Source organism: Lepisosteus platostomus, chromosome 8 (genome assembly GCF_059453375.1).
Source record: "Lepisosteus platostomus isolate fLepPlt1 chromosome 8, fLepPlt1.hap1, whole genome shotgun sequence".
In the NCBI taxonomy this organism is placed as follows: Eukaryota; Metazoa; Chordata; class Actinopteri; order Semionotiformes; family Lepisosteidae; genus Lepisosteus; species Lepisosteus platostomus.
The window spans coordinates 2,352,429-2,598,944 of NC_142618.1; the positions used below are offsets into that span (position 1 = coordinate 2,352,429).

General features: G+C 42.2%; 9 protein-coding genes across 29 annotated transcripts in view; 4 read left to right on the forward strand and 5 right to left on the reverse strand.

Moving 5' to 3' along the window:
- LOC148655488 (laminin subunit alpha-3-like) overlaps nt 1-47,063 on the reverse strand; it is a 119,856-nt gene extending 72,793 nt beyond the window's left edge. For 3 of the 5 annotated variants that reach the window (XM_088642009.1, XM_088642008.1, XM_088642007.1), the window contains exons 1-13: nt 46,397-47,063; nt 43,703-43,855; nt 26,278-26,395; nt 19,404-19,522; nt 18,431-18,601; nt 12,834-12,931; nt 10,281-10,396; nt 6,321-6,439; nt 5,633-5,723; nt 5,152-5,283; nt 1,933-1,983; nt 1,217-1,264; nt 154-291 (exon numbers count right to left, since the gene is read on the reverse strand). In XM_088642009.1, coding sequence (XP_088498135.1) covers nt 154-291; nt 1,217-1,264; nt 1,933-1,983; nt 5,152-5,283; nt 5,633-5,723; nt 6,321-6,439; nt 10,281-10,396; nt 12,834-12,931; nt 18,431-18,601; nt 19,404-19,522; nt 26,278-26,395; nt 43,703-43,855; nt 46,397-46,669 — 1,627 coding nt within the window. In that variant the 5' untranslated portion in view covers nt 46,670-47,063. Of the gene's footprint in view, nt 1-153; nt 292-1,216; nt 1,265-1,932; nt 1,984-5,151; nt 5,284-5,632; nt 5,724-6,320; nt 6,440-10,280; nt 10,397-12,833; nt 12,932-18,430; nt 18,602-19,403; nt 19,523-26,277; nt 26,396-43,702; nt 43,856-46,396 lie in introns of those variants that run through there. The other 2 variants (XM_088642010.1, XM_088642011.1) reach the window with 2 other exon arrangements.
- An 867-nt stretch (nt 47,064-47,930) lies between these two features.
- cts12 (cathepsin 12) lies at nt 47,931-57,336 on the reverse strand. 2 transcript variants are annotated; one of them, XM_088642013.1, is made up of 8 exons: nt 57,221-57,336; nt 56,581-56,716; nt 55,435-55,557; nt 55,008-55,172; nt 53,962-54,183; nt 52,567-52,735; nt 51,108-51,213; nt 47,931-49,750 (listed from the first exon to the last, which is right to left on the reverse strand). In XM_088642013.1, the coding sequence occupies exons 2-8, from the start codon at nt 56,704-56,706 to the stop codon at nt 49,651-49,653; spliced, it is 1,011 nt and encodes a 336-aa protein (XP_088498139.1). In that variant the 5' UTR covers nt 56,707-56,716; nt 57,221-57,336; the 3' UTR covers nt 47,931-49,650. The 2 variants fall into 2 exon arrangements, with proteins under 2 accessions (XP_088498139.1, XP_088498138.1); XM_088642012.1 differs by having other exon boundaries at nt 56,581-56,713; nt 57,221-57,335.
- Nucleotides 57,337-67,424: 10,088 nt separating this feature from the next.
- On the forward strand, nt 67,425-81,706 carry ankrd29 (ankyrin repeat domain 29). Of its 5 annotated transcripts, none has more exons than XM_088642016.1 (10): nt 67,425-67,957; nt 70,016-70,132; nt 72,270-72,368; nt 75,411-75,509; nt 76,497-76,595; nt 77,542-77,640; nt 78,314-78,412; nt 78,689-78,784; nt 80,041-80,139; nt 81,240-81,706. In XM_088642016.1, the coding sequence occupies exons 1-10, from the start codon at nt 67,946-67,948 to the stop codon at nt 81,321-81,323; spliced, it is 903 nt and encodes a 300-aa protein (XP_088498142.1). In that variant the 5' UTR covers nt 67,425-67,945; the 3' UTR covers nt 81,324-81,706. The 5 variants fall into 5 exon arrangements, with proteins under 5 accessions (XP_088498142.1, XP_088498143.1, XP_088498144.1 ...); XM_088642017.1 differs by having other exon boundaries at nt 67,427-67,957; nt 70,016-70,126; XM_088642014.1 differs by lacking the exon at nt 67,425-67,957 and adding an exon at nt 67,979-68,277.
- Nucleotides 81,707-85,640: 3,934 nt separating this feature from the next.
- On the forward strand, nt 85,641-115,572 carry npc1 (Niemann-Pick disease, type C1). 2 transcript variants are annotated; one of them, XM_088642020.1, is made up of 25 exons: nt 85,641-86,369; nt 93,687-93,815; nt 94,357-94,463; nt 95,295-95,470; nt 97,138-97,305; nt 97,588-97,837; nt 98,319-98,401; nt 99,729-100,099; nt 100,571-100,797; nt 101,362-101,462; nt 101,693-101,795; nt 102,458-102,647; nt 103,004-103,186; nt 103,930-104,044; nt 104,480-104,607; nt 105,783-105,917; nt 106,169-106,258; nt 106,919-107,109; nt 107,628-107,743; nt 107,890-108,019; nt 108,858-109,058; nt 110,929-111,160; nt 111,439-111,552; nt 112,069-112,231; nt 113,808-114,026. In XM_088642020.1, the coding sequence occupies exons 1-25, from the start codon at nt 86,292-86,294 to the stop codon at nt 113,825-113,827; spliced, it is 3,801 nt and encodes a 1,266-aa protein (XP_088498146.1). In that variant the 5' UTR covers nt 85,641-86,291; the 3' UTR covers nt 113,828-114,026. The 2 variants fall into 2 exon arrangements, with proteins under 2 accessions (XP_088498146.1, XP_088498145.1); XM_088642019.1 differs by lacking the exon at nt 113,808-114,026 and adding an exon at nt 114,363-115,572 and having other exon boundaries at nt 85,644-86,369.
- Nucleotides 114,814-129,493, reverse strand: rmc1 (regulator of MON1-CCZ1). Its single transcript, XM_088642021.1, has 20 exons — nt 129,305-129,493; nt 127,032-127,108; nt 126,715-126,799; nt 126,176-126,232; nt 125,999-126,085; nt 125,493-125,633; nt 124,621-124,724; nt 123,734-123,823; nt 123,543-123,648; nt 122,626-122,734; nt 122,491-122,535; nt 121,998-122,051; nt 121,529-121,657; nt 121,102-121,208; nt 120,024-120,143; nt 118,995-119,072; nt 118,803-118,907; nt 118,285-118,353; nt 116,266-116,491; nt 114,814-115,013 (listed from the first exon to the last, which is right to left on the reverse strand). Exons 1-20 carry the CDS (start codon nt 129,401-129,403, stop codon nt 114,934-114,936), a joined length of 1,968 nt encoding a protein of 655 aa, XP_088498147.1. The 5' UTR covers nt 129,404-129,493; the 3' UTR covers nt 114,814-114,933.
- Nucleotides 129,494-130,758: 1,265 nt separating this feature from the next.
- On the reverse strand, nt 130,759-141,886 carry riok3 (RIO kinase 3 (yeast)). Its single transcript, XM_088642022.1, has 13 exons — nt 141,458-141,886; nt 139,062-139,177; nt 138,103-138,245; nt 137,904-138,011; nt 136,981-137,090; nt 136,036-136,179; nt 135,462-135,589; nt 134,525-134,707; nt 133,775-133,934; nt 133,235-133,315; nt 133,053-133,142; nt 132,374-132,481; nt 130,759-131,607 (listed from the first exon to the last, which is right to left on the reverse strand). The coding sequence occupies exons 1-13, from the start codon at nt 141,515-141,517 to the stop codon at nt 131,503-131,505; spliced, it is 1,536 nt and encodes a 511-aa protein (XP_088498148.1). The 5' UTR covers nt 141,518-141,886; the 3' UTR covers nt 130,759-131,502.
- Nucleotides 141,887-142,296: 410 nt separating this feature from the next.
- On the forward strand, nt 142,297-145,759 carry LOC148655494 (uncharacterized). The gene is made up of 2 exons (XM_088642023.1): nt 142,297-142,454; nt 144,090-145,759. Exon 2 carries the CDS (start codon nt 144,102-144,104, stop codon nt 145,329-145,331), a length of 1,230 nt encoding a protein of 409 aa, XP_088498149.1. The 5' UTR covers nt 142,297-142,454; nt 144,090-144,101; the 3' UTR covers nt 145,332-145,759.
- Nucleotides 145,760-147,338: 1,579 nt separating this feature from the next.
- On the forward strand, nt 147,339-185,176 carry slc35d4 (solute carrier family 35 member D4). 5 transcript variants are annotated; one of them, XM_088642032.1, is made up of 17 exons: nt 147,339-147,944; nt 149,605-149,651; nt 150,611-150,688; nt 151,339-151,420; nt 152,169-152,246; nt 153,018-153,043; nt 153,619-153,670; nt 155,537-155,585; nt 155,922-155,967; nt 157,710-157,745; nt 158,621-158,655; nt 159,144-159,213; nt 159,930-160,023; nt 166,621-166,685; nt 176,307-176,549; nt 179,126-181,491; nt 183,703-185,176. In XM_088642032.1, the coding sequence occupies exons 1-15, from the start codon at nt 147,876-147,878 to the stop codon at nt 176,371-176,373; spliced, it is 894 nt and encodes a 297-aa protein (XP_088498158.1). In that variant the 5' UTR covers nt 147,339-147,875; the 3' UTR covers nt 176,374-176,549; nt 179,126-181,491; nt 183,703-185,176. The 5 variants fall into 5 exon arrangements, with proteins under 5 accessions (XP_088498158.1, XP_088498161.1, XP_088498159.1 ...); XM_088642035.1 differs by lacking the exon at nt 176,307-176,549 and having other exon boundaries at nt 179,126-179,226; nt 179,711-181,491; XM_088642033.1 differs by lacking the exons at nt 179,126-181,491; nt 183,703-185,176 and adding an exon at nt 148,938-149,233 and having other exon boundaries at nt 176,307-178,315.
- Nucleotides 185,177-186,011: 835 nt separating this feature from the next.
- On the reverse strand, nt 186,012-238,265 carry cables1 (Cdk5 and Abl enzyme substrate 1). 7 transcript variants are annotated; one of them, XM_088642024.1, is made up of 10 exons: nt 237,545-238,265; nt 210,371-210,442; nt 208,288-208,380; nt 206,861-206,938; nt 199,856-199,961; nt 199,566-199,722; nt 196,249-196,352; nt 189,138-189,244; nt 188,340-188,547; nt 186,012-187,687 (listed from the first exon to the last, which is right to left on the reverse strand). In XM_088642024.1, exons 1-10 carry the CDS (start codon nt 238,096-238,098, stop codon nt 187,547-187,549), a joined length of 1,620 nt encoding a protein of 539 aa, XP_088498150.1. In that variant the 5' UTR covers nt 238,099-238,265; the 3' UTR covers nt 186,012-187,546. The 7 variants fall into 7 exon arrangements, with proteins under 7 accessions (XP_088498150.1, XP_088498152.1, XP_088498153.1 ...); XM_088642026.1 differs by lacking the exon at nt 210,371-210,442; XM_088642027.1 differs by lacking the exon at nt 206,861-206,938.
- Nucleotides 238,266-246,516: the final 8,251 nt, after the last annotated feature.

A 246,516-nucleotide genomic window follows, 5' to 3' on the forward strand; every position in this document is an offset into this window, starting at 1 on the left:
CAGCACAACAGTCACTATCTAAGTATGTGACTTGCAAAACTTGTTCAAATTCACAGCCCCCAGTATATCACAGGGTCATAACTGTCTCTGTGCAATATCCCACAGGAGGAGGTATCCATTTTCAGTTAAATCAAACAGAAATTATCTCTTCACCTTGGCAGTTAGGGTAATTGAAATGCCCCGGAGCACAGCGTTCACAGTATTTGCCTTGAAATTCTGTCCGACACCTGCAGTCTCCCGTCAGCATATCACAGAACTGATCTGCCGCCCCTGGTCCGCTGCACCGGCAAGCTGGCAGCATTCGCCAGATGACACAAGACACATGCAGCAAGAAAAGAGTGAAAAGGCAACATGAGCCTCCAGTACTGTATATTCAGAAATGCGAGGAGAAAAATAAATACAGGGCTGAAGAGCCCATCACAATGACAGCTAACAGAAAGCAAAGTGTTTTCTTAACCAACTCATTACATCAGAAATTAGTCTTACAAGGGGCCTCCCACATGACTGGTTTGCCTGAGTGCTGATTTATGGCTTTGAACCTGAGTACTGGTTCATGTCGATAGCCAATTCAGACTGGAATAAGTGGGTACAACTGTGCTCCCAGTGAGCACTCCCAAGAGCAGGATGGGATCAATAGGAAACTGGCAATGCAAGTGCCCCCTGTTCCTCCTGGGTGCCTGCAGAGATGTGACTCTCCACTGCAAATCCTCCCTTACAGGAATGTTCCCTGTGATGAGTTAAAGGGGAGGGGCTTGAGAGTGGGGGGAAGGGCTTGAAGGTGGGTGGGAGGAGCTTGTAATTGCTGGCTATTCAACTGGCTATTGCAAAATATTTGGGAATAACAAAAAAAAATGTTGTACATTCTAAATGTGCGTGAAAAAGCCAGAACTGGTACAGACTGACATATAATCCTATAATATAATTTGAGAAAGAATATGATTTGGACCACATCCTACTGTTCTGGAAACAAAAAAAAAGACAAAACAGTTCCTGGCTAACTGTTTAATAATTGTTCAATATCAATCTGCTTTAATGAAATAAAAACAAGCATGACGTAGATTGTAACTCCCACTGTATAGATTCAAAACAAAGGAGAGGCCCAGCATTTGATATGGAATTCTTGAAAAAACGCCAATCAAAACAATGTTGACCAAATATTTCTGCTGTTCAGACATGTTTTTAAAAAGATAATTTCTCATTGTGCGGTTATTCTTACGTTGACAGTTGGGTGGTCCAAAGTACCTTGCAGGGCAAGTCTTGCTGTCTAAAGGCAAGAAACAAGTGAAATCAGTGCTTTCAATACCCAGAATTTGAAATTCTCAATACATTTAATATTTCCCCATTGTCTAAGGAGAAGTGTAACACAAAATTTTAACGGCCATAGTGGAAAATATGGTGCACACCCCTTTAAGATTATATTACCCCTTTGGTAATGGAATAAAACTAAAAAGTTGCATTTCTTAAGCAGTGTGGGGAAAAGATTGACATTCAAAGCACTGAAACAGAGCTCATGGGGTCAGCTATTGAACCCACTTCCTTTACCTCCTTACCTCCTCCAAAAGGTAGAAAAGCCAGAATATTTTTATTTCTTTTATGACCCACGAATAAATAAGAGAAAGAATTTGATGGAGAAATACAAAGCCATTATTATTAGTAGTAGTATCTTATATGTAAAATAAATTTAAAAATTATTGATGTCTAACATCCACATCTGTCCCGCTGTTCCATACCAAACCTGTTTGATTACTGATATTAAAACAAAATGTCCGATGTAATATCCAATTTCAAGGTGCTGGTCACACTGACAATCAGCACTGGCATTGAACCAATGATTTTGTGGAATAAGCAGCAGTCCTAAGATTCAATACTGCATACTGTATATAAAGTTATAGTTAAGAGTTTCCCTAAACCACGAGTGTACAATACACTTACCCACAATGTGGTCTGCAGGAGATTTAGTGGTTGTCGGAAAAACAGGAAATCCTATTTGGAAAAAAAAAACAATAAAATGTATTTGTCCACTATTAAAATGTGTTCTTTCCATAGAAATTACACTGCAGTTATCATCTTGGAGCAATGAACCAGACACTGCATAAAACTGTAGGGTTAAACAATGGTAAACAAACATACAGTACTGTAAGATCTCTGGACAGTATAAGAATTTGAGGTAACATGCTTTCTTCTTGTGTTGGTAGGTCTTATAAATAAGAGTATAAAAATTGCAAGTTAAGGCTATATGGCCCATCTTCAGTTGTAGTTAACCAAATCTCAAATTTTCTCCCTTGCCTTAACTTTAACCCTAACCCAAATCCCAAAGAAAACCCGGAGTTGGTGCTTAATCAACCTGACACGGAAGCCTATCCGACATACTCACAACTTCTTAAGTAATAAAACATGTCCTTTTCTCTGTCCAAAATGGATTTCAGTTTGCAATTGTAACCCCATGTTCCTCTTTTATGACTGAGTCTGGAATACTCCCCTGGGTTGGCCCAATCAATACTCCGCTGGATTTCATAGAAAACCTTCTAAGCCAAACAAATTTCTCTCCTTTAACCTTTAACCATTTTGTTACTCTTCCTCACACTCTTTCTACTATCCTTTTTGATGTATGGTACCCAAAACAGAACACAGCATTCTTAACTGTGTTTTAAAATATGAATAATAAAACTTAATTGCATAACTTGATTGGATTTATATTTAAATTTTTTGCTGAACACACAAACTTTTTTTATTTTTATGCACAAACCTCTAATTGATTCCCAGATTTCTTTCATTGGATTTGTTATGTAAATGTGATATGTTCTTACTCCCTGTGTGGATTGTTTTTAATATAAAATAAATAGCAATTACATTTTATTCACCTGCTGCTGTTTGCCACCCTTACGATTTTTGTATAATCTGCAAGTATAAGTAATTTGCTAAATAAAACACTGCACTTAATGAGGAAGAGCAACAGGCCCAAAACAGATCCCTGAGGCACACCACTGTTTTTCCTATTCTGCCCTAGAGGAAAGAGCGCCACCTATTGAGCCGCCAACAGCTGCAAAGGCCTGATCTATTAACTACAGTGAAGACAAAGTAAAAATGCACAGTAAGTTATTGTTTGATTGAATGTATTACTGGTACAGTATATCTGATGTGAAACACACAGGTGAGTGGCTTCAAGCATCTCCGAACTCCTATGTTTTCGCTGATTCAAATGTCAACCTTTTTAAGGTTTTCGTATTGCTTTTTTTCACTGTGTCTGTGTGAATGGCAAAATATTGGTACATATACTGTATATTATATTGTCATATAAAATAATGTTTTAATCCTATTAGATAATAATATTATTAACCGAGAGATTCCGCATAGTTCTAAATCTACTTTTAACTAATGTCCTTGTTTGTTTTCCTTCATATTTTAATTAACCAATATTTCCAATCCCAATACTCTGTAAAAACAGATATCAAGTTTTATATACTGTACTCAGTTTAGATACCAATTTATTCCTGGTACAGTTCAATTCAACACTCAATACAAGAGTGTTGTTTTTTATTTTTAAGACTCCACTGCTTATTATAAAATAACCCTGAATGCAAAATAAATATTTTGAAAAAAATATTCTTCATCAAAAATAGCAACACCAAACATTCTCAATTCCACACTATTTTAGAAGGCTAAAAAGTAAATATTTCAGGTGGGTGACTGTGTTAGCATGCATAGGCTGCAAAGGAGCAAGTAATAGGTTTATTCCATGCTTAAAAGAGAAGAAGGAAAATACAACATTTCGGCCGTGGAGCGTTTTTCAGGCTCCACACCTGAAGAAGGTTCCACGGCCGAAATGTTGTGTTTTCTTTCTTCTCTTTCAGCAGGGAATAAACCTATTACTTGCTCCTAAAAAATAAATATGCTTACTTGCATACAGTATAGTGTATTTTTGGGCACAACTGTACAAATACATTTATGAAATGCTGACCAAAAGCACAAACTAATGAAAGTAACTGAGGATTAAAGGGATTAAAAACATGTGCATGGAAACTACAGTGATAATCTCCAGAACGGCTGGAGCTGCATAGCTTTACCTGCAGGTACTTCTGATTGAATCAGATAAGCACAGCTGTTTGTTTTTTGATGCATCACTGAGCTGTTAGAAAAGGCTTTGTTTGCAATGGGTTTGCTCTGTGGAATTTTTTAAAGTGTGAACCACAGGCAGCTCCAGCTCTTGCCTGCAAGTCAACGGTCAACAGGTCAAGTCCTGCATGCAGGCTAAGATCAGTATCAGAACGAAAATTCAGGCCAAAGGAAATTTATTAGAAGTGCAAATATTGATCGCCTGGCAAATCACATTATTCACATCATACTGATTTTAACACAAATCTTTAAAGAGCTGTTGCAAATATTCATCCAACAGTTAAAATTAAATTACAAAAACTAATACAAAAAATCTCTCTGTCCAAAGCCTAACTGAGTTGGTTTTAAGCGTTCATTTGTTGCAAGATGAGACTGTAACTGAGCTGCCAGCACCTGTTCCAGACTTTTTGTGAGACTGGGCAAATTGGAAATAGTTCAGAAGTAGTGAAGTACTGTACCTGTGGGTTTTGGCCAGAGTTTCTAACAGAGATTTGACAGCAGTAGATTTTAAGCCTACAGGAATAGAACCATGTTTCAGGAACTCTTGAGGAGGTGAGGCACAAGTGGACAAAGAGCTGAGATGCACGCTTTGAGTAAGAACACAGAAGGGACTTGGAAAGGGCTGTTAGTTACCCACACTGTATACTATATACAGTACCCCTACCTGTGTATGGGAAAGAATTACCTTTTTTCTCAACATTCATTCAAACAAACTGAAAAACACAGAAATTTGTCAGAAATGGTTTCAAAGTGCACACAAGGCACGTTTATTTAAAAATATCATCCTCCTACAGAGCTCTCAGACAGCCTCTGCATTCTCTGGTTTTTAGCAAACGGATGAACTAAATGGGCTCCTCTCACAGCAAGCTATCTGTTCTTGGGTGCTTAAAATGCCCTTACCTGACGTTACCGAAGCAGCTCCTCAATAGAACCTGCTTTCTTCCCCTCAGCAAACACTGGCCTTCCATTTGAAACGGAACACCAGTCCCAGGCCCAGCGACCAGCAGTCACCGGGCTCACGAACACCACAATACTCACGGATACATTGTGGGAAGCCGTAGTGCCCGTCGGCGCAGCGCTCGCAGTTCTCTCCGGAGAAGTTGGGCCTGCAGGAGCATCGCCCGGAGCCCTCCTCACAGCCCTCCGAGGAGCGGGGATCACACCTGCACGCTACAGCACCAACATCATCAGCCAGGAAACAGTCCAACGCCTGCTGTCGACTTCAGCTTCACATCAGCACTATACCCTTGTACGTCCAGCAGTGTTCACGTAAAAAAGAAATTCCTGCTTATTCACAGAATTATATGCCTCTACAAGCCTCTAGAGAAGACGGTGTCTCGCTACGTCTGAATCTACCCAGGAAAACAGCCAGAAAACAAAGGAGTACGAAGCACTGAGAATGCGTGATACACAGTGCGGTATGCGGCATCTTAAAAACCCCTGTGTTAAAAGTCAAATGGAAAAATTCACAATTGCAGCACTAGCAAAAGCAGGGGTGGAATAAAACACGGTGGCTTACGAATGCATCCAGTGGGCGACTGCTTGGGAACTCCGTATGGGCGGTAGTAGCCTTGCCTGCAGCGCTCACAGTTAATCCCAGCTGTGTTGTGCTGAAGACAGTAAAAGTACAGTACAACCGTTACATCACTTACATTCAAATTAGCACTGTTGCTTCCTGGACATTCACAGACACAGACATGGATCTATCAATGTTAACAGTCTGTAGGGCAGTTCTGCAGTTACTACTGTCACGTTTATGTTTATGTCACCTGTCTACCATTTTACTCATATCAACAGGATGACAAGATGACAAACTGTTTTTTCCAATAATCTAATGCCATTCCCATCATCTGCGTACGGCATGATTGGTGAAGTATTTTAGGCTCTGTGTCCTTTAATTCAGGTTTCAGCCAGCTGTTTTAAATCTCAATCATTCCTTCTTTCTCTGTATTCTGAACAGTATAGGACTCTTACACCCTCCTCTGCTCACATTGTTGTCACACTCATCCCACCTCCACCCCATCTCCACCTGTGCAGCCGCCCCCTGGTTAACCCCTCTCTCTGAAAGAGGGTCTTAACCAAGAGGGCCAGAACGTCAAATACTAAACGTTCACAAAGCATCTGTTTCTTGGATGTCGTGATTCCTCCTGAAATCTGATTGTAGTGTTACAAGGAAATTCACCCCAAGCGGAAAGTGAGTCTCGTACCTGGCAATTGATACAAACTCCTCCACCTTCATATCTGCCATAGATATTTAAACTTGCTCGTCTGCGATCGACTTCAGGGTCATAATAGCACTCAGAGGTGTGCGAATGGCACTCACAGGCTGTGGAATTGTACAGGAGCGGAACAAGGAGGAGACATTAAAAATGCAGTAAACACTGTCAACCCTTCACACTAGAAACTGCATTTCTTCAAATGAAGATGTAAACACCTGCCACAACTATCAGATATTTTAACATTTATTGTAGTTTTAATAGATTTGTAATATTTTGAATGGGAATAGCAACTGTTTTCATTAATTATTAAAACTGTGTTCCATTTTCATTCCGTTGCAAAACTTCTATATAAGTTACACAGACGGAAAGAACAGAAAAAAAATGGTATTGACTGCAAATTAGGTCTTGGAAGAATGAACAATGATCTATTTTTGTGAGCATTTACTTGAGACAACATCACAGGTCATATTCATGAAAACATCACCCTTCTGCAGAAGGGCACAGACAAAAGGGTCTCCTCGAATTATTTCCAATAAATTAGAGGAGTCATGGGTGAAAATGCTGAACTGGTATTTTTTTTTTTACAAAATGTGATATTGGACAATGGAAAATAAGTAAAGCAACAACATAGAGTTGAAGTCCAGTAAATCTTTTAGTTTCCATTCCAACTGAGCTCTGAATAAATGACTTCAGTTACTTGTTGCTCAACTCAACAACTTTCTAAGGTTTTGGGCAGGTGATACTATCCTGACCTATAAAAGCTGGTGGAGATTTTCATTCCACCTCACCAACACGACAAACTGTGATTGTTTCTGACAGAACCAGGTGGCTTTTGAGTTATTAATGCATTTAGTACTTAGCGCACTGAACTCTAGAGCAGGATTATCAAAGGATGTCCTGACCCCAGCAATAAACTCGGCTCATAAGAATTCTGTTCACTCGAGGGTTTAAAATGACAAGAGGGAACCAAACTAGAAAACATGCAGTATATCACATGTCACAGCCCTTTCATTAACAATGATGGAACACAGAATTGCAAATCTGCAAGCTCATGTGACTGCAGAAGACATATCTAGAGACATCCGGAGAAGAAAGATTTACTTTTTCAGTGACACAACTGATATACAGTAGACTGTTAAAACACGGGGCTATATATTGCTATACACTAACAATGTCCAATTAATTTCCAGTCTATATGCTTTCCAGATTCATCAAAAAGTAATGAAATCCTATCTTTTAAAAGCCTGGTAAGCTTATTCCAGAATAAAACTGAACACCAAATGTCTGTCATTGCTTTCATGTCAAATTTATACTATATGATCATTTATAATGGATCTTATCTTTTGGAAAGCAAAGTATTTTTTTCTTTGGGAAAGAAAGCACAGAATCTGCAATTTGCGTGATGTGCATCAAAGCATAACCAGCAATATGAAATGAAAAACAGAGCACAAGAGTAATCCCGGCCATGGCATAGCAGAACAGGTGGAGAAGTTAGAAATTAGTTTGCCTACTTGAATTAAGTGGGAACTTCTGTGTGAATAGATTTAGCCAGGGTTATATATATATATAGCAGAAAGACTGCTACCTACTGGTCTCCTAACAGACACAGCAGCTCCCTTAGATAGTGAAATTCAAGATCGCAATTCAATTCAATTCAAAATACTTTATTCATCCCAAGGGGGGCAATTCAATTTTGTCATACTGATCTTACCTGTATCACACCGATCATACTGAACCTGGCTATATCAGATTGATTGTGCTTGTAATTAACTGACCTTACCGTGTATCATACTAATTGTCCCCGTATCTGTAACAAAGCAACTGCAGCTGGAGTGCCGAAATTGGGTTAGACCACCAGAGGGCAATGTAGAGTCACACCAGGAATGGGAAAAAGCTGCATTTCCACAGGGTTATTAGGGGACTGGCATCACTTGTGTGAAGCCAGGGATCCCTACGGTATATAAGAGTTCAGGGAGTAAATGGTCCTGTGTCTACTCAGTGGTGAAGTTACACTCTTTGTTAGGTGTGACAGTGAGGAACAGAGCATCACGGGGAGACTCTGGATTTGTTGACTCAGGTTCGGGTCAGACCCTCATCACCAGGTTGTCACGGTCGCAAACCCCTCCTCTTAAGGGCGCTCCAGCCCTTCCTTGTTTGTTATTCATCCCCCGCACCTGCTCCCTGTTCCAGCCCCTTTTCAGCTCCCCCTTAAAAGGCCAGACGGAGACGCTAATCCGGGCTCTGCATTGGTTGCCGCATCATGCGAGCCCGGGACCTGGATGCGCCTGGCTCCGTTATGGTTTTAGCTTCTGTTCTTGTTCCCGTTCCCGTTCCCGTTCCCGTTCCCGTTCCCCCTGCCGGTTCCGACCCGGTTCTGGATTTTAATTGTGTGTCTCGGATGGATCGCCTGGCCTTGGACTTTTTGCGCCATTTTGGATTTCCCGTTTGACTCCTTCCTGGATCATTTGCCTCGGCCACACACCCCCCGACCACCAGCACTCCATGGACCGCCCCGTTCTCATCCCCGTATCCCGCATGCCTTTTTTCCCCAGTGTTTCCTCACTCTACCCTGGATCGTGTCGTCTGCATAGGGTCCGGAAAGAACTCTCCCTGACACAGGTGTGACAGTGAGGAACAGAGCATCATGGGGAGACTCTGGGCTTGTTGACTCAGGTTCGGGTCAGACCCTCATTACCAGGTGTGACAGTGAGGAACAGAGCATCATGGGGAGTTTCTGGGCTTGTTGACTCAGGTTCGGGTCAGACCCTCATTACCAGGTGTGACAGTGAGGAACAGAGCATCATGGGGAGACTCTGGGCTTGTTGACTCAGGTTCGGGTCAGACCTTCACTGTCAGGTGTGATAGTGAGCAGATGAATCTCGCAGTGAGACTCTGGTTGTTTGAGTAATATCCTCACTGTCAGGGGGACACTGAGAATGTACGTATAAGAACCTCACCCTCAGGTGTGACAGTGAGCAGATGAGTCCTGAGATGGGACCTAAACATCTGTATAAGAACTTCACTGTCAGTTGAGGCAGCGAGACTCCAGGCCTCACAGTGAGACCTTGTGAAAGATCAACCCCAGAAGGGGTCGGTTCCAGCCCGTTCTGGGGTCTGGAGAACTGGGGAGAGGGAGAACGGGGCTGTTTGAGAGAAAGACTGGCTCGAGTTTGAGTTAGAGGCAGAGTCTCTCTGTGTGACTTCTGTTAATGCTCAGGGAAGGACACGTTTTTTTCAGGCGAAACTCGGTCTCGTGGGTGAGACGCTGAGTTAGTAGCAAAAGACTCCGGGTTAAAGGTTTCATAAGGGTTTCAAGGTGGTATGATTATTGAGAGCAGGGCAAACTCCCACAGAGTAGCAGCCCCAGCCTTGTCGCCACACCAGTAAAAAGAAAATGGTAAGAGCAAGACCGGCCAAATACATCAACCGGGATGAGGTACTTGCAACTGCTCCTAACCACAAATTAAAATGAGCATACAACCAAGGGACCAAAATCAGGTCAGCAGAATAACAATAACAATGCTGATGCAGACACCACCTTAATTTCTGTTAAATCGGCTGTTATTGTATGCAGGTTTCCCACGTTCAGCTACTATTAAAATGGCCATCTGTCACAATCATACTAATGTGTGTATCAAACTGATTGTAATTTTATCGTACTATTTATACTAGTGTATCATTGTATTTCTATTACAATTTTACTTGTATCACATCTGATCTTATCTTGTATCATACTGATTTTAATTTGCACCATACTAATTTTTCTTTACACCATTCTGATCTTACCATGTATGTTGATTAAATACAGTCTTACAAATCACACAGTCAGGTGTAAGGCTTAAATGAATAAGGCGGAGACAGAAACGGTGCCACCCTTCCACATCTGTAGCAGGAAAGGCTGGAGTGACAAGAAATACAGTACATGCAAAACACACGTCAGGCACTTACCCTCACACGCGTTGGCGCTTTCAGAGGTGGCTACTTGCCATGGCTTTTGGTTGAACCCTGGGCAGCAGCGATCGCAGGTCTCCCCACAAGTGTTATGCTGACAGTCGCATTGAAGTCTGGAATACGAGTGGTTTATTTAAGATATTAGCTGCTTCTTTGGCATTAATAGAGGGTACAAGTTCACAATGTAGTTAGCAGCAGTAGATCGGCAACATCATGAAGCTGGAAGTTGGAATTGATACTGATATGAAGTTGGAATTCTATGGAAGTGTTACATGGATTTCAAACTCTCACACGGGTCAAGAATGTAAAGAGCCTGCAAACCTCTTTCAGCTCAAGTACTTTTATCAGCTTTTTATTGAGTTGGGAGAATAATGGCCTTTAAGATTCCATTACATTATATTTAGAGATGGCCAAGAAAGAGAAGAAAATATTAATTTGCATCTGATTTTGCATGGATTACATCTAAAGCATGCGCTGTGATGTTTTGACAACACAAAGGAACTGTATCATGAGTTTCTCTGATTTAATTCTTTCAATACTTTAAAAGCTTGTTTTGTGCCCGTTTCCCAGGCATTCCAAAGTTTTAAGTTTTTATTTTGCAAAAACATTTAGATGTTTCAGCCAAGTTAACTCAAGCAGATTATCAGGACAAATTTTCAAGTATTTCAAAGTTTGCTTCATGTTCTCCCTCTCCAAATATAGACTATTTAAAACTTTATCTTTATCTTTAAGCAAAAAAACATTTATTTTCATTTTTTGAATTTCTAATATGATGGACACCTTCATATATTTATAGTTCTGTTCATTAAAATAGGAGAAAATTGTATGTCATCAAAATTTTTTGATAATCTCCCCCCTCCCCCATAACTTTGCTAAAATCATTCCTTGTATAAGTTGATGTTCATTTGTTCTCCACCCACGAACAACCTCTCATCTTGCAATTAATACCAATCTGGGAATCTAAAATAAACCAACTGAAAATTTATTGTAATTATCTTGTTTTTACCAAGCCCCCAAACTGAACCTCCTGTCTTAATTGCCTGCGAGCAAGATGTTATTGTTAAAGGTTTAATTTGTGTTCTTTCTAAAGAATGAACTTCCTTTTGTTTTCTAACAGGATATAAGCCTCACCCATTTGATCCATAAATAAAGACATTAAATGACAATCTCTATTTTAGCAAGTCTTTTAAAAGCTTTCATTTTCATTAGACCCAGTAGAATCACTGCTATTTATCTATTTGCCTTTTGAGATACAAAAATATAAAGCACACAATTTGATTAAATTATGTTATAGAAAGACAAGTATTGGGACAATACAGACACAATAGTTCCGCAACGCCTAATCATTCTTCATTTTAAGTTTCTTCAAGAATAACCGATTCCTCATTGACACTATCACACAAAGTGTGTACCTATCCTTTGGGTATATACTGTTCATGAGCAGAGGCAACTTGTTACACAGGTTTCGGGAATATCCAGATGTAGCTAGATCTGGGGAAAAGATGTTGAAAAGAGATGTGATTAAAGAGATGTTGGCAGTGTGTTGAGATCCCTCACATCTCCATCCTGGGCATCTCTGAATCCTGTGCTATCAAGTCTTTATCTGGACCTCTCAGTTATAGGCCTGCAGTGCCTCTGGTACCGCTGTGAAATCTATTTGCTTTATTTTCAGGGTCCTTTGTAACAATCATTTTGTTCCTCATGTTATATTCTGGTTTTGAAAACTTTAAAATAAAGCAAAACCGTTTCCCACAAAATCGCAACATTGTGGCAAGATAAATAACCAACCAACAGCTTTTCAGAATGTCTCTGAGGAAAGCAGACCGAATGTTTTACAGACATTATTTGGACTCTTACAATTCAGAAGGACTTTGTTACCTACAAAATGTCACCTACAGTACAGGATAGCTCTGGATGAATTTGGCAGGGAAGCTGACAGATTTTTTAAAATAAAATTAATCTTTTTAAAAGAATTATACATCTTTTACTCTCTTGTCTTCCGTACTATTGTCTGTCACTATATTACCGCACTGTCGGTTTCACTTTAACCTTTTACAATGACTGGTTGATTTTATTCAGGACCAAAAATCTCTGAAAACCATCCTATTTGTATTGTACCATCGGGAGCCTTTCTAGGCAGATTAAAAGTATTGGCATTTCAACTACTACACTCTGGGTGGTAGCTGGTAGAAGGGTAGGCGGGTCCTGTACATTCTTCACTCGAGCCACAGCTGCTGATTGGGCTAGAGCTCACCCCGGTTTTCAAGGCGTTGACCAAACACAGACCACGTGACCCAGTCCATCACAGAACGTATGGCCTGCTGGTCCCCAGTCAGGCAGCTGGGTGGCCTGGAGCAACTGGAGTGAAGCATCTGCACCAGGGACTCAAACCCACAACCCGCCAGTCAAGAATCTAGAGACTTACCCTCTACCCTGAGCTGCCCCTGCTCCTTTATCGGCACAGACAGGAATCCAGAGACTTTGGATGTTGTAATTTAAATGGATTTTATCCTAAAAGGTTGTGGAAACTCAGAGTAACTCAGCACTCACCGGAATGGGTTTGCAGGGTTCCGGGCATCACACACTTGTGCGTGTCCGTGACACACACAGCGCCCCCCAACGCTGATGTCCTTAATGCTGTAGTAATACTGCAAAAACAAGTCATTCAAAAACTTTTTTAAAAAAAAACAAATGTTTTGTTTTAGAACACAACAGAATGCAAAATCTGGAAAAGGACTGAAAAAAATGCACACAAGCTGTAAGCTGACTGTTCCTTTGTTGAGTTGAGTACAAGGGTAGGACCATCTTGTAACCCCAGAACGTAAAAGAGACTCAGCATTTACAATTCTGATGTAGTGATTAACTTATGAGTCATTTTTTAAGCTGACATGTTCTCTTATGCTATACAATCTCTTGAATAATTTCTCAAAGGGTCAATACCATAAGGTTTTCAAACGTCTACACAATAAATCAAATCATCTTCCTACTGCAGTAGATATTGCAAATATAGACACGTACGATATTTATTAAAAACAGTACATTAACATAATAACAACAAACCCTCTGCTGCCAGCAGGAATAAGATTAAATGGGATAAGGTTAACTAACTTTTGTTTTAAGGTATGATAAAGCAAACGCCTCTGATAACATACTAAAGTCAGTTTCATTCAGACAGGGTAATCATTAATGTAGACCAAGTCATGAATAATATTTGGTGTACAAATGTTCATAAAGCTTGTCTTTGCTTGAGAAGTAGCTCCAGTGTGCCTACCAATTTTCCAGATGTCTGCAAACACACATACTATACTATTTCTGCAGTACATTATATTGCTCCTAAGAAAACCCGCCTAAGAGAACACACTGATTTCAGGCCAGCTGCTCTTACATCTTTTTTGATTAACTCATTGGTTCAGAATGTCTCCCCGTCAGTAAATGGCAAACTTGATCCCTATCAGTTTGCTAATAAACAAGGGCAAAGCACAGAAGATGCTGTAGTTACTGTACCCTCACTCAATAAGAATTTGGACAAACACAAACCATATGCCAGGGTGCTTTTCCTTTACTTTTCTTCAGCAGAATTTGACCAGACATCTTAACATTATTTCATTATGAAAAATTCTTCAATTACTGTAAGGTCTCAACATCTGCAAATGTAACATTAGGGAATTTGCTTATTCTCAATTTGGTCTGGCACGGGGTCTTATATGGAAGAAGAGCAGAGCAGGATGAAACTGAGCCAAAGGTTGTGAAGCACAACTTTCAAATTAGCGGCACAGCAGACTAGGACTGTGAAACCAATCTACATAGTGAGTGAGTGTTACGGGGAGCTGCCGAAAGGTATATCAGGACCCTGTGCGGTGATCTAAGAGCGTTAGCGAGAAATCCAAATCGCTAGGCAAAGACGTAGTCGGTAAACAGGCAAAAATACATAAGACCAAGGGGTTGAGAACAGGAAGCCAGGAGAACAACAGGTGAGGAAGGAAATCCAGGGGAGCAACAAATACCGAGCGCTGACTGATACTGAATGAGGCTTTATAAGGACTGGAGACTGGGGTGAGTTCAGTGAAGGACAGCTGAGACTGATTAATTAACACTTGCGGCGGTGCTTTGTGGAATTAGCCGGCACTGGGGACCGGTAAGAGCGTTTTCTGGTAACAGGTTTCTGATTGCTGGTCGTAACAGTGAGCCACTCCCTTCCCCCCGCCCAAGTACCCACTACCCAGCATCCCCATCCCAGCGTGGTCCTGTTTTTAAACTGTAACAAACGCTCCAGGCTCTGTGTCAGCAGTGTGGAGAAGGACTCACTCACAGTTATATTGCCCGTTTTATTTTACAGTCGGGCCTGCTGATCATGGAGTCAGAGAGAGAAAGTGCAGGTATCTGCTGGACACAGAGGAGGAATTCATGTTGTTTATTTTAGCTGATTATTGTAAGTAACTATACTGTATATAGTAACTATTATTTATAGCTGATAAATAAGTTATTTAAATTAACTTTAACTATCATATGAGATACTGTTATTATGTCTTTTGACCATATACACTATATACTTTAGTACATTATGTGAAAGTATTGAGGTGGACGTGGTTATATGCCAAGTTAGCTATTCGTGACTGTTCCCTGCCCCAAACCCTTTTTAATGTCAAGACCTTACTGTACACATTAACCCATATCTGATATTTTAGTACAATTCATTCCTTACGAGATTGATTTCGGCAGGTGGAAGTTAATAATACACATTTTTCTTAGGTAATAACTAACTTTGGGGAATCCAGGGATGTGTGAGTTCACCACTGCTCTTCACTCTCTATACAGATGATTGTGTTTCCAGTGGTACAAGGCACATGCTAGATAGATAAGACTTTATTGATTCCAAAGGGAAATTGATCCTGACGTTATTTGTAATAAAGTACAACAGTGATTTTACACAGGTCAGGGGTGTTTGGTGCCAGAAGTCAGATTCTTCCATGTTTTTCAGTTCTATGTTAAAGTGTCATGCAGTATGGAATAACTGTCTGGTATAACAGTATTTCTGTGCACCAAAAAGCCAAGCTATCCAGACTTTTGAGGATATGTTCGACGTTAGTGGGGCAGTCACCTGACCTGCACTTTCAAACTGTTGACAGTAAGGGTGTGTTGAGACTAGTTAGTACCTCCTCTCATTCCACACATGCTCTGCATGAAGATGCCTTCAAACAGACATTTTAGAGACCCTCAATGTAGACGCAACAAAATGAGGAAATCCTTTATCCCACATGCACTGTACTGTAACTACTCAATAAACATGTTCACAATAAAGAAGCACTGGTTAATGGACAAGTACAACTAGTGGTTATGTGCAAAAATTAAGGGGTGCTGTGCAATTATAGGGGGAAGTAAACTCACAGGTTATGCTGTACAGTAGCTCTGTGGATTCCTGTAGGAGTGGGATATAATTACTATGTATGGGTTGACGTCTTTTATGTCATATGTATTTTGAATGTAATATTTATTTGTACTCTTTCATGTTTTTTGTAAGTCTCTGTGCGAGGGAACCACAGGTGCCCGAACACAAAACAAATTTCCGAGAAATTACCATATCATATGGTAAAGGAGAGGTTATTGCAACCTGTGGGCTGGGTTTGAATAATCTTCAAGTCACTAAACTACATTTACCTGCCAGCTCTGGTTGTAAACCTTGTCTTGGCATCAAGCCCAACAGCTTGGAATGCACAAGGAGGGGAATTCATGGAAAAGTACTTTGGTGTCAGCAAACAGTTTAAAAATATACACAACAGTTGATTAGGTTGGGTTGATAGAGTAAATAACACGATGATCCCTGTGATCAATTCTAACTCAGTGGAGAACTTGGGAGATTATGTACACAATTGAAAGCTTACAAACCTCCTGCTAAACCAACAACATCTGTTCCAAAGTTCAAGCAGTGACTTATGGAGTGTATAAACTACATGTAATAATATTAGCACTTTAATACATACATAACACATGCTTTCATAGAAAGTTTTCCTACATTAGAAAATTTAAAAAACAACCCTACAGTGAGTAGTGAAATTTTCATTTCAAGCTTTAGTGAATGTGTTCGCCTTTTCACGAACCATTTCAATATTTGTTTGTGCTCCACGATGTCAGCTGAGTTTTCTGGAAGATTACAATCACTGATGAATTGCCTTCACAGCCTATCAAGAACAACTCAAGCAAGGATGTGCATTGAAGGCCAGTAAACCTGGACTCTTCAGGTCTGTTCTGTGACAGTCAATGAGTCTAATAAGAAAAGAAATGAAATCATCGGAGGATGAGAGTCATGTATTAAACTGTTACTGAAGCAGGATATAAAACTGCTCCAGCAAATTGTATCAAAGGAAGATGCTTTGTTCAGTGCAACTGTAACAAAGAGAAGTTCATTGTAAAACTGTGGAAGATACTTTTACTTTCTGCGATTGTTATATTTTGGGGAAACGCCTAGAACAAGCATGTGGTATTTGTTTGTTTTTTCATTATTTTAAAAATTATACATAAATTTAAAAATTGAGCAAAGTATTTTCAAAATAAAAACTAAATGCACTATTAACTCATCATAATTCTCAGAATGATTTATTCTCTGGAAACAGGGCCTGCAGATCTCATCTCACATAACAGAAGTTAAACATGGTAAAGAACACACACTTTTGCTAGCTGTAGTATTGCAACACGCTCATATGGGCAGGATATTGCATTACAATTTTTCAAGGAAGAGAGATGTGTCATAGATGAAGCTGATTATTCTACGAAGGCCGACAAGAACGTTCAATATCAGACACCAGGCATCCCCTCACCACATGCTTGGGAAGGTCAGCCCCAGTTCAGAGCTCCTTTCACTTTAGGGGAATTTAAATTTTCTTGTGATTATGATACAAATTCTATATATCCAGTGCTGCATTTCCTGGGGTCAAGTCTTTTTGGAAGATACTGTTACAAAATAGCAGGCAGGAAATAAATAGGCGGTATATGAAATGTGTGCTTTTGTTCTCATCCAATACATTCCCGAGGACAGAATAATATATCGGGTTCAAAGTTAGATCAAACAAAAAAAATCATATTAATAACATGACTGCACAACAGTTACACTATAGACAGGTAAAGTATGTACAGTACAATTAAAGGGTTGCAGAGTTGTGTCCTATATTACAATATACAAGTTTACCTAAAATATCTAGAATTTCCCCCCGTGATCCAAATATACAAAAAAACACCTTAAATAGGTCCAGAAAAGAAACTTGCATCTTAATAAAAATGGATCCTGCCCAGGACTAAATCTCCCTGTCTAAAACACAAATACCTGCACAAAATGGGAACAGATTTCCTCTATTCCAACATATCATCACTGAAATAGGAAGGAATGTTTTTAGCCTAAGGATTTCACACCCAGGAAATTCAGATTCCACAAATTTGGAGGAAGAAGTGGATAATGGATGATGACATTCCTTCTTCTCTGTTCTTCTCCCCACTCCCCTTGCTACTCTCCTTTGTCTCCTTTCTTCTTGTATCTCTGTTGGCGTATTTATCAAGGGGTCTATTCTTATGGAGACTTAATGACCTCACCAGGAAGTGACTAAATACCACTCAGAAAAACCTTTTTCTGAGCCTTTGAAGTAGGACAATCCAGCTGTGAAGTACCAACGCGCCAAACTTGAACTAACCCCCTCTGTCACCACAATATGAAAGACATACAAAGGTTTTGTCCAAATTGGGGCTTCACAATAATTTTCCCCATTGCTGACCATATACAGTATACCACAAAACACAATAATAACTAATGCCTTCATTGCACCTCCGTGCGCTGTAATATTTTATTTAGGCAGTTCTCATTGTAAATGATCTTGTCATCCAACAAAACAAACAGAATTTATATGTGTTGTCATATAATGTAAACTGAATATGCCTTTAAGAGAGCTTTGTTATGACAATAATTGCTGTATCCTGTGAAATGTTCTAACATAACGGTTTACGGCACCGGGGACAAGCTGCCAGTGGAATGCTATGTTAAATTGTAAAAAAGGCTCCCGCAGTAAAGCTTAGTTCTGTTGGCTATAAACTTGGGTAGACATTTATTCATACTTCTTCGCCGCTTTTTACATGTGTCAGCAGAAAAGCAGATTTCTCATGCTCACCCTGCGGGTAACAGTGGGGTCCCGCTGGGCCTTCGATATCAGGTGTCCCAGGAGGGTGTTGGTTCTTAGAAAATGCAGACGGATGTTGGTGGCTTTGGTAAAATCCTGCAGGACTGGGGAATATGAGAAATTCTTGGCTCCAGGACGACCGTTCACCAGAGACACAACAATCTAATAAAAAAAAGGGATTTGGTTTCAGTTAATGCTGGCAAAGAGATCCAGTTTTAACTTGTTTGTGAATGAAGGCAGTTGTGTGGCCATGTATGAGATATCTTGACCCACTCCTGCAGTGTGATAGTAAAAAAAGCCTCTAGGGTTTTCATACTGGGGCAAGTAACATATACATTTTGCAGTTCCTTTTGATTTGACCAAGTTTTTTCATATTTCATGTAACACTAGTTATTGGCAATATTTACAGTATAACTATAGTTTTTTTATCTGTGAGAACAGAGGTTTAGTAACTTTCTAATCTTCAGTTCAATCCTGAATTTATAAAAAAAACAGTTAATACTGCTGTTTGTTAATTTCCTTCTCTTCTTGATGATCTGGACTCATGAATAGTAAATTAATGAAATTGATTATATAGCTTAAACTGAAATTGATTAAGCTTCTAGAGTATTTGATAATGTCCAAAAAAGTGTCAATTTGCTTGAACAATCTTTTGGACATTATCAAACACTCTAGAAGCTGCAAATGAAATTTAAAAATATGTAAATAAAATTCAATGCTGGGCAAACAGTTCTGTGAGTATTTTAGCATACATCAGACTTATAACCAGAAGCTGAGGAGTTGTAACTTCTTCAAACATTTCTCTTTGAAGAATTCAAGACTGTAAAGTTATGAAGATGTCAAAAAAATAAAAAGCAATTCATTCAAAACAGACTTTAAGGCAAAAAGATCTTGAGCTGAGAAATATATCATGTTTCTGTCATGTTTCACCTCTTTGTTTCTTCAATAACGATGAAAGTCTTACCTCCCCATTCTCCAATGGTACTATCCGTGAGTACTCTGTTGTACAAATTTGGTCATCATCTCTATATATACGTCCATTAGGGTCCTTTCCAAACCTTTCAATGCAATCTCCTTTTGCATCTGCAAATTAAAAGGAGATTTAAAATTCCCTTGTTAGGAAAGCACATATGATTTAATGAAAAGTTCTTCATCCAAGAAATAGCTAAGCCTTCACAACCACATTTTCTGTGTAACTCAACTAGTTTTGTCTCAGAGAATGTACACATTACTGATCTTGTGTGGACACAGTACACAGTAGTGCTGCTGAAATGTGCTTGACCCAATTGTCCCATCAACTTGGCTTGATAAATGGATGTCTTTTGTTGTTATCAAACTCTGAGTAATGAGTTAACGTGCCTTTATTTTGTTATGCATCATCATTTGCAGTCAAAATTATATAAAGACATTCAATGGATGCCTCAGAGGTTTTACACAAGTCTTATATATGTCTCAACATATCATTTATTACAAATGAATAACTGAAATTGATGACAAAAGCTTGTGAGTAAAGGCTAGCCCATCCACACCCAGTGATGTATAAATACGGGTAATGAACATCCCTTCCCCAGTGCCCACTGACTGCTCACCCTATCCCATCATAACTCTTGAAGCTGCTCCTAAGCTCATTCCACATAGCAAAGGGGAGTTTCGATGTCCTCACCCTTACCGCCAGGATTTTGTTCTCTCACCCAAATCAGTTAGATATGAATCAATCTCTCTGCTGCGCACTCACTACATTGCTCAGATACTAGTGTTAGTCCAAAAACCTTTCAAAGGTTTTAAAGGTAATTTCACAAAGGTCATGAAGCTCTACGCAATAAGGTATCACAGTCCACCAAAAGAACACTGTAAGGACCCATATCACCATGATGACTTAGCTGTTTTTTTTTTTCCTCTGGAAATTACAGAGATTATCTGCTCTTTAGACTCTTGCAAAAAGGGGTGAGGTGCAGTAGACACGTTAGCATATAGAACAGGGGTGGATTCAGCAAATATCAACACCTTTCAAGCAACGGTCAGGCCTATATCTAGAGGTGTGGTCAAAGGTGGCAGAGGGAGCAAATTTAACCGTTGACTCAACAAAGTTCAGAGAACTAAGAAAACCCTTCCTACCTGGATGGAAGTACTCACTGCATTCTTCTTAAATACTGAAGGACAAGCTGATACAAGTGTGTTTGTTTCAATAAAAGACAAAATCTTCAAATAAATGGCAAAACTTAATAACTCTTTCAACATTTAAGTTTTGGCAATCAAATAGCTATATTCTGTACTGTAGATAATTAATTATGATTTATACATTTAATGCTCATAGTTTATTCTGAATTCCACTTCCAGGGTGAAATAAGGGTAGGTAATTGCTAGCATGTTCTTTTATTGTCAGCCACAAATCTCTCTCTCTCCCTGCTAAAGAGAAGCTTATCCATTCCTTGGACTCTTCATAAATGTGATCCTCTGTTTGCTGTCTGTAGTCTGTAGTGCACTACATAGAGGGAACAATATGCTTCTTGGGTCCTCTAGCGTTGTCAAGTGTTTCTTTGAACACTTGTATTTAAAGATAGCACTGCCCGCAGGACACACGAGAAAGGACAGAGCTGACGTTTATTAACACAGGGCTTCCCCCTCCTGGCTCCGGGGGCCCAGAGACCTGCTGGTTTTTGTTCCAGTTGAGTTCTCAGGTTACCCCACTGAAGGCCTTAACTGAAATATTAATAGGATTCAATTCAACAGATTTGTGCTGTTTGTTATAAGCTCATAAACAGGTTGGAAGATACCGTTTAACTACTGCATGTCAAAAGCAACAAACTGTGCAATCCCAGACCTCAGAGTAGAAAAAATACTTGCATGTACTCCAATCAAACAACTTGTTAGTTCGATTAAGGCTTCAGTTATGTAATTAAGCTCATCTGGAATGAAAACCAGCAGGAGTGGATCTGCTGGACCAAGAGTGGGAATCTCTATAAACTAACCCTTGCACCTGCTCCAACAGGCCAAAAACCGACTGGGCATTAGTAAGTACATTAGTAGATTAGCAGGGTGGCAGTAATTACCACCAAAAAAAATAAATAAACAGTTGACTAAAAGCTGAAGAATATTGAAAGAGTTAAAATGGGCAAAACATATTTTTATGAAACCAGATGAAACCACATGCAGCCGGATAGAAGACGAAAAATTCTTCTCAAATCTGCCTATTTCAGAAAGGATGCAATGTAGGTCCATAGTACAGATCAGAGGAGCAAGCAAGAGTGAGAGGAGAGAAAGAGAAAGGAGAAAAGGAAGGAAGACCAGCGGAGAAGTAACTGGACCCTGAGAGAGTTTTACTCCATCTTCAGAGTAAGAAACCAGATCCTATCTAGACAACCTGAGGATGAGAAGAGCACAGTACTCTAAAGAAAAGGGACATGGTGTCTTACAGTATATTGTTGAACTAATTCCACAATGGTGAAAGCCACAGGCTAAAAGACATCTCTCCTGGTTTAGAGATGCACTGGTTGGAAAAGGGTTCACATTTATTTATTATGGGACTTTTAGTGAGTGATTCAGTCCTGGGCAGGATCCCAGCACACAGGTTCCTTCTTTGCTCTTTTTTTTTTTTTAGTTTTACACCTCAATTTCAGGATAAATTCAGTATTTTCTATGCCTGTAGAGGGCATGGCTCTGATCCTCACAGAACTGTAAAAAGCTGTACAGGTACATAGGCAGACACATTCTGTGTTGTGTAGTTGTGTCTCATTGTATGTAACTAGGTGTCTGTTTGCTTCCTGGTAATTACTTCGTTACCAAGCTGTGCCAGACAAATCAAGAACACACATGCTATGATACGCTCTGTATTCTCTGACAATAGGGGGCGTAATTATTGTTAATTTTTATAATTGACTTATAATTGAAACGTGGTGTCTGGCCCTGACTTACATATTGGTTTGACATCTCTTATTTTATAATTATCCACATGCACCATTTGCAACATCTATATACTGTACATTACTGTACAGTACTATGGCTGTCTGTTCATTGCTGTGGACTAATGGGAAGAATGTCTGCAATTTCCATATTTAGAGGCTTTTCTCTGTCTTCCAGCACTCTGCAGTATATCCCATTTCAAGCAAGGCCATTCATTATGAGCACAAAGCTCCTTTTCATTCAAGTCAATAACTTTTTTATAAAGCTAATTATCAAATTATTCACAATGTCAACTCAATGTTTGCTTTCAGTTTAAATTTGATGTCTAAAAACTTTATATTTTTTATGATGACATTGAAATGTTTCTAATGCAGTTGTTTTAAGTAATCAAAACCAGGGCTTTCGAAAATAATACTTTTCAAGTACTTGAATAATTCTTTTCAAGTATTTGTTCAGCTTTATTTTGTGACCTGATTTGTGCTGAAGACCAATCCTGAGGTAAAGGTAGTTCTTCTGTCCCACCAGTCCTGTCCTAAGACCTCACATCAAAGGAGGGGAGGGAAGAGAGAGTGTCAGTTGCTTTCTTTACCAAGTGCAAGCAGACAGCTCTGAAAGGCTGAATTCTACACAACAGCACCCGACTTCAATCAGTCTGAGAGGAGTTAGTCAAAGGCCCACCTCTTCAGCTGCTTTGACTCAGAATGCTGTATTTTTACTTTATCATGTTACTAGGATGCCTGCAATTTACAAGAAGTTTAACCTGGTGTCCAAGAAGGAACTGGAAAGCATAAATGTGGGTAGCTCTCCAAAAACACAGGCAGCAATATAAAACCATCAGTGGGTTACAGGAGGGTTTGGGGTTTTCACAACAGTTAGGATTAGACATAGGTTAAAATCTGCATTAATTTAAAGGTCAGGGAAAAGGTCAAGGTTAGGTTGAGGAGTTTAGATTAATTTTTTTTGGGGGGGGGGATCTCTTGTATTGAATGATATTCCAGAAAAAGGAAAGAATCATACTGTATGTACATTTTGAGCATAATGGAGTTTATGCCATTAATTGTGTGTAGAGAGCAGAGTTTCGCAATTTGGGCAAACACCAGTCACATAGCCCATTAAGGTCATTTCTCTTCAAAGCTCTGCTGTTACTGCTGTGGATGCTGGTCATCAGTTGTTGCTACCAGTCGGGTAGCTCCCACATGCTGGTAGCTAATGGAACCAAATGCAGCCACATGGAGTGATCATAGTGGGTTCAGTCAGTGCACAAGGACATAAAAAGAGTTACAAACAACAGGAGGCCACTCATCAGCATGAATAATACCACCGCATGATAATATCAATTGATCTCGGGGTCTCATTCAGCCAACTGATGAAAGAAACCCTGGTGTCAGCTTCAACCACATGTCACGGCTTCTAATAATCCGAGTCACACCTCCAGCTCAATCAATCCGAGAAGGCGTAAATTCTAGGGATGGTTATCCAATCCGCTTCCCCGTTTTCCACCACATCCCCCAGGGATAGCATACTTCAGGGCAGCCCGCAGAGGCGTCAGAGGAGTCAGTGGCTAAATACAGTACTGTACACCACTTTATCTTTACTTCTGGATATTGACCTAGTTTGTTGTTCACACGACCAAGAGCTTGGATAACCCTTTGTCAGACTTCTGGCTTGTAGTTTCCCAGACTCCAGAACAGGGTCCATTTCACATTCTTACCACAACATTGCTGGGCATCTTGTTTCACAATCCCACAACCCCATAGATGACTGTTGTGTGAGGACAACGAATAGGTCATATTAAATTCTACAACATGGTAGCTAACATTTAGAAGTAGGTTAAAGATATATTGGTGCAAGAATAGCTATATGAGAAAGTTAAGACCCAGTGCAAGATGGGTAAAACAATGGTCAGGTCTAAGATAGGTCTGAGGTTTATAGCGAGTTAGTAGAGAGAAAGAGTCTTTGTTACCTCCAACGGCCAATTCGTTAACACAGTAAGACTAAAAGGTTAGAACACATGGAAGGCTACAAAAGAGAGGAGGCCACCTGTCCCTTCTGTCTCACTGGGCAGTTAGCAGCTATTGGGTGTGTGGGCTTCAACAACAGCAGCATGGCAGTATAGCTTTTACCGCTTGTTGACTCCCACAACTCTTCTCTGTGAAGAAGTGTCTCTTGTTCCCAATTATAAATGCACTTCACCCTAAGTAAGGGTTGTGGCTGAATCTGTGAATACTGTTAGGGATCAGAATAGTTTACAGAGAGAGTTCAATGTGGCTAAAGCTATTAACAGGGTTAGGAGTAGAGTTAGGTTTAGACTGAAGGATTAGATTATGGATAATACTATGGATAGAGTTATACTGTATATACAGATGCAGAATCCACTGGGAATAATATAATAATGTTATTTCACTAGTTAAGGTCTTGTTTTACACATTTTTTTAAGATTACAAGGTTTTTGTTTTTCGTAGTTAAGTACTGTAAATGCCCAGTGATTACACGTTCTGAAGAGAGTTGTTTCGTCCTGTTACTCTACTAACACCAAATTACAATCTACATAGCTCCTTACCACCGCAACAAAAATGTCTGTGATTGGGACTCAAAGAGGGCAAAGATTTCTTTTTAAATTATAGACCTGCCTGAAAGAATTTTTCATATGAAAGAAGAAAGCATTGAAAGCATTAAAGAACACCTGGGCATCTTGGCAACATTATTAAAGACTCATACATCACTTCTGTATGACTTACTTGCAGATGGCTTAAATTAATAGATAAAACAGGATAAAACGTACAGCATGATGGTTTCAGCTTTTCTTAATATTTTAACTTTAAATGCAGGTAGCAGGTCTAACAGTGTGTTGAGGATTTTCCAGTGGTACATATGCAATGTCCAGGATTGGGCTAGGCTCTGAATAGCAGATATCAGTGTATTCTTAATTCTGAGCACTATGTTTGTTTGTATTTATATTTTTATCACAAAATATATTTTATTAGGAATGTTTTAATATACAGCCATCTCAGCAGCTTCCACAAATAAAGTGCTAATAAAAGATGATTAAAATATAGCAATGTAAGAAATATAGGTTGGGTATTGTCTATGAAGATGTAATTCTATAAAATAAGTAATATGGTGATTACAATGTGTACTTTGCCACCCTTTGTTTCATCTGTGTTGCTCCTTGGGCAATTATGAAAAGCAATGAAGGCAAACACAGACAAATCCTGGACTATTCTGCAAACACAACCGTGACCCCTGCTGCATGCTGTATTTTGATATGCTTCACCACTGCTGTACCCACATCTCTTCATTATCTTCACCACAAAACAGCTTCATATTATCTATAAAATGACAAACAAAACTGAGACTTGATCCATGTTTCAGGGCAGGAAATTAATATATTACAAACATGCACTCCAATAAACAGATTTATGCACAACTCATATGTAAATCAATAACCATAAACCGCTGACATACTGTAATACAGGTTGTATAGTCCATCCAAAATAAGAGACCTAAAGTAAAAGATCTTTTGGATGTTTTGGAAGTCCGAAACCTCATACTTATATCTGGAAGCAATAAAACATTGGAGATGCAGGCGTGTTGCACAGGTCAATAGTATATAAAGCAAATTTGCAGGGATGTTTGTGTGCTCCGAAAATAAACATATACAGCCTTAGTCCAGGGCTGTAGTCCAGACACAGTACTGGAGCTTCTGCCAAAGGTACAGTAGAGAAGAAACTGAAGTGTTTATCAGTGGTGAAGGAAACTCTAAGGAAAACACATACACCCATTCAAAACTGTAATCATTCATGAATTTGTTATATGAAGCACAAAGTTGTGGTTATTTTAATCTGAATTTCAAAATAAAAAAATACAGTAAAACATAAATCTCTCTGTTTTAATTCTATTATCTTCTAAGAGAGACAGGTTTATTTCACCAAACTCACGTGCAAAGTACTGCCAAGCAGAGTAGGTTCTTCCAAAGTCAACTGAGTGCTCAAGAACCCAAAGGTCAGGACGGGGAGAGTTGGCAAACTTGATGAGGACATAGGCCACGTGGAACAGCTGAAATTAAGAACACAAATAGAATCATCTTAGTCAAGAGGCATCACTGCGATGTGACTAATTATTATAACACTGATTCAAAGCATGATCCTTTTATAGAGTAAATTTAGCAAGCCTTAGTTTTTCAGCCGCCAATGTCGTTGGGCCTTTCTAGCAGTTCTGAATTTAACAATAGTGTTCAAGGTCCAGAATTTCAAGACCTGTTTTTGGATTGCTGATACTTTAGCAAAGAAATAGAATGTTGTAATTACAACTATTTTTACATGCATGTGACACAGAAAACGTTATTGGTAAAAAATATGGTGCCAATATTTTCAGAAATGTGAGGTTATAGTAGTTCCTGTATTTCCCACAAAATGGAGACACAAACACTATCTGTACTGGGTACCATTCATCAGAGTATTTGCAAAGACATGCAATCCTAAACAGTCATTACAAAAAAAGACTTTCTTGTGTGTGAACATCTTTCAATGTATATAGAATAGTTCCTGCACACATTTTGCAAATATGCTATTTATTACTGCCAAGTCAAAATCTTAGAATCAACAAGTGACATGCAGAGTACTGGGATGGAAAAGAAATGTGTTTGTTCTCCTTCATTCCAGTCCAAGGGTTAATAAAATACCGAACCCCTGAGTTAAAATAGAAGGGAATAAATTAACACTACAATAAAGCAACAACTTTTTGACAATGTATAAGTCACAAACATGTCCAGATTTCACACAGAAAACAAGGACATAAACTAGCTTAATCTGATAAAGATCCTTGGCATGTACTGTACATATCCCATTGGCCCTAAATTGGCTTGTGTCTTCTCTATACAAGCAATAACCCCTCAGTTAAAATCCTGTCAGGTGATGTCATTTCAGCCACTCCTGGAATCAAGAATACAGGAATGTTAGCATTCTACCCAGAGTTCAAACACCGGGAGAGCTCCAGATCTGCTTGTCCAAACTCGATCAGTTCACCATTTCATCTTCAACATTGCTCACTAGTATGAATCAACCTCTAATAAAAAATACCACAGTTGGCTATCGTATAACAATATTTATTAAACCAAGATAATCTGTGAGCAACATTGTGTCAAATGCAAGGCCTACCACTGAAAATGATCTTATATTCTGTAATGCATACAGTTCAAATATTGAAACAGTCTGGGCCAATTAGGTGTGCAACACAAAGGTCATTTGCTGTATATGTGGTAGGGGTGGAGACGGCATTCATACTCTGATGACAGCTCTGTCACATGAGCCACCATGAACTATTGTATACCCCAAAGGAGCTTTTGTCATACCAGAAAGAGTAAAAAAAATCACTGGAAATAAGAACTGGCAGAAGCAAACATATTTCTAATGGAATCTGGCAGGTTTCATGGATTTTCTATTCTTTCAGCAGCACAAGTTTCCTGTAATACAGTCAGTAACAAAATACCACAATGCACTAAACTACACATTTGGCAGTCAGACTCAACAATACTTCTCTTCCTCAGATTGAAAACAGAGGCAAAACTGTACTGAAAACAAAATTGATTTTGGGAGCATGTGAAAGAAAACTACTTAAAACTGTGTAGTTCTTTAATTCTCTGCAGCCAATATGCAAAAGCTATCTCATTTCTAAGGTTGCAGTGTTGGGATCTGTACGTTTATAGCCATAACCAGCAACATGCATGTATGTTTACTTATAGACACAAGGTGCAAAACTCAGACACTGTCAAGACAGCAAGAGGGAAAAATTTCAAGACCAAAAAATATCCCCTGCTTAAACTTAACACTGCTTGTGAAATTTTAAAATTATTTAGGCATAATACACACTGTTAAATGCATGAACACTGTTTAACATATTATAATACAATGTTTAAAATGGGTGGCATGGTTGCTCAGTGATTAGCATGGCTACCTCACAGTGCTGAGAACCTGGGTTCAGTTCTGGATCTGGGAGGAGTTTGTATGTTCTCCCCATGTTTGCATGGGTTTCCTCCAGGTGCTCCATTTTCTCCAAATACTGGTAGGCTAACAAGCGTCTGGGAAAATTGGTCCTGTGTTTGTGTGTCTGTGTGTGTGTCTCTGTCACCTGTTGCTAGCAAGGACAGGCTCCGGCTCTCCCACAACCCTGAACTGGAACTGAAAATAGGTTAGAAAATGGATGGATGTCTCCACAAACATTTGACACTGTGTTATCACTACCAGAGCAATTGGATGATGGGGTTCTCACCTCAGAAAAGCACAAAAACAGCCATTTGTGATGCTATCCTTAAGCAAGCACTTACCCTGACCATTCCCACACCTACACCACTGGTAATACCCTGCACACTGCCAAGAAAAAGTTTGTGAACCCCCAATATAAATATGGGAATTAACATTTCTTCCTGCGATGCCCTTGCTTAATCAAAACATTTTTTCCTTGAATAACCAATGTTATTTAAGGTTTTATATTCATCAGTTCAATGTTCTGTGAGGTGCAATGATGTATGTGATAGAAAAAAAATGAATAATTAAGAACCAGTACCTACTGTAGCATATGAAATAAAAAGCAAATTCCTAGTTATCTCAACACAATTAAGGGCATAATTAGACTGAGGCTGTTAAATAACTGAGCAATAAATAAACAAGCACTTGGTCTGGGCAGCCAAGTCTGATATCATGGTCAGGAAACTTGTAACTTTGGTCTTTACCATAAACCATTAACCAAAAGAGATTCAAAAGAGAATAACTGAGGCTCACCAGTATAGAAAGGATTACAAAACCCTTTCCAAACATTTGGGGCTCCACCGGTGCACTGCCAGACAGTGTTGTAGTCAAGACCACAGTGACTCTACCCAGGGACAGTAGTCCTGCCAAGATCTCCCCAAGAGTAACACCAAACAAGCACTGTGCAACACCCAGAGTAACACCTGAGGATCTGCAGGCCTCTCTTTCCGCAGCTAATATGAGGGTTCATGCCTCAATCATAGTGAAAACACTGAACGGCAAAGAATTTTCAAGGGAGTTTAGACAAAAAGACACTATTGCTCTTTAAAAAGAACAATGCTGCATGTCTGAAGTTTGCCAAAGAGCACCTGGACAATCCACAAGACTATTGGAAGAATTTGTTCTCCCGAAAGATGAGTCAAAAGTTTAACTTTTTTTAATAAGAAACACTCCGTATGGCAACAACCAAACACCGCCATCCAGCAGAAGAGACCCATCCTGACTGCCAAGCACTGTGGTGGGCGTATCATGGTTTGGGGCTGCTTTGCTTGCCATCACCGAGGGAACCATGAATCTGGCGTTGTGTCAGGAACTTCAGGAGGAGAGTGTCAGGCCGTTCATTCATGAGCTGCTGCTCAGCCAGAAGTGGGCCACGACAGCAGCAAGACAAAGATCCTAAACACACAAGCAGATCTATAACCGAATGGCTGAAGAAGAAATTTTACATTTTACAGCGGCCAAGTCAAAGTCTGGACCCAAACGTCTTTGAAATGTTAGGACAGGACCTGAAGCAAGCTGATCATGCTAGAAAACTCTCCAAAATGTATAAAAGCCACAAAGCGAGAGACCGATAAAGTCACAAGAAATGTCTAGTTGATGTCATTGCTACTCAAGGTGATGCAATCAGTTATTGAATCTTAGATATTTACTGTTAGATTGCTTCATTAATGAAATGACCCAAATATATCTTATTTCTTTGTTATACTTCTAATCAAGGTGTCTCCATCTTTTATTAAGACTTCTTGAAGATCTAATTATGCTCAGGGCTAAAATGCACGAGAATGTAGACAAATCTGAGGGAGTGTCACACTTTTTTTTGTAGCTACCACACATTTCCACTGCACAGTAAATTTACCTTATTTTTCATCATTACTTGCCAGTTTTACAATAATGTTCTACGTGATAATAATACAAATTTGAAAGGAAACCAGAGCTCCTGGGGGAGCCCATGAGGAGAGCATACTGTACAAGCTGCACGCAGACGGCACCCCAGGAACTGAACCCAGAGTCTCAGCACGGCCAGGCTGCAATGCTGACCATTGTGCCACCGTGCTGCCCTGTTACCATTTTTTTATTATTTTAATTTTCTATTTTAGAATGAACCATTTTATTTAAATAATGTGACCGGGGGCAATCCTGTCACTTGAGCCTCTGCTGACTGAGGACAGGCTGGAACTTGGAAACAGGCTGGACAGGCTGGAACCAGCCACCATGCAGTTCACTGAAGAGCCAGGTCACAGCTCCTGCTGTGGGGTTAAAGATCAGAGGCCTGTGGACGAACACCTGGGAGTGAAATTCCTCCATATTGACAGCTACTCAGCTGTGTCATACAAACTACAGGCACAAGGGAGAAAGGAACCACCATTTTTCCATTTTCCATTGAATGGGGAAATTCAATTTCTTGACGTTTGACAACACAGGGTTTTCTTGAGCCTGAACCCTACCAATGGCATCCACAACTTTATTTTGTTTTCACCGAGGCCCACAATCTCTTAAGATTTAAGCTAGAAGTGATCTAGCTCCTCAAAATGTGAAAAATGCAGAAAACGTTCTCTTGGTTTTAGACGAAAGCCACTTCCAAAATGTGTTAAAAGGATCTTTGAGGCCTTTGTATGGCTGTGGTTCTAATCAACACCTTTCTGATACTATGTGGGTATGGCGCTCAAGTCTTTTTTAAGTCTTGATCAAAGATGTTTCTTTGGATATAAATTGCTGAAATTCATTTAAAAAATTAACCCCCTGCACAAGTCGCAACTCTGAACATTGAAAAACCGATACAAAAGTTCATCACAACTGTGCTCCGTGTTTTTGGACATATTTTACAATCAAAATGGCAATATTTCCCTTGGGGAACGCTGCATGTACTGTACGGTGCTACCTGAGGCTTTATCATTAAGGACCAAACGACTTTAATAAAAATATAAATAATTAATCATTTTTATAATATAAGAAAATGAAAAGGTGAAAAGCAAATATAATTCCAGAGATACTGTGTGCAACTACAGAAAGATGTAATAATGTCACCAAGGTTTTACTTTTCATTTCTTGGCAAGTGCATGTTAGCTGAAAAATGTTGCACTGCTACATTGACTGGGAAACCATGCATCAGACAGACCCTCAGTTTTTGACCGTCGAAGATAAACAACACACTTCAAAACTTTATAAGGTTTATAAGGTTTCCTGGTCTTTAGTTTAGAAGCTGCATTCAAGTGTAAAGAGGTACTTTTACGGTATTTCTATTTTTCCATCAGACTGATCAACACTCTCGCTGACCAAAAACTGATATATTCCTGAGCCATTTAAGTCTCTGGTTGGAACTGCAACCTTGAAAAATTTTCCAGAATAGTAATTCTCAATAATAGTCCAAATCATATCAAGGGGCCTCTTAGTCCAGAAGCTGAGTCATTCCTGTAAAAAACCTTCATGCCATGGCTTGAGATATATTTGGCACAGGCCCTAATCCTCTGAGTCAGATACACTCCACAGTGAGGAAAAATCCCTTTTATGTAACCAAGAGAACTTGAAGCCTGGGTCCCAACTCAATCTGGTTTGATCAAAACTACGGAGAAGCATAAGGGATTAGAACAGGAAAGGCCTCTAGGTCCGCGTCGTTGCTATGTGGTTAAAATCACACATGGCTTTCGGTAGAAGGTATGGAATAAAAAGTGATTCAGTGGCTTGATCCAGGACTTCCTGGTAATCAAATACACTACATTTCTCACTGTCTCAGCTCTATATCCCTAAATTTCTTTTACCTACACCTGTGTTGTTACACGTTTAGCAAAGACAGACATAAAGAGCAAATGCGCTATTTAGGACACTGATATCAGTCCGGGAATTTACACATTTCTGGCTCTAACATTTCTAACTTTTCAATTAATAAAAGGCAGGAGATAAAGTAACCCAAAACAGCAGAAGGAAACAACAGAACAATTTCGGAATATTTCTGCAGATCTTCTTATAGTATGATGTGCATCACATGATTTATTTCAGGGCCTCTGAACATTTGCTATGGCAGCCTAGATTTGATTTAAATGTACAAAATGCAGGCCATATAGTTCTAGGCATAACCATTGCATGGGGTTTATTTGAAGGGTTTTGTATTTTTGGAGTTCATTTTACAACAGTAATACCTTCTTTTAAGAGTGTCTGCATCTCCTCAATAGATTTCAATTCACTCTTTATCTACTGATTAGGGTATATTTTTAGTGTGATTAACTGTAATTATTTAAAATATCGTAGTTTGGGATTATTGTACATTACACAATCTTCTGTTGAAAACTCAGGAGGTCTTGTTCAATAATTAGCTAAAGTAAACAAGCTACTACTGTATATACTCCCACCCCTCGCTCTACAACCACAGTGAAGCATTATTATAATACTGTACTTGTTTTTTCACTGTACAGATGGGCTTGCTAAAATAGAATCTGACCCCTCAGGCCGTGCGTTTGACACCTTTGGTTTATGACAATGAAATATAAATGCAATTAAAAGGGACTCTTTGTGGCTGATTACGGAAGTATTCATTTCCTAATTCGTGCTGCAGCAAAACAGAAAAAAAGTTATACACAATGTAGCCATTAAGGCCTCAGGCCACAAAATAATGAGCACTATCTATAGCCATCTATTGTATTTGAAAAGGAAGAGGAGGAGTGTGGTTGTGCTGTTTTTCCTGGAATCGTTGGTGTGATAGAGAAATCATGTAAAATATGTTGCAAAAGAAACTCAAGAAGAGGCACAAGACAGTTTCCACAGTTCAAAATCCTGGGGACCACAGCCTCTTTTCTGGTTCTGCTCTAACTGGATAGTAAATATTCTACAACAGAAATAGGCCTCACAGACTCGGGAGATTCAGACCTGAGGTTCAGCTAACAAACAAGACTTACAGCAGTCAATATCGGCCAAATCAAAAGAGAAACTGACCCTATCATCAAGCACAAAAGTTGCTAGTTTACGGATATGTGGAGAATTTAAATATTCTTCCTTTTTTGATGAAAATCTTTCTAGAAAGTACACAACGAGATATTGCTCCAAAACATGATTTGGCCAACCATGACACAATATCCAGAGTTCACATCCAATAAGCACATGTGGGATGAACTTGAAAATGATGTAAGAAAGATAGAAATTCACCATTATGGAACACCTCAGAACATCCTTAAAATATCAGTAAAAGATGATTTTCAGATTTTACTTCTTACTGCCATGATGTTTCCACTTACATACTGTGTGCTGAAGATATTGCGGAAATCTGGATCTGTTGGGGAATAATTTTACCAGTACTCACAAGGCCTTTCAAAGCTTCAGCCTATGAGACATAAAAGGTTTCCTTCAGGATACACATCTTCTTGAAGACAAGCTGGTTGAGATAACTTCTGGACTCGGTTCTCATGTTCTGCGATATGGATTTGTCATTGAGATAATCTTGACAGTAAGTGTAAACATGATAAGTAAGGACAGATTTAGGGCAACTGGTTTTTGATTGCAAAGAATAAAAAAAATGATAAAGCAACAGCCAAAAAAAAACAAACCAGTACTAACCCAACGTACAACAGAATACCCTCTCTGACGAAGTATTGCTGAGTTACCATAAACACCATTGCCAGGTATCATCTGCTAGGAGACATACTGAACAGCGTGCAGTCTGAAACACATGTAGACCTATTACACATGAGGGGAAGTCATCTTTCTAAATGTTCTATTAATTCTGGCTGTCCCTTTCCTAACCCTTTGCGGCCTGTTGGGACCTGACAATTCTGCCTGCAGAAAAGTCTATCGTCTCTGAATCTGGGCTTCTGGTCCTGACAAGACTGCACAGTCATGTCCAGACATCTGACAGCAGAGTCAAGGAGGACTCTGGCCAGAGTTCATCCCCCAGAGAGCCAGATGTGAACTGTGTGTCATTAAAAAAGAATCCCACCCACACCCAAGGTGCACTCTCTGCAAAGCTTTCCTGTCTGTGAATGAGAAAAATAACTTCTTTTCTGAGTTTCATCAAACAAAAAAGTTTTTTTTTGATGCATCTCATTGGAGATGAATCATTATTCTTTGAATGTATTTCACTATTTATCCTTGGAAAGTATATGAAACTGATAATTCTACCTATAATAATAATAATAATAATTGCTTACACTTATATAGCGCTTTTCTGGACACTCCACTCAAAGCGCTTTACAGGTAATGGGGACTCCCCTCCACCACCACCAATGTGTAGCATCCACCTGGATGATGCGACGGCAGCCATAGTGCGCCAGAACGCTCACCACACATCAGCTATCAGTGGGGAGGAGAGCAGAGTGATGTAGCCAATTCATAGAGGGGGATTATTAGGAGGCCATGATTGGTAAGGGCCAATTGGAAATTTGGCCAGGACACCGGGGTTACACCCCTACTCTTTTCGAGAAGCGCCCTGGGATTTTTAATGACCACAGAGAGTCAGGACCTCGGTTTTACGTCTCATCCGAAGGACGGCGCCTGTTTACAGTATAGTGTCCCCATCACTATACTGGGGCATTAGGACCCACATGGACCACAGGGTGAGCGCCCCCTGCTGGCCCCACTAACACCTCTTCCAGCAGCAACCTTAGTTTTTCCCAGGAGGTCTCCCATCCAGGTACTGACCAGGCTCACACCTGCTTAGCTTCAGTGGGTTGCCAGGTGGGTTACCTATCTATTTAATAAAACAATATATGTATAAACATGCAATCAATCTAATAAAATAGTATATGCACAACATGGAATCCTCTTTGGTACCAGACTAAAAAGATTCACTTGCCTGTTCAGCTATGATACGTGACATAAACAAGTGAGGTTCAACAAATGCATTGTATAATTTGAACATGACTTGACACAATTTCAGCTCTGTACAAATATCCAAGCATTCTGTCAATCATCGTTTGCACACACTATCCCGTTGATGACAACTCTATAAATCCGTAGATCCTTCTCACATCAGATCAATGTGAGCACTTTCCCTTGCAGATGGGTAAGAAAGCAGCCAATCACTATGTGAACCATTTGTGGTGTATTTCAGACCACGTGAAAAAAAGAGAAATCACACCACCATCCTGTCCTTGCTACATACAGACCTGATTGCACTGTACACCACAGCATTGTTGTGATCAGGCCTGAGTTTTTTTCCTGTTTTATTTTATTTCCAAATTTCCAAACTCACCAGCTTTGTACTGTAATACATGCCCTGTATTGAAATCGCATGTGGTGTGCTTTTTGAGTCTTGGCTCACGGCTACAAAAAGGAGAGGAGAAAGACATACATGCAGACTCTACCAGCTCACCTCCTGTGAGCCATTCACCTGTTAACACACCACACACCACACACTGGAGGGTCAGCACTGCCTGGGGAGAGGCAGCCACCTCACCAACAGCACCCTGACCAACTATCCCCACACTTCCCTTGGCGGTGCTTGGGGAACCCTGCTCAGGCATCCAGTCACATGACCCAGCTCAAACCTGCAACACCCAGGTCGTGCCATTGGGTGAGCACCTCTGCTGAGCCACTCAGGAGGCCCATCACTAAACCACTTGAACATTCGCCCTTGAGTCTGATCTGTGAAGATTTTGAACCACACGGACTGTGTATTCTAAGCATTTCTTTTCAACTATTATAAGTGATTCTGCCTCTATGCCATTTTTGATATAGCCTCCCCACCTCTGTTTTAGTCTTGCCTATTCCACCTTCATATTTTCTTCCTCGTGGTGTTACTCTCTGTAAGCCTGGCTTCTGTAGCTCCTGCAGTGTCATAATTACTTGCTAGTCCAGTGTGCTGTTTGTAATCCTTCTGGCATTTAGACATAGGCCTCTAAGGACATGGTTGCTTTTCTTATGTTCCCCCCTCATCAGGCTTCCAGCTTGCTTAGTTCTTTTTCAGACCTGACTAACCTTACATTCACTCTGGGCCCTATTCAATAGAGAGAATTTTTCTTTGATTTGAATCCCACAGATTTCTGCTGTTTAAATAATTCTTAATTGTCGCACACACCAGACAATAGTATTTGCTTTCTCACATTTCGGACACCCTGCTTGGACAGTGTGACCTGTTCCAAAGCTTCATACACTGCAATTCTTGCTTTACGCCAAGATTTCAAAAGTATGCTGAAAACCAACGAATCCGGAATATACAGTACTATATATAAAATACAGTTTATACTTCAAAGGAAACTAGCATAGAGGTCCTTCTTGTGTTTTTTTCACAAAGAACAAAGACAACTACTGGAAAAAAACTACTTGACAAAACCAGTAAAGAGATAATTTGTACATAAATATATCTCTTCATAATTAACAAATATAAGACGCATGCTACATCTTAAGCAGACACAATCAAGGAATTTACAAAAACAAATCCTGCAATTAAAAACTGATTGACATCTTTACATTCTCAGATTTTCAAAGTGGCTTGTGCAGGCGGGTTTTTCCCAGACATTTCTGTAGTCAGGGCTATTCCTCGAGCAGTGGAATTTTCTTTCTGTAGAGCAAGATGTTGTAACTTGTTTAAAATAACTTTGCTACCATGTACTTTAAACTGTTTCCAGACAGTAAAAAAACAAAAGGTTTGCAAGTTGCTTTCAGGTAATATCTCATTATTGTAATTCAATTGCAGGCATTTTTGTTGGTGTTATTTTTTCCCTAAAGCATGGGAGATGGTTCTGAAGTATGTCATACAGATGCTAAAAGCTGTAGAAAAGTAACAGATTTATCTATGATTTAACTCAGCAGCCTCATTTTCCCATTTCACTAAGTTTTAAATTAAAAAAATACGGGTGTAGTGTTTAGATATCTGAACAGTGGTTATAAATTATAGAAATTAAATATGAAGTTTAGGATTAAACTCAAAAACCCAATTCTCATATATTAAAAACATCAATTTTCCAATACGGTGCTGTTTTTTAAAATGTTAGAATAACATTCAATAACAAAGACTGTAGAAGCTGGAGTTTTGCGTAAGAATTTGAATCCATCCATTTCATTAAAGACCATCCTCAGGAGTCTCTCAAGGAGCAGCTGGATGAGATCCCTGGACTAACGGACTACTAACTGCCACAGGGGTTAAGTGCCGAGCCCTCCTCTCCTTTGAAACTGCCTTTGGGCAATGAATCCTCCGCATTTCCTTCAGTGCCATCATGTGTCTTCTGGCAGGGCGAGGATGACATGGTTCATACAGGCACCGCTTGAAGCACCACAGCGTGCAGTGAAGAATGAGAACTATCAGTTCTGTTGGTATCTGCTTTTCCAAGGCCAGATGTGTTCTTCATTGGCCATATGGCAGCCCAGCCTACAACGGTTTTCTGGAGAATTACTCACAAGGACATTTTCTTGTGAGTGATAATAATGACCTTCAAAGTGCCTTTCACAGTTCATCATCTAAAAGCCTAAATGGTCCCCATCACACTTGTTGGTGATAAATGATATATAGTATTGGTGTGTTATGAGCCACGATATGAAGATTTGAGATGCTGCAGCTGACAGTAATGCACCAGCATTTAAGGTCAAAATAAAGAAAAGTAATTAAGGTCAAAACCTTTATCCAAAGTAACATTCAAAACAGTTAGTGAATTGTAAAAACAGTGCAGCGCAAGAATACAATGCAGATCAGCATAAACACAAATCACTTAAAACAGCACAATAATAAATCATGGCGACCTAAACAAAACAAGGCACAGATACTACAGCAATACTGCGGTGAACCACCCCATTTAAAAGTGTGATCAGCACAGGTGTGTCTCCAGGAAGCGTTTTCTAGGCACCTGGTTCCACCAGTGAGGTGCGAAGGACAAGAACATTTAAAACATAGTTCATAAGACCAAGACAATGGCACCCTCACAAATTTCATTTCAACACATAATTCTTTCTGGCGGTAGGTTTTTATATGCATGCACTTGAGTATGTATATAATGTATTTGTTTTTCTAAAAATAAAGCAATAAATCCATTTCTTGCTGCACACACATCAACACTGTTTTTCAAAGAGCCTGCTGACAATATATAGGCCTGGCTCCAACTGAAGTAGCTTGTTCATCACAAAAAGCTATTTTTCCACTGAGCTGGCTGATGGAACTGCTGTCCTCTTTATCAGTTTGGTTGAGGAAACAGAAGAAGCAGTAAGAGGGCAAGCACAGGCAAAAGTGAAACTAACAAATTGCCTAATTGCCCCTTAAAACACTGTAGGAGAGCAATTTTTTACAATGCAGTACTTTGTTGAACACAAAACATTGTGGACAAAACAGAGGAACAGAATGAGTCACTGCAACATTAGAAACCTAGAGGAGCCAGCTGAGTCAAGGAGAAGCACACAGAAAGTATCACAGCGGATGATGTAAGGGAGGGAGAATGTGCGGCAGATGTAGCGCCACAGTATGCTAAGAAGTTTCTGGGATAAAAATCTCGCACATCAAAAGAAGTAACATTTAAAATCAATTTTAAAAAACAAAAGTCCGTCTTGCAGAACAGGTGTAAGGTGTTAAGAGATTATTACTTTCAATCTCAGTCACAGACATCCATAAATTCATACAAAAAGCTTCTTGGCTACTACAGCACGTTTCCACACCAGCCTTCCTGAACTTTAAAGCAGTGTAATAGGTCTGGACAGGCTTGCTGTGGTCTATAAAGAAATAAGTACAGATGAGAAGGCAAATGTTAGCTCGCATGATCTCATTTATATACGGCATGAACCAATACTGCACATACTGCAGCCCTTACAAACCAACTCCACTGCTACTGTGTGTGGCATTTTATTATTACTATTTTAATATAATAATATATGAAATAATATTTCAATTCATATTATAGGTCTTAAAATCATCTGTCATATAGTCTCGAAAGAAGCTATTTTATTTATGCTCACATTAATTAAAAACTAACACTCAAACCCCACGCCCCCGCCCCAACAAAAAGCCTGACACTCTAACAAGGCTTTCTTACATCCTTGCAATCACAGACCGAAGCCCAGAACGCAAGAATCAGAGGGTCAGTCTCGCTGGAATGAGTCCTGGCTACCTGTAATAACCCGTTGTCAAAATGTCAGGCTCTCACTGAAAAGTTAGTTAATGTTAAAAGGTGGCAATACCAAGACCCTCCGCCTGACTAATTGCGGATGAAGAATCAAAATGCTTTTTGAAAAAAATGCAGAGCATGCCTCATTCCTCGAATTCCTGAACTGTCAGCTTGCTATCTCCCTTTCTCATGTGAGATACTACTAGAACGACCACTTCTTGAGGCAAAGAAAAAAAAACAGACAAGATTTGAAGAATTGAAGTACAGACACGGCATTCTATTCACGTTTTACTTTTTGTTTTTAAATCTATCACGTGTTTTTTTAAGCATGCTTCTGAAAAATAAAATCACAGATTCTCCAAGGGAGTGAGATATGATGTAAAAGATCCACTGTTCAAAATTGTAACTAGCAAATTATACAAGCTAACGTACCGATTTGTACTTTTACATCGTGGAAACTGAATAAAACCATACATCACTCTCACTTCAATATGGGAAAGGTAAACATGCAAACATGCACCTGGAAAAATTCAAAGATTTCTCCACTCGATTCTCCTTTTATCCTGGGGGGAAGGCAGCTGAGATTTTTTTAGGGAAAAAATGTGAGACAGGTTACGGCAGCTCTCTCCTTAGTGAATCTGTGCATCTGCTTGTCTCAGGTACCTCTGACATTCCTGATGCCTCCTGCCAAAACCACAGCTAAAAAAGAACTTGCATTACAACGCCACATGCACACACACACACACCGATGTGTTATTACTCCACAGGAACAACTGGTACTGAAAGAGCTAAATCTGTCCACATTTCAGAAAGCAGCAAGCTTCTATCGCTGGGCTATCACATGCCAGTGGGTATAACTATAACAAGTAATTATAATAACTAATAAGTATAACTGGAGTAGATACCTTACAAAGCAGAAGTCAGTGTCACTGAAGACTGTTTCAAAAATCTGAAAAATCAAAATACTTCCTATTTGCAGCCATAAAAAAAGATCTGAAACCGTGAGGCCTACATACAGTAACGTAACCTCTGACAATAGAAATGAAGGCACGATCGTATCGTGTGTGTATCACTTATTTAGAAGAAAGCATGTAAATCATTTTTAAATACTAGTGATAGACACCTCAGTGATTTTTAAAAATATTTCCCCGGCTTTCATACGCTGTCTTGTACATGCTTTTGCAAGACATTTTTATTTGCAATTGCTTCATTACATACCTCTATTTGTACACATTTTTATTTGCTAATTCTACTGAAAGTCAACAATTTGCTACCTAAAAACATCAGATGATCAACCATTTCATAAATGTGGTAAATCCTAAAGTCACTGCAGTGGATAACTGAATATCTTATTTTCACAGAAGTAAGGGTAAAGTGCAGAAGAAATAAAAACATTGCCAAAAATACTGATCATCTTACATTTCGATTAAAAAAAATTGACAGATTTACAACCTGAAAGTCATTTTTACAATAAAGAAATATTAATAATAAGAATCAATTGTATAGTTGGCATAGAAAGTTTCTTCCCAATTACTTCATGGCCCAATAAATAGTTTGTCTGAAATACAGTAACATATTCCAAACATTTCCTTGGCTAAGCCTATTTAATAATAACTGAATGAATTCCAGTTACAGTACATAATTATTTCAAGTACAGAATTCAGCCCAATGAAAATCCATACATTAAGAGAAAAGAGTACAGTTCTGCACAGCAGCAATGCAGCATTCATGAAGTCCTACTAAAGAAATCTAACACACAAATACAAGTTTGCTAGAGTTTTTAAAGGCTTACACTGAGCACAGAAATTACATTTTTTTATTTTTTGCCTTGTATCTTAGTAGAAGACATACAGTATACACTTCATATAGCCTAGTAGCACAAGGGTATCTCATATTGAGTGAGAATGCCATATACCACATCTGGAAAGGAAAAATGGGAAACCTTGCTTGCAATTTTGTAAATTAACTTTTCTATAGTCATAGACCACTCTATCATAAACTCTTTCTGCATTAGAAGAGAAAAGACAATAGAAATTTTGCAAGATACACTTTTGAAATGGTAAACCTGTACTGTACCCAAAATCCATGGACAATGAGGTTTATTCTCCGCAGTAAAGTCTCAGCTGTATATAATGAAAAAAGATATGTAGCTCAATAAATCAACCATGTGCATGTAGAATAAAACTTAACCACAATATTCTGTTTATTTCCAATGAATCTTCTCAGACTCAGCCATATCTCAGAATACAGGTCCCTTGACTAAATCCACTTAACTAAATACCTGTCAAAAGAATTTAAATTTGAATTTAAGTGACAAGGTATTTTTATACAGAAGTGTAGATTTTAAGCCTAGGTTTCTTTGAATGTTTCTTTTTTGTTTCAGACAAGTGCACCGTTTTTTACACAAATGGCTTAAAGCTCACAGAACTCTACCACAATGTTGCAGGGGCTCTTTCACCCCCACCCATCTTTTTTAAACATCTAAAATAAAGGAGTAAATGAATTAATAAATTAATTTATTCATTTTGACATTATGAGGTGCTTTGCCAATTGTTTTTTATTTCCCAGAAGACAACAATGAAAGCTCAGAGTTATTTCAGCATCGCACATTCAAGGACAACAGTTAACCAGTCATCCAGTAAAAAGGAGGAACATTTGTTTGGTTTTTCTCACTGCTGAAGTGCTAAGCCCCACAACTAAACACAAAATGACACAAAGCCACTTCACGTTCAGCTCTTAACAGTCTGCGTTCTGAAAGGTTTTGCTGTGCAAAGCTTTTTCGGCCTGCCTGAGAAAAAGAGGTATTTGGTGCCAAAAATGGGTTGCGGAGCTCTGAGAGTACTCTGTGAAGGATTTGGTCTGGCCTTTTTAAGCACCCAATAATTCAGTAATTACATTTCCCAAATAAACAAACAATCACATCTCAAACAGTACTGCTCTAATAGCTCTGCAAAAATAGAGACTGAAACGATACACTATTTATAGATAGAGTCGCTCTATCTGCCAGTTACAACACGAGACAGAAAACGACAGACATTGCATGCGTACAGAGATCCGCTCTCACTGCACACCACACGAATGCTGTGAGGTGTGAGGTGACCTTTGGCCGGGTACCCACTGCCCCTCTCCCAACAGGAGTTAGCAGCTGCACGGCCAGCAGAGAGAAGATCTGAGACTGGCTTCAAGGTGAGAGGTTTAAAATCCCGATGCTGATCCACTAATCCCTGGTCAGCTCTCTTTTCCTGAATGAGCAACTGAGCAATAGGTGCAGCTTCATGAGTTATGTCAGCTCCAGTCCTGCTGCGAGTGCTAACAGCTTCACACCTCCCGTGCGCCAAGGAACCCCCTTCGACTGCTAGCGTCCCATCATCCTCTGCCTGAGACCCCTACATTGTCATACTCTGCCTTTGGACAACACTAATCTCAACCCTGCACTTTATCAAGCAGAAACCGCTGGGCAAAAGCTTAAGATATTCTGGGTCCTTCTACTCTTTTCATTCCACATTCCTGGCAGTTTGCAGAAATAATTCTATGGTGATCTTCTAACGAAATATTTTTGTTAAGAGATTAAAACCACTTTGTCTTACAAACTGTAGTTCTTTAGCTTTAAGGATCTGTAGGGAAGAACAAACATCATTGAACACCTGACAAGGATTGGTAATAGGCAGGTGATTAGCTAATAGATAGAAGAGCTAATAGATCAGCTACAATACTTCATATTGCATAGTTTACATTTACTTGTTGTGATTGTGTTTCTAAAGATAGAACTCAACTGTTATTAATGCAACTGAGTGAGTGAGACGATACTCGACCACTTCCTAAATGACACCAACGTTATTTGACAAGCTATCGATCAAATCACGTTGATCACACTGATCAAAACATTGCTAAATGACAAGGTTGGTGTCTTCTCTCTATAAATGAGCTGTATTAATAACAGGTAAGTTGCAAGCTGTTATAATGGCAGGAAACACTGGAGCAGACTTGAATAAAAACTTGAAGCTCATAACATGTAGATATTTTAACCCTTGACTGTCTCATACATCAAAGGCATTTTGTACTGTGGCATGTCTCACGTGTAATGCTGGAGAAATCAAAATGACTCCTAATTTCAAAACCTTGGTGAAAAAAATTTGAAAACACTGTACTGTTCCCAATACTGACATCACTACAAAAATACCCAAGCAACTCCAGAAGGAAGCGTCTCTCGTTCAAGCTACAGAGGACCTCCCGAGTCGGTGCTCCACGCCCGACCGCAGTGCGACCCTTTCACGGCCATCACAGCTCCGGCGAGCCGCTGGCCAGAGGGGGGCGCCCCGCCCCGGCACACTCACCTGGCCCAGGTCCATCGTGACGTTGACTTCGTTGTACTCCAGCCCGCTGGAGAGGGGGGGGCTCTGCCACCAGCGCTCCGTCCCGTCGATAGCGTTGCTCGCCGGGTGGGCGGTACTGGGGTCGTGGGAATTGCAGTAACCGCAGAACTGGCCCTGGAACAGGACGCGCAGAGTTCTGATCACATTTCTGATCACTTTCCACCGTGACAAACAGTCATGCATCCATGAAACATGGATATACTGTACGTCTCCGTTTGCAATAAATGGATCTCCGGCCTCACTCAAAGACCAGTAAGGTACAGTAGCATTCTCTCTGACTATGAGGCCAACAGGACAGTCAAAAATATCTACGGTTTTGTGTGTAAAGAAAGTAGGGTGGGAATTTAGAGGGCTCTTTGCTGTTTAAATGATAATATGCAATATGCACAGCAGTATCATTATTTCTGCATAAAACAGGTTACAAATTATTTGCACAATATGAATAGGGCTCTCCGGGTGCAGATAATATGAGAATGGTTAATAGAATGTATGTGGCATTTATTCAAACTTTAAGTAAGACTTTTGCAGTATGCAACAATAAAGGGTTTAATCTCCTTGTAACACAAATGCCAGCAGCCATATCACTCTGCAACTCACAACTGGCAGCCCACTGGAGCTCAACAGGTGTGAGCCTGGTCAGTACCTGGAGGGGAGACTCCTGGGGAAAACTAAGGTTGCTGCTAGAAGAGGTGTTAGTGGGGCCAGCAGGGGGCGCTCACCCTGTGGTCCATGTGGGTCCTAATGCCCCTGTATAGTGACGGGGACACTATACTGTAAAAAGGTGCCGTCCTTCAGATGAGACGAAAAAAGGTCCTGACACTTTGTGGTCATTAAAAATCCCAGGGTGTTTCTCGAAAAGAGTAGGGGCCAAATTTCCCATTGGACCAATCATGGCTTCCTAATAATCCCCATCTATGAATTGGCTTCATCACTCTGCTCTCCTCCCCACTGATAGCTGATGTGTGGGGAGTGTTCTAGCGCACTATGGCTGCTGTCGCATCATCCAGGTGGGGCTGCACATTGGTGGTGGTGGAGGTGAGTACATATAAGTGTAAGCAATTATTATTATAATCAATAAAGAAACTAATATCTATATCAAATATAAATTGTACACAGCAAGTGTGTACCACTCACTATGGAATAATGGATAGAGCTTCCTCTCCTAATAAGTTGAAATTCGAATTATAGAAAAAAGCCCTAACAGTTCTTCAGAAATGACCACCTTTTGGCCATGGGCATTCAGTTGACTGGCAAGAGAGCTGACAATTGGTAACTGGTTGTAATTGTCAGGAGTCAACAAAGTCTCAGCTCCCACAGTGCAGAATCAGTACAATGCAGAAAGACTTCTGTAACTCATCATGGGCTTTTGTACCTTTGAGACAAATAACCACAACCACCACACAATTATTCTGTGAGTTTAACCGCGACTTTACAAAAATAACTTGAAAAATCAGCACAGTGGTTAATGGTATAACAGAACCTCACCACACATTAGATATAGGGACTTGCCTCACAGTATGCAGTATTTTAGAATGTACTGTATATCTTACCTACAAACTCTGATAGAATTTAAGAGTGATAATTCATTTTGAGATAAATATTGGCAGCTTTAAATTGCCTATGGGTCTCTCTCCTCTCTGGGTTTTGCAAAATTGTAATGACTATATTTAGACAGTTGTAAAAAGCAAATAATACAATACTTTGAGACTTGAGGATGTTTAATTTTAATTCAATATGTCTGAGGAGCTTTTATTTCAAATTGATGTAGCAGTGTAGCATTAGAATTTAATTTATAGCTATTTTTTCTTTAGGTATATAGGTTAGTAGATGCTTTTCAATTAACTCTTGTGAAGTTGGAATGGTTCAAACAGGTTTCTGGAGAGCTATGCACATAATAAGTAAAGGAATGTAAATGTTAAAACAAGAACTGTAAGCCTAGTCTAAATTTTAAATATTTAAAGCTTCACCGCATTTATGCTTATAACTGATGAAATTGCAAGAACTGCAATTAACTTTCTAAAAAGCATTGAACCGTTGATTTTAATGACCACTGTTCTCGTGTATTGTGTCATTTTAATAGTCAGAATATTACTAATATGCAAATCAGTTTCTCAAACAGGACCTCAATATAATAGATTTAGTACATTAGAATGCAGACAGATGTGCTTGTTCTAGAACAGCCTTTTACTGATATTTTAAATAACAATGAAGTTACCAATTGGTAAGTATTCACGTGAAAACTTTCTAAGCCTCTACATCATCTCTCAGTCTCAAAGTTTCTCATTTTAGAAAGATCCTGACTACATTTAACCGCGGGACAATGTTACCTCGCTAACCATTCTCTCAATGTATAAGTCATTGCAAGCAAATATGAAAACGTGTTTTGCAGATAAATTGCTTTTCCTACAAACCATTCCCCAGTGAATAATGGTGTCGAAGCGCGCACTTGGTTGACATAACTTTACCTATTGGCACCTACTGTATCTGCGCACTGTACCGTATGACCGATAAAAAAATAAAAACTTCGGATGCGTACCTCATTCATGAAGGGAAAAGAAGTATGAAAACTGTCAAACGTACAGTACATGCACAAAGTACATGTCGTTACCGCTGGAGAAATCGCAGTCACGCAACGCCGCACGCTTTGAACGATACCTGTATCGTCTGGCTCGCCAGCCCCGCAGCTGGTCCCCCCACAAGCTTGCAGTAGAGCTCGGTCTTGGGCCTGCCAGCTTCATCCTCTCCGCAAGTCGCCGTGGCAGAGATCCGAGCCCCCTCCGCCAGGTTGAAGTACGGAGGGTGCAGACTGAACCCCGCCACTTCGTTCGCGGGGAGCTGAGCGCGCACGGAGTGGAGAAGAGCCAAAAATAAAGGGAAGAGCGGGGCGGCAGGTGTCGATCGCCTCGTCCTCCTCGCCATGTCTGACATGAACTTGATGTTCCCTTGACAGTGCTGGAGCCCCGAGCGCACCGCTCCGTTACCAGAGCTCCATTGAAGAGCAGCGCACACACGCACACACACACACGAACATACACACACACGCACGCCGCAGGGAGAGCGCTCGCCCTCCGAACCTCACATGCCCGTCCGGACGCACGAACCGGACCCGGGCCTTTGAGCGATTCGAGCCCAAGGACTGCGCCCCAGTCCGGAGCTTTAAAAGGTGCTTTTAAAATAGATTCGCTGTTGCGTCTTATCCACCTTCAAAGTGTCATCTCAGGAGTATCGGGTATCAGCGTCCATGCCTATTCGAGACCACTGTGGTAAAGAAACTATATTCTGTCGGCTATTGAGGTGGAGTGCTGTGTACCGCAGTGCCCTAACGCACTCACACACCTGGCGTTTGCGTCTGGACGCGTGTAAATGTTTATTCGGCTGGGAAACACTTCAGGGTGTAAATTAGCTTTACTTTTGCAGAACCAGAAATCAGTGCACGCATGAAACGTCTTTCACAAAACATACTAAATAAAGACTTTGGGGTAAAATTTTACTTGGTCGTATTTTTATCATTAACTACTGAAGTTTACTTCCGTTACATCTAGTATTAAGAAAATATTCATTATAATGATTATTAATTGGTTTTGTTGAACAACAACGCGTGGTTGCCCTCACTGGTACTGTTCTGAGGCGATATAGTAAATGATTTTGAATCACCGTTTGACTTTGCAGTAACCATTTTGACAACTATACTGTAATTTAATTAGTAAATTAGTCACATTTTAGTCGTACTGTTATTTATTGCTAAAATTAATTTCATTATCAAAATTTTTTAGACTTGTTTTCTGTAAAAAAAAGCGTACTGTATGTAACAAGTCCTTAAATGCAAATAAAATATCAGACATTATACTAGGCTTTTTCCTTTAAAGGTTCTCCTTCACAAACACGAGAGATTAGTCAAATTGCTTTTATTTCCTTTCCCTCGAATTCTGTGAACAAGATAAGCCTTTGGATGGCTTATTCAGTTAAACTGTACTGAAACCATGCCAAGTATTAAAATCTAATCTCGACAGAAGTAACATGTTCTCATGTTTCCTTGCATTAAGCGTTAGAACTTCTCGTAGGTTTAAAGTTTCAGAAACCCTGGGTCTTCGGGCTGCACTTCAGATACAGCGCAAATACAATCAATTTCAGGCAAAAGCAATTTCTAAAATATATTGATTAGAGAAGAAGAGAATAAAAGAAGGCTCAATTTGGTTCATAACATTATTTTATTCAGACCTTAAAGGTTCTTTTGATGTTGATACATTTTGTCGTCTTCCCAGTGACACCTTTCACTTTGGAGTTCAATATAATTTGGCTTAATATGCTGCATTTTGAAATGCATTTCTTTATTTCTAGTGTGCGTTTATGTTTTAAGAGCACTGTTATAAGAAACTGAAACAGCAGTGTCCAGCAATAAATTATAATAATTCCAATGCACGACTTTTGCAATATATCAAAGAGCACCCTCTATCAAGCAAAGGGGGAATTTCACCCTGGTGCTTCAAAAAAGATCTTTAATACAGAGCACAGAGAAGCCATTAATTCTGCTCAGTGTCTTCGAAGATATCGTTTCATTTAAAAAGGTACAATTCAGAACAATGCTCACTTTTGATCTTGCTATAAATTTGGAGTTGGTTGTAACCTTAACGGATTAGTGATCAGTGCTGCTGCTGCACAGTTCTTGTGGTGATTCTAGGATGAGGTGCCACCTGAATGGAGGTTGGATGTTGTTTGTTCTGTATTGTGTGTGCTAAGATATAGTCCCAGCTTCTGCCCTGTGCGTTTGAGATGCTCCAGGTTGCAGGAAGACATAGCTTGTACTGATCGTGCATTGATGGACACAAACAAAATTTTAGTTATCATTTATGGGTGGAGACAACCCTACTCCTAATGAGTTCAGTTAACAATACAATACCTTACTACATCCTCTCACTTTGTTTTATGCTATAATTTTTGCATTAATTTGCTATTTTAAATAACTATAAATTTAGATGTTCCCTATCAAAATGTGAAAGAACTGTAATTACCCCTATAACAATTAAAATGTAATACTACAAAACCAGTTGGTCATAAAATATCTGTGCTTTCTTTTCACTACTGCATGCAGCTCTAGAGCATTTTGGCAAACAGACATAGTCATGTTTGTTTTACAGTTGATCATTGTATTGGAGAGGAAAACAATATTTTAGCAATTTAAAGTGGGAGACAAAAGAATGAATCATGATGATTAATGCAAAAGTATGCACAGTGTTATAGAAAATGTGTACAGGAGGTTGAAAAAGAACTGGCAACTGTTCGTTTTAAACCTCCCTTGGTCTCCCTGACAAAGTCTGTAAATACAACATAATATAATACATATTACAGCATGTGAAACCCAGTGTTTGCAGAATGAATAATGAGCTGCCCTGGAGTCCGGATTTGGATCACTGATATTGACGGAAGTGGTGTGTGTCAGCCAAAGGATGTATCCTGATCTCTGTGGTCGGGGAAACAAGCTGAATCTGAAAAATCTGCAGTGGATAATTTAGTATCGTTTTCACAACTTTCATTTTCTGCTTTGCCGACTTACAAAAATAGCCTCGCCAAGATCACAGAATTGTGTGTACCAGACTCTAAACTAAAAGAAATATCAAGTTGCCGGCCTTTTATTTCTGCATGAACCATGACTTCACTCTCCTTCTTTGCAACATAAGATTATTTATGTTTAACCTACTGCAGCTATACAGATCTAGTAATATATTACTCAAATCAAAAGTTTCAATCCTAAAAATGCCTAATAATAGTGGCATGATAGTTTAATAAAAAAATACATCTTCAAGTATTTTTTTAAAAGAACCTTGTCTGAAATGTCTTGTTTTTTCAACACTTTAATAAATAAATGCTTCATTAATGCCGCTGCTGTATCGACTCCTGCGGTGGTGTGAGTATCATAGTACCGGGTAGAGAGCGTAGCTTGAGATCCCACAGGCGTTGTTGTTATTCCTGATCATCCTCATGTAGCCATTCTCTCCCCAGCCAGTGCCCCAGCTGCAGAACAACAGAGGGACCCAAGAGTCAAGACCGGCCGGAGCTCGTGCTGCTGCAGGTCAACAGCAACGGAAAGCCTTGTTGAACCCTCCTGCTCCGCCTCATCTTCCCTTGTGCCCTCAGAAAGAGTGACAATCGTGCTGCATTTAGTGGAACTAGTCATTTAGGAGTACAAACTGGGTGATAAAGCCAGCAACTGATCTACAGGAAGTCTGTCAGGGGTCCGTAAACTCTAACTCTTCTGTTCTACAAAAAACAAAATAATACACTAGCTAACCATGTTCAGGGAATTGCCATCACTTTTAAGTTCTTGTAATTCAAAACACCTCTGTAGCTTCATTTACTCTTCAATGCAATACACTCTAATCTCTGTGGTGTCAAAACGATGGAAATAATTAACCATGATATATGGCTGCTTTATTTTGCCTCCCTGTACTCAGCACATGGATAAATACCAAACAAGATGTCTTGTATGACAAACTATGGTATTTTCAATTTTTCTTACATCTCTCATAAAACCAGATAAAACACTTTGATCTCTGAGGCACTATTTGACATTTCTGCACTGTTCATACCAGGTTCTCCTGCTGTGTCTGTGATTTCACGTCCCGGCACTGCTGGGAAGGCTCTCTCCTCCATACTGCTGAGGTTCTGTCCCTCAGAGCTCTCCTGCCCTCCTCTCCATACACCTACTCTCTGGGTCCTCATGGCTCTGGGTCCTCACGGGCTGATCCTGCCCTCCCACCATCTCACACTCAGCCTCTGAGTCTCCCCTTCCTCCCCCCCTCCATCAGAAATCTCCCCATTTCTTTTTCTCCTGTCTTCACCACCACCTACTCCACTCCTCCTTTGCCAAGACATTCAGTGTCTCCCTTAATCCTCCCCCTCCTACTCCCAACACATTTCTGCTCCTGCAAGCTCCTGCTTCCCTGGTGACTGACCAACAGTATTTCCGCCCCAGACCCTGGACCCTCCTGCCTTGACTGGTATATCTGGCCTCCCTGAACACAGAGTCTGCCCTTTCCACCTCATCCCCTTTCCCTCCTTTTCTCTTTCACACCTCCCTCATTCTATTGCACTACTCCAGTCCTCCCACTGGCTCCCTGTTGTGATTGTCCGAGTATCTGCCAATCAGTCGGGTGAGTCGCACTGTAGCATCAAACGCATGGGCTGGTATAAAAATCCCCGACACTTGGTGAAGATAACAGGGAAGCCCAAACTAGCGAATGAGCCACTTTGTCTTTCTTGTCTGACACAAAAGTTTGCTACTCTATATATTCAAGCTTCCTGGTGTTTAATAACTGAATATAATGCATCCTTTCTTGTACAGTGTGAAAATAAACATTATATGGCCCACCTGTTTTTAATGATCCAGTAGTCTTTACCTCCCTCAGATCCATAACCAACCAGCAGCACTGCATGGCTCAGGTTATTTGCGTCACAGTTGGGTTCTTCATAAATTCCTACAGGAAGAACAGTGAATGATTCCTGTTGTTCTCAGCATTGTACTGTATCTAGGGGTAGGTATATTGGAGTGGCTGGTACTGTTGCTGCCTTACAGCTCTTGAACTTGAGTTTAATTCCAGGGCACTTTCTATGTCTAGTTTGTACCGTATATTCTTGTCATGGCCATCCACAACCCAGAGATCTGCCATCTTAGTTAAATAGCCTCCCTAAATTGTCTCTTGAGTGTTTTTGAGCGAATGTGCCGTACAATGGGCTGGCATCCATATAATGGGCATATATCCAGGATGTATCCTCCTTTGCACACACTGCTTTGCATTAGGCTTTGACCTCCACATCTCTGTTTTGGGCGAAGTGGCAGTTAAAAATGAATGGATGAATCATTTCCTGATTACATCCAACTAGTAACCTCTCCTAGTAGTCGTGTTCCCTGTATGTAACTGGGAAGATCAACTAGATTAATAAAGTTGGTAGCAGAGACTATAAAAAGTTCAAACAGAAGAATATGCTGAGTATTCTTAAAGATAAAAATGGATTGCAAGTCCAGTAACTAAAATCCAGTATAACGCCCTTTCATGATAAAATACATTTGCATCATTGGGAATGCAGCTGCACTCTCAGTGCTTTCTATACCACCTTAACTTATGCATCTAAACCTATGGTGTCTGAAACGAACATTACAGAGGCTCCCACACAACTAAAGCAGGAGTAAAAGCACTTGTTCAGAATGGAGGATGAGGCTTGTACTCTAGATGCTGCAAGCTCAGGTTCAGGCCTGCTCTGTGTCATTAGCTGACTGTGCCGGCACTTCTGGATCACCACACTGCACCGACCCCTGGGAACTGTCGACTGACTGATGACTTCCTGCTGCCTGACACACTGACAAGCTCCAGAACCGTCACCGGTGAGAGGAGGCCTTTGACCCGAGTAGCTCACGTGATCGCAAGAAGCTAACTGGAACCGGAATTCCCCATCGGAATGTCAAAGGGGAACTTCCTCCAGGACTCGCTCTACACAGAGAGCAAGACATTCCTGAGGGTTACATGCGTGAATAACTGACGAATTCATCGAGGATGTCAACACGCGTCACAGCATTGTTTCGTTTTTTTTTCAGAAATTATGTGGATTTTTAAAGTAGAAGAAACATCGCTTACTAATCCACATTATAAAAAATGTTTACTGACAGTAAGACCTAAAGCTTTTGCTTGTCTGTCAAGGTACACTTTTGCTATTTAAATAATAACATTGAATGGCTGCTTTACATGAAATTATTCATTTTAAAAGTGCTCCATCACACCGAAGTGTTTTAGTCCTGGTATAACACACATTGCATTTAATGTGTGGAACCATACCTGAGTTGTAGAACATGAAACTGGGATTGTCTGCGTCCACAGCGACTGTGATTGGCCCAATGGTTGCCACGGCGTCAGCCAGAGCCTGTTCGTCTCCAGCAGGAATAAATTTGTAGTCCTTGATTTTAACAACTGACTTTCTTTTGTCATAGGAACAAGGCTGGTTATCCTGGAAGCAGACAGAGAATGAAAATGTAAATATTGTTTACAGTTTTTTTCCCCACCTGTATCCACAGCTAATTCGCATGAACCTATACCACTCACACTTGTGTAAGATTCTCTTCTTTCCAACCAAACTGAGCAAACAAGCTCCACACCAGCAAAAAGGCTTAGAATATGTGAAGTTGTGTTAAAAACAAGATCGCCCATAAGAACAACAATTAAATGTATTTGTTCAATTATTTATAATTTAACTATTGTAAATCAGCAGATTTTCTTTGACTTTAAGATTAAACACTGAATTATATCGTATCATGTCATAGTTGACATCACTTTCCGGGACAGGCACAGTGCCATGTGGATCTTGCTGCATACACGTCCTGCAAGTGACTGAATGCAGATCGATTAAATGCACTAGACATGCATCTGAAGTCCCAAACAAGCTCTGAACCTACAGTAATCAAGATCCTGCTCTGGCTTTGGGAAGTTTTTCAGACCGAAAAAGGCACAACAGCGCCTGCACTTTCCACGGTGCTTAAAGAAATGCGGTTTGGGGAGGCAGCTCCTCATTAACGTTTACCACAGCACCACAGAAAGTGTCCTCACTAGTGGCAACACTAGTACTACAGTGACAGATACGCGCTACAAAGGGCTGTAGGGCAACGGCACAGAGGATTATAGGATGTGATTGACCAACAATCGGTGAGATTCACACCATCCGCCGCAATGAAGCCCGACCCATCATTCAAGCGGTTCCGCACTGTTAAAGCACGGACCACTAGACTCAAGAACAGCTTCTACCCCACTGCAGTACGCATCCTCAACAGCTAACTGCAGGGCCCTAATATACTGTACATCAGCACTCTGCACTTTTTACATGGGCTACCTTTTTATTTTGGTCTCACTTCTACATATTTATTGTTCCACAACATATTTGTTTATTGTTCCTGTTATTATTTATTATGCTTGTAATCCACTGTCTACATTGTGCAGTGTTGTCTGCTGTACTGTTTTACGTCCCAAGAGATCAGCGTGATTAAGAATTCCAATGTCAGTGTACGTATGCCAATAAACTACTCTACTCTACTGTTTCAAACTGCTTAATCACTTTGTAACTGTTTTAGAACAGCTGATCACTCTGAAGAGCCCGGCGAGCGACATCCCTGAGACAGTGTCCCTGCCCCGCGCGCCCCCCCTTGTGCTCAGGCCACGCTCCGCAGTGACTCTGCTCCGCACCAGCGATGTGTAGGGGTAGGTGGCTTCAGACTGCAGCCCGTGTTTCACTACGTAGTCGTAGGCATTGGCCATCCAGGCTCCGTTGCAGCCGTAGGTGCCATAGGAGCGCGAGCAGTCCAGCAGGTTCTGCTCACTCAGGGACACCAGCTGGCCGGTCCTCTTGAACAGCTGGCCCTCGATAGCCCCTGTGGTGCTGAAGGCCCAGCAGGAGCCACAGAAACCCTGTGCAGGACAGATCACAGTGCATTTGCAATTTATATACATGAACACGAGAAGAAACCTGCCCTGGACTCTGTCTCAGTTTTCTCAGTGTGGTTAGTAAGATAAGAGATCATAGTCAGCTAGAAACCTTCTGATCCTCATTATGTGTGGACCTGCAAACAATGCTGTCACTGCTTTTATGTAGTTGGCTCATGTTCAATCAATCAATCAAGTAGATAACATTTTACTATGGCGCAATTTGAGGCATTGTGGTCAAATGTTTTTCTTTTGTCTGTTTTGTGGTCAAATTGTCTTTTGTCTCTTAACAAGTGAAACACGTCACAGATGACAATCCTGACTTCACACCAGAAGTTAATTGTGCTACTACTGGTTTAATTGGACCTAAATAATTCATCCTTGAGTGATGAACAGCAAATGTACAAGCTACAACCAGTCAAACTACTATAAAACCAAATTATAATCCATTATTTTTTAATATCTGAGATATCTTAGAAGAAGAGGTTAATTTAACATTGAAAATAACAAGAAAAATGTATCCTGTTTCAGTGGCCTTATGCCTGAAGGAGAATCCACCACAGAAACATCTCCTTTCTTCTTGCTTATGAAGTAAGTTTTTCCATTGCAGCTCCCTACTAGAGCCACACTGCGCTGCAGTTTTACACATTTCCACCTGCTTTCCCACTTCTGTTTCATGTTGTAAGAGTCCGACATTCCATAACATGCAGTGGAATTTATTTTAATTTAGTTATATTACATTGCATTTCTGTTTTCAGACTTTTGTTCCAGCTCTAAGAAGGTTCAAAGAAAATGAGTGGGGTTATTACCTGGTCCTTTACACGAGTGACGTAGCCCATGTTTCTGTAGTCGACTCTAACAGCATTGAGTCTCTTAGCTGCAACACGGAGCTTGAGGGCAGAATCCTTCTTACCAACCTTCCTTGGTTTGTTGTAAATGTTTGTGCCCTGCAGGATCTTGTACTCTTCTTTGGTCTAAAGATAAGACAAGTCAGTAAAGAACACGCTAGAGTAGCAACAGTGCTCCATATAGATGAGATGAAACTGTGAATATGTATTTTCCACTGTGGCCAGACTGCCCTCTCCTTAGTGTTAGATTGACAGTTTTTCTAGGATTTGGAAAAAAAGGTCACAAAGTGTTTGCAAGTACAGTAATTTCTGCCACATTTTGAAAACTATGGGAAAAGGTGGGAACTTGAACCAACAATTAAAACAGAAAACAAATCTCAATACTCACAAGGTCTCCATATTTGTTCATGGCCAGTTTAAATTTCTTATCACCTTTCAGGTAGTTGTGGTTGTGCTCTTCAATTAGCTTCATGTTATCTTCCCAAATGGCTTTCCTCTGACCTTCATCACTCTAAAATCACACAAGAACACACCTTGAGAATCATCTCTCACCAGAATTGTTAAATCACTGTACAGAGAGCTGCTAAATCAAAATCAATGTAAATATATACAGCCACGGATCTGAGATCTGAGGATACCTGTGGCCAGGGAAGTGACCTTTACCAGACAGTGATGTTTTGGCTAATGAGTCTAAACAGTAGCCCAATATGAAGCATTGTCTGTACACAGCCATGGTATACTTTGACTCTATAAAATAAAATTACATAAAATGAACGGTAAACAAACTACTGTATTTAATCCATATTGGTTTCTTCTCAGCTGTCCATGTTTCGGGATATAAAAGCTAACCCAAACTATTCACCTGAATGTGTACATGTGGCTCAACACAGATCCTACATCACCTAACATTGCTGTAATTAAATGAGAACCTGCCATGTGAAAAGGGGCCTGATCTCTCAATACTGTATATTAAATAGCTATTTGTGACAGTTATATCATTAATTTAAATCATGCCTCATATAGAATATATATACAGTATGTTACATAATTAAAAAAAAACTGTCCCGTTTCTTATCTTAGTCTTTCAGCTCTGATTTCAGGCGTAGTCAGATATGTCTTGGAGTGTGTCCAAGAAATATTACATTCCCTTTACACTTTAAACTCAACCTGGCATTATATAAGTACCATCACACTTTAATATTGTAAAATTGTTTACATAAGCTTTACAGAATAAAAATATCCATTTGCATGTTGTTTGTTTGCTGTTCCTCTAATGGCTCAGGGTAAATGGATGTCAGAAGACCAGCCGAAAGGCTTAACTGCGTCATCACTTTTAGCGGAAGTGTGTGATGAATGCAAGCATACAGCTTTATTTTCAGCGTATAATTAGATGTAATGCCATGGTTTTTCTTGTTTAAATTATACCGTTTACATTGAAGCACAAAAAAAACATGTTTGCTGACGTATTTACAGCGATCCATTTTCCAGGCTTCTGAGATGCACCTGCATGTCTGATTACACTGTGCTTTCTCACCTTCTCGACGTAGGAAACGCCAAAGCTTCTCTTCCACGCCTGCCATTCCAAATCTATGTCTTCTTCTGAGCTCAGCGCACGCTGGGTGGAGTGGCACAGAAGAGCCAGCAAAATAAGGGGCTTCATGGTGATCCTGCTGAAGAAGAGTGGGGGAACGTGGTGAGGGGCATGAGGACCATCCAGACATAGGTCAGCCGCTCACCAGTTGACAAAGTTCTTGATCACACACTCATATTCTCCTCTCTAAAGAGCAGTTGTATACCCTGAGGCTAGGAAAGAATTGTGTCATGCAGATATCCTTGATTCTTGCCACTCGTAGATGGATGCATTGCAAATAATTTTGTAGCAATGAGTCTGTTTGAGTCTGTGTTTCTATGTTGTTTGAAGAGTTTTAACTCAAGCCCAATTTGCCCCGTTACACAGATGGCTACAAAAGTTAAAGTATATATTTTAATACTATACATTTTGACATATACTGTATGACACCAAGAATATATGGAAAAGACTGCACACAGGGGTTTTAAGTGCAGCCAGAGTTTCATTATTTCTGAAAATGATGAAACCTATAACATTATCATAACTTTGCCCAAATAATTGTTGAGCCGATAAAGAATTAATAAAAACAGAGTCAGATTCTCACCTGATCCTTCAAAGTTGCTTCAGGCAGAGAATCTCCGGTGTCTGTAATCTCTGTAGTACAGTAGGCAAGGATAGCCCGTCTGCAGCTCAGTACTGCAGCAGACTGATAATAAGGTGTCTTGAGCCCATCTTTTATTCTTCCAGTTAGTGGGTGTGTTTCGACATGCCCAATATGCCTCAAAAATCTCTTGTGCATTTACTGTAGTTTTAATTTAGGGATCTGGAAAAACATTCTGAAAAAACAGTCTGTCATTCACAGACCAATGATATAACCTGGAAATCTGGTACATTAACTATAGAGATTATTTGATTTAGCCTCTTGGAGAAAAGAGTTTTAATCTGTCCTAATGCAAGAATATTCACCTGTAGGTTATAGAGTTAATGTTAAATGTTATTAAAAACTCAGATTATAAAGATATAATACCATTCTTTTATGCTTTGATTATATTATATCACATCATGTCTGTGATTATGTTTAAAAACATTGTGAATTATCCTCACTTTTTTATTATTTTGATGTTTTAGGTAAGGCCTAAGATATTTTGTGTGATTCTTTATTGCTGTGTTACCATAGATAATTATTAACCTTTAATATTGGCTCCTTAAGGAATTACTGCTTTCTTTCAATTCTGAATGTTAATTTTCATTTACAACACTCCAATTTGAAATGGCCAGTGAAAAAGTGTCCTCGCTTACCTCTCCTCGCTGCCACACCTGTACAGACAGTGGGGGGGTTTAAATGTGGTGTCAGTCGTGAGATGTTGTAATATATGCCAGGGACCTGTGCAATACATTTATATTTATATCTATATTTACATCTATATTTATATTCATATGTGTGATACGATTTTTCTGTGTTCTGTTCTAGTTTGTTCTTTGTGTGTCCGGACTGTGAGTAACTCTTGTATTGTATTGTATGTATTGTACTATTATTATATAATTCGTTACACTGTGGCTGTGTTGTGTGTGTTAAGCTGCTGTTGCACTGCAATTTCCCTCACGGGATCAATAAAGTATCTATCTATCAATAGAGTACATGTGCAGAATTTGGGTCTGTAGCCCCAAAAAAATCACTCCAAAGAAACACAGGAAACATTTCACAAAAATGACAGCCTCAGGAGCTTGCATGAATGTAGTCTCAGATCTCCATATGTAGTAATGTAAATCTACAGTATATATTTTATCAGGAACTCATTTTTATATCTCATCCAAAATAATACTGCATAAACAGTATTTAAAAGGTGAGGCACAACAGATTTAGAATTTACAGCTTTATTTCAACTGTGCCTGGAAGAGTTTCCCTCACACAGGGCGTACGGTGTGCATCTCCATGTGAGACTGTCACCACCTGTCACTGTACTCTAGCTCTGTACACTGTACTGCAGCTCATCTGTGTACTGGTCCACACCTTCACCTGCTGGTCACTGTTACACAACAATAAATTCTACTGTTGGACCACAATAATGTTGATCACATCTGATGTCCCATAGGGCTTGGTTCTTTGTCCCATTTTTAGCATTTGTATAATCAGATTGTATTTATGGTGTCGCTTTTTTTTTTTACACCGATAACTGCTGCATTTACAGTAGGTTCACCAAAGCCTGGAATTAATCAAGCATTATTTGCCTCATCGCACTGTTTACATGATGTTAAAAAATGGACCCAACAAGATGTTTTTACATCTGAATTCTGAAAAGACAAAAAGTTATGCTGGCCACACTAAAGGAACTGGCTCTCCTTTTCAGCTTTGTTACAGAGTCAAATTTTGTGTAATTACTGATGGTCTTGAAATCAGTCCACGTACTCTTGATGACAAATCTTACACTTGAAGATGATGTTCATAATGGTGTGAAGGTGTCTTTTTCATCTTTGGAACATTGCTTGTGTCCATCCCTCCCAGTCAAATGCAGAGTACTTGCAAGCACGCATTTGTAGTTTTTTAGTCTTCATTACTGTAATGCATTGCTTTGTGGTGTATCAAAGCATATTCCTAACAAAATATCTACAGAGCTCAGCTACTCCAGTCTTAAATAAAACTAGAATACATGAGTCTTGCCTGTTTTAGCTTCCTTGCATTGGCTGCATGTCATTCTGAACCCTGGGCGTCTAGTAGTTCACAAAACACGGCTTGAAACCCGGGAAGCTAGGATTTCTCTTCTGTTGCTCCAGTGGTTTCCCAGCCCATATTTCAAGTCAGTCAGCTATTTCATGTCCTGCCTTAGAACTTACTCTAATAATCTAGCTTTTGGTTCTGCTTCTTTTGTGGTATTAAATGGATTATTAGGTCTAATGTTTTTTTTCCTTTTGCTGTGCCTTGATACAATGGATTATGATCTGTGATGTAAAAGGAAGTTGATCATTGTTCATGTTTTTAATTCTCAAACCGGCGATGTGACTTGTGTTGAATTCACTGTAAACATAGAATACATAACAGGGTGTTTACATTACTGCTACATTCCAGTTCCACCCATATGCTGGTTGTGATTCTTCTACAGTATTTATTTTTTTTGCACAGCACCTGTGCTAGCCTTCTGTTCTTTCACACATTTTATTTTTTACCTTACTGGACCTGTAGAACTTCTCCTTGTACTTGCACTGAATGCAGACTTTTTACATTGTACGTCTCCCTGGCCAAGGGCATCTACTAAGCCCATTTGTTCTTACTAAGCTTTTCCATTTTCTAAACACTTCCACCAATTCCCTGTTGTAGGGGAGCCGGAGCCTATCCCAGCCATGGGCACAAGGCAGGATACACCCTGGACAGCACTCCAGTCCATTGCTAAAAGCTGGTATCTTCTCCCTCAAAATGAGCAGTATTAACAACAGGAACAAGTAATAGGCTTATTCAACAATTTTTCAACATTTTGGCTACACCCGAAAAAGGCTCCACAGCCGAAACATTGTGTTTCTTTTCTTCTCTTTTCAGCGTGGAATAAACCTGTTACTTCTTCCTTTGCAGCCTACGCATGCTGACGTAGCTAGCCACCAGTATTAATAACTGGTAAATTATAAGTTTTTATAAGTATCATGGTAGAGAACACTGGCGGACACTTGAAGCTCATAACATGTATATATTGTAATCCACCCTCCATTTTTAATCACTATATCCAATACAGGGCTGTGGAGGAGCCAGAGCCTATCCCAGCAAGCAACAGGCACAAGGCAGGGTACACCCTGGATGGGATGCCAGTCTATCACAGTGCACACACAGAGACACAAACACACTCACACCAGGGCCAATTTTCCCAGAACCAATAAACACAATTAACCCAGGAAATTGGAGCACCCAGAGGAAACCCATACAAATGTACACAGACAGCACCCCAGGTCTGGAATTGAGAACTGAACCCAGGACCCCAGCATCGCAAGGCAGAGATGCTGACCATTGCACCACTGTCTCTACATTTACTACACAAATAATCAAATCTCACCTTTAGGTCTTTTTCTTGCCTTTTGTACGACCTTTACATCTTCATACACTGACTCCCATGAGCAGATATTAAAAGGTATTAAAATGCACAACGTGTTGTTGATTAAATTACCTTTTGTTTTTCATAGCTTCAGAGGACATCTGAAAAGCCATTACCATTACTCAACCATACATTTTCATTATACTCATCCCTCTATCTGAAAATTCAAAGTGGTTCTTGTTAATAGCAGACCTTTCAGTAAAGTGTTGACCCAACATCTCTGTTTTGGGAATATTGTAACATCTAGACAAGATCTGTCTTTAGCTCGGGCTCTGCTAAGTTAGTCCACCATTCAATGAGATATAATAATTAAACTATAAATATCCAATTATTCAGCATATGAGTAAGTGTGCTACTTTACCAGCAAAACAAGACAAGGTTCTGTCGTCTGCTCTTTTTAAAAACCCTTGTTTATATAACCTGGCAGCAGAGGGATAAACCATGATTGGTATTAAGGCCTGAAGATTATAAAATTACAGTCTGCGAAATGATGAAACCGTCTTCTGGAGGTTGTGGTTAAACCAATATCAGGATACAAGTGTGTAGATGATGTTAGTCTGAAGGTACTATTTTCTTGGCTGCTCATTTTGGTATTAAATGAGTCCATTTACTATTTGGATGTTTGCATTCAACGGTGGGATGGCGTATTCCAAGGGCAGGGATGCAGTCGGGGCACTAACTACCTCCTGCAAGAGTAACCCCTAATTATTTCACCAATTAAGGTAATTTACAATGTAAAACAAACAAGGTGACTGAAAGCCAGCTAAAATGGCTGAAAGAAATTACAAATCAAATCTCTAATTTTCTCTTTGACATAGTTTTCATAGTTTTTCATAATTCTCATTACAAATGTTTAAAAGAGCACCTTAAAAAACGTTTCTGTAGCCTTCTTCATATTAACAACAAAAATAAATGCGTTCCCCCTACGGAAGACTAATATTGAAATTGTTATCCATCCGTATTCAGTATCCAGGGTTTTATGGTGAGTAGCAGTTGTGTCCCAGTATATTTTGTTTTCCCAGTGAATGAAAACATAATTGTCCTGTAGAGCTCAAAATGAAAACATACTGCATGACATGCAAATCTGTGGATAATTATAATACATAAGATATTGTGACACATCCAGGACTCGGGGATCTTAAAATAGGCTGGTCTAGGCAAAACAGACACACAGACGCAACCATTAGGTACAAAACCAGTCATTTTTATTTACAGTGCAGGAATACGTTCCAAAACAAAATCCTGGCTCTGTCTGAGCTCTAGCTAACTTCTGTGGCCCCTCTCTAAATTACAGTGGGGGTAGTTAAGCTACTTGCCCTCAAACAACACGTTTTCCTCTCTGGTTCGAATCTTACAAAAACTCCGTTCTTGCCCCCCGACTTGCCAGATGCTTCCTTCCACCCCCTTGTCCTCTGGCGCAGAGCGTGACACGGGTTCGGCTAACTTCCCAGCCAGCAGAGGAAGACGGCACACATGAAAGCCCCGGCTTCCTGCTCTTGCGTGTCACCTGACCTGTTGTCTTCCTCTTATTGGTCAGTTGACAGAGGATGGCAGGCCACCGCACTGCTCTCTGGGAAATGGAGACCCTTGTCTGAAGCTACCGTTCTCTTTCACCTCACGGAAGAGGCCATGACATTCCATCGCCACACCCCCTTCCCGGGTGATATTAGGAGTAGACAAACTGGAAGGAAGCCCTGTGCCACGCACCCATCACATTCCTACATCTTTGAATTCTGGTGCAAGCCAGCCCCTCTTCCGCACCACTGGCTATAAGAGCTGCCATCTTTCGCTCTGTGGCACCACTGGTGTTCTCCCCTCTGCGCACTCAGAAGGCTGCAGCAACACCTGCTTTTCCTGATGTAGTAACGTCCTGCCATCCTGCCCCTCTTCTCTCAATACAAGGTCTGATTGTCACACCCCACACTCTCCCTCGCAAACGCCGTTTTATCCCTGTCACACCCCACACTCTCCCTCGCAAACGCCGTTGCACTCCCAGAACCACTGGTTCACAATCTCATCCCTGATTGAACCTACCACATGCACCAGATTCCTCAAATTCTCACTCCCTTAACCAATTATCCAATCACACCCCTTTCCTTTCAGTACTTAAACTCCCCTCACACACCTTCCCACGCTCACTATTGAGAAGTCTCTTGCAGTATTCTCCAGTGCGCGTTTCCCAGTCTTTTGACTGATCTCCTTTTGCTAACCTTCTGCTTCCGCCTTGTGACCTCGCCTTCTGGATTCTGACTTTTGGATTGTTTTGGATATCTCTCGTTACCGGACCCTTTGCCTCCCTTATCGACCTTGCCTTTGGATCTCGTCTTTTGGATCGTCCCTCTGCTACTCTGCATTCTGTGGGATTCCGGTCACGCATGAGGATCCTCCTATTCTACCTATAGGGTCTCTGACACTGATCAGGCAGGGTGTGCCCCTTTTCCTCAGTTGCCTGGACCTCTAGCAAACCCGCCCTCTCCTTTTTACCTGTTTGGGGAGATCTGGAAGATCCACCTTTTTTTCCACTATTGACAGTCCAGTTCCAGTCGCTTGCCAAGGGTGGCAGTGACCGTTCTTCCTGATCTTCCTGCTGAAGCCTCTCCATCACTAGACTTTTTGGCTGTTCTTCTATAATAATAATAATAATAATAATAAACTTTGTTTAAGATTGCGCCTTTAAAAGTGGCTTCTCAAAGCACTTTACAGAACAACAACAATAAGAAAAATACACAAGATATGCACAATGAGAGGAGACAGTAGATGGCAGTACTAAATACAACAGGAGCAGTGAGGGTAAAGAACAGAACCAGTTCAGTAAAGGCTCTTCTAAAGAAGAAGGTTTTAACTCTCGATCTGAAGGCGTATAGGGAAGGTGACTCTCTGATATCCTTGGGGAGAGAGTTCCAGAGCTTTGAGGCGTAGCAAGAGAAGGCCCTGTCACCCACAGAGTGTAGACGGGCTGGGGGACGGGCTTTTCTACCCTGCAGTCTTCTCTCCGACTCTGATAATGAGGGGAAGAGCAACTCGTCGTTCAGTCCATGGCTCCTCATCCTCCGCTGGTGATAGGAGCTCCTCCACCCTCACCTCCGGGAGCTCTTGGGGCCAGAACAGCTCCGTTTCCGATGCTGTCTGCCAAAAGTCACCCCACTAACCAGTTTGTTGCGCCCTTGATGCAGTTTTCTGAGTTCTGCAAAAGTTTGTAATTCTCCCCGTTCCACAGTTCTTTGAGGACAGAACTTCTTTTTCCTTCTCATATTCTGAACTGGAACATAAATTAAAGTGGAGAGTTCAGTGTCCCACCTTCTTTACCTCGTCGCCTGTGGAGGGAGTTCCAGGAACTTGCGCATTGAAATCATCAGATCCACAGTTCTCCTCTTTTCTTCATTCTGTTTGTCAGGCTTCCTGCCTTCAATTGCTTCTATTTTCCTTGCAACAAGGCACTGCTTTGATGCTGTTTCTGTAACATGGAACTGTTTACTGCTAGACTGAACCCTCTGTTTAATTATACCCTCAACTGTTTTTTTTTCCCCAAAAGGCCTCAAACTGAGCCATGCTCTCCACTATACAGTACATGGCACATTGTACAAGGAGATACATTTAAATCACAAAATGCTTTATTGTTGTTTTAGGGCTCTGTATGATTCCACACACACTGGGCAACTAAACGTTTTCACTAAAGTCAGTCTCTGTCCAAGACTCTTCAGTCACTTCCTTCTGGTGCCTTCTCCTCTGGTGCAGCACAGGACAGAGGTTCTGCTTACTTCTGCAGCAGAGATCAACAGCCACCTAAAAGTCTCAGCTTCCTGGTTTACAAGTCACTTAACTAATTATCTTGCTCCTACTGGTCAGATGGCAGAAGATGGCAGGTCATCCCCCATTGCTCCCTGGGAAATGTGGTCATCTGACCAATTCTGAGAAGGTGATTGGTCAGAGAACAGTTTAAAAACCAGGAAGTGGAGTCTTCCAGGTTCAGTCTGTTATCTGCTGTTTGGGTGACAGAGAACAGACTCTCTGCCATGCAAGCAACACTAGAAGGAGAGAGCAAGTGAACAAAGGTGATTAAAGTTTCAAATACAGAGTCTTTTGTTTTGGAGCTGGTAAGCTGCTTAGTTGTCTGGCTGAATTTATAGAGGGGGCTTTCAAGAAAGCTAGTTAAAAGGTCAAAAAGATACTTATGCATTTGTTTGGATGTGCTGAATAACTTATTTTTGCGTCACACTGTAAATAAAAGCACTTTCTCTTTACCCTACATCTGTTTTACTTTTGACTGTTGATGTTCCTGTCTATGATACCCCTCTCCACAGTGTGTTACAGACACATCATTTCAGTAATACACTAAAATTCTTCCTCCAGTATTCTCCAAAGTTATCCCCTCCCCAAAAATGTTCATGCGCCACATAGCACACTTACACTACACTTAAGTCAAAAACTTAAAGTTCACATATTTAGCTTTATTGCAAAAAAAAGGCAAAGAGCATGTTTTTTCTCGGGTTTCCTCTCCTATACGTATCTATTTTCCTCTAGTGTTCCACTTTAAGAAATACTCCACGTTTGGCGAATCAAGCTAAGCTGCTTTTGCAGAAAATGATCTGCTCTGCTGTCAGAGCAAGCACTGACAGTGTGGGCGCTTGTGGTTATTGTACACATAATTAACAACTGCCGCAGTGCCCTCTGTCCCAAACTCTACCCAAAATTAACTAAAGCATCTGATGAATAATGTCAAGTCTGTCAGGAAATATTCACAATTGCAGTTACCTTGTATTAAAAATATGCCTGTGTTCATGTCTGAAACTCCCAGGCAAGAAGTGCTTCCTAATTCACATTGTGAATCAGCAAAATGGTACATTTTTCATATCCCTTATTTTACTGCTAGGTAGTAATGAGCTGGTTGAAGTCACCTAAAAATGTTCCAGAGAAACAGACATACATAGAAGTTCAGGCCTTATAATATAATTATTAGTCTAGAGAATTAGCATCTATTTTTTTCCGTCTTAGGCTTAATATTTTTTGCATTACAGTTAATACTTCTGCCTTCCTCATGAAAACAGTCATTACAGTGAAGGACTGCACAACTGTTGAGGTAAGATTAGCATTGCATGCAAGACTCGTACTCCAGTTTGTTACCCGCTAATTTTATAGCACATCACATGCAAACATGTCACACTGAGGTGATGCAGCAGTTGTCAAAGTGTGCCATGTGTGCACTTGAACCTTAAGTTCTCAAGCTGCATTGTCCAGAATAGCACTCAGTCCTTTCGATTTGGTTTGTGGCAGTCAGATCACATCGAGATCGTGTGAAGGGTTTAAAACACAAGCTATATGTTTCATAGACCAGTGTACCGGATGGCGCTTCACGTGATATTGCAGAGCAATAGTAAGATACCTGTACTAACTTGCCATACCTTATCTAGACACAGCACAGTATTTTGAGTTAGGATGTTTCCTTCACTACTATAAAAATACGATTTGATGTCTACTGGAGAATGAGCATGGCTGTAACTCGAGATTTTCAAACTGACGTGTAAAAAGCACAGATACTTTCGGTGTTCAACAGTATCAGTTGCTGTCCTAAAGGTTAAGTTTACTTTAAGCTTATTAACACATTATGTTCCAGTAAATATTTTCTTTACTAGGGCATGTTAGAACAAATACAGGGATTTTTCTTATGCACTTTCAAGGGATATATGAAAAAGAGTCAAAGCTACCAATTTACACTCCTCTCACTCTTTTAAAGTATTTTATTTAAAAGATTTGGAGATTTTTAACGGTGACTGTCCCATCACCTCTTCCCTCTCCCCTTTCCCCTTATTTCGCCCCCGTTCTCCTCCCGCAGAAGGCAAAGGTGATGCAGAGCCCCGGGACAACCCCAGGGCAGTGTCCAGCACCGGCCCCGCGAGCCTCCTCCGGAGCCAGGGCCCCACTGCGCAGCCGGGCCAGCTGGCCCTCTGGTGGCCAGGAGGTGGAGCTGTAACAGGCGGGACGCGGGGCAGGTGCGAGCTGTGCTGTGTGAGACGGCGGACGGCAGCTGGCCGGGCCCACGCAAGCCGGCCGAGTGGGGAGGGAGTCTGGGACAGGGGCAGCAGCCCTGAGCTCGATGGTCCCCATGCCAGTTGATGACGGCAGGGCCTCCCTCGTCTCTGCAAGACCAGCTGCCCCCCGTGCACTCCAGCCCCCCCGCCAGACAACATCCCCGCTGCGCTGGGGATCTCGAGGTCCCTCTCAGGGGAGAGGGAACTGGGGGGCGTCGTGTTCCTCACCCCCCACCCCCCGGGTGTTGGACTGTCCTCTAACCTCTCCCCTTTCTGCTGCTGCTAGGCTCAATAGTGCCAGCAGGGGGGCGCTCTTGCGCTCCCTCGGTCTCCTGGTGAGCTTCCCGCGGACGCCTGTGTCTCTCTCCGCCCTCCCCAGCTATTCTCCTGCGCCGTGCCCAGTTGCCCTTCTGTGATAGCGAGGGCAATTACCCCGGCCATGAGCCTGAACTGCCTTCTTCTCATCCCGTCTTTCCCCCTCGCCCCCCCCCCCCCCCCTATGGAGACCGAGGGCCAGTGTGTAGGGCAGCGTGTTGATGCCACCAGGAAAGAAACAAAATGTGCCCTCAAAAAGTCATAGGTAGGAGTTTTTTTCCCCCTAATTACGACTTCTTTTCTGCCCAAGGGCGCTGCTGTAAAGTATGACATTAGTAACACATTCAATGCGGTGAATGATACAGTAGCTCATCACATCGCTTTACGCTGTCACGGAACTGTAGATAAATGTCCTTCCCCAGACAACTAAGGACGTCAAACTTTTAGTTTTGTACCTGCCCGGTGTCTCCCATCTCCTCACGTCCTCTCAGAAAGAAACGCTCTAATAACGAAACAACGCCAATGACGACAAGCCAAGCCCGTGAATAACACAGCAGCCGGCATGCTCAGTGTTTCAGGCTACCCACGCAGCCGGACCGAGAGCGGGGCAGCGCCTCGGTGTCCTGGGCGAGCCTGTGGCACCTGCCTGGTCCCCACCGTGCGGCGCGTCAGGGCGCCGGAGCCAAGTCGGCGGCGCAGCTGAGACGTCGGGATGCTGCTGTGAGCGGCACTGCAGTGCCTGCCTGGCTGCGGGGGTCACGGTTATCTCCTCCAGCGCCTGCAACGACACGAGCAGAGCTCGGGGCTGGCTTCCCAGCCGAAAACAGCCGGGAAGTCTGCAGGGCGAGACCCACCCTAGCCTGGTCGCTGGTCGTGCATTAATCTCAGATGATTGTCGAATGAGATCTCTGCAGCATGTCCTTCAAGGTAAACTGCGGTTTTCACGTTTTTTATCTTTTAAATTATGGATGGTGTAAATCATGTATAGACACATTATACTGTATGTGTGTACTGTATGTGCGTCGTTATAATTACAGTAATTAACAACATGTTTACACTCCGTGCGCCTAACTTTGTGGACCCAGACACTTCTTATTTCGTTCGTTTTGGGATGCTGATGTGTATTTTTAACTGCCGCTGGATCACTGCGCAGTAAACTCCTTCCTGTTAATGGGATCTCCCCGCTGTCCTTCAGTGCTTGCACGGAGCCACGCGTGAATCGTGCCGGGATGCCCTTAAAGCCGAAGGTTAGGTATTTGTGAAATAAACGGATTTTGAAGTGGGGCTTAGTTTTATGTGCTCATTTCGCAGAGAGATACTGTAACCGCCTGGTGTGACCACGATAAACTCAGGAGGTTACTTTGCAGATTAATGCCTGACGTCATGTAAAAAAAGCGCAAGACCAGGGAAAGAAAAAAGAATAGTCGCATACTGTATAGTCGCATAGGAAATTATGTTACATTATATTACCAAAGTACGTGAACGTATCTTTCACGACTAATCATGTAAAGATGTCAATCAGCACTTACAAATACGATGTCAGTATTATTCTAACATTATGAATTGTTTAATAAAAAGATGTGGTGAAATAGGCTCTTTTCTCAGTTCCATAACATACAGTACGGGAGCTGAAGATGTCAGACCGTCTGATTGAAAGGAAGCTGTAAAATACATTATAGACAATCATTAGTTTAAATAGACATGTTTCAAGGCAATAAGATTCAGGCAATCATCTGACAGTCAAAACAGTTTCTAGGATATATAAATCCATGTGTTTACCTACAGTATCTGTGGTTGTTTTGCCCCGTTGATAACTATAAACCTAAAAACGCTACAGAGAAGCTAGAACAATAATCTAGCTTCAGCCTGTATTCCCTTTCTAGTGTTCTTTCAATGTCCTGCTGTTGTGCTGTGGCCTGTTCTACAGCTGTAAGGAGTACAGCATGGAAAGGTGGTACAATTGACCTGGACTGATTAAGATTAAGCTCATACCTTCTCGTAATTAGACAAGAAGTCAGGATTGCTCTTGCGAATATTTACGTCCAGTGCTTCATAACAATTGTCTGTAGCTGTTCGACACCAATCGTTTATTTGCGTCGCAGACTTATTTAAACAAAAGCTTAGTCTTTCAGTTACACTAGATGCAATTTTTAATCAACAAATCTCAAATCACTTACAAGGGAAAATAACCTTTTTAGTTAAATCCGCACAGTGGGGCTAACAATTTAAAACCATAATTTCTCAACTGCCCCGTACTTAAAAAAATGTAAAGATGTGCTATTCATTCCAGGATCTTTGGCTCAGTTTGCATTTGCAGTAGAAGATTCCAATGAATGCATATGAAAGTTATATAAGAGCCTCTCAAATAATAATTTAGTAGGTACAGCACTACCACCATTACTGTGCTTGTTCGTGAGTACACAGGCCTGCCCTGGGTGAAGCTGAGTGTCCGTGTGAGCATGACTAGGCGTGTGTCCCCGATTTCTGCTGTGTCAGATCTGACGTGCTGCTGCCACGGCGATTCTTGCTGAACAGATCTGGAGACTGTGTGGAGCTGCCAGACTGCATGTACCACGGCCTTAATATCATTTTGCAGTGGACAAACGTATGTCTTACAATGGAAATTCTTCGTCCCTTAGCTATTGAAAAGCCCTTTTATGTATTTCTTGATAGCCCTGTTTACAACATCCATTTACAGGTATGTGCAGCATAGACATTTTTGTGTTTTGCCAAGAGAGTTAAAGCAGCCAAACTCCCACATCCAGTAAACTGCGGCAGCTTCTTGACTAGATTGGTGCAGGTTAAGAATTGATTTGTTTTTTACCTCTACTATACTGTATATCCCTTTGTTGACTTGGTTCTTCTCCGTGTTTCCTTGTTTTGTTTTGTTATTGTCTTGGTCATGAAGTAAGGGGCTTGTATTCTCACCTGGTGTGTGCGTGCTCTTATTCACTTGCTGTCTTTGTTTCTCCTGTGTCTGGGCAGAAGGAAACGCCGCTTGCCAATGCTGTGTTTTGGGCAGCGAGGAAGGGGAACCTGGCTCTCCTGCAGCTGCTGCTGAACAGTGGTCGAGTAGATGTGGACTGCAGAGACAGTGTATGGGTGTGCATGAACCTGAACTACGCCCTCTGTCCACACACTGCCCACCCACTGTCCACACCCTGCCCACACACTGTCCACACACTGCCTGACTCCTCACTGTCCACACACTGCCTGACCCCTCTGTCCACACCCTGCCCACCCACTGTCCACACACTGCCTGACTCCTCACTGTCCACACCCTGCCCACCCACTGCCCACCCACTGCCCACAGCCTGCCTGGCCCCTCTATCCACACATTGCCCACCCCTCTGTCCACACCCTGCCTGACCCTCACTGTCCACACACTGCCTGACCCCTCTGTCCACACCCTGCCCACACACTGTCCACACACTGCCCACCCCTCACTGTCCACACCCTGCCTGACCCTCTGTCCACACACTGCCCACCCCTCACTGTCCACACACTGCCTGACCATCTGTCCACACACTGCCTGACCCTCTGTCCACACAATGCCTGACCCTGCTGTCCACACCCTGCCTGACCCTACTTTCCACATAATGCCTGACCTCCCTGTCCACACACTGCCTGACCCCCCTGTCCACATCCTGCCTGACCCCACTGTCCACACCCTGCCTGACCCCACTGCCCACACCCTGCCTGACCCCACTGCCCACACACTGCCTGACCCCACTGCCCACACACTGCCTGACCCCGCTGTCCAGACACTGCCTGACCCCACTGCCCACACCCTGCCTGACCCCACTGCCCACACACTGCCTGACCCCGCTGTCCAGACACTGCCTGCTGGAACACACAGCTGTTCCTAATCACCATCATTACAGAAATTAGCCCTGTACATCAGACTCAAACCCCTCCCTTCACATTCATCTCCTGCATCCCTCCTCCATCCCATCTCCACCCTGCAGCTCTGAATGGGGTTCGAGTCGCATCGCCCTGTGGCCAGCAGGCTGCCCGTCGACCAAGCTAGCTAGTGCAGCATTTCACCCTTCTGAAGAAGCACACCAGCTGACTGCACCATTAATCAGACGCAGGCTTCTGCTGTGCATGTGCTGCTGTAACAGTGCGGGAGCAGGAGGAGCCGCGGCGAGCGCCGGTTACTGTCAACGCCCCGTCTGAGGGGGTGGAGGCACTGACGTGAGGCTAGCAGAAACCCCCCCAAAAAAAAGAAATAAAGAAACAGAATAAGAAACACTACTTTGCACAGCGGCATCCAGACTGAATCATCCCTATTCAGTGGGGTCCACACTGGAAGAAAAGGAGGGCGAGGTGGAAAAAAAAAAGAAGAAAAAACATGGCCTCAACGCTCTCGTCACAATCCCCTTCCGGGGTTGTCGGTGGAAGGTTGTCCCCTTGCGGGGGTCTGCTCGTCCATCCAGGAGGAGCTCCGTGTGTCTAAAAGGGCCCCTCAGCTGCGGCTCGTCCTTAATCAGCCAGGACAGCTGGGGTTACTAAGGCAACGCATCACCCTTAATCTAGGGCTCTGCCTCCACACTGAACAAGCTCCCATGTTATGCCACACCGCCAATACATATCTAGAATAAAATGAACTGGTTGTTCTGTTACAATGATTGTTAAATCATTAGTGTAGAGGGGCCGCCTTTTCCTCTTGGCTACAGCCTGTCACTTTCAGGTGGGAGCTGCACTGCAGGGGTAGATGAAATTTGTCCCCTATAATAATAATAATAGTGCTCTTCCTTTGCTCCTTCTAGCCCTCACATCACTCTTCAGTAGATTTGCCCACGATATGGGTAATATACGTATCTGTATCTTTATTACTGCATGGATTCTTGGTTTAAACAGAGTTCCTTTGGCTTGATGAGATTGGATAAAATTAAATGTCATTTGAACTGGATTTGAAATCCTCTCCAGTGCTTCTATACAGCACATTTTGGGCAACCAGGGGATGTTTATGCAGGACAGTTGAAAGAAGCTGTAAGAACACAGGCATTTGCATCTGAAATAGAGCACGTGGAGAATGGCAGGAAGAAGCTGCAGTGTGGGAGAGAGTGTGAAGGGCGGACTGCAGTAAATTAGCGTTGTATGCAGCACGTGGAGAAACCGGCGAGGCTGTGTTGTGGAGGTGTTCGCACTTCTTTCGCATCACTGAGAGTTTTCCTCAGAGAGCCGGAGCTGCTGCGCACCGCTGATTGGAGTGTGTTCTGCGTTCTGTGTTCAGCTAGGAACGACGGCCCTGATGGTGGCGTCCTACAGCGGTCACTACGAGAGCGTCAGGGAGCTGATCATGCAGGGCGCAGACATCAACCTGCAGAGAGAGGTAACATGTGAGCCCGGCGAGGGGCTATAGGCTGTCTCGACTTCCGCGCCACCTTTTATTCTTGAACTCTAGAGCAGAGGTGGCCGAACCGCAGTACTTGTAGATTGAGAACTGTGCTAGAGCTGGAACTTGATCGAATTTGTTTTCTGATGGCAGAGACCATGATCATTTTGACAAGGATAGCAGCGCTAAAGAGCAAAAAGGTTATTTTATTTTTATGCACATTAGGTTTAAAATTAAGCCCGACCCAAAACTAATGCTAAGAAGCATCATATTTGAATTCACTGAACTTTGCTCACAAAAACAGGGTCATCCATTGCATTAGAAAGGTAAAGCTACTGCTCTTAAAATGTGCTCTTATTTCTAGAACAAAAACCCTTATCATTACTTTTAATCCAAAGTGCATCCCCAAAGGTAGTTGTGAGGTTAACTGATAACTTCAGTTATAAGGGCCACAGCAGTTACAGCAGTGATTCAAATCATGTTACTTTCGGCACCTCTGAAGGGAATATCCCAAAGACGATGTGCTTGCGCATGTGGAACAGAAGCTGGTGTTGTTGAGGGAGATTTTGTTGCTGTTTATCTAACATCAAGTCACAACCACAGATTATCGGTAGCATCTTCTCTGGTATCGCTGAAGTTCAGTGTTGCTGAAAGATTAGGAGCTGTGGATTACACAGCAGTGAGATTAGCTAAACCTCCAGTGACTGTGTCCTGCCAGGACTTCGGTAGATTTTCCTTCTGTGTGCTCCTTGCTTCTGTAAACACTGCCCGCCTGCAAAGGATGTGTATTCATTATGCTAACCATAATTACAGGTAGAACACCACTCATAATCTCAACTTGTTTGCATGCTAGCAGCAACCAAGACAATTCGGGTTAGACTCAGGCAGTTCAGAGCCTGAGTCAACATTGTCTGTGTTTGATGAGTCTCACTTTCTTGAAACCCAGATCACTCTTCAAAGGCTGTTAGGTGGTCCAGTGATTAAGGTGGTTCCCACCCCCTGGTCTTTAGCAGTTACTTCAAATTATAGTTTGTGCTCAACACTTATTACAGAGGGTGAGTATCCAGTTTTGTCTGGCTAATTATATTGCTTTTATTATCTGGCTACTTTAAAATACGTGCTGTGTAAGTTCTTTTTAAATCTGAAAGATATAAATGCATTTGAAACCTTGAATGCAGACAGCAATAATTTTAATAGATCACAGACAGTGGGCAGAAACATTAAACATTATGCATTATAGATGAGAGGCCTCTCTGTAGAAGAGTTACTTTTGAAAAGGTATTGCCTAAGAGACCAAATACTGGCTAATGGCTTTGTGAGTATTATCTGTATCCATCACTTTACTATTAGCAGCAAAATGTTTTTAAAGGAATCTTTGTTTATTTGAATTCTTCATAGGTTCAGTGGTAAATAGGTACGATGTGGCTCTCTGGATACTCTTTAATTTATGTAACAGAGCTCTTATTATAATTCATAATAGTAACGCAAAAGTGTTGGCTTTTTGGATCAATGGTTTTCATGCTGCATGTTGTTTTCACAGCTAATGGAATGGTATCGTTAACAGCAGGAAAAATAAATCCTACTTGCAGTACCTCTAGCTGGAGATAGTCTAATGTACTGTACATGGTCAGGACACAGTTAATTACGAAAAGTTTAGGGTTGTCTATAACTGAGAAAGAACTGTTTCAAATAGATAAAACGGTATGTTCTATGGCAACTGTCCATTGAATTTCCTCTCCTTTAATGGGTATAACTGAGTTTGTTACAATGAATATGAGTTGAAAATATACAGTAAACTGGGCAGAAAGAAACATGGAACTGCAACAAGTTCAGGAAGTTTGTATCATGACAGGTGTTAGTGTATGTCCCCTTCCTCTGTTGGAAGCAGCATAGATTCCTCTTGTAGAGCCTGCAGGTGATTGTTCACTGGGCTCTGAGCCATGAATTCCACACCTCCTCCCAACTCATCCCGGCTGGTGAATAACGTATCCATGGCACAACTGTTCCATTCTCACCGCCCGGGAGAGCTCTCACGCCACCAGCGAGGGTGTGTGCGATCCCACTGGAATGGTGTCATGTCAGGATGAGCCCACAAGAAGCACAGCAGATGAGGTTTTGGGCTTGACCCATGTAGCACTGTGTAGTCGGGCTGCCAGCAATCTCTACATGTGGAGCTCTGCAGCAGCAGGACACTCCTGCCCAGATCATCACTCACTGACATCCACTGTGGTGATCGTCACAAGACCTCGATTTGTAACTGAAGACGATTGGGTTCCATTGCTTGCAAGACCGCCTAGGGTGTGGCTTCAACACATCAAAGGCACAAATACATTGTTCTCCCGATAAGTGGTTCATACTTATTCCTTTCTGCATTTTGTGCTCTTGGTTTTCACCAGGCTGGGTATTCAACAGATTGTATATCAGCTCAACACCTGAGCCCAGTCATCTCCGTGACTAATGAGACAATTTCGTGCTTATGAAAATCACCCATGGTCAATCATGAAAGATCAGTTTATCAAAATGAGAGCACAAACATTTAATCAATATTCAGAATACGTACCCATAATATATGCATAAATAAAGTGAAAAGTGCCTTAAGATGTTCAGTATATATACACAACGTACTTAAAATCTTTGGCTCAAAGATGGTAAATATAATTTAATAAACTACAACTGGTAGGAATCATGTTTAAGAAATGTTTTTTTTTTTGGAAAGTAGTAAAGACACTTTGCACTTTACCAATTTGCAAATGCAGAGATTCTTGCTGAGAGATTACACAAAGGGTGGTGGGAGTGTGTAACAAGCTACCCAGCCTTGAGGGTAAAGCCAGTACCCAGGCTTCTTCCAAATGGCCTCCTCTCATTTTTAACCTTTCAAATGAATGTACAGTACAAATGCCATTTTGATTCACTTTCATTACAGAAATGCCAAGAAGAAAAACAAACCAAATTCAAGATCTGGTGTTTTCTGAGTTCTTCTGTGAGAATAAACACAACCTGGGTGCTGAATGTGTCCTTCATGTCCATTCTGTTCTGCAGACAGGGTCCACTGCGCTGTTCTTCGCTGCACAGCAGGGGCACAATGACATTGTGAAGCTTCTCTTTGAGTTTGGAGCCTCCACCGAATTTCAGACCAAGGTTTGAACGCCATCTGCCTAGAATTACACCATCACATACACCGTATAACTGTGTCATGACTTGCTAAAAGGAAAAGATATATTACTTCTAAAAGATACGAACAGCTTCTGTAGTGGACATTTAGTCATTCTTAATAACAAGTTGATGGACCTGAAACAACTGTTTTAATGAGTCTGTTTTCCATTAACAAAATTAATCAGTAATGCTTGTGTTCTAGTGTGACAGCATGACTAATATTTGATTTGAATATTTCAATATAGTACATTTTTATTTTCTTGTAATACTAAAATACATCTTATTCAATATGAATTATTACGATACAGTGCTCACAGTGCGGTTCATAGCTACCCTAATGCCTTCTTGTCATTAAGTTTTGGAACAATGTATTAGATAACATATCATCTTTACTTGTAGTATTCCAATTACCCAAGCTGTTTATTTATGTGGTGATCTTTAATTTACCAGTTCATCCTTCAACTCTTCTCAGCTTCTACTTCTGTCAGTCACAAAGGGGAAAGAACATGATCTTACTGAATTGGAAGCACAGGCCAAACACGCCCGTTAGCCAACAGCCAACAGCTTCACCTAACAACTGAACACACATCTCTTGAAAGACCTGCTGCATCTTTGCAGGATAGGAGGAATGGATTTCAGAGTATCTGGAACAAGTTTCAGAGTATCTGGAATGGGTTTCAGAGTATCTGGAATGCCTTGTATCTTTTCTACAATTATTTTGAGTGTTGATGTCTCAGATTTCATTTTCTCCAGCACAGACCATGTAGGTGAAATTATGTTTCAAATGTGTTATATCTGGAATTATCTTCCCCTCATACAAACCGTAACTGTTGGTGACAGGTACAGTTATTAATTTTTGTGCTTAATATTTTTCCTCTTTATGTCACATGTATCATATGTGCATGTACATATATGCTGAAAATAAAAGGCTCTTATATAAAAGGCTTGACTAATTCGGTGATATGCTTACAGGACGGAGGCACTGCCTTATCAGCAGCCTGTCAATATGGTCACACAAGCGTGGTAGAATCCCTGCTAAAACACGGCGCTAATGTCCATGACCAGCTAAACGTGAGTCCCACTACTGTCTGTAATTTTGGAAGTAGGATTTCCTCTGTGCCATACGAGGACACATCCTCTCCCAGGCCTAACAGCTAGTGGTGCTTCAGTTCATTAAAAACAGGCATTGGAAATGCTTCCAGAAAGATGCAGTTTGTTTACGTGTTAATCAAGTCACTCCTTTGACTAGGCAGAGGAGGACCGGGAAAGGAAAGTGTTGTATTAGCCTTCCTAACTGCAAGGGTGCTGTCTTTAGCCAATTGTAATTGTCACCACTAGAGGGGGCACAAAACTGTGAGTCTACCAAAAATACCAGTATCCTGCTCTGAACTTAATAATAATAATTGGTTACACTTATATAGCGCTTTTCTGGACACTCCACTCAAAGCGCTTTACAGGTAATGGGGATCCCCTCCACCACCACCAGTGTGCAGCCCCACCTGGATGATGCGCCAGTACGCTCCCCACACACCAGCTCTCAGTGGGGAGGGGAGCAGAGGGATGAAGACAGTTCAGAGATGGGGATTATTAGGAGGCCAAAGAGAAATTTGGCCAGGACACCCCTACACTTTTCGAGAAATGCTCTGGGGATTTTAATGGTCACAGAGAGTCAGGACCTCAGTTTTACATCTCATGCGATATACGGGGCCTTTTTACAGTACAGTGTCCCCGTCACTATACTGGGGCATTAAGACCCACTCAGACCACAGGGTGAGCGCCCCCTATTGGCCCCACTGACACCTCTTCCAGCAGCAGCCTCAGCTTTCCCAGGAGGTCTCCCATCCAGGTACTGGCCAGGCTCACACTGATGAGCTTCAGTGGGCTGCCAGCTGTGAGTTGCAGGGTGATATAGCTGATGATATGGCCAACTTCTCTAATGAAAGAATATTTACCATTATATAAAAGAGGTTGACGTTGTTTTATCACATCACGGTGTATTTCGGTATTGGTTTACCAGGATGGAGCCACTCCCCTCTTCCTTGCTGCCCAAGAAGGGCACGTCACTGTCATCCGTCAGCTCCTTTCTTCTGGAGCCAAGGTCAACCAGCCGCGAGAGGTAAGAACATCTCCAGAATTAAAACACTGCTTCTGATAGAAATAATAGTGTACTACATGCCTTCCTACACTCCTTTTAAGGTAACAGTACCATTTGCTCTGCTGCAGAGTATGCAGGACTGTCACAGACTGCAGAATATTTTTAAAATTATACTTGCTTACTTTAAGGCCTTATCTTATACTATGCTTTCACAAATAAAGGGGCAAGTTGGGTTATAAAGGAACAGGTGAAGGTTTATTTTGGCTTTTTGGCTGTGGGGCCTTCTTCAGGTGTCTGGAACAGTGCCCCTGTTCTCTCAGTGTCCAGATAGTGTCCCTGTTCTCTCATTGCCCAGACAGTGTCCCTGTTCTCTGAGTGTCAGTGCCCCTGTTCTCCCAGTGCCCGGGCAGTGTCCCTGTTCTCTCACTGCCTAGACAGTGCCCAGTCCCTGTTCTCTCAGTGCCCAGTGCTCCTGTTCTCTCAGTGCCCAGTGCTCCTGTTCTCTCAGTGCCCAGTGCCCCTGTTCTCTCAGTGCCCAGTCCCTGTTCTCTCAGTGCCCAGTGCCCCTGTTCTCTCAGTGCCCAGTCCCTGTTCTCTCAGTGCCCAGTGCCCCTGTTCTCTCAGTGCCCAGTCCCTGTTCTCTCAGTGCCCGGACAGTCCCAGGTCCCTGTTCCTAACCTTGTCTCTCCTGCAGGATGGAACGGCTCCACTCTGGATGGCAGCGCAGATGGGACACAGCGAAGTGGTGAAGGTCCTTCTGTTGCGAGGAGCAGATCGGGACGCAGACAGGAAAGTACGCCTCTCCGTTGGCGCAGTGGGAGAGTGTTTCTCGAGACTCTTTGTGCCGTGGATCAGTCTTATAGAAGGAGGGTTATCTGTTCATTTCCTTTGAGATCTTCTCTGGTGTTCTTAATTACTGTACATTGGATTTACCACTCATTTATCTCAGTTGCACTTTCCAAACCACTGTCAAAATGCTGTTTTATGTTATTTTAGGTTACATATACCTGCAGTATACAGTATGTTCTACAAACCATTACACAGTAACTGTTTTCTATGTGCTTTAAAGGATGGATCCACAGCTCTATTTAAGGCGGCTTACAAAGGGTATAATGATGTCATTGAGGAACTTCTCAAATTCTCCCCCTCTCTCCGCCTTCTGAAGGTGAGGCGCAGGACGATACTGTATTCCGTTTTCCTGTTCCTTCTCCTCCCTGGGAACAATAGGCATGTGTGGGCTGACTGACCCTGAGTGTTGACTTCGGCTCCTCTGGGTGTAGTGTTTGAAAGTGTGGGAGAGGACAGATCCCGCTCTCTGTGCAGTCCTGGGGTTCTGCCACTTCCTGGTACCACACTTTGTGTGATTTTTCACGTTCTTATATTTGCGACTAGTCAGTTCATTTTGAAACTTTGATTTTTACAAACAATAATTACTTAAGACACATACAGTGCAGCCTTCTTATGGTGTCCAATTTTGACAAATTAAGAAATAATGACAAAATATTGCCAAAATAAATATTTACGTTAAGAATTTAATCAAACTCTGAATACTCAATCTGAAGACTTGAAGGAATAAGATAAGTTACTGTAATTGTCAGCAGAAACTAAAAGGAAAAAACTGAAAATCTGGATTGCATAATTATTCAGACCCTCAAATAATGACCCGTCAGTAATTGATGGAAACACCTTGGGCAGCAGGTACAGCCGCAAGTCTTTTTAGGAAAATCTCTACCAATGTTGCAAACCAGTGTAGATCAATTTTTAGCCATTCTTCTTGGCTGAATTGCTCAAGCTTTCAGATTACTTTGGGATCCCCCATGGACATCAGTGTTCAAGACTTCCCATCAGTTCTCGGTAGGATTCAAGTCAGGACTTTGACTTGACTGGGCCACTCAAGGACTGTACAAGTTGCATTTGGCCTCATACTGGGCACCCATAACCAGTTTCCTCTTCGCCTGGCTTCTCACTCAATAGGAACAGCCTCATTTAGGCAGTGTCTGGGTGCAAACGACTTTAAAACCTACACAATCATGGCTTTTCCATTTTTTACTCATCATCTGATTATTTTTTATTTTTTACTTTGAATGCATCAGGTAGGTTGTCTATATAATATCAATTGCTACTTCAAAGAGTCACGACAGCAAGCGTCAAAGTAACAAAAGGTGAGAACTGTGAAGGTTCTGAATGCTTATGTGAGGCACTGTAAATATTTTAAATATATGAATGATTGTTATTTTGTTTGTAATTTCCGTATTTCCTGCTGATATAGTTTGTACTACAGTACAAGAGGCTGGGGTGTGTTTATTGGGTTGACATGGGGTAACATTCTTTAAGTTACCCCATGTCAACACCCACAACTGAGTGTGTGCCCATGTCTCCAGAACCGTGTAGTGTTTTGCTATATTTCTTTTTCATCACCAGAATGGATCAACAGCCCTCCATGCAGCTGTAATGGGAGGAAATGTAAGAACCGTGGTGCTATTGCTCGGTGCTAATGCAGACCCTTCACTACAAAATAAGGTATACAGAAATGTTCTGGTCTTTTCACCCTCATGTACATCTATTTGTGTCACAAAAATAGATTCACACGTGAAGCATGCGCAGTGCATCCTTCGCTAGTAAAGAAGAAATTGCACACTTGTGAGAAATAACATTGCTGATTTGCAAAAGACACCGGTAAGAACACAATCCTATGATTTAAAAAACGGAAAACCACTTTGTGCTTTGCACAGAGCTCCTAAACTTTCATGTCAAACTTTATATGAACGTTCATTTAAATTATCTGTTCGCAACTATAAAAGCTTCAGTGTAATGCTGACAAATTTATAAATATTCCCTTTCGACTGGTAGGTAGATATTACTGTCCTTTCGCAGCACAAGTGAAAGCATATACAAGCTTATACACAGGCACATGCAGACAAATGTACAGTATAAATGTATATCTTTCAATTCAATTCAAAATACTTTATTGATCAGCAGAGGGGCAAGCAGTGCAACATGCAGCACAAGACAAAAACAAAGACAAAAAACACAAAAAACACGGCTAAGAAAAAGGTACAGTATACATACTGTAGATATAACTGCAAACAGACCACAGAAGTGACTGAAAGTAACAGTGTGTAGGTATTAAAGTACTTGCACATGTGGGAGGGACTCTCTCCAATAGACGTCATGTTGATAGACCTCTTTACCATTATTGTTTGCAAGCCTGACGGACTCTGGAATGAAGCTAAATTCCATTTTATTTGTCCTACGCTGTGGACAGAGAAAACATCTTCCTGAAGTAAAAGTTCAAAAGGCAGATGAAGGATGTTAGATGACTCTTCAGTGACGGCACAGGCCTTCCTCGGAATCTGCTAATCATTGGAATTTAGAGTGGAAAGCATTTTCCTTTGTTCTCGTCAACTGAAACCTGCCTGTTACTATAAATATTATTTTTAAGTCACTTAAGTCTGGAAGAACAAAAGCTTTGCCATGAATGTATATACAGGGAAACAAAACACAAAACACAAAACAAAGTGATTACTCAAATCATGTGCTTTCAATTTCATGCACTGCCTAGTGTAATTGCTGGTATCTTTTCTAAATAAGAATTTGCTCTTCTGTTCTGTGTGTTTTAGAATAATGAGCTGCCCGCTGACCTCACAAAAAACGAGCGCATTCTGAGGTTGTTACGGACAAAAGTCCCACACAGACCCAGCTGATGACGCTTGGCCTTGACCAGGGACTTTGGAAGAAAAGGAACGCTGAAGTCCTGTCATTGAAAGTCTCTTAAACACGCAAAAGCAAGGATCACGCAAAGGGCGATGTCAGTCATCGGATTTTGGTGCTTGCTTTCAGAACAGCTTAAGGAAGCTTGTATTAATAGCCATAACATTAAAAGCCAAGGAAAGAGATGTGAAACATGTGGAATGAGATGAGAAACATCAGCTTTCTGCAAGTCGGGATTTCTGCACACCCCTTTCCAGAGGAGATGCTATCTACAGTATGCTACACAAATCTCAAAAACCTTTTCCCCTGGTGCTGTATATTCAGAAATATTTTGCAAACTCAAGTGCATTGTTTGTAATAAAAGTATTCAACTGTATGTTTGTGGAGTAAAATACTTTAAAAAAATGACCAAAGATATTTCAAAGAGCTGTGATTATAAAGGTGTTTGATACACTTGGTAAACGGCTAAGGGCATCTGTTTACGTGCCATTTGGAAACGTGGGAAACATATGGCACCGAGCTGTGTTAAGGAGTGTATAGCTCAAGATACGATATTTACAAATTAGTTCAGAAACATTGAAATGGTGCTCTGGAAATGGAGAGGACCGTGCTGTGGTGAGTTAACCAGTTCTTGGTCAAACTCAATATAGGCTTTGATTGACTGTCATGCTGGAGTGTCGGATGTCCAGATAAGCTTGAGGACAGGACAGGACCAGGGCTTTGTCCAGAAGGTGCTGGCCATTGCCTGGTACTACCTGGGTGGATGGAGTTTGTGATTTCCCTGATCCCCCCAGGGGCCCTGGTGCCCGGAGGCGCAAAATAACCACGCGGGCTCTCGCCCTGTTTCAGAGGGGCCGTGCGTTCTCTCCTTGTACAGGCCAACTATAACACTCATGAACATGTGCAAAAACCTCAGCTTCCTGGGTTTTCCTACTGCCATTCCGACGTGTGGCAAGTCAGTGTCCTCTTTTTGTGGGTCACCCGCACTAGTTGCTTCTCCCTTGCAATTTGGCCACGAGCGCTACATGCATGGAGCCGACTTTGAATGCCTGTTCATTACCACTCATCTCACACACGTGGCGGCAGGTTATCCACTATCTGACAGGCCTGCCACAAGCCTTGAATTTCTCAACAATGGGCACTACTGTGGAAAGTGGTGGGTATGGCTTTTTTGGTGGACTCTTTTATAGTCAACCCGCCAACTTGTGGAGCTAAGAGAGCATTTGCCTGCAGGCTTTGGGGAGCTTAACCCTGACAACACATGGTACTACTGTACATGAATGTCAGCTGTGTGTTACCGCCTTCTATTCCCCAGGGAAACAGGAAACCTTCAGAAGCTTCTATTTAGTTCCGGGTTTCGTTGCCGTCCCAAAGGGCAGAATGTTATTACAGACTTGTTTTTGTTTCATTTTATGTAAAGGAATACTAAGAGGAGTGAATAGGTGTGGGCTGTGTTTTCTGGAAATCGTTTAATTGTGATAAATGCAGATTTGCTCCATGCAATGCTATCACAATTACAGTTGAACAGTTTTAGACTTCTTTAAGCAAGACACATTATCCAATATGTAATATGTTCCAATTTATTTGGGTATGGGGGGTATAAGTAAATCTTGAGGCCACTACAAGTTTACTTTTCTTACTACATCCATGTGTGTGTAAAACATACAAAGGCATTATCCTAAAAGAATATTTAAAACATGTTATTGTTTTTTTGTTCCCTGTATATAGTCCTAATCATGTAGCTTTGATTAGGTTCAAGTGGGGAGCAGTCTCAGCATGCAAGCTGTTACATACTGTATCATTGATGGTTATTATGAAAGTTGTGCTTATTTACTACTTGTTAGACTTACAAGGGAAAATAAAAATGTCCTTACATGCAATGCCTTGCTTTATATTCTTGCTTTATATTTTTTCAATTGGTGGGGTGCATACCTTTTTGCAGCTTACTCAAGGGTCTTAAACAGCAGCTCTAAATACCAGCTGTAGTGTTATATTTTATTTTACATTTGATTTCTGCACTCATAGAAAAGTACTCCTAAAAAAATGCTGTGTGAAATAGGATAGTTTATGCAATTACAAATGCTCGTGAAAATATGAGCTTCCAAACGTCTTGAAACGTTAACCTTGGGAAACAAAATGTACTGTGCTTTGACTGATGTTACTAAAGATGATCTGCTTTCAAAAAGCACCATTTACTTCTTCAGCTAGCAGTAGCAGCGGTGTAAGTTACAAACCCCCCACCAGAGGTCAGTATTTTTCTGTATATATGCTTCGCGGGCACTCAGAGATATCGTGTAGTACCGCACTGCAGCCATACATTATGTTGCACATTTATCTGTTTTTTCCATTGTAGACGAGTAAAAGTCATTCCATTGCTGGACATTTTGAATAAACACCCAAACCACCCAAAGAAGGAATTCTACTCTCTGGTGCCCTGTATCAGTCCTGTCACAAGGTGTTATTGCAACGTGCAAACCGTAGTATGTACTGCATCACACAATTGGTTTCCACACACAGCCTTTTCCCTAACAATAATCACAATCAAATTGGAAACCTCCGCAAATTTGGTAAAGTGCGTGCCCACACGCATTCCTGAAAAACATGTCCCCTGGAACTCAGACCCGTTTATCCCGGTTCGTCCAGAGTTCCCCTCGCCAGGGACATTCGCACTGTGATCTCCTAGTGAGGCTAGGTGCTGGCTGGTGGGCCACGCTTTCGGTCAGAGCTGCGGGCCGGATTCACAGACCCCTGACGAGTCTGCGAGATCAGACGGGAGCTTATTAGCCAAGGAGAAAGAAAATCTAGTTTATACGAGGAAATTATTGCGTTTAAACGCAATAGCTTATTTGTCAACAACATTGCGTACGATTTTAATATCTTGCTTTATATATGCAATAATAATGTCCCGTGCAAAGTAGCATTAGCCTTAACAACAGAACAATATCGTTAAGCTCCTCTTGTTGGATAAAAAATAATAATTTAAAGGAATATGCTATTCTTGATGTGAAACTGCATAAACGTGTCCTGTACATGGGTTTTACCGACTCTTTAAACGTTGAACAGAGTACATTTACGATGATTACGAATACGGCAAATTTGATCGGACTTAAAGTTAAGGTGTATCACCAAATTAAAATACCTGATCAAACTTATTGAGACGACGTTGCAGTGACCAAGGGGGGCCGTCTCACGAAACACTTAGCCCCCGTGCCACCGGTGGAGGCAGATTAAACGGCAAATTTGAAAATAAAATATATACATTGATTTTTTAAAAATGACAGAAAAAATATCGAGGATTCTTTTCTCAAGAGTGATGAAAAAGAACGTAGATTTAACCTTCCAACAAGACAAAAAAATAAATGAAATTCAAAATACTTTATTCATCCCCAAGGTGTCAGTGTAAGACAGACGATAAAAAAAGACTTGAAGACAGTCCAGCAGGCAATACTCCTGGGCTAAACACATACAAGACCTCACTCCATAAATTCTCCAATACAAACATAAAGGAATAGCCAACTGAACTACATCCAAGCGACAAGATTAATAAGATAAATTAAGATCACTTTATTGGCCATATACAATTTCTTGCATTAGGAATTTGTCTTTTCACATACCCCAACTTGCTCTCCATGAGACACACAGACAGGGAGAGAAGCTGGGGGTCAGAGCGCAGGGTCAGCCATTTATACGGCACCCCTGGAGCAGTTAAATAATTTATGTTTGTTGTCATAACGGATAAATTACTATATTGCCCAAACAATAACAATTAGCCCAAAAATAACTTTAACAAGACACAGAGTATTAAGAAAATGATAAGAAAAAGAATGCTTTGTCCATATGATTTATAACTTTGATCGAGGTTTTCCCTTTGAAAAAAAGGTAGAAAAATCTACCTTTTTCTCAGGTGGAGCTGCACATTGGTGGTGGTGAAGGGGAGTCCCCATTACCTGTAAAGCGCTTTGAGTGGAGTGTCCCGAAAAACGCTATATACGTGTAAGCAATTATTATTAATAATGTGTAGTTCACTTGACGAACCACTTTTCATGACGTCACCCCTCCTCGTAGCCCCACCCGGGCGGCGAGGGACGGCACACTCCAACCGCGGCTGTGACGCTATACGCCACGCCACGCCCCGCCCCCCGCCCCTCCCATCGCGCCATCCGACGTCATCGCCGCCGGCGTTCACGGCGCGTCATGCTCGTGACCCTGGCGACCAGAGCGGCGGTTGGTAGTCCGCCCCCCCGGAAGGGAGAGGGTAGTCTCCCCTTACCAGCGGCTCCCTGTCACTGTAAGGGAAAATAAACCCTGCAAGCACCCCCTCCCCTGTACACACACATAGCGGCACGGTGAAATCAGAAGGCCAGTGCCCGTGCATCGCCCCCCAGTCCGACTGTCGATGCTCAGGGCGCTCAGGGCGCCGAAAGCACACACCGAAACGCCCAGAAATTCAAGCCCCGGCGGCGTGTGGCTCTCCAGGCTACCAGTCTGCTGTCTTCTGCACACAGCAGGTGCTTCACATTGTTAGCTGCCGGTCATTGGCTACTGGCACGTCCGTCACTCGGCGGCAGAGGCGTCGGCAGCGCTGATGAATAACCTGCCCGGCTCGCCATTGGCCGCCGTCGGGCTGTCCGCTGAGAGGAAGCAGCTCTGGAGTTCTCGGGGGGCGGGTTCGTTAGTTAAGAGCTCTCGTATTTATTTAAAATAAATAAAATACGGGGAAAGTAAGAAAAAAGTTGTCGGCCGCTAAGCACCGCCTGCGTGTCACCGGGGCAGAGAGGAGGGGCGGCGGGGCCGGGCCGGCTGAGTCACCGGGGCAGAGAGGAGGGGCGGCGGGGCCGGGCTCACTCCACGCCAGGAAGCGGATCCGAGGACACGCAGCCGGCCGGTCCCTGCCGAGAGGGTTTCTCCCGAAAAACACATCAAACAGAGCTCGTTTCTGCGAGGCAGTTTCTCTAGCAGGGATGGGCTGGACACAGAGGGGAAACCGAGTGGCCTGGGTGCCTCTCTGCATCATTTTCATAGGGGCATTCTCCCACTGGGTAAGTCCGTCTCGTTGTTTACTCCCCAGTCCGGTCATCGCACGGAGGAAATCATTCATTCAGGTTTGGGGGTTTGGGGGTTGGGGTGGGGGACTCCGCTGTGCATTGCTTTCTGACGATATGCGCTGGATTTTTACCTTCGAAGAAAGAAAACAACTCCCGTCCTTGTCTGTGCGAGGGTCCAAGTCACCGTGTTGACAGTCATCTGCTTGTTGCAAAATGGGAAAAGAGAATAGCTTGCTGCTCTGTCACATCATGTGAGCGAGTGACTAAACTGGCAACAGCGGCGATGATACTTGCTCAAACTGTCAGAGCCACCTCACGCACACGGTGCCGTCTCAGTGTGGGTCTGAGGTACCGTGTGGCTCACACAACACGACAAGGCTTGAGATCCGATTAGTCCTTGGCTAGGCCACCCTGCTCTTACGTATTCATTAATGCTATTTAGTACTAACTCGTATTGTAAGAATAATGAGCCCTAGCCGATTGTTGATCAATTTAAACAGCTCATATGTTCAATTAATAAAAGGGAGTTCTGGTGCTTGTGGGATTCAGTTTTTTTTTATTACGTAAATACATTTTATATATTTATTTAATATGGATATATTTTATTGTGTTCCAAGAACGTTGTTTAATGAATTAAACAGCTGCACTGGATGAGGCGAGGGCTAGCTCATGACACATGCCGGATAGAGGCTCTGTTAAAAATGTTGAGTTAACTTGTAGCGGCTCTGGAAACTTGTTGTTAAGGCGGAAACCCATCGCGCTGTGAAATGTGTGCATGTGTGTCGTCGTAAAAGCAGCTGTGGGTATCCTCCACCTCCAAGGCCTTCTGCAAATCCCCCGAAAACTGGGGGGAAAAAATACATAATTGCTCCTGTCTTGAATTGTTCCGATATCCATTCGTCGTTGTTTGGTAGACTGAATCAGCACGTTGCGTGGTAACCTCCGTGGTAAAGAGGCGTCAAAAATAGTCGAGGCCGTATTTAACACAGTACATTTCAAGAGTAACGGTAATGAAGCTGAGAGATTCAAGACTTTCGCCTGCTTCTTTACAGATAAAATGTACCTCCCTTCGTAACCAATAAGTTCCACAGATAATGTTCTTTAAGATATGCTGGTTTTGAATTTAAAATCGAGCCGCCCTCTTCAACGACTCCGTATAAAAAGCACATCTTCCTAACCAAAGTGTGTAGAAACATACGTTTGTGTTGCTGGTGTGATCTGGAAATGCGATATTGGCCTGTGTAATAGTCCTCCTACATCAAACAAGAGTAATGAGTTTTAGAGAGAAATGCTGAAATAATGGTTTTGGCATTTTGAGGACAAAGCTGCTATTACAATAGAAAATACAATGTGGATTGGTTATATACAATGGACCCTTATTTTTGGAGCGGGGGTACTGGCATAAAAATAATGTTTGTTTTTCTTGCAGGGCCTCAAAGTAGAATGGAGGCTTTGTCTAAAAACATGAAACAGAATAACTGCTGCCTTTGTGTTCTCTTTCTCTAATTATCATTCTAGAGAAGCAAGACTTTTATTATGGAAACAATGCAAAGATGTTCACTGAAGAGAGGAGAGGAAGGGGACTACATTAAAAAAGAATCCTTCCTTCTCACTGTACCCTTACCCTTGCGTGACAGTCACATTTCTAGTCAACAGAAGTATAGACGTGGGCTTTACCACTGCCCATTTAAAACCAAGGTGAACCTGAAATGCTCTTTTCTCTGCTGAACACCAATATTTGCAGGAAAAGGCACACATGAGTCTTGTAAGACTGAAAAAAAAAAAAACTGGTTGGTTTGCTTATTGCTTGAACGACAGCAAGGCTGTTATACACAACTGCAGTGTCATGGAAAATACCCGAAAAATACCTGGACAGAGATGCTAGCTAAACCAGCTAATTTGGGGGATTAATTTGAAGAAATGCGAGTGATTTTCAGCATTACTGAAGTCTGTCATAGGTTTTTCCTGTCAGTGAACGGAAACCGTGTAACCCTACGTCCCTGAATGCTGCTTAAATAGCAACTACAACAAGACTTCTCCGGAGCCTAGTGGTGTCTAAACATCTGATTTCTTCTGGAGCACTGTGTCTTTTCAGATATTATTAGGATAAGGTTCAGGGTTGTTTATACTGAGGTTCAGAAGAAACATCTCAGTTTTGCGTTTATATTTTTAGAAAAAGAGAAAGTATGCTTTAGACTTGGAGAGTTGCACCAGGACTAAGTCGCTTCATTAATGAGCGAGTTGATCGGGCACCAGTGATGATTTAACCTGTGGAATATTACAGACGCGTTCCTCATAAACTGTTAGATTGGGATTTACACAAGTCTGAAACTTGTACTGTCCTAGAGAAGTATATTGCAAAATATTTCAGGGTGCCTTCAGGTCACTGCTTTTCACAGTAAACCTCATGTTGATGTCAAGTGCTTATCACCATAATGAATTTACTTAGGCCTGTGTCTAGTGTATCTGCTACCTCAGCAGCTTGAGGTAGATCATGGCGAATATGGACAAATCTGTTGAAAAATAAGCAATTTTGGCATTTTGAAGGAGAAGGTGCCTACTGTATATGTATTTTGAATGACCTACAGGTAGTGATAGAAACACCTGGGTATTGAGGGGACAACGAGAGGCACCAAGTGCTTTGTATCTGTGCCAAAGATGTTTTAAGCTCTGTGAATTGAGAGACTTGAGTTTTCAGGTGTGGCAGTAAAGTGGTCTTTTTTGCATTTCTTGCAGATTCCAATCCACTGTGCGTGTGTAATACAGAATTTTCTGTCAAAAGATCAGACGCGTGTCAAGGAAGAGGCAGCAGAGTTCTGTTAAAAAACAGTGCATCTTCAAATGTGAATGATTTCGATTGACCTGTTATTATTCCCAGTGTTACTACTGACTTTTTTGTTGTGGCTTGTGGCATTCAGAGGATAACTTCTCCATTTTATATGTTAACTTTAATCCTTGGTGAGAGTTCATGTGAAGGAATTCAGTTCCTCTTCCATGTTCATTAAATAATTCAACAGTTTGTTGTATTTAAAGTAACTACAGCACACGTGGTAAACCCCCATCTACTGTATGCAGTACATCTTTCAGTATTAGCTAAAATTCTTCACATATGTTGTAGTTTTACACCCTACACTAAATTGGCCCTTTAATTGGCTGAGTGGTAGCTCTGTGGCTGGTAGGTTGCCAGTTCAAATCCCGCAGCTGGCAGAGGAATCCTACTCCATTGGGCCCCTGAGCAAGGCCCTTCACCCCAACTGCTCCAGGGTTCGAGTGGAGTGTCCAGAAAAGCACTATACAAGTGTTAGCAATGATTATCACCAGAGTTAACTCTGCTGCACTTCTGTACGGTGTCATGGGATCTCTGTTGACTGAGTTTCGTGACACATCATCACCAGTCAGTAGTTAATTTGGGCTCGGAGATCAATCCACATCCTGAAGCAACAGGACAGGAGCACTGTCTCCCAGGGTGCAGAGCCTTGTTTTGGGAACTGAAAGAAATGCAAAGTCCACAGTGCAGACAATGTGGGGGTCTACGGGAAGATAATAGTTTGCTGATGTAGGCGTTACCCAAACCATTCCAGTCCTTGCAGATGAGCAGCAGTGCTTTACATTTATCTTGAAATCCATTGGAATCCAGCGCAAGAAAGCTAAAACGGAGTGATGTGAGTATTCAGACCCGTGCAGCTGAACTCCTAAAGTATTTTAACTTGTCTAGAGCATGTGCAAGCCCGCAGTGCTTTACTGTACAGTCAAGCCTGGGAGAGAGACTGCAGGCAGTAGCTTTTCTTCAGACTGGGAGAGCCATGTGGGGGCACTGGCCGTGCTGTAAATGTGAAGCAGGCCGCCTTCACGACATCATGAGTCCTTGGAATCGAACATGACACAGAGGTTCCTGACCTGAGTGTCTGGACTGATATCAACGTTATTGATCGTCAAACTAAAGTTTAAACGGGTTTTGTAGGTCATGAGTTAGTCAGCGTAACTTCAGTTTAGTCAGAACTCAAAGGTAAAAAAAAAGGTTGCATCCATTTTTTTTTTCATTTAGGCAGAACAACAAGGTAGTGCTTTATTAATAACTGGTTTTGTGCAAACATGAAAACTGCCACGATACCTATAAAGCCTCAGATCCAGTGCTAACATATATGCATATATACCAAGAAGAGAGCCCTGTGGGATTCCAACTGAGACCAGGTTTGCCACAGAAGAGCAGTGCTCTATTTGAGCACATTGTGTTCTATGAATTATATAAGATTTAAACGGTGACAAAGCACTTCCACTCATACCAGCAACCCTTTGTAATCTCTTCAGCAAGGTGTTCGATTAGCAGTATCAAAGGCATCACTGAGGTCCAGCAGGACAGGAATGGAGGAAACACCAGTGTTTGCTGTCCACAGTTATTCATCAGTAACGCCAACTTGTTTCAGTTCTATGCGTTTGGCTTCTGTGCTACATTAGTCAAGAAAAGGCAATTAGCCTTGTCTAGCATTTAGGATTCAACCTTCAGATCATCAAATAGAAATACTTCTATTTCCAAAAAGTCAAATAGAGTTCCGGCAGGGTGATTTCATCCAACATCTCTTTCTTTCCATATGGATACATTATGATTTAGGGCTTTTTTAGGCTTCCCTCTTCTTGACGTATGTCAATGTATTTACCATTTCAGTTTCACGTAATATAAATCCCAAAACAAAACTGTGGTAGTCCTTGAATTCTGACGGTGGATAATTCAGTTTTAGCATTCAGTCTGCAGGAAGCCAAATAATTATTTTGACATACTTGTGATTTAATGGCATTCAAGCATTCAAGAGGCTGAACGTGATCTGTCAGCATAAAGGGCAGAATTCATAGGAAGTGCAAGCTGCAAGTGTCATCTGACTCGTCGCATGCTGCACAGATTGACGGACTTCACTTTTCGACCCCTGGTCACCTTTGTCCAAGAATTAATGAGGTCATCATGACTGCAGAGGGGTGTTCTTTTTATCGGCACGACCCAGGAGAACAATTCCCAGTCTGGAAACTGGAGGTTCAGCATTGAGGGGAGGTGCAAGGAAACTGAAAGACCCAGAATGATTGTTTTCAAATGCTGCAATACCTCCACAATGCTGGAAATGAATCTGGGGGTGTCACAGGAAAGAAAACAAAACAAATACCCCAGTTAAACAGGAATGTTAAAATAGTTTTTATTTTAAAACGTTAAAGGTCCTAAGAGGGTATCATAAAAAAGCACTTTTTTTTCCCAGGGAACCCTGTTTAGTGGCTGAGATCTCTGGTGACCGACCATACTGTGATTTACAGTTTAAAGAGCTTGATTGTCACATGGTAAAAATCTAAAGCAAAAGCACAAGATCCAGAACAGGAGTCTTCAGGGTGTCTCTGGGGTCACTCTAAAGAAAGCAGGTGAAAGATATTATTAGGCCCCTTCACGTCCAAGACTGTAAAAACACCTTTGGCATTGGAGCAGTAAATCGCGGAATACTTCAGGGTGGCTTTAGGTCACTGATGTGGTCCGATATATTGACCGATCCTCCTGACCTTCACATGCCCTGATTTTTTTTTATCAGACCCCATATTTGATAGATCGTAAATTTCATCATTACTGTCAGTGCCTCAGTGCTTTAAAGGTGTGGTGAACTTAACGCTCTCAGCGCCGGTCCTTGTTCCGAACATGGCGGCAGGTTAGATCTGCAGGGTAACGATGTGAGCCTAAGCACTGTGCACGGGGACAAGACTGGGGCTCGGACCCATCCGTTTAGTTAGGTTGGTCAGGGAGGTTAACAGGTTTTTCAGGCTTCACGAGCCTGTTTAAAGTTGCGTGCTGTCAAGTTGGTCTTTTCAAGTTGTGCAAGAGTGCAGCTTGATGAAGGCCATTGTGGGTGCATCTTAATACTGATCTACTGGCGTTGTTTTAAATTCCTTTGTGTTTGTAAAGTTCCGATTGCAAGTTCTCCTTTAGCTCCCACACAAGGAACAGTCAACCACAAGAACAGCTCATGTTTGCGCTACATGTTTACTTGTGCTTTTGGCTGATTTTCCTATGAGCTTGAGAAATCGTTGCACAACAGTCCCCATTGTTCTCACACACAAACAGGTGTCCTTGAAAAGCTCTCCAGTAGGGCTGGGTGATATGACCTCACATCAATATCAAGATAAGTTAATACATTTATCTAAATAATGATAAATTAACTATTTTTTTGAAACCCTTGAAATTATATGATTAAGATCATGTTTTAAATATGCGAAACTATTAAAGCTGCACACACCTCATCTTATCTCCATGTCTTACAAATAATTTAAGGACATAATTCATGGAAACACAAACAGAATAACTTTTAATGAACATTTCTCGAAAATTTTAACATATTGCACAATGAAGATTTATGAAAATTATAGAACTTTGAATATTTATCAAATGCATACTAAATCTAAGTGTCTCGCATCTTATAAATCGGGTATCTGTTGTCAAGGGTTTAAAGGAGTCTTTTGAAACCACTATGTTCCACTGTAGCTATGGACCATGTCCTTCGCTATGTAATATGTAATGGCATTAGTTATCTCGTTCCAGCTGCGTGAATCCTTCGCATATTGAGTGGCATTAGTAAATGCTTGTGTTAGAGACAGCTGCTTGGGTGAATCACTTCGGCCACTAGTGCGCTTGTCAGTGTCTCTCTTTTTCTGGCCATGCACTCTTCGTATTCCACGACATGGTTGTGTTTCAAGTGATGAACCACATTGCTCATGCTAGGTTTGGGTGCAGAAACGGTTTTCCTACAGAGTTTACATCTTACTTCTCTTTGTTCAGTATCCTGTTTGCCGAAGCCAAAATATGACCAAACGATCGATACTGCATCTTTTTTAGATACCAGTTCGTCTTCATTTGTACTCACGTCGTCCCTGCTTGACTGGGGTTCAGCATGAGTGCTCGTGTTGTCTGGCGCCCGGCACGCTTCTCTGTGTTTGGAATGAAGAACGAAGGGTGGACGAGGCAGAAGCATCTGACTGGATATGACGACTGGGTGTTATAGTTTTTTAAGGGGACCGCTCATGAAAGCACACAGTGGGGAAAGCTTACCGTGCATACGACAAGCAAAATTAGGTCGGTGAGAGATTCTTAACGTCAGTATCGGTGAACATTCGATATATAGCCCAGCCCTGCTCTCCAGTGACACTTTGATAAGAGTTGAGATTTTTCTTGTGCAGGGAGCATGACACCTTGAAGTTTGCTTTACCCCTCTTTTCTAACCTAGGCGCAAGAACGGGTGAAGTCCTTGTTTGAAATCGCAGCCCTAACTCTGCGCCGCTCTCTGCCTCCAGGTCCAGGCCCAGCACTGTGTGTGGTATGGAGAGTGCCAGGATGTGCCAGACAGAGAGGGCAAGAGGTATAACTGCAACTACACAGGACCCCCTCAGCCATTGCCCCATGAGGGGTACGACCTGGTGGTGGTAAGTAAGGGCGCTGGAAGAAGCGCAGAGGAGCTCGTACCATAAAAACATCATCATTAACTGTTTGAAGAACAGGTGGAGTGGCTGCAAGGAATGTGTTTTCCACCACACGGTTTCTGAAGCACGGAGTATCCATGCAAACCAAGTCAAAGAAGACTCATGTTGCAGAGGAGCAGTATTACATCAGAGAGGCTTTTGGAAATGGTTAAGAAGTGAGAAGCCACAGACTTTAGTAAGGACTGTATGAGTACACCTGTGTGTTTGCTTTACTGTCGAGCACGTCGGGCAGTCATGATTTAGAAACTCCATTATCTCCATTGTGCTATTTGGTGCTTTTTTTACGGTGGCTTCAATGCGTGTGTAAATCTTGAAAAGCATGCTGGTCTTAGTTCGATTTCTCTACAACTGGGCTTCTCTGCCAGCGCGATATGAATCAGTTTTCTTAAACTTAATTCTGTGGTGTATTGTTGAATCGTGCAGTCATCTTCTGCCTTCACAGCTGCTTCACAGCTTGCTCTGACCCCCTGCCCTCTCTCGGCAGGAGCTGTGCCCAGGGTATGACTACGGCAACGTTAGCCTGTGCTGTGATATGCAGCAGCTCCAGACCCTCAAGGGGAACCTGCAGCTCCCTCTCCAGTTCCTGTCCCGGTACGTCCTTTCGGCCTCGCTCTCGTCGGCCGGCCAGCACAGAGCTGAAAGGCCTTGCGAAAACTGAAATGTATTATTTTTAGATTGGAAATATTGGATGGATACAGATTTATTCTTTCGGTTTCAGGATGTTACAAAGCCCATTTCTTTTCAACGATGCAGCTCATCCAAATAAATGCATTTTTGGGGAAGCAAAACATTCCTGTTACTGTTTCAAGCTTTGAACAAAGTGTTTGGCTTTTTAGTCTGAGTTTGCTTTTACTATATAGACATAGCGTTTTAAAGTATTAGAAGTATGGTTGTTTTCTTAGATGAATCTCAATGGATGTAAGTTCTGTAAATATTTGAACTTCAGGACTTGAGAGTTTTCATTAAAAGATTTATTTTTAAGGGTTTTGAATTTTGCACATATAATAGGAGTACTGATAATATGAATTCCTCCTTGTGCTTATACATATCTGTCATTTTTAAATTGCTTATTTTGAATGAGCTAGTTCAATTTCTTTGTGACGGAAAAAGCATAGTTATGTAGTTACCTTTAGTGCTTTAAATTTTAAATGTTAATAAAGTTTGTACATTTTTGTAATTCTCAACATTTCACAGGAGGATTCTCCTTGTGTTCACTCTGCCAGCTGTTCCAAACAGTTGATATTGACACTAAGAAGCATTTGCAGGCTGAAGCATTACCATATTGCAAGTAAATACTTGCCAAGAGAAAGGTTCCTTCTTGTTGTGTTCATACTTTTAACATATGAGCCGGTAGGAGAGGGTGTCTTATTAAGATCTGTTCTGACGTTGAAGTGAGGATTGGCGCCTGTTCTCTGCCGTCAGGTGCCCCTCTTGTTTCGTCAACCTGATGAATCTGTTCTGCGAGCTGACCTGCAGTCCCCGGCAGAGCGACTTCCTCAGCGCCACCTCCTTCTCCCCGTACGTGGACCCAGTGACTCAGGAGAACAAGACGAACGTTGTGGAAGTGCAGTACTACATCGGCGAGACCTTTGTAAATGGTGAGGCCGCCTCAGACGTGGGAAGCTCTGGACAAACACTTGTCTGGTTTGAGGTGGAGTGACTGGCAGGGGTGCTTGTGTTGCACTGTCAGGAAATTCAGGTTGTGCGGAAGGTTTAAGGGTTCACTAGGAGCACTTTCAGAGCTGTAGCTTTGACAAGATGTCGATTAAGTATGAAGGAACAGGAAAGTTTGTTTTTCCTATAAGGAAAAAAATCACTAACAAAAACAGTCTTATATGAATGCCAAGCAACGTGTAGTCAGTATCCCAGTGAACGCCAGGTGGTAATGATGTTTTAGAACATATTATTATGTGTATGTTGTTACTTATGTGCCTCTGTGGTTTACAGTTGAGGAGACTTTGAAGTGAAAACGCAGCGTAACTGCCATTTATAGCATTTTTTTTTAATTCTATGAACTATAGTAAAATGTTAAAATAAATAGGTGCAGTCAGATGGAGACCAGAAGAAGTATTTCAAAGATCTGGTAAAAGCAAATTTGAAGTAGAGCAGCAATATCTGCTCCCAGGAGATGATTATATAGGAGATTGTGGGTTCTTAGTGCACTACTGTTGACATCTAGTGGGCCATTCGAATTAGTAAACAACACTCTACACACTGCTGTTGTTTTTGGCTAAGAAAGAAATTTATTTTATTTATTTTTCTGTTAGTCAGACATAATGACATGAACACATGTCCTCTTGGCGGAATAGTGTGTATTTGTTGGAGCACTTGGAGGACACAGGGAGAGATTCTGTCTCTGCTTTGCATGAGTTCACAGTCATTTTCCTTTGTTAATGGGAAGAAAGTAGAATACAGTATTTGTACACATGATGGCTAGTTAAACTATCAATTTACCTTACGAAGCAGCTTCAGCTGCAGAAATTAGAAGTTTTTGAATTATAGTGGAAGAACACTATTTGTTGAAATCCATTTGATAAGAGGCTAATTGTCAATATCCTGTTAAGAATCCTGAAATCCATGTTAAAGGATATATTTGAGTGATAAAATAACATTTAACATGAATAAGTTTAATTTATATTCAAGGTTACTTGAATATAAATTGGTTTTTACATGTATGCTTGTATGAGTCCCTTTAACTTTTAAAATAAAAAAGTTAATTAACTTAATACAAGTACACAGGACACAGTACTATAAAGTTATCATACTGAAGAGAACATAGAAGTATAGTGGCATTTTTATTTCCAGAATATGCGTTTCTTTTATGAAGACAGACATTTCTTTATTATATTTTGCCTTCCTTACTGGCTTTGTGAGATGAGGAAGTCCTTGAATCAAGTGAAAGACATTATAGAGTCAGAGGTATCTGCCATGTACTGTATGTCGTGTTGCAATAATAATTTATAATAAGAACCGTTATTACTGCACTAATTTCAAAGTAATGATGAGCAGGAAATTTCAAATACCGTTCAAAATAAAAAAAAAAACATCATGCGTCATGTTTGTGCCCAAAGGATCAAATGTAGCTGTTTTTGTGTGAGGAGCGTTGTCCTCTGAAATGTTTTTCTCTGTAAGAGTATCAGGAGTCTATAAGAAATCTCAGCTTTCACACGCACTCTGACTGATTCTCTCTCTGTCGTAAATGAAAGTGTTTGACCTGTGAGCTGCGACGGCAGAGCTGAGTTCTTTGTCCTCGTCTCTGTTCCAGCTATGTACAACGCCTGCAAAGATGTAGAGGCTCCTTCTAGCAATGAGAAAGCACTGGGGTTACTCTGTGGGAAGGATGTCAAGGACTGCAATGCCACAAACTGGATCCAGTATATGTTCAACGTAAACAACGGCCAGACTCCCTTCTCCATTGTGCCTATATTTACAGGTAAGAGCTGAAATGACATTATGATAAAAACAGCCACTTTCAGCCCAAGCAGTGTATAAACGCTGTCGGACAGTTGGCGCTGCCCGCTGGCCATTCTGCCTATAGCTCTTTTCCCTGCCAGGGGCCGGCTCTGGTTCTGGTTCCTTGAAAGACGTGGGGGCGCTGGCTTCGACAGCAGGCATGGGTAGCTTTCCCCCTTCTCTAAAGGAATTGGGCTGAGCTTTGGTCACCTCAGGACAGAACAAGGCGTGAGCGTGAGGCTATCGAGGTGCTTGCTTGCAGATGTGCCCGTGGGAGGCAAGGTGCCCATGAACAACGCTACCAAAGGCTGCAACGAGTCCCTGGACGACGGATCGGGGCCCTGCTCGTGCCAGGACTGCTCGCTGGTCTGTGGGCCCAAGCCTCAGCCCCCTCCACTGCCCCCGCCTTGGACTCTCCTGGGCCTCGACGCCATGGCCGTCATCATGTGGATATCCTACGTGGCCTTCCTCTTGCTCTTCATCGGAGGTGTTCTGGGAGCTTGGTGCTACAGGTGAGGGTGTGGCACTCCTGTGCCGTTTTAGGCAGCCCTCCAGAGAATTAAAACCTGAACTTCAAGCTGGGCCCTTGGTTCAGCAGGAAATGTCCTGAAATTGAAATACTCGGTTTTGGAGCTCTTCCTGTCCTGTCTGTCCTACAGCTCACTTTTTATCACTCTGAATAGAGACTGCAAGACGAAATGTTGCCTTAAAGCTTTACAGAGGTTTTGAAACAGGTGTCGTGGTTTTGGAATAACAGTGTAGAAATTGTTGGTAAGCAGGCAGTTCCCTTCCAGTAAGAAGTAGATTAAGAAGATTAGTAAGAAGTAGAAGAAGTAAGATTAGAGGCACCTTGGCCTCTAATCTTTTGGTCCAGTGGTGAAAGAATTAGATGAGGCAAATTGTTCAGAAGAAAAAACAAGCTTGTACCAGTACTAAAAAAGAAATTAATGCCTGACAATATTTTCCTGTCTATTCTTGCAATGTTTCTTACAGAAAACAGAGGATCCTGTCTGAATATGGGCCAATACTGGACAGCAACAATATTCACTCCATAAACAGAAGCAGTGATCAACAAGGTGGGTAGACTTTCTGTGCCAATTGTGTTGCTAAAGGCAGCCATCTGTTACAGTGGTCTTGGGGTGCCACATCCCTAATATACGTCATTCTTCAATCTTTCAGTAAAAATATTACAACAGTGATCATTTGGAACAATAAGGTAATTTGATGAAAGCTCGAAAAAACGACAGCACCCACCGCTCCTGAAGACAGGATTTGACCTGATTTGTTGTGTTTGCCAAGCGTGTCTTAGAGGGAAGAGAAAGAAGGAATATCTGTTAGTGGCTCAGGGCCACAGGTGTTCTTTATTTTGTATTCGAGCACAGAGGTTTTCACTGGCTTAGTTGTCATTTTTCACTTCCTCTGAGTTTTCTGTTTCTCCTTTACTGCTTAAATCTGGATCTTTAACTGGGAGTGTAAATGTCATCTAGTTGCTTGGCTTTTGTGTTAATCTGTAACAGGAACACTGTATCTGTAAACCACAAATACCTCAAGAACAGTTTCAGTATTTTCAACAAAGCCAGTGGTTAGCAGAGCTTAGTAGTCTGGTAAAACAGAATGCATCACCCTGCAGCGTTGAAATCCTGAACTGAATGCTCATTTTTAGATTGCATTTATCTATGTATGAGTGAAATTAGTCTTTTACCACGTTAAATTTACACATCGTGTTTACCTTCAAAGCTGACTACAGATTACAAGAGTGCCCTCTTGAAGAGCAGCTTCTAGCGAGATGGTTAAGTCACAGAAGTATTTAAACTGATCCTCTCAATGGGAAGTGGAGATGCTTTCTGCCAGCGTTCATTGTAACGAAATGCAGTGTTCTCCGTTTTAAGTTTTTACAACCAATGTTTCCAAAAGTAGGTATTGCTACCTTGTTTCTGTAGCTTTTTGGGTAATTGAAATTCATCTTTGGTAATTAAACTGAGATAGAGGTGAACGAACAGTACTCTTGAGAGACAATGGAGAAATTAAACTGATGTAATAGAAGTTTTCTCTCTTCAGCATGATATTTTTTTAGTCTGGAATGGTTAGTCTCGGCTCAGAACGATTGATTCCTGTGCTCGGCACCCAAAACCCGTTAATCTCTTGACAAGTTCCGGGCTCCACCATGAAGCACAGGAGGTTTCGCCAAGAAACCGCCCACCTGGCAGCACCAGACCAGTATGTTTGTCGACTTGGGCAGCTCTGACCGCAGCTGGACAGTACTCTGACCACGCTTGCGCTCGGAGAAGGCGCCTTCAGCAGTCGGTCCGCTGGGGGGCCCGGGACCCTTCGACGCCTCCTCAAGAGGCTTTCCACTGCTCTGCTGTTGGCGCTCAGAGGCGTGACCCTGACTCTTTTCGGCAGAGGAGGCGTCTTGCTGCGAGACAGTCGGGGAGCGGTTCGAGAGGGGCCTGCGCTGTCTCTTCTCGGCCTGGGGCTCCCTGTGCGTGCGCTACCCCCTGACCGTGCTGCTGGTCAGCGTGGTCTTCATCGCTGCCTGCTCCTCCGGCCTGGTGTACATGAGGATCACCACCGACCCCGTGGAGCTGTGGTCCGCCCCGGACAGCCAGGCGCGCAGGGAGAAGGAGTACTTCGATTCCCACTTCGGTCCCTTCTTCCGCACCGAGCAGCTCATCATCACCACCACGCTGAACTCCAGCTCCATCTACAGCCCTTACTTCGGGGGCCCGGACGTGCCATTCGGGGCGCCACTGGACAAGGACGTCCTGCACCAGGTGGGCCAGGAGGGCATAGCTCAGGGGCAACGAGTGGGCTTCATGTCTGACTGGGCTTACATTAGAAAAGTGGGAAGCTCTGCAAGAATATAAAATCGTTGTCTTGTCTTTACTAATTCCTGATTTGGTATGGAACACCCTTTTTTGAGTTATCTTCTTGTCCTTCTGAAGAAAAACTAGGTGTACACTTCAGTTATTTGTCTGTGAATTAAGGACGTCTTTTCATTTTATATTCTCTGACCTAAAGCCAAGATTTGAAAAATAAAGAATTATTTGTCACTTTTGCTACGGGGGAAAACGTAGCATGAGAAATGCTGTCTGTTATCTACAGGGGATGAGTATTATTATTAGAAAGAATTATGTTTCAAGAACATGGAGATGACTGTAGTTTTCTTAAGACTTTTTGTCTGTTGGACGTTAACTGATCGAGACCTGATCAAGTTCTTTTTTGTCATTCACTTTGTGCTGTAGGTGCTGGATCTTCAGGATAACATTGAGAATATTAAGGCCTTGTACAAGAACGAGACGGTGATGCTGAAAGACATCTGTTTGGCACCTCTCGCCCCCTACAATAACAACTGCACAATTCTGAGTGTGCTGAACTACTTCCAGAACAGCCACGCCGTGCTCGAGCACAGAGCTGGAGACGAGTTCTTCACCTACGCAGATTACCACACCCACTTCCTGTACTGCGTCAAGTGAGTTCACCCCAGAATTACAGTTGTCCCCGAGTTACCTGCTGTTAATTTGCGCTAAAAACATTTCTCTGGCCATGAAGATCACAGTCTCCAGTGTCACTGTTAAAAATAATTTTTAGCCTAGCGAATCTGATTTCCTTGAATAACATAAACTACCTCTTTTATTTCTTGTTGGGGCGGTTATGCTCACTATAAATTTCTATAGCTGGGTGATGCGTCTTTGTGCTGTCGGTATACCTGTATGGAAGAAGTTGTCGTTTTCCTTAATAACTGGTAAGGAAGGGGAAATTATACCGGTTTAGGTGTCAGCTGGTGTGATTTGTAATTGTAATTGTCTTCTAGTCACTGCATCAGATTGGCAATTAGCAGGAACCTGTTTGCTTCTCCTAGTTGAAAACCTTTACACTGGTGAAGAAAACTCTTTCTGAAATGAGCGAGTTGTTAGATTGGTGTGGTGTTTCCGCCTTGTGGATTTCCACCTCTGAAGGAAGTGAGTGTCGGGGTAGTCAGAGCTGTTGGCTTTCATTTTGCTTCAGGCTCACCGAGTGTATTTCCCATTTTCAGCGCTCCGGCATCTCTGAACGACACCAGCATGCTCCATGACCCCTGCCTGGGGACCTTCGGGGGGCCCGTCTTCCCCTGGCTGGTGCTCGGAGGCTATGATGGTGAGACCGAGTTCACATGGAGACCACATGCTGATACTGACTGGGGCCCTTGTGTTCAAAGCACCACTAAAACCACTTTCATTAATGTTTTTGTCACATTGAAGGGTCTCTGTGTCGTAGGCTTGTTGTAGCAGTACAGGCAATTTTGTAGTTTGAGTACTTTTGCTCTTTATCTGTATGTTCCTTTAAATACTTGACTTGAAGTGAGTAATCCCATTTGGCTTCCACAGCTACCAATTACAACAATGCCACGGCCCTTGTGATAACCTTTCCCGTGAACAACTACCACAACGACACGGAGAAGCTGAACAAGGCCTTGGCGTGGGAGGAAAAGTAAGCATTCAAGGAGACCCCTGTGTTTCCAGGGATGATGTCGGATAGATAGGCGGTGCTCCAAAACATGTACTTACAACGTAAGAAAGGTGACAAACAATAAGAGGTCATCAGGGCCCATTTTGCTTATCTAGTTGCTAGTGGGTAAATGTCCCACCGCAAAGATTGGTGTCTACTCAACAGTGAAACACGAACCAGAGAGGGCAACAACAGGAAGCCTGTGGGAGTGGGGAACAAGCTGCTCATGTTGTGCTCTTCAAAGCTGATGCCCTGGCTCCTTCCAAGAAATTAGATGAGCTTCGGGGATCAGTTAGCTACTAATCACATAACAGGATTTACAGGCCAAATGGCCTCCTATTGTTTGTCACCTTTCTTCTGCTTTGTTGTTTTTTGTGTACTGTACTAAAGTTACATTTTCAGTTTTTAGCTTAATTTTCAAAAGATGCCAGTTGCTAGTGCTTAATTCATAACCTCCCATTTAAACTTGCAGTTTACTTATTGTAAAAAATTGGTGGTTCCTCTGTATGAACACGTTTCTTATGCAGCATGTATGTGCTGACCGAAAGAAATCTCACGTAGTACAGTCTCGAGAATTTGCCTCCTAGGTGCTGAAAATATTCTAAAAGAGTAATCCTTCTGGCTTTTTTTCATTCCTTTCACAGGTTTATTGAGTTTGTGAAGAATTACAGCAATTCCAACCTTTCCATTTCCTTCTCTGCTGAGCGGAGCATTGAGGATGAAATAAACCGAGAAAGCAACAGTGACATCACAACTATCGTCATCAGCTACGTCATCATGTTCGTCTACATCTCCCTGGCCCTGGGGCACATTCAGAGCTGCCGCAGGCTGCTGGTATGTCCACCCTTTCTCACCCGACTAAGAGTGAAATATTACACCTTCAAGAAACGGAAGAAAGGTTACAAACCTGAGGCCATTTAACCATTTATCCAATCCGTTTGGTAGCTGTTTCTATCATCCGTTTCTTTAAAGAAAGTCAAGATATCTTGTGTGATGAAGGTCGCTGGTGTCTGTTTTTAAGATTAACAGAAGATATGATTAATAATGTGATGAAAATAAAACACGTGTGGCATGCCCTTAAAGTAGCGACGTTGGAATAAAAGTATGCAAGGTAACATTCAGTGCAGTGCTCTTAGTCACGTGGGAAGAAGACGGGGACGCTACCCAGCCCTGTTGTGTAATCCTGTCAGGTGGATTCCAAAGTCTCCCTGGGGATCGCGGGCATTCTGATCGTGCTGAGCTCCGTGGCCTGTTCCCTCGGCATCTTCAGCTTCATCGGCATCCCCCTGACTCTCATCGTCATCGAAGTCATCCCCTTCCTGGTGCTGGCAGTCGGGGTGGACAACATCTTCATTATCGTCCAGACCTACCAGGTGCCTGTCCTGCCTGCCAGATGTACTCCAAGTGTCAGGGCCGCTGACGGGGCCCCTGGAGGTCCTGTGGTTCTGCTTCTGTGTGCAGTGATCGCAGAACCTGTAGCTGGTTGTACCAGGAACTGATCCCTCCACATTCCACAGAGTAGTGTAGCGAGGAATGAAGCCAGACCCACTCTAACCCGTGCCTGAAACCACTATGCCGCCACCCTTGCAGAAACCTCTTTAAAATCTAGCTGGAATTGTGTGAACTTCAGTGGTGTCCCTGGGCTGGGATCAGTATCAACAGAACCACCCGAAGGTGGTTTTCCATTGCTAGGCTGCTGCTTGATTCAGGGACAGAAAATTAAATTCCAGGGTGTTGCCTGTGTAACATGGGGTTTTATTGAGGTGTGCTGGCATGAAGGGTTGAAAGCAGTCTGCACTGTGGGGTTTTCCAGCTGCGTATGCACTGTTCAATCCAGCTGAGGTTTCAGGTGTTTTTTATGCTCACTTGTCCAGATATTTACAATTTAAGAACCTGCTTCTTAGTGACTGCCTACAGCAGAGTATCGCCTGGGGTATCGGCTCTGCCCCAGAGAGGGCGGCTGACCTCTGGCCTTAACAAAAGCATGAACCAGAGGAGGCCACCTCTGATGCTCCTGAAAGTCGCTGTGAAAAGGGGGTGCTGTGGGTTGGCCCTGGTGGGGGGCGGGGGTGGTCTGGGGCGCGGCCAGGGACTGATGCGCCCTTGTTCCCCTCAGAGAGACCAGCGTGGGCTCCAGGAGGAGCTGCACCAGCAGATCGGCCGGATCCTGGGAGATGTGGCACCCAGCATGTTCCTCTCCTCCTTCTCCGAGACCGTGGCCTTCTTCCTGGGTGAGGGCTCTCCGGACTCTCCGCAGTGCGGTGGCCATTAGGGTTTCACAACTTTCAAAGCGAAGACAGGAGGGAATCTCAGGAGGTTCTGGGTGGGGGGATCTGTATTCCCTGATGGCATTCAAAAACCAATAATTGCTGGAAACGACTAATACAACCAATGCCTCTGAGGTGGAAAGACCACAGGCTGGTAGTTGAACTGACCTCGGACAGAATCTGAAAGTCCTGTAAACCTGCGTGGGGAGTGGGCTGTCCAGCACATGCAGTTCAACACCTCCTGCGAGCTACGAGTGCGGGCCACACTTGGCGACTCCTCCTCTTCCTCCCCTGAGTAAGCTGCGAGCTGCAGCTGACGACTCCTCCTCTTCCTCCCCTGAGGAAGCTGCGAGCTGCTTGTCTGAACTACAGCTGACAACTGCTCCTCTTCCTCCCCAGGTGCCCTGTCGACCATGCCTGCCGTGCGGACCTTCTCACTGTTCGCCGGCCTGGCCGTCTTCATCGACTTCCTCCTGCAGATCTCCTGCTTCGTCAGCCTGCTGGGCCTGGACGTCAGGAGGCAGGAGGTGAGTTTTCTCATTGGGCGTGCACCTCTCTGATAGTGAAAGCCTTCATTGCCGAGAGGCCGGATGCTTCTCTGAGCGTTTTTAAATTGATAATTTAGGAGAATCTGTAGACTTTTGTTTTCACTTTGATGTTACAGAGTGGTTTGTGTCGATCAGTGGCAGAATGCCACAGTTAAATACATGATGATTCCTTATTGTGACAATAAAATGGGAAAAAGTCCAGGGGGGGTGAATACTTTTGAAAGGATTCCATTTTAAGTGGCCTGTTTTTGGAAAATATGGTAATTGGAGCAGGATGACAGCAGTTATCTAACTGGAAATTCATTTTTTTTTCTTAGCCAGTATATGATGGGAATGTTCTGTTAAAGGAAAAATAAGACTTCTGTTTCTCATGTGGCAGAACTCACCCTGCAGTGAGAGAGGCCCAACATTTTCTTTGGTTTTCAGGCTCATGCTTCTTCAGTTTTTCTCCTCTGGCTAGATGCGGTTATCTTATTTCCTCAACATAGTAACTTTCTTTAAATGAAGGATCACCCGTCCTCGTCCTGCAGGTCTACACACCATGGACATAAGTCATTCCAGATTAATTACCTCATTGAAGCCTTAATAAATTACTTGATTTCAGTAAAAATGAACATGCAAATATTCCGAAGTTTGGGATTTTGTTGTCGTTGCGAAATGCAGTAGTTTGAACATGACTCAGAGCTGAAACAGTTCAGATTGATCCTATTATCAAGCCAATAATCCAGGCACACTTAGTTAAATTTGTATTAACAATGACAATACAAACAATACACTACTACACACTACAAAACAAACAACACACAAGTTACTCTATTTACAGAACATACAGACAAGGTGTTCCGGAGACCTAACGTCAATCAGTGCTCGAGTCACTAGTAAGATGTGCGTGTAGCCCCACTGCAGGAACAGGTGTTGATTGTGCTATCTGTGTGTCCAAAAATTGATTATCACAAGATGTGAAGCTTAAGGGATTGGGCTGTGTATTCCATTTGGAGCCTCTTCAATGTGCTGTAAGTAAAGGGCATTGCATCTTTCCTTGTGCTTCGAGAGCTTTAAATGTTTTGAACTCACCACCATTTGACTCAGACAGTCCTGCTGTTACATGTCCCCTACACACTGAAAAACAACATGTCCGGGTGCTGTTCCAACAGAGCAATCGGCTCGACATCTTGTGCTGCGTCAAGCTGGACAAGGGCGACGAAGTGAAATCGGACGGAATTCTGTTCCATTTTTTCAAGAAGATCTACGCCCCCTTCATCCTGAAGGAGTGGGTGCGGCCCATTGTGGTGAGTACTTGGAATCGACAGCATGACGCCTGAGGGCATGGAAAGCGTTCTAGTAAGAAAAACAGATACTTGTCTGTTTCGAAGTGGCGTCACAGTGTCGTATAACGGCTGATTGTTCTCAACCAGTCAGGAAGTGAAGGGAGGGAGAAGAACTGGGGAAGTTATTTACAGAAACAAATGAAAGTTATCACAACATCTAGCTTTACCTGTGTGTCGTGCAGCGCTGAGATTTCCATCTTCCCCTTTTGCAGGTCGCAGTGTTTGTGGGAATCCTGTCCTTCAGTATCGCTGTCGTGAATAAAGTGGAGATTGGATTGGACCAGAAGCTCTCGATGCCTGATGTATGTCAAACCCCCCCCCCCCGACGCTTTAACGCTGTTGGAAGTAAACTGGTTGTCCATAGAAATCATTTAATTAGAAATCTAAAACTCTCCCCTGAGGTCTTCAGTAACGATATGTACGGTATTTGTTTGGCTTTCTAGTATTATCCTTTATTGTTGGCGCATCAATACCAAATAACACCAATGTGCAGCTGACTGGATTTTAGCCTTAAATGTTTCTATGTCAGCTGTAGTTGGCAGATATTATACTTTCAGAGAACAGACTTCATGATGCCCTGCAGTGTCGCAACTTAATCATTTTGACTCCCGAAAGGAGATATTCTTCCAAAGAAAAAAAGGTCTCTGAGGCCTCAAACAGCCTTTTCTGTAGCTGTTTCAGTGTAGTTCTTCAGCAGCTGTGACAGAATTGGTATACTGTCACAGGGGAGCCTCATTGTTCCGGACTTCTAAATTTCTAAAACGGTCATCAGTCAAATCATAAACTGCTTTATTGTTTTTACAACAGTAAGAAACAGCAGAAACTGTGAAACCCCACAATTGTTTTACATATTTGCTGCCTTTCATTATTTTGATCGCTTCAGTTCTGTAGATCTTCCAAACGGGGGCTGGCAGGACCTCCTCTTGATTGTAACCTTCCTCGTGTCCTCCTGTTTGTCGCAGGACTCCTACGTGCTGGAGTACTTCGTCAATTTGAGCACGTACCTCCACACGGGCCCTCCCGTCTACTTCGTGGTGGAGGAGGGGCACGACTTCAGGACCCTGGAGGGCCAGAACATGGTGTGTGGAGGGGTGGGCTGCAACAACAACTCTCTCGTGCAGCAGATCTTCACCGCTTCCCAGATTGATAACTAGTGAGTTCGCCTGTTTCCCTTGGGACTGTTTGCGTTGAGCTTCACACGCCACAGAGGGCCATGTGAAGAAAACGCCAAGCAAGTGCAGCTCAATCACGCCGACTCTTTTTTTCACTGGTCTTTATTAGTTGCTCTTGTTTAACCTGAATGAGATATTATCATATATAGTGCCTTGCACAATTAATTCACTGCTTAACCAATAATATCGAATCTTTTATAACTACGTGGAACAAATTCAGTTTTTCAAAAGAGCTGTTTTATTCAGAACAATCAAATACAAACTCTTCACAAAGAATGTGTTCAATGTCACAGATATAAAAAGTGAAATGTACTCACTTTGTAATGAGTGAAATGTACTCATTTGAAGTCTGAGCTTGCAATCATGACAATGTGGAAGCTTTGTAGGAGTTGAATAATTTTGCAAGGCATTGTGTGCTTCTTGAACAAATTAAAATATATGATATATTTAAAGGTTTGATGTGGAGGTAATTCTCCTGACTTCGTGGCTTTTCTTTTAGCACAAGAATCGGCTTTTCTCCTTCTTCTTGGCTTGATGATTACTTCGACTGGGTTAAGCCCCAGTCCACGTGCTGCAGAATTAACAACTCGACAGGTCAATTTTGCAATGCTTCAGGTAAGACACTATCTGGAGCGTTTTTAATTTCTCCACTGAGCTTTCAGACTGAATGAGCTGGGCCATTGAACTGAGGTTTTGGCTCTAGAGAATGTTTTGAAGGTAAAAAGGTTTACAGAAAATGTTATTTTTTATTCCCCCTTAAGTGGTGGACAAGTCGTGTCTCCGTTGCCGTCCTCTGACCACCGAGGGTAAGAAGAGACCGACGGGGGAGGACTTCATGACGTTTTTGCCCATGTTCTTGTCGGACAATCCCAACCCAAAGTGTGGGAAAGGGTACGTTTTGTGTTGTCCATCTAAAAACTGACTTGCTGCAATGCAGAGTGTACCGCATTTTACAGTGCGATTGTATAACTCGTTGATATGACAAAACATCTTCTAAATACAGTATGGGTAAGGAGCACTGTCTTTTGGGAAGGAGGTAAGCCTGCAGAAGTCGATATCTGTTATTGCATCACATGCCCTGCGTTATGGTGTCTGAGCTGCAAGACGTATATTGCATGACGGTAAACCAGACCATACCAAGAATAAATAATGGTAATGCTTTAATTTGTCGAGCCTAAAAAACACTCAACACTTTTCACAAGCGCTACACAACCCGATATGGCCGTGTGCACGCAGCATCCTTCACTTTGCTCTCCGCCTGCCTGTCCACAGGAGAAGGGAGGAGAGGGAGGCCGTTGCTCCAAAAATGTGACGCGATACCTTCCTCTCCACCACATTCTTCCTGTTTATCTTTGCAAAATAAAAGTTCTGTACAGTGCGTGTTGAGGTGTGCTGCGTCAATCTGGTTCTTAGGTCGATGTAATGGAAGAGATCGCCCAATTCCCTACGTGCCATTAGCACAAGTATGAAAATGCTTCAGTAATGCTTTACTTCAACGAGGCTGGAGAACAGTCAGAACTCTTTTCATAAACACAACATGTTAAAGCCACAAGCATACAAAACATGTATTTTAACAAAGTAAAACGTGATATAAATACTCCAGGAGCACCGTGCCTGCAGGAGGTCCTTGAACCCCTGACTGAAAGTGTGCGTCACTGTGAACCCAGACCACGGAGCCAGTTTTAGCCAGTCTCCAGCAAACTAATTTCATCTTAATCTTTTATTCCAGGGGCCATGCGGCTTACAGCTCTGCAATCGACTTGATTCGCAACGACACAGACGTGGGCGCCAGCTACTTCATGACGTATCACACCATCCTGAAGACTTCGCCGGACTTCATCGACGCCATGAAGAAGGCTCGCGCCTTGGCAGACAACATCACTCAGTCGATGGGACTGCAGGACAAAAGCTACCGCGTCTTTCCTTACAGGTAAATCCTTCAACCCTTCTCTCCTGCATGCGCCGCGGGAAGAGATGGACGCGTGTTCAGGCAGCGGTCAGAGTACTATATAAGGGCTGTGACTTCATTGTGCTGTAACTGCATTATGACAGAGGAAAGGAGCTTGCTCAGAATCTTTTGCCGTTTTGCTCAACAAGGTGTAAATATTTCTAACTTTTCAGGATTTGAAAGTGTGTCATTAGATGTTGGGCACTTCTTGCTGTCCCGGTTTATTTTCTTTGCTCACTCAGTATCGTTTACTGTCTGTGGATGCAAGTGTGCCTGTGCTCGGAATCGTTTGATAAACAGCTCACATGCTTTGGTTTGAAGCATTTGTCTGTGTGTAAAGAAATGTCCTTCACAGGGAGTGAAGATTCAGAACAAGATGATGACTTCTACTTGTCATAAAAATTCTGGATGAATGCCTCTTGTCATAAAAGGAATGATGACATCACATGTAAACAAGGAAGGGTTTCATTCAAGATCTTGATGGGACTCTTTAGATTGTTCTTGCTTTTGTCCTGTGGGTGTGATTCAAGTTTGTAATCTTCTCTTCCTCACCGATTCCTCCCCTGACTGCTGTAAAGGCAGTAGTCCGGTTGTTAAAAGTATCACAAGGGGAACAGGACTGAATGAATATTTCCCACTGAAGGACACCTGGGAATGATTGTATCTGTCCTTCAGTAGATGGGCCTTGAATAATGGCATCCATCCAGGAAGGGAAGGCCTTGTACACTGTTGTGAATTTGTAAAATATTTTATATCAGGGAAATGCCCCCCACACACACATCCACTTCCACTCAATTTGGACACTGTACAAGGTCTTTTATAACAACCTACCTTCAGATACGTCAGCTCTGAAATTCCAAGCGGAGGTGTGTTGTATCTGATTAATTTCACACTTTTGATTGGAAAAGCATATTCCAATTATCACCACTTGGTCTAGACCTTGACTAGAGGCTCATAGGGAATTTGCCTCCAGCTGGATTCAACATAGAAAGCAGTCAGCTGAGCTTATCATGAGAATGCAACGTTTCTGTCTTTGTAACCACAGAACGACAGGTCAGAATGAAACCAGCTATATGGTGGCTTCTGAGGCTGACAGGTTGGGGAAGTTATAATGTTGTGCGTCACTGACTTAAGAGCCAAGCAGGAGGCTCTGTCTTAAAGGCCTCTTGTGAAAAAACAAGGAAGAGCACTGCATAAATAAGTTACACGCATACAATTAAAACGTGCGGTCTTTGAAGTAGAAAGAAGAATTTAGTAGTTAAAACTTAATGAAAGCTTTTTGTATGCCATATTTTCTAGAATATCAATGCAATCTGTTAAATGCAGAAGTACAGGAGTATTTCACTAGAATACAGGGTTACAAATGCCCAGAGTCCACTTGGTCCACCTAGCCTGTAGATAATGACGGATCTCATCCAGCTGTTTCTACTGGCTTCAGTTCATTCGGCACTCCCACGGCCCTTTGCATGATGAAGTAGCCTGAGCTTTAAATGCGCAGTCATTTTTTTTTCATATTTTGGTTCCTAGAATGGAAGTTTCCCCTCTGTGTGGAAAAAGACACACAAAGCTGAACAAACTTTCACCCAAGGCTCTTGATTTCATGCACTGATACTCTGTTCCTAGTGGGCCTGGTGTCTCTTGGGCTTTTTTTTCTGCCTGAGCTCTCAGTTGGTCTAATGAATTAACGGTAATAATTGGGTTCTGAGACCAAGTGAGTGTTTGTGTAACCATCTGTAAAGAAAACTTGGAAACACTGGGGTAATTGTTTAAGACCTAGTAGACAGTAGGCCTGTGTTAGTGGAAGACCGCGAGGGTGGAGTAGTCATGGTCTTCTCCTCCGTCATCCACGCAGCATCTTCTACGTCTTCTACGAGCAGTACCTCACCATCGCGCACGACACGGCCTTCAACCTGGGCCTGTCGCTGGTGGCCATCTTCGTGGTGACGGCCGTCCTGCTGGGGTTCGAGGTGTGGGCAGCTGCCCTGGTGAGCCTGACTATCACCATGATCCTCCTCAACATGTTCGGGGTGATGTGGCTGTGGGGCATCAGCCTGAACGCCGTCTCCCTCGTCAACCTCGTCATGGTGAGCAACCGCTGCTCTCACTGCTTGCCGAAGGCTTCCTGCTGATGCCACTGCCGATAACATTATATAAGATACGATTAATGTCTGTGATTGTCGGTGTCTCTGAATTAGTCTCCTCACTCTTACATAAGCAGTGCATGGTTTAGGAGCTTTAGGATTCCAAAACGTTTTGGATTTTGCCTATAACGGATTGAGCTGGCGATCCTGTAGATGAAAAGAGCGGTGGCGAAGTGGCTTTGTGACCAGTCGATGCAGACGAGCTGTGTTTTGTCCCGCAGAGCTGCGGGATCTCGGTGGAGTTCTGCAGCCACGTGGTGCGCGCCTTCTCGGTCAGCACGAAGAAGACGCGAGTGGAGCGGGCGGAGGAGGCCCTGGCGCACATGGGCAGCTCGGTAAGCCTGGCGACTGACGGCGGGGCAGCGCTCAGGAGAACACGTAGAATGAGCTGAGCTCTTTGCTGTTTCAGAAGAGTGTACAGGCAGCTTCTCTGCTTTGCAAAAAAACATGTACCAGAGTGCATATTGAGGGAATAGTTGTTAAATTAACTTATTGTTTTATTCCTTTATTTTTCTTTTAATTACACATTTTACAGCATAGTAGTAAAAATAGAATTTTCTTGCTGACCTTCATTAGTAAACATTCCCCTCGGAGCTTGTTTCAGTATGCCTTTGTCATATCAGACTTCTTTTATGAACCACTCCTGAATCCAGTTAACCTTTTAATCTTTTACTTTAGTTCGTTTCTAACTTTACATTAAGTTAGATGTATACCTGACCTCAGCAGGAAAGTAGAGAATTGCATTCATTTCAGTCTGTTGGCTCTGAAGTATGGCAACTTATTTTTAAAAGTAGATTATTTTGAGAAGCTTTAGAAGAAATGCGAGAACTAATCTGGGATATTTTTTTCAGGTGTTCAGTGGCATCACATTGACAAAGTTTGGTGGAATCCTGATCCTGGCTCTTTCCAAGTCTCAGATCTTCAAGATCTTCTATTTTAGAATGTACCTGGCCATTGTGCTTCTGGGCGCCACGCATGGATTGATATTTCTCCCAGTGCTTCTCAGTTATATAGGTAAGACTTAACGAGGGATGTGATCACGCCTGCCTGAGTTCAGTGTATCACATTAAAGCCAGTGGTCAAAGGTGGAGAATCAGAGTCGAAAGTAATTCAGTTTTCATTTGCTGACCTTTGGATCATTGTTAAATTAAGCAGATATAGCCCTGTTCATAGGAGGCAGGGGTAAAAACAAGCAGCAAAGCAATGTGAAAGAACCAGTGATTCTGGGTCAATGCCAAAAGACAATTAGAATTCTACAGCACCTAGGTACATGAGCAGTCAGATAGCCGCTTTACTGCATGTATCAATTGTAAATATGATTATCATTAATTGTTTTATAATTTAATTCTAACAAACAGACACTACCTCAGATGCATGTCTGAAAATATAAACTTTGAAAGCACATAGGTGTTAGAGTTAATCTTATACAAAACACAAATTCTCAGCTTTTAGTGCCAGCGAGCCCCTTGGTTGTGTTTTTCCCCCCCATTTAGAATTCCAGTAGAGGTTTAACGTCCCGTTGGGGAAATCGGTTTTACAGCACACTCCCAACTAACCGCACAATGACAGACAAAATGTTACCGACCAAGGGGTCAGTGCAACAATGTGACAGCAAGGTCAGGGAGAAGATCCTGATGAACCACTGTTTGAAAGAGATATTGCTGGGGGGGTGAAAGATCGCCTGTGTCTATCGGTCCTTCACCTGCGGGCGCAGAGGTGTCTCGCAGACAGGCGAAGTGAGAGTTTCTGAAGGATCTGAGCCCTTGTCTACATCCCACTCTCTCTCTCCTCGGGAGTAAATAGCAAACCTTGCAGTACATTTCTCACCCCCCCACCCCATGGAATTATGTCCCATTTGGCACAGTCGAAGGTGAGAAATGTCCCATGGGGGGAGATCAGCAGTTGTCTCCATGCAGCCGGCATTCTGGCTGGAGACAGATGTGGGCGTGACACAACACATGAAAGCACACGCATTGTTCAATATTTCTTTAACTGTAATGAGAAGTTAAAAAATTATTTATGATAGTATCATCATTTATAACTGCACGCAGGCCTGGTCTACAATTTCCTCTAAAACCGGACACTTAGGTTGAACTTGATTACAAGCAGAAGTGCAAGTGAAGGAAATGTCTTTAAGCTGAGATTCGGGTTATTAGTACAACCTTTGTACTCTGTTTATTTGGTTTATGAAACTAGACCTCCATGCAACCAACATTTTCATTTAGTTGTGCAATCTGAAAAGGCAAACAGGTAGCAGCCTTTACATTCATTTAATTTCACTCCTTTCTCATGTCTTCAGGTTTGCCCAGTTTTGTTCACTGTGTTTGATCAACCCTATTGTGCAAGATACTGTCAGCATGTTAAAGTTTACTTTATGCTTCATTACCATAAAGCTTTAATCACTTTTTTTGTCCGTTAGACAAACTTGTTAAAAGGTTAATCGGTGTCTTGAGTCATGTAATAGTTACAGTTCATGACTAGAAGTTTGCATTGCTCATTGCTTCAAAGAAACTAGACACTTCCTCTCTGATAGAGTACACATTCTCTTAAAATAATAAAGTTATTAAAAAGAGTTCTTCATTCTAAACAGGAACTACAACAATACCATGAACTTCAAGGGTCTGCACTTGATGAAAACACAAACTTTTTGTAAGACCTGCTCTGTAATTGGGTGTGTGGGCCTGCAACCCATCAGGAAGAGGAACTTTTTAAGCAGAGATCTCTCAAGCAGTTGCACATGTTAAGTAGACCTTAGAGCACAAGCAATGAGCTCTGTTAAGTGAAATATTTTAAATAAAATATTTTCCAAAGAACCTTATTTTCCTGATCATTTTAAAATGCAGTTGTATCTGCATGGTGTAGCACTACTGGATGAAAGCAGGGTTCCTATGCCTGCTACACTATTTTTGCTCAGAACACTCATCTTTATGGAGCACAATGGCTGAGCTGAGCACAGGCACCATCAACATACTGCGAAAAAATATAATTCACTATGATTCCTGTGTGGGTCGTCAAATCTCATCAGGTATGAGCAACTTTTTGTCTGTAGGATAAGGCAGAATTCAAACAAAGTTAACAGCTTCTACTATACTGCAATGTGATGACTAAGTATGTACATCAGTAATTATAGATTTCTTTTTTTCAGGTCCGTCAGTAAATAAGGCGAAGGTGCTGGCAGCTAATACCCGTTACCTGGGCACAGAAAGAGAGCGACTCTTGAACTTCTAGTACTCGAGGATGTTAAACCAAGTCACACTGGACGGTTGAGCTTCACGATGTGAATTATCTGGCACAAGAGCTGAATGATCTCCACAGCTGTTATTTTAAATAGCTGACTCCGGGGAAAAGAATGCAAGGAGCACAAAGTAAAAGATTTTCAGTGATTTTTTGCTCATCTGGGGATTATGAAGCACAGGCCAGTGCCTGAACAAGGGGGTGTCACAGAATGAAGCAGCTTGGGTGCAAGTAGAAGAAAATGCACTAAAGTCTTCCAATATGCAACAATCAATGCAAGTTCCTTTGCTACTTCCTCCACTCAGCCTTTTTTTAGGGGGATACCAAAATGTAATATTTTTATTACTTGCCAAAACAAAATGTAAATAGATATAACTTTATTAAGCAGTAATGCATTTTTGTAAAACATCTTTGATCAGATACAATAAATTAGCTTTGTACAGGTTATACTGTAAAATGGCAAAGGAGGTGAGAAAGCCAGTTCACAGCGTGGCGGGCTTCATTAGTGCCTGTTCCCCAAAAACCTGCTTGAAGTAAGCCACATGTTCCTCGCAGTGTTCTCCTGGTGGAAATAAAAATCACAAGGTTGATGTGGGATCTTAACCCTTTGTTCTCTGTACAAAGTGAGTGTGGATTGTGCTTACATTATGTAAAACTCTGACCCAGGATATGTACCCAACATTCAGTTCCCTTAAAACTAGAGTGTGCTTTTGGAAACAGTCAGTGGTGTTGAGGGGTACAGGTTTTTGGCATTAGGCTCAGTTAATGACGGTCCAGGACATGAAAACGTGTCTTTTACGGTTGTCATGTGTCAGACATGTAGAGTGTTGCTAAATGTAGACTAACAGCATGGCATCCTAGCAGAGTCCATTCCTTTTACTGCCTGTAACAGCAGTTAATCAAATCATTGTCATCTGCAGAATTACTTTCTACAAAAAAAGTTTTTAATACTGGAGATTCAAGTGCGATTATAAAAAGGGTACAGTGCAAAAACCATTTTGAGATAACGGATTTTATTACTGAAAGGAGTGGCATGTTGGTTAGATAGGTTTTCGTATTCCCCTCTGGATGCTCCCAACCTGTTTATAAGGCTTTTTAAATAAAAGGAACTGTACTAATGACTGCATTTTTCTGGATTCTGATTGACGCTAGCCGCCCGCCCTTGGTCTTGATAAACGGTAAAGGAGGGGGAAGGATTGCTTAAAGGGGCTTCACACGAAACAGTAGCAGCAGCGTCGCCCGCTGTAGTCCGATCTCATCAGCAGGTCCAAGCCGGACCCTTCCAAGGATGGGAGACCCCCCCCCAAGGAAAGACTGATTGCTGCGGCAACGGGTGTTCGGACCAGCTGGTGCCACTCATCCCACTGCCCCAGAATTGGAAAAGATCCCCCCGTCTGGACAGAGAGGTCCTGACTGCTTGGTCATTAGAGATCCAAGGCTCTTTTCGCAAGTCAGGAGTACCCAGTATTCTTCTAAAGGCCCCTCTGGGCTTGCAGTACACCACTACCCGAAGGTACTGCCTTCATTTAGTTCTCTGTGTGGTCTGCTGTCGAGAAACTGCTGCCACGTGTCACCCAAGCAGGTGTTGCACTTAATAGTGGTGGGTGAAGTGGGTCCCCTCTTATTGTGGGAAGTGCTTTGAGATCGGGAAGACCATGTAAATGAAAAGAAATTATTAAATCGGCAGAGAGATGAAAATACTCCAGGATGAAGAACATAACCTCTTGTGCAGAATCACTCCCCTTTTGTCCTCTGCTAACGCAGTTAAGGTGCTGTGCCATTTTGATGTCTTTTTCTCGATTTTTAAAAATTACCTGGTGTGAAGTTGGGACTTCCACGCAACCTCTGATTTCTCTGCTCAAAAAACCTGAAGATGGTATAAAACAGCATTTCATCCCCCGCCTGCCTGGCTGCATCGAGGAATTTGCGTGCAGAGACGTTGTCGTGACCCCCCACACTCCTGATGAAGCGTAGGGCCCCCAGCACCTGGTGCTTGGACAGCAGCACCTCCACAATCTCGTCGTTGGCCGTGGACAGCCTCTGCGAATAATAATAATAGCTTACAATTACTCCTGAGAATTACAGGCCAGGCAGCTCAAGGTGGGAACCCGGGACCACAAACATGGGACAGTCACACACGTACACTAGTACTACATGTACATAAACCCCTGTCAGGGGTTATCAACAGTTAACGATGTCCCTGATATCTCCCCACTATCCCAGACAGGTTCCCATCTATCCCATCATGCACTCCAGGGGGTGACATCACCTGCCTCATTGCTTGTCCGCTCACTGCAGCATCACTGCCTGATGGGGGCGCTACAGTATGTTGCAGAGAAGAGTTTGATGAAAACTCTCAAACTGAGGAAACACCTCTGTCATCTGAGGAATATTGGTAGCTACTGATCTTGCAAGAGTTGCAATAAACTATTCAATGAAAGCCTGTTACATACAGTCCCTTAGTACACCCCCGTCTTTCCCAGTTCCTCTTCAAACGGTCGGGCCCTGCTGCCTGCAGTCTTACGCTCGTTCCCAGTGTGATCCGGATGATGATTCTTACCTGGACTATTGACATACTGGAAACTGGCGAGGCTATATTGCTCCTTACTGTACCAGTCTTGAATTACAGAATTCTGTCTATTTTTTGGCTTCTTTGAACAGACCCAAGACATTTGACCTTTTCCGCGTGGGTATTTGGTGATTGCAATTTTTGATTGGTGTACGTCTGCTTTCGTTGTGAGGAAGCAGTAACCGGCATCGAGTCTTAATAGTTCAAGGAAACCAAATGTGAGAAAAATAGAAATGCTTTACTAGCACTTCAGTCCACTGGACTGTTCTGTGGAGCAATTGTTGCCTTCATGTGCGTTAGTGAGATCTTTCTGAGTGTCATTGGTTGTCATAGCAAAAGAAAATTAGTTATTAGTATTCGAATCGTCTGAACCACTATGGAAAATATGATAATTGCTTACACTTATATAGCACTTTTCTGGACACTCCACTCAAAGCCCTTTACAGGTAATGGGGACACCCCTCCACCACCACCAGTGTGCAGCTCTCAGTGGGGAGGAGAACAAAGTGATGAGGCCAGATCAGAGATGGGGATTATTAGGAGGCCATGATTGGTAAGGGCCAATGGGAAGTTTGGCCAGTACACCAGGGTTACACCCCTATTCTTTTCGAGAAACACCCTGGGATTTTTAATGACCACAGAGAGTCAGGATCTCGGTTTTACTTCTCATCTGAACGACGGCGCCTTTTTTACTGTACAGTGTCCCCGAAATACAGCAACACTCTGACCTGCCACTTCCCCTCTCTATAATCACCCCCCACACACACACAGCAGAAGGGTAAGAATGTGCATCGAGTCTCAGCCTGACCCGAAATGTGAAGAATAAAAATGAAAGTATCACACATTCAGGAAGAACAAGTGTTGCAGGAATGTTTTCCGACAATGAGTAGTCGGTCTGAAGGCAGTCACGGTAAGAAGTCTACAGACTGGTCTCCAACACCTGCCACACAGGTCTGTGGAAGATCTGACATTGCTGTTCTAACAATCTTGAAATACGAAGGGTTACATGTGTCACTGGGGCTCTTTGTTGGTTAACAGACCAACGGGGGAGGAACCTTCGTAAAAACTGTAATAGACACATGGTAATCAGTTGCATTGATTATTTTTTTTTAATCGAGGAAACATTTAGATTCCTTTTATGCTAGTAAACCTGTATTACACGTAACCTGCACTGAAGGCTAGAGGAAACGATAACTCCCCTAAAGTAAGTTTCAAACACTTTAGACCAGCCAGTTTCAGCAGAAGAAGGGAGGTAGACACCTACCTTCAGCATGTCCAGGGAGAGCTGATGAGCAGGCGGATAGGTGCTCTCCAATGACAGCAACAGACAGGCCTTCAGAGCAGAAAAGACACTCTCGGGAATCATGCACAATAATTCAAAAGAGCAGATTCATTACCGTTCTAGTGAATTGCTTTCCACTGCCTTTAAAGCCTCACTATTAAAATGTGCACATTTAATCCATTGTGGACTCCATAACTGTAACACAGTAAAACTAAGGCATGAAACAAACCCCAGTTTCCGTTACAGGAGCACTTGGGTTTAATTCCTTTCCTATATTAAGTAAGTGAATCTTTTTCCCCTGACTATCTTGGTGAGCAAACAACAAGTCTCAGGTGAATGCACTAGAACCAGAATACAGACAGAAATATGAAGGCTACAGTCATTTTTGTGACTGTTAAACTTTTTTTCAACAGAGGATGCTGTTAGGAAATGTCAAGAAGCAGAACACGCTATCCCAGATTCCTTACGTGCATAATCATAAAAATTAAGAGGTAACTTACCAGTGGCTTGGAGTCACTGAGAACATGGTACTGCAAAAACTGGTGAAGCATGTAGAACAGGTTGTGATGAACGAGGGTCTTTATGACCAACTCATACAGGTAATGCTGTAAGACAACACAGATGGTGAATACTGTGCAACTGTAGAGAGAACGTGAGCTCCAATGGAAATGTTCCTGGAAGTGCCACAATACCTGCACGGTGATCTGGAACAGGTTGAGAGATCGAATGTATTCCATCAGCACTGCAATGATAAACTTGTGGGATACATCCTGTTAAACAAGAAAGGGTTTTGTTTGCATAGTTCATTACATATAAGGTCTTCAACCTACAATGCTCACAATACTACTAGCAGAATCTATGCATGATTCATCTATGGCAGGGAAAACAATTTAAGAATATAATAATGATGTAATTTGAGCTTTTTATATGCTTTTTATATGCATCCATTTTCTTATGATAACACAGCATAAATGTAATATTACACTGCTCAATACAATGCACGATGAGTGCATTAGTAGTTTTGCTAAATGAAATACAACTTTCTTTTTGCATGCCGTCTTAAAGGGGAACTGCAGAACCAATTTTTCAGTCCAGTTATTAAGTCTCAGTAATAAAAAATGAATCGACGGTATCACAAAGTTTTACAAATTCCAAATCAAGCACAAAACTGTGAACTTTGGGAGAGTACTGTAGAGTTGCCATTGTCATTACAAACCCCTGCCCCCCCTGGGAGTTTGCATAAAGCAGCCCTTCCTGCTCACTAGTTGCTGTGATGACTAACGTGATGTGATGTATGAGCAAATGAGTACAGATTGTCCAGCAGACATTTCATCGCAGAAATGTCCCAGCGTGATCTGCATGCAGAGTCAACGAGAAGGTTATGTTTGTCACCAAAAACCGTCTCAAAATCGAGACGGATGAAAAGAGATGTATTCACAGGTCTGCTTGTTTATGATGTAATGAGCCGCTTCACTTCTCCAGAAGTTTGATGGCCAAATTATGAATGTCAGAACGTGGTGCTGTGCATACCTGCGAATTTTGTCTATTTTGTGATGTAAATGGGAGGTTTCACATGCTTATACTGTAATCGTTGTTTGAAAGGCACTCATCAAGGCTGTTTCCTTCTAATCCAGAAATACAAAAAGAGCGTTGCAGTCCCCCTTGAACGGCGATTCAGCTGGGTTTCTCAGCATGTCTGGTCCAGCACCCCTGCGCCTCACCTTCTTCTCCGTGAATATGGAGAGGACGTGAGTGTACATGTCCGACTGGTCAATCACTGCCTGCGTGCGCACTGGCCTCTTCAGTGACGGGTTCCCTCGGCTCTGACCCGACTCCACAGCCTGAGAGAGCAGCGACAGACACGACTGCTCACACCACACTCGCACTCGAAGAATTCAGAACAAGCGTTTTCACAACACTTCTAGCCAAATACTAGAAACATACTGGGACGCCACCATGTTAAGACAATGATGACGGTCCTTAAATAGTAGTCGAGACTAACAGCAACCATCACAGCTCCACTCCAGAGCACTGGGGGTCCCTGGGATTTCTCATGGTTTTTGCTCCACTTGAGCTCTTAATCGCACAGTTTTCTTTTTGAGGCATGTTCTTAAATTTGCCTAAAGTGCCGAAAAACCTAAATGGGATTTGCGATTGGTATCAGCTCTGTGCTTGTCCTCGTTCTAGTGTCAGCTGCAATTTAACCAACTGCACCTCTGCTTTGGGTAAAAAAATCAAACTTCTGCTGAGAGAGTGTCGGCTGCATTGTCATTCCCTCCTGTCTCTGTTCATCATAAACTGATCGTCTGTTAAGAGCTGTTTACACTGAAAAAAATCGCAAAAACTCTTATTAAACAACAAGAGACTGCATGTTCTGTATGAGGAAAAACATACTTAAGGGTAGGTAGGGGATTTCTGAAGCCATGAACTCAGTCCACATTAATAGTGACATAGTTCAGGTGGGTAGCTGCGTCAGCATGCGCAGGCTACAAAGGAACAAGTAATAGGTTTATTCCATATTGAAAACAGAAGAAAACAACGTTTTGGCTGTGCCATGCCCAAAGAAGGCTCCACAGCCAAAATGTTGTGTTTTCTTTCTTCTCTTTTCAGCACGGAATAAATCTATTACTTGTTCCTTAATAGTGATGTGTCTGGCTGATAGATTTCATTCCTTTCCACAAATGTCATCCTGTCCTCCAGTGTTTACGCTGCCAGTTCTCCTGTAGCAGTGCAATGTGCCCGACGCCACAGCTGTGTTCATGTCCCCTCAGCAATGTGAGGAACGACAGGCATGCTCACCATGGTGTAGCTCTGCTCTGCCTCCAGGTACTCCTTGTAGACCTGGTTCAGCTTGTCAAAAACAGTGGCGATGACAGGCAGGCTGCCCCTCTCTCCTCCAATCAGCACTGCAGCAGGGAGGGGACATGGTGTGAGTCCTACGTCACATGGCTTAGGACTCGCTTCCAGAGGAGTGACAACAGAATGTTATTCTACCAACACAAGCTCTTTGTTCTTGTGTAACCGGAACTGTGGCACAACAGATGTAGCTATTCCAGGTATGACTGTACAGCTGTCATTTTCATTTTCAGAACGTATTGCATCAAGTACATTTTACCAATCCTAAGAGTTATATCTACATTTTTTTCACCGCATCTATTTAGGCAGTGATAAAATCACTGTATATCTGAAAAATGAAAAGTAAATGGAAGAGAAAGTTAGAACATACTCTGGGAACAGACTGACAGTATCACCATTTTGCAGTCTCTTCTTCTCAGTAGAAAGTCCATTAGCTTTCCTTTATCCTTCAGAAGGATGACTGCTGGTTGTAACTTCACCTGGAGATACCACAGGTATCCTAACATCAGAGACATCAATAAAGAAAGACACTGCAATTACAAGACAAATGAAGGAGCACAGTCTTCAGTACACAAAAGCATAAAATATGCAAGACATGCGAAACATGTTTGAGTAAAAGAAGTCCTGTTCGGGGTTTATACTGACTCTGAGGATTGTAAATAAAAATCTTCAAACTATCAAATCTTACTTTCACCCCTTTAATTTCTACCACTAATATAAAGAGAGTAAGTTTCAATTCGGGTTCAGTTTATGCATGTTGCAGAGGTCTACTGGGTAACCCGTTTTTAAACAAAGCAAAAGAAAATCACATCATAATTACATTCCTTTCCAAAGATTACCTTCACTAGCACTGATGATAATGTCTGGTTGAAAAACGCTCCAAGTGGAAGAGTCTGGATGTTAAAGGAAATATGTAGCTCACACAACCAGAATAACAACTCGTGAAAGATCAAAGTTTTACACTGAAATCTGTATCTGTCTCACCACATTATTAAGAATCAGGTAACTGTCGACTGCAGCAGTAGAAAGAAAAGCACACCTCAATTTCCCAAAGGAAAAGAGTTCTGACTGGTTAATCGAATATCATCCTAAACATCATGAACATAAAGGAAACAAATCAAAGGAGACCATTCATTCCAGCTATACCCTTTTGTAGTTAACTGGTAATTAACCTAAGGATCTCATCCTCATTTCTTGCATGAAACCAGGATATTGTCTTTGACAACATGTCTGAGGTAGCCTGTTCTGCGCTCCCACAATCCTTTGCAGCTTGTGCTAAAGGCATAATTAAAGTGGTCAGATTGCTTTTACAATGGTGTAGAGTAAGGATACAGAGTTCACAAGGTACTGGAGTCTGTGAGCCTACAGCCGTAGGACCTGGAGAGACAGGAGCAGCAAGTGAGCAACTTCTAGACTGCCTTTGCACTCAAGGGCTTAAGACTTGTGGCCAAAGAGGTATCAGCCTACCTCTCAAGGGGATCTTGTAGGGATGGATTGAGCGAGCAGGAAGCACTGGCTGATGGACATTCAGAGTGCTGTCTGGGTCCTTGACCTTAATGTCAAATATTATGGATGTCTGTGAATACATAAAGGGACCCGATAAAGACCATATCATTTGGATTCAACTTAAACACACATGCCATATACTGTACAGATGCGTGCTGGTACACATGTGTAGGTACCCTTATCTTCCTAAATTGTGTGTACTGTGCATCTGTGAGAGGGTACACTGGGTCCAGTAAAAAATAGGACCTAGAGAAAAATGCAGACGTTGATTTGAGGTTGAGAATTAGAAAGATGGAAAAAAGCACAGCACTTTGACAGCGGAGTCTTTTTTCGCTGTCACACCTGATTTGACCTCTCTGTGGAATTAACCTGTACTTGTTGCCTTCCACCCTGACACAGCTCCACTCCGGAGCCCTTCAAGAAACACAACCAGGTGGAAAACAGTGCACTGAGAGCAGCTTTCAGGAAGAGGCAGATCTTCTGCAGTTGGTACATGGCTTACTGATGAGTTAGGATTCCTTTCAACCACACCAATGTGATGTCAGGTGCTTGAAAATTAGTAGGTAAATTAATTAAAGATGGGGGCAATCACAAATACAGGTATGCAGTATTTCAAAAGAAAGTGAAAACAGATGAGCTGTTTGTTTTTTATGAGCACAGCACTTCAATCTTCAATCTCAGACAAGAGAAAAGGAGGTCCAGAGTGAAATTAAGATTCAATTCCTGGTTCCTTATTGATTAAAGTCTCCCCTCCTCCAGCTCCTCAGAGAATGGACTACAACACGGCCAATCTGTCCACAGGTCTCCACTTCAAGTCGGTGGTTTGGTCGTGACCCGCAGTTACTGAAACCTCAACACGTATGAGCACACAAACTTACCTGAGAACTCTGGTGATGCACCACCACTAAATTATCCACCACATTCAGAGCAAACTTCCCTGTGGTGTTGAGCTTGAGCACATGTGTCTTCTTACAGGCCCCCTCCCTGTGGTACAAACAGGAACTGTTAGGCCACACTCCAGCGACACGTCCTCCGTCCGAACGCCACTCCCCACACGAACGGAGGCTACCTTGTCAGATGATACAGCACCACCTCTGCCCCTGGACTGTTGACTGTTCGCGAGTGGTGTTTCAGGTACATCACATAAAGCTGTCCGTATCTGGCAGAAGGAAAAAAAACAAACACAAAAGGGATGAGGTCAAGCGTGTGTCGAATAAATAAGAATTGCAGTTAGCCGAGCTTCTTACAAATAGAGCTACATTACATTTCGACATGAGTGTAGAAAGACTCTGGGAGCAGAAATAAAAAATAATTCAAGTTCATTTTTTAGTAAGAAGCTTTGGGCCACCAATTTAAATGGAGTGGAGATGTTGAATAAAGAAGAGTACTCTTCTTCCAATAGGCTTTTGTGGTTTTTAGTTCTCAGTTTGGTAATGAAACAAGCTTCAGAAGGTGTTCACTCTAACAAGTATGGAACCAATACCAACTTTCTTACACCACTGAATGCATGAGCTTGTTACTATTTGACTCGCTAGTCTAGTCTAGAGACTCAGCTGCTGCAGTCAAGCAAGTGCCTTCATGATCACAGGTTTGAGCCCGAGTCCTGAGTCATGTCCTGAACAGACTGGGATTCTCCAAGCAACAATTCACCGACGATCACTGATGGGATCTTTTGATTCTAAGAGACACAGCGCCCTCTGCAGGCTGCTGGGTGCTCACAGATATGGAGTGCAGCTAATGAGGGATTTGTCTCTCCTCCAGTCGGCACTGAATCCCCAGTGTCGGGCATTATAACCACAGATAGGAATAATAAACATAACTAGATGATCTAAAATCAAGCAAATCAACATAAATACAAGTCTAACATTTTTCTGGAATGGGGAGGTGGGGAGGTGGGGTCCATCTTTTTCAGGACAGAGAATAGCAGAAAGATTGAGAACGTCACGTCATACTCACATGGTGGCCACTGCTATGTCTCTCTCTGACAGACTGAGCTTGGCTGGCTTAGGGACTGCTGGCAGCTCGATTTCGAATTTTGACATCTTGGACATTGTCCCATTCTGGTAACAAAAAAACAAACAAACAAAAATATCAGTCTCTCTTTCACCGAGAAACCAATAAAATGTAGTACTTATACACTTTTGACATAGAGAAGGGACTCTCTTCCTTCCCTGCTGCAGTGCAGCACCCAGCCGAGTGACAAACAGCTGTCATCATGTGCCTGCAGTAATGACACTGTGGACAAGATCAGGCAGAGAAGGGGGAATTTAGAGGGAAAGTTGTGCAAGCCAAGACTTTGAAATTTAGCCTGAACATCGGGGTTGACACCCCTACTCTTACGATCACTGCAATGAAGTCATTAGGATATTCTGGTACAGAGGGCCACCTGCTAGTCCAACACGCCACTCGTAGCAGGAAGCTGGATTTACTTGGAGGTCTCCCATCCCAGTACTGACCAGAGCCAGCCATGTTAAGCTTCCGAGATATGGCCTCATGTTGGCTACAAAACATACATTTGGTATTTCAACGTTTTCTATCTCACCCTTTTAACTCTTCCATGTACTGGCTGTAACTCCACTTCACATACCCAGCGTGAGTGAAAGAAAAGTTCTTACTGGGGTCCCTGGGTAACAAGAGTGAAACCTCCAGTATAAATCCAACAGGATTAAACCAGTGTCAACATAAACACAAATTATGCTTTAGAATATGTGGACATTACAACTTAAAAAAAATAAACGTTAGTGCTCCAGGTACCCTGAACCTTGTCTGTACAAATGCCTTTTGCCTACTGTGTGTGTGCTTGAAGGAACTTTCCTCCAGGATCTCACCCTGAACACAAAGGGCTGGAGCACGTTCCCCTGCACAGTGGTGGACAGAAGGATGACGGAGGTCTCAGGGCAGTACATGTACCAGTTCACATTAATACTCTGATTCTTCTGCAGTTTTAGACTCCTCTTGTCCGGGATCACCTGAAACAAACAGTTTTTTCAGAGTACTGCACTAAAAACACAGAACAGCCATGCTTCACTTTCAACCACAAATGGCTTAATTAAAAAAGTGAAATGGGCAGCCCCACTGTTCACCCAGTTACAGCCAGCACTTACAGTATGGTGTGAGTCTTGCAGCCTACAGTCTGCCCCAATCCAAGCCGCGACACTGACTCTGACGTCCAATTTACCTGAAGTTTCTTTCAGCCTTTTTAAAATTCTTCAAACTGCACTCAAGATTTCATTTTGATATACAACTCATCTACAGCCCACCTGAGATTAGAATAAGTGACCAGCGCAATTACAGGGTCTGAAAATGTTCACACATGTGGAAATATCGCTCATACCTGGTAGAACTCAATCCCCTGGTCAGTAATGAACACAATCTCATTCCAGCTGGTCCAGCAGAATCCAAGGACACTGGCATTCTTGGTCTAGAGGTGTAAAGAAAACAGATTTTAGACACTCAACAACCCCCAAGCTCATCACATTCTTCAAGAAAGACTCCTGGAGACTGACATTACCTTACATTCCTGAGAATATTCCATAGTAGGCAAATCTGGAATGAAATTGATGAACTCCTAAAGAACAAAAAACGACACAGAAGACAAGAGTCATTTTCATCATGGTCAGTTGTATTGAGCAAAAGCTACAAATACTGAATGACAGACAAGAGATTAGCGTTATATTTAGATAACTGTTAGATGCAAAAAACAAATTATACCAATATCTCCAGGTAAGAAAGAAAATCAATTTAGAAAGCTGTGTTTGTGCAGCTTCTTCATATCTGAAAGATAACCCTTCTACAGAGGACAGGGAGGATGACTGTAAATATTATTTTGTCCACATTAATAAGATGTTCTCTTCATCTTTATAATGTTGCTTTTATCTAATTTATATAGAGGATCTACATTTAATAAATATTATTCCTACTGTGAGAATTTTAATCTCATACAAAATTAACTTTTTATTAACCGTCAGAATGAAATTCGTTCTTAAAAACATTCAGTGTGTTAACGAACGAAGGTTTAAAAAAGAAAGCTGACATTGAAACCATTCTTACCACAGACTTTGATGTTCTCTGGACAGCTAAAATCTTGTTTCCAAAAGAAAACTTGATGCATTTTACTTCTCCTTTATCATCCATTCTGCAAAGAAAAAACACATATATCGTAGCACAACCAAGTCCTCTGGCCGTAAATATTTATTTTTCCATAATATATTTATTGTTCCTGTTGTCTGTTGTACTGTGTACGTCCCGGGAGATCAGCACAATTAAGAATTCCAATGTACGTGTGAATATGGCAATAAACTACTACTCTCTACTAAACTTTGCACGAATGTGAAATTATCCATGATGTTTTAGAAATTATAATTTACCTGAAAGCAATGGAGTTTTTATCATCTGGTCCTTTCACCACCACCCCAGTAGCACCACCAGACCGCACCGCAAACACCTTGAGGAGTAATATAATAATAAACTTTATTTTATATAGCACATTTAAAGGTGGGTTCTCAAAACACTTTAAGATAAGATTTTATTGTCCACTGAGGGAATTGTTTTATGGACACCCAGCACTCCTGTACATTTAAATAGAATGCAAACAAAAAAAGAAAAACATTGCACATTATTCTATTACAAAAAAATAAGAAAAACATTGCACATCACTCTATTGCACATGTACAGTATACCACATAACAACATGTAACATTTCTAACACATCACAAAACACACTGCACTGAAGTGGGTTGTAAGAGTCAAAATTGTGTTTATCCTTGACATTTACGTTGACAGCTTTAATGGATAGTGGAACAAAGGAATGTTTGTATCTGTTTGACTTACATTTGGGAACCCTAAAACGTTTGCCAGAAGGAAGAAGTTGATATTCAGAGTTGAGGATGTGGGAAGGCTCTGATATAATTTTTCCTGCCTGTTTCATTAGGGATTTTTCAAAGATTGTTTGCAGGGAGGGATGCTGTTTCACTCCCATGACTTTCAAAGCTGTCTGGATAAGGCAGGTAATTTGCGATTTAAAATGAACTGATTGCAAAACCACACTGTAATAACATATCTGACAATGCTCTCGATTACAGCATGGTAAAAGAGTAGCATTATTTCCTGTTCGAACCCCAAACACCCTTAGTCTTCGCAGGAAATATAAGCGCTGCTGAACTTTGGAGCAAACACTCTCAACATGAGTAGTCCAGCACAGGTTACTGTCTATGTGTACACCTAAGAACTTATATGAATCAACCTGAGTGATAACTTTGTGTGAGTGATCACCAACTGCTCTAGCATCAAAAACGATTTATTTTGTTTACAGAATGACAGCAACAAAAAATACACAAGGTAAACAATGAGAACACACAATGAGAGGAGACAGTAAATGGGGGTACTGAACACAGCAGGAGCAGAGGGGTAAAGAACAGAACCAGTTCAGTAAAGGCTCTTCTAAAGAAGGTTGCGAGTATGGATTTGAAAGAGTTTAGGGAAGGTGACTCTCTGATATCCTTGGGGAGAGAGTTCCAGAGCTAAAGAGGAACACTGGCACAAATAACAACTGCACGAAAGAAGGGCTGATGCATATCGAAACAGTTTAGTCTGTTCTCTTTCTAGAAAGAAATACAGACCCAAATACTGATTTTCCATACTGATTATCTGCCCTAATAATACATGTACAGTACATATGTTGAAAATCAGCGATGCACAACTGGCTTGTCATCGTTTACACCAATATTCCTCAACACTGCTCCTGAGAGATCACGGTCTCTGCTCCATTGACCACCTGTGTTAACTGAGACTTGTCATTTTTCCTCATTGTATATGGACGTTTTCTCTAACCAGTCCTTGGTTTCAAAAATCTTCTTAAGCATATAATGTCCAATACCTTCTGCATGCAAAGCTTCACACAGTCTCTCATAAGCTGATAATTAAGAATTTGTTGCATATTACTAAATAAAGTTTCGCATAGTCTCCTATAAGCTGATAATTAAGAATTTGTTGCATATTACTAAATTTGTTTAACTAAGTTTTCAAAACGTGATGAAGAGACGATAATGTATGGAACATTTGTTTTTTTTATTTTCGTGCAGCTGAACTGCTTGTGGTCACGTGTCCCATAGCGCAGGAGAATGAGTCGGGTTCATAAATTTACGAAGCGGCACAGGGTTGATACTCATTACGTAAACGTACGCGTTTTTAAGATCTTAAAACAATTCAGACAGTTAAAAGAGAAACTGAAATCAATTTCCGCACGATTATCTATAGCACGAATTTATCTAAAGCGAAAACCAGAAGAGACAGAGGTCCTCCCAGGAGCAGGGTTAAAAATCACAAATCGTCGCTATTGGAACCAGAGCTGTAACTCCGATACAGTCCCCGCCTGACTTAAAACTTGAAGATACATGTTTACACTGAGATTAATCTTCCATAATTATTTACAGTACGGGTTACATATTCAGCATATTGGCAAACAATGCACCAACTGAATTAGGTTATCAGATTAAGGTCTTTAAAAACAACCAAGTACGTGTTGTCGCTCCTTAAAAGAGATAAAAGCAAATAACTGAGGTTAGTTTCCAAAGAAAAATCTAATTTTGTGGATGACGCCTCTTTCGCGCCCCGATAGTTTCTGCCCCCTGACACGCCTCACCTGTTTGTTGGCTTCGTCGAAAAAGACGTTGTTGACGCTAGAAGCATTTTCAAACTGGACCGGGTTATCGCACAGCTCCAGGTAGTGTTCCTCACTCATGGTGGAAATGGTACAGCGCTGCTCCAGCTCTGCTTTACAGCACCAGCGTCTCCATCACACTCCGCTTCCTGCTTTTACCGTCACGTGACCAGCGTCAGCCAGCGTCTTAAAGACGCGGCGTCGCCTTTTCGTGTGCAAAATGTCATCACCGTCCGAGAAATCAATATGGCTGTGGTGCCACAATATGGTGTGGGGAAGGTGTTTCAGCATTAGCCACCATGTCACCCTGCGGCTCACAGCTGGCAGCCCACTGAAGCTCAGCAGGTGTGAGCCTGGCCAGTACCTGGAGGGGAGACCTCCTGGGAAAGCTGAGGCTGCTGCTGGAAGAGGCGTCAGTGGGGCCAGTAGGGGGCGCTCACCCTGCGGTCTGTGTAGGTCCTAATGTCACAGTATAGTGACAGGGACATTGAATTGTAAAAAGGCGCCGTCCTTCGGATGAGACGTAAAACCGAGGTCCTGGCTCTCTGCGGTCATTAGAAATCCCAGGGCGTTTCTCAAAAAGAGCAGGGGTGTTACCCTGGTGTACTGGCCAAATTTCCCAATGGCCCTTACCAATCATGGCCTCCTAATAATCACTTTGTTCTCCTCCCCACTGAGAGCTGCACACTGGTGGTGGTGGAGGGGATCCCCATTACCTGTAAAGCGCTTTGAGTGGAGTGTCCAGAAAAGTGCTATATAAATGTAAGGGATATTTTCCATAGTGGTTCAGACAATTCGAATACTAATAACTAATTTTCTTTCGCTACGACAACCAACGACACTCAGAAAGATCTCACTAACGCACATGAGGGCAACAATTGCTCCACAGAACAGTCCAGTGGACTGAAGTGCTAGCAAAGCATTTCTATTTTTCTCACATTTGGTTTCCTTGAACTAAAACGACTCGATGCTGGTGACTGCTTCCTCACCACGAAAGCAGATGTACACCAATCCAGAAAAAGCAATCACCAAGTAACCACGCGGAAAAGGTCAAATGTCTTGGGTCTGTTCAAAGATGCCAAAAAACAGACAGAATTCTGTAATTCAAGACTGGTACAGTAAGGAGCAATATAGCCTCGACAGTTTCCAGTATGTCAATAGTCCAGGTAAGAATCATAATCTGGATCACACTGGGAACGAGCGCAAGACTGCAGGCAAAGATCTGGGATCTCGGGAAGAGGGGGGTCCTGTGAATAACCTCCTCACACACTCAACCATACCTTGTGTCAGGTGACTGAGGGGCGGCTTCCTGGGGAATATATTTCACACAAGAGCTGCCATCTTGTAGGAACCTGCTGTCCTCTCACAAGACGAATACTGTGTGCAGCGGAAACTCGGGACCGTACACACGCCACAGAAAATGCTCACAGACACTGTTTTTGGCTCTTGCAGTGAACTTTATTAACGCCGTTTCGTTTTATTTCAGTGGTGACATCATGTCAAACTGTAAACTGTAAACCGCAGCAATTCAGCCACGCCAATGCTTTTTCATTCACCGAAGAGCAGAAGAAGTTATTTAAAAAGGCATCATTAACATCAGTTCCTTGGAAACCACAATAAAGGGCCAAGAGATGGAACACGCTGATCACATATTAAGGCATCTGTTAGGGACACACTGATACTGTACGTTGGCTTCCATGAGCCTGGAACGAAGTTATGATCAGCCTGAACAGATATGAAGCACCATGGCCCATTGCTCCTTAATATCAGTATTCAATATTTGCCGATATATTACTGGCTATCAGTATGGGTTATGAAAATCAAAAATATCGGCGCACCCTAACATCTTTCCCTTGCGTATCTTAATGCCTTATTGGAATAAAAATATCTTTTGTTAAGAACACATCATTAAATCCCCAACTGTCACCACAGACCACTTGTCATCATTCCATGACTGCAATTAAACACGATGTCGCGACAGCAGGATTCAAACAGACTGTTTCTGTTGCCTTTTTTGCAATTGATTTTGCCACACGATCTTACTCGACTATTATCCCCCCCAACTATTGCAATTTCTCATCTTGATTACTGTGGCGGCTGTAACGTAATTAGTCTTCAAACAACACACACATCATACCAAACACGACTTTTTCAGTGTCGTTGTGTTCGAATCATAACTGCTAATCATCATTTAATATTGGAGGACCCCCATCATCACTGAAATAGGGAGCTTTTCTGCCATGTTTCTGCACATGATCTTCATTCATCTTCTCCAGAGCTTCAATCTGAAATAGAGACGAATTAAAAAAAAAGTTATTCAAATTAGCAGATACCGAACTATCAAAGCTAGAACTGCCAATTTAAAAACAGTTTCAACCATCCTTCTAAATCATTTTTCTAAGAAACCTAAAGAGACTGGTATTCTGTCTACTAGCAACCGAACATGATCAAGGGATCAAAAGAGGCATAAGAGAACTAAGAACAATACAAATTTCTGTTTTTTCTGGTAGCTAGTAGCTCCTAGGAAACTCATCCAGCAGTTTCCTGAAGAAAACCAGGCTATCAGCTTCAACAGCATGGCTGGGTAACTATGTGGATTGTGGAGTCATTGGCCTCTTGTTGTCTGCAACTCTTATTTTAAGTAGAAAATCCAACTCTTGCACATGACTCAACATAAAACTGTTATGAATATCAGTTGCAATGTTGTACAAAGGCAGGACAGGCACCCCTGAAAACTGACTTCATCAGTGTGCGAAAAGAGCACACATGAGACTTCACACTGCAGCATATTTCTATCCCACGCTGAAGAGGGGTTCTAATCCGCCGCAGCGACTGACCACTTCTCCTTCTTAAAACCGTTTTAAAATGTTTGACGCCAGCAGGTGGGTCCTAAATTGGCCATTAATGGTCAGAGACTATTCATCTCACCAATTCATACCCACTGCAACTTGTAGGGGATGATTGTGAGCTGCAGCCCAACCCAGAAGACACAGGTTATGGGAGATTCAGGTGAAGCCTGTACAGCTGAAAGCCACGAACGAATGGTCTCACCTGAGCAACGAACTCAGCCTCACTGTCAGCTTTAATCTGAAGGCCAGAGACGGCGTTGAAAAGGTCGTACACATTCATCGCTTCAGTCACTCCAGCTTTCTGGAAAAACTGCCCATGGGAAACCGTAGTTAACCGCACAGCACAGGAGAGTGCAAAAATCCAGAGGTTCAGGAACACAGACTGAATATCATGGATACGCTTTCTTAGAAGTTAAAGTTAGTTATCCTGAACAAACTCAGCATGTTAAGGAAAGCTGTTTCTAAAAAAACAGAAGTTCAGTTTCAGTGTAAGCTAGGCCACAGCTGGACAAAATCTCTTGAAAGGTACTTCTATAACGGATTGGACTGAGATTCACTAGAGAATTATTCATATTTAATCCTTTCAAGAGCGGGGAGTTGCGGGGAAGTGTTGCTGCAAAGTAGCAATCTTAGCCGCACGCTGAACAATAAAGAGGGCTCACACACAGTTTCAGCTGCGAAAACCCTCCTCAGGTGTCGCCAAACTCCTGAAGCAGCTTTCTCAGTGGAAACGTAGTTTTAATGTAATTTTCCAGCAAGAGATTAACCTTGGCTTATTCCTTTTAAATAACTTGTACAACACTTTCAAATCAATAGCTTTACAAACCATGGAATATATATGCTTCTTGACCGGCACTGACCATGCCACAGGGCTCCCTTACCAAGGCCACGTTCCTGCAGTCTCTGAAGAGGAACTCCAGCCCGTGGGGGTGTGTGGGCTCCACAGACTGGCTCACATCGATGATCCACACCTGCAGCAAAGCACAGGACCTCGGGTCAGACAGCTGGGGTGAAGAACGGCCTTCGTAAAAAACACCTGAAGCAGCAACAAAACAAACCCTACCTTGCCATCGTGCCAAAGCATGTTGTATTCACTCAGATCGGAGTGAACAAGGTTACATTCCTGATACAGCTGTTGCATCATCTGCAAAGGACAGACATCCATGTGAGTCATGAAAAACAGTCAAGGATCTTTTACACATCATATTACACAAAATCTGATATTTTTTGTTTTGCTAGAATATTTAAAAGATACTTTACAGTTTCATATTTATCCTGAATGAAGTTAAAATCTAAAAGCCCGACATTAAAATTTATAGTAGGCAGCTGCGTCAGCATTTGTGTGCTACAAAGGAACAGGTAAGGGCTTGCTCCACGCTGAGAGGAAAAGACACCTGAAAAAGCTCCATGGCCGAAACTTTGTGCCTCTTTTATTTTCCTTTCAGCATGGAATAAACATTTACCTGCTCCATTCAAACAAACAGTACAAAAAGTATAACAGGGCTTGATTAGCCTTTCTATTCAACACCTAAGAGCTCAAAGGCTTTTCCCACAAAACAGCACCTGCTACCCAGAACAGAACAGGACATCACCCGTCACTTACATGCAGGACCTGGAAATAGGCCCCTTTCATGTCCTCGCTGTTCAGCTTGACGTCCTTCAGCTTGGGGGCAGGGACCTGGTTCTCTCCAATGAAAGACATGACCAAAATGTGCTTCTTCAGGATAACAACTTCAGGACAAGGAATTCCTACCTTTTGCATTCTGTGAAGGAAGGGAGCGACGCATGTTAGTTCAGAGGTTTACATGGCGCGCTCCAGCTCAGAGCAGAAAACTGCTTTCCAGCAGCGACTGAAAAGACTGTGGACTTTACTGAACTGAATTAATGGAACGGTGTGGGAATAAAGAAGGAGGGGGCATAACTGGTGAAAGTAACAGCATGTTACTTAGAAAGGTGAAAACAGCATGTTTATACTACTGAAATTAAAGGAAGCATTTGGTTTTTTTTGTTAATTTAAGATCATTCTACAGCTTCCGTACTTTCTTTAACAATTAAAGCATATATGTAGCTACTCTATACGAATTACAACATGCAATGAAATCTGTCAAACAACCTGCTGAAGGCCGGTGTTACCACAATGTTGAACTTAAAACAACATTAAAGCAACATGAACTCCATTATTTCCTTCAATAAAACAAACAGTCTGATAACCTTGCTCTTTCAGGTGCCGTATTTCAGTTTGTTAGAAGACTGAATGGTTCGGCAAATTCATCCATTGTGGAACACACATGAAGCATCAAGAAATGGGATGACAGTCCAGCTCTGTAGTTCGCACACTTGTGATTTCTCTCACCTAGTAAGATTATGCATTTCCTTTTCTGCCCACATGCGGATGATTTTGCGTGGGTTCAGTTTGCTGAACCGATCTTTGAATCGATAATCGTCCTTAATATACTTGTCCCGGTTTCTGAACTCATTCAGCGTAGTCTTGTAAACTTTCAGTGCGCATTCCGCGGGCACAGGCTTGTCATCCATACTTCAAAACATACAAAAACAATCAAATTAGAGACAACAGAGAGTTCATACTTATTTCATTTTAAGTTTAAAAGGTTAAAAAAAATGAAATTATGATATATCACAGATGCTGTACAAATTGCTCTTTATTATTCTCCTAATCACTGACTCATCATTTTTTCTTTTTACAAATACACTAAATGAACTCGTGATCCAGAATAAGCTGAGAATGAGAATTTAGGAAAAAACTGCCAGATAGGCAGAAACAGAACAAGGATAAAGTGCTGAGAAATTAAACACAGCAAAGTTTACTTTACATTTTACAGGGCGTGCAGTGCTATACATTTTTCCAACCCAGACACAGACCTGAATTTTCATGTAAGTAAATAATGCATGCCGTCAGTCTGTCTACCTTCAACTGTTAAGATGGTATTTCCCACCTTCTGACCCCCTATGACTAGTTTATTCTTTCTAGCAGATTCATTATTGCTATTAATTCTTAAGAGGCAGTCCTATTTAATGCACATGTGTAATTAGATCTGTCACTCCATCTTAGTCAATGCCCAGGTAGCCAAACAATTTTGCCAATATTTAACAATGGCTGGACCATTGTTGAGATGGGATTACGACTAATATTTTTGGGGGACAGTACAGAGAAAAACTGGATCCCAATACACCATATGATTCTGTACACATCTCAAGGAATTAGATTAGAGAATCCAAGCGTATTAGAACTTTATAACTAAAAAGAATCTGTGAAAATATTTCAGTCTCACCTCCCTCCACTGGCATGGAAAACAACAGACTCTTTTCCAGTGCTGATGCATCCATTGATGTTTTCCAGGATTCCAGCATTAACCATCTTGAACATCAGCAAACGTGTCTTGGGATCCACTGCTTGTTCCTATCATCCAATCAGACAGTATCAGTACAATTAATTAAAAAAAATAAAAGTCTATAACAGAATTTGAGTACTTAAGTGATTCCCTCCCCAACAACCTTAACTGATAGTTCACACTAGATTCACAAAAAATAATCACCCTTCAGTCCAATTCCACACAGAAACGAACAATTTTAGAACAACATGAAAAACAAAGCTCCCCCAGAGCATTCGGTAGTGGTTCTTATCTAAATGTACGGCGTTTCAGATACCAGCATTCCTATTAATAAAGGCAGTCCGTCAAATGAACCAGTCCATTCTCTTGATATCTGAAGATGTTTATCTCCAGTTTTAACATAATTTCTCATGTTTAATAATTAATGTTGGGGAAAGCGGTTTCTGAACAACAGAAAGAAACCCAGAGAGATACAGGTCCAATCCGTGAACAGAAACGACACTGGGCTGCTTACTGCAGTGGAGTGCTCCTTCTTCTCGTGCAGCCTGGCACTGCGGCGCTGCTCAGAGTAGCAGTGCTGCTTCAAGGCGTTGAAGACGTGGTTCGAGAGCTTCAGATCCATGCCTATCCCGTCCCCAACCTGGACCTCCGGTGCGAACTGAAAAGCAAAGCAAGCCATTCTGAAAAGACGGGTGTGGAGGACTCAGTTCAATTCAGTTTATTTGTATATAGCACCTTTCACAACAAGGTTGCCCCAAGGCGCTTAACAATGCAAGTGACCGTACATCTTGTCAATACAGAACAGAAAAGACCAGAAGACAACAGAGGAGAGCAACCAAACACTCCTTAGTAAGGAGAAAAAAAACCTCTGGGGGTCCAAGGTCAACTGGCTGCCCAACCCCTCTGGGCATGCTAACATTATATAATTTAAAAAAAAGGAAATAAATGAATGAGGGTATTAGTCCATCCATCATGTCTTCTGTGTGTCAGTACTCCATGCAGATCTCTGTAGACCACCAAATTCCTCCTAAACGATAGCTATAACAGGATGGGGTCAGGAAACGTTTTAAACAAAGTGGTCGTAGGAGTTCTCGTATTATACGTCACCTGGGAGGTCACAGATATGACAAATGCCACACCTCTAAGGGGAATTCAGGTTCCACTGCACTTTCAGGGAGACAAACAGCTCATACAAACAGAAATTAAAATCCATATTTTCTGGATTCTTGTCTGTATGGAACTCATACGGCTCGCTCAGATTGTTCTAGCCTCCTTGTCATTTTATTAATTTAATCAATTTTACCTTATTGCACTGACGTGAGTATTCCCTGTATTTGCATGTAATGTAAATTGTTGTACTTAAGGCTGCCCTGACTCACGGCACATCATCTAGTAATATTACTGCCCCAGACTTCACTACACTCACGTCTTCTACGACACCTGCCTGAGCAGTACTCACGTTTTCCATCCGCGCAGTGTTCTTTCTGCCACACACAACCTCATCGTGCTTTGTCGTAATGTTTTTGCCTTTTCCTGCAAACCCTTTCCTGGGATTTGTTGAAGGTTTATCTGTAAGAGCAAGCAGGAGCAGAATATCTATCATGCAGTAACTGTAGAATAGTGTGTACTATACAGTGAACTCCATACTATGTTCATATAAAGAACACACTTTGCAATAAAACAGATATAATATAGAAGTTCCTCAAGATCTGCAACCCTGGTCCTGATGAAACACGTTTTTTTCTGCTGGTGTTACAGCCATCAATGAGCAAAGACCTGGAAATCACAATCACAAAATCAACTGATTGATCCGGTCAAGTCATTCAGGGTGTGGCTAGAATTAAAACTGTGCTCTACGACTGGGGTTGGAGACTCTTGCTTCAAAACATCTTGTGATAAGGGCTAGGTTTTCTGCTGCTGAAGAGACCCTGCTTCTTCAGGTTTTCTTAAACAATTAGACTGATCCATAGGCACTTGTTAAGATTTTACTTAGCTCTTAAGAAGCTGGATGGGGTGAATCCAAGTTTTATACCTGCCCTCAGGTGCGTGAAACATATCTAACTTGAACTCGGCAACAAAGACTCTCACCAAAATAAAATGTCTACTGTCTGACAGTGTCATCGCCCCCCGTGTCTGTACATCACTAATCAATCACATAATGAACCGTCTGAGTAACTACGCTGAGGAACAGATGGATGAGAAGCAACATCAAAATCCTGGAGCCCACGACTGAGTGCAGAAACAGTCACGAAGGTCTGGCTAATCAACCAGTTCAATGAAAGGAACTGATCAGCCTCAGTAGTGAAATTCTCAGGAATAAAAGGCGGAAGACACAAGTGCTCTCTAGGGCTCGGGCTGAGAACCAGGAGGCAGTCGTTTTACCAGGTCCGTAAGGGTCGTGGCGAGTGTCCTGCCAATCAACTTCATCTTCCGAACTGTCGCTGTCTTCGTATGGATGCACCATCCGATAGTTCTCAAAGGAAATGGACACTGCAGGGTAAAAAAAGATGCCATGAAGACGATTAACTGCAGGGAAACATAACTCTATTAAAAACGACTAAATAAATGCATTACAAGTTACCCTTGCTGTCGCCGTTGAACTTCTTCTCTTCTCTCCGCAGCTGCGTGTCGAACTCCCGGTCAAACTCCATCTGCAGCATCTGGGCCAGCATCAGGTCACTGGAGGTCTCGATATTATCGCCAGTGATGAGGGATTCGGGAACTCTACATTCATACACAAGACACATAACAGATCCGCATCACAAAACAAGATCTTTTCCAGGAAAATCATGAGAATTGCCATGTGTTGATCTGATCCCTATAGGGAATCCCAAGACAGGCAGGCAACTTTGAGAGGAAAATAAAAAGGGAAATGTGGGAGCCATCCTGGTTTATACAGGAACACTAGAGCGTTGGATGTTAACTTTGTGCTGACTGTAATTTGCACAACAGCTTTCCTCCAGGATGGGAAACTGACAGTTATGCCCGCGATGCCCTAGTTGCTAGACATGAGCCCATTCCACATTTGAGGAATGAGGTCAGGGAGCAGCTATCCAGGCTGTGCAAGAGGAATGGGACACAGGACCTCAAGATAGGATTTGCAACCTGCTGCAAAGTCCATATCGCAGATGTACAGCCTGTATGGCTTCCAACAACAGGCGTAATGAATATATTTGGATCAGCCCACCCTTTACAAAGAAGACTTCAGTCTTCCTTATACCTTTGTAATAACCCTTTTCAGCTGCAATTTTGAAAAGGCTTTGGTTGTAGAAGCTTTTGGTTTGGTCTGAGCAGTGGTTCATAAGTGGATTTTAAAAGAGTTTTTGAACATACAGTCCAGGCCACTATCTTGTCTGATGCAGGATCTCCAATTTAGGCTGCTTATTTAATCGCATTTCCATCCCACTACACCTGCCTAGCATGACGTTGCTCACGGCTTCAAAACACAGTTTTAAAAGTGGGAAGAAAAAAAATCCTCCCTTTCAGTAGGAAGAACAGAACATGAGAAGGAATCTGATCGATCTTGTTCGGTGGACTCACTCCGGGCAGCTGGGGTAGGTCGAGAACTCCTCATTGAGCTGTATCGCCAGCTGCTCGCTCATCACATCAGCCAGGGAGCAAGGATTTACCACACTGTTAGGGGCTCCCCATGGGCTCTGAGGGGAGAAAAAGAATGAAATGGAGGAACTGTAAAAACATCATTCTTCCATCTCGGAAATATCTGCAGGCTCCGTATTTTGTTGTCTCTTGACTGTTGCTGAAAAGCTTGTCAACGTATTTGTCTTCTCTCGCGTTGATTACCGCAGTGCCCTACTCGCTGGAGTACCCAAGCCCAGTCTGAACAATCTCCGGCATGCCCACAATTCAGCAGCCAGACGCCTGACCAGTTCTGCTGCAAGGGATCACATTACTCCTATCCTGGAGTCCCCACACTGGCTTCCTGTTAGGTTCTGCGTCGACTTTAATGTCCTCACGCTCACCTATAATGCTCTGCATGGCTTGGCACCTCAGTACCTGTCTGACTCATTATCTGTTTACTCCCCACCTCACAGTCTTTGTCCGACTCTGGTCTCCCCTCTGTTCCCCAAGCTCATCTTCACACCATGGGTGACAGGGCCTTCTCCTGCTGCACCCCAGAGCTCTGGGACTCTCTCCCCCAGGATATCAGAGAGTCAAATCCAGACCCAACCCTTCTCCGGAAAGGCTTTTTACTCAACTGATGTCTGCGTCTGCCCCCGTCTGTCCCTTTGCATCTTCAACCAGACTCAAAACCCTTGTTTTTAATGTACTAACTTTTTATCTCATATCAGTGTTCTTTTTTTTTCTTACTGTAAAGCGCTTTGAGAAGGTACTTTAAAAGGCGGTATCTACATTTTTTTAGGATAATAATCATGAAAAACAGGGATTGGATATCTCATACCAGGCTGCCATTTTAGAATTTTCCTATCCGAAACATCCCACTCGAATCAAGTTTATGTAATGACTCATAGTCGCACAGCAAGAAACTATTCATGCAGGTACTTATATACCAATGTCCCTGCCAGCTACACCCAGAAGGGAAATTCTGTATGACTTATTGTTTGCAAACGTGTCAGTCTCGGACATTAGTCTATAGAGTTACAGAAGGCCTGTGCTCATTACACTGTCATTACTGGCTTTTATCTCTGTGGAGACAGTGTACTTTCCTGCAAGAGACCGGTGAGTCATTCCCGAAGGCAAAGGTCCTCAGTCAACAGTTCACCGCTAATTTCATCACAGAACAGTTTTTGGTAACTTCTTGCTCATTAATTAATCAATCATTACAGAAAATTTTTGAAGTAGATTTATCAAGTCGTATTTAAGCACACTCGGAGCCTGATACACGAGATCTGATTCTGAACATTTTGCTTTCTGGAAAGTCCTTACTTCCTCCTTCCCAAAACTGCACTGGCTGGCAGCTGAGTGGTACAGCGCCATCTGGAGGAAGGTTAGGGAAGCAGCACTTCATTGGAGATCTGTTCTATTATAGTGTTATCAGCATGAGAAACAGGCATGCACAGCAGAAACAGGGGGCGATTCACCAATGCTAATAAGGGTACAAAAATAAGACGACTTGCCTTACACAGTGGGGCGCTCAATTAGAATAGTAGCCAAGTACACAGGTTTTCTACACCTTATAGCTTGTTTTAAAAAAAGAGAAACATTTTATACAATAAGAAGTATTTAGCTTTTACGAATGAAATAGTTATTCAGAAATATGATTAAGAAGACTGAGGTTTGAACGTTCTTGTGCAAATGTTGGTGCTACTTTTTAAAATAAAATAATCACGTTAAGATATCTTTTCTGGGGAAAATAAGTATTGAGCAATATGGACACTTACGAAAGGCTATATAACATTACACAAGCAGCGTTTTACAGTTTAAGGCATTGCAAGGGTTACACCAGTAATATAACTCGCAGGCAGTTTTGTGAATTTAAGTGAAGAGACAGCGGATCTGCTCTGAAGGGCTTACATTACATCACCCTGCTCCACTATGACGTCATCGAAACTAGTCGCTGGGCCACTCCGCTGCTTTCCCGATTCTCTCATGTTTCCCGACTAGGGACACAATTTGTAAATAGAAAAATAGAAATAAAAAAATCTGTATGAAGCCTCAGGTCCTTGAAGGAATTAAGCTGAACGGAGTTCAGTTTTTAACGACCAGATCTCGCGTGTGTTTCTTATATAGGACTGGACATGTATATTCCGGGAGGGATAATTTCTGTAGTAGTTTTTATCATTATATATCGATAACATTTTCTAATGACATTTTAGTGTCAAGCAAGAATGTTAACAGAAGCCGGTATAGTGTGAAACTCCTAACAGCGCTGACGTCAGTGGCTCGTCTTTTGCACTAGGCTAGGCCCCACAATTCAGACTTGTGTGCTGAATAAAATAATTTTAAAAAATACTGACCTTGGGTTTCCACACGGAATCAGTCTCGTTTTCTTTGGCAGCTACTCCTATTTGATCCATTTTTCCCCAACCAGCGAAGTGCGCAGTTTGTTCTCGGATAAATAAATAGTTAATAAATATGCCCAGTACTGTAGTAAACACGAGTCAATGACAAGTCTGGGCAAGTTGAACACCAAACAGCAGCTCTGTGAACCGAGTTCGCGTCACCAGAAAGAAAAACAAGGTATTATAAAAATATTATTCTTGACTTCGACTAAACGGTGGTCGCTGTACAAAAATATATACCACGACACGTGGTAGAAAATTATAATAAAAATAGAGATGACCTGCCAAAATTGGCAAATAAGCAGAAGTGTTCGAGTACCACCGATACGGCGGAGCTAAATGGCTGAACTGCCTCGCCTGTGCAGAGGCGCTCGGCACCAGCTGATACTGCAGGGACACTCTCTTAAAGACGCAGCTCGTTTTTTTATTATCCTCTCACAAAGACACTTTCCCTAAAGCCTTCCTACTTGCAGTGTGTAGGTAGGCGACCCTTTTCTTTGAGCAAGAAGTCATCTTGATCGTGCATCTCTTCACGATTTAGCTCGGGTTCGCTAGTGATTTCTTACAAACGCCCAATAAGCGAAGGATTTTTGAGTATCAAATCTAAAACATTTAAAGTGTGTGCGCTGTATTGCCACCAGAATTGAAATACGAGGGCCACAGTGTTTTGACACAAGTTATCCGCTTCCAATTCAGTTTCTTAAGCAGCATGTGATCTGTTTTCTGAACGTCTGTTATTCTGTTTATTTTTTAAAGGATTGTGCAACCGTGTATTCGAAAGTACACGGAGCCAGAACTGTTTTGTAATACCGATGACCAGAAAAGCCACAGGCAAATAGACTTCTGGACCTACTAAGAATGCAGTTTACTTTATTTGAAACGGGACAGTATTGATGTGGCAGTCCCTTAGAGCTTTTTGGCAAGGGAAGAAAGTTTAAAAACTGTTTAAAATGTGAGTATTCTGAGTTTCATCTTCCTGTAAAAAGTGTCAGGGTAGCCGTAAATACTGTATCTTAAATACTAAGACTGTCAGACTGGCCCAACCACCACTGATTCTGCTCAAGGAGTGTGTAGTGTAAGCTATGGCTATTTAGTGCTGCTTCCAGTCCTAACGAATAGCTATTAATATCTGCGTAAATAAATTACAATGTCCGCTTCTAGAGGGGTCGATTTAGTATGATTATTAAGTTATCAGCTGTATTGGCTATGATTTGGCTTGGGATTGTTCAGTTATTTAATTTGAAGTTCTCACTGCTTTTAGGTGATGTACATTTACTTATTTTTCAACCTTTAATTACCTGTTTTACTGAAGATACAGAATATGTTTATTTAATGTGGTGCACACTTTGAAAATATAAAAAACTGTTTTCTAGAGTGTATTACTGAGAGTACATTACTCAGTGTATCTTGTATTTCAGTTCCTATGATTGCATCAGTTTGCATTTAGCTAGTGTTCCCCTGAGAGCAGTTCACTTGTTAATGATGAGATGTTTTATGATATCATAATAGATCCCATTAACTTTGCTCTTAAAGCTTACAGCATTCCAGTCTGGCTCTAATTGCAGTGATTATATAGTTTTTTAGAAACACAAAAATTATATATTGTGTTACCTGTTATAAATACATTTTTATCATATTTCTGAAACATAATGTACAACACAAATACAAACTGAAACGAAAGAAACGTAAAGAGATAGTATACTATTTTAACAGAATTTATCATTTAAGATAAGCTTTTGTCCAGGCAGAGACCATTTTTAATGGAATCCCAGTCTTCTCCCAACCAAACAATTTTTTTTTTGGCTGCAACAATGCACCAGCAAAAGACATCTTACCTGTCTGGGAGATGTCAGTGAGTAGGAGTTGTCAGGGGATCATACTGTAGGTGTGGTCATACCAGTAAGATCCAATACCAGAACTTTTTCATACAGTCAAATATCCCTTAAAAGCGCTGTTTTCACAACATGTGAACAGGTGCTCACACCCTGAGTTCACCTAAAGAAGAGAGGGCCATGAGCAATCTACACGTGGAGCTGTTTGGTGTTGCACATACCGCATGTACAACTTCAGCACAGAGCAGCTAGTGTCCTACATTTTTAGAAGAAGAAAAAGTACCTCCCCCAACTATATCCCAGTCAGGGCTTTCTACCAGTTTATTTTCTGTATGCGGTGTATTCAATTTTATCATTTAAGTCCTGTAATGGAGATTGGCCTGTAATCTACAGCATATTCTCTCTGCAAATTTGATCATTAATAGGGGACATGCTAATGCCCACATAAATGTGACCTAAGGAATGTGACTGAATAGGGAAATTAGATGGAAGAGAAGGAAGTTGCTGCAGAATTCAAAGGCCCACGAACTGATACGTTACGTCTGTAATCAGAGTTTTTTTACCCAGAATATTAAAGGATGTGGTGCAGTTGAAGTTGAAGTTCAATGAGTTGAAGACATCATTTATATTTAAATAAAGGGGATTTTATTTTGGTTTTGCTTGCACCAGTGGGTAACTGTTTTTTTTTTGTTGTTGTTGTTGTTGTTGTTGTTGTTGTTGTTGTTGTTGTTGTTGTTGTGGTTTTCCTTCTTCAGAGTGGAAGGAAGATGGCCACCCTGATTCTACTCCTTATCTCGCTGTGGATGGGAGTGGCGACAGAAGGGTGCCCTGCGGGCTGCGTCTGTTCCCCCGCTGTGACCGACTGCAGCAGAGCTGGCCTCAGGAACCTTCCCTGGGACATTGCACCCCAAACAGAGACTCTGTTCCTGTCTGACAATCAGTTAACCAGCATCCTGAAGGGGGCTTTCAGAAACCTGACAGCCCTGACCTTTCTAGGCTTATCCAGGAATAAGATCTGCCCTGAGAATGATACTTTGGAGAGTCTCATCAACCTCCTCTCCCTAGATGTGTCTGAAAATGACCTCCAGTCGATACCCATTGGTTTTCTTCAAGCACCGTTTAAAATGGTCTGGATAAACCTGGCAAAAAATCAGCTGAAGACCCTCCCCGATGGAACCTTTGCAAAACTACAAAGCCTCACTTACCTTGATCTTTCAGACAACTCCATACTGCTACACAACAATATATTTGAAGGTCTTGCAAGTTTAAACACACTGATTCTATCTGGTAACAGATTAACAACTATACCATCACAATTATTTGATCCAACACCCAAACTTCAGATACTGGATTTATCCAATAATGCCCTGACACATTTACCTACTAGGTTATTATACCACCAACATAACCTGTCTGATCTGATCCTCAATAACAATAGATTTACTCAGTCTGTATTGCCAGCCCTAAGAGGTTTAAGGAACCTAAGGTTTCTGTATCTGTCAGGGAATAGCATTTCATCATTGCCACCATTTCCCTTCATTAATCTGTCTCATCTCACGAAGCTCACTCTGTCCAATAATTCTTTATTGAAGCTTCCGGATGGATTCTTGACAGGTTTATACCACCTCACAGTGCTAGACCTGTCAGGCAACTCTATATTTTGGCTGCCGAGAGATGTTTTTCAGAATAACACTGCACTGGAATACTTGTATTTGGACAGAAATGACTTCTCGAAGATGCCCATGCTTCTGGGGCTGCAGAACGTGCAGGAGTTAAAGATTTGCTGCTGTAAAATACACCTCTGGCCAGCTGAGGTCATTATAAGTCACATGGAGGATTTAGAACTCTTGGATCTGTCAAGCAATTTCATAGCAGAAATGGACTTTGATCTTCTCAAGAGTAATCTCAATTTAAAGAAAGTGCTGATGACCAACAACCCAGTGTGTTCCACTGTCTCCTCAAAGCTATCTATAGTTCCTCCTGTGACATGCATCTGACAAAGGCTACTCAATGTAAAATGATGTGGGGGTGATGAATCTGACGAAGCCTTGTTGTCAGATTTGTCACTGGGGCTTTGTCTGTATTCTTGGGAAACTTTTTTTGACAATTCCCCTTGAGTCAGAAAAATGCCTTAATTGCACCAGTACTTTTCTGTTTGTATAAAGGACTTCTTAATTCTTAACAAATCATTTTAGAACTGAGCACGCAATGCTTTAGGTTAAATCTATGAAAGCCAATGCAGATTTTCTGCTATTCACACGGCTACACATCATCCATGGTAAAAATTAATAATGTGTCATATTTGTGAAATGATGAGACTGTAAATAAGACAAAACAAGAAGCAATAATGTCTTGCAGTTAAAGATATAAATAATGTGCTCAGGTAGAGGCCTTTACTGTAGGGTTGATCTTTAATAAAGCCTTTTCTTATAGATAATAAATGCAAAGTTAATTTTTTAAAAAAATTGTATTAATTTTTGACCATTTTACTCCTGCTCCGCGTACACAGAGTGTACTGTTTGCAAGATAGGTATACTGTCTGCCGTATCAACATAGGAAAAGAAAGTCCAACGTGACCCAGCTGGTGAAGACGCTCAGACGGTGACTGAATTATTATGTGAGATGATGTGGGATGGCAAGAGGGAGGTTGCTTATCTACAATCAGTTGTTCTAGGTCTTTCATTACAACAGGTTGCTGTTATACTTTTTGTTCCTTTCTATCTATGTTTAAGACAGAATACTTTTCTGAGCAGAACATGTAACCCTGCCTTGTGTGATGATGCCAGAAGGGTGTTAGAAAGATGATGAAGAGGATGTGAGAGAACAGCATGTCCTTGAGGACCAGCACTCCGGAATCTCCGGACAATGGGGACTCATGAAATCCCTAAACTGAAGAAGATAAGTTAAGACATCCACACTGCAAGAAAAAATGCTTAGGGGTGCTCGTTGTTGCCTGTTCCGTTCCTGTATCACATAGTCTTCAAGCTCAAAGAGAGTTGGAAAAGGTTGGGGATCCCTTGGTTAACTTGCTGTTCTGTGGGGCAGTCCCAACACCATGTTGCTGCGTATGTGGAGTTAAATAAAGCCTGAAACTGCACAAGACAAGACTCCTTTTTGGAAGACTTTTCCATAACAGTTGGTTACTATAAGTAGCTACCGGTAGATACAGTATGTAGCCATCCCAGGACGTGAGACTGGAAGGAGCTGCAAGGCCGATCGCCAGGGGAAGTCCAAGGTTAATGTAGCTACAGGATATTTTGAAAGGCCATGCCTGACATTAACAGTTTAGAGCTCGGCAAGATTAAACGCAGAGACCATAAACCATGGCGTCCTGTCAAATTAAATTAAAATGAAGTTCTTACTCATTTTCTTTTCATCCCAGACAAGGTTGTGCTCGTCTCTCCAGAGTCACATTTCCAGCCAGTACAGTGGCTGGGCACACCGTACAGTATTAGGTAGCCATCCTTCAGGCGCGACGCTAAACCACGTTCTGATTACTTCGGCATTAATGATCCCACGGTGCTGCTCATATGGGTAGGAGTGTTTGTCCTGATGGCCTTGTCCTCACTGAATGTCCACCTACATTGAACAGGGAATTCAATGAACCACTTCTCAGTGGTGTCTGAAGTCAGGCCCTCCTGTCCCTCCTGTGTGTGATGCACTTTAAGATCCTTTGGGATGACAAGACACACAGAATTATCAGGACACACAGAGACCAAGCAGTTACTAAAGCCCTGACAGTCATCTTGAAGGTTATTGGTTTTTACACAGATCTGCTGGTTTTGTGTTTGACCGATGCCAGATGAAGAACAAATGTTCATTCCATGGAAGAGTGTAAACTCCTAGAAGCAGCTCCTTGTTCACCTGGTTTCCAATATAATGTTGAAAAATAATATCCTTCTCTTAAATGGAGTTATCGAACCTTGTCCTGTATTATCCAGCAGTGTATAAAGTATATTTAAGACACTAAAGGTTTTAAACAATAAGCACTGAAAGGCAATTTTCTTCCTTTTAGCTGTGGGTTCAGCTAAGTGACAGAGATATCAGATACAATACAAACTCTTCACCTTTGTGGTCTTGGAAAACAGAAAATGTCCAATCACTTTTCTTCAACACTCAATTAAGCTTAGATTTTAATTTGGAATTAAAATTCAATTTAATCATTTAATCAACCCTATCATGTCGTACTGTGCTTTGTAGTATTTCAATAGTTGTGCGAGCCCAATTAACCTGCTGTATGTCTTTACCTGCTGTAAAGACAATTCATTGCCAGCAACTACTGCTGCAAGTTGTATTGTTGTGCATTTGATAAATAAACTTTGATTGACTTTGATTGTATGTGTTACAGCATTTTGGTGCTCCGTGTGAGAGGGGTGCCTGTCTCTTTAAGGGGTCAGTTCCTTCAGGAGTAGCTGGTGTTGGATTGGAGCAATCTCTGAGCAACGTGTCAGACATGGCTGCGAGGTACTCAGGCGAAAAAGATTTGGTAGAAACAGGATGACAGACATCGCTGGACTGAAGCAATAGTTTTATCTTGGCAAATGTGGAAGAGCATTGCACTCGGTCTTAGCTTTTGCCTTTTCTACTTGGTGTCGTGCTTCACAAACAAGGTGAGAGACTATTGTTTTGTTTTACCTATTGCTTCCGTCTTGAAATAATTTAAAAGACCTGTCATACCCGCTGAAGCGTTCCTTTGGCATTTAAGACGTTAACTTTTTTTTAACTTGAAATCAGATCTTCCGTTACTAACGGCGTTAGTGTTCAAAATGTGTAGTTGTACTAGTTGCTTCCTCCAGAGATCCGCGTTTCAATGTCCTGGTGTTTGCCCATGTCGTTCAGAGGGTGTGTTGATCTCTAATGTTTCATACAGACTGAGGGTCTGTTGTTTTTGGTTTAATTCTATAATGGCCCAGGAAAATCATGCACTGTTAGTAGTAAGCATATTATTGTAGTGTTAGCAGTTATCTGGCACATGCACCTCGCCACACGAATTTGTGTGTTGAGGTAAAACCTTGAAATTGTGTGAATTGTTTCGACAATATCGTTTTTCTTATATATATATATTTGTCTTCAAGATGAGAACCTCGTTATAATGTGTAGTACATTTCTCATTAACTCTTCCTCAATTTGTTTTTGTGTGTTTTTATACAATGCGCCGTATGTCTTCTGTTCATGAATACCTAGTCAAACGCAGAATTTTGTATTTTATCTATAGTTAAAAACAATAAAAGTGCATAGTGTTTTATATATTGAAATGTAGCCTTTGTTGGTCAGTCTTGCACTTTTCCAGAGAGATGTGTTGAAAATCTATTTTTCCTTCTGCCTGCTGATCCAGAGCAGAGAAACCAAGCAGGTGCTGGAAACTCCGATGTTTTTCACCAGATCAAACTTTTTGTTTGGATGTTCTGACATGTTTGTTTCAAAGAACCCATATCTGAATGACACTTTGGAATAAATAAATGTCCCATGTTTTATTATGTTTTATGTTAACTGAGTTTAATGGATTTGCTTTCAACAATATATAAATACGCACAGTACTGTATATTAAATGTTGTATATCAGACTTTCTCTTTGTTTCAATGTCCCTTGATACTTCGGCACAGTGTTGTCCTCTGGACTGCAGTTGGGTTTGTCTGCAATGCTGTAGCTCCAATCTACTGCTATTGTGGACCTGGGAATCCAGCAAAGACTTATAAATGATTCCTGCTGCTGCTGGCAAAATTGAAGGAAGATGTGTCATCAGAAATACCCCCTATGCGTAAATAAACTCTGAAGATATAAGCTGGTGGCACCAGCAGATACGTGTTGTGCTGAAGATTGAGACAGAATCAGCACCTGTTCATTAAAAAAGTACATTTTGAATCTTCAGCATCTGAAGAGGGTGGGGGTTAAATGAATGGTAAGCCTGATACAGAGTTTATTATAATTGATGCTAAGGTTCTACCAGACAGTAAGACCTTTGGAATTCATATTAAAAGGAAAGCAAACAACCATTTGACAGTACTTTCAAAGAAATAAAGGACACTAAAGGAAAGTGAAACTGTGTCTCAGTACAGATTGTTGTTCAATCCCATGATATCCATGAATCTGGAAGCTTTAGACAGATGTATACTGTTTATTTTATGTATGTTTATTTTAGTTCTGATGTCAAACAGTTTTTTTACCTTTTTGTCGTTTGCATATATTAATCGTACACCCTTAGAAAATCCCATCTAACCAAATGTCCTAATAGAGTTACAGTTAACGTGTTGTGTGTTGTTTGTTTTGCAGTATGTCCTGTCTGTCTTGAAATTCACATATCCCACTCTGTTTCAAGGGTAAGTAAACAGTATTCTACTTTGTGCATTATAACCAGGATTCCTTTTAACCTTATTCCTTTCAGGTAGTACCAAATGGTAACTCTGTTTCTTCTACTGCCCAGGTTAGTCAGTATAACATACTGCATGAGGTGCTGTATGTGTTTCACCATGTGCTCTGTCACTCATGCTTTGTTATGGAGCCCTGATAACCTTAAAATTATAACACCTTGCCACCTTGTCACAAGCCTTTTTGATCATTAACTGAAGCATTGTTTTGCATTGTTGTTTCTTTTAGGATTCGTTGATGACTATGAGCAAACAAGTGTTGTTTTAGAAATTAAACAGGCTCAATGTTAGTCTGAATTGCAGTAAGCTGCACATTTACAGGCAGACGTTGTGACTGTCACAACTAAATGTAGCGCATGCTTCCACCTTGTGTGTTTTTGTGTATGGAAAATGTGATGGGCATTATTATTGCTGAAAGTAACAGTTAAAAAAGTAAAGATTGAAGGCCTGAAGATTTGAGTTGCATAGTCTACATTCCTTCATCAATCTTATTTATATTTAAGGAATCAAAATCTAATACTAGGTTCTAGGTTTTTGTCTATCTGGACTAAATCTAGGTTTTGGCATCTGTATATTATGCTGTTTGTTCAGCACGATTGTATGTGGCAAGACTTTAGAGGTTTGTGTGATCAAGATAAATATTATTTAGACAGCACAGTTCTCTGCTTTTCTGTTTTCTGTAAAAACATCTGTCTGTCAGCTGACCCGGTTGTGTTATTACTCTTAACTTCCTCAAGGATCAAGCAGCTTTATTGAAAAACAGATTGAGGCAGGAATGTGATGAGGCTCCATGCTGCCTTTGGCATGGTGAAGCACACAGAGGACACAGAGAGGCAGCTGGATGGGACTGGGTGTCCTTCCAGATGTGGAGAGGCTCCGCTGTCTCACGCCTCTGCTGGCTTGTTTTGAAGGTGGCAGACCTTTGTTGGTGGCCTGCTGCTCCTGCTCTCCAGGAAGCTGGGATGGGTGGAGATCAGCAGCTTTTCATGGTAACTATTTTAAACTGTTCCCGCCGTCTTGTTTTTATACTGGGAAAAGTGATGCCCCAGTGGCGCTTCTTCGCCATTCTTAAAACCCATTCGAAGGTCATTTATCGGTCCATGTTTTCTTATAATATAAGGTAAGAGATAAGATCATTTTATTGGCCATATACAATTTTTTTTGCATTAAGAATTTGTCTTTTTGCATACCCCAACTTGCTCTCCATGAGACACACAGGCACACAGACAGGGAGAGAAGCTTGGGGTCAGAGCGCAGGGTCAGCCATTTATACAGCGCCCCTGGAGCAGTTGGGGTGAAGGGCCTTGCTCAGGGGCCCAACGGAGTAGGATTCCTCTGCCGGCTGTGAGATTTGAACCGGCAACCGTCCAGCCACAGAGCCACCGCACCGCCCATGTTTGAGCTTTTGACGGTATTGTGTCATGCATGAAGCCCGCGAACGTTTCCTAGCTGGGGACCCAAACGCTGAATATGTTTTTGCCCCCTGAGTTGTGGCCAGTAGTGTACAGAATGGGCTCAGGGCAACCGAAATGCAGTATTACAGCAGAATCCTTTTTCGAATTTTCTCTTGCACTGATCATGCAGTAGCTCAGCAGTGCTGTTCCAGGCTGTGTTTTCTGAAGCACATGTCTGTCAGCAGGTCTGCAGCTTTCGCCTGGCTCCCTGGCTCCGTGCTCTTTGTTGGCAATATCTACGCAGGGTCCAGAGCCTTGTCCCGGCTGGTGAGTGAGACTCATTCCTTTGCGATATCCGTCATATTCACTTTAAACATCTTCCTGTATAATCTGGTTATTTCATTTAGGACAATGAAGAGTTTGGGGCAATAATTGCACTAGGTGGTTTGGGAGGACTTGAGCGAGTGCTCACCTTTACATTAAGAATTAGGAAGGAAGAAGAAAAACAAAACAAGAACGTCAGAGAGTGCGAGTAGACGTCGATGAGAAAGTTAAAGTCTAGCCGGGCAGTATAAGATTTGTCCCCATTTTCAAATAATTATAAGGTTAATCTCAGCAGGGACTTTAAAAGGCTGCCCCAGAATTAGCAGGAGGAGCAGTCTTGCCCCAGGCACATTAGGCGTCATTCCGGAGCCAAGCATGAGGCCAGTGCGTCACAAGACCACATCTCAATCCCCGCTGTCGGTGATCTCGCAGACCAGGATCAGAAGCACGCCAGTGATCTCTGCCCGTGTGTGTCTTGAGCAGGGACTTGCCTGCATCTCTCGCCAGCTTCTTCAATTGCTGCCTTGATGTTCTTACCTGCAAGACATGTTATTTCAAATTTGCCACATACTACATCCAGTATATTCTCCATAATGAACAAAAGCTAGAGTACAGTACACTAGTTTTGGAACTGGTATTTCATTGGATTAGTATCTGATACTATTGATTGACTTTCATACGTGTGTATTAATCCTTTATTGCATTTATCGTTTCTTTAACTTACGTTTTGATATAACCCTGTCTGTTCCAGCCAATCCCCGTCTTTTTCACACTTCATAATGCCTCAGAGGTTGTCATCTGCATCGTTCGGAAGCTAACTCAGAGGGAGGTATGTACTCACGGAAAGTTAAAATTAGCTCGATCTCGGCCGCTTTTGAGAGTCTTAACGATACCATGCAGTGAACCCTTTATAAAATGCCGTAGGGTAGTGAACGTTTTCTGCTGTGAAATAAAATTGACCCCCTTAAAAGAAGCAGTGCCCGATCTCATCCGATCTGGGAAGAGAGGGAAGACGGTGCCCGATCCGTGCTGTGGCTGGAGGCCCCGGAGGAAAGCCGGGTTGTGCTGTTAGTAGTGTTGGTTAGTCAATGGGTGACTCTCTGCCCTCTGGACTGGAATTCCCAAATCCCAGTATGGCGACGGGGGACAGTGTGCTGTGAAGGGCATCATACTCTACCTTGGATGAGATAAACCTCAACCGAAGCCCTGTCTAGTGGGTCATTACAGGTCCCGTGACACTGTTGTTAGGAGTATGGCTGTTATCCCTGGAGTCCTGGGTGAATTCCACTGTGGGGTGGCAGGCTTGGCTATCTTGCTGTAACTGGTCATGTGTTTTTTCACTTCTGCACTGTGCACTGGTGGCTGGTGCAGAATGGCTGCTGCGTGTCACCCAGGCGGGCGCAGTCCTGCAGTGGGACAGGGAGCGAGCCCCTCATACACTTGCAGTTCTCTGGGATCCTCTGGGATAAAGAGTGCTGTACAGTTAAAGGCAGTAGGTTACGTAGGGTTTCCTTAAGTAAGGATTTTCATTCACTGGTGGTTGTTAACCTCTTTGTTGTACAATGATCAAAACGTAACTCTTTTTTGTTCTTTTAACCAGCGTTCATCTTGGACAAAAACAGTCAGGTATGGCTTCTTGTGTCTTTGTATGTTTTCTTTACGGAACAGAACAGAAGTTTGGTTTGGATGGGGGGTTTAGATAAAATAAATAGAAAAAGTATTTGGGGGGGGGAAATGTCCTGCTGCGACATGCATTGCTTTAGTGGGAAGGCTGGAGTCACATTTGGAGAGTGCTCAGAGCCAAACCTGTATGGTTAAGTAGTGATCATGTGATCTCAGAAACATGTTTTGATACACTATTGCACATTAGCAAACCTCGCGCTGCATTCCAGAATCCAAGTCATTTTCAAACTCCTTGGGAAAGAAGATTGGTCAAGGGGGGATGGGTATTCTGGTACTCTGTATCTTGCAAGTGTTGTGGGTGTGAGCTGAACCCTTTGAAGTTTATTGATCGTACTGCAAGTTGGCCAGTGAACTGTTTACAGCTCATGTGCAGTTACTGTGCCTTTCACAATAGTGCAGCATTTCCTCTCTAATTAAAGTTTGCCAGTGTTTTATAAAATATCCTGTTTTCAGTTTTGAATTCTAGGTAAATGCTTAGCTTGTAAACATAGTGGCTTAAACTGTCCTGTTTTATTCAGTTTATTACTCCTGCTAATAGCTGCTGCATGCCTCCCTCTCCATGACACCCAGGTGAGTTGTTCAAGCTGTGTTTTTCTCAAAGCCCTGATAGTGCGCAGTTGTCTGTCAGAACTCTTTATGGTCTTTATTCTTGTCTGAGATCTGTGTATTGCCAAGATATTTTACCTGTCAAATTTTAATCCAGTTTTAAAAATACATGTAACAGTCAGACGGGTTACACGAAGCCTGTGTTGCCAGAGGGTTTGGCAGTTTTTACAGACATGTGATCTTTCATGCAAAGGAAATTACATTTTTAATCCCAAAGCTACACATTTATTGAGCTGGTATGAATCTCAGGTTAAGTATTGCACTGGGTTATTTTAAATGAAATATTTTGGCATCGAAGTTACTGAAGTTATTTAAAATGCCAACAGAATATACAATTAAGGGACCAGTCAGAATCCTTAAATGCCAGTACTGTAGTTCAGTTCCTCACAGGATATGTTTATTGTTTCTGCTCTGAATACCACTTTAGCTTTTGAAAACTATCTTAAGGCAATTTGTGAGGAAGAGGACCAAGATGTGAAATATATTATTTGTTGCACTGTGCCTCAGGCACATGTAACCAGATGACAGCAACCTCACCACCTGGTTCCACACAGTAATAATAGGCACCCTGTCACAGTAACAAGGTGGTGTTGGAATTGTTAGCAAGCATGACAAATTAATCTAATCAGAAAGTCACATGTAGATCTCAGGATATGAACTGCGTGATAGCAAGTTACAGATAATCCATGTTTTTTGGGGGATTCTGTCTCTTTTTATTCATGCGACATTTGCAGTTTTGATTAAAACTGTGAAATAAGGTTATTCTGTCATAGTATTTTTATTGTTTTATGTGTTGTTTGGTATATAACATACAATAGGTATCCTTGCACTAGGCAGCTGGGTGATGGTGTGCTGATAAGAAGATATTAAGAGCTCCTCTAAGTAATAGCCTTCTTTGTGGATTTCAGAGTGAGCTTTCTAAAAGCAGTGAGATAGTACAGTGCAGTCTAAAAGTTCAAGAACACTAGACAATGTTTTCACATAACTTGTTCAATGTCCCTTTTAGGGAAACATTTTTCATGATGAAAACAGATTTGTAAGATTTAACATGTCTAGTGGGTAATAGCAGATTGTTCAGAACTGAAGTAAATGTTCAAAAATCCTGATCGGAATAAAGGAACAAGTGTATCTAAAAATCGGAAATACTAAAAAAAATCGAAAAAACATTCTAACAGAGAATTAAGAAACTGGACAGTTGCCTAGCATTCTTTAAAAAAGTTCATCAGAGAGATGTTTTTTCATTTATTTGGTTAATTTTGCTTCTTATACTATCATGTGTTTATGGTACATGCATTTATGGTTAATTACTGTAATTATATAGGAAAAATGGCAAATGTAAAAGCGACCTCCCCCTAAAACAGCAAAGCTCAGAATGTACGCAGTTTTACAAGTTTTACAAATTGTGATTATGTGAATAAGATAAATGTTGGGTTTTTTTTTCATTTATAAGAGTGCTCTGCCAACCTTGGGTGAAAAGAGAACTATATTTCCAAAGCAGTCTAAAATGTATTTATCTGTCTTGTCTGCCAGTATTTTGCAGAATAATACTGATAAAACCCTGCATGTGGTTTCCAGGGGTTGTGCAATTATTGTGAAACTGAATAGTTTCAAACTTTGTGATCTCACTCTTTGAAAGCAAGTGAGCAATTTCTCTCCATAGAATTGAAAAATGAATACGAAGGTTTTGCCCTAAATGAAATACAAATCCCTTCTCGCAGTGCTATTCAGCTTTGAATAGATTTAAATGTGCTTACTCGATTTTAGCCACTTGATGGAGCCAGAGACCATTACATGGTGATGTACTGTGTTTATTTTATTGCTTTGTTTCAGTTTGATCCAGGTGGTTATTTCTGGGCACTGATCCATTTCTCTTGTGTGGGTAAGATATATTGTTTGAAATATTTTTTTGTTTATTTGAAATGTTGGCTCCAGGATTTATTTTTAAATACTTAGTATTTGTAAAAATGATAATGTAATACTTTTAGTTTTGTTATTGTCTGCCGTAGTTCTAGGATTTGGTACAAAACAGCGCAATCTGTAAATCAGTTATCTGTGAAATAGAGAAATGTATGTGAATGTCTGTGGCACAATGTTAGTTTTTGGCAGATTCAGGCTGTAAAAAGGGGTCACGTGAATAGGTTTGCCATAGTATGATTCGGTCAGTGTCTTTCTTTCTGATTGCATGTGCCTGATTTTTTTTTTTTTTTTGGTCAAGGAGGGTACAAAGTGTTCCAGAAGCTTCCGAAATCCAGTTTATTAAGGTATGATTTTACGTTTGCTGGTACAGCAAAGAATGGGCAATCCTCACGCATCGCCAGGTGTTGGATATATTTGTAGGTAGTTCAGTATGTACCGTATGAGCAGCATCCACCCTGAAGGAGAAGACCAACCCACATCTGGGGCAGAGTACTGAAATGATTCGATGCCGTTTATAGCAGGAGATGTGTGAAGACTTCCCAGGCCGGTCAGGGCCCATGCCCTGCAGCAACTGGGTCATCCTGGGATCTCTGAAGCAAAATAAGCAGAAATAAATGACTGCATCCTCCATGAAGATTGTTATTCTGACATTGTGTTTTATAAATACCTGTTCAACAAGCTGACTAGATCTTGCTTGATCTGTCAGTGAGATCAGTAGAGCATGGGGAATGTGTTTTCTGCGCAGCACATGCAAAATTGGCATTCCCTACATCGCATTATGGCACCTTAAATGATCAAGTGTAGTACCATCCAGAAACAAGATATAAAACCAGTAGATTTCCCTGATTCTGATTGGGATAAAATTATGTTCTGTTTTGGAGTTGCTGTGCTGTAAAACTCTTGCGTGGCTATTCAGCTTTGTGTCATTCAAGCAGTTTGTCATTTATTGACCAGCATGCCCAGCTTTGCTCTCAGCTGATACTATCAGATTCCACTGTGGAAAAGACTTCAAATATTAATTTGGCTTGGCAGGTGCAGCAGGAGTGCTCCATATGGATTGTGTTCTCTTAGTTGTGTAACAGGTTCTGGCTGGCCTCGTCTTGGTCCCTAATTTTTCATTCTGAGTGAAGCACACCAGCATGTCCTTCCACACATGACACAGCCTTTAAAAAGGCTTGCCTTCCTGTCTTTGTGAAGCTTTTTTTTTTGTTTTAGTGAAGTATTTCTTGTTAAGTCACACATAAGAAGGGAGGTTTTTTTGTTATTGTATTAAAAACACTCACAAATGCCGATCCAGAGCATGCTTTTTTTTGGGAACTTGCTGAATGTGATGGCCTTTAAAACAAGAATTCAATAACGTGCCACTGTCTTTATTTTATTAAGGAACTTACGGATGGCTGGAGCTTTGTAGGGAATCACTGTGGGAATTGAGCTGTTCAGCATTGCAGAATGGCACCTCTTCCCACCCCCTTGTCTAGGTCCCAGCATGTGTAAAATTCAGAAGGATGTTCAGTATTTCATTTTCATGCATCATGATCTTCTGGAGAATGCAGCTGAATGTGCTTTAGGCTGTTCCTGTGGAGCTCAGAGTGTAAAGGAGAGCAAACCCAAGTTCAGAACTCTTACTGTTCATCAGTAATGGATATTAAGTGCTTGTTTGTCACTGAGAGATTTCAGCTGCATGACCGTGCCATCCCAGCAGAGCATTACAGAAAAATAGGAAAGGACAAAGGAACACCACTACTGCCCTGTCTAAACCAGCACATTGCTTGATGTATCGGATGAGTTCTAAGGCGTTATCTGTTCAAGATCAGTGGAGCATGTAAATGGCAGTTGATACTGGTTAGTTATAGAGATGGGAACTTATCCATCAATCGTTTCCCTCCTAAACTGCAACCGCCTTGGTTAAGACCACGTGAAGCTCAGGCTGTACAGACACATTGATGGCCACTTTCCTGCGACTGACAGCCACATGTAGTTTAATTTTACAGACATTTTTGTAGTTAAAAAAGAAGGACAAAAAATAGTCATGGTAGACCTTAAGCACAGTTACTTTAATAATCTTCACTGTTTTCACTTCCCACAGTGACCTTGAACAGCAGTACATCAACTATATTTTCAGGTAAGCATTTTGTGCCCTCCATAACTAAAACTAGGAAATGCAGAGGTGTCTGAACGCAGACAGGCATGGAGATGAAAAGATGTAGCAGAGTGATAGGAGATCTTTCATCATGTCTCTGCCATCTCTGTTGTAATAGGTTTAAGACAGCAGAATGTAATCTGTGGTGTCTGTTGTGTTTTGCCACATCTTTTGAAGTTATCGCCAAACCCCTTGGGATGGAGAAATTGATTTTTGTTTTGATGTACTTCTTCACTGAGAAAATCTCGAGAGAAGCAGCTCAGAGAGTTTTTGATGAGTCTGTCAAAATATTATAGATGCCAGTCAGGTCGTGTTTGATCAGATTTCCTTATCTAGTGAAAGCATGAACTGTTTTAAACCCGATGTCCTGGCTGAATTCCACTTTTGGCTTGCACACTCTGGCCTCTCTGTATCTCTCCCTTAGTTCAGTTAGTGATATAATTTTCCCATCTCCTGAAAGCTGACAAAAATACTTTAATAAAAAGGTGTAATGAATCCATAATCACAAACAGGCCTTCTATCCCATGGTGGGCATTTGGTTCAGTTTCTCTTTAGTCTTATAGCCGGTAGTGATAGTTTTGGGGACACCCTTCCACCAGTATAATTTCTGCTTCAATTTTGGGTCAATTCTGATCAGTCTTTTAAAATGTGGCTTGTAAAACTAAGACAAGCCTCACAAAATACAATAAGCACAGTGGGACCTGAGTTGATTTCTTAATGTCTATTTCATTAATTCCTCAGTGTTTAACATGTTTATTTTTATGTCATGAAATTTGAAAGCAGTTCTTCGCTGAAAAGTGTGCTTGTGTATAAATTTGGAGTGTGATGACCTATAATTTTGTATTTTTTTTATTCAGTGTGCTGCTGTTAGCCTGTGCTGCTCATCCCACAGGTAAATTTATATTAACAGCTAATTTAGTCAAGCATTCATAACACATTTACATAATTTTCTGTCTGGGGCGTGAGCTATATGTGTGTTTCTGTGCTTACAGTGTGTTGTATGTGACGGACCTTTTGACATTTAAAACGATTTTCTTCAAGCTTCAGAACTGGGGATTTTTTTCCAGTTTCAGAGTTTGGTTTTGAGTTTCAGGTGGTAGGAGCTAAGAATCACAGTCAACGTGTCATCCTGCTCCAGGTTCAGAGACTGTTTCTTCCTACACGCTGTCAGATGACTGAGCTCTACCCCCACCACTGGCTCACACTGGTGTTGGTTTTTTTTAAGCTGTATGTTATTTAACTAGTTGCTGCTGCTGCTGCTGCTCTGTGTTTATGTTTTTGGTGTTTCCTTGATGTCCTTGTATTGGAGCACACGTGCAAATAAGTGTTTCATTGCACTTGTGCATATGACATTAAACTGAACTGAATCTTCCCTCTCAGGTGATTTGCTGTCTGCCTTGGAGTTCCCGTTTCTTCAGTCTTACAAGTTTCACAGTGGCTGTTGCGCAAGGTATTCCATCTTATATCTCCTCTATCCTCAGGAACCTTTCTCTACTTTTCTGTTTTTTTTTGAGTGTCTTGCCCGTCTGCTGAAACACCCAGGTGGAGTCATAGATAAATGGAACAGACTGGCTTCAGGAGCTTACGGGAGATAGACAAGAGAAATGTGTGCTGGGAAATGCAATTGGCACTGCATGAGTCTCCAGTAAAGAGAAGCTGGAGTAATTGTGGTTCTGAATGCACCTCTGCAGTTATACAGTGTCATCTTGGGCTAGCTTATAAAAAAAGGGAGTTTCCTTGAGCGTTATCTTGAGGACAGTAATTCAGCTTTAGAATAAATATATATATATAAACCTAAATTCAATGCAAAAACACTTTCATGTTGCTTCTTGTTTTCTGTATTTTTTTAATGCAGATTGTGGGCAAATCAAAGAAGGGGCAACCTCAAAGTGATAATCCTGCGTATCCTAAAGATTAGGAGGCTGTTAATTAAGAGAGTTTGAAGTTTTAAAAGAGCTCAAAAATGGTGTGTTGAATCTAGAGAAAGTTGAAACTTTTACTTGACTGTTGTTTTAATCAAGGACTTGTTGCTTAGGAAATAAGGACTCGTTGCTTTCATTGAAAAGAGAAAACAGAACTGTGAACTTTAGATGGGAAAAGTATGTTAAAAGACACCAGTCATCCTTTCAGTTCTGACGTGACACTGCTGTGCGTTGTTTTCCCCAGCGCGCTTTTGGGATTTTTTCTGCTGCTCGTCACAGTGAGGCTGAAAAGCCACCTCTCCTTGGAGCACTGTGGGACCTGGGTGTTCCTGGCGAAGGTAAGCTGTTTGCACGGTGGTTTATAAAGGGCTTTAGTGCTCCTCCTTTCATTGTGAAAAATGGCCAGTCCTGGCCATTGGTGATAAGACTAATACTGAGTGGTAAGGAACGGTTTCGCTGTGTTTCAGCGACACGTACTGTATTGTGCGTAGACTTACTGTCCTGGGACGGCTTTAAACTTTGTAAAAAGTCCCGCAGATGTGCAGGGTCAGCTTTTGTGCAGCAGGCTTGAGAAGAGTGCTCAGCCCCTGTTACAGGGGAGCCCACCTGCGCATGTGCAGTAGGCAGTAGTAGCAGTTGGTCAAGCTGGGGGCTGCCTCAGCCTCTTCGCCATCTGCTCGGGGGTCCGTGGGCCGCTGACCCGCTGCCCCGCTGCCCGGGCAGACGCAGGAGGCTAATCTGTCGGACGCCAGGAGCAGCTGGACAGAGACCATGTGTCGTGGCGCCATGGCAACCGCCTGACCTCGGCAGCTGTCCTGAACATATGTGTGTTCGTATCTATAAACTCGCATTCAGTATACTGTCTACCGACTCAGCAGAGAGGAACCTGCGGACAACTTGAACACCGTATCCCCAAATGAATATTGCATTTTCTTTTCTAGTTTTGAAATGCTGTCATCAGAATGAAAGCCGGATTGCGTTTGTTGTATTGCAGGCTAACGAATGAATAATAATGTTTTAGAAGCTCTTGTTCGTTGCAAATCAGGTTTTTGTATTTCAATGGATTCACATTTGTGTTTGTTTAATGCCTGCTATGTTGTGAAAGAGACTTGACATCACAGTTTTCATAGATCTGTGTGCATCTATTAGTGTACCCATTAATATTGCTCAGGACCGCGATGGTGTTTTTTAATGAACACACTCTAGAGCTCTGTTAATGGAATCCAGCCTCATTAACAAAGTAACAAGTTCCAACGAGCAGCCCTGAATGCCAGCTTTTTTTTTAAATGCAGATGGGCGACTGCTAGTTTCTTTCATTCTGCCAATTTCTTCAGAAAAATAACGATTTAGGATCTTGTTTTCAACATCTGAACCTCGCTCTGGAACACCGCGTCGCGGGCGAGGTGGTGTTGAGGGTGATGCAGCAGGCCGAGGGACGAGGACGTGAATGCGTCGGGCGGGCCTGTCTGTTCACTGCCAGTCTCTCGGCTCCCAGCATGCGGAAACACGCGCTCAGACTCTCCACACGCGGAGGGTTAGACACGGCAAAGGATTCCTTTCATAGCTTGACGGGGTAAAGCTTCACAAGGTGTAACAAATGCATATTATTCAGTAGGATTGGAAGACCTTCTGACAGGCAGAAATAACGATGATGCATATAAGCGCAGAGTAGCCTCTTGTCATTCTTTCATTCCATTTGAGCCAGTTTGGTTAAACCGGTTTTAACCGGGAATGCGTAGAGAGACATCTTTTAAGCAAAGAATAATCCCAGTTGAATTCTTCAGTAAAGCCTTTCAAACCTTTTATCAGACTGTCATCAGAAAATAATGTATGTCCACTGATGCGTTTTTTTCTGTCTTGTTTACTGAACTGTGTGACCATATGCTACTTTGCAAAGCATAAAGGCACGCTTGTGGTTTTTACATTTCTTCCTTTGTCAGCTTCCGTGCTTACAGATTGGAAAGGGACTTCAGCCATTGTCAGAGAGGAGATAGTTTTAGCTTTTGTGCTTTGGCTTTTGGTTCAGTACATCTCAATACTAATACTGCTGTAGGTAGCAGTATTGCAGTTAGTGTTTAGTACTGCTACCTACTGCTAACAAAGCATCTTACCAAAGTACTGAACTTTATGTTGTCCTAAAGTACATTGCAGGAATTATTGAAAAGCAAACTATTCTGTGTGATGTGATGCTCTCTTTCTTATGTGTACAGTTTAAATTCTAAGAATAATAAATGACCAAACAGAGCAAAGTAATATCAAATTAAAAGGCTGTGTTAAGGTGGCTTAAACAAGGTATTTGAAAATATCAGGCTCAACCTGTAAAATGTGCTACCACATGATTTTTGTGTTTAGTAACTTTAGACTTTATAAAAATCACAATTAAATATTTTAACAGTTATTTATAATTATAACAGTTCGATGCCTGAAACATCTTTGCAAATTCACTAATTGCTATTTAATATAAAAGCGCCCCTATCTTTAGTGACCTAATCTGTCTTTACATCGAAGCTCCCAGTAATGACTCCTATTCCAGCATGGGGAGTATCGAGGACAATATAAAGAAGGATGAGAGAGTCAATCCTGTGATTTTTCTGTTCAGTATTTTCTAGGTGCTGTAAATGCAGCACATTGAGTGCCAGGAATAATATGACTGAGTAACAAAAATAACTGTCCAGCCTACTTCCGAATACTGACAATCGTGTGTAGCGTGGTGTCAGGAGGTTCCTAAAGAGGAGATGGAGGGTGTCCAAAGGAATCCAAGTGAGGGAGTAGAAGGATCCTATGCAGACAAGAGAGAGAGTAGAGGCAGCAAAAACACAGGTTTCCTATCCAAATCGTCAGACGAGTTCGTGGTCAGAGAGCTGACTGAGTCCAGAAGCCAAAAGGGTCGTTGGAAAGAGGTTTTCCAAGAGGGAGAGCGAGGAGCTCTCGAGGAGAGTCATCACTACCGAGCGAAGAGCAGAGATTTCTGAGGGTTTAAATATGATGGGTGATGAAGACAGCACAGCGGGTGGTGATGGTAAACGTGAGGCGGCGCGTTAGTCAGCTGCTGAAACTGGTTAGCTTGTCCGTAGATGGATCTCTGATGACTGGTGGTCATGACAAGGGAAGAAGAAATGAATTTGTCACTTCCTGTATTTGCTGAGAGATAGTGAATAGTTTCAGATAGCACCTGAAGAGCTGGGTGAACCTGAAAAAACAGTCCAATTAAGCCACTTACCAATTGGTTTAGCTCATTAAGAGCCTTTTTTCAAACTCCATATGATTGCGAATCATAATATAGTGGGACCAGGTGGACTAAAGCTCTGTATTGTGTCTCTTGAGGCTGTGAGGTGAGGATAACTTTGCCTACTTAACGCAATTAGGTTGTTGAAAAACTGGTTTCCGGTTACCTCTCCTGAGTTTAAATGGTTTCTTTTCTCCCAACATGCAAAATGAGGAGACGCCGTCTTTAACTTGAAACCGCACTGCAAGGCCTGTCTGTACTTTTGGGCCCGAGCGATGGCCTCATTAATGTGATCCCCTGCCCCTTGCGACATCATTGTCTTGGTCAACCTACAAGCCCAAATTGTACCGCGAGGTGCAGAAGAGCCCTGCCCCTCATTGAGGTCCCCTGTTGTGAGTCTGCAGGTACCCTGGACCCCACAGGGGGTGCTGTTTGGCCAGGAGGTGAGAGGACTCCAGCTGACGAACCCCAAACCTACCGCAGCAGCTTGGCTGGTGTGCCGCTGCCACCTAGTGGATCCCAGGCACAATTACCAGCTTAGTGAGTGCTGTTACTGATTGAGCTGCAGGTGTCCGAGTTGGATCTGTTACTAGTGTGTGTGTGTGCCGTTCAGGGTCATTAATGACTGGCACATAAGAGCAGTGTTTTCATTTTTTCTGGACAAGCCGTGTGTTACAGAGGCATAGGCAAAATCTGTTTGCTGTTCTGGTATTGAGAAGGGATATATTGAAATGTAAATGGTGACCATACAAGCAAGCGGTCCCTCTGTGCTTATGTGCCTTTTTATCACTGAAACCAGTTATGAGGGCATAAAATGAACAGTGCACAATTTGTGTTGGACCCTGTGCTTCCTTAACAGTAATTAGAGCAATTCCAATCAGCTGTGAAAAACATAAAAATGACCCCCACTGCAATAGATTTCATGCAAAACTTTGAGCTTTGGATGAGAAAAATCTTCACCTTTCAAATGGGGAGCATTTAGCTAAATATTCTGCTAGAATGATAAAAGATGTCTGCTTTTTTCTTCCATGGAAAATAAAAAAAGACACAAGAAACTGTGTTTTTCTAACGATTTAAAGTGTGATTTTTTTTTTCCCATGACATCACCCTTCAGATGGGAAAAACATGACACAAATCGGAGCAGTGAATTTCTCAGACCTGTCTCCGGTGTCTCTGCTGGAAAAGGTTGAGCTCCAACATTCCCAGCACTGCCAGCTGACTGGGGGCTGTTTGTTTTCACACGAGCACTTTCCTGAGGAGGAAGTGGGTTATTCAGAGACACACAAACCCGCGCCGTGGTCGCAGTCTTGGGAGAATTCTAAGTGTAACTCATCGTGATCACCATTCCAAAAATAGACTCAGCAATTATTTTTCAACTGGTGACTTAGAGGTATGATTTGATTAAATCGGCTACAAGAAGAGAAATTAGTGCCTGAAGGCACGTGCGGCTCAGGATCTCTGCAGGCGTGTGCAGGGACTGGTTTGTTCTCAAGCGCGTGACACTGTTTGGCTGTGAAAGACTGCAGTAATGTTCGTGTGATGGATTTGTATGTGTAGAAATGTCATGACAAGGCGGTCAATAAACTTCTGTTGGAGAAAGAATAACAACATGTTGTTAGCTGGGAAACATTTAAAATAGGTTCAGCTGTATATTATACTGCAGAACAGACTTTCCTATCCTTTGAATCCTTTTCTAAGTAAAGTTTAGTCATATAGATAAGTGTGATAATGTATCTGTACATACAATGGAAAAAAAAATTCTCTGTTCGACAAAAATAGGATTATGAAGGTCTTAGATGCCATAGCTATTTACTTCATTAAAGGTACAGTTACCTATAAATTACCTCTGAGCTTTGTCAGAAGGATTATATTTAAGAAGCTGTACATGATGTATTGTGTTAAATAATGAGACACACTATGTATCCGAGAACACAGGTGGAACAAAAAGCAGAATGCAACAGGCTCTCCAGGAACTAAACACATCTGTACACAACAAATAGCATATCGCATATGTCTGCGCCATGCTTGCTGGCCTCCAGCAGGGCGGCCTAACCAGAACCTGGGCTCACTGGTATGGAGGGTGTGGCTCAGGGAGGGCAGCACTGCCTCAGTCCTGGGCTCACCGGTATGGAGGGTGTGGCTCAGGAAGGGCAGCACTGCCTCAGTCCTGGGCTCACCAGTATAGAGGGTGTGGCTCAGGGAGGGCAGCAGTGCCGTCTCGGTCCTGGGCTCACCGGTATGGTGTGGCTCAGGGAGGGCAGCAGTGCCTCAGTCCTGGGCTCACCAGTATGGTGTGGCTCAGGGAGGGCAGCAGTGTCCTCTCAGTCCTGGGCTCACTGGTATGGAGGGTGTGGCTCCAGGGAGGGCAGCAGTGCCCTCTCGGTCCTGGGCTCACTGGTATGGAGGGTGTGGCTCCAGGGAGATCAGCACTGCCTCAGTCCTGGGCTCGCCGGTATGGTGTGGCTCCAGGGAGGGCAGCAGTGCCGTCTCAGTCCTGGGCTCACTGGTATGGAGAGTGTGGCTCCAGGGAGGGCAGCAGTGCCGTCTCAGTCCTGGGCTCGGTGCTCCGTTGGCTGCAGGGCATGGTTCCTTTGATGAACCAACACCTGGCTGTCCTTTCTGTGTTTTTACATTCACGATGTTCACCAGGTGGGAGGTTCGACAAGCTAAATGGCCTCATTTCTTGTTCAAAACCAGCTCCAGGTGATGTAGTGCTTTTCTAATTGACAGCACATTTAATCAATATATTTTATTTTTCTTAAAGTGGTGCTGTAATAATAAGCTAAATTTTTCTTTTGGTGCTCCTTAGATGTCACCACAGAGCACTGTATTCTCTGAAATTTTAAATGATGCAAAATTGAAATTGCATACATCAGGAAAGACCTCTTCAACAACATCACATGCAAACTGCACACTGTGCACCAGAATGGTACAAAAATGCAATGTGATGTTCTTCGACTTGCAAAATGTCGTAATTAAGATAACGGTGTAAAATGATTATTTATTAAAAACAACACATAAGCCAGTATAATATTAACCCTGCTGGGTATTTTGCAAGACTTGAACATTATGCAATATATTTCATTTTTGGTTTCCTAAGATCTGTCATGATGTGTAAAATGTTGTTTCTTGGGATAATAATGTGTATTTTGGGTTTTAGGTTAACATTGCTGTTGATGGCATTTTTCTTGAGTGGTGCAGAATGATGAGCAAAACTGCAAAGAAGCCAGTATTTGTAAAAGCTTTATGCTAGGATAGATTTATGATATTTACTGTAGCATCTCACTTTCATGAGGGTTTCATGACACTCAGGGCATTTATTTATATAGCCACTCAACCACTTGAAGGAAATGCATCATTACCTTCAGAACAATAGGCGTGCCGGTTGAATTCCCAGATGCAGTGGCCTGAAGTGATATTTTTACATAGGCATTCAAGAATAAATAATATTTCTATTGTTTCTTTTAAATGTAATTATGTAATGTAATGCTTCTAAATGAATAAAGTAAAATTGGAGTACTTGGTAAACCTCTTGTGTTTCTTTGAAGTATGATGGTTAGTATCGTAAATGTCAAAGAGTCTGCAGCGTATGTAGTGTCTTGTGGAAGCAGCTCATGTGTTCCTCTGGACATTAAATGAGATTTTTTTTGCTTAATTTTTTCTCACTTTTGAAGATGTGTAATTTTACACATGTCCCTTCTACATTTAGGTCCTGGCAGCTAGCTTGTCCCCATTTGTCTTTGACATTGTTGTCAACATACCAACAGTCTGTTGGTGAGTATATTTTGTTTCATCTTTATTTGTCTTCTCAGCAAGTCCGTGTTTAATGCTGCATTTGCGTCTCTTGGCTTTCGTTCATAGTCCAAAGAAAAACACTTCACACCCGGTATTCCAGTTCACAGTTTGTCAGCACTTCTGTAATAAAATTTAGCAAAGTGTTTACAGAGATGATCTAATGTTGCCAAATAGGTATGCCCACATCATAAATAAGCACTTTCACAAGGGAATGTGTGCGGTGTGCTGCTGAGAAACACTGACGATGTATGAAGACAGGCTGAGGTGTACTGTATATACAGTAGCTCTGCAAGCTTTTTTTTTCAAGGCAGGATAGCTTTTCTGAATTTCATTTTCACATCTGCTCTGCCTCTCACATACACACCACAATCAGGAACTCTCCACTAGTCCAGTCTTCAAGCTACTTTTTCACACGGCAAATATGTATTTTGTATCTCAAGGAGTTACTGAAACTACAGTCTGTTTCCACACAACCTTGCATATTTAATGAAAGGGGCACAGGCAGCTGATACGTTGTTTATTTGGTACTAGGTGTAATGAGGCTAGGGCTTCAAAGTGTCTCCCCCCGGTAATGGTGCTCACGTGGGGAGTGGGGCGAGCCCTGTGTTCTAGGCGTTGGTGGTTCAGGTCTGCGTTACGTGCATGGGATTGACTGAGCAGCACCCTAGGTCAGCATCGCCGGGTTTGGGTCACCAGGCTTTTCAATCGGCCAGTAGCCCTTGGACTTGGCGAAGGGCCCATGGCCCTGCCGTGTGGTGTGCAACACAACCGCTTCGCTTTTCTAGCTGGTCCTGCCTTCCCTGTGTAAGTGCTCACAGTGGGATGCACGGCTTAGAAAAACGTGCGCAGACGCAGACATCGCCCCCTGGTGCTGGGGAGGCCTTTATAGCCTTGAGCCAAGCTCAAGGTGGCTCTAGATTGGAAGGAAAGGGAAAAACAACTCGATATTGAAAAGAAATAATGAGTCATTTCTGACATTTGTTATAATTGACAAATTATGACACCATGAGACCTTGAAATTGTCCATGGCTTTTTCTTTGAAACAAAGGTATGTAGGAACCTTCAGTCTAGATGGAGTGCCACAAGATTTTGTTTTAGAAGGGAAACATCCAGGAAACAATGGCCTGACCTCCGCTACACGGTTTTGACCTCCTTACTGCCAGTGTTCAGGTGAGATTGTTTTGCTGGAGAGAGAATTCACCTCCAGGTCTGACGGGGGTGAGGGGGGAAAGCTGACCCCAGTTAAATTCTTGAACAACATCTGTCACTGAAGCCCCTTCTGGAGAGGAGATGTTTACCTTGTTCAGAGCTAGAACGTAAGGGGGTTAAGATTAAATGTGCCTGCATTATTTTTTGTGTGTTAAAGTGCTGGTCAGGTGCCACCATGAGCCTGCTTTAAGAGTAAGACAGAGAATGTTTGCCACTTCCTTGGGTAAGCGTTTCCTGTTGCCCTTTCAGAGGCTCAGAGTGTTTCACAATTGCTCAGCTGGCGGACAGAAATTTAAGTTCTTTTCAGAAGATGATATTTTTACTACAAACCAGCTGTGTACTGGATGGCCGGAGCTGGCTTCTGCCCACAGAGAAGAGTGTGCCCTGGACCTAACTGATGAGCTCACGTGATGGGTAATGTGAGCCATGTGTGTCAGCCAGACTTCCCACAAACTAGCAAGGGAGGATCAGCCTCAATTCATGTTTCTCATGACTGTAGCCAGTATTTGCAAGCAAGGACCTGCTAGGACAGGATGGTGACTATCCCAGAGGAACACTTTATACTTCTTTTTAAAATGATTTCTCTTTCATCAGAACATGGGAGCTGGCCTTTATTGGACTCAAATTCATCACCCACAAAGTTGTTTTAGTATGGTTAATTGATCAATATTTATTGCATTTTAGGGGTGTTTTTTAAGGTATTGTGAACATTAAAATAGATTTAAACTATTTTGAAAATGTGATTATCCAATCAGTAGGGTTATTTTAGAACCAGTGTTGTGACGATATTTAATTTGTGTAGTGGCAGACAGAGGTAATACTTCATTTATTGCCTTGCAAAGGTGGATTTTCATGGAATTAGCCTCCTGCTGCCCATGTCACAGTTAATTGCAAGAAAAGGTCAGCCTAGCTTCTTTGTCTTCTCTCATTGGCTCAGCAAAATCCTGCATTTTCATGACATGTGACTTGGGTTCTGTGAATTGCAGAGAAAATGCACAAAGGTGATAAATAACAACGAACCCTGATCAGAGTTGTGGATTAGGGGCTTCCCTTTATTTTCTGCTCTTATCTGACAGCACATATGTTGCCACTTCCTGTGTGTGTGCCTGTCCTTGACTCAGCAGGGCAGACCTTCTGTGAAGCCACAAATAAGTACAGGTAGTGACTGCCTGAAGAGCCTGTTTTCACAAGAGGATCACAAGCAGTATCTTTAATTTGTAAGCAGTCCACAGGCAGAACTCAGGGATGTCTACATACCTAGCTATAAGATATTATTATCAATTGCTTACACTTATATAGTGCTTTTCTGAACACTCAAAGCGCTTTACAGGTAATGGGGGCTCCCCTCCACCACCACCAGTGTGCAGCCCCACCTGGATGATGTGATGGCAGCCATAGTGTACCAGTACAGTCACCACACACCAGCTCTCAGTGGGGAGGAGAGCAGAGTGATGAAGCCAGTTCAGAGATGGGGATTATTAGGAGGCCATGATTGGTAAGAGCCAATGGGAAATCTGGCCAGGACACCGGGGTTGCACCCCTACTCTTTTAATGATCACAGAGAGTCAGGACCTCGGTTTTACGTCTCATCCGAAGGACGGCGCCTGTTTACAGTATAGTGTCCCCGTCACTATACTGGGGCATTAGGAGCCACACAGACCGCAGGGTGTTAATCCTCAGCCAGTGCTGTGGACTGGAATTAATACAAATTGAAAAAAGTGTGAGGGTAGTACAGGGGGCAGACATCATTCCCCTTCTTTTTGGGAGGGTTCATATTTAGCTCAAGTAGCAAGGGAAAGGAGTTAATTATAGCCTCAACCACTGGAGAACAACATAGCTGGAATTTGTTTAAATTTGTTGCAATGCAGCATTTGTGCTTGGCAGAAGACCAGGAGTGACGGACGTTGCCAAGGCCTTCATGTGAACTTTGAGCTATCAGGTGAAAAAAGGGCCTTTTGGATTCTGATTCGATCATTGCGGCCCTCCACTTCTCATGCAGTCAGGGCTGAATTCGCCAGAACCAGCCAACAATGAAAGGGAAAGTCTTATCAGTAATACTGTCTATATTGCTCTCTTTGTTCCCTCACTGTCTAGTTTTTCAAGGGCAGTAGCGCAAACCGTTAAAAAGCAGTTTTGAAACAAATGCAAAGCAAACAACTAAGTCTGCTTATGTAAGTGTCCTGCTAGCTCAGTGTGAATAAGAACCAGCTGTAGATCAAAATATTTAAAAGGTACTGTGCTGTGGAAAGAGGATTCCGAGAAAAGAATAATTATTGATGAGTGCAAAACTGGACGTGTTCCGGTCCTTTGCAAACGGCCCTGGTGAATCTTGTTCCACCCATCCCTCTTCTAACGGCTTCATCCAGTTCGGGGTCTCGGGGAGCTGGAGTCTGGCCTAGTAGGTGCAGTACACCCTGGACTCCAGTCTATCACAGGGCACACGCTTGCAGTTTTCCCAGCAGCCATGAACCCACCGCTGTGGGAGGAAACCCACATGAACACAGGGAGAACATACAAACTCCATGCAGACAGCACCCACTGAGGCCTGTTTCAGTAGATCTGATATTAAAATTCCAGTCTAGTAGCATGTTATTAATTCCCACATAATTCATCTCGGCACATCTACCAGCACCTCCTCGGAGACTGCAGTTTCATTTGGACGTTTATGCACGGCTCATTGGTATTCTGTCGGCTCTCACCGTTATGTATCTTATTACTGGTGTGTGTCTAGAATGGTATGTGAAGATGTATTGAGAAGATGCCATCTGTTATTGGCTTTATGTTGTATTTGCTGTATTGTATTCTAATATGAGTATGAGCTCACCAAACCACATTCCATGCATCTAGGTGCCATAGCAATAAAGTATTGAGCTGTAATGTCTTAAGTGACATTGAGAATACTGTTCATGTGAGCTATTTAGTGCAATTACGTTTTACATACTGTATAGCATGTTTTGCAAGATAAAGTCTAGTTGACAGAATATTGAGCTTTTTAATGTTCCTGTTATCTCATTTCTGTTAGTTACTTTAGTACAAAAAAGTTGTTTTAAAACTTTACTACAAATATTGTTAGTTTGCAGAAGAATAGTTATGTATTTTAAAATACTTTGCATTTGGAATATGTCTAACTAATATTTTCAGAAGGATTTTTAGGAGTTCCAAAAACAAAAAGATTTAGCTTTTGTCCTCCTAACTGCTGACATTCCATGACAATCAAAAATATCTTATCATTGTAGGATGGCCGTATTGTCACAAGGTTTTCAATCTCGTTTTGAAAAAGCACCACTATTTAGAGTTGGAGAACTTCAATAGTACACAGTCAACCATTCTGACAGATCACTTAGTGGCAGACGCTTTGAATCACCTGTGTATAAATGTGATAAATGTGATAATCTTCTACACATGTGTAATGGCTTCCTTTTTTAAAGAGATTTATTTTTTCTCTTTTTTTGTTTCATGATTAAGGGAGGATTATACATTATAAAAAAAAGTTTGCTAAAAGCTGAAGATTGATCAGTGAACCAGCTGCAGGCTTGGAGGGATCGAGCTCCGGGCAGATCAGCCCTGTGAGAATTACAACATTTTTGAATGATATGTTCCACTTGCTCTCCATATAAATATGAAGTGGCTTTGCCATTTTGCAGTGACCTCCTGATCAAGGCTATACCCTTGGATAACTCCAAGTGATCCTTTTAAGCTGATTTTTGTTTCATTCGAATAACTGCCAGATTGGTCAAAATCCAGGCCTTGTAGTTCTCCGGGTGCAAAGATGGATATGTGGTCAGAAATGTACCACGCTTCAGTAAAAAAAAAATGAGATGCCAAAACATTTTTTGTATGTAGCTTTTTGTTTTTTATTGAACATTACAGTCGTACCAGTAGTTATCATCTTTTTTCTGCTTAAGCTATTTTGTCAAGTTCCTTAGAATTTCAAGGAGCCATGTTGTCCTTACTTTCTACAGGCGTGCTCCTGTATGCATGTACCGGTGTTTTCACAGTAACTTTCTGTGACCATCAGGACGACGCCCGCGTCCCTCATTCTGCTGTGGAATTGAACACATGTGCGTGAGACATTTCAGAGCTGCAGCGGGACACCGTAGGAGGAATATTTGGATTGTATGAAAGGCTTATCCCTCTCTGGTGTAGCAATTCAGGTTGTGTTTTCTCTACTTTTTCTGTTAGGCAGGGGTAAATTGAGATTGTAGTTGGTGGCCGTCGGCACCAGAGTAGCTGAGTGGTGCTGCTATCGGGGGCGTGTACTTCGGTTTTATTCAGGTCAGGGCACTGTGGGGAACAGTAATCTTATTACTGCGACAGCAGGACCGGTCTGGAATCGGGCCGCTGTCCCGTAGAGGTGTACTGAAGTGGGGGATTGGTGTTCCAGGCAGGCTACTGGGCCTCCTGTGGTGCTGGTCAGCTGACTGTAGACAGAATCGCATTCCACGGGCAGGACCAGTCGGGTCAGACACCAGAAATGTGCTTGGTAGAGCCTGACCTTGCCACTCAGCTCCAGGAGGGGCCGGACTGAAAACATATTGCTCTTCCATGCTTTTTGAGATGGACAATACAAAGTACACAGTGTCCCTGAAACTGGGGACCATATAAGGCATATGTGGTCCTTCCTGAGTGACCTAGACTTACTTTTCAGAAAGCAACTGCTCTAGTGTCCTGCTTTCATGCGCACTAGACGCTCTTGCATTTAGTAGCTTTTCTTTATATACAGCGGTCAGCGTTACTACCCTATAGCACTGGGGCCCGGATTCAGTTGTAGACCTGGGGTTCTCCCTGTGTTTGTGTGGGTTTCCTCTGGGAGCTCTGGCTTCCTCCCACAGTCCAAAGACTGGTGGTGGGTTAATTGGCTTCAGTGAGAATTGGCCCTGGTGTGAGTGTGTGTCTGTGTGCGCCTGGTGATGGACTCGAGTCCTGTCCAGGATGTATCCTGCCTTGTGCCCAGCGCTTGTTCCAGCTCTCCTGCAACTCTGAATTGCAGAAGTGGTTAGAAAATGGATAGATAGGTGGCACCTGGCCATTTGAGGAACACCAGTCACATTCAGCTAGTGACATAATACAGATTTAAGCTTCACCAGTTTTATAGTGACAGTCTGTTCTGAATGGACAGAGTTATTAACTGAAAATCTATATTTTGTTTCCATATTAGAATATACAGTTTTGAATTTGGCACACCTGTTGGAATTTGTGCACCGTGTTTGAGATTCAGAGTTCTCCTGGTTAGAGACAACATTCCCTTGGGCTCCTGAGATCAGGGTATTAACAAGGTCTGGTCTGACCTGAGATTTCTCAGTGTTGTGTTATTCTTAGTCTTTTGTATTGAAAGCAACCGCCTGCATCTCTCAGTTCTCCCAGACACATCGTTGGTGACGTGACCTGGGGTTGGCGGGCGTTTCAGGTCCTTCAACACCAGACACTCTCGTACAGCTGAGCCATGAGATGTTCCGATTGTTCCTTCCATGATTATCTGTGTGTTTTTTTTTAATGTAAGGGGCCATCTGCCCCTTCAGTATCCAACAGCTCTGTCTGATACAGGTTTGTGGTGAACCTAGCCCAGCAGACAGGGGTGGGAACAGCCATCTCTCACAGGGCACACCTCCACACCCACCAGTACTGTACATGCACATGGGAGACAGTTTAGAGCTGCCAGATGACCTAAATAGCAGCTCTTTGGTCTGTGGAGGGAAACAGGAGCAGTCAGACAGACAAAGAGAGAAAAGTCCATAAACAGGCAGATCCCGCACAGCAGGCACGCCAAGCCAAAATGGAGCTCAGGCCCTGAAAGAGCGAGCAACACCAACCAACACATGTCGTGCTCCGTGTATTACAGTACATACACACAAGTGTTTTCAATTACTCACCACATAGGCGAGTGGTATGAGATGCAGTATAAGGCATAATAGCATGGTCTGCCCGGTGCAAGGAAAACAAAATGGTGGGCCGGCAGTAATGAGTCCGAGAGCATGCTGCTGGTCAAAAGTCCAGGTCATGGAAACGATGCAGCGGGAGGCGTCCAGGTGCACAGTGCTGGGGACACGGGTGAGAGTCTGGAGGATGGATTGTAGGCTCCCCAGCGGAGGTCAGGGCGGTGCCAGTGGCTGGCTCTGGCTGAAGGGGGGCAAGGCAGCAGGAGGAGGGGCCATGGGCGAAGGAGAGCAGAGAGAGCGCGCGAGGAGACGTGGACCAGGGGAGAGGGGAGAGGGAGGAGGGCCCGCGGCGAGCCTGCTGCAGTCCTCTGTTCTCCACAGACCCATGAGCTGGAGCAGAGTGTGAGACAGAGGAATGGAGGGTGAGGCTGGAGTCTTCAGCAGAGGAGGGAGAGAGAGAGATGGAGAGATCGCTGAAGGGGGAGAAGAAGAAGGGATGTAGAGGCTGAAATTTAAAAGGGATGAGTCTGAGGTCATGCGAATGCTTCCAAAAACCTGACCTGAGAATCGGTGAGAGCTGGGAAGAATAAGAGAACTCAGGCGGAAGGGTAAGAGGTAAGAGGAGAAGGAGAGAGATCAGGGGTCCCATCAGGGGGAGATCATAGGAAAGAGTCATAGCAGAAACTTGAAGGAGAATCTAGAGAACCAGGTAAGGCGCAGTACCTCAAAAGGCCAGGCGGAGACAGATCAGAGGATATGATATTTTGTCACGTTAATTTGGCTGTGTATTTTTGGTAGCCAGCCACAAAAATCTCTTATTAACTTGCCTTTTTGTGTTTCAGTTTCATAATGAAAGTTCTATTCTATTTCTGAATTTCTAGTTCTTTGCAATATTTTATTTGAACAGTATTTCTTAATGTAATCTTTTCTAATGAGATTAATTTTAAAAGTCTGTTTACCCTGATAAGGGTGTGTGGAATTTGCCCAGTGAGCTGCAGGCTTTCTCCCATTAATGATGAGAATTACTGTTTCATAAACGGAACTAAGCTGCTTCATTAATGCAGCTTCTTTTACCGCGAACAGGAAATGGCTCAGGGCCAAATCTTAGACACAAAATTAGTCCCTCTGATTTAGTAAGGATTTGGGAACTAATTGGTTATTATACAAGGTTTACAAACTTTTGGTGTAAGCTTTGGAGAGATAAATCTCAATGTTCATTTTGAGAAGCTCTTCAGCTGTGACCCGCCTGTTACTGGCAAATTATATGCCAGTATTAAAACCAAAAGTGAACATGTAAACAGGATATTTCTTGTTAACAAACTACAGTGCTACTCAAAGTGTTTTTGGATCGATTACTTGTTTAAGTGCATACAGAGTGCATGTTTTGTGCTGCAGAGTGCTGACTGGGTTTGCATACACAATAGCACATATATAATGACTTTTTACATGGTTTTTACTTCTGCAGAAGTGATCACTCCCTCACTTGTTTAGTAGGCCGACAGTACATTTTAAAGTCACGCTCTGTTGTTAAATGTCTTATTTTCAGCAGCCCATAGCATTACGAATACTACTTCAATCAGACAAAATGTTTAGTCCACCTTTGGAAACGTAAAGGCACTCGTTTCAGGGCAGGCTGAGCTCTGTGATCGAGGCATCGTGGGTTTGAGCCTGGGTCATGTCACTAGCCAACTACGACCAAGGTTCTCCAGGTGGAGAAGCCCGTTTGGTTGAGTGCTTCCTTGGGCAGGGTGGAGAGAGTTCTCAGCAGCATGGCACCCCCTGTGGCTGAATGGGCACTTGCAGGCTGCGACATGTTTCAAGACGGCTGTCGCTGGCGGGTGTGTATGTGTGCGCCTGCTCGTTTTGTCTCGCGCGCGGTGGTGGGATTTGCAGAGCACAGCCTGGTAGGGATGAACACACAGCTGGCTGTTCCAGAAGGAGTAGGTATGACAGAAGTCATTGGCAATTTCTAAATTCAAACAATAAGAAAAAAATGTTTTGTCCCCTTGTTTGGAATTTGTGTCAAAGTTTAATTGGACCTGGACTTTTTTCTTCCAGTTGTCCACAGAACATTTAAAAAAAATAGAAATATAGAGTTCATCGTACTGGAATGTCTGGAGTGTTCAATTAGAAAAATAATCCTGTATTTCTTGTGCAAACACATTTATTGCTAAGGTCACCCAAATACGCTCAAATACAGGCGAAGGGTACTGTCGGTGAGAGCTGGGAAGGATAAAAGAACACAGGCAGAAGACTTAGAGGGAAAAGGAGAAGGAGGGGTCCCCTCACTTGATGTTGGGGGGACACCTGCAGGGGGGGAGAAGAGAGAAAAAGAGAGAGAGTCATTGTGGAAACTCGGTGGAGAACCAGACAAAGGCGGAGACAGAGCAGAGAATGATGTGATCTTTTCTCACCGTAATCTGGCTGGCTGTTTTTCTAATGGCTACCAGCCGGCCCTCTCCCTGTTTCCATGTTTACTTGTGTCTGACCATATTCCACTTCATGTTTTGCTCAGCTTCCTGCTAAGTGGCCTTGGTGAAGCCCTGCTTGTGTATTCAGAGCGCAGCGCCTCCATGAGATGACGGAGAGACGGGGCAGGGCGAAGTCCACCAGGAGGCTTTCTGCCAGACTGTCCTGAAGCAGTTCGTCCTGTGAAGGGGATACTGATTCAAGGCAGGAAGGACTGTTGTGGGCTGGATCTCTTCTTTCCGTTCTGAATCTCCGTGAAGAAAAAAGAGACACAGTGAATATGAGAAATGTAATTTATACATTCAAAAGATAACTTATAAGACTGTTTATAGTGTAATTCTGCTTAGACGCGTTATCTTTCAACCAATCGCTATTTAATCCGTTTTATATTTTTGGTTAAAGATTAACTCAGACAGGACAGGAAGTCCAACCTTGGATAGGAAGTGGATGTCTTGTAACTCTCTCACAGAGGCATAGCTGATCCTGGGTAGCTGCCATGGGTCTGAGCCATCACAGCATCAATACAGTGATCTGGCCAAGATCTTGAGGGCACACTTCAGGAGGTATACATACAGCTGTGTGGCAAAATAAAGCGTCTGTTAAGCCCAGACAGACACCAGATAAGTCAGTCTTGTGCCTGATCCCGGGATGAGACTGAGGTGGCTGGCAGGGGAGCTTGATTGGCGGCCCTTTTCAAGGCGAGTTTTTCAAAGCCAAGAGCTGTGCTATGAGACAAAAATAGCATCTGATCGACCTTTTATTCATCACCTTCCATTGAGTTGTAAGGGAGTGTTGTATCCCAGTTCACGGCCTGCGAGCAAGCCATGCGGCGTGCTCAGGGGAGAGAGGAGAAGAGGGTACGAGGGAGAGTGGCCAGACTCCTTGTCCTGTCGCCTCTCGCACAGCGCAGGCTGCCCCCCAGCGTGGAGTCTGGCCACAGGAAGCTTTGCGCTGCTCTCACCCCCAGGACTGGTGGGGAAGGACTCGGGTTTCCACAAACAATAGCTGCGGGCCGGGAGGAAGAAGCCTGCCAGCCACTCGCCCGTCAGTGGAGCAGGAAGCCTGTTGCAGACCAGACTGCTGTGTTCCTACGGCTCCTGCCAGCCTGTCTGGACAGCTGAGGGTGGGTCTGTTCCCAGGCTGAGGGGCTTCAGATGCCCTAGAATCCTAGGCGGACATCCTTCACTGTGCTGAGTGCCTCACTGCCTGTCACCCTTCATTATTTATTGCTGTTCCTTTCTTCCCTTGGTGTATGCGGGACAGGTTTAGATACTCAGTTTCATACCATATCCTTACAATTTAATCTCAAATGAAGCACTTTATCCTCTCACACACACATTGAAAGGAAACTGTAACGTTTCCATTCAATCCACAGCACAAAAAACAGTGCTCCGGTAAGTAACCAAAAACAGAGTGGGTATTGATTAAGCTGGCCTTAGGAAGTGTTTTCTATAACCCATGCTTACTGTAATTGAGTCACAACCAATACTGTATCTGGGGGATTTATCTTTAAACCCCTTTCACATTGGAGTTAAAAACTCATTATATCAGGCTTCAAATATCCATTGATATGGAGGTAATATACATGAGACTTTTTGTAGAGGGTTAAGAGCAGATAAGTGAGTCTGCTTGGTTCAACCTTGTATCAAACAGTGTATCTGTGATCTTTCTCTTGATAATATCCAGAGTGAAAGGGGCTAGTTGAATTGGGACATTGGAGTGCTCCCAGCTTTTTCTTAACCAAATAAAATTAAGTGTCAGTATCTCAGTCTTTGGGTTCTGGATTTGTATATACTGTAGCTTCCTAATCAGGGACCAACTTAACTGTGAATGTGGCACAACGGTTTTTTACATAGGCTGCAAAGGTCTGTTCTACATTTCTCTTTGTATTAATTCAGTAGGAAATCTGACTGTGCTGTAAATTTTAAAACATTCGATTTTAAGGTGGGAGTGGGGGAAACTGAGCTATAAAATGAATTACCTGAAATTCCTGTCTCAAAATGGTATTGTATGTAGTACAAAGCAAAATAAAATATTTCTACCTTTCTATTAAAATGTCTCATCTTTGCATTGCTTTCTTTTGAATTTGTAGTATTTTTTCATATCATTCATTTTCTTCTGCAGCCTTGGCCTGTGTGCCTCAGCTCTCGCAGTGTACAATGATGCTTTTGTTTTGACACGGCCTTCCCAAGACCGTTCCCCTTGACTGCATCAGGATACAAGTCTCTTGTCACAGTTGCCGTTTGGGGTTCTTTTTTGGACTGTGTGCTGGTTTAAATGCTCCAAGGTGTGTCTGTGACCACGGATTAGATCTGGCGTTTATCTGCATGGCCCTTATGGACTTTAATGTTGGTGAAGAGGTGGCTCTGTTTGAATTTTGCCATCACACCACTAATGTTTGCGGTTTGTAGTTCATGAGTCACCTTCCTATTCTGTTTCCTATCCACTGTCTTATTGCCGATAGCAAATCGGGGAGAAAAGAAAGTGAAAGTTTGGCACCGCAAATTAGAACAGAGCCTTTTTTTCCATTACTGTGATTTTTGACTCCCAGGTGAAGTGACCTTTATAAACTAATAACTATCATATTTTACTGTGGGATTTCTTCATGACCTCTGCCACCGTGAGTTTTTTTTTTTTTTTTTTTAGGGTTCATCATAAGCCTTCAGGCATGTTTTATTATAACCAAATACACAGTTCCCACTTGTGTTATATCAGCATTGGATGTGGGGAAAAACATTATGTATTCTCCATGGTCTCTTTTAGAAATTATCCATTGCATGTACTAGTGATGTTGATTATAAGAATTCAGGTATAGATGTGAATGGTATTTCACCCATTCATCCACTTTCTAATCCTCTTATCCAGGATCCTCTTATCCATGGTCGCAGGGGGAGCTGGACCGTATGCTGGTAAACAACAGGCTCAAGGCAGGACACACTCGGGACAGGACGCCAGTCAATTGCAAGGTCACACCAGGGTCCACTTTTCTACAGAAGCCAGTTAACCCACCAGCATGTCTCTGGACGGTGGGAGGAAACCAGAGCACCTGGTGGAAAACCATGCAAACAAGGAGAGAATATATATATTCACCATGCAGATAGCACCCACATTAACCAATGTGTCACTAAACCACCCATGGCATTTCATATTTAGTATAAGTCCACAAAACAAAGTTAAAAAACAAAAAGCGTTATTTCCTGTGAAGTACAGATATTGTGGGAGTCGTGCATTGGCCTTGTACCTGAGGCCAGAGCAGGAGAGAGGTAGCCGACACACGGGTTTTCTTTAATCATCAACAGTTAAAAGGTTTCTCAAGGACGGGAATAGGAACAGAGTCCAGAACTGTAGGAAAATTCCTCGAGTCAGTGGTGAAATTCTTACCTCATCTAAAATGTTCAGGTCATTAGCAATGTACATTAAAGGTGTAATGCTTGTCTTTATCATCAACAGTCTCTTTGACCCCCAATGATGACAGAGTCTCCTGCTCACTTGTACCGTCCCTCTTCGTGCTCAGAGGTGAAGCACTATTTTCACTGATGAGAAGAAGATTTTAGGACTTGGGTGGTGATGAAGTGAACAAATCCACTGGATGAAACCTTAGTGGGATTGGTAGTCTTTATTGATTTTTTATACTTTCTTTTTGTTTAAAAGTTGTATTTACAGAAGATGATGGAATATACTGGAATCACTGCTAGGCTCAGCAGTACAGCAGGTCTTATAGGCACATGTACGTCCTCCAGAATTATGAAGGCAATGGAAGCTGATGCACTGACGTAATTAAGAGTTCGGGTTACAGAAAAGCAGGAGCTCCTGTGCAACTCTAGAAGCAGGGTGGAATATCACTGAAGTAAATGAAGTCACTGTAGCAGCTTTACTCGTCTCCGATACAGCCCGCATACACGCGCTTTCAACCAACTTGGACTTCAGTACCCAACAGATACAGGCTGTTCTTCAATCGGTTAGCTCACGCCGTTTTTCACTTCCCCTACAATTACCATCCAGACCACTAAATTCATCAATACTAAAGTACACAATGACCTTAGTGAATTCCTGGTGAAGACGGGTCCAGTGTCTATTCCAAAATAGACATTCAGGGTAGAATGAGAGGATAAGATGACTGTCCGTATACAAAGCAGGATCACATATACAGTGCAACCATCTCCACTGTCTGATTCTACATAATACATGTCCTGAGACTGAATCACAGATCGATTGAATGACAGATTGCATTCATGAATAAATAGCTACACAATAAACATTAGACCAAACATCTATTTGGCGATATCTGAGCTAGTGTTGCCCACTTCCTTGTTTGCAAACTGTTATAATATGGAGAAACCCTGAGTCAGGTAAGGGAAAAGTGCCACTTCAGCCCAATGCTCATTTCAAAGGAACAAGTTGCCAGCTGATCCCAAGCTGACAAATGAGGCACAGGTTTTCAATGAACAGAGTGAATGCATGACCGGACCCAGTGTTTGATGAATGCATCCCATTGTGCTAGATTGTAGGGGATTTAAAAGGCCTCACGACAGCTAAGTCTCTTGTCAACATTTGTGCTTTGGCCATTGCATAGAACTAGCCTACTGATGACTGCTCTTGATATTGGACTCATAAGAAACCAGTAGTGTGTTTTGCCAAGATGTGTAGGAATGGTTGCCCACATTGACACGTGACACATATTACTGGAAATATATTTAGAAATAGCCCCCCACCCGACTTATTCATAACAAACGAATAAGTAATTTTGTTAAAGGTTTATGAATAAATCATAGATGGGGCCCACCAAGAAGCCCTTAGATGGGTCTTGTAAGGCTTGTGAGATCCCAAGCTTATAACATGAGCTCCATATGCAGAAAATGCAAAATACACAACAAAGCATCAGACCTGAAGATTATTTTACAGAATGGTGGTGTTAGATTTTCAGAATATATTTACAGTAAGATACCTCATACTTGGTGCAAGCAAGCAATTATATTGCTTTCAGAGTTCTGGGGGTGACATACAGTAATATTCAAAAATACTTCAAATTTGCTTGGTTTGCAAATGTCAAACCTAGCAATAATAAAAACACTCCCCGCTACAAATGTCTGTATCTAGGGCATATTAGTATAATGTGCATAATTATACTCTGCTGTAAAAAAACAAAACCTAGCAGAAACAAAAGTCTTCATAAACTGTGTACTGCAGTTGGGGAATAACCACTGCTCGAAACTCCTAGTGTCTGAAATGCAGTGAGCTGCTAATCTTTGCTCAGATACCACTCGGTCTACACACCAGGTAAGGGGCATTTCTTTCAAATTCCAAACGCTTTTTTCATTCGTATTTGTGCCTATTAAACAAATTAAGGTTATTATTACATTTAACTTGTTTTATATTGTCGGTTTTGGTGTTTCTGAACACATTCTATAACAATATATGAGAGAAGATGCCACTGTAGCCCTGCTTCTACAGTGTCCTTTTACATAAGGGAGGGAGGCCATCGGCATAGACTGAGGATTTCCAACCATATTATTTTCTTTGCAAACGTCAGTACTCATTAAACCACATTTTCCTTCCTGCAGATGAAAGCTTATGTGGGAAACCATATTCTTTTTACCATATTCTTTTCAAACCTGAATGATTTAATCACCGGGGGAATGATGACACACGAGAATCAGACGATGTGTGTATGTTTAAGCAACAAGGCACTCGAGGCCTGTGCTACTGTATATCGGGAATATCGTCACAGTTAAAAGGCTCAACAGCTTAATTTTCGTGTTCAATACATTTTTAAAATAAAATTAGTTCTATACAGCAATCGCATATTATGCAACAGTTTCATAAAAGCAATAAGGCACCCGAGGCCTTGCGCACGTTTACGTGAACATTTCCACTGATTGTACAAGCATGGACTAACTGCCCAATCCCGAATTCGTCAGGTATTTTCTTGTTCGCTTGGGGTGGGGGCTCCCACTGCTGCTGGTCTCCGTACCCGCCAGGATATCACTCTAGCGCTTTAAATAAATCAATAAATCACTGCCGACTCTCGGGATCGCCTGTTCTTGCATTTGTGTTGCACTCACCCCACCTCACCCGTTTGGAGTTCTGTAGGTACCCCTTGGTCCCTAGTGAACTCTCGTGTTCGTGTCCACTGACAGACATAATCCCTCCGGCTTCTAACCGCGCGTGTGATCACTCCCGCGCCACGGTGCTCCGCAGGCCGGGGCCGGTGTACATCTTTTTGGCAACATTGTCGCAAGATAACTGACGCCCACGGGTTCCTTCGTGAACCTACAAAAACGGAACAGGCTATCGGGGGGTTTATTGAGATACTCAATTTAACCATCAGTAGTCTAGCAGTGTTACTACTGCCCCGTGGTCCGTCGTCTTTCACGTTTATCCTCTTCGGGTGTAAACAGGGAGGGTTGCTGGGGGCGGTGGTATTTTTCTAGAGACGCAACGGGGCAGCTTGGATTCCCAGGTGTTTGATACATGTATCCTCTTGTCTTATCTACGTTAGGAAGTAGTCTTTAAAAATCCTAGGCGATGGATTTGATAAATCAGTCAGCGCGTCGATATTTCTTTATCTCCCAGTAAAAAGTCAGCATTCCTCCCGGGGTGTGCGTATATATTAGAGATGATAGCGCGTCAGCCAATCAGCTTCCAGGACCGGAACCATCCGCTTCTCTCATGAGTGTTGCATGTATGATGGGTTGTGGCTTGATGGCAGCCCCCTATCCAATCGGAGAGAGGAGTTAACCAAGGGGTAGCTACAAGACTCCAAACGTGGAGGTGGAGGTGGGATGAGTGCAACACAAATGCAAGAACAGGTGATCGCGAGATTCGGCAATGATGATGATGATGATGATGATGATGATGATGATGATTTAAAACAGCTGGGTGAAACTGGCTTTGCTGTTGTCCCCCCCGAAACCTCAGTTAGGAACTTCCATTTCACAAGGAATAACGACATTCAAGAATCAGATGCTTTGTGAACGTTTGTAGAGTATTTTAAGTATAAGGCCACTTGGCTTAACCTGCTTGGTTAAGCCTGGGCACAGGATGAGGAGGCGCGGACCTTCAAAAAGAAACAAGTGGACTGCTGACCGAGCCAGAGGGGCAGGACACCGGACAGACCCAGGGCCCAGGAGATGGTGTCGGTGGCAACAGAGGCTGACGGTGTTGTATTCTTGTATTCTTATACAATTGTATTGTTTTTTGTTCTGCTTACCGTCTGAGAGCTAGCTAAATAGCATTTCGTTATGCCATATACCTGTGTATGAGTACAATGAGAATAAACTTGAACTTGAATTTGACAGGCAGGAACCTGGGGCCGAAGGCAACAAAGCCACGTGGAACGCAAGGGATAGGAGCTGCGCGTAGAAGTAGAGATTAAATTAATGAACAAGAGGAAAACAAGATGTAGCACGAGCAGCCAAATGAGCAGGATAGTAGACAAATAGCAGGAGAAAACAGAGACAGACTGTGAAGAGGGAATGTCAAGAGGAACAGAAGGAGGGGAACAAGGCAGAATGGAGGGTCCTGGGGTGGCAGCAGGGGGCAAGGGGTCCTTCCGATGATGGGCTGCTCTGCTCTAGGTGACAACATGGCAGGGGGCTGGATTACAGAGCTCATGAGGTGGACAGACCTCGGAGAGATGGAGAGAGAAAAAAAAACAATGGAGCATTGTTTTCCGAAGGGAATACTGTGATTGTAGAGAATCCCTAGCAACCTATCTAGAGTGCAAGTGTCCAGGCTGTGATGTCAGGGATTGCAGCAATGAGAGATGCAGGGGGAGCGATGTGGGAGCAGAGGAAGGTGAAACAGCAGGCTGATCTGGACAAGCTGGAGATTCTTGCTCGATCCATAGTGAAGAGGAATGTTTTTTTTTAAAAAGGACACCACAGTTTCTTTTCTCTTCCATCTGAGGTTGTCTTGTTTGTTCAGATTGAGAAGTCACGCAGAAATACACATAAGAAGTTCTCCTTTTCCTTCTTTTTTTTTTGGTTGTTAAGTTTGTTCATTTTTGTTTTTTTCAACCATAAGAAATAAAGTCCACGTGTTGAGTTACGCGCGATATAAAATGTGAGATCTTGATATTTTTTTCGTCCATTTTTGGAAACTGGAGCACAGTCCACATGTAGACAAATAACGCATGAAAGCTAACGCTGTGCCAAGTTTGTCTCATTTTTTGCCTAACGGATGAGGAACAAAGCGGACCAAACTGATTTTGCAACATTTTAGAATGGGGAGTGCTAGTAATCCTTCTCATTAAGAACTGAGGAAAATAGTGTGATTACCGAGCAAAAATAAAAATAAGTCTCCAATCTTGACCTTCATATTGGGCAATGGAATACATTTTGCCATCGCTTTGTTTGAAACCTAAACATCGCCTTTAACTGTGAGGTTTGAAGTTAGAGTGCAGGCATCTATATCTTCCCACCCTCCCCTCAAATCCCCACTTCCTGAAGAAAAAAATAAAGTACATGTAAGCTGCAAAACGTAAACTACCTTTTGAGCACTTGAGAGATCTTTAAAATTCATAACTAGTCAATTTACAAATGGAAAGTAGAACAGTCAAGAGGGATTATAGATGTTTTTTTTAAATTAAAAAAATCAGTTAGAATATAGAAGAAACTGAACACAAAAACATCTCGAAAACTGACACAGAGTATTTCACTATACAATGGCGAAACTTCCTACTGTATTGCTTTGTGACAAACTACTTGGTTGTTATGGTATGAGTGACAGATTCAGTGCGGAAAACTGACGAGTATAAGAAATTGTTTATGGTTGTCCAAATTTTGACCAAACATTGCAGACTTCCTGTTTGGCACTTTCAGTCATGTGTCAAGTTCTTAATTCTCCTTTTGAAAATTCTGAAAGTGATGTCATATTGAGTTGTTTAATTTGGACATTAAAGTGTTGAACAATTCAGCCTAGAACTATTTTTACCTCCTCATTCTTAAGTTGGGGTTTGGCATTAAGGCACATTACAGCAGGAAAATATGGAAGAACAGCTTTGTTCGAAGTTCATGATGGAGGAAAAGACTTAAATCAAGGGGCCCTTGACTCTCAACATCATTCCAAATTTGTCAGCATGCAAGTTGACAAAAAACAACCTTCGGCAAACCACGGACCCTAACGACATAAAGCTTGCACACATATGTCAGAGCACTGGTTTAGTCAGGCATTCTGCAAGCGCCTCCCCAGTGCCCTTGAGTCCGCTGACATTTTGTTCCTTCTCCCTCCTTCGCAACCGTTCCAGAAGATTGTGAAAAATATGATTAGTGTACTGTGTTCACATGCACAGGAAAAGAAATAAATGCTGCACGTGATCCATTAGTATAGCACTGCTTTGCAACATGGCAATACTTCTTCAGATCATTTCCCTTCTCAGTCTTGAGCTCTTTAGGGTGAGGAGGTTGATCAGCATATCCCAAGACCGAAGAAGAAACAGTAACAATAGTATAGAACACAAAATAACAGAAGAAGCAACAATACAAACGAGAGAAAAAATATATTTAACGGCATGAACTGATCTGTTTAGTTGGACATCTACAGCTCTACATAGTAAAGCTCTGTGCATCCCTAGTCTTGGCAAGTCCTCCCTCCTCTGATCGTGTCTTCACAGCAAAGATGAAGGTGCTGAAAAGAGAGAAAATGGAGCTCCAGGCCCTAAAATGTTAACTCCCCCAAGGACTTACAAGGTTTGAGTCAAAGCACGTAGGCAAAGGAGAGGATTAAAGATTAATGAAAAAATACACACATATGCAGATTAATGACAGGTATATTTACTGCTCAGAAAAGCAGGATTTTACATTCAATCAGTCCGACTTTCCAAAAAGAACACTTTTTGATTTTTGTTTAAACAGTTGAATGACTAATATTCATACTCAAACAGCAAAGAAGTGACTTAGCCAAGGTATTAATGCTACACAAAGAAGTAGACAAGAGTTCTGTTTATATGGAGAGCCGTGGCATTTAGTCTTATGATATGGTTTTATATATTCCTTAGAGTAATGTAGGATGTAAAACAGAAGAGGCAAACAACAGTGTGGTCCTAAACAGTACATCACTGCCAGCAGAACAGAGTCGTTCCTGCTGGCAGTCCTGTCCTCTACACAATCCTACAACTCTTTCAACAGGACATACGCTACTTTTTTCCCCCTCCTAAAGTATAGCACAATTAATGTGCTTATAAATACACTCTAACATAGAGCACAGGAAATCAGACACTAAAGAGTGCAGTTCTAATCTCCACATGTGGAAATGATTTACAAGAAAAGTATAAAAAAAGTACTGAATTTTACTGCATTGTATGAACCCCTTCTAATAAAATGCGGTATTTTTTCAAAATAGGGTTTAAACTAGTTATAATACTGAAAGATGAAAATGCTGGCTGTAAAATATGTAACAGTAAGACAAGGCAGAATGTTTGAAGATGAAATCAAAGCAATTGAAATGGACCCCATAAAATGGAATCAATATGACAAAAACATTTATCAAAATGTTCAGTGAACTTTGGAAACTACTCTCACATTTCAAAGCCGTTTCATTAATCATTAGAAAACATAAATTTACCCAGAAAGAGTCTGCAGACATCAATTTGTCTCCATAGTACCCAGAAAAAGTGCACTTCTGATGATAAGTAATTGAATACAAAATACACAAGAACAAAATCACTGTGGTTAAAAATCCTTTCAATGCATGAGAGCCAGAGATTTGTGGCCTTTAGCCAGGTTTTGTTCTCATTTTGTAAAAAAAAACTTGAAGGCAAAACAACACACCAAGACAAAACAAAAGCTTAAAATCTTCCTAGCCCAAACCCCAGGCTATCTGTCTAACTTTGGCCAAACAAAACTGAATTCTTTATGTCCTTTCTCAGGCAGATAAAAATTCTGTAAGAAATGTGCAGCTGTCCATTGAAAAGAAGGGTTTCTTCTTTAATTTTCTTCATACAACAGTTCAGACGCCAACTGGATTTTTTTTTTTAAAGAAGCTGTGTATTTCACCCTTAGCAACGAGATGGATCCAAAAAAATAAAATGAGTAGGAGCTGCAAGAGGATTAAAAATGCAAGTCGATTCTGAAATCGAAAATAAAAAAGTGAAGCAAGGAGTCCCATGTAGGTCACAGCCACCCACTGTAGGCTCTGTTTGCTGTCCAGAGTTGTGTACAGATAAGAATCTGAAGCTCATGATTGTTTTGCCATTTCCAGAACGGAGGAGAGTCCTCGAGGATTGAGGATTGAGGGACAGACAGATCAGGCGCGTGCCGGCGGCACCCTCCTGACGAGCAGCCAGCGCTAGGAGTTTTGGAGCAGCCGTCTGTAGTGAGGCATCACCTCATGTTCGGGGAGGTGGAGACTGAACTCGAGAGCAACCAGTACCGGGAATTCAAAAGCTATAAGCTCACGGCGATTCAGACGAAACTTCTCCTCCAGTTTCTGAAAGACAATTTCCAAACAGGCAGTTAAAAGGCGAACCCAGCTCTGAGCCAGGTGGCATGTTATGTTTTTTTTTGTCATGCCTCGCTGGCCAGTCTGAACAACTCGGCCAAATGAATGTTTTACAAAGGGCAGTAAAATAAAGAGCTAGAAAACAAATTCTCCCATCCTGTTCCCATGTGGGGCTCTGGGGCTTAATGTAATGTGAGAGACGATTTGTCCCCTCTGAGGAAAAATCAGTTTGCTTTATGAAAAGCAGCTGCCTCAACTCTTTGCCTCTCCAGATACATTCTGGGAGAAACATGAGCTGTTAGGCACCAAACGTGCAACTTTGTATAAAATCTTAAGGCCAAGGCATAATGAACAGAAGACAATATCATGGAAAATGTTCATCTTTCAAGAGTAACTAAATGTGTCTGTAGAAAGCAGCTTTGCACGTGAATCTGAAACCTCTTTCTTGTACCAAAGATGCACAAATCCTGAAAGAGATGTGTCTTATTACAGAATAGACTGAGGCCAGTGCCACACTGGGGAGCAGAAAGAACGATAACAGTGTGTTGACTGTGTGGCCTTCTTCAGGTTAGGCCTTATTTCGACACAAAAGGAAGCCGTTTCGCAGGACGGAAGAGAGCTCTGGCAGCGGCGTACTCACGTCGATCAGATGTTTCACCTCATGCTTCCGGAGGTCGCTCCCGATCTTCGCTGCCAGCAGCACGCAGGCCCCGGCGCACAGCTTGCGGTTCTGCTTGTTCAGCTTTCCCCGGAGAGCCAGCTTCTCGAAGTACACGAAGGCCATGGCCACTGTGGGCTCTTCGAAGCCGCACTCCTCCTGCGCCAGCTTGCGCATTTCCCTCTTCAGGCTGGACACGGGCAACGAGGACAAAGCCAGTCGGTACAATGTGGCCAAAGAGCTGTGCTGTTTAACTACCGTACTGAACAAACACAAGCAGCTGGACCTGCGATGCTTCATTGTTCAAGGGAATGTTATCAGTAAACTAACTTTTGAGCACTTAAGAGATCTTTAAAATTCATAACTAATCAATTTACTAATGGAAAGTAGAACAGTCAAGAGGGATTATAGGTTGATGCTTTTTTAAAATAAATAAAATCAGAATATGGAAGAAACTGAACACTTAAACATCTCGAAAACTGACACAGAGTATTTCACTATACAGTGGCGAAACTTTCTACTGTACTGCTTTGTGACAAACTACTTGGTTATTATGATATGAGTGACAGATTCAGTGTGGAAAACTGACGAGTATAAAAAAATATAGAAAAAATGTTTATGTTTATGGTGCCGACAATGTACCATTGCACTCATGCCTCACTTCTAACACAAATAATATGAAATAACTAATAAATGTGTTGTTTAGATGCCACATATTGATGAGATGTACCATTTAGAAGGCCTATGAATTAAAGAGGTCAATGCAACAGGTCATCATACCTCCTTATCTTACTGAGGGTGAGTCTGATGTGAGGGAACTTTTCCTTGAAAGTCTCGTTCATGTCCTTTTTGAGGTCTGAGGGTTTCACATACTCAATTACTGTGGTCTGAAAGAGACAGAGCAGTATGCCAATAAAAGTGCATTTACAACAACACAATACCTTAAGGGGCTTCACAATACCAACGCCAAACCTGCTCATGAAAACAAGTCTCTTGAGTCTGATAAGTTCTGGCTTGTGTCTCCTTTTGTTTTAGGTGAACCTGTTCCACATCTGAGTGCTGAAAGAGGAGGAACAGTGCTCAAGTATGGGATAAAGCAGGAAACATGGGGACAGCATAGAGTAAGCCTCTGTACACAGAACACACAGGGTACAGATTCAATTCTCTGCTGAAGGCTGCCGCGCCAATGAGAAAAGTACTTAACACCGGAGGCTCCAGCCCAAGCAGGTCACTTCCACGCAAACAAGAACAGATCCTGCTCGACCTTGAAGTCTGCCAAGCACTGCCCAGTAAAGGCTAGAAGGAGAACCCAGTATTATCCATTCGTCCACACTCATCCCATTCCTACTGCTGCTGTTGGACATGCTAACATCAAACAGCACAGTGGAGTAGGGCATATAGTCTCCTAAAAGTGTGGTATGACAACTAAGACAACTTTTTTATACTTGAAGCTAACATATTTCTTCTTGCATCTCAATACATGGAGTGTGTGTGGGAGGAGGTCAAGCCCTCATCTCACCCATGTCCACCTGCCTGAGTATAAACGTCACGCTTCCTGCTGACCTGCTTGTCCATTTCACATCCCTCCATCCACACCATCTTCACCCACGTTCCCCAACTCAGCCTTTGTTAAGGAGGGTATGAGGGGGTGACAGGTGAGTGACCCCAATAAAGCTTGCTATTCCCATTACACCTCTTGTCCATCTGAGTTAGGATTTGATCAAACTTCTGAATGACTAGTGGGTGCTGCTACAAACACATACGCACAGTATTACTGAACTCAACCTTGTAAGGTGACTTTCCATTATTTCACATTATCATTAACATAATTTCATTTCATAGCTGTTTCCTCAAGTATTAAAACAACAAAAACTGTCTAAGGGATGTTTCCCATTTCCTTATCTGATAAAAACAAGAACAAATGCATACCATTTACATACAAATACTGCATTGAACTGACTACAGATTATTATTCAAATATCAAATTGTTTTCTGGCAGAAAGTGGATGTGTGAAATGAAAGTTCTTTGCACATGAAAAAGCCAGGTTCAGTCTCTCCAGTTAGTTTCTATGGCAACTCAGCCAACCAGAACAGGGATCTGAGTGGAATGGGAGCCCGAGGATGGAACTGCTGTATGTACTGATGTTCATTTAAGCCGATTCAACACGTATTTTTTTCATATCCACTTCATGATGGCGAAGATGACCATCAACGACAACAACACTCAATGAAAACATCCAGTTAACCCAAACTGACCAATATTATCACCAAGATCTTCCCATCTTTTGTCGAGATATTTTTTTTACAAAGAAAAGCAAAATCATTTTTTTTTTTTGGGTAAACTTGTAAAAGTTCCTCAATATCATGTTATGTTGAGGCAATCAGAAACTCTAGCACTGATTGATGAGTCACAAACTGGTATATAGATTTATTTTTCAATTTAATCGTTCTAATTTACGAAACGCAGTAACAGACCTACACCGCACAAAATAGCTTATTGATTTACAGTATCTCAGTCAAATGGTTTATGGCATTTTTCATTTTAGTCTTAAGATATACGACTCCTTGTCTCACCTCTTAATATATTGTCATTGACATCAATGTTACCTCCAATGTAAAATGAAAGAAATTCAATATCTAATAGCATCTGCAACTTGAATTCATATAAATGTGGGATATACCCCAGGAGAAATAACAAACGCCACACTAGAAGCCTGATGCACAATATTAGGCCTTGTTTCATGCAGAATTCTGGAATCCTGAAACTGCGACTGAACAAAATGTATTGCAATACAGTCAACCAGCACTTTTCAGAAAAAAAGCACTGAAACTTAACCAGTTGGCAAGATTTCTACGCTGTATTATGTACTGCTAAGGGGGGATCGAAAATTGAGAAACACAAGAAAGAGATCGTTTGTGGTGGCAACACAGCAGAACAGGCTTCCTCTCCACGTACTGTCTGAGATTTAAACCAGCTACTGTAAGCTGAGGATTTATTTAACGCAGGACAGTTGGCAGCAGGCAAGATTCCTCTTGATTGCTCTTAGAAGGACCCGTACAGTAACAGTGCGAAGACAAACGTCCTAACAGCTGACACTGCAGTAGCAGGAAGAGGAGGGTGACTTCGTGGGAATGGGTGACACATCCCTACAGCTGGGCCCGCTCTCTAAGGCTACTGTCTAACTCCCTGGGTTAAGGATCCTCCTGCCGGTGGGGCAGCGGCCTGCAGTCTGCAGAGCCCATGTCTGTGTGGAAGCTGCAGCCAAGTTTCATACAGACCTTTCGGGGGATAAATTTGTTTTTTTTAAAAACCTAGACTGACCACAGTACCGCCATACAAAATACTGTTCTGAAAGGGTCTGCCACTCCTTTGAACCACAAAGGCATCAATGCAGACTGGAACCCTGATTGGTTAAAATAAGAATCAATTAACAAGCAAAGTCCTTTTTTACAGATGTGCTGTATGTCACTGCTCAGGGTTTAATTTACATTTTAAGCTGCATTAACCACAAATGCACATGTTTGCTATTCATCAAATAGCCTGCAGTGCAGCTGTATCAAGCACTGTAACTGTTTACAAACAAACTGGAACTCAAAAGGTAATGAACGCTTTTTCAGGGCAAAAAATAAAACATGTAATCAACTGTTAAATAATAAATGCTTTTTTGCATCATAATTAGGTAAACTGGCCTTTGTCAAAATACCAATATGTGTTCTAAAATCCATCCCAGCAAATTCCACAACTTAACAAATCAAAGAGTAATTCTATCAGCCATTCTACTGAGCTACGATTCTGCTTCACGTTTGGGTTCAAGAACCGTATTCCACATAAAACACATCAGACTTCTGATTTCTTGAATTTAAACATGTTATTGGAAAACCGGCTTCACTACACAAGGAATGGGGGCAAACATGGCATGCCAATAGCGCAAACAGAAGCTTTTTTTCCTCTTGTGGAGTGTCTGAGGTGCAGACGCTGAAACTCGAGACTGGGCTCTTTCAGCCAGCACCACCCCACTCTTTTGACAGGTTTAACATGACATCAGATTGCCCATCTGTTGTGTCCCAAGGGATTTTCTCCTACCTTTTTTTTAAGTCATGCTTCTTGTATTCTATTGTCTTCTGTCTGACTTTAGCTGATTGGCTGGCGACCCTGGACAGGATTCAAGTCAATAGCGCCGTGTTGTAAGGCTTGAAAAGCGAGTGAAATGCAGCACCCTGTTTCACCACGTTCCCCACATTTTCCTTTCCCTTCTGCAGTGCAGTAGGGGAATAAATATGTGCTTCAGTTTGTGCTTTAACACGAAATTCTCCCATTGAGATTTCAGCAGTTTCATCAATCAAGATTTCCACTGTTCTGTGGATGTCGAGAGGCCGGCTGGGCCCCGTCAGAAGGAGGGATTCAGCACAGCGAGGCAGTGAAAGAAGAGAGAGGACCGCCCGTGCTGTGGGGACGAGCAACAGATGACGCTCTGCACCTGGACCACTTTCACTGCCTCTTCCTCTCCATGGAAATGTATCTTCAGGCAAGAGAGAAAAGGGCAACAAGGCAGAAATGAAGATCTCTGTTCAACGCAATTTCTAAATGCTCTCAAGCAGCAAAACTGAACGTCGTGCTGCTGTGCTTCATCACGCCTTGCGCCGTCCTCATTAACTGTACATTAGCTGGCGTTCCCTCTCTAACGATATGTAAAGAAAGGAATGGAATAATGAAGGTTTAATTACAAGCCCGGGACCTCCATTTGCAGCGCAGTGATGAACACTGCCACCTGAGGCCTTGCTGCAGAGGGATTTATCCATAATTATAGCCCGGCTCCCCGCCCGCTGCTGGGAATGGTCTTTATCAATCTGACAGGAGATGTCCACCCAGGTGGGAAGCTCTCATGTCATGTTCCTCCGTGAAGGACAAGTGGTGTGTGTGAGGGGGGTGGGCTGAGTAATGTACTAGGGGAGCAATGCAGAGATTTAATTATGCAAATCTGGAATTCTTGTAAGTACTGCGGTGGCCTGACTACATTATTTATGTATAAATTGCTTTGCGATTTCTCATTTCCTTCCAAATTACGCAAAATAGGCGTTAGCATTTTTGTATGTGTAGGGCTTAAAACCTTCCGAAAAAGCTTAATGACCAAACTAACTGCACTAACACAGCAGCACAGAATTCTTGAGTCTGTGTGACAAAGAACGTCGCTCTCTCTGCAACAGACAAGCCCTCACAAATTCTCATTTTGTTCCTGATATAAATCAGAGGCAGAAATAGCACATCAAATTATATATCATCCATCACCTTAGCAAACATATTTCACCCTTCTACAACAATCCATTAATATAATAAAAAGTCACAGATTTCCATTATATTATTATTGTTATTATTATTATTATTATTATTATTATTAATATAATAATATCTGCAAATGTCCTAACCCAAGTGTCCCTACCCTTAGGCCCAACAAATATCCTCAAATAATCAGGAAGCAGAAACAGCACTGTTGAGCGTTCTCCCTCACACCTAAGGAAAGACTTGACAATGTCACCTTTCTGTTTCTCCTTTCTGCTTCCGCAGTGTGAAACTAACCCTTACCTGTTCCTCTGCAGCCAGAGCACGCTGACGCAGCTCCCCACTTGAAACTGAGAGGGTGACTAAGAAAGCCAGAAGCATCAGGGAGTGTGTGTCTCACCCCCTCCATTGTGAATTCACACTTCTCCCATCTGGGAGACGCCTCTGTGCCCCCAGGTGTAAAACCAACAGACTCAGGAAATCTTTCATCCTCACTGCAATCACACTCTTAAACAATGCAAAGTAACTACCTTGTCTCTTGCTTCTTTCTCCTGTAACACTGCTGTATTCTCTTCCCATTTGATCATGTGTATTGTCATTGTGTTGTGTTTGACTGTGCCGTAACACAAATTTCCCCTAGGGGACAATAAAGCTTGAATTAAATTGAATTGAATTGAACTGAAAAAACTCCTCTTTATCAAGCCTGGACATCTGCAGCCCAGCCAGGGAGAGAGTTGGCAGCGTGCAGGAGTCCGAGCACGGTCAGGGGGAGAGCTCTCCTGGCTCTGCTGAAACACTGTGGCTGGCCTCCCGGGTGCCTGCCTGGCACACTGACCTGTCGGTGAGGGATAAGTCATGACACCACGACCAGAAGCCTGGCTTTCCAGCACTCCCAGTGCCTCGTTACACGGGGAGGTGGTGCATTAACAGTGGATCTCGGTTGTGAAGGGAAGGCATGGGCACACATGGGCCCATCAGATTTATGCTTCAAGAGCTGGGTATCAGACTTATCTGTAAAACATTTTCTCAAAGCCCTGACCTGTCTCGTCCCTTCAGAATGCCGTGTCTGGTCAGCACTCCTGTAAATACCGCTTCTGAGTATAAAGGAGATGCAGATCGCGGTTGCTTGGTGACATCCTTTGTCCTGTATCATGTTGTCCTGCTTCTTAGTTCAAAAAACCTGTTCGACCTTTAACCATTTTCCTGGAGCAATTTCATGGCAACTCTAACTCTGTGAGCACATGTGACATGAGCGACATGTTTTCAGCTGGACATCGTTAGGCCTTTGGCAAACAAATGTGCCTTCTGTATCAGAGCTCTCCTCCTGCTTCACTGCTATTTTCCTATCAGTCTTAGAGGATCCCAGTCTCTTCTGGCACAATAAGAAGACTAAAGCACCGGAACAACTGCAGTTAACTGAGAAATTTCATTATGTGAAAAATATATATTTGCTGTGTTTATGTGCTATGTGGTGCACTTTTAATCACTCGTGTTCAAGCTGCTTCAGGTAACAAGTGCATGTGTACGATTTCTACATTTGTTCCATGCTGGTTACTAAGCTTACAGCTCTCAAAAGACCTATTGAGTAAGATTTCAAAGCCAGTCAGAATAGGTTTATCGAATTAGTGCGCAGTCTCAATATCATTAAATTCATGCAGTGTGGTTCACAATGGATCTTGACACAAATAGCAGCAATAAAAATGAGATGAGGGTGTTTTTCCTTAAGCAGTCTCATACTGTGGTGACTACATTCTTTAGCTTTGTGAAAGACATTTTTATTGGGAAATTACAAGCCTACGAGACTCGACAAAGGAATAAGTAACAACCCTAATATAAAACTTCTAATCCCCACTTTCCTCAAACAGTACAGTATGTTCTTCATGCTTAAGTAAATTCTGAAAAAAAGTGAAAGCTATGCACAAACAAAAAAAACAGCACAGTAATTTGATAAAAGTCATTGTCAAGGTTAGCCCATCTCTGCTAAGTTTCATTAAAGAGTTTTTGAAAAAAGGCCACTTACAAACCACACCAGATGGGAAATACTTTGATATGTGATACAAATTCATCTGTAAGATACTTAAAAATCACAGATTAGTTCGATGTACTTATAAAACGGCAAAGAAAAAATCACTACCTAAGGTATACTGCTTCAATTTGACAAAAGCTGTTTTTATTACTGACACTTTATATTCCTGAAACTTGCTTTGATTTCAACGACATCCAGAACTTCTTACACAGTTTTGCTGTAGACGGTTTTAGTAATTGTTAAATATTCTGTAGGAAACTGCACCAAAACCCAGAATTTATATATCAGGGTAAACGTTTTAACTATGTAGCAGGGAGCCACAAATCTGGAGATAAAATGTGAAAGCAGATTACAGATTCCTTGCCTTGCCAGCACTTTACAGCGTACAGGCACAGGTTCTAGTGAAAATTTTCAGATCAGATACACATTCAATCTAACTGACCCTTGAAACCCAAATGCTAGTGAAGTCTGCACTGCAAATCTTAAATGGGATCTCAGACAAATAAAATGAGATTTTCAGATCTGCGAGTCTTTCTACGCGTGCAGGCTCTCTCGGCTCCTCGCGATGTGAAGCAGGCTCCACCTACCATGTACGAGGGGAAGATCAGTACTCTCTTGTGCTTTCCACACGGCCACTGGGGGTCGTCCAGGAGGTTGGGGTCGTACTCCAGGAGGTCACCGAGGTCATTCCCTGCGAGGGCAACGAGAAACACACCACTCAAAAAACATCACCTTGTGGGAGGGCCCTCGAGGTTCCTGCATCTTACCCATGGTTGAATAAAGATCTCTCTTCAAGGACAGAACAACAACAGGACATTTCTCATGGAAATCTATGCAAAACCTGACCTACCACCACAATCAATTCAACACTTACACGTTTGTATTTACCGCAAGGCATAAATGTTAATCTTTTACCCGTTTTAACTTTAAATAAACCTTCACAGTAACTCATTATGTCTATATGTGAGACTATTTACAGCTTAACACTTTCCAGTCTTTGTATTTGTGTTACTGGCAACCTTAAACATAGGTGCTAAAATGTGACCTGCTCCTCCCCAATGTCCCCTTCTCTGTACCAGAGAACTTCTCAATCTCGTCATTTAGCGCTCCAAATCACAGAGCTCATACACAAAGTGCTTAAAAAACGGGGAACATCACTATCATAAAACATGAAGGTGGAGCCGCCAAAACACGCACAAGGGAGGTTACAGATAAAAGAAAGCCATTAGGGCCATCAGCAAATTATAAGCTTCATTGAAAAAGACTCTTTTAAAATACTTTCAATGAACATGCACACAAAACATGACACTTATATTGGTTCTGAACGGAGAAACATGCTTGCAGGGAGAGAAAACCCTGTTGCCTGGCCAGTGCGCTTCTCTTCCAACAGCAGAAGGAACACAACGTGGCTCAGCAGCCGGTATCCAGGCTGACAGGCCCAGCCCGTGGCTCACAGCGCTGATAACTGTCCAGCGCGCATCCAGCAGGTGACACTGAGGCCCTGCTGTTCACGTTCCAGAACGTGCGAGACAGCTTCAGAAAGCTTGCCGAGGTGCGTGTCCCAAAGAGCACTGCGGTTTCCTTCTTCTCCCGTCTCTGGCCAGTGCTTGGATTTCACTTAGATTGGATTAAAAATACCCCAAGACTGAATCATTCTCTTATTAACATTTTTTAAGTCCTTATGCGCACTGGACCGTATTAATTTTGAACCAAACTTCGAAATCAACTGACCTGCAGTTTAGAAATGTTGGACAACCTATTTTACAGTTACAGTTAAAACCTTGCCTGCCTGAAAACCCTCATGGTAGGTAAATCTGAAGTCGATAAACTGACGTTGCTAATGAAAACCCTTAAACATTATTTTTTCACCCCCCACAACTTAACACAAAATCACCAGATTAAAGTGAAATGAAACATGTCTCAACAAAAAACAACACACCACCAGTGCCATCCATTCATTTTCTAACCACTTCATGCACCTCAGAGATGCGGCGGAGCCGGAGCCCATCCCAGCAAGCACCAGGCAGGACACACCCTGGCCGGGACGCCAGTCCATGGGGAGACAGACAGACACACTCACACCAGGGCCTGATTTCCCAAAAGCCAACAAACCCACCAGCATGTCTTTGCACTGTGGGAGGAAACCAGAGCACCTGGAGGAAACCCATGTGGTCATGAGAACATGTGAACTCCACACAGACAGCACCCCAGGACCCAAGACCCCAGCACTAAAATAGTCCTGTCTCATCGGTGCTGAAGACCTGATCAGGTAATTAACCTTTTTATCAGTCAGCACCTTCGGCTCTTCAGGAAACGTGGATGCTGCCTCCCCTGCTAACTTCACATCATGCAGGCTGTAGCTTTTCAGTCTCCCTCTCCTGAACTTTCCACAAGACGCTTGTAAAAGCTCTTATCTTTATCACATGTATTATATATAAACTCGGAGGCGTCTTTTCTGTGTCTCTTCTTCCACCCAAAAGTTCAAAGCCTTTTCCAATTTTCAATGTTCTGGTGAAAATGCATGCATGCAGCTTTAAGTGAAGCCTTTTATTTTATCCTTTAGAGATATCACCAAACTTCCATGCTCAGCAACACCAGATTCTCTCTCATACACTTAGGAGGCATTTTAAGTGTTTATTTAACTATTACATAACATATATATTCTGATGTATATCAGAGATGCAATTGAAAACGGATTTGTGTACAGTGAGGCAGACGATGGCAGATGAAAAACAAAAAAAAACACAGCACTGGTCTTGTGCTTCATCCAGAACCCAGCCTCAATTTAAGCTTAGGCAGCTGGGACAGCTACCTTTACAGCTATGGTTAGGCTGAACGTTTTCCTCCAGGGATCGACGGCTAAATGCAAGGCCCGATTCTCAGGGAGGATGAGGCAACAGCAAGGATCATACCCTGTCTCCCAAGACTACGCTCATAAGAGCCGTGATGTGGAACAAGGAGCTGTGTGTCCACCTCACAGTCAGCTGACCACTGAATGCTGCAATGCCCAGTACTCGCAGCACCACCTTTCAGTATCTACATTTGTGAACAAGGATGACTTTGCTCTTGCTATAGAAGCAGCAACATCTCATGAAATTCGCCCTGAACATCTTGGAGTAACACATCCAGGTCTGAAGGTTTAACCCAAACTCTCAGAAACACAAGTCACTGTGTATCACGTTGAACACAACACAAGCACAACGGAAACATTGAAGCCGACCTTCCCCTTGCAACAATAATAGTCATGACCCCACCCTCAACCAATCTTGGAGCCATGGCTCACCATGCAGAGAGCTATTAAAGAAGGTGGCCAGCAAGACGCAGACAAGAGTTCATGTGATCCCGAATCCAGCTGGCACAAGACGGGGAGCTTCTACAGCAGTAGCAATGGCTCTGGTGCTCAGTATGGCCCCGACACAGGCCAGCTCAACGCTGTGATGCACTGCGTCACCGGAAACACTTGTCTACTCCAACAGCTGCAGTGCCTAATGGCTTCATTCATTCAACGTTTGTGTTTTCTTTCTACTCTTTTCAGCATGGAATAAACCTATTACTTGTTCCTTAATTAGTAAATATTTGTCCTGTTTAAGCTTGCAATGTAGTTATTATCTTATTCCTGAGCTAAGGAACTCGTCTCGCTCAGTATTCCCCGACTATAGGTGGTGTCATCTCTCTTTTTTTTTTAAGGATGACAAATCAGCATCAAGCCGACGCAGGGGGATCCTGCCTGTGACCCCGCGCGTGTGCCGTGGCCGTCTCTGAGCTGCACCCACACAGATTCGGGAAGGTGTGGGCTCCCGATGCACAGGTGGTAAATTCTGAAAGCCGTCTCCAGGAGCGGACAGCGCCCACGGACACGGCGCTCCCCGCCAGCCCCACGGCGGCGCGGCGGCGGCGGACTGACCCGCGTCGATGCTGCCCTGCGTGCTGCTGGTCCTGGCCAGGCTGAGGCTGCGGTGGCTGGCGTTCCGGAACTGGGTGAAGGAGGAGGTGGAGTCGATGGTGTTCCTCCGGCCGCTCAGCGCGTTGGTGGGGTAGAGGAACTGGGTGTAGGACACAGTCTGGGGAAACAAGAACCGCTGCTGAAGAGAGGCGTCCACACGCCGGGCCCCCATGTCCGGCTCATGGCCGCTGGAGCTTCCCCAAGCTCCCCCCTCACTCCCACCCCGGCCGTGCCCCTCGGGAGCCCCTCACCTTGCCGTCGGCCCCCAGCTCCACGCCCTCCAGTCCGATCACCATCTCCTTGGCACTGACGCCTCCGGACGGGTGGCGCTGCCGCCCGCTGTCCAGCTTCAGCTCCCTGCCGGGCAGAAGGCTGTTTGAGTTCCTCACAGATCCATCCTCGCCTCCCCCCCCCACCCCCGACACCCCGCACAGTTTCCAGAGCAGCTACAGCCTCCGCACGTTTCCAATCTCCCACTCTCCCGTCTGGATGAGTAAGGTTAGTTGTGTTCCGTATCAAACATGCAACCTCGCAAAAGACAGACATCTGTGTGGGGCACGCTTTCTGTGCTTGACAACACGCCCACCACAGCAGCCAGGAACATGGGCGCACAGTCACGCAGTGCAAGAGTCGCTGATTGTACCTTCTCACATACACTTGGGAAATTTCAGACCACATGGCTGCCACTCTTCCCTTTGTGGTTTCGTTCACAGCACTACACTAGTGAAAACACTGGAAGCGCCACGTGGAGAACCGTCACGACGAATGATTCAGCTTCTGCTATCTTGAGACTAATATACGACAGCAGCCACTAGAACCTAGAACCGACCCTTACTAACTCGGGGACCTGCCTGGGGCTTCGATGACCGTTCAAGTCTTCGGTAATCAAAAGTCCAAAGATAACCTGAACTCCTGACTGTGCGCACCTACAGTATGAGATATTCACATAATCCAAAAAAGAAACCATCAAACTGAGCTCGTATTGGATGAGTCTGTAAGTGTGCCGATTCTTTTAACAAGGACTACAGTAGCAGTTTCCTTTACTAGCGAATGCCTGTTAACTCTCTAATGCATATTGATAATAATTCCTTGCATCTGTATAGTGCTTTCCAATCCCAAAGGGTCCTAAAGCAGGGAGGACACACCTCACCCACCACAGACGTGCAGCAGCGATTGTGCACCAGCAGCTGCAGCGAATTCCCAATGATGAGGTTCCTATGCAGACGCAGGAGCGGGTAGATATCGAAACAGGCGTATCACCCGAAACGCCAGGCGAGGTTCAAGGTCGAAGGGCAAAAGGGAAGAAGTATCACAAGCGAGGTAGAGCTCTCTATGAGAAGACTCAATACCGAGCAGCGGGAAGCTGGTCTGGACGGTTTAAATAGCGCTGCCTGGCGCACGGCAGGGCGTGTGCTGATGGATTAACACTGCGGCTGTGCTCGTTATTATCAACCCGCTGCTGGCGCTGGTTTGCTCTTTTGTGGGCTGATCTCTGCTGGCTGGCGACGCTGTACTACAGATCAGAAATGAGAAACGACTTCACTAGTTGAATTACTGTATGTAGGAAATTTAGGAAGACCCCTGGAGTAAAGGCCCCCTCAATAACACATCTAAATGACTTACGATGAAGCAAAAGCTGATAAAAAACAATTACCTTAATCCATAAGCAAGAGTTTCGTAAAGCACCAATATTTCCAAACCCTCCTCTTGTCAACATTTCAACTTTCTAAAACCCTTCCAATTTTATCTTTGAAAAATGCCAACTGATTTTTTAAAATAACAAAATACAGAAGAAATCAGAATGATCATTTATTATCACTTTTTTTTCAGTTCTCAACTATAAAGTTCTCAAAACACCCTTGATTCAGATTTATATAAGTGAGAACATCATTCTGAAATAATTTTAGCAAGATAAACACAGGTGGTGAATCCATTATTCTACACAAAACGAAGAGAACTGAAGTATTTTAGTTTTGTAGTACAAAGTGGTTTTATGTAAACTGTCTGATCTAGAAAAACACTTATTTTAATAACTGACAGATCACAGGCGATTTCTCTTGCTTTGCTGGATATCAGACCTGCCTGTTTATTGAGATTTCAATAATGAAGAGCAATACTGTGATCTGTATTGAAAGCGTGATTTTGTTTTTGACAGAGTCTGATAAAATCAAACACAAGCTACACAGCTGAAAAGCTCATAAGGCTGCGTCTGAAATAAAAAAAATCTGGAAAAGGATTTTTCTGTTCGCAATTCTTGCTGTACACGTAGGAAATTAGCCGTTGTAATGGAAGGAAAAACAAAACCATGGGCTGCAGACACTGAATGCTGTCTTGTCGATCAGACGGTGGTGACAAGCTGTTTTTATCTCTAGGGGTTACCTAGGAGACACATTAGATGTCCGTGCTGCCCTGCTCCCAGGACCAGCAGAAGCCCAGCCTAGCCCTGTGTGTCCTGTGGAGACAGTCCTACAGAGGGCACAGAGAGTGTGTGATGTCACCCTGGAAAGGAGTGGGAATGAACTTCGCAAGATCAATGAACTGCCTTTGTCACCTTTTGTTTTTATCATCTCTTGAGACTGGACAATTAAATTTCTGAAGACAAGTGCTACAATTACTGGAAACCACAAAGGGAATGGTCTTATTTTTTTACCTGATTGCAAAGCAGCATTTAGGAAATGTCAATTGCTACACAGTACAATAACGGCAAACCATGACAATCTGTATTAAGTTTGCATTAGGTGAGTATAAGGACCTACCTAGGAATCATATAGGTACAACACACCTAAGGCAGAGCAATTGTTTCTGAGAACACAGTTTGGAATCTTGCTATAAGATGAAGGGAAGAGTGTTAAACAGTATATTCTTTTGTTATGCGCAACACTATTCTTCTGTTATGGCTGTCTCTCTGCTTCTCTAACAAATTGGCATCTCTAGATAGTCAGGTGCTGTTAATTCAGTATGAAGGCACATTTAATGCTCCAGGGGGATTAAGCAATTAAGAGTATAATTGACTCAGCCAGTTTATAGCACACGTTGGAGAAAATCAGAACAAAGTATTGAACACGGGTTTTTGGTCTGATTTTCGACACTAACCTCATGATCAACCTCAGTGGTGCAACACACACAATTTACAATTAGTTTTTAGCTCCGGTCAAAAGACTGAAACATATATCAGTTACAGTGCCTTGCGAAAGTATTCGGCCCCCTTGAACTTTTCAACCTTTTGCCACATTTCAGGCTTCAAACATAAAGATATAAATTTTTTATTTTATGTGAAGAATCACCAACAAGTGGGACACAATTGTGAAGTGGAACGAAATCTATTGGATTTTTGAAACTTTTTTAACTAATAAAAAAATGAAAAGTGGGGCGTGCAAAATTATTCGGCCCCTTTACTTTCAGTGCAGCAAACTCACTCCAGAAGTTCAGCGAGGATCTCTGAATGATCCAATGTTGTCCTAAATGACTGATGGTGATAAATAGAATCCACCTGTGTGTAATCAAGTCTCTGTATAAATGCACCTGCTCTGTGATAGTCTCAAGGTTCTGTTGAAAGCGCAGAGAGCATCATGAAGACCAAGGAACACACCAAGCAGGTCCGTAATACTGTTGTGGAGAAGTTTAAAGCCGGATTTGGATACAAAAAGATTTCCCAAGCTTCAAACATCCCAAGGAGCACTGTGCAAGCGATCATCTTGAAATGGAAGGAGTATCAGACCACTGCAAATCTACCAAGACCTGGCCGTCCCTCTAAACTTTCAGCTCAGACAAGGAGAAGACTGATCAGAGATGCAGCCAAGAGGCCCATGATCACTCTGGATGAACTGCAGAGAACTACAGCTGAGGTGGGAGAGTCTGTCCATAGGACAACAATCAGTCTTACACTGCACAAATCTGGCCTTTATGGAAGAGTGGCAAGAAGAAAGCCATTTCTCAAAGATATCCATAAAAAGTCTCGTCTAAAGTTTGCCACAAGCCACCTGGGAGACACCCCAAACATGTGGAAGAAGGTGCTCTGGTCAGATGAAACCAAAATCGAACTTTTTGGCCACAATGCAAAACGATATGTTTGGCGTAAAAGCAACACAGCTCATCACCCTCAACACACCATCCCCACTGTCAAACATGGTGGTGGCAGCATCATGGTTTGGGCCTGCTTTTCTTCAGCAGGGACAGGGAAGATGGTTAAAATTGAGGGGAAGATGGATGCAGCCAAATACAGGACCATTCTGGATGAAAACCTGTTGGAGTCTGCAAAAGACCTGAAACTGGGACGGAGATTTATCTTCCAACAAGACAATGATCCCAAACATACAGCAAAATCTACAAAGGAATGGTTCACAAATAAACATATCCAGGTGTTTGAATGGCCAAGTCAAAGTCCAGACCTGAATCCAATCGAGAATCTGTGGAAAGAGCTGAAAACTGCTGTTCACAAACGCTCTCCATCCAACCTCACTGAGCTCGAGCTGTTTTGCAAGGAAGAATGGGCAAGAATTTCAGTCTCTCGATGTGCAAAACTGATAGAGACATACCCCAAGCGACTTGCAGCTGTAATCGCAGCAAAAGGTGGCTCTACAAAGTATTAACGCAAGGGGGCCGAATAATTTTGCACGCCCCACTTTTCATTTTTTTATTAGTTAAAAAAGTTTCAAAAATCCAATAGATTTCGTTCCACTTCACAATTGTGTCCCACTTGTTGGTGATTCTTCACATAAAATAAAAAATTTATATCTTTATGTTTGAAGCCTGAAATGTGGCAAAAGGTTGAAAAGTTCAAGGGGGCCGAATACTTTCGCAAGGCACTGTATCTCAATTGCAGAACACAAATTTCTTAACAAGACATTTTGAATAAACAAAAACGAAGCTTTAATTGTGATAAAAATATTATACTTTTATGTTCCATTTAAATGAAAAGGGCTAGGTGTTAGCTTTTAAGAAGTACAGAACAAACTGCACTGATTCAGAAGAGATTAAAAACCTTGGGCTCATGGGGAATTTGACTAACACAGCTCTCCCACATTCAAAGCTGCTTGAACAATAACGTACAGATTCCACACTCATTATTGCTCAGTAAAAATCTCAAATACAAAATTAGAACTTTCTTTTTTGTGGATTATGTTTTACAAATCCTGCTTCAGCTTTCCCCAGTGTCAGAGCTTACATGAGTAAAATCTTACAGGAGTACAAGTATCTTTATAAGGATCACAGATCTCCAGTACACAGTCATCCGATATATTTTACACTACATCTCTTCTGGAGATCACTGACATTCTATTGCAAAACGTAATGTAACTGAGTTTCGGTGACTGCTGTGTTTGTTAGTAACGACAATCCTACAATACATCTACTGTACTGGGCTACAAAATGCTCAGCAATTATTTTATTTCTTATTACTGACACATTGAAAAGAGGGTAGCAGAACTATGAATCACTGCTTAATTTTTCTTGCAAGGGATTAATATGTCTTGGAAACAGACCGATTGGCGGATTAATTGCAATACTATCTTTCCCTATTACCAGAACTGAAAAGATTCTCACACAGATTCTGAAGAGAGAATTACTCTAGAACCTCTCGACTCAAGAACTTGACTTCGGCATACTTTGCTTTTCTGAGCAGTTGTTCCAGCATCTGATGTACAGTACAAGGACATTATATGACTTTGTTCTTAATGTTCAGGTAAAGTTAAGAGGACCACATGCTTTCTGCTAATATCTGCTTATAACTGATATATCAAGTATGATTCCTAGAATATATAATTTATATATGATTTATATATACAATATATAATCTCTCAAAATGCATTACCCATAATATATTAACACGGGAACTGAGGGATTATGAGTCTATAGCATTAGCACTTTTAAGACTTTCAGCAATGCCAGTTCCCATCTTTGTAAGTTATATAAAGCATGCTGTGTATAAATGTCTAAAAAGAAACATTGTTTTAGGCAAAGAACTAGGGCGAGAGGAGAAATGTGATCTTTTATCAGGTTGATTTTCCAGTTTGGTCTGTAGCGCATCACTTGTTATACTTACGCATAAAATCTGTTTGTGCTAGAAGTCATGAGATGAGACTGAAAAAACACTCAGTTTTTCTTTTTTTAAGCTATGTGAAGAGTTTCACTGTGTTCAAAAGCCACCACTGTACTTTGTCAATCCTGTTCACTCACCGTATAAATCTGTCTCCATTTCAATCTTGGCATTTCGCTAATATGGCATTTTTTTATTTAGCTGGTGCTTTTATTTAAAGTCGCTTACATCTGTACCCATTCCTACAGCTGGCTGCTTTACTGAAGCAGTCTGAGTGAAGTGCCTTGCTCAAGGGCACAACAGCATTGTCCTAATACAGAATCTGTACCCACAACCTTCGGGTGAAATCCGGACCCTTAATCACACTGCAGCCAAAACACTTATAAAACCATAAAAATACCCTTTCGCAATAATACATATATAAACTTGACAGCTCTATTCCATAAAAGAATCTTTAAACCGTAGCTCGTTTCACTACCTACACTTCCTCTGGTATTGCACAACAATGGGTTATTAAAAACGACTTAGCCATAAAGTCAGCTCATTGGAAAAAAGATACAGTGTCATATAAACATACACAAACTCTGTCTAGACAAAGGGGTCAATATGCTCTACTTAGAGCGCACACAGGCTAATAAGTTAAGAGCAAGACACTTCCTAGACCTCAAAGAGTCATCAACATGAAGCTACTGAATACAACGTTCTTGAGAAAAAAGGTCAATATTCCTAAATGGCAATTACTAAATAAAAAGTCCCATTACATTGGATAATCCTCAATTCCCATATTAAATACAGCAGAACAAAGAAATACTAAGGTATAGTAAAACTACAACAGAACTATGGCAAAGCATTGACAAGCAAAGAAAGTGGATATTTTAAACAAAAAAATGAAAATATAGAGTCTGCTAGTTTTACAATGGAAATGTTTTCTAAGGAACACATACTGTAAATATTAAAGAGTTACAAATAACTGGATTCTAAACACTTTTAAACTGGTTACATTAAATTTGAACAGGACAGATATAGTGCAGAGCTCTTTAGGACATCCACTTTCCTCTAAGACTTTGTGACAAGCAATGCTTAACTCTCAGCTGTTCTTTTTAACTTTGTGAATGTACAAAACAGTATATGACATAACAGTTTTTCTGTTTCAGTCAGCTGCTTACAACGAAAAAGAAAATCCTGCTGAATTATCAAACTTGGCATGCTTTAGAATACATACCCTGCTTGGCTACAATCTCGATACGGCAGCACAGAAAATACACTACAGAAGGATCTTCTGCCACTGATTAGGACTATCCTATAAAACAAAATGATGATAAAACTACATAAATACCATACCTTTTTAAATTTGTCTCATCTAAACATTTTGTTTTAAATATAAGCAGACATCATTTGCCACACAGGACTAAAACAATTTCTAGAATCAAGTTACCTGGATGACCATATGAGTCTTTAGAGCATCCATAGTCAGATTGTCTGACATACTCTTGCTTATTCTTATTTGCTTTCTGGGCAATATCTGTACATTCAAATTAATGACATTTAAAACAATGCACTGTAAGCTGCTTATGTCCTAATACTAGTAAAAGCTTTCCCATCTCAGAACAGTCCCAAAGGAAGGCCTGGCCTGGTAGTTTTGATATGAACAGTCAGCCTGATTGTTTCATTACTGGGAAACATCGATGGGTCTAGGAGAAAACCATAGAAGACAATGGTTCAGAAATGCACTGAGACTGGGAATGAATCCATCTGGTAGATATGCTGTAGCAGGAAAACAGCAACCCGAAATGGAAATGATCCACATTCTTTGTGAAGTTGTAACCATGTACAGATTTTACTGTCTGCATCACATACTGGTACTCCAGAAAAGCATTTCCCGTCCACCAGTATGGGAAAAACCACTCTGAACAGAAAACTCAGGTTTCCAATGACTTTGTAGGTGAGTCACGTCTGAAGAATTTATTAACGACAAACATTCTGCTAGAAAATGTTAATGCCTCTTCCTCAGCAGACACTTGAGGTAAGAGCCTGCAATACTTTCATGACTGACTGTTCTTCCCACAGTCCAACTATATGTTAACTTGAGATTTTATCGAGAAAAATGTTTTTGAACCCTATTATGTTTGCAGCTCTTCCTTGATGAAGTAGCCGAGTCCGGAAAATAGGGACCAAAGTTCTGCAGCTGAAAGCAGGGGTCAAACAGCACAGACATACTTGTGTCTACCAGTATACTAACCAAGGCAGAAAATCATATTAGTCTGAGATTTTAGAATTTCAGAGTGATACACCTCCATACAACATACAGCTAGCAAAGGGATTAAATTAACACAGCATGTTTTAAAAACATCATATAATTGCACAGAAGTTTGAATACGAAGACAGCAGCCATATCTCGGGGACCCCAATTATTTGGTTAGTTTCTAATTCAATTTTGATGTAACCCAAAATCTCCTTCATGCATGAATCACAGTAAATTGTTTTTTTATTCTGTACAGCTATTTTTTAGGAATTTCGAAACAAGGAACTGGCCTTAAAAATGCTGAAAAATTTATCTGCATGTAGTGTCCCAGTGTCAACTTACAATTTATTTTCTGCCTTATTTTATGGCGTAATTGAAGCAACAGCCTATTTCATTTTGTTTGGTACCTTCCATTGCGTGTGTCATGCTGTCTCATGTTCTTGATAAAGTGAACCTTCTTAAAGCTCTTTGGTCTGGGTGAACCTGATAGCGTGCGACACCTAAACAAAAAACAGAAAAAAGAAAAGACAACGTGTGTCAGACATACTCACAAAGAACCACACCCAACTCCGGATAGACACATGCAATCGGCCATTATTTTTATTACACACCCACCCAATCTGAGCCCGCCAGCTGTTTAAGATTCATCTGGCAGCCATGAACGCTATGCTGCCCCTCTCCTCCAATGTGCCTCTTGCCAGAATGCAGAGTCCACAATTAATTCAATTCAAGTCAAAATACTTGATTCATCCCCGGTGGGGGCAATTAAAGCAGCAAGCGGCGCAACATACAACACATACCAAACAAAACCACATCGCTGAGAACAAAAACACAGATAAAAAACAGTAAACGGACCATAAAAATGACTGAAATCACCAGTGTGTAATATTTAAGAAGGTATAATAAATTAATACAATATATTAAAGTTAATTAGCACCAACTTGTGGAGCCTGCAGGAGCCCAGCCAGTCACTGGAGCTGCTGTCTCACAGAGAGCCAGGAGAGCTCTGGGCGACTGAGACCCACCCCGCCCCCCAGGGGGCGCTCAGCCGATTGCACCCCAGTGCTGGAGCAGCTAATGACGTGAACCACCCTCGAACCCGCGTCATGAAGAACACACTTCAGGAAGTCACACAAGATACTGAGAGACTTAAATCAGTTGATTTAAAAGAGATTTATGAAATCTCGCACAACTAAAAAAAACAATTGATCTTTCATGAAGGCACGTTTCCACACCCATACTCGCACAAAAAAAACAAAAACAACACATCCTCCTTTCTGGAACCGACTCTAAATGAAAAAAAAACGCTTGTCTATGCAAATATTTTCTAGCAACGACAAATAAACAATTCACATTACTTCACAACCGCCACCCACCCCAACACCACCATCTCTATGAGAAACTTCGGCCAGCCTCAGATTTTAATTTAAAACTGACCTCCACAAAGTGATAAAGCAAGCGTCTCACTATATTACTTCTAATAAAGAAATAGTGTGACTGGTGTGCCCAATTTCAAAAGTTATTTGAGCGTATAACTTATAGTTAGGCACACCAATCACTCCAATCAGCATCGATGGCACAGCAGGGAGAACTGTCAGCTGCTTCAGCTTCCTCGGCCTGCAGATCTCCACTGACTTGGCTTGGAGACACTGTAGCCAGTCTGGAAAAGGCACAACAGCGCCTGCACTTTCCACAGTGCTTAAAGAAATGCAGTTTGGGGAGGCAGCTCCTCATTAACGTTTACCGCAGCACCACAGAAAGTGTCCTCACTAGTGGCAACACTAGTACTGCAGTGACAGATACGCACTGCAAAGGGTTGTAGGGCAACGGCACAGAGGATTATAGGATGTGATTGACCATCAATCGGTGAGATTCACACCATCTGCCGCCGCAATGAAGCCCGACCCATCATTCAGGATCCCAACCATCCCGGACGCAGACTGTTCTCCCCCCTGTGCTCTGGCAAGCGGTACCACACTGTTAAAGCTGGACCACTAGACTCAAGAACAGCTTCTATCCCACTGCAGTGAGCATCCTCAACAGCTGACTGCAGGGCCCTAATACACATCGGCACTCTGCACTTTTTACATGGGCTACCATTTTTTTTTTGGTCATACTACTACATATTTATTGTTCCAACAACACATTTATGGTTCCTGTTGTCTACATTGTGTAGTGTTGTCTGTTGTACTGTGTACGTCCCGAGAGATCAGTGCGATTAAGAATTCCAATGTACGTGTACATATGGCACTAAACTACTCTACTCTATTTTAATTTGTGTTATATAGCAGGCAGCAGCCCTTTTTGAATACGCAAAAGAGTAAGGAAGCAAGAAAAAGAAAGCACTCAGGTTACAGGGTACTAACGTCTAGACTCACTTGGGACTTCCCAATGCGAGCTCAATCCGACACTGAAAGACAAGTAAACTTCTGCCGTTTCTGTGCACAGGTGGGGAGGACGTAACCGTAGGGTCCACCAGCGACAGCTTACCTGCGCAGGGGCGCATTCTCCTCTATATCTTCAAGGGTCTCCAGGGAGGAGCGCTGGGAGATCAGTCTCCGCCTGTGCAGAGAGACACAGGGTCAGGGCACGAGGACGCTGGGGACCGACTACACTACGGCCCCCCAAGGATCAAGAGCGAGGCTGCATGGAGGACAGCGTGTGAAAAACATGGGACGTGGACAGAGTACACCTCTATCAGACAGTGGATGAACACACTGCTGGCAGTTTTCTCATGTACCACCAAAATGATTTGTGTTTTAAAAAGGCTGACCTGTGGGGACAAATAAACAACAACTAATGGTTGACAGAGGCGATGGCTTTGAAAATGGAGTTTTAAATGCATGTACCGTGCAGAGTGGGTGGGACAATTTTAAGATACTACTTTAGGAGTACAGAGCTCTGTGATCGGAAACACAGAGGTCAGGAGAAACTCCTGCTTCCAATTCACTAAACAAAAGAAATAAAAAACAACAAAACTGGTTATTCACTTTCTGAATAGTTTCTGAGGAAACCTCACCTGAAAACCAATAAACACAGAAGGCCTATTCCTTCTCCTTTCTCTTCCATTTATCTAAACTTACCATAGAGGGACCGAAATTCTTTATTCTACACGCTTCCCTGGGGTACAAGGTGTTTAAACCCCCCTGCGGTGTTTAAAAGCAGGACAGGCAGGTCTCAATTCTGATTCGGCGTGTCGAGGAGAGCTGGCCTGGAGGAAGAAGTTAACTACAGTAACAGTGGACTGAAGAAAAACCCTTTCCTCCTCTTCTACTGTCAAAGAAAATACTTCCCTTTGTATTTGCAGGACAATGTGAAAAAGAGTGTAATTAATTTCCATGGTGAGCCACATCAACAGGAGTAATGTTAGGTTAACGAAGGGCAGAGGTTCTTAGACATGCTTGAATACAAAGGAAAAAAGCTTTTAGCTCCTGAAGATCTCTTTTCCGAGTGTGTAACAGCAATAACAAATAGCTGTCTGTACTCAAGACAGCAAAACACGACAAAGGCTTTAAAATTGTTCAAGCCTGCTATCAGAGCTCCAGGCGCAGTGGGAGTGCTGACCAGAACTGACCACTGGTTCACTGTTTTCACCAGAGAGACACTGTAACCTTTGCTCTTGGAGCAGAACACTGCTGGAGGAATAATACAAACAAAGAGCAACAGTCGGTTTTATGGCAATGACTTTAAAAGGCAGTAAGTAGCAGAGGTCTGATGAAAAAATTCAGTTTGTTTCACAGAGTGTGGTTCTCTAAGTGGGTACCTTTAAAGCTTTAGACTCGTTCCTGAAACATACATCAATTTAAGAATTATTTAAAATAATACTTAATCCAGCGAGATTCGCATCTATCCTTTTGACACATTCAGCAGTTCATAACGCTTTAATCACACTCATTATATATGAACTCAGCTCAGTCATCTTCTAACTGCCTCCAGTTCAGGGCTGCAGGGCAGCCGGAGTCTATCCCAGAAAGCAATGGGCGCCAGGCTGGGTACACCCTGGGCGAGACGCCAGTCCATCGCAGGGCACACAAATACAAATAAGCACACACTGTGGGCCAATTCTCCCAGAAGCCAGCTAACCTACCAGAATGTCTTTGGACTGTGGGAGGAAACTGGAGCACCTGGAGGAAACCCCCACACACACACACAGAGGGAGAGCATACAAACTCCTCAAAGGGCCCCAGCGCTGTGAGGCAGCAATACTCACCACGGTGCCACTCGTGTCTGATGTTGTATTACAAGATCATTGTTCACTCTGAGTAAAGCTGCTCGTCTGCTACAGACACAGGACTCCAACAGTAAGTGAGAAAACCAGGTTGCTCAATATAGCTGGATCGGTGGAAGAAGAGTATAAAAGTCATCTGATGTAAGTTTGGTTTTCCAAATCAAAACTCTTGAGACAGAGAATGCCTTCCAATTTAAAATCTAATAATAATGATGATGACGATGATGAAGAACAGCACCTCAAAAGCAAAAAGAACAACATGATGATGGCCTGATGCAGACAGAATACAGCAAATAACAACACATTTCAGTCATGAAGCTCTTCATCTCTGATGAATCCTGTATATAAACACACTAGGTGTTGTGGTACAGTGATGTCTTTGTCAGAATAATATTGCTTTGTTACAACTATAAGACAGCTAGTTAGTTCACAGGCCCGTACAGTAATCCAGCTGTGAGGCAGGTGGTGGTGGAGACCTGAGCCTTTCCTTGCAGGAAACCTTGAAATCAATTCAGATCTTCTATGTGACAGAACACTGCCAGTGTGTTAACAGCAATGAAAACACATTCGTTGCTCTAACACAGATCAGGCATTCAGTAATGACTACTCTGTACAATTAGTTTTGAAACTTCTGACATGTCAGTCCACCTCAAAATCACAGGCGATACCAATCAGGACGTGCTGTAACTGCTCAGGGTCAGTCAGTCTCGTTAGCTTTTTATTCTGGTCTAAATTAACGACGAGCTTTAACTGAAGAGGATCTGCAGGGGAGGAAGAGGGAATCAGCATTGCTGGAGGTTTAATCTGCGCTGGTGACTTGAGTCCCATCAGAACGGAGCTTTTTACTCTCTGTTGCATTAAAATGTTTCACAAGCCAAGTTTCTCATAGCCTGTGCTGGCCTCTGTGCTAAACCCATGGACTAAACTCATGTTATTGAAACAAAGATATTTGCCACACCAGGTATATAGTACGCAGAATCATTCCACACTAACTTACTGTCAATACCACAACAAGGCAGCCACAAACTGTCCTGTATGGACTCCCACCGAACCAATCAATCACAGGGCCTGTTTATGAAAGCCCTCATTACTCCACTAGACTGCGGTGAAACTTAAAACAACTCGACATTCTTGTGGTTACCATCTTATAAATGCGTCTGCCAGTTTCGTCCCCATTGTGTAACAATTCTATTAATAAGCAACAAAGGTTCAGCACCAAGATTCCAACTAAGTGAAGTAAATGAACTTCTTGCATAAACGTTCTCTCCTCTATAATCTATAATCTAAGTTTGATTCTGTGTGGCCATGGAGGAGGTTTGGCACACACTCTGGATAAAGGTCCCTGTTGTTTCATGACTGGCCTAATTTTTGACCAGATTCTCGCTTTTTTAACCTTGTGCTGCTGGTTTCATAAGAATGTGTTCTAATAAGAGGATAAGGGAATGGTCTCAGCATGCAAAACATTTGCAAATTTCAGTCCCACTTTAAAATAAGTGCCTTTTCATGACAGACTAGCCTTTTGTTGTTTTATTTTGGCAGGAACAAAAAACAAAGCAAATCCTATTAAATCTTACATGGTATTAACCCTCGATATACAGCTCTATTCCTCTTTTCAAGTCTTCAAGGCAAGAACTGAACTTGCCCCTTTGATCAAGAACGCATGCCTCACTTTCCTAACACTGAATGACAATCTCAACTTCTGTCACATTTTTTGGCCTGATTCCTAAAAAAAAGAGCTGCCTTATACATCTCTAACAGATAACCTTCTTACCTTAATATGAAAACAAACAGTGATTACAGCATCACCAAATAATTGTCTGATCAGGTGAAGTCAATTAAGTCGTGTTGAGATAATGTGGTTCATTAATCCACTACAATGAATGCTTCTGGCCTAAAGGATTTGACAGTTCTACCAATTATACTAATATTTCACAGAATTCAGCCCTGCTATATTCTCAGAAACTGGTATTACTCCTGAATCCGAGAAGCAAACATACAGCTGCAGTCAAGACTGTCAGTGGGAAATAAGATTGATAGAATTTAGCTTGATGGTTTTCCATTGTGGGTATCAAACAATAATAATGTCTTTTATAAATGTGTTTGATGCATTTTAAGTACTTTAGCAGTGAGTGCTAAAATGCAACACTTTTACAAAAAGACGAGTGGATGGCAGTGGTCTCTGAGGTACAAAAGACAAGCTTAATAATGAGGACATATCTCAAAAAAGCAGAATGTGTTACAAATCTTTTACTAAAACCATGGACCACACTGAAGTACATCAATGGATATAAGATGTGATGAAGATTGAGCATAAGAGCTGTGCCTTTTATAACAAAACAATGCATTAGGAACAATAAGGACTACCAGGGCAAAATGTGGATTCCAGCACTACACATCTGAAGGATAACATTTATTATTTTTGGATGGTCAAGAGGCAGCGATTTACCACTGGAAAGCAAATGGTGTCGAGTCAAATCCTCCGTGCAGCAGCTGCAGAACAGGAAATTGGTGAGAGTTATGTTGTGGGCATTAAGTCAAAATGAAAAAGGCAGGGAGTACAGAAAAAGTCAGACCCAGACTGTTGGAAAGATGCGCCCAAAACCCAGTCACTACTGACAAGTTTCATCAGGAGGTGAATTATCCACCTTGCTAAGCCTTTGCAGAGCCAGATGTGGATTTCAGCTACAGTATGTTTATCAGACTAAACAATTCAGGATCCTGCTGAATATGTGAAATGTAATCCAGTCATACAGCAGTTTGTAAACTGAAATCACAAGGAAAATAAGACATCTCGATGAGGCTCAGTGAGGTACATCACCGGGTGAGTGGAGAAGATATTTAAAGGGCATTTAGGTTAAACTATGAATTTCTGATTTCTTCATCTGAAAAAAGCTGATGATGGAAAATGTCACCAGAACCCGCTATGATTCACATGCACATAAAAAACAAACAAGAGAAAGTCATTTGGCCCACTTTCACGTGGCTTATTTGAAAGCGCTGAGCACAATAATTAGGACTGTACAACAACCTGCCACCAACAAATCATGTCCATAGAAAACTCATATACCAACAATTTATTAAAATAACAAAAAAAGCAATTAAACACATCAAGAGTGGTGCCTGTGATGAACGCCGAAAACGCGACCAATTCAAGCCTCGGATAACAACTCGAGCAAAATCCACTTTTCCACAAGAAATTCAGTGTTGTGAAATTTGCCAAAACAAAGTCAAACACAGTTGTCTGCAATGTTTATTTCTGTTTCGGACAGATTGAAGTCTGAGATACATGTGACTGCTGATCTTTTTTATTTTCTTTTCAAACATCCTTGCGGCTTTTGCCTTTGGATTGTTGTGCTGTGAATCTGGAGCAAACGTTACTAATTCGATCTAACAGCCATTAACAGTGTACGGACGAGCCCCTGGGGGGAGACTGTACTGAACTGCAGAAAAGACATGAAGAGAGCTTAAGAAGCACAACGTCTTTCCTTGGGGCAGCCAAGTATTAATCACTTGGGCATTATGTAAGTGCCGCAGCAGTTATACTGCTGAACAATGAACAACAGCTGTTACTTTATTGAAAACAAACTGCCAGGGCAAAGTCTACAGAGAGGGTGCAGACAGCGCTGGGCACTCACAAAACAAGCTGAAAGGAGCTTTCAAGGTCAAGGGTTTGGAACTTTTGCTCCGGAGGAAAGTTCAGACAACAGTCTCATTATTCTCTCAAACAAAAACACATTTCAAATTCATCACGCTGCACACGCGAAGTGGATTTCTTCCCCAGTATTTGATAACACGCACCAAAACATGGTTTAAAGGAACAGGACTAGAGTTTTCTGCCATGTTCCTTCTCATTCGCAGGACGAAATTCAGTGCCGCAAGGTTGCAACTTGAGAAGGTCTGCAGAAAACATAAAAATGCAAAACTGGAAAATATGATGAAATATGATTAAAGGGGAGCCTGCAAGGAAAGGGATTTGTAGCACAATTTATCACACAATTACCAATGTGCAGCCAAGCAGTTGTTCTTCAGGGTTATTTTTTAACTCATTATTGCAGAATTCAATGGCAATGATCAGGCATAAGAGTTTCTAAATACCATAAATTAATAAAGGAAGTGTTTTGGTATAATGTCACCTTATCAGGCACATTTAATATGACAAGCAGAATGCAGTGTACTGTATAAATAAGGATAAGTGTTTTTTTCAGTCCATCCTGACCTGATTAAACATGTCTTGAAATGTTCACATCTACCTTTTAAATTTACTCATAATGTTTCTTAAGATACCAAGTAATCAGTTGTCTACTAGTACAAACAGGGTGATCAAGGCACTGAAAGTAGCACAGGTTTAATTTTGCACACATCACTGACAGATGGAACTGTTTGACATGGTACCCAGTAATGGTACCCAGTCACTTTCTGACCGATTTATCCAGTACAGGGTCACGGGGGAGCCGGAACCTCTCCCAGCAAGCAACAGGCAGGGTACACCCTGGACGGGACACCAGTCCGTGCCAGGACACACACAGACACACTCACACACTCAGACCAGGGCCAGTTTTCCCAGAAGCCAAAAGAGCAGCATGTCTTTGGACTGTGGGAGGAAACCAGATCACCCAGAGGTGACCAACACAAACACAGGGAGAGCATACGAACTCCACACGACCTACAGACAGACAGCACCAAGGGACTGGATGGGAGCCCAGGGCTCCGGCGCTGCGAGGCAGAGATACTGACCACTGTGCTTCCCACCCATCGATTTTAAAAATATAACAGATATAAAATGGGAAAAGAAGTCTTCCCTGCCTCTCGTTTTTAAGCACAATGAAAGCTAAGTGCTCGAATCAATAGTTTTTTCCATCATTTGCAAATATTTGGATAGAAAAAAATCAAATGGCATTCAAGACAGTGAGGTGGGTAGCACTGTAGTAACACGGTTATGATACCAATCAGTTCTAGGCATTCAAAAGATAATGAGGAAATGCACTTACACATGTAGCTTGTATCCTTAATTGTTCAGATTCTAAATGAATTGTCTGGGGACGGGTCTGAGAAGCTACAACCACACTGAAAGCAGAGAACTGGATTTGTTTATGCTCCAAACCATCATCATTATAAGCTGCAACGATAAATGAAAACAAACCAAAACACATAGCGCAGGGCAGATATGAGCAAGGGCTCATGTCATTTTATATCCCAACTGCTTGAAAGCCTAGCTGGCCATGTAACATTTTCATTTCTATTGCTCTGAGCTAGCCCTCTCTTTTATATTGCCTGAGATGGCCAGGCAACGGAATCCATGGATCACAAATTCAACACAATCAAAAGGGCCTCATTCATCTTGCCCAGCTTCACAAAACACTGCCTCTCAGGTCTTGTCTCTTTCAACTCGTTCTCTTTCATTATCCAAAGTGTTTCCCGTAGAAAGCCTCTAAGACACACACCTGCTTCACCAAAACCCACACACACCGTGAATTCAAGGTTTTCAAAGGCTGTTAATTGACGACTAAATGTCTATGAAGCTCTTACAGCTAAATGGATAATTGTTATTATGAGAAAGAGCACTTGGGCAATAAAGCTAGCAAATGAGTCCTCAGAATGAAACTGAATAGACCTCGTTCTAAAAAATTAGTTTAATAGTAAAATTGTATTAAAACTGCAAAACATTAGAATTAATGACTGTTCATATATTCACTCTCTCTTAGTTCCCACTTTTGTCTTGTTTAGTATACTTTTGAACACTGTAAGGGACACTGATGTAGAAAATGTAGTCAAGAGTGTCACGGATGTCGGAAGGAATGAACCGTGGAGAGGCAGGAGAGCGGAAAAAGACCCATATGCATAGCGGTGGAACGGGGGTTTAGCCCGGGCTCAGCAGTTCAGGAGTCGTATAGAAACCAAAGCCCTCAGGCAGCGGACGTGGGGCGACCTGGAGGCTAGGCGGGTCTCAGGACATCCGAACGTCAATGCTGAGCGAAGGTGAATGAGCGACCCGGAAATATATAGTCCCAGAGAGAGAGAAGCACCGGAGGAACAGCAAAGCACGGGAAACAAGGGACAGGACAGAGCAGGAGCGCCCTCTGGCTGCAGAGGGCATGACAGAGAGAAAACGGCACCTACTGGTCATCCAGCACCACATAAATCCTGGCTGTTCATTCCGCTGCAGTGCTTAAAATCGACAAATTTAAGGATAATTTTCATTATAAAGCCAGTTCAGACTCATTCTGATCACTGCAAACAAGTTGCCCAAATGAAAAAATTAAAGAGCAAGAGAAAGAAATAAAGCCGTGAATTTGGAGAGTGTAGCCGTGAATAACGCATTCTCTAATTTGGTAAATGGGCATTAACACTTGCTAACTAAATAAGACACGCTTATTTTGTTTTTTCATAAAGAAATGAAGAAGGCAGCCAGTGAAGTACTTGATTTATGTAGTAATGACACTATGTGCTTTGCTCTGAAATTTCCTGCAGTCTGGAAACATAATGGTTTAAGCTTTCATAAGGGCAACACAGGGGTATACTAAAATGCAGAAGTACAGCCTAAAGCACTGTTAATGCGCTGGTTTGCCGCAAGTTTGACACTACCTGATGCGTACCTCTTTCACAGCTTGTTTCCGTACTCAGCTACCGCACTACCCAGCCATTAACCTCCCTCTGACCGCCTCTTCCAGTCAAGAGCTTGACTACTCTGAATCTGTCGGCTGGCACAGGTGTCAGGAGGGGCACCTAAACAAGACACACTACACGAAATCTAAGCCTGTAATCAACAACAGTGACCGTACACAACGGCCCTGGATTTGAGAGAGTCGCCACGAACGAACAGCAATAACGACCATGTCAAAGGAGTGAATCAACAGGTGAAACGGTGGCTAGCAAAATGTCACGGCCATGTTTGGATTTTCTGTCTGTGTTGCGCATTTACTGTTGCCTTAGCATATCATCATTTCACTTGTTAGGATTTATTTTACTCATTTTTTTTGTCACACACTGCTCTCCTCAAAAATAAACAGCTGGGTCTATCACAATCTAGGAATGACATACCTAACTACTGCTGCTGAAATCAAACAGCTTCACTCAATCAACCCCTTTTGAAGACCTGTAGCCCAAAGAGGAAACACAAATTAAGCTGATTTTCCATTCTGCTCGAGAAGGTTATGCTGATATTTGCTCAAGAAATATTAACCTGTGCTCTCGGTACACATCACAACACAGGCTGTATAACTGGGAAACACCAGACAAAAGCACGGAGACAGAAATATTCACTTTCTCAGCCCATCTTCGCCGAAGGGGTAATCACATCTTCACTTTGCTTTATTTTCGTGTCCTACAAAGAAGTCGTGACTGGCAAAAAAATGTTCCAAACATCCTGGAGCGAGATAAAAATCAGAATATCAGAAAGTTTGGGCTCAAGTAATCATGGCTAAATTACATAACACAGTTCTCCTATTTCCAGCATCTTCAATTGGGAATTGAAATCCTCTTTGCTCACAGGGTTTTCATATAATCTAAATGCTAACAGGGTCACTGCATGAAGAGCTCTGCAGTGCATAAAATGAAACTATTGAATAGCTTTCACTTCCAAATTGTCATCTGAGATTCTTAGGAGCAATCTGCTGTTTAAATCAATACAAATGACCAAACTATTCCGCCTATCATCAATATATCTCATTCTCTTTATGTACTACTTCACCATCTTCAAATAACACAGGCATCAATCCTCAGGAGAAAACAGCAATTAACAGGTGTAATTTTGGCATTAACGTAGTCCAAAATTACCTTGACCTTTTTGGGTTTCTCAGAAATAGGTACGCGAAATATAACAAGGAAGATTCAAGTTTCTGGAAAAATCAGGAGTCAAAAACAACTAAAGCAGTCAATAGCCTGGACTTTCCAAACACTTAAATAAAAATGAATTAAGACTTAACTGAATGGCATAAAGCTCCCACTGGCAGCAGACGTCTTGATTAGAGTCAATGGCTGACCAGAGAAATTAGAGCTGTTCTGCTGCAGACTGAAACAGGGTCTTTTGTGTCGCCACTGAGTGAGAGAGATCATTTATCCTCAATTTACTGCAGAAATGAAAGGAATTTCAGTTCATTAACACTTCATTTCTAAATCTCTCTGCCAGCAATTTTCAATGGCAATCATAAAGACAAAGTACCTCAGCCATTTCAGACAATTTCTCATTCTTTTCTATAGACCTACGAGATGGTCTATGCACATCTCAGGGAATCCTAATAGATTTTTCCTTTGTCCTCGGCATCTCTTCTTTGTGGTTACACCTGCAATCAAGCATAGCTGACAATGTTGTTTTGTCTTGGAATTTGTGCTTTGAGCAAATAAATTCATACAATTTAATCTGCAAGAATCTGATGGCACTACTCTAGCACAACACAAGGCAATAAAGAGCCACAGTAAACAAATAGCATATGCTGTCCTTGTGCAGCAACTACTGTTTTCTGAAAGTGACGTGCAAGTTCACAAATGTAAAAAAGACTTTGTGAACAGAGCGCTTTCATAATAAACATTCGGGATGAAAATACTTATATACCATCTCATATACCGTTTCTGAAGCTACTCTAGTTCCGCCTGCCATTCTGCTGACACAAACTATGGCACAGAATGTCTACACTAATATTCTGTTAAAGAGAAGTAACTCAGTACACATACCAGATGTGGACAATTCTCTTTGGAATAGATTATCATGGGAGTGAAATAATTGAATTTTTAAATTAGAATGTAGTAAAATATCAGCCGCATCAGCAAATATAACCGTTTCCATTAGAATTAACTTGAAAATAAGGCTCAAGACAAAACCCCGACTTGAAAAATAGGACTGCACAGCGTGGGGTAAGGTAGCTGAGTGGCAGTGCACAGACTGCTCTTACACCAGCCATGCCTGCAAAGAGCACATGCAAGGTACCAAAGAGCAGTGGAGAAATGCAATACAGTCAGGTGAATCACCACTCACCACTCTTGAGTAGCAGACAAGCGCACATGTGGTGCTAACCTGAAGAACTCTGCAGCCCTGACTGCTTGGCTCCAACAGCGAAGGGTTCCAGTGGGTCTGTAATGTTGCGGGTGCAATTTCACGTGCTCATGACTCATGGTCTGGGCACACTCATGCCCTTAGAAGACAAGGTCAATGCTCATTGCCGCTCAATGGTACCGAGTGATTGTACACCCCGTGTCCCTGCGGAGCACGTGTTTTTGGCCAAGCATTTGAAGAGCTTGACACTGATGTTCAGTCACCAGATCTGAACCTAAATGGGCATTTCTGGGATATTCTGGAATGATGCCTGAGACACGTTCATCACCCAGGTGTGCGCTGACTGACTCTCTGGTGGCAGAAAGTAGCTGGATTCTGCCTGCAGACATGGTGCTGCTCATGAACTCCTTGCCACAACACTTCAGGCCCTGCTGGCAGGACACGGCGGTCCAGCTCCCTGTCACATTGCTGTTTCCATTTCCCTGTCTACTATCTATACATATGTGAGACATCTATTCTAAAGAACAGCGATTTTAACAATACATATGTACCAGTTAGCTATACATCCCAATGAGAGGTTTACAACTTATGACTTTCCAATATTAACAAAAACACCCCGGGCTGAGCAATGTATACATGTCGCTTAGTCTGACAGAAATAAAGTAGAGCATAAATGATAGAAAGCATAATAAATTATAAGCCATTTAACAGCCTAACATGCCTCTTTCTAAGTAAAAACCTGGTGCCATCTTGCCAGACAGCTAATCTTTTTTATCCCTAATGCTCATTAAGCCACAATCAGGTTATGCAATTTAGCCATATTTACAGGCTCTTCTAAATCCATATACTTCTGTTTAAAGGGAAAAAAAAGATAATTGCTCACCCATGAGAGACCCTAAGGTCGGTCACAACCTAATGACACTGAGCTCCTGGTGTCAAGTGAATTCCAAGCAAGACAGTTATTAGTAATTCTGTGTGAGACAGTTGTGGCTTAACAAAGCTTTATATTTGTGCTACCTGGTGTGTTTACAGTTGCATGTTCATATGTGCAGGGGACAGAGTGCCAGGATATGCAGCTTTCTAACCTGCGAGTATACCACAGCTTCAAACGGGAAAGCAGATCCTCGGAGCTGGCAGGCAGAGAAGCGGTATTGATTTATAATGGCTTCCAAGTAGGCGTTCACTCATTTCTTAAGCCTTTAATTGCGTCCCTGGTGGAGGCTGTGGGAACCATTACACTGGTGTTCTTAATGTCCAGGCAATCAAAGCAGATTTAAAAGACATCTACTGCTGAAATGAATACATGCTTAGTGAAATGTTTTCTGTAGGAGGTGCACTGACATTTTTAATTAACAGACTTGTCACAGGTAAATTAGAGAGAGATCACTGTATTGGCCATATACAATTTTTTGTATTAGGAAGTAATCTTTTCGCATACCTCAGCTTGCTCTCCCTGAGACACACAGACAGGGAGAGAAGCTTGGGGTCAGAGCGCAGGTCAGCCATTTATACGGTGCCCCTGGAGCAGCTGGGGTTAAGGGCCTTGCTCAACGATGCTGATTAACTTTTGTCATCCACAGGGGGTCTGCTGAAGAATTCAGAGGCTGGTAGTGTTTAGCCACTAGGCACTTTAAATATCGCTTGTCTTTCCAGTTCATCTTACAGAGGTTCAAGAGGGCTCAGGTATGGCAAGCAGGGAGATCTATGGCATCTATGTATCACTAGGATGTTGTCACATCAAAATACACCTCCAGAGCAGACTCCAGAACCTGTCAAGCCCTGACTGATGCATTGCCATGCAGCAGGTTTCTACCAATAAGTACAAGTGCAGCTCTGTAGTGATTAGAAACTCCAGTCCAAACTATCTCACACAGACCTCTGTATCGATCTCATGGTCTCCTGGGTCACTGCCTATCATTGAAAATCTGTAATGCCGTGTATTGGCTGACTTACTCCTGCCTCTTACGTCATCAAGGGCACAGTAGTTTCTTCAGTGGATTTCTGACCAGTCATAATCCATCCAGTTAAATTACTTCATCATCTCTGGCCAGTCAACTCTCTCACTGAATTGCTTTTAAAGAGTGCTGTAACTGTAGCCATAACTACCATTTGAGTGATCTAGTTTTGCATTTACACCATTTACAGTCAAACATTTAATCAATATCAAAAATACATACACTTAATTCTTTCTAAAGACACTATCAAAACAGTGCATTGTTTCTTTTGATGCTGAACATATTTTCTTCAGAACTACCCACAGATCATCATACTGATGTATGTTTAACAGCTTTTCCCTTACACTCTTCAGATTATAATGAAGGATTACATCAGTTCAAAACTGGGGGGGTAAATTCCATTGATTACTGATGCAAACGGCTGACACAGCTGCATGGGTGTTAGTGGTGCTGCCTCACAGCTCCTGGTTTCTGGGTTTGTTGAGCTTGCATGTTCTTCCTCAAGCTGACATGAGTTTTTGTCTGACTCTTCTCCCCTCCCAAAGACACGCTGGGCAGGCCTGATTGTCTGTTCTAAACAGTCCTGTCTCTGCGGCCCTGATATCCACCCTTTGGCGGTTTTCTGCAGAAAAGCATGGTCTAGCTAAATGCCAAGATTCCCAAAAGTCCTAATGACATTGTGGTTAAGAGGCAGAGCTGGGGAAAGTTCGTAGAATCTCTTGGCTCTGTCGCAGACACAGCTCTCTCTGTACTCTGCTTCATAAGCTCGTCAAGATAGCTAAACACCATGCATTCGCTCAATCTACAAAATCCCGCTCACACCAGCGAAGAAGGGTGAGCTCCTTTAGAACTGTTGAGAAGCGCACATTTACTCAGCCCTCAAGCCAAGAAACGCCTACGTATACATGGAACTGAAGGCCTGAGCAGACCACACAGATGTCTCCCTCAGCTCCTGGAGAAGGGCACCTGACTGTGGTGCTCAGCTTAGAAACCACTGGGCTGCCTCAAGCTGAACAAACATGAGGGGAGAAAAAAGAGCTATTTGTTCTTATTTTTACACTGTACAAATAGCTGTGCTTTGAAAGAAGGTCCGCTAAATATATTTCCCTGTGATATTTGAAAAAAATCTGGAATTTATTTTTAGCTTTTGCAAGGAGACTTAAAAAATCACGCATTTGTTAGCTTACATTCCATTTTCAAAATGCACATTAAGTGTGCAGCTTAAGTAAAAAAATGATAACTGGCACCTATATCATCCTGCAGTTTTTCTCTAAAAAATGTTGGGGCTTATTTATGATTAACTACATGAAAACGGTGAAACGTACAGTGGCTTACCATGGGTTATTAGGTGTCATTTTAACACCGCCCCACCTAAAGCACAACTTGCTCTTCTAACTTCTAAGTGTGCTGCAGGTACCACAGCCCCACCACAAACCACACCGACCTGCCATGTCAAACACTGGCGCACTGCACCTCTGAGGAGAGACCAGCAAACCTTCATATTACAGCACGCGTTTCCTGAGCATCAAAGGAACTTCGCATTATTTATGTTTCTGGGAAAACAAACTATGTGGATTCTGGGTTTAGACTATATGTTTTAGCCCCATTTGTATTAATCAATGATATATGACTGATATACTCAAGTGACCGCTGTGTAAAGCACTAATTCACCTGGAGAGACCCGATTAAAACATAGGTGATCAGTGAAGTTACCCTTTTGAACGTTAAACATGGTTAACATTTAATCAGGAAAAACACAGAAAAGAACTCATTTAGGAATAACATGCTGTATTTACGCAATGGTTTGCTGGAGACTGGAGCAAGTCATTTACCATCACTGGCCATCCGACCACAAATCAAAGCCAACAACTTTGAGCCTCACAGGACACTACAGTCTTGCCCAGTCCGTCAATGACAGGCCACAATCTGGAAGACCACACGGCACGACACCTTGTCCCAGTTCTAGAGTCTGGAATGTGTGCAGGATCGAGGCTAGTCACTGATAAAGAGAAGCACAATTAGCAGAGCTGCAGGCGTTGAAAGCTAAGTTATGAAAATGTTTCATCAGTGTGTATATATGCACACACATGCAATTTCTAAACTTAGACAGTCGTGGAGACATGGAGAATGAAATGCAAAGGAGATAAGGTGTGACAGGCACGATAATGAACGTGATGTACCCCGTGACTCAACACAAAAAAATAGAAACAAAATGCCCTGTTTAGAAGAAAAATAAAAATTACAGGTAAAACAGAATAGATGGATTAAAGAAGCTAAGGTGGCTTATAAATAGAAAATCTCTTTTGGGGGAAAACAGATGTCTGGAAACACCTGAAAGGTCTAATAGGACTCTCTAGCTGTTTGTTGAGGAGAGAAGGAGTGTTGTGAACTACAGATGCTGGCAGGAAGCACCCCTACTTACAGACTACTGATGTTCAATGAGTTTTCAGGAGAGCCAAGACAAACACAGCCTCTGGCCCAGATAATACAATCAGAGAACTAACAGAATAACCCTGTGAACACTTGGTGAAAGTTTTAATATATGACTTTGAGAGCAATCCACTCCATCACCTCTGGAGCAGCCCATTCCAAGTGACTTCTCTCTTCACTTGTTATCTTCCATTTATTTACAGAAAACCATCCAATTACTCCTAATAATTTTCCTCCAGTAGCTTTAACATTATGTGGAAATGATTAGAGCAGCCGGCTCTTCACCAGCTCCAGACTCAGAGATCTGTTGCCCCCTCACCCTCTTCAGCTTGCATATAGGAAAAACATCAGCAGTGCAGCTGATCATGTTCTTTCATTACTGAAGAAATTGTATTCTCATTCATGAAAGTCAAGTCGTGTGCTAGGCTACATCTCTAAACCTTCCCAGGGCCTTTAAATACAGCCTCACAGAAGGGGCTGAAAATTGATTTACTTCTTTCTGTCTTCAGCAAAACTCGATTCAGTGGGTCATGCCCATTTAGTCAAACACACCCCAATCTGTTGGCTAAAAGGCATCATCTAAGGCTGAAGTCAGCTCTCCAAGAGCTTCTCACAGGTCAGTCATTCCCTGAGTTCTGCTGACTCGCTAAACACTGGTCCGCAGAAATACTAGTCCTGACGGTCTTATCGTAAAACACTCTGATGACACAGCTATTGTAGACACATTAAACACTGGGAGTCCATTTTAAAGGCCAGTGGGTAGGCTTGCATTGTAGTGAAGTGATAGTTTCTTCATATTTAGATGAGCAGAAGACCAGGAATTTGGCAACTGATTTTGTGAGAGTAAAACATGGTTGACCTAGTTATTTATGGTTAGAGGGCTGAAAGAGCTGGCAAAATATAAATCTATTATAGTGCCCTGGCATTTACAACAGTATTTTATTCCTGTCTTGGCGGTCTCAATGTTAGGAAGAAAAATACGCTGAACAAAACCGTGAATCAAGTAGCAACATTATGGGACTTAAAGTAAGCAGGAAAGCCTAAAAGCTTTTTTACCTTAATGAAGAAGGGAAGGCAGATTTGCCTCTGTGGAATTAATTCCTTAATTGATCAGTGCAGTTCACTTCCCTCAAGATGTGAATTTCAATCTCTGCCTCTGAAATTCAAGACTTGTCTGCTGTTTGGTCCCTGTGTCTAGCAGACAGCTGAATGTTTCATGTTTCTTTAAGCTTGTAATGGATGTCTTTGATGCCGTGTTACGACTGCAGCTCCTCAAGTGGAAAGACCTGCAGGATTGCAGGGCAGAACCTCAGTGCCTTTTTGTCCCTGGTGCTCACAACAGAGGAGCAATGTCAAATGTCCCTCTTGTGGACTTTGTTGAGCTAACACTGCTTTCAGAATGGTGCTCGAGGAACATCACGGCTCAAAGATATCCTGCTGCAAGCCTCAAAACAGTAATAAAAGCACGTGATCAATTCAGCAATCAGCCTGCTCGGACTGATACTATGGATCTAATCCCTTTGATAAACAGTCAACAAATGAAGGTCATTTTGAACAATTAAGTAAGATTTCTTAACAGACGTTTGTGCTGTTACAGCTACTACGCTGCTGGATCTCTGGGTCCCAGGCACTGCCTCACTCAGAAGTGATACAGCCCTGTTGTGTGTCCACTTTATGAACAACTGTGCAGAGTCACTGCTTGGAAGACCTGGGGGGTTTCAGGCACACCTGCTGTCATACCTGGAGTCTACATGAACACATGCAAAGGCACAGCCTGGGATTTCATGGGAGATGCGAATCTGTATTTGTGCTGCAACATTAACAGAGCTTTCAACTTCCAGCAACGAGGCAAAATATTTGAGCAGTAAATGTCGTGCTCCAAGTGGTTTTAAGAGCTTTTTTGGCACTGACATAATCTCCTGTTTTTTTTCTGTATATGCCTACATACGGGATTAACTTAATTCCCATCCAATTTATTGCCTTATTTTATACTGCATATTGGGTCTGATGTTTTTCATTCCTGACAGTTTCCTATTTAAGTTCATTATATCCAACCTGCACAACCGTGTAAACTAAATTTCATATCCCAATAAAAGAAATACTCAAATCTATAGGACTTTGCTATACTACATAGATATCATGACATTCTAGACTTTACTGCAAAACAGCTATATCCACTAAATTAATTTTGTACATTGTGTACATTAATTATACATTGTGAGCACACAGGGCATACAGCAGTATCTAACTGTAGCCTGGGGTGAACCGAATGTTTGCTTCAAACAAAGATGAATGTATATAATATATATAATCAGTAATGGCAGCCTACGTATGCAAATGCTTTTAAAAAATTGGTCCATCAAAAACATCTTTCTATTTAACAGAACATCCTGTTTTACTGGGCTTAACTATACTCCATTCATGGAATTTCATGAAAGTTCACTCCAGGCAATTGAGAAAGTCATTATTTTTAAATACTTGAGAGTTTCCTAGAAAACTAGAAATGGAATCTTGTCCTCTTAAAGGCCACCTCTCTCGCACCACAGAGATTCAGACTCACGCGTCAGGACAGAAACATAGGAAACAACTCGCAAAACTACAGTCCAAAAAAAAAAGGGAACCTCTAACAAGAGCAATTTAAAAACAGACATTTGTAACTGTGTCCTCTTACTGCACGAGGTTTGTCCAATCACTGGGTGTTTGCTCAGGGAATTCACAAAAGAAAAACCCCACTTAACCCAAAATAAAAACAGTGTTGTGGCTAAACTGGCTGCTCAGGGGAGCCCCCTGTCTGTTGGTTTCCTTGTTTTCTTTCCAGTGCGACTGTGTTTTCTTACAGTCGGTCTGAGCCTGAATCAATACTGAAACCGCTGACTGCACAGCTCGGCAGGGTGGAGCTGCCTGAAATAATACCTGCTGATCCCCTGGGCTCTGCAGACCCACGGACTCTCAATTGCTGGTTATTTCACATGTGCCACCAGGCCGTGGCCTGGCCAACACAAACAGCAGACAGCATCAAGAAATTGCACGCAACAACTAGAGATTAAGCATCTACAGTTTACATTTTTCAACCCGCAACTAAAACACGATTCACACAGTACTAGTGAGACACAGTAAATTGGACAGGGTGGGTAAATATAGCTCAAGGTCACTCACCTAGATAAAACTGTTCTACTGTCTGCAGATTGTTTTGACCCACTTTTACGGGCTCTTTTTGTCAAAAATAATATTCATTAAACAGAATATGTGAATTTTGGGTTTTCTGTACTTGGCTCCGTAGTGCCAATGGGTTTTCAATTTTCAAATAACACAAAACAAATTTGCTGAGGGTGCAGTTCAGGGGCTTTTAACAGAATTTTCTACCGTTTTTTCCTGCAACAAACATCCTGTACAGAACAGTTCAACAGCAAAACTCTGGCTGATTGGCCCGTGCTGAATTCTGTCCAATGTGACTTATTTTTATTAAAACCTTAGTCAAGAACATCCTACAGGCTGTAAAGCTTTGGAATTCATCTCTTGTATGTATCATACAACTTAAAACCACACTTTCAAGTTTAGAAAATACCTTATGTGTACATTTGGGAAAAGATCCCTCATAAACTTCTTGTTTAACATAAATCAATATTTATTCTTACAACAGACATGGGAGCATATTTGCTAATGCAGATCACATATAAAATCCCACCCAGCAACCAATACATTCTCATTCTTCAGAATTCTTACTTGCTAAATGGAAAAAGTACTTTTTAAAAAAAAAAGTCTTGAAAATACTGCAAAGGATCACTGTTTTATCTACCCGTTTTCTAACCACTTCATCCAACTCAGGGTCACAGGGGAGCTGGAGCCTCTCCCAGCAGGCAATGGGCACAAGGCAGGATACACCCTGGAAGGGACACCAGTCCATCGCAGGACACGCACAGATATAAACACACACACACACTCACACCAGGGCCAGTTTTCCCAGAAGCATGTCTTTGGACTGTGGGAGGAAACCGGAGCACCTGGAGGTAACCCACACAAACGCTGTGAGAACATGCAAACTCCGCGCAGAATACATTCAAGCTCCCCAGGTCCAGAACTGAACCCAGGCCCCCAGCACTGTGAGGCAACAATGCTAACCACTGTGTCACCCTGCTGCCCCAGAATTGTTTCATTCTTCTGTAATCCTTTTGCAGCCAACCGAAAAGAACTCATTCACAGAACACCTAAGGGCTTCATTTTTACAGCACTCCAGTTTGATTTAGCTGGGAATTTTCGTCTAGAGAAATCACAACAAAAGCCGACATCCTCAACTAAGGCAACAACAAAACGGCCTGCACACACCACCGATCCCCTACTGAATTGAAAAAACTCTACCAAACAATTACTCTCAGACACACCTGCCAGCAAACCTTTGTGTTCACACATGTGCCCCTGAGACAGTGTCACGCTTTGTCAAAGGCAGACACAGGCTGAGCAATAACTCCAGTACTTAGCCCATGTGTATCTGGCAGGTAGACCCAAGGTCTGTACTCCTTTTCTGTCCCGAAAATTACATATAGAGCAGAAAACAAAACCATTACATCCCATTTCTGACTTGCGTTCCTGAGAAAAGACGATGGAGACTAAGCTTCAGAAATCAAACAAGCTGACAAGTGAGAGAGGGTCCTTTGGACCATCTAGCTTGTTAGGTAGTTAATTGGTCCAAGGATCTCACCCAGCTGTTCCTAGAAGAAACCAGGTGGTGTTGGCTTCAGCAATACGGCAGCTAGCTTGTTTCACATCATGAAGTAAGGAAAGTGCCCACTTTACTTAGTTTAAACTTCATGGCAACATAGTTTTTTGTGCATGAGCTGCATTTGTTAGAAGGCGTCTGTTCCTATTGATGCTGGAGAAATTTTTGTGTTGCTTTCTCCTATTTCTCCTTGTCTGCTCATCCAATCCCAAACCTTGATATGCAGCGCTTATGTTAGAAGATCATCAAGTCTTCACATTAAGCGAAACAAAACTATTTTTATCACATTTACAGAATGATGCACATGCTCTGCTTGACATTCATAGGGGAATAAAATATTCAAAAGCCTTCAAAGTCAGAGTTAAGAGCTGGGCTCCCATGTAACCCATGCTACACATAAACATTAGTAGTTTGCACCCTGTGGGGAGCAGTTTGGTTAAACTAAAATCCCTTAATAATAAAATACACTATTAAGGCTCACTCTAGGTGCTCATTAAATTGCACAGCAGCGAAACTTGTACAGAAAGTAGGCACTTCATTAACTGTGAATGCTGGACATTTTAATTGCAGCTTTGTGAGAACAAATCTGAAATGTCTTCCAGTCACCTGCTCAGAAAAGCAGGTTCCACCATTAAATTTAAACATCTTTCTTTAGAAAGACACCATGAGGACTCTTCAATTGGATGTATGGGTGATCATGCAGTGCAAATGCATTAAAGATTTCTGACAGCAAAAAGAAAAATCTAACTTAAAAATACAAACACAAAAAATGGACAATACTGCAGGACAAGTTTCCACAAATGTTGATAGCTTTCACTGATAAATTAAACTGGACAAATGATTAATATTTTTATTGAATAGGAACATTAAAATATTTAGATCACAGCTGCAATAAAAATTACTCCCTAATTAATGTGTTGTGGATTTTTAATTTTTCACACTAAGATCTGCAGCTGTGCTTTTGTAAAAATAATAAGGCCTTTGAGCAACAACCGCACCTTCTGTTTCCCTTCTATTGCTCCATACTCCAGCGGTTTTCAGCATCTCATGCTTTCGAAACAGAGAGCCAGGTTAAACCAATAAGCATTTATGAAAACAGGACAAACAATTAAAGCCACTGCAGTATGTTAGTCGTTAAGGGGACCTGCATGAGATGCATTTCCTAGTCTTTTTCTCAAAGAGGAAAGGCAATAATTTGGCAGGAAATTGCTTTGCAATATTTATTATATATACTTCTAATAAATGCATAAAATGCTACCTTGCAGACAATAGAATTTTTAAAAGACTTAGTGCAGATAATTTAGTATTGCTGAGACAGGCTCCACCTGAACTAGACAAAGTGGTTAGAAAATAGATGGATGGGTAGATGAATTCAGTATTTATTTCAATGTTTATCCTTATTTTTCAATACCATTGTCACTCACTGTTACCAACAACAGGGGATTCACTACGCTTTTGGTCCTGACGGTGCTCTAAGTGTTAATTTCCTCTCACCCACACTTCTTCGGGAATTTTGCATTGAAATGTGCACTTTTATCTCTGTTCACAAGCACGTTTCCAACTCTTACAAAACAACTCAGTTTGAGAAGACATTTTGAAAAAAAGCAAACTACACAGGTAAAATCTGCATGTCTTACCCACCTACGGCCATGTAAAGACACGTAGCAGTTAGAACTTTTGCTAGTGGCTGCTAATGTCACTTTAGAAAATAACCATGGACTGTAAAAACAAAGAACTGAGTTGAAGCTTTGAAAGCTTGTATTTTCTGTCATAATTATATCCCTTCAGTTTCTACTTTTCTATCAGGCCTGTTCAACTTGTTTTCCTCATGATCACTAAATCATCAGTTTTTACTTTTAAAACACAAATAGTACAACCGTCCAATCAAAATGAGATACGATCCGCCAAAGAAAAACAAGAACACAGGAAAGGTGTTCCCCTAACCTAAGACTCAGTATTCCATTAAATATTAAATTGTCACATGGCAAGCATTCTAAAAACGCATACTTGCGAAACACCTCATTTTCAATGGAACACTTTCTCTCAGATACTTTTTTTTTTGTTCAGGTCTCAACAGACTTTAAGTTGCAAGTTTGCAATGTAGTGTTGAAAGTCCCTGCCACACTACAGCTGGGGCTCCATCAACAGGCCCTGCATCCTTTCTGCTCCAGAGTCCAGACCGGTTACCATATACAGCTAAAGTTATGGCCAGCACAGAATTTCCCCTTTTGAAAGCAACAGCACAATGCAGTCAGTCAAACACTATTTAATGTAGGAACTTGAGGCTTGATATGATATTTGCTTTATAAAGACAAAGCCATTGAAATCCTCATTAGCATTGTCTTATAGCAAAGACAATGGATCTGCAGTGTCAGCATATTAAAAGGTTCGCTCTGGAAAGAGAGCTGCAGGAAGCTGCAAAACAGTATAACAAAACTGATGGGTGTATATGCACTCTCCCAGATTTCCTTTGTTGTATGCTAACAACAATCACCACTAGGTCATTATTAGGGATTCAACTATATTTATATTTAGCAAATAATCCCCTTTAACACGTTTAAACAGGCAAGCATAAAAAAACAGGAGCCAGTTAAGGCTTGGTGACTACAGGATGAGATTATCATTTTTAATTCCAGTCACCCTGAACAAGACGTTGCCCATGCATGTTTAACCGAGCCCTCTTTGTTGGCTATACGCATTTTAGATTTTTCAGAAAGACAACTTATAATTGAATTCATATTCACAAAAATGATTTGTCAGCTTCATGCCAGAGTATGTGGATCATCTTATACACAGTAGAGCCAGTTGCGTCCAGAAAATGGCTAGAAATCTAATTAATTCATTCCAGAAATATTTTTATCACTGACTAGTACTAGAAAACACAGATTAGTGAGAATATCAAGGAAAAGCAAGGTTCATTGCTGTTTAAGTAAGAGCTTTCATCTAAAATCATGTTAATGGAGATTATTCAGAAAATGCACACATCTGAACATCCACTTACTGTACTTGTTAAAGGGACAGTGTGTGCTTTCCTATCAAGAATTAAAGAATAAATTTGATTTCCCATATGAGAAAACAGAAAACAACGTATCTATAATTTATCAGTGTGTAATACCTATAAAAAGCACCTGATAATTAAAATATTGCCTTAAATTTTCTTACACTTTAAATTTAGGATAAATCAGTAATACATAATCTTGAACGGGAAGCATGGACAGTAACAGTGTGTAATGTGGAAAATTAAAGCAGTGTTCCCTTGGTTCATACTTAATGAACGTTCATCCTGTCAGGTGGCTTATGTGTCTTCCTCTTTAGGACTCCTTAAAGCCTCATTCAAAGTCTGCAAACCAGAAAAATAAAAAAGCTGTCTTAACAAAAGAGGAAAGTTGTATAAACATTCATTAGGTTCCTTTTAAAACTGAGAAACCCACCTGATAGCCTAGAACTAGAAAAGTCAGACACCAGAGCTTGCCACACAATCGCTGGTGTGTGATGATGGTGAGGGAAACAAGGAGGAAGAAAAAACTGGATCTCAATCCTGCCCAGGTGTGCACAGTCCACTCCTGTCCTGCTCTGTCCTGGGCCAGGATAGCCAGTGTCCAACCCCCCTCCTTCAGCCAACATTGCAAAACACATGGAAGGAATCATTTTGAGCAGTCAGGTCTTTCTTCTAGTAAGTGCTTTAGTGGTTTTTTGGAGTGAAATCTCTAACTATCCCCCAAACTACCCATGAACACCAAACCCCACACGTGCTGGCCATTTCCTCTGAGCACAAGAGCAAATAACAACAACAACAACAACAACAACAACAACTCTCAAACAAATAGCCAGCATGAAGTGCCACATTCGCGTCTGAAACTGAAGGACCCTGAACACATTGAGGAGAATCTGGATTCTTTACCACATGAAAGACCCCACAGAAACCAAGCAAAACCCCACATTTTCTTTCAACTCTCAGGTGCTTGATGAAACCTTTTGTTTGGGTATCTTTGAAGCCAGCTCAGTCATCCTGTATAACCCTGTTGCACACTCCCCAGGAGTTTTAGTTACTGGCATCAGATTGTCTTCTGGCATTCAATTCTAATGTCATGATCCGTTAGCTAGGTGCACTAACGTGATCAAGAAAATAGAAAGAAAAAAGGAGAAACAATTGATAACAACATAAAAATCCTTCTCTCTACATGACCACATCATTGGAGTAACCTTGCACTGTGTCACTGTATGTTTTTGATCTTCAAAGTCTGTAAAATTACAAAAGATCCTTCTTCTGTCCTATGAGTAACACTTTGGTCTAAAGTAGGGCTTTGCAACCGAAATCCTAGACTGACACAATGGCTTCCACTGTATTTCAGATTAGCTCTGAGTTGCATTTTTTAATAAGTGCAAAGTAGCATATTTTACAAGTATTTAGTCACCAACTAATCATTGCTTTAAAACGGCAGATCTGCAGTTCTCCAAGCACCAGAGCTGGTGTCAAACCTGCTTGTTAGAGACGTCATTGCAGACTCAAGCCAGCCATTCATCTCTATCTGGCCCCACTTATCAGAACTGCTTCACACAGATGCGATGCCAACTGAAACAAATTCGTCTCAGTAAAGCTACCAGCGATGTGAAGGCCGGCACTAAAATCTTATCTCGCGTATCAGCTCCCACTGAGGAGATCGACCATTACAGACTTCCCGTGCCAGTGAGAGAGAGAAAAGGGCTAATCAAAATACTGCGCTTAAAAGCTGCACTCGCAAGATGATTTGCAGGCAGGTGAGAACTGTGGCTCGATGAAATGTGAGCGACAGACCACTCCACACTTCACACTAACGCTCAGCGGGATTTGCATGAATGCAGTCCTCCTGGAACACGTAAAGCTGTCAAGCCAATAGACTGTATCACATGTATCAATACCAGCAGCCATATGACCCTGCAACTCACAACTGGCAGCCCACTGAAGCTCAGCAGGTGTGAGGCTGGTCAGTACCTGGATGGGAGACCTCCTGGGAAAAACTAAGGCCGCTGCTGGAAGAGGTGTTAGTGGGGCCAGCAGGGGGTGCTCACCCTGTGGTCCATGTGGGTCCTAATGCCCCAGTATAGTGATGACACTATACTGTAAGCAGGCGCCGTCCTTCGGATGAGACGTAAAACCGAAGTCCTGACTCTCAGTGGTCATTAAAAATCCCAGGGTGTTTCGCGAAAAGAGTAGGGGTGTAACCCTGGCGTTCTGGCCAAATTTCCCATTGGCCCTTACCAATCATGGCCTCCTAATCTCTGAACTGGCTTCATTACTCTGCTCTCCTCCCCACTGAGAGCTGATGTGTGGGGAGCGTTCTGGCGCACTATGGCTGCCGTCGCATCATCCAGGTGGGGCGCACATTGGTGGTGCTGGAGGGGATCCCCATTACCTGTAAAGCGCTTTGAGCAGAGTGTCCAGAAAAGCACTATACAAGTGTAAGCAATTATTATTATTATTATTATTATTATTATTATTATTATGCATTGTGTTGGTCGTATACAATTACAGAGAGCCTCCTGCTAAAGGATTTGTCTTTTGTCAACGTACTGGATGGCTGGATTCCACAATGAGTATGGACATGTACTCAGAATCAGTTCCAGGCAGAGGATTACACAGTAACTCAGTGTTGAATGCTCAGTAACTTTCACACTGGGGTTGAATGACAGGTCTCTCCTGCACACAGATTCTGCTGCTTCTAGTGTCTTCCGTGGGAACTGCAGCGGCACCATCCAAAATATTCACAAAGCAACTTGAGAGAGTCGTGCTCTTTTTCCATTGTGGGGCACATGCTGGCAAAAACGGTTATTGTGCAGCTATTTACTTAGTAACACTGAATGCGTGTGCGGTTAGAAATACAACCATACTATCCTGAAGTTAAATATTACTGTGGCAGCATGACTCGAATCAAATTAGAATGCGATTTAAATGCCTCTAGAGCAGTCTGCAAATTAAATCATTATTAGGAAATGAGGAGAAACTTACTCCTGTCACTGTAACCACCTGTAATTAAGACTTACAACATCTAAAACATTGATACAGAAAATAACAATTCTGTCCCGTGAAATCAAACCCACAAACACAAACCCAGCTATACCTGGTGCTTGGTAACTACCAATACTTTGGGGATTTAAGTAACCTTTCTCTACGTGAGAAGACATTTCTGATCGAAATCAACCGCAAAACTAGTCCCACCCTCCCAGCAACAATTCTCCGAAGCTTCTGGGTCCAAATTAACCGTTCGTTAATTAATGAAATGAGCACGCTCTTGCTCGCTCGTTTATCTGGGTGACCAGGTTGAGCTCTGATAAACAGACAACCCAGATCTAGAATCTTCTGAAGGGAAGAGCTGTGCATAGCCTCCAAAACATGACGGCGATTTTTAAAATCCTGTTTACCGTCATCTTGTTTCACTCTGAACAAAATAATGACACTCCGGTTCGGCGTTTCACACGCAACACCGAAAGAAGCCTTTGCAATGGTTGTCAGGAGGCGGGGGTGTCTCCACAGGGTTGAACTCAAATTAACCTTCACGAGTCCTCCTCATGCAAAAACGGAGAGTTTGCCAAGTGCACGGCGCTTTAGTGTTTGGTACAGCAAATATATTTACAGATATTTAAGATACTTAAAAAAAGAGAGATTTAATGGATAAGATCCTACACCATTTTCCTCGCCAATAAATAGACTGAGGTGACCAGTGTTTTCCCCAGACACCGTCGATCGCCGTGCTCTCACGACAATAACAAAGCCACGCTATCGGGCTGGGCTGAGCCGAGCACCGGCTCCCTCTCTTTGTTACGGCACACACACGGGAGGCCACTCGCTTCTTCCGAGCCCAAATCGCCATCGGGAAACGACGGGCACTGGCCTAGAGACCAAGCAGACTGTTCCCAGAGCCACTAGCTCGGTCGCCCGTCTGTGGAGGAATGCGCCTGCCGGGGGGGGGGCGGGAGGAGGCGAGGGACCAAGCCGGGCTCTGGGCTCCGACACTGGGCTGCAGACACCCTCCCAGCGCCGCCCGGCCGAAACCCGCCACCCCGCAGTTTGACAAGGCTCTCGCCACCATCGCTTGCAATTCTGTATCTTTACTGACGGGGCAGACGCGTGGCGTTGCCAGGCTGGGAAACATCTGTCCTCCAGAGGCAGGAGGGGAAAAAAAAACACAACACTGTTACATGTGCGAACGGCGAAGGGTAGCGAATGAACACCTCGAAGTCTGTAGGGACAAGCTTCCCTGTGTGTTTACGCGCTGTGCAGGCGACCTGCCAAAATACACGGTCCTGTTTTGGCACGGCAGTGCATGCGCGAAATGGACGAAAATGCACAGCAGCCCGACCCGGGGAGAGTTACCTGGATCTCTGCAGCTCAAAGGCGGCAGTGCCGATCTGCCCAGCTTCCATGCAGCAGTAAGTCTGGGATGCCTGCCTGGAGAAGGGGGCAGGTAGGATTCCCTGAGTGAAAGTCTGCAGCCTGCCCCTCGCAGCCGGGGCCGGCAGTGCGGGATACGGGGAGCTGAAGACGGGCTGGCCGGCGTGCACCCCGCAGGCGAAGGCATCCCCTTCCGGATCCGCGCACACCTGGGACGGCAGCGAGTTCACCCCGAAGGCGGCCCGGGCATTGCACACCACCGCCGGGCTCGCCGCAGCGGCAGCCAGCGGCTGGCCCGGAGCCGCGGCGGCCGGATACATCGCCCTCTCCGCCGACACCAGGCTCTGTCTAGTCCGTGCCTCCAGCGCCCCGACCGAGCCCTCGCCCGGTTGATTGTCGCCGTCGTCGTCCTGCACCGGCCGGCCGTCCAGGGAGATGTTGTTGAGGAAGGAGAGAGCCGCCTGCCTCCGGCGGGGGTCTATGCGTTTCCGCGAGTGCTCGATGCCGGGGTGCCTGATCGGCAGGGCAGCCGCCATGGTCCGCACCAGCGCGAATCCGAGACAACGGGGAGGCTGAGCTGCGCTTGCCTCCTCAGCGGGAAGGCATGAGTATTTATACGCGCACAGTGGCAGAAAGCTAGCGCCGACAAGCGCTCCCCGAGCAGCAACTGGCCGGGCTTATGCCTGCGTGCCCGTGCAAGGGGGGGCCGATCACGTGTGGGGTTGGTACTCACACATTGCACAGAAAAGCAACACTTCCCCAGCCAATAACCACCCTGAGCAGCCGGAGGAGGACGGGCCCCCGTTTTTCCTTCCATTTTTCAGCCACATGGCCCCTCAAGCATTACATAATATCGAGGAGGGGGGGGGTGGGCTCTGGCAAGGCAGCGAAAGTCTTAAGCAAAGTTATGTAACTCTTGCATGAATGTTGAGCCCAGATAGAGCCCTTCCGTTGGGCTTACAACGCGACGCACCAAGAATGCGCAGCCGTTCATGCTGTACAAGGGGAAAAAAACAAAACACCTCTTTATTGTTGGGTTGGGATCAAGACATTCCGCCACTTGGAAGTAGACCAGCGTGGAGACGACAGCCGAGCGCATGCGGGCGTGTGATTCTGTCTGAGGGCTGAGACACGGGTTTCACACGGCTCTCGGCCTCTCTGGAGGGACATAACCGCACAGGGCGAGGAAGGCAGGAATGTAATTAAGATCAACATTTCCGAACTGTAGCGTTACCAATTTGGTTTCATAATAGCAACTGCAGTTTACAAACCCCACGAAGGACTATTTTTAGTAATAAAACAAACGAAGATATTTCCCTTGCTGAACTATTTGAATTTGTACTGTAATTCAGTATAACCTTAAGTATACCTAAGGGCATTCTCTTAAGATCAAACATGATGTATATCTGGCTGCTCTTCTCTGGACAGAGTCTAGAGGGCAATATCTTTTCTATAACATGGAAGTCAAAATCGTACACAATATTCTAAATGAGGTCGTACCAGTGAATTGTACCATTTTAACATCAATGTATTACTTTCCCACATGATCTAGAAAATAAGGTGTCAACTAAACACCTGTAATAGTTGAATAGCCTCTTTGAACTAAGTGTTTCCCTTTCTCTATTAACAGGTAATTTATTTTGTATCTACGCACAATACTCTGCGTTTGTCTACATTCAATATCAGCCAGGAGTTAAAAGTCTCGAATTTCATCTAAATCTTTTTGTATTTAATTTGATGATAAGTTATTTTATTTAAATATAGTTTGTTAATCCTTCTGTGTTGGAGGTGTCTAGTTGAAACATGACTAGTTTCCTAACTATACCAGAATGTAGGTTATTGACATAAAATAGGACAAGCATGGGTCCTAATACAGGTCCCTATTGTACTCCACTAATTATATCATTCCAGTTTGGACATGCATCCCTTATTTGTACTCTGTTTTATAAGAACTATTTCTCAGTCCAAACACACGCTTCAGACTGCAGCCTGTGAGAATTATTTATGAAGAACTTTACCAAAAGCCTTCTGAAAATATATTGTAAATAAAGTCTACTGTATTGCATGCTCTGTGTCTCTGTCCTTCTTGTCTTGTTGGAAGGATGAAAAACATTTTCTAAATCCATGTTGAGTGTCTCCATTCATTGATCAACCAGTTTAGTTCCAATTATTATTTCCATAAGAAAAGTCATACGAACTGGGTATGATGTTTTAGTTTTGTCACCAGTGTTATGGGTGTGCATCGCATTACCGCTTGGTACCGCTTTTTGCTTGGCCTTTCTAATATCCTTTCTTATCTATGCTTGTAATTAAGTATATTCCTTTTCTCTAACTGGATGCTGTTGTTTTTAATTATTTCACAAAGTACTTTCTTTCCTCTTACATTTGTCCTAATCAATTTGTTTAACCAGTCGAGGTGCCATTTTTTAGCTTTTGATTCACTCTCTTGGGTCAAATCTGTTTTGTACCTCAAGAAGAGACTGCTTGCTAACTACTTATTCCAGAGGTCCTAACTTTTTTATTTAGGGTTTTTTAATCTGGGTTGTCTAGCTGCCACCACAGACATAGACTTGCTATTGAAGTTCCTCCATGTTGTACAAGTTGCAGATCACTAAGTTAAAGACCATTTGTTTTTTTTTAAATGAATGCTTTGTATACCTGATGCAAAGAAGTAATTTCTTTTTTCCTTTGGAGATGAGAAGTTTCTCTACAGTTGCTTAAATGCAGCCTGCCTTCCTGTTTACAATTATCAACTTCTCAGCAGCTCTTGAAATACTTTAACCTGTAGACTAGTCACTGATCAACAGCAAATGTGACTGGCTCCCCTACTGCATCATATCCCTCTTTGGAAACAAAGGTTAGTTACTGGCTGCAATAACTGCTAACAAACAGAAAAATGCTCCTCACCTGGATTTTTAGTCTTCCTTTTAAGTAATTTCTAAGTGTTTTCATATAATAGGTGATAAAACGTACACATAGGCATTAATTTGCCTGTAAAACACTGCACATCTAGCGGTGATCAGTGTCTTGAACTTACATCTTCTAACATCGGGAGAGTGAAAAGATCTAAACATTTTTTTTTTTAAAAAAAAAGATGTAATTAGTGGTGGACCACAACTGTATTAATATGAAGACAAGTCATAATGAATTGTCCCAGACAGACATGACTTCTGAAAGCACTGTGACACAGCAGGGGTTGGAAAGCAGATAAGCTGACCATTGGAAGGCCTTGCTTCCTGCTTTTAAACTGTCACCTGACCAGTTGTCCTCCAGCAACTGGTCAGGTGACTGAGGGCAGCGGCCCCCTCCCGGTCCAGACAAGGGCTGCCATCTTGTCTAACCAAATCCCCAATTCTTCAAGAAGAAGCCTGTTATGCCTTACAGGTCTTAATTAAGGGTTAGGAGGATTTAGAGAGGGCTAGGCAGGTAATTCTTTCCTCTGGGCAGATTAGCAGTTTATAACATACCCCAGCTTGCTCTCCATGAGACACACAGACAGGGAGAGAAGCTGGGGGTCAGAGCGCAGGGTCAGCCATTTATACGGCACCCCCTAGAACAGTTGGGGTTGAGGGCCTTGCTCAGGGGCCCAACGGAGTAGGATTCCTCTGCCGGCTGCAGGATACGAACCAGCAACCCTCCAGCCACAGGCGCAGATCCTTAGCCACAGAGACACCACGCCGCCATTTACCCTTTGACTCAGATTGTCATGCCCAGTACACCAAGAGGGCGCTCTACTTCTCTCCTGTTCCTAGTTCTCTGTGATTATTCATGTCTTTCTGGTGTGTCTTGTTGTGGAGCCTATTTACTTCCTGTGTCTGCTCTGCTCCTCACTCAGCATTGAGGTTCGGATGTCCTGAGACCCGCCGAGCACCAGGTTACTCCCGTCCATGGCCTGAGGGCACAGGTTTCGACAGTATATGGCATTTCCTGAACAGCTGAGGCTGGGCTAACCATCGTCAGCAGAATTCCCTGTATTTACATTATTCATACCTCTTAAAAAGTAGTAACTATAGTAACTAACGTTTTTTTTCCCATACTGTCTTCATGGCATGACTTCTGTGGGTCCTGGCATTAATGAAGTATCTAAATCCCCACTCACACCTGAAGAAGGCTCCACGACCGAAACGTTGTGTTTTCTTTCTTCTCTTTTCAGTATGGAATAAACCTATTACTTGTTCCTTTAAATCCCCTCTAATTTGTTGGTAATGACCTTCTCTTGACTCTGCCTGTGTGGTTGTGTGTCACCAGGTGGGGAGTTGCATAAGAGAGCAGAGTGTTGAATGAAAAAGATAATCTTCTTTGTGGAAAGAGTTTGGAATCCTTTGGAATGGAAAGTGCTATATAAAGCAAGGAACTATTAATATTATAATACTATCACCACACGTCCTTTCTCTAAACAGTATTCCTTTTCTTTAATGTTCAGTTTGTGCCTTTCACTAATATTATTGCATCTTACAGTACATGTACAAGGTTACCATTTCTTATGGTGTGTGTCAACAAATTTGCAATCTTCTGTAGCCTTTCCAATACACAGCAAATTTGTGTAGTTTACTCATTATGTTGTGGTCCATGTCATTCATAGGGATTTGTAAAGCAGTGGTCTCTGTTCCACTTCCTGAAGTACCAAATGTTAACCTTTCACTTTTGATGTCTATTTCTATGAACTTTCCATCTTGTAGGCAGTTAATGATTTATCTAGCTAATATTCTATATATTTTTAACAATTTAATTTTTAGGATTAATCTTTATCAAATTGCACTGATGCGTAGGTTTAATATTGTTAATGATCAGCTTTACTCCTCATCAGAGTACAATAGACTCGGAGTTCCTCACTGCCAGACATGCATTGTAGGCCCATATTTCACAGATACTGAAAAAGTATTCCACTTCAAAACAATAAACCATGTAAGTTGCAGAGTATTAAATTAAAATTAAATGACATTAAATACTTTTACTTATTTGAATTATACCATCATGAAGGTTGAAGTTTTGAATGTAGTTAAGGAGTTTTCAGAAAAAGCACAATGTTGATACTTTTTACAAGAGTTTTATTCTGAGCTGCGGAGGTGCCTCGTCCTTGCAGAACAAAAATAAGTTGAACAAAGTGATCAGGACTGGTGGCAAAATTACTGGCGGCTCCTTGGACACAATAATGTCCAATGGAGTAACATATTAATAATCTTGCACAAATCTCATCTACTCTTTAGAGTTTACTCTCCTACCTGCTGGAAGGAGGTACTGCATCCCCTGTATTAATACTAAGACAGCGTCTACTTCCTTTATACCTTAAAGCATTCAATTGTTTGCTGGTAGTTAATAATTATCTTATTATTACTGCTGTTTTTGGAGTATAAGCTAATTCTCTATTTTTTTATTATAAAGCAATCAGCAATGTTGAATGTCCCTTTGTATCATGTTATTGTACTGTTGTTGTATTGTATTATTGTCATTTACTGTATGTTATATACATGTATTTATGAGCTCTTGACAAACTCCCTTGAGGGCAATATTCTAAACCCTTGTTCTTAATTGTCCTGACTCTGTCATCTCATATCATGAGTTTTTTTTTCCTACTGTAAAGCCCTTTTAAAAGCAACTTTTAAAGGCACTATATAAAAAAGATTCTGTTTGACCCTCTCCAGTCTATTGTCCTCTCATTCTATGTGTTACGTTCCACCTCCTACTCTTTTCTGTTATGATTCGTTTTTATGATTTCCTGTTGCGTCACTCTGGTTTTTGGTTAAAAACCTAGCGTCTCTGCAGTTCCTGGCTCAGTATTGGAAGATGGACGCCACAAGTCTTGCCTTTCCCCCGGGCTCTCCCAGTTCCAGTTCCGTCATGCTTTTAGTTCATTGTGTTCCCGGTCTCGGTCTTTAACAACGCGCCTCATGGGAGTCAGAACCGGTTTTTTCCATCATGTTTGTGCTGATGATACTCAAATATTCCTCTTTTCCCCTCCCACTGATCCTCACGTTAATGGAGATGTTTCATAGAAGTCTCCTTCTGGAATACCCCCTCATCTCTCATTAAGCTCACTCTAAGTCTGCTCTGCTCCTCCTTTTCCCCTTCATCTTCCTTCTGCTCAACGCACCTCTCCATCTTTCCCCGTAGTCTCCACTACCACCCTTTCACCTTTTCCTCCTCTGCCACGAACCCCAGTGCCACTCTTGACCTCCCCCTCATACTCTCAGAATATTCTTGTCCGGCATGCTCCTCCTGCTTCTTCTTGAACAACATCCCCACAGAGAACTGTCCCAACATGTGAACTCTTTTAACTCACTCTCCCTGAGGAAGCTGGGCTTCCAGTCAACATCATCTCATCCAGCTCAGCCTGTCCAGAATTCTGCAGCTTGTCTGTCTTCCTCACTCTTTTCATGACATTGCCTATTGCTGTGAGCACATCCGATGCAAAAGACTATCTGTCACTTACCCTTGTGCAGGTCGCTCTGCTCCAGCCTAGCAGCAGTCTCCGATCTCTCCCTGCACCCTCACTGACTCTCTCCATTCTTGAAGAAATTCTGTGCCTTTCCAGTCTCCTGCTTGCAAAGCCTCGAACCTCTTGGCCACCTTTCAACACCTGCTCAAGACTCTTCTGTTTAGAAAACACTGTGACCTCTCAACTCTCATCCACATCCTTCAATGAGGACTTGTTGCACTAATGCAAGTGCAAGATTGCTGGCCCCTGAGCAGGCTGTCTTGAGTCTTGAGTCTGTGGGTCATGTTCAGTTCAGTTTATTTGTCATATGCACAAGTGCAATGAAACGCTTATTTGCATGTGTGCTCCAATACAAAGACATTAAAGAATCACCAGCAGCAGCAGCAGGAGCAGCAACGAGTTACATAACATACAACTAAAAAACCAAGTCAGACAAGCAGCGTGAGAAGAGGAAAAAAAAAACATCAGTGTGCGTAGTGATGTAGATGAGTTCAGTCAGTGGGGTTCAGTGATCAGACAGCTTGCGGGAAGAAGCTGTCTCTGAAGCTGAAAGTTTGTGCCTTTATGCTCCTGTAACGCTGACCAGTGGGAAGGGGGGAGAAACCAGGATGACTGTTTCCAGCCTTCCTGACACAGCGAGCTATAAAAAATAGAGGGAAGCTGGACTCCAGTCGTGGCCTCCAATGTGACAGAGGGAGACGGGGAGAGAGAGAACGGGTGGGGGTCATGGCTGCAGGAGGAGGTGACATGTTAAAGACCTTGTGGATGTTGGAGATTTTGGCAGAGAAAAGTGGGGACAACAGGTGGAACAGGAGGAGGCAGGAGCAGGATGACTGCCGAGCAGGGAAGAGAAGGTGGAGAAGAGCTCATGAGGATCACAGGTAGAAGACTGGGAGGGGAGGAGCTGGCAGGGAGAGAAGGGAGTGAACACAGGCAGTCAGAGACTCAGAGCTGAGGACAGTCTGTGCTATGTCTCAGAAACGAGTGTTTATGTGAAAGAAGAAAGAAAGCAGAGTTTAGGGCAGAAGAAACTGGAGAGGGAGCTGGTGGAGGAAGATGACATGGGGGGAGAGAATGGGTGGAAACAGTGAAGGGGGTGAAGGGTGAGAGGGAGAGAGAAAGCAGGATCCAGCTGATGGCCAGCTGAGTGAGCTGGGGGAGAAACTGAAAGAGAAAGGAGCCAATTACTGAGGAGCTGAAGTCACCTAGTGAGATTACTGAGGTAGAGGTGGGGGGAGGAGGAAGGGACAGAAGAAGGGAAGAACTAGTTCATCACAGGATGATAGCAGTAGGGAATCATAATAAGTTAAGAAGGAAGAGATTTGTTTCAATAGCTTTAAACTCAAAGGTGCTAACAGAGTGTGGAGAGAGAGTACGGGGAGCCAGGAGAGACGAGGAGAGAAGGTGGTGTCAGGGAGTGGGACAGGACACAGGCAGAGGAACGCGGTGCAGGGCTGGTGGAGCTGTCAGCGGAGACCCAGCTCCAAGCGCAGCTCAGGAAGCCAAACCTCATCCTTTCCCAAGTTGGAGAATTTCTTGCTGGAAAACTCACAATTCGCTATGTGCACACCATCTCCACCCATGGCAAGGAGCCAGGGAATAAAAACACTTTACTCACCATGTTCCAAAGCGGAGGACCTTGCTCAATATGCACAGCATAAATTAGCAGTATGTGTGAACAGCTGATAACCTAGTTTTTGTGCAGCCTCAAAGCAGAATCTTTCGCAGCATCAGTACATTTTTTTTTTTTACAGGTTTTTTTTTTGAGAATATGACAATGAAGAACAGGATCCAGAGAGATCGCCTGCCACTGTCCTTCATCCTAGTGGGGCCTCCAATTCCTCTTCTCAGAGGATTCAAACCACAACCAAACAAATAGTGTTAGGGCCCCTAGAAGCTATTGATTTATTTGACTTAATGGGATTCTCTTTTTTTTTGCCAAAAACCCTAATATACATTTAATTTTTCTCAGGGAAGCCCTGAAGCAAAAGTTCCTGTTTATTTGTACCTAATATACTGTGAATTGTGATATTCTGCTGACAGCAGTCACTCTGATTACAGGGTGAGGCTCAGTTCGCAATCTGTGGGGAAAGTACGAAAGTGCACCAACTTACTGATACGAGTCAGTTGACAGCCACCCATCACATTAATAAATGACCTGTACATAAAACCATTCGTTTTTAGGATTTGTCATTCCTATATTTTGCTTCCAATCATTGCATTAACTCACTTTGAAAATGTTAAATTTAAAATGTCAACTGAAAACAAAACGGACCTCACTTTGAAATATATGGTGCGTCTCCCTATTGCCCTCTGGTGGAAAACAAAGGAAATATTTTGCTACCAGATTACCTTGAAGTACTGTAGAAGTGAAGTTTTCTGACAATGAAGAGCAAGAACAAAACATCGATTGAGATGCAGGATCAAATGTGTAAAATGGCAGTATATATAACAAGAAAGTAACTTTAGTAACTTTAGTGCATGTATACTACCTATAGTTTGTGTTACAAAAATTATA

Excerpts from the sequence above, each read along its gene's own strand:
- LOC148655494 (XM_088642023.1), top strand. The coding sequence starts at position 144,102 with ATGGCCACCCTGATTCTACTCCTTATCTCGCTGTGGATGGGAGTGGCG.
- ankrd29 (XM_088642014.1), top strand. Across the intron at positions 72,369-75,410 it reads ACATCAACCTGCAGAGAGAG|ACAGGGTCCACTGCGCTGTT; the intron begins GTAACATGTGAG and ends TCTGTTCTGCAG. Across the intron at positions 75,510-76,496 it reads CCACCGAATTTCAGACCAAG|GACGGAGGCACTGCCTTATC; the intron begins GTTTGAACGCCA and ends ATATGCTTACAG.
- cts12 (XM_088642013.1), bottom strand. The coding sequence starts at position 56,706 with ATGAAGCCCCTTATTTTGCTGGCTCTTCTGTGCCACTCCACCCAGCGT. Across the intron at positions 54,184-55,007 it reads TCACTCGTGTAAAGGACCAG|GGTTTCTGTGGCTCCTGCTG; the intron begins GTAATAACCCCA and ends TGTCCTGCACAG. Across the intron at positions 49,751-51,107 it reads TACTGGATCATTAAAAACAG|CTGGGGCACTGGCTGGGGAG; the intron begins GTGGGCCATATA and ends GTTGTTCTGCAG.
- npc1 (XM_088642019.1), top strand. The coding sequence starts at position 86,292 with ATGGGCTGGACACAGAGGGGAAACCGAGTGGCCTGGGTGCCTCTCTGC. Across the intron at positions 98,402-99,728 it reads CAGAAGCAGTGATCAACAAG|AGGAGGCGTCTTGCTGCGAG; the intron begins GTGGGTAGACTT and ends TCTTTTCGGCAG. Across the intron at positions 103,187-103,929 it reads TTATCGTCCAGACCTACCAG|AGAGACCAGCGTGGGCTCCA; the intron begins GTGCCTGTCCTG and ends TGTTCCCCTCAG.
- slc35d4 (XM_088642035.1), top strand. The coding sequence starts at position 147,876 with ATGTGGAAGAGCATTGCACTCGGTCTTAGCTTTTGCCTTTTCTACTTG. Across the intron at positions 147,945-149,604 it reads TGTCGTGCTTCACAAACAAG|TATGTCCTGTCTGTCTTGAA; the intron begins GTGAGAGACTAT and ends TTTGTTTTGCAG. Across the intron at positions 153,044-153,618 it reads TCTTGGACAAAAACAGTCAG|TTTATTACTCCTGCTAATAG; the intron begins GTATGGCTTCTT and ends TGTTTTATTCAG.
- rmc1 (XM_088642021.1), bottom strand. The coding sequence starts at position 129,403 with ATGAGTGAGGAACACTACCTGGAGCTGTGCGATAACCCGGTCCAGTTT. Across the intron at positions 123,824-124,620 it reads GACATAGCAGTGGCCACCAT|ATACGGACAGCTTTATGTGA; the intron begins GTGAGTATGACG and ends TCCTTCTGCCAG. Across the intron at positions 122,735-123,542 it reads TGCATCACCAGAGTTCTCAG|ACATCCATAATATTTGACAT; the intron begins GTAAGTTTGTGT and ends ATGTATTCACAG.
- cables1 (XM_088642024.1), bottom strand. The coding sequence starts at position 238,098 with ATGGCGGCTGCCCTGCCGATCAGGCACCCCGGCATCGAGCACTCGCGG. Across the intron at positions 188,548-189,137 it reads ACCCTCAGTAAGATAAGGAG|CCTGAAGAGGGAAATGCGCA; the intron begins GTATGATGACCT and ends GCCCGTGTCCAG. Across the intron at positions 187,688-188,339 it reads AGGTGAAACATCTGATCGAC|AAACTGGAGGAGAAGTTTCG; the intron begins GTGAGTACGCCG and ends ATTGTCTTTCAG.
- riok3 (XM_088642022.1), bottom strand. The coding sequence starts at position 141,517 with ATGGATCAAATAGGAGTAGCTGCCAAAGAAAACGAGACTGATTCCGTG. Across the intron at positions 138,012-138,102 it reads GTTCAACGGCGACAGCAAGG|TGTCCATTTCCTTTGAGAAC; the intron begins GTAACTTGTAAT and ends TTTACCCTGCAG. Across the intron at positions 131,608-132,373 it reads AGGCTGAGTTCGTTGCTCAG|ATTGAAGCTCTGGAGAAGAT; the intron begins GTGAGACCATTC and ends TCTCTATTTCAG.